This window comes from Esox lucius, chromosome 1 (genome assembly GCF_011004845.1).
Source record: "Esox lucius isolate fEsoLuc1 chromosome 1, fEsoLuc1.pri, whole genome shotgun sequence".
NCBI lineage: Eukaryota > Metazoa > Chordata > Actinopteri > Esociformes > Esocidae > Esox > Esox lucius.
The window spans coordinates 17,043,742-17,290,745 of NC_047569.1; the positions used below are offsets into that span (position 1 = coordinate 17,043,742).

General features: G+C 43.1%; 1 protein-coding gene and 1 long non-coding RNA gene across 16 annotated transcripts; both read right to left on the bottom strand.

The window, feature by feature from the left end:
- Window positions 1-4,715: 4,715 nt before the first annotated feature.
- msi2b (musashi RNA-binding protein 2b) lies at window positions 4,716-239,661 on the bottom strand. 14 transcript variants are annotated; one of them, XM_010874915.3, is made up of 15 exons: window positions 239,450-239,661; window positions 239,087-239,127; window positions 238,696-238,777; window positions 238,080-238,164; window positions 233,488-233,529; window positions 191,034-191,126; window positions 136,203-136,251; window positions 77,130-77,212; window positions 61,462-61,576; window positions 52,427-52,501; window positions 39,098-39,160; window positions 23,328-23,525; window positions 16,493-16,647; window positions 12,927-13,003; window positions 9,094-9,201 (listed from the first exon to the last, which is right to left on the bottom strand). In XM_010874915.3, the coding sequence occupies exons 1-14, from the start codon at window positions 239,512-239,514 to the stop codon at window positions 12,962-12,964; spliced, it is 1,188 nt and encodes a 395-aa protein (XP_010873217.1). In that variant the 5' UTR covers window positions 239,515-239,661; the 3' UTR covers window positions 9,094-9,201; window positions 12,927-12,961. The 14 variants fall into 14 exon arrangements, with proteins under 14 accessions (XP_010873137.1, XP_019903305.1, XP_019903303.1 ...); XM_010874750.3 differs by having other exon boundaries at window positions 39,041-39,160; XM_020047733.1 differs by having other exon boundaries at window positions 9,114-9,198; window positions 39,041-39,160.
- Window positions 29,844-34,642, bottom strand: LOC105013240. 2 transcript variants are annotated; one of them, XR_828229.4, is made up of 5 exons: window positions 33,532-34,642; window positions 32,623-32,729; window positions 32,348-32,409; window positions 32,146-32,218; window positions 29,844-32,040 (listed from the first exon to the last, which is right to left on the bottom strand). It is a non-coding gene; the product is annotated as an uncharacterized LOC105013240 (long non-coding RNA). The 2 variants fall into 2 exon arrangements; XR_002196902.3 differs by having other exon boundaries at window positions 32,309-32,409.
- Window positions 239,662-247,004: the final 7,343 nt, after the last annotated feature.

The following is a 247,004-nucleotide window of genomic DNA, read 5'->3' on the forward strand; positions in this document are numbered from 1 at the left end:
CACTGTCAGTAGGTACTCATCACTGTTGACTGGGAGCACCACAACAGCCTTCCCGTTTCAGAGATGCTGTGATCCAGTCATCTGGCTTTAACAATTTGGCCCTTGTTGAAGTTGCTCAGGTCTTTACTCCTGTCCATTTCTCATGCATCCAACTGGTTGACTACGAGAATTGATTGTTCGCTTACCATCTAATCTACCCAGACCTGGACATGTGCTCTTGTTAGGAGATTATCAATGATATTCGCTTCACCTATGAGTGGTCATAATATTTTTGCTCATCTCTAGACCTTTTCACACTACATTGTTCTTAGCCCTGCATTATCTTAGCCCCAGGCTAAGGTTTAACCCTAGGCTAAGGTTTAACCCTAGGCTAAGGTTTCACACTTGTATTCCTAAGCCCTGGGCTGCAGTAACTACTTTGCCAAAATAAAGCTGCTACACTGAAACTAGGAAAGTTTGCAGAGTGGAAGGACCGAGACAGAAATACAGTGTAACTGCTGGTAATGGTGCACATCAAATTAAGTGACATTTTTCTGATTGGACGATATACATTCTATGATATTGTTCTTGACTCCGTTCCACACTGCAGTGTGAAAACACCTAGTGTGAGTATACACTACCTTTGAAATGCTTTGGGTCACTTAGAAATGTCCTTGTTTTTGAAAGAAAAGTAAATTTTTTGTCCGTTAAAATAACATGAAATGTATCAGAAATACAGGGTAGACATTGTTAATGTTGAAAATTACCATGGTAGCTAGAAACAACTGACTTTGAATTAAATATCTACATAGGTGTGCAGAGGCCCATTATCAGCAACCGTCACTCCTGTGTTCCAATGACACGTTGTGTTTGCTAATCCAAGTTTATAATTTTGAAAGGCCAAATGATCATTAGAAAACCCTTTTGCAATTATGTTAGCACAGCTGAAAACTGTTGCCTTCTTTAGATTAGTTCAGTATCAGGATCACCAGCGTTTGTGGGTTCGATTACAGGCTCAAAATGGCCAAATACTCAACTAGTCTAAATAAGGATGGCGTTATTGCTTCTTTAAACAGCAGTTTTCAGCTGTGCTAACATAATTGCAAAAGTGTACACCAATCAGCCGTAACAATATGACCACAGAAAGGTGAAGAGAATAACACTCATAATCTTGTTATTATGGCACCTGTCTGTGGGTGGGATATATTAGGCAGCAAGTGATGTGTTAGAAGCAGGAAAAATGGGCAAGCGTAAGGATCTGAGCGTCTTTGACAAGGGTGAAATTGTGATGGGAAATTGTGATGGAACGACTGAGTCAGAGCATCTCCAAAACTGCAGCCCTTGTGGGGTGTTCCCGGTCTAGAGTGGTCAGTACCTATCAAAAATGGTGCAAGGAAGGAAAAGCGGTGAACCGGTGACAGGGTCATGGGCGGCCAAGGCTGGTCTGTGTGGTCTGATCCAACAGACAAGCTACTGTAGCTCAAATTGCTGAAAAGTTATTGCTGGTACTGATAGAAAGGGGTCAGAACACACAGTGCATCGCAGTTTGTTGCATATGGGGCTGCGTAGCCACAGACCAGTCAGGGTTCCCATGCTGACCCCTGTCCACTGCCAAAACTCCCACAATGGACACGTGAGCATCAGAACTGGATCACGGAGCAATGGAAGAAGGTGGCCTAGTCTGATGAATCAAGTTTTCTTTTACACCACGTGGATGTCCGGGTGCGTGTGCATCGCTTATCTGGAGAACACATGGCACCAGAATGCACTATGGGAAGAAGGCAAGCCAGCGGAGGCAGTGTGATGCATTGGGTAATGTTCTGCTTGGAAACACTGGGTCCTGCCATTCATGTGGATGTTACTTTGTCACATACCACGTACCTGAGCATTGTTGCAGACCATGTGCACCCTTTCATGACAACGGTATTCCCTGATGGCACTGGCCTCTTTCAGCAGGATAATGTGCCCTGCAACAAAACAAAAATGGTTCAGGAATGGTTTGATGAACACAACAATGAGTTCAAGGTTTTGACTTGGCCTCCAAATTCTTCAGATCTCAATCCAATCAAGCATCTGTGGGATGGGCTGGACAAACAGATCTGATCCATGGAGGCCCCACTTCGCAACTTACAGGACTTAAAGGATCTGCTTCTAATGTCTTGGTGCCAGATACCACAACACACCTTCAGAGGTCTAGTGGAGTCAATGCCTCAACAGGTCAGGGCTGTTTTGGTAGCAAAAGGGGGACCTACACAATATTAGGCAGGTGGTCATAATGTTATAGCTGATCAGTATATATTGTGTAACAGGGAATGTCACAGAGGGTGTGTTCAGTGCCCTGGAGGATGTTTTAATAACAAAACTAGAGGGGTGAGGAGAGGGAGAAAGACAAACCCCTTTAATGGGAAGGCGGCTTTGTCTCTAGGGCGGCCAACTGTTTGTGGTTTGAGAGGAATGGTTGCTGGTGGGTGGAATGGCGGCTGCTCCAGCACCTTCCATCACTTGGCCATTGTCTTCCTCATCTGTTATCAAAGCATTGCTTGTTTCATCTTCTATTCTGGTGCCACGCCGAGCCCTAAAAAGACGCCTCTGATGATGTCCCAAGGGGAGGCAGGTGGGTAGGGGCAGGGCTGATATACCTGTAACTACATAACTGCACCTTGTGGCCAGGTTCTGACTCCTGACACTGAACGCAATCACTAGTCGTTAACAACCAATAGCACTGGGATATGTTGATACTGTAACGTTATTATAACATAATAGCCCTTCGGAAATGTTGATAGGGAACGTAAACACATTTTCCAAAATAATGACATATGCATGTAATTCCTGGAATTATGTGTATCATTGCTGAATTTATTTTTATAGTGTTGGAATAGTATATAGAAGTCTTTGCTTTCTGACGTAGTTTTGTGGTGACTCGAAATGAGAGACATTTATTTAATCACAGATTGTGTGATTGTTGTCTTCTAGTCTCGGCCATACAGGTGTGAACTTATGGGCTATGAATAACAGCTTAGAGGTTGTACTATGGATTTCTTTCAGGACAATGATCACTAAGCTCCTTAGCAACGATTCCAATTGCTGTAAACTTATTAAGTGAGTTTGTTGATTTTTCATGGTGTTAAAAGCTAGGGCAAGTTGGGTTAGCTATCAGTTGAATTGGACTGAAAGATTTGTAGTGTTTGTATTGAGCTAAATCTATTAGATACTGACACCAACCAATCCATGTTAAAATCACCCAGTATCAAGTATTCAGAATTTGCATAGGCAGTAAATACAAATATTTAGAGCACATGGAGCTGAGGGGGGAAAACAAATTCTTACCAGTGATTGCTGGGTATTGTTACCAAGACACACTGAGGGATATACATTTAAATTGAGGTTCGTATAGTTTTTATTTGGATGTTGAACCACCCGTGAAGCACTAGTCCATTATCCCTGCCATCCTGAGAGACGACCGCCGTTACAGTTGTGGTCTTCCTTCGTGCAGGGATAAAACTCTAACCCCTGTACCTCAGAATATTGCTCTCCTGGCAGCTAGCCTGCCCTGTGAGTCATGAGTGTTCTGCATTGCAGCGTGGGCGGACAGGTGGCGTGACAGTAAAGCGCGTGTGAACCGCTCCGCCTGGCCAAGAGACGAAGGCTAGTGAGTGTGTGAGCCAGGGAGGAAGATGGATTTCCACACATTTATAATAGCTGTCACACCTTAACTCCTCTGAAGCAATTTCACATTTGAAAATTGGACAGCGGCTCAAATTAAAAATGACATTAATTTCTGCTGGTGGCACACATTGCATTTTTCATTTTCAGGTGAAACAGTTCCCGATTAAGCCCTGTGACGACAGAGCAATCTCCTTGTGGGTTATGGATATCACTCAGACAGACTCTGAATGGGTTGTACCGTTTAGATTGAGGTTGTGAAAACTTGGTGAACTCACCTTTAAAGGAGTTGAGTCTTGTGGTAGGACATTGGTGGGCTGTGTGGTTCACAGTCAGTGAAACAAAATCTAGTGACAGTTATTGTGAGCTCAGACAATCATGTATTTCCAGAGAAAATTGCAATAACCCAAAATGTGATATATTTTGATAAATGAGGGGGCCAATGTATCACCGATTTCTCCTTTAGTACTCATTGAAACCTAATTATTCGTTGCTGTGGCCCATCCCACTCGTTCTCCTGTTTGTATCCATAACAGCATCTTTAAATTAAACTTGAAAAAAATTATAATAAAAAACTTAAATCCTGGTTTTGCCAATACGTAATTCACTGGTTGTGTCATGATGTAATTCAACACTATACAGTCTATACACAGGTGTTCAGATATACGTTTTCTTACACCTTGCAAACACAATTGTTTATAGCTTTGCCTGCATAAATGTACATATTTAATTGTATTAATGATTTCAACATACTGGATAATAATTATCTTACAACGCTGGTAACTCTTACAATGCTGATTTATATACTTGAAGAAATTCAAACACAGAGCATTAATTATTTTAAATGATGTGATCAGAAAAAAATAATAGTTTCAATGAATATCTGACTTTTCTGGATGGGTGTACAACAGAATAAAACTACACACACTATAGGGCATTATATTCAACTTTGTGCATTTTAATTTTGTTGCATCTTCTGGCATACATTATCTTGCAAATATAAGTCAAAAGGTTTAATCCCACACCAACTAAACATTAAACAACATACCGTTTAAAATAAAAACAATGAGTGAAATGGTTCAAAACAGTATTTTATTTTTTTTTCCAGACAAACACGTTGATTTCTGGACCACAGTAGAGGATGGAAACCTTTCACAAACATTTTTATTATTATCATTATTTGAAAATACAAATATAAAATTATACTTTCCACATCTGAGATGTGAGAGACCCCCATCCACTTTAGTTTATTTTACAACAGGGCTTAAGCAAGCCATACAAGAAGACCTGAAAGATGCTTTCAGACGTCAGTCCGTTCAGTCAGCTCTCGTGGTAAAAAGTCCGTTAACATTAAAAAATGGGCAAGTGTTAGGAATGGGCAAGGCAATCAGAGAGAACGAACTCAAGAGGGAGCATGGGAAGAAAAGTCTCTGCTAAGGTAAGGTCAAACGTAGGACGAGTGTCCACAGAGACACACAGGACTTCTAATGACTGTACCGCTTCCCTAAACCTACTGTACACACACTCTGTCTCTCTGCTAGCAATAGCCCATGCCATCGTACTCACTGACAGACAAGTGACAGCTGGAAATAATGCTTTAGAATATTTATACCCTAATATATTAGTTGTAGGTTTTGATCTGAAACGAGAGTTCAGGTTCAACAAATAGACAAAAGCATTAATATATCCTAAATGTGTGTAAATAAAAATGCATGATATACTTGTAATTACAGTAGGTATGCGTGTGTGCATTGTCAGTTAATTCAGTGATGGGATGATTGTTTGGCCATTGCCTAGCACTTGCCTCAAGATTCAAGTTTAAATGGATACGGTAGTACACTCCCAATATATTCCCAAACGCCTTCCAGGTCGTTTTTTTCTTTTTTCTTTTTTTAAACCAACAATTATCCAATGATTAACTAGTCTAGCAAGATGTGTAACATTCATCAGCTGTAAACTGCTGTCAATGTGAAAGAAAAGTACAGCAACTACAGAGCCATGCTACCTTAAAGTCCAAGCTATGAGATCAAATGTAAAAATATATAAAAAAATGAATTCTAATAATAGTATCAACTGTTCAGAAAGGATAGCCAATCAAATATTACTTTAATCAAATGGTTCACCAGGTGTAGTAATATTGGTAGATGTTTAAAATGGAGACAGCATCTCATGACATATTACAGACGGTTGTAGTCTGGCTCTATCCGGGGACATACTGCGGTAATAATCTTACGTTCACCAACACATTTGAACATTTGTTCTCAGTCTTGAGAATTAAGCAAATCCTATCCTACTCTAACTCTCTGTGGTTCAATGATTAACTTCAATAAAAATGAACCTTAGTGTTACTTATACTTTGAGCAGGATGGTCTTAACAGTTAAGTTATTGGACAGTGTGAATGACCACACCAACCAGAGTGTATCATATGGCTACCATTTCAATGAGCAGACTATAAGAAGACCAAGCCGCTTGAGGGCAGGAGTATGAATTAATCTACAATGTAAAGGTTTCATGAAACCCTGGCTTTGATTAAAGTAAAATAAGCTAGTTCCAATATTTCAAGAATACAAAAATCCTTCAGAGTTCTCAAATGTTGATAATGAACTTAAACGAACCTATCAATGAATCCAAGTAGACAAATAGTGCCATGGGCCATTGGGATATTTTGTAATAGTATAAAACAAAATGGGCTTAGATATAATAGTCATGATTATTCCCATTATTGTCATTATTTTAACTGTCTAAAAATATTTATCCATTTATGTAATAAAATCCATAATAATATTTTGTGTTGCTCTTGAGAAACAATAACAAATAAAATGATTTTGCATATCTAGCATTAGCTTTTAAGGTAGTATGGCACACCCCTTTTTAAACATTCAAGGGTGGGGATCCAATCAATGCCTTGTTTACGATTCGGTGTTATAGCAATTACTGCTATAAATGTCTTCAATGAGAGCTTTGGTTAGTTGAAACCATGTGATATAAGTTAAACATAAAACAAACAATAAATTCAAAAATGCTATTGACACAAATGTAAGCATTTTTTGTATAACTATGGTAATTAATAAGATAAAGTTCTATCCTTACTGGTCCTAAACCTGCTAATATCTACATCTTATTTTTTACTACATAACATCTACCACTAATACTAGGAGAGAGTGAGACAGAGAGAGTGAAACATCGGGAGAGTGAAACGGAGGGTAAGAAAGAGGGATCAACAAATAAGTGTATAGACCACTACACTGGCATCAAAGACGGCACTCTGTTACAAGGTCATTTGCAGTTTTCTTTTTTTTCTTCACACATTATTGAAATACATTGATGATCAACATAAGATTACTGTATAAGGTGACAGGGAATGGAGAAAGAGTCAGATGGATGGACAGTATATTATAATTATATTGTTAGTATAATTAATATAATCATTAACAACCACAAAAATATTTATACAAATCCGTCTGATTAAAAATGTAAATCATTCAAGGGAACATTTTTTTCACTGTTTTGGGTAATATACACATATTTTTCTGTTTTGTTAATTCAATTATGACTTCATCAAGTCCCAACTTTATTTAAAAAGAATCCAGCATTCTGCTTCACCTGGTTGTTGAGTGAAATGACAAAAAACCTGCAGTTTACTGAGTACCTTAATCCAATAAATAATAAATCCAATATAATTTGAAACTTTTCTCCATCTAAACATATCCCATCCCTGACTGCAGGAAATTGCTTTAGTGACTTCAGTTAACAATCTTCCCTTTTTTCAAATTCTTTATTTGGCTAGGTCTAAATGCTCCCATCAATTGATTATTTTGTACTTATTTATAACACCCCCCCCCCCCCCAATTGCAACCATCAATATAATATCTAAAAGGATAAAAAGCAATAAAAAAGAATCCTTCATATATCATCTGATCAAGACCACTTTAAATATCCAACACTTCAATGTGCAAATAGAATAGGGTTACTTTTCTTCGTTCTAGTCACAGTGCAACAACTTGTTCTATTCATAATGTCAATCTGTTTAAGCCTCAAAAATTCATATGTCATCTCTTCTAAGACAAAACTCACAGGACTGAGGTAATGATAGATGTTTTGCCTTCCAAGTCAGTTCAAAAAACATCTCAACAACTTAAAACATATCTGCCTTAAAATATTGTCTGCCACATTAAAAGCAGGAGCTATATTTATGGAAAAAACAAAAAACAGAAAGACAATCAAAATGAAACATCAACACGTGCAGATTGGTATGAAATGTCTCTGGACACTCGTTGTCAACATCTTGTATTTTCACACGGATACAAAGTAAAAGTGTGCTTTGGATTTTTAATCATGTTCTTTTTTGTATGTATAATATTGGCTTAAAAAATCGCAGTGACAGATACAGTAGCCTTTCACTTGCGAGTATCAAGAAGAAGTTATGCCGGTATCCTCTGTAAGAGAAATTGTGTAGAAATGTCCAGTGTTAACCTTGTGTTATCTTTTAGAAGCTGTGCGCTTTTGAGCTCACCATGTAGATTCAGAAGACAGTACAGTATGCTGGTATGGCATTAGCACAATAAGAAAGCCAACAGTATTTACAAAGCAAGCCAACAGTGTTCTTGTAGGATCAAGTCCTCAATGGGGTTATCATGGCATTTTGTGCTACAAATGGATTATTATACGACAGAGCATTAAACGTCCTCAACTTTGAAACTTTGCGCTCTTGCACAGTACATCCTTTATGATGAACCATCACAAAAATATGGTGATCTCTCTGAAACGATTATATGCTGTGACTGGAATAGTATTTACACATATATTTTTTAATTTCACAAAGTATTAAAAGGAAAGGTTTTTCTTTTTTCCTGACAACAAAAACATTTGTAAAAAAGGACTGTGAAAATATTGTAGTCCTCTTATTGCCCAAAATAGATAATTAACAACAAAAAAGCTACTCAGATGTATTAGTTACCCTCTCTTTTAACTTGCCTTAACAAAACATTTCTTTAAGCCTAATCAGTTCATGTCAGTTTTCTTGTATGTGCAAACTGACACCTGAAAGTGTTTCCATTACCAAGGATAAAACCAAACACCCATAGCAACAAAGTTACCTCAAAAAAGAATAGAGAAATAAGCCGGTTTGTGTAAATAGTCATTTTTTAGAAGATCAAAAAATATGCAATGATGTAATACTAAGTTAAAACTAGAATCAATCTTCCCTTATTAATTTGAAGACTACACAAAAAAAGAAAAGAAAAAAAAGAAACAAAACCAACTGAAAATCAAATAAAATTACAAAGGAAATAACACCTAAATCGTACACAAACGTACTGGGTTACAATTAGATATAAAGGATGTGATAGACAGGTTTCGATTATAGTACAGCAGATTGTGGTTTCTTTTTTCTGAGATGATATTGACATTTTCCTCAGTTCATCTTCACGTGGTGCCACCTCCTCCAATATCCTCATTATGGGTTGACGCTGTAGTGCTTGGCATTGGATAGCATCACCTGTTCACATAGCCAGTTAAAAACTCCGCCCTGTCTTCCCCGGGCCTCCTGAAATACTCTGCTGGAATAGGAAACAGAAACATTCAAAGCAAGTAGTTAAAACCAAAAGCTCCCCTTTCTGTCACATTGACACTGCATGTTATGTTTGGAATCTTTTTCCCTCAACTGCCAATATTTCTTCAGTGTGATTTTATACCTCCTTATTTAAATGTTTCTATTGATTTTGAGAAATAAAAAGACAGATTGTAAAAATGTTTACAGTTGTTATTATTGTTTTAAACACAAGGTTGTCTAGATTTCTCACACCCAGTCTCTACATGAGACTGGGTGTCCCATAACAGGTTCCCATAACATCCCATAACAGGTTTTTCACTGGCTGAAAGATGGATGGCACTAGCCTGGAATCCATGATGAATTATTTTCATTTCACTGTTGTTCCATTTCAAGAAAGGATTCAAGGCTATGATGGTTACGGCAGTGAGACACCTAATTCCAGACTTAACATCCAGTATAGCAGTATACCTGCTAGGTCACTCCACAGGGCTTCATGGAACAAGGGCAGCAGGCATGGACAGGACATGACTCCCATGTTAGTCTACAGTACGGACAGCATGCACAAATACAAGCAGTAATGTTTAGCTACAGGTTAGATGAGGGTTTATACAGTACAGGCCAAAAGTTTGGACACACCTTCTCATTCAATGCGTTTCCTTTATTTTCATGACTATTTACATTGTAGATTCTCACTGAAGGCAACAAAACTATGAATGAACACATGTGAAATTATGTACTTAACAAAAAAGTGTGAAATAACTGAAAACATGTCTTATATTATAGTTTCTTCAAAGTAGCCACCCTTTGCTCTGATTATTGCTTTGCACACTCTTGGCATTCTCTTGATGAGCTTCAAGAGGTAGTCCCCTGAAATTGTTTTCCAACAGTCTTGAAGGTGTTCCCAGAGATACTTAGCACTTGTTGGCCCTTTTGCCTTCACTCTGCGGTCCAGCTCACCCCAAACCATCTCGATTGGATTCAGGTCCGGTGACTGTGGAGGCCAGGTCATCTGGCGCAGCACTCCATCTCTCTCCATTTTGGTCAAATAGCCCTTACACAGCCTGGAGGTGTGTTTGGGGTCATTGTCCTGTTGAAAAATAAATGATGGTCCAACTAAACACAAACCGGATGGGATGGCATGTCGCTGCAGGGTGCTGTGGTAGCCATGCTGGTTCAGTATGCCTTCAATTTTGAATAAATCCTCAACAGTGTCACCAGCAAAGCACCATCACACCTCCTCCTCCATGCTTCACGGTGGGAACCAGGCATGTAGAATCCATCCGTTCACCTTTTCTGTTTCGCACAAAGACAGAGCGGTTGGAACCAAAGATCTCAAATTTGGACTCATCAGACCAAAGCACAGATTTCCACTGGTCTAATGTCCATTCTTTGTGTTTTTTGGCCCAAACAAATCTCTTCTGCTTGTTGCCTCTCGTTAGCAGTGGTTTCCTAGCAGCTACTTGACCATGAAGGCCTGAATCGCGCAGTCTCCTCTTAACAGTTATTCTAGAGATGTGTCTGCTGCTAGAACACTGTGTGGCATTCAGCTGGTCTCTAATCTGAGCTGCTGTTAACCTGCAATTTCTGAGGCTGGTGACTCGGATGAACTTATCCTCAGCAGCAGAGGTGACTCTTGGTCTTCCTTTCCTGGGGCGGTCCTCATGTGAGCCAGTTTCGTTGTAGCGCTTGATGGTTTTTGCGACTGCACTTGGGGACACATTCAAAGTTTTCGCAATTTTAGGGCTGTTGGCTGTGTATCAACCTGACTTCTGCACAACACAACTGATGGTCCCAAACTCATTAATAAGGGAAGAAATTCCACTAATTAAACCAGACAAGGCACACCTGTGAAGTGAAAACCATTTCAGGTGACTACCTCATGAAGCTCATTGAGAGAACACCAAGGGTTTGCAGCGCTATTAAAAAAGCAAAGGGTGACTACTTTGAGGAATCTAAAATATAAGACATGTTTTCAGTTATTTCACACTTTTTTGTTAAGTACATAATTCCATGTGTTCATTCATAGTTTTGATGCCTTCAGTGAGAATCTACAATGTAAATAGTCATGAAAATAAAGAAAACGCATTGAATGAGAAGGTGTGTTCAAACATTTGGCCTGTACTGTATATATATTTTTTAAAGCAGGTTTACAGAAAACTGCACTTCACTCTGTTGCTTTCTCTGACGGCTTGCCCTGTCCCGGGTGTCCCCCCTTTCCCATGTGACCCCCTGTCCTGGATGTGGCCCACTGTCCACTCTGTCCCGTGTGGCCCCGTGTCCCGTGTGTGCCCCACTGTCCCCTCGGTCCCGTGTGTGGCCCCCTGACCCCAGTGGCCCGTGTGTGGCCCCCTGTCCCGTGTAGGCCGTGTGTGGCCCCCCGTCCCCTGCGTGGGGCCCTCTGTCCCCCCTGTCCCGTGTAGGCCGTGTGTGGCCCCTCGTCCCCTGTGTGTGGCCCCCTGTCCCCTATGGCCCGTGTGTGGCCCCTGTGGCCCATGTGTGGCCCCCTGTCCCGTGTGTGGCCCCCTGTCCCGTGTGGTTCGTGTGTGGCCCCCTGTCCCGTGTGGTCAACTCCAGACTAAATGAAACAGTGAAGACTACAGTAACTGATGACTACATATGTCGTGTCATTCCATTTCACGGCAATACAAGAACTTATCACAGCATGTTACACATCGGTCAATGGCAACACCATGCTGTCCATCCCACCATTTTGACATCACTCCAGCAGAGAGATTTATGAATAAAACTCCAGAGGAAAGTTGGCTTGGGCCGTCTCTGTCTAGGTTGATTTAACTTGACACATAGCAGACTGCCTAACACTAAAACTTGAAATGGTGAAGGGAACTATTGGTGTTGGAAAGCAGTGACTCCAACACTGCCCTAAGGCAAAGACTGTCACTGTAGAGACATCAGCACGCTCTGTGTACACAAATGCAAGCATGCACACACACCATTTTCACTCTCATTCTGTATTTTAACTGCTTACAAATGGACTGTACAGTATTCCTTCTGACTTCTAAAAGTTTGTTCTGAACAGTCATACAAGTTTGGCCATTTTCTTTCATTAAGTAACAGATAAAAATGTAAGTGAGGAGATGCCATGGACTCTGATAAAATGACCCAAAAGTGAGTGTGCACAGAACCAGCTACACCTTGCTCTCAGCATGAGCTCCCAACTCAGACCAATGTCCATTTAAAAAAAAGCAGCTTGTTAAGCCAGTCCATGTTCCCTGAACAGCCAACTCTATCCCACGAAGCTAGATGTGACTTGGTTAAATGATTGTCGGTTGATGGAAAGCTTGCTACATGAATCGGCAACATAAGAGAAAGCAACAGTGAATTAAGTATTAGCAGAGTTTGAGTAAACCCAGCACGTTTCCTTCGCAAACGACTGTCATTTCTGTTGTTAACACATGCGTAGCCCTGAAGAAACAGGGATGACACGGTAAAAAGTAATGGGGGAAGTAGTGTGCGGGTGTTATAAGTTAGAAATGTGCATTTCACCATCTCTGGATTGTTTAAAAATGGAAAATGACAAACATTCACTTTTTAAAGGGTTTAAATCCAAATATCCCAAAGAAAAATAATGCAGACATTTTAGCAATGCATAGAAACCCTGTAAAAAGTGTTTTTGTTTTTGATAGATCTATATCAGACATTAAACATAACAGGGAAAGAAAATGAAAGAATAGAATAGGAAAAGGACTAAACATTATATAAATGACATAATACCTCACATGAGATGGCAACCAACCACCTGTTAGGTTTCAATGGTATCCGTTTGTAAAAGCTGTCGCAATCAACGGGCCCTAAAAGTGTACAGTTAGTACCTGTGTCAGTATGCATTTCAGGGAAAAAGGCAAAAAAAATAAACCTATTACTGGTCAGTATATTTTATTCATAGGATGTGCTGCCAGCATGAATGGAAATGTATTTCGTTCATTTCCTCAAGTCAGGTTCGTTTTAGCCACAGGAACTGCATTTAGGCACCTATTCGGTTCATTAATTTTGAATGTTGAAAATTGCCACACAGAGGTGGGTCTTAGGCTGTCCCATTGGTGCTGGAAATCTGTCTGTCCGAGAGCAGACCTTTCTTTATTGGAAGCATAATGAAATCAACCCATCTGTAAAAAGTCCTGGATTTGGACATTGAAGAGAATGTCACCCCAGGGCTTGTGTTTTCTTTGTTGTTAAACCATTAGATTTTTATTGTGTCATTGCAACAACTCACAGCAGTCAGGAGAGTTAAAGATTGGGATGTGTCCTCCAAAGAATCTTGTCATGCATTATGCACTTTATTGCACTGTTCTCACATCTAGGAAGTTAGATGGAACCAATGCGCTTGGAGGTGAGCACACACAGGTAGTTGTAAGTAGTTGCCAAGGCTTGATGCGGTAAGGCATCCCTAGACTGGTGAACCCTCCCACCAAACCAGACTGTGCTGAGCCAATATGCACAGCCCATTGTGGGACTCCCTTTATTTGTAATGTATTACTTTCTATTTGATCAGAAGCCGTGAAAATAGCCAATTGAAATCTGCAGCAGTAATCAGATGTTTTCAACATGAATCATATTGAAGTTTGGCATTTCACTTAATTTACCACCAATAAGGAAAATAAAATATGGTTTAATGCTTTCTAAAGCAGGAGAGCTTCCAAAGTCTAACTGTACTGTTTATCTATTTACTATGTGATCAAGGTTTTTAAAATAATTTCGAGCATAGTAGTATTATAATGTAATCACATTCATGCTAACATGTATTAATCAAATCACCAGCAGAATCAAAAGACATGCAAATACAACTTCAACAGTGACAAAGATGACAGAATGGAAAATAAATAACATCTCCAAATGCCACCCAACCACTAAATATTGAGGAAACTGTGAACTTCAACAGCTAATGTCGCCAAAATGTGTTGCTGAATCCATTTGCTTCATGTATGTTTGAATATATAGCCATATACAGACAGGTGACAAGTTAAAGGAAAAACCTGAATAAATGAGTGGAGGAACATAATGAATGAAGACGCTTCCATTCAAGTGTATGGCATTAAACAATTAAACAATTAACACCCTATCCTATGCTCTGAGGCATGAATAAAAATGCTGAGCAATCCTGGTTGACTTCAATTTTGGATTGAGATGGCAAGAGGAAAGGATCAAAGTGACTTTGAAGGAGGGTTCATTATTGGAGCATGGATGGCAGGAGCACTCTAATGTATTGGTCCTCTTGTCCAGCTGTGCACCGGGGCCTCCCACTCCTCTTTCTATTCTGGTTAGAGACAGTTTGCTCTGTTATGTGAAGGGAGTAGTACACAACGTTCTACAAGATCTTCAGTTTCTTGGCAATTTCTTGCATGGAATAGCCTTAATTTCTCATATCTAGAATAGACTGATGTTTCAGAAGATAGTTTCAGAAGACTGTTCTTTGTTTCAGGCCATTTTGAGCCTGTAATCGAACTACTAATTAACTAGTCTAATGAGGGCCAGTTTTATTGCTTCTTTAATCAGCACAACAGTTTTCTGCCGTGCTAACATAATTGCAAAAGGGTTTTCTAATGATGACATAGTGTTTTAAAATGATGTACTTGGGTTAACAAACAACATGCCATTAGAACACAGGACTGATGGTTGCTGATAATGGGCCTCTGTACGCATATGTATATATTCTATTAAAAATCATCCCTTTCCATCTACAATAGTCATTTACATGTCTACACTGTATTAATGATTAATTAGATGTTATTTTAATTGACCAAAAAAAGAAAACAAGGACATTTCTAAGTGGCCCCAAACTTTTGAACGGTAGTGTATATATTTATATAAAATACGTTTATATCAATATTTAAACAGTTAAGTATAACTAAGAACACGTTCACAGTTACAGTGAAAACTGCCTTGCTCTGGGACAGAAGTACATATTTTTCACCTTGCCAGCTCAGGATTTGACCCTAGCAATTTAGGATTAGGCCAGATGCTCTAACCACTAGGCTACCTGCCACAATATACTTTAGCAACAGCATGAAATAACATGCATAATCTCTAAACTAAAGTCCAGCTATATTTCTCCAATCTATATTTCACTTGTTTTGGTTCAAACTGTCTCTCAAAGTCAAATGGAAGGTCACATTCCACACCGGTTCCAAATTCAAAATGATGGTTCAACAGTTTGCTAATATAATAAAAGCCCCCCTCTGTATCCAGAGAAATATAATAAAAGCCCCCTTTTGTATCCAGAGAAATATAATAAAAGCCCCCTCTGTATCCAGAGTAGTACTTCATGTGCCGACATGAGTCCTTTTCAATTCCTTTAACATGCTAGGAATGCACTGAAAGTCTCAGCTTCCCAGAGGATGATTTCAAGGTGTGTGTTCAACCGACCAAATATACTGAAAGCCTGACTCAGATTTTTTAACTGTTGAGCTTTGGACATGAGTTGAAACAGGGTGAACATTATAAATGTTCTGTTTGGCAGACTATAAAGCCTTCAGTTACTCATCAATCATAGTAGGAGCAGCGCTGCATCCGGATTTGTTCCTCAGCAGGCTAAAAAACTTCCCCTGTCAAAGTTTTCACCCTACAGCAGCCAATAGGAATAAGTAATATCCATGAAATAAAATGACATTCCAGATAGAAGCAAAAACAACTATTTTTAAATTTTTTGGGGGGACCTTTTGACTGGCACATGATCAGAAGTACATTGACACAGGTGATGACAGGCTGTACCAGTTCACAGTTTGTTATAAGGTTAGCGCAGCTGACAAAAAAATGGAATGTGTGAATGAAGATAGAAAAATGTTGGCAATGCAGACAATCACACAGAACCATGCGCCGAGCACCCGTCTCCCACTTGTGCTTTTTTTCATGGCTTTACGGCAAACATTAATATTTTGTTGCCATTTCAAAAATCAGTTGCCATTTCAAAGTCTTTGACTGAATTAGGCCCAGAATCCTTTACAGTCACACTGAACATAGTTAATGTGCCAAAACTGATTAAACTTCGGCAGAATAAACAGAAGTAGCCTTAATGTTTTTATTGGTTCAGAGACACTGATTTCTGATGAACATTTATTTTATGACGCCAGCATGTTCACATAACGTAAACACTTTCTAGGGCTAGAGCTTGTTGGATAAAGCACAAAACTAAACTTACTACCAATGACATCCAACTGATTCGTTATCCTGATGGTTAGCTGAAATGGTCTGAGAGAATGAACAAGGACGATGGATGACAGCACAGAGACGATAAAGGCAGTGCTGGAGGAGGTGGACGAAGTGGTGGAGTAGGCCATACTTACAGCAATGCTGTGGCCGAAGCCAGAGCCTGGCTGGGGGCTAGCAGCACTAATGTAGTTGCCCACGCCGGAGTCCTGGCTGGGAGTGCCATAGAGGTCAGCCACAGGCCCGGGACTGTTGGCGCCGGGGAAGGCTCCGGGCCGTGGCGGGTTGGTGCCTGCCGGAGGGGGGGAGGGAGTAGGTGCGCCAGAATTGGGATGAGCAAAGTAGCTGTTTAGGACTATCGTGCAAAGATAGATAAAAGCTGAGTAAAAGGCTTAAGCCTGGCATGCACAGTAGTACTGGCCTGGCAAACACAAAGCACTATCATCTCAATACACTACAGTCAATCAGGAAATGACAACATCAAGGAAGGAGGAAGAGTGCTCATCGTGTATGTATACATTTACTAAGCTCTTTTCCCCCAAGTGAAATTTAAGCATCATAAAGATAATTTGTTTGGGGGGCCTGGTCTTGAAATATACATTTGTTAAATGTATATATATTCTATAAGCCACCTGGCAAACTACAAATAAAAAGTAGGTGCAACATTTTGTATGCTCATGCATGACCAGTGATTTGTGTTTAGTACTCTGAGCATTCACATTCCATGCAAACTACTGCTGATCTATAAGCGCATCTATACAGCCGCCAAAAGAGCTCATCTCAAAAGCCTATAGGATATAAAGACGTGGCACAGAAAACGTATGCCACCTCCTTACAGCTCCCTCTCCTTATCACCAACAGTGTTTTTTTTAAGATCTCTCCACCTCACGCTGTAATGCGCGCCTGCCAGCGTCAAATATGACTGCCTGCCAGTTCATGAATCCCTCTCATACAGTAAATTGCTCCGGGGATTTGGGCACAACACCCCCTATCTAATCAACACCTGTCGCTAGGAGAGGCCCTCTCTCCCCTCCTTTAAATATATGATGGTGATTATCTTCCCCTTAGTGCCAGGGGTATCAGGCCTAGCTGGAGCCTGACAGCCAGGAAATTACACAGGGTGTCCTGGGTAATGCCTGCTAAAAGACTGCATCATTGAGTCACATTTCCAGAGCAGCCGCCCGCCAAGCCCAGCCATCCCTCCACGGATAGAGCGCACTTTAAAGAGCAGAGAGATGGGGTCCAGCACCCGCCCTCCGCATCTCAGAGCTCACTCAGAGCAGAGAGAAAGGATGAGGGAGACAAAATGTGTGTTTAATGTGAGGTACGTAGGCCACTATAACCAACTCAACAAAGTCTGAACAGCCTATATGACCTTGTCGTGTGCACAGGGAAAACTACTACTAATATATGGTGAGAGGAAAAGAGAACCAGACAACGTCTTTTGAAAAGTAGAACACTGCTTAGTGTAGAAATCCCAGACTAATAAATCTGGCAATTAGGAAATCAGAGAGCAAGAATGAGTGAAAAGGGGGGGACGAGAGGAACCCTGGGGTTGTTTTAAATTGCTCTAATTGTTCTATAGACCATTGTAGTCTGATGTAGTCACCAAATGACCCTCTGTTTTAGTGTGTTTAAAAATACATAGTAAAATGAATAAAAACTTACAAGGATGTATTCAGTTACACATTTCTGGGAACCTTAGGTCCCCATGGCGAGGTCTCCACATTTTTCTCTCTGAGTGACACTCACTGACACTAATATTAATAAAGAAATATTAAACCAGCCTCAGCACTTCTGCCGAAAGCTTTTGGTTGTTGCGGACATTTGTTGAAACTAAGGTCTGTTATTTTGCTGGATTTTAAGACTCATGAGGCTAAGGGTTATTAAAACCTGCTCAAGAAAGGAGACATTCCAGTGTCGGGATGCAAACAGAGAAGGATTTAGCTACACAATATAACTTTGCAATATACTGAAATAACCTCTCTACAGACAGACCTCCATAAGCACACACACACACAAACCAAATACGTGTTTTTCCCTTTAAAAGCAGCTGGTTAAATAACGACAGAAAGTTACATTTGCCTCAGTGAGGGAGAAATAAAAACATTTTCAGGGGACGCTATTGCTAAATATTAAACATGATCTCTGACTAGCTGCACTGTTCTTATCAGACTGGCCCACTGCTAACAAGGCTGTTTTAACCATTTACCCCCACACTCTGTTTATACAGCAGGCTAGATTTCTCATAATTGGTGGACTTTGCTGAACTGCACATCGCCTGGCCATTCCCATGTTGAACACAATTTATGGTTTTTAAACCACACTGTCAGCCCCACTAATAGCTAAACATGAATTACGCTCATTGGAGCACAGCTGTGTGGTTAGAACACTGTTGGTGATTTAAAAAGAAAGGTCAGTCACCTCCTCCCGTTGCAATAAAGTGTTCAGCACTTTCTACTTTAGTCGAGATTTATCAAAAGTGTTTAAAGGACAGCCAAAAGACCGGGCAAAGCTAGAAAAGTGAGGTGTACATTTCTGAAGACCATAGAATTTAGAGTGTATGCGTATGAGCTATGGTAACAGTTACCCGTTTAATGCATTCAGCAACTAGGGCTGAAGAAAAAGATTTTCTGATTAATTGGTACTTTTATTTGGACAATCTGAAATTGATGCTTAAAACCCAGAAATCTATTTTAGAAATCAATGCCTTTTCTCTTTGGAGGTGTTAAACTAGGAGGTCAGAAGGAACCAGCCACTGTGATGGACAATGCTCCTTGGCAATAATGGAGGTTCTTCATGTGGACCGTTCTGCACACACACCAAACTTCTGGCTGTTCTCAGACTTCCAGCGATCGCATGCTTGATTGGTCGGGTGAGGCGCATTGCAACCTATTTTAACCATAGCACTACGGCCAGCCACGTGCTTGAAGAGAAGCAGAGGTTTCTTGAACTCCCTTTACACAAGCTGCGGATTGACGTTGTGACCAGGTGGAAAAGTGCACTGGAGATCCTACGAAGCTTCCAGGAGCAGCAACCAGCCATCTTGGCAGCTCTGCTCTCACTAACTACATGCAGTTAACAAATGATTAGATCTTCTCTAACTACTTTTTACAGATAAGTCCTTTTTACTAACTCCTTCAACTGTGGTTTGCATCAGATTTCTACAAAATCATTGGTTTCAATATGCCATCCTCCTGCTAAGTGCTCCGAGCAATGGCTGTTTACATTAGTTGAGAAAAAAAATCTGCCTGGTTTCATTGGAATCAGCAAAAAGATCAAGCCACGCAGAATTTAAAATACATGTTTACAACTTATAATTGGATATAGTTTGCAATAATTAATGCAGGTCATTGATTATGATGATACACCCATTGGTTGTTATTAAAATGCACTTTTCTAGAACGACTTGCACTATTTTACAAGACAAATCAGAGCCATAGTTAATCCGCCATTACCTCATGGTAGTTCATGAGTTGCTTTTTATTTTTATTTATTAATATTTTGTTAAAAAAGCTATTTATTTTTGGTCATTTATATTAGTTAAATAAAAAGTAATTTGATGTAATGTTTTGGGTCTGGTCATCCATGTTTAACATTAATCTTTAGCAATCAGTCATGTTATACAAACCCACTGTGCAGTTCATTGCCTTCATTCTCAGAAAATCTTTCATATAAGCGTTATTGGTATTGTAATTATCACTATCCAAATTGAATCCAATTTGAATCAGAATGGAATTTGGACTGTGAATCAAAATCAGGAGATCATTTCCAATACCCAACCCTACCAGTAACACAGCTTTCTTTGTTTTTAAAATAGTTTTGTTGCTGGTATCTCCAAAGATGTCTCGCCTACAGCTATTAACTTAATCTTGATTTTTATGAATGCTTTTCATACTTTTGTAACTACAGTCAAATAAAAGCCTTTCTAGCAACATTTTCGGTCCACTGACTATGTACTCTGTAGAATGCAATGATTAGTAAAAACTAAAAACATAGATTTAGGAAAAAATACATGTATATTCATGTATTTACAACGCTCCTGAAAAAGTCAAATCATGATTTAGTTAGAGCTTTGTCTGAAGGTAGATGGGACAGTAACCCTTGCTGCTGAATAAGGAAGCATAAGGGATTTGTAGGAGAGGAAAATTGGAGCCAGTGACATTGAGAACACCAGATGGGGATCCCAAGGAAAACTGTAATGCCAAGGTTTTTTAATTTTTTTTACATGGGTGTTGCTCCTGTCCCAATTTTTATTTATATTTTTTTAAAGAACTGAGTCCCTGAAGTGAGAATCATACACATATCATGACTCTGGCACCAAAATAATACACAATACATTCCTGGCCGGTATGTCAACGCCATTAGGGAATATGGAATAACAACACAGCAGCTACTGGTTTGGGTTAAATCCTATATGGCACAGAGATAACTGGCATGCTTGTAATCTGCAGGAACTGGTGTGTGTAGACCAAACTCTGAAGGGCGTCATAAGAATGTATGCAGAAAATTATTTTCATACACAGTGTCTTCAGAAAGTATTCAGATACCTTTATTTTCACCACATTTTATTGTGTTATAGACTTCATTTATAATTGACTAAATATACAGTGGGGAGAACAAGTATTTGATACACTGCCAATTTTGCAGGTTTTCCTATTACAAAGCATGTAGAGGTCTGTAATTATTATCATAGGTAGGCTTCGGAATCTAAAACAAAAATCCAGAAAATCACATTGTATGATTTTTAAATAATTAATTTGCATTTTATTGCATGACATAAGTATTTGATCACCTAGCAACCAGTAAGAATTCCAGCTCTCACAGACCTGTTAGTTTTTCTTTAAGAAGCCCTCCTGTTCTCCACTCATTACATGTATTAACTGCACCTGTTTGAACTCGTTACGTTATAAAAGACACCTGTCCACACACTCAATCAAACAGACTCCAACCTCTCCACAATGGCCAAGACCAGAGAGCTGTGTAAGGACATCAGGGATAAAATTGTAGACCCACACAAGGCTGAGATGGGCTACAGGACAATAGGCAAGCAGCTTGGTGAGAAGGCAACAACTGTTGGGGCAATTATTAGAAAATGAAAGTTCAAGATGACGATCAATCTCCCTCGGTCTGGGGCTCCATGCAAGATGTCACCTTGTGGGGCCTCAATGATCATGAGGAAGGTGAGGGATCAACCCAGAACTACATGGCAGGACCTGGTCAATGACATGTAGAGAGCTGGGACCACAGTCTCAAAGAAAACCATTAGTAACACACTACAGTGTGTGCAAACCTGGTCAAGAACTACAATAAACGTATCATCTCTGTAATTGCAAACAAAGGTTTCTGTACCAAATATTAAGTTCTGCTTTTCTGATGTATCAAATTCTTATGTCATGCAATAAAATGCAAATTAATAACTTAAAAATCATAATGTGATTTTCTGGATTTTTGTTTTAGATTCCATCACTCACAGTTGAAGAGTACCTATGATAAAAATGACAGACTTCTACATGCTGTGGGAAAACCAGCAATATCGGCAGTGTATAAAATACTTGTTCTCTCCACTGTATGACTGTGAAATAGACACGTTGGGAACCATCATGACTTTTCCTAGAGATGGCGGTCCAGGAACAGGGCTAAAATGCTCACACTAACAGATCTTCAGAATTTCACTTCAGAGATGATGGAACCTGCCAAAGGGATGACGGAACCTGCCAAAGGGATGACGGAACCTGCCAAAGGGACAACAGTCACTGCAGTACTCCATTAAAAGGCATTTGACATGCCACCTGAAGAACTCTGAGAGCATGAGGAAAAAGATGATCTGGTGAGACCAAAATCAAACTATTAGGTCTGAATGCCAAGCACTATGTCTGCTGAAAACAAGGTACCGCTCATCACCTGGCTAATACCATCCCTTTGGTGAAGCATGGTGGTGGGAGCATCATGCTATGGGGTTGTTTCTCAGCGGCAAGGACTAGGAGATTGGTCAGTATTGCCAGGATCTCATACTGAGGTAATGATTCATCTTTCAGCAAGACAACAACCCCAAGCTCACACCCAAGACTTTTTGTGGATTAGGACAGGTTTGTTAATATCCTTGAGTGGTCCAGCCAAAGCTGGACACGTTACAGAACATCTGTGGGGAGACTATCGCAGTTCAATAACGCTACCCATCCACTCTGACAGAGCTTGAAAGGATCTAAAAGGAAGCATGTGAGAAACTGCCAAAATGCAGGTCTGCATAGCTGGTAGAGACATACCCAAGAAGATATCACATTGTGATTGCTGCTAAAAGTGCTTCTACCAAGTATTGAAGGAAGGGTCTGCATCCTTATGAAGATAACATATTTCAGTTACTACTTTCTGCAAATTGGCACACATTTCCGATTTTTTTTTTGATTTGTAATTATAGGTCACTGTATTTAGATTGATGGCAAAAAAGACAAGTTATCAATTATTAATTTAGTCTATAACACAACAAAAGGTGGAAAAGGTGAAGGGGGTCTGAATACTTTCCAAAGGCACTGTAGGTCACCATAACTGAAACTCATCAATGACAAGTGTCTGTCTGTCGGTCAATCAATAATCAGCTATCTGTCCGTCTGGTCGTCCCTCAGTTCCGCATGGAGTGTGTAATCAGACAGATACATGTACAGTATACATACATATCAAAACACATCCAGGCTAGTGGCAGATAACATCCAAGTCAATTCCCCAAGCAGTGCTAAGAGGCATGCAGGGCATTGCTGGCAAGCAACCAGGGGTCCTACGCAACAGGAAACAGCGCATCACCTTCCCATGAGTTTTCCCTCCCTGTCTACATAAAAGCCTTTCTGTCCCATCCTCTCTCTCTCTGTCTGTCTCAATAGCCTCCTGATGAGTTTCTGGGTAGACTTCATGGATCTTAATGTGAATGGCATCATTGACTGATTGAAGAACTGAAGGAGACGTAAGCAGAGTACACACCTGGGCTCTTAAAGGGATCCGGGCTGTGCTGCAGGTGGTGCTGGAGGGGGGAGTTGCAGGCGGAGGTGGCATGATGCTCACTGTGCTGCAGCATCTGAGCAGCCTGGGGCCCCAGGGAGCCATAGTCGGCAAAGGAGCAAGGAGGCCCCCGCAGGTCACTGGCCCCGGCCCCGGAATAGAACCCATAGTCTGGGAACCCTGAGAGATAGGGGTATAATATAGGGGAGGGGGAGGGGCGGAATGGGATGGGACGCATGTCCATCATCGTGGAAGCAAAGTACACAGCACTAGTAATGTCATGACTTGGTTTTTGTGTGTGTTATTTTAATGCTACATTGTTGTTTGTTCTGCATGGCATTGTGGTGTGCTGCAGGTCAAGGCATGACTGGTTTGCTTCCTGCTTCCCCCTATGGCCCGCTCCACCCCCAGCAGCCCAGACGATAGTGTGAGCATGTGGTGTGAGTGGACACTGGACTACACCAGCCAGCCCTGCGTCCTAACACCAATGTAACTGGTGGTCGACGGAAATCTACTTTAGTAGAGCTTAAATGTGGTCAAAATACTTGTATCTTCACTTCATCGCTGCAAAAAACACAAATATTAACTTTGTCTGAAATACACACCATAGACTCAAGGGTAAAAAATAACCAAAAGAGATAATCCTAGAATAAGCATGGAAATGATTAGGAACAATCAATTATTCATGTCTGGGCTTCTGCTCATAATTCAATAATTGCAGAACAGAAATGTCATTCCAGATGTGAGGCAAGATTTCCGGATGTACAGGAGTGCTGTGTAGAGGACAGACTTGGAAAGTTACAAATGTAAATAGTGACTCCAAAAAGTACCAAAGGGCAATCATAGACAATCCTCAAAGAGTGCCGTCTACCATGTCAGTGGACTGTACTGTATCTGTACGCCTCCCATCTGGGATGTTCCAATGAGCTAGCGTTGATGACAGGTCTCCTAACTCCAGTTACAAGTGCTTTTAAGACTTAGCATAGACACTGACATGAATCTACTTAAACTAATCCAAGAGCTATGCACTGTATGTAGATGGAAAAGAGTGAAATCAATGTTAATGTTTCCCTGACAAGAGTTCTAAACACTCAAGGAGATGAAAGAGTGGAAGAAAGGTTACAGATAAAATAGAGAAGAGTTCAGGATGAGAGAAGGGTTCAGGATAAAACAGAGAAAGTGAGGGGGGTTTGGGATGAGAGAAAGAAAGAGGGTTCGGGATGAAAGAGAGCGAGGGGTTTAGGATGAAAGATATAAGAGTTTGGGATGAGAGAGGGAAAAAGAAAGGGGTTTGGGGATGAAAGAAAAAGAAAGAGGATTTCAGGAGGAAAGAAAGAAAGAGGGGTTTAGAATGAAAGAGAAAGAGAGAAGGGTTCAGAAATCAAGAGAGAAAGAAAGAGGGGTTTAGGATGAAAGAGAAAGAAAAGAATGTTCAGGATGAAAGAGAGGAAGAGAAAGCATATCAGGATGACAGAGAGAAAAAATAGGTGTTGAGGATGAAAGAGAGAAGAGTACAATATATGCTTGCCTTTTCCTCCCTGCATCTCTCCAGAGGGGGATGCCCACTCAAGCAATGCGTCTTCAATCATTTAAGGATGGAAACAAAAAACAACACACACACACACACACTAAACTTTTAATCCATTTTTGATGTGTGTGCTAATAGGCGTGTGTCCTTGAGGTTCAAAGTGATTCCTGAGCTCTCCTCTAATTAGATGTCCCGTCCTGTTTCCTCTCATCTTCCTAATTAGATCTTTAACAACAAACAAATGAAGACTTGTACAGAGCAACGCCACCATCTCCCACATTAGCTCAAACAGAGGGGCTGGCCCAGACTGCCCTGTTCCCTTTGTCCCCCTCACAGGTCACCCAACACCATGGCACAATCTCCCATTAAACAAAGCCAAGTGGGAACACACACTGAGGTCCAAATGCGCAGACACACACACATACATTTACACACATCCTTAAACACATACATACATAGACAATGTACACACCTGCCAGCTTTGTTTGCCCTGTTATGGAAAATGTGTCCTAGGCTGCTCGTGTCTCTGCTGCCGTGAAGGTCTTATCTAACAAAGCACCACAAAATGACTTGTATTATTCATGGAGATCACGGCCAATGATAGCACTATCTGTTTAAAATATAGAATAAAATGCGGTTTAAATGCGTCCATTTAAAAACTACAGAGACCACTGGATCGACCATCTGGAAGAATGGAGGTGCCTGATTATCGGGCAGAGCTAATTTTCCTTTCTGTGCATGCAAATTATTCACTTTGAGCGTGTGGAACTGAAAAACGGAGTGGAATTAAACAGCAGAATTGAAGAGATCAAAGTTGGGACAGTAATTGCAAGGCTCTGATGTTCCACCAGCGACTTGTGTCTGTCTGTCTGTTCTGATTGAGAAGAGGAAAACCTTTTTTTTTACTTCCCTGGAGAGCAGGACAAATTGGAGTATTGGTTGCCATCTATGCCTTCTTATTGTACACACAATGTAAATGTACGCACAACCTAAATGTACGCACAGCCTAAATGTACGCACAGCCTAAATGTATGTACAAGCAGCCTTAATGTACACACAGCCTAAATGTATGTACAAGCAGCCTAAATGTACACACAGCCTAAATGTATGTACAAGCAGCCTAAATGTACACACAGCCTAAATGTATGTACAAGCAGCCTAAATGTACACACAGCCTAAATGTATGTACAAGCAGCCTAAATGTACACACAGCCTTAATGTAAACAGCCTAAATGTATGTACAAGCAGCCTAAATGTACACACAGCCTTAATGTAAACAGCCTAAATGTATGTAAACACAGCCTTAATGTAAACACAGCCTAAATGTATGTACAAGCACCCTAAATGTAAACACAGCCTAAATGTATGTACACACAGCCTTAATGTAAACACAGCCTAAATGTATGTACAAGCAGCCTAAATGTACGCACAGCCTTAATGTAAACACAGCCTTAATGTAAACACAGCCTAAATGTATGTACAAGCAGCCTAAATGCACACACAGTCTTAATGTAAACACAGCCTAAATGTACACACAGCCTAAATGTAAACACAGCCTTAATGTACACACAGACTAAATGCATGTACAAGCAGCCTAAATGTACACACAGCCTTACTGTACACACAGCCTAAATGCTTCCAATTTGACCATGCCGTGAATTAAAAGGCAGTCTTTTTCATTTATGAAAGGGAGTGAAAGGAATATTGAAAACAAAGCCAATACATTTCTTCCTGCAATTAACATAGTCACTGTTACTCAATTCTATCGGCTCCTGCTTAGTATGAATGGTGCCATTTTTTAACCACTAATCTCTACGTGAGGTCTTTATGCAGGATGCACACTGGGGTGAACCAATCACAAAGTTTCACAGCCCAGCTTGTCAACATTACTGGATGGGGAAAGTTTTAAAGTTATTAGCTGAATAGACATACTGTTTACAGGCAGCACTCGGTGTTCCTTGTGCTTGCTTCCAAAAGGAATAGTTAAAGCATTTACAGTGGGGAGAACAAGTATTTGATACACTGCCGATTTTGCAGGTTTTCCCACTTACAAAGCATGTAGAAGTCTGTAATTTTTATTATAGGTACACTTCAACCATGAGTGACGGAATCTATTTTTTTTAATGATTTTTAAGTAATTCATTTGCATTTTATTGCATGACATAAGAATTTGATACATCAGAAAAGCAGAACTTAATATTTGGTACAGAAACCTTTGTTTGCAATTACAGAGATCATATGTTTCCTGTAGTTCTTGACCAGGTTTGCTCACATTGCAGCAGGGATTTTGGCCCACTCCTCCATACAGATCCTTCAGGTTTCGGGGCTGTCGCTGGGCAATACGGACTTTCAGCTCCCTCCAAAGATTTTCTATTGGGTTCAGGTCTGGAGACTGGCTAGACCACTCCAGGACCTTGAGATGCTTCTTATGTAGCCACTCCTTAGTTGTCCTGGCTGAGTGTTTCGGGTCAAATGTCATGCTGGAAGACCCAGCCACGACCCATCTTCAATGCTCTTACTGAGGGAAGGAGGTTGTTGGCCAAGATCTCGCAATACATGGCCCAATCCATCCTCCCCTCAATACGGTACAGTCGTCCTGTCCCCTTTGCAGAAAAGCATCCCCAAAGAATGATGTTTCCACCTCCATGCTTCACGGTTAGGATGGTGTTCTTGGGGTTGTACTCATCCTTCTTCTTCCTCCAAACACGGCGAGTGGAGTTTAGACCAAAAAGCTCTATTTTTGTCTCATCAGACAACATGACCTTCTCCCATTCCTCCTCTGGATCATCCAGATGGTCATTGGCAAACTTCAGACGGGCCTGGACATGCGCTGGCTTGAGCAGGGGGACCTTGCGTGCCCTGCAGGATTTTAATCCATGACAGCGTAGTGTGTTACTAATGGTTTTCTTTGAGACTGTGGTCCCAGCTCTCTTCAGGTCATTGACCAGGTCCTGCCATGTAGTTCTGGGTTGATCCCTCACCTCCCTCATGATCATTGAGGCCCCACAAGGTGAGATCTTGCATGGAGCCCCAGACCGAGGGAGATTGATCGTCATCTTGAACTTTCATTTTCTAATAATTGCCCCAACAGTTGTTGCCTTCTCACCAAGCTGCTTGCCTATTGTCCTGTAGCCCATCCCAGCCTTGTGCAGGTCTACAATTTTATCCCTGATGTCCTTATATAGCTCTCTGGTCTTGGCCATTGTGGAGAGGTTGGAGTCTGTTTGATTGAATGTGCGGACAGGTGTCTTTTATACAGGTAATGCGTTCAAACAGGTGCAGTTAATACAGGTAATGAGTGGAGAACAGGAGGTGTTCTTAAAGAAAAACTAACAAGTCTGTGAGAGCCAGAATTCTTACTGGTTGGTAGGTGATCAAATACCTATGTCATGCAATAAAATGCAAATTAATTCTCTCACAGTTAAAGTGTACCTATGATAAAAATGACAGACCTCTATATGCTTTTAAGTAGGAAAACCTGCAAAATCGGCAGTGTATCAAATACTTGTTCTCCCCACTGTATGTCCAGAATATACTATAGTTATTAAAACAGAGCTTCATTAGCCATTCATGGAACAAAGCCAAATGGGATTTAAATGTGACAGCAACATTTTCTGCATTCCCAAAAGCCAATTCAGTGTTCCTCATTCTTGCATAGTCAGCTAGATAGATAGTTAATACTAAATGGTATAAAACAATACTACAGTAGGGATGCACAGATAAGAAAATGATTGACCAATAGGCAATATTCATATAACATAATTTAAATTATAATAATAAAACAATAGGACATAACTTCAGCAAATAAAATAAAGGCTATTGCGTTAGAGCATATTGGACACTTATTCAGACAAAAGCACAATCTGTCTGAAATAATCAACCAAATTTAAAGACATCACAAATTTTTGGCTGATAAATCGGTGCATCCCTAAAAAACACAACTTGTATTATGCTAACAAATGAGTTCATACTATGAGGTTGTCGTCCATGCATTGGCACAACTCTGGGACAATGTTATATACTAATTGTTTGCATATATTGTTTCATATATTATCATATACATTTAATTAATGCACAGACTATATTACTAGTTACTAAGCAATTATTTGCCACTAGTGGAATATGCACAAGATATAAACCCAGTGTGTCATTAGCCACTGTAGAACAGTAAAATGTTCACCCAAACCAACACAGCTCCTAATGTAATGTTTAAATTTTATGCACAGCCAAAAGCAAAACCATGTTCCTCATTACTGCACAGCTGGCTACCTAGTTAATAGTTAAGACCAAACAGCACAGCAATGTCAGCTGACACAAGCCCAAATCCCTGTGCTAAGTCCTTGAATGGACAGTGGTAAATGTGCCTCTCACGTTGTCTACCAGAATGTCTGTATAAAATGTGCATGCCGCAAACATAACCATAAAAACATTACCAAATTATTTTCAGAAACAGTCCCGCAGTTCCTGCCTGAAAGCAGTGTAATTTTGTTTCTCAGAACTACAAAATCTATTTACAGTACCTCATAAACCCCAATCTTACAACAGACACATCAACTCCCATCTACCACCGTGACAAGAGTCAGGTTCAGCCCGTCTCTGGCACAGCCAGACAGATGTAGAGCAGTGTGGAACATCTGCAGGCCCCTGGCCCCTAGAGAGAGTCCGTCCCCGGCCTCAGACTGAGCATGTCTCCAGCAGCTCAGCTGACACCTGGTGTGGCTGGTTGCCCGGAGCTCTGGAGTGCTGCTGTTATTAGAGAGATCTCACTTCCAGTTGAAATCAGAGGCTAAGCCTGGGATCTAGATCAGTAGCATTACACGTAACACTACACATAATGAACCAAACTTCGTAAACATACTGAGTATATGTGTCGCTCGTGCAGACTGCGACGGCCCTGATGTTTCCCAGCTCAGTTCCATTAACTAAAAATAATAATTACTAAATTATATATTAAAAATAAATTACCAGGACTAGGTGCCCTTTCTCTCCAACATCCCCCAACACACCTCTTCTTAATTGGAGGGCAATTACTCATCTGCAAAACAAAGGAGTGTGGCTCTTTGTAACCATGGAAACGTGATGGCGACTGTACAGGCGTCGGTGGAGTGGATGGTTGAGGGAGCGTTGTTTTTTTATGATAATCATCCCCCTCCTCTTTCCCAGCATGCTGTGTGCAATGACGGACGGATGAGGCCCACTGATTGTAATAGTAGGAGTTATATTCTCTATAAAACCTAGCAGCAAAATATGAATGCGGTTCTTTGCATTTTACACCATTCATTTCTTCCAGGTCTGTGTTTCATGTAGGCTTAACCTGACTCTGTTTTGACAGCCGTGTAAATATCTCTTGACCAAGGTGAATTGTTAATAATATATTTGTCTGCGTTTGGCCTAAATTCTTGGAATGCTTATGAGCCGCTAATGTGCCTATCTTACAGGACTACACAGGCTTTTATGGCATCACCAAAGGCAAAGTTTTTACCAGCAGGGCTTAAAGGCTATTTCATATTTCTGGGTTGCTCAGAATTTATGTCATTAATTAAATGAACCAGATTTTAAACAATTCCAACCACTACCTACTACTATTTGATTATTTTCCTGTGCCCATGGGAGAAATGCATTTCTGGAATGATGTGTTACGTTAAACACTATTCATTTAGCTGCTAACAAAGTTATGGATGGCATTCAATTACGTAAGATAACATGCATCTGTATCATGACTGTAGTTGTAATCTTTTGTTATTGACCACAATAAGTGTGTGATCTACTATTTCCATAAGTTAGACCACTAGGGCAGGTTTAATATTAGCCATGTTAGGCGTCTGGGGTAAAGTCCACAAACACAGACTACAAAACTGTTAAGATTTGTTAGTTCGCTAAACATATGTTCCACTGTTAGTTAGCTTGTCACCATGTGTAATGTTAGCCGTTATGTAAATAATTTGTAAGTCTGATTTCAACATACTCCCACTTGATATTACAGTTAGGAGCACAACCCATTTTATTTTCATACGTGCATATAAACAAAAGCTCAGTGTAGTTTCCCATCAGTACAGTCAAGCATGTGTGGTATTCTGTTTTAATATACATGTTACCATTCATTGTACTAGGAAAACAAATTCTAACCTCTCTCCCTTGACAGGCTGACCAAAACCCCAGTGTCAACACACTGGTGTGCAGTGGCCATTTTTCAGCTGGGAAAAAAACAGTGCTTTGTCTTCCACCAAGGCAGGCAATGAAGATTGTTACACTACTGCCACAGCAGTTGATGAAAATCCACACACCTCAACTATGGCAGGCGATGAAGATTTGTTTTTTAGAGACTGCTGTTTGCACATTCGAAATGGAGACAAAACGTGTTCCGGGTTCTGGGTTCTCTTCAGACAAACACGTCTCAAAAGTAATCACACTTGTGTAGGCCCGGGAAGAAACTTTAGGCCGGAATTGCAACTTTAGGTTCTCATGCAAAATCAATTGTTTTTTCAAGCGCTATCGGAAAGGGAGGGACTTCACTTTCCACTACTTGTTTCATTTCCGATACCTCCCCCGGTGTGATTATTCCGCAGGGAGTGGCAGAACATAATGGCCTATATAGCAACTCAAGATCGCGAAAGCAATCTTACTTGAGAGACGACACAGTTACAGGATGTTGTCATTTTGGTGCATCTTAACGAAACAGTGGCGTATCTAAAGGAAACACTGGCGCAGTTGAATGCTCTACAGGAGAGACTGCTATGTACCAGCAGATACTTGTCACGGTTGTCCAATGTCGTCATATTGTGCGTGGTTGTCATGATAAAACATAACGTTTTTGTACAGCTGAAGATGGTGAATACAGTATGTATGTAAACACACCACGGACCAAATGTCTCTTTGCTTTCCAGCCACTGGTGCATCCCTCAGTCATCCAAGCGTAATTATCCAGTTGAACGACAGCTGATTGGGGGGATCCGAGGACAGGTTGACTTTCACCCATTTTACTATGGGGCAAACGTTCATGCCATCTTCAGGCTTATCCTACGAAAAGCAATCCAAGATGTTCAATGCCAGCCACCCCAAGCAAGGAGATATGCCAGAAGTGATGGCTCTAATTTCTTTTAAATATTCAGTGTCTCTCTGTGAGCTGTCCAGATGATTTTCAAAGGGTGTTCCCTATCCACAGAGTTGCTTAGAGGACACAACAGGAAAAAACAAGGACAGGTTTTTTCAAAAGGCTGAGACTTCCGACTTCATTGGTTGTGTTAATGGTTTCTCACGAAGGTACAGTACTACCTTTTTGGGTAATAAGCTCCCAGGCATGGGTGTTCTCCTTCACCAGAGATGAAGAGAATGTCCTGTAGTTCACCTGTGAAAGTACAAAACGAATCCTGGTTAGTAGATTTTTCTCTGCCTATTAATATGTTGAAACTCATATTATTGAGTTGTTTGACATAACCTGAGGTATTTCTATGTCCAGTTGGAGGAGGAGTCTTACTGGTTCTCTGCTGCTGATCAACTTGATTTACTGGTTTATTCTGTTGACTGGTTGGTCATTGACTGTATAGACAGTTGTAAGAGGTTACGTTTAGCATCACCCCCGTAAAAAACATTTTTTTTTTTTTTATGTAACTGAGAAGCAGTTTGAGAGCGCACCAACCACAATTTGTACCCCGTGAGGAGAAATCTTTTCACCCAGCAAACATGACACCAATGTTGGTATTCTATGACCCCTGGAAGTACTTAAGAATACTGATGGAACTATAAGCTTACAGGAAAAATGCACATTCGGGGGAACTTGAAGGCTGTTCCTGGCAGGCAAAATTCTGTTAGTACAGTAACAGAAGGAATGTGGCAACAGTCACTGGATGGCATGTTGTCTGTAAGGTGTGGTACAGAAAAGAGCTTTGTGAATGTCAAAGATACAATTAATTTTGAATGACAACATTATGCAACCAAGTTATTTCAATAATTCAGATCATTTTTGAAAGTTGTCAGATGTATTAAATACATTGTATTGCCATGCCCCAAAGTATCTTAATAGCTACTCACAGACATGATACACATGCTGCCACTGACCAAACAGGCAGATAGACCCTCACTATATCATCACTTCCTCACAGGTCTAAACTTGTATATTATAATGGTCTTCTCTCCTTTTCAAGGACAAGGTCTACAATTGAAGCCATATCCCTTTTGATACATGACCATTTACACCTATAAATGCATTTCTTAAATAAAGCTTAATATTTATGATAATTCCAAATGAAGACAACTGGAATTGATGACCTGATATTTTTTGTCATCATATATGTATTTATCAAATAAGAATCTGATAAATCAAGACTGAATACATGTAGATATACCAGTAATACTAAGCAAATACTGTCTTCTCCCTTTTCAATGCTGTTATATTTGTACATGAAAAAGGACACTATGGTTCGAAATTGACAGTCAACATACAAACGTGTTACTCTACTGTAAGAAACAAAACAATGTACTACTGAGCAACTACATTGCTAACTATCTAGCTAAAGTGTAGTCAGTTGCTAACTACAAAAGACGGGACAGAAGAAATTCAACATTCTTCAGTTAATTTAATTACAGCAAATGCATTTGGAATGATCGCGTAGGTGAATGCTGGCTTACAGAGTTGGTTAGAGATGATGTAGATGCACTTACTGGAGTGAATTGTAGTCTTGTAAGATGTCTTCGATGTTGCTAATTAGCATGTACACTTAGCATGTACACTGCAGACGTAATTGGTACAAACATGTTCACAAAAGTCATCATGTCCCGACAGATTTACACTGTTATCAAAACACCAAGCCAAGGTGAGCCTAAACGAAACACAGACCTTATATGAAGTGACTATAACAACACTTATGGGATAAATAAATGATGTAATGCGCAAAGAACAGCTTTCAGGTATTGCTGGCACTGACTCGTTGACTATTTCTATTGCAACCACTTGGAATCACGGTCATCATCACTGTCAAGTCACTGAGCTCTGCAACATGTTGGGTCAAGATGCTTTTTGGTGGTACTTTCGAAAGGTTTAGATATGGTTCTGTGACAGAGATGCTCCTTTTTCTTCAGCTTTGCAACACTACGTCAAAAATGCCCACGCGTAAACATGTCGGTATCTATTTTAATGCGGTCTCAGGAACAGGCAATTCTGTTGTCTAAACGATGTGCCTAATCGAGGGGGAAATGCATAGCACCTGTCCTGTCAACAACATTATTCAACACTATGTGCCTGTTGATGCAAGCAACAACAAAAACTGTTGCCATTTTAAAAGCCCTTCCATGAAACGATAGTGTAGAAGCTGACAAGAGGACTGGTGACAACTTTGGAAATGACATTTCACACAATCAACTGCCAGACAGTGGAGCGCCGTGAGGGTGTAGCCAGAGTGTGTGTGTGTGTGTGTGTCTACTGTTTGTTTCAAACAAAAGCCTGTGTTTAGTCAGTACACACCTGCACACACTGTTACACGTGCACTGCAGACGCATAGGTCCCATGCAGACACCAGTGTAGGACTTTTTAGAAGTGAAAATGTACTTATAAAACGTGGTGCAAAATTAGCTTGGAATTTCGAAACATATGCAATTAGCTCCATTTCCACCAACGTCAATTGAAAGGATGAGGTTCTCTTTCTGTTCAGCCTGGAGTGGAGCTTTCAGTCCTCATCTTAGACAGTATTTTCTAACTGAATAGGTGACTAATTAACAGAGGACGAGGTATTTTCAGCCTGCAACGGCAGTTCATAAATAATCTATAGATAATGGCTCCTCATTTTGTGCTCAGATAGGCTGGGATAATGATAGTTAATAGATGATATATCCTCAACGTTCATAAGCAGGGGAGTACTGCCATCCATCCAGTTCCCCACACACACAGACACACACACACACACTGCGCTGCAGCCCTTATATCTTTACATCTACAGACCTCACACATGGATGTGCACGCATGCACACCCTCACACACACACTCACACACACACACACATTAACTTCTGTCCATCATACTGTCAGGCGAACAAACACTGTGAGAATAGAAGTGGACAGGATCTCAAACGTGGCCGGCTGCTGGAGGAGCTGGTGGAATGGAGCAGACACGTGTCAATCTTCATCACGAGGGGAGACAGGCGCCTGGGAGCTACAGGGTTCAGACCGTCTGGGAGCTACAGGGTTCAGATCGTTTGGGTGGGGGCTCATGGTGGCCTAGTTTGTCAACAGTCTGTTTTCTTTTCAAGTGATACTGATAGCGGTCTGTCTGGGGTGTGTAATGGGGATCGGTGAAACCATCTATGGTCCAGGATCAACCTTTATTAGAGGGAGAGGGAAGAGGAAGTAGAGACCCCCATCTCCACAGGGAGCGAGGCCAGAGTCACGTTCACATTTTCCTCCGACTCAACCAATGTTCCTGAAAGATCCCATCCACAGCCCCACTTTAATACCAAATCATCCAACAGGCCTGTTCAAGCTGCATTTAGAATGGAGGTCAGCCACTGGCCCGACCAGCTGCCTGGGACACATGAATAGAAATCATCTCCTGCCAAGCCAGACCCGAAGAGCCGCTCCGCCTCAGCTGTGAGCTACTGAAAATCAGGACAATGTGATAATCACGCCGGAGACTGCCGGCGGAAGTTACCAAACCTTCGGCATATGGAAACAAGGGGATAAAAGTAACCTCCAAAACGCGTTGACATTTTCCCTTAGGATCACAGGCCACTAATGACTAGCATGCAGGTAAGACGGTCCAGGACAACATGTCAGGTTGTCATAGCAAAAATACAAAATAATGACAGTAGCTGGCTAGTGTCTATGTCTATGTCCACCACTACAAGTGGCATGCACTGAAATCAGACCTACCGACATGTGACATAGAAGGCTGGGATCAGGCACAGGGGGAGGAACAGACATAAAATGAATGGACATAACTACACATAAAACTCCTAATCTAAAATGGAAATGGAGACAGGATGGAAAAGAGAACTGACAAATGAAGGGCAATAAGTATGGAAGGAGAAGAAGAGTAGAGAATGGGGGGAGGTAGAGAGGAGACGGTCATGAAGTGTGTGTGTGGGGGGGGGGGGGGTGGTCATGAACAAACCTTCCGGCAGGCAGGCAGAGCACGCCCAGAGGAGTGTGTGTGGTGAGCAGAGGAGTTTGTCTGCCCCAGTCAGGACCATAGGCTCTCTGCGTGGCCCAACCAAGTCAGGAGCAGAGAGAGAAACAACTGGTCAAATTCACCATCAGAAACTCCCATCGCTACTGTCTGTCTGCCTGTCTGTCTGGAAGGACACTATATATCCCATGTGTTAATATCATTAAAAGATTGTCCAATCATTTAACAGTTTTTTTCTCTCCACATAGTGTTCATATGTGTAAAGCCTCATATTTCAATGTCTCAGATTTATCTGCACTTTTAGTTTGAGGCCAATCTATGGACTTACAATGAGCCGTCAAGCATTCAGCATTGAAGAAAATATATATAATCAATGGAAATGGCATTGCTGCCATTATGTTTTCCTGTAGCTGATATAATGGGATAATGGAGATTGGTATACCATCTACTGAATAAGAAGTTAAATGTTCGCTTTTGGTTTACATAGTCTAGCTCAGTGGTTTTGAAGGTGGGGGACAGAAGTGTGAAACTGAATGGGAAGAAATACAGACAACAGTCATATTGATCACAGCAAAAATCTTAAGCTACCTGAGAAAATCGTTTAAAGCCATTTATCTGGGCAGTAAGTGTTTATTTACTCATAAAAACATGATTTAACATTAGCATAAATATATATATTGCACAGATATATAGGTTTTCAGAACAAATCTCAGGTGGCCTTAGACTTTTGCACAGTACTTCCCATCTAATCCTGGAGCCTCTGTTGCATGTTAGGCCAAGTTGTATGACTTGGCTGGTTCTGGACTCCAGATTGACTAAGCTGAAAATGCAGGTGTGGAAAAGGATTTTACTCGGAATCTCTGAATCTTTTGTTATTTGGGGCTGATTGCAATCGGTCCTGTTTGTCATCACTGCGGTTGCTATTACTCCTGCATACTTTATGAGCCCTTTCAAACGTCTTACCAAAGAACCATGGACCCATTCTGCATCCACATGAGTTGATATTCACTAATGGGCTTGCGTAGTGTGAGCAAGTGTAAACACTGACTCTGTGGATGTGACACACCAACACACCCTGTCTGTTCTGCACTCGAAAACTTGAAAGTAGGAAGAGTGGGATCATCGACAAGCAGATTCTGCTACTTTATTAACTTCAGAATAAAAAAAACAAAATATGCTTTACCTTTTCACCCTGACATAATATCGTTCCTGTCTTTCGATTCACTGGTGAAAAGGGAAAAACAATATCACGCAGTCTTAACCCAGATAAAGAACAGCATTATTACTTGAGAATGTGAGAATTTCGGATCTTGCACACCATCGTTCGCTGAGGTTGTAGCCTAGCACGTCCAATAACCACATGAACCTGCAGCGCAGCTCCCTCTACCTGACACAGTCCTCTCTTATCTCGCTCATAATGCCCTCGGGCACATCAGCGGGAGTCGGCCTGGAGGGGGCCCCGGTACTGACATGCATGCTTGTGTTTGACGGGGTAATGTGTTAACATCTTTGCTCAAGGTTCGCTGCCGTGCGACCCTCTATGTATTTCCATTTCAATTCAAAACCCCTGTTCATAGTCAATGCCGTAGCGTGGAGTACTGGCCTGGGAGAGCTTGTGTTACAGTAATGGAGAGATCTGTCATCCATGATCCCAGGGTTCTTTGTAGCATACTGTTGTTCTGGGAAAACCACCAGTTTATCTGGAACGGATGTGCCGATCTTGAAAACACTCCAGCACATTATCTTGTTACTGTTGGTGAGGGAGTTCCTGTAACAGTGGTATGACAACACTGACCCAGAGCCAATGACGGGGCGGCTCCGAGGGCAACGGGAGTCCCTATTACTGGGACACACATCCTTTCAGTGTCACACAAAGCCAGTTAGCACGGAGGCTAAGCTACCCTAAACCTCTGGCCCCTTCCCTTCAGACTACATTTATGCAGTCAGGTGTAAACGGCAGCTATAGCCTTCCCCTCTGATTCTCCCAGAGTCATGATACGGTGACAGAAGCGTCAAAGAGACCTGGAAAAACATGCTGTGATTAAGCTTTCTTCCGTGTTGTCTTTCTGGCCTCCAGCCAGCGATACTCCTGGAGTATAGTAGAATTGAGTCAAACCACACTGTTTGTCCCTGTCCTCACCCTGGACCCAAACGTTTCAAAGTAAAGTCTGTGCTTTTGTTTTTCTCATATCCAGTGTGTGTGTTAGGGTGAACCTCCAACCCTCACTGTCAGAGTGGAGGCCTTCGCCACACTGCTTCCAGGGGCTAGGCGTTCTGACAGCCAATTAGAGTGCCCAATCATTTCCCCTCAGAGCCAAAATGCTGTCTGTCAATTCCAGCTTGTTTTTCTCCCAGTGTTTACTTAGCAATGTATTGCTGTGTCTACGGACAAAGCCAGCGTGATTGATTAAGCTATCTGACTAGCCAATAAATGTCAAGGGAACAGGGGGAAAAAAAGTTAAGGGAAGCCAATTTAAGCAGCACTCAGGATGCCGGGCTTGGTTGTTTAGAGCCTGGATGGTCTCGAGGGGCTAGCTGTATCCCAACCTGACATTTGTGCGGCACTTACACTTTTCAAGTAAATGCATCAATATCAGTAGGAGAATTGCACAGACGTTTGAGCTGTGCACAGTGAGGAAGTCTTCTCTGAAAGAGGGGCAGCAGCGATATGTGTGACCAATGCATTGAGAAATCAAATCCTTCTCTCTAATTTGAACGTCCCATATTGTCCTGTAATGGCACATTGCGGTCGGTAGCATTACTAACTATCAAAACCAGAGCTGGCAGGTATAGTAGCTCAGTTCCAACACAACTAAAGCCTGGGCCTACCAGATCCAACCCACTATTCTAGCCAGTGCATAGCCAAGTGAGGAGAGAATGGGGAGCTAAGAGTCCTCTTTCTTTCCTCTCGTGTATTAGGTATGTGTGTGTGTGCGTTTGTGCATGTGTGTGTGTGTGTGTGTGTGTACAGCAGTTGTGAGGAGTAATCGGCGGCTTGTGAGAGCAGAGCATGGAGAAACCGGCAGCCACACAGAATACCGACAGAGCGTTTACCTGCCCCCGCGTTCTGCTGGTACGCCATGTAGCCGCCTCTTCCCCTGGCCCCCCTACCTGAGCCACGTGCTGCCGCCACCGCCGCCGCCGCCACCGGACCGTACGCCGTCGCCGGGAATCCTGGGGGACAGAGGGGGAGAGGACATCAGCACAGGAGTGTGTGTGTGTGTGTGTGTGTGTGGGGAGGGAGGGTTGTGTGAAAGAGAGCGACGGTGTGTCCAGCAACGGGACCTGGTAACTAGCGCCGCGGGATCGTCCGCTAGCGTGAGAGGTGACGTGCCGAACAGACCAAGCGTCTGGCTGGCGAGCCGTGGAATCAGGCGGCGGGGGGCAGCCTGGGAGATCCCAAGGAATGGGGAAACAAGGGTTAACTTGGAGACGCGACCAACACGGGGCACCATGAAGAGCGATATGGAAATTTGCAACGCGCTCGCAGTCTTTGTAGTCCACTTAAGTCACTTATCTCGCCGGCTCCGTGCTCTCGCTCTCCGGGAGGAAGGAAGAGAGGGAGGAAGAGAAAGCCGTAAAGCCGGGCGAGCAAATCAGCCGCAGTTGTCGGCCGCCGAGGTTTATGCCTTGGAACTCAATCAATCAGGGGGATAATTTGCTCTCCAGGCAGCGTGAACGTCTGCGGCAGCCCCGGCGGACTGCTGGGCCTGGGGAGCAGGGGAGGGACGGGGGGGGAGGAACGGGGGGAGACTGGCAGGATAGCGTGAGCCAGAGCCTCATTTGACCTGTTTTATCTCTCCATGGGGTTATTATGGGACCTGGCGTCGGGGATTCGTGTGGCTGCCGAGTGCCCTTTGGCTGGTGGTTGGCCGGGGTATAGGACGGAGGTTCAAGAGATTAGAGAGAGCAAAGCCGAGTGCGGTTGTGTTTGAGTGTGTGTGTCTTGAGTGCAGCGGAGCATGTTTCCACGTCAACAATCGCAACAGGGTAATAACTGCCTGTTGTTCCCAATATTGATAATACAATGAGGCTCAACTGTCTGTCAGCTCTTCATTATCTCTTTCCCTGTCAATTATCTAACTTGCTAACAGATACAACCAAGACAACATCTCCATATGCATCCTAAGACGCTTGTAGTCAGTTAAACAAGGCACAGGCCGGTCAATATGGACATGGTTCGCCTCTTTGTGGTACATGTTTCAACAGACAGAGATGCAGATGGCCAACTAATCAACTACAGACTTAGACAAGACATAGCAACAAGTAAGGCAGTTCGCTTTTGTAAAACATACAGTACATATTGTAGCCTTTGTTAATAAACTGATTGAGTAAGATTTGTGCATGGCTAAGTGATGCTTGATGTGTGTTTGTGTGTGTTTGTGTGTGTGTGTGTGTGTGTGTGTGTGTGAGAGTGAGAGAAAGAGAAAGGGAGGAGAGAAGACGATAGAGCACAGAGCAAGCGAACATGGAACAGCTCGTCAAGGGCCGGGACGTTCACTTTGACTGAATCTTCCGTGTTCCAACATCAATACATCATAATTAAATATCATCATCATAGGGGAAGACAATGGGGAACACACAGCAAGGAGGACGAGGACTTAGAGTCGTTAGTTATTATGATATAAATATAATTACGCACCATTCTCTCCCACTAATTAAAACACACATCTTTGGCTGCAGAGGGCTATTCATGATGGAGAGCCCAAAGACAATGAAGCTGTGACACTGCCGTGACATTGCCTTCAGATAGGAGGGACGCCATGTAATTAGACTTGTCTCTTTCTCTCTCGCCATTTCTTTCTCTCTTCTATTAAACAAAGACAGACTCCATCCTCTTTTATTGGGAGACTTAATGACCTCTGATTTTAGTGCTAATATATAATCAACAAATTAGACCGGGCAGAGATTAGGAACAAGTATGAACAAAGGCCACAGTTGACGTAAACTAACGAGATGGCGGACACAAGTACATATGCGTGTGATAGGACAGTGACCTGTCTGCGGGAGGATGTAACTGAGCGATGTGACGCCCTTGGCTTAAGGCACATTCACTAGAACCAATCAGGCACAGGAGAAAGGCCAGACGAGAACACGGGAGAAAAATAGGCGGACTGCAACTGTGTGTGAAAGAGAGGCGGAAACAAGTGAGAGGAAAGAAGACAAACAGAGGGCTTGTGAAGGGAAGTGGACCTGAATGCTTTTGTTGGGTGGGAGGGTTAAGCGGAACACAGTGGATGAGGAGGTCCTATCTTGCGGGGACACAGTGGTAAAGGGACGGGAGGTCGGTGTGGAGGAGGACACTTTCTCCCTCTCTCTCCCTCAGAGTTTCTGTTCGTACCAAGCTTATATTCTCACAGGCATACTAATATTTGGCTGTTTGCCCACCAAACTCTTAGACGGCGAATGTTTCACAACGAATGCCAGACATTTCACTACACCAGAGAAGTGTAATGGTTTGTTTCTCCTTCGCTGCCTCAGTAACCGGGTGGCCTCTGTTTCAGAGTTAGCTGGGCCAAAGTTGCTGAAAGAGATAAAGCGCTGGTGATTAGCTGGGTTCATTAATATACTCTAGGGTGTCTGTGGAGCTTCATTGTTTTGTATTCAGAGACTGCGGAGACGCCGCCCTGGAGAGCCTCTGCATCATTTAATCAACCGCCTGGCTCCTTTATAGGGCTCTATAAAATCTCGTACGTTTTTTTGCTCGATTCCAGAACACATTTGGCTCCAATTCAATTGTTTCCCTTTAACTACATCAGGAGACCACTTGAAAAGGTCTGGAAAGAAATTTGCAGGTGTGGTTACAAGTGTGCACCTAGCGAGAGGGTGCGCTGTGTGGTAGTGTTCTTTAGCGCACGTGTGATGGAGTCTGCAAAAGCAATACACAAAAGATTGATGAAAACAATCATGATACTATTCTGCAAGGTAAGCATTGGCTATGTTGTGGTTAACATGGGAAAGCCGTTATCTATCTGAAGAGTCCCCCCCCCCTCATTAGCATAATCACTAACGGCTTCGCAAAGCGTTAGATACACCAGACACACACAGGGTCATTCTCATTGCCTCTTTAGAAAATTCCAGGAAACACAAATTGCTGATGTATTCTGCACACATATAATGATAAACTTGGGAAAGTAAAGCATTTTTACATTTTGTAATATTGCTGAATTTCGTTTTAATGTCTGGATTCCTTGATTCTGTCCGAGTTTCTTTCAGCAACTCATTGTTTAGGGGCTAAGCCTTTATAACTAGAGAATAAAGTCAGTTTGTAGCTTCGTCCGGTTTCTATATAGGCCCAGCTGTTTGGCATCATTTGAGTTGGCGCAGGGAGGGCCAAACCCAATATGGTTATCGTGGCTCTCTCTTCTGCTACCTCTCCTTCTCTCCTCTGCTACCTCTCCTTCTCTCCTCTGGTATCTCTCATCAGCTATCTCTCCTTCTCTCCTCTGCTATCTCTCCTTCTCTCCTCTGCTATCTCTCCTTCTCTCCTCTGCTATCTCTCCTTCTCTCCTCTGCTATCTCTCCTTCTCTCCTCTGCTATCTCTCCTTCTCTCCTCTGCTATCTCTCCTTCTCTCCTCTGCTATCTCTCCTTCTCTCCTCTGCTATCTCTCCTTCTCTCCTCTGCTATCTCTCCTTCTCTCCTCTGCTATCTCTCCTTCTCTCCTCTGCTGTCTCTCCTTCTCTCCTCTGCTGTCTCTCCTTCTCTCCTCTGCTGTCTCTCCTTCTCTCCTCTGCTGTCTCTCCTTCTCTCTGCTACCGCGGCTCTCTTCACTCGTCATTCTCCTCGGTGCATGTCTCTCTATTTGCCTTTGTGTCTCCCTCATTTTCGTATTGCAATATGCCACCCTTTCTCTTTTTAATACATCTATCCTTCTCTGACACTCACTTTCTCCCTCGTCTCTCTCTCTAGCCCTCCCTCTTCTCTCTTCCTCTACAAAGCAGACCGAGGGCAGCAGCCTAAATGAGAATGAATGGTCCAGCGCTGCACTGCAGAGACCACCAGTACATTGCTCATAGTCTTGTGCGCGCAGGAAGTCTGAGCTTATTCTTCCCGATGACTAAAACCAAACCAAGGCTGTGAGGGAGGGAGGCCAGACAATTGTGATTTAGAATCCACTTAAAACCATGACAGCACGGAACTTCTCTGGGACGAGGAGGTGTGGTGGCATCATCCGCAGGCTGAAATGTTTCGGTCGTCGTTAACAGAAATGTTTGGGTCATCGTTAACTGGCTAAGTAACGATACCAGCTGTCTGGCCACAGCATATGGCAGGACGTGAGGAGAGGAGATGGGCAGGTTAATGTACGTCTACAGGGCTCTTTTCAGTGAAGCACACAAGCTTGTTTCCTCTGTTCAAGTCTTGGTGATCCTGCTCGGGGCACACAGCACAAAGGTTTGTGTGAACAAACCGCCCTTTCAAGGAGACTGCTTGTGTACTTTCTCGTGTCAGAAAGCCACCTGAATATTCTTGTCATCCCTACTCCTTTACTTCCACAACCTCTTGCCAGCTCAAGGTCGTCATTGAACCGCGTACCTCTTTGGACACACTGCTGTGCATTCCTCAATAGCCCACACCCTCCTCACTCATTTCCTCACTCACTCACCCTCCTCACTCATTTCCTCACTCTCTCACCCTCCTCACTCACCCTCTCCATTCACTCACTCACCCGGCTCACTCATTTCCTCACTCATTCACCCTCCTCATTCACCCTCCCCATTCACTCACTCACCCGCCTCACTCATTTCCTCACTCATTCACCCTCCTCATTCACCCTCCCCATTCACTCACTCACCCCACTCTTTTCCTCACTCACTCTCCCCTTTCACTCACTCACCCTCCCCATTCACTCTCTCACTCTCCTCACTAACCCTCCTCACTCAGTCAATCAGTCTTTGGTGCGCACACATAAAGTACATCATTCATTCCTCCCTTTCTTTCAACTCTTTGTCACTTCTATCTTCCCCAGTCTTCTATCTTTGCCTCAGGCAGAATAAAGCTCCCACAAAACCTCAAGACATGTCTGTTTCCCAACCTAAAGAGTTGGGTGCGTTGCTCTGGCTGCCACAGATAGACTAGATTAGGTGATCAGTAAAGAAATCACAGTGTAATTTCTAATAAACGCTGACATGCAATAGCACCTGTACTGATACTCTGTGGCAGAAATGATGGGGTTTCTAATACGTGTTTTCCCTGCCTGCAGGGATCCTGTGTGAATCACAAGGCAGCCTTGTCAGTTATGCAGTAAGGCTTTCTGGAGCTTACAGAAAGGATAGAGCTCTCTGAAAAAAAGCTTCACTGTAGTTAAAATGAGCAATAGAGGAGAGAGTGAATAATATGAAAAGAGCACAATCTCCTTTGGCATCTGTTCATTGCACGGTGGAATGAGAGGTGAGTCATTCTCCTGTGTGTGTGTGTTTGTGTGTGTGTGTGTGTGTGTTTGTGTGTAGCTGCTGCCGCTTATTCAATGCATGCCTCCATCTGAACACCGGAGGCACGAAGCTCAGGAAAAGACTGACTCTTTGAGCCATGAACACCTTTCAGCCACAGTACTGTAACCTCAGCAAATCACAGTATACGGAGCATTAATGAGTCTGCACTGAGAGAAAAGAGTCGTCTGACAAAAACACCATTCAGCCCATTTAGATGTGTAACACAGCAGGGAATGAAAGTGTGATGAACTGCACACGTGTACTGAAAGGCTGGGATCACATACTGTGAGTCTGAAACCACACAGGAATGTATACTATAGTTCAGTCATGTTACGCCCCCCAGAAAACTCCTGTCTATGACGACCAGAGCAGAGGAAGAAACGTCAGGGAGAAGGACTGCATGGGAGAGACAGAGGATTCTTCTTTGTTATCATTTCCCAGTTGTAATACATCATTTATTATGTTAGAGCTGAAAGGGAAAGCCAGCACACAGCCCCACTCAAATGGCTTACTTATACTCAGCTATTATTAACAGAGAAATGGTACCGAAGAGTAAATAGCCTCTCCTGATAAAAACGGCTTTCAGAGAAAGATTTTTAGCCCTGGTGTGGACATCTCTAGCGCAAAGTTCTCTGTTTTAACAAAAGTGCCGCCGCAATTTGCGATGTTTTGGACATAAATGAAAAAAAAAAAAAAAAACTGCTACAAATTATACTGTATATACACAGGCATATTTTAGATGACACTGGACCCAGCTAATGGACCCAGTACATTTTACTGTCCAGTTCTGAAAGTACTAAGCCATGGAAGGCCCCAATTGGTGCATCCATCCAGCCAGCACTCCACTTACTAAATAGGACTGTCCACTGTAGATCAAAACAGAGGAGAGGGCCTGCAACTCTGTACTCTCCATCAGACACACGGCCTGTGCTTTGAGGCATGCAACCCGTGGCACCCATCTCACTCCAGGTGTGAGGAAACATCACACAGCCTTTGAAACAAATGGAGGAATAGGTTGAAATGCAGCTGGAAGAAAATTCTCTGAACCCGGGCAAACAAGCGGCCTGTGGGTGGAGTGGAGGGGCTGGTCCTCACTAAAGGACTTCATAGGCTCCAGCCACTTGAGTCCAAACACGCTCCCAAAAAAGACCAAGCACATTACTGTCTGAGATCCTCCCGGATGGCACTTTATCCAGCACTTACCAGGCATGCAGAGGAGTCCTTCAAACAAGTTCATGTTGGATATGAATGTAGCATAATCCAAGAATGTCGGAAACACTGTGTTAGTCAGACATTATGGTGACAGGCTTGCTTTCGATCCCTGATCTCGAGCTTCTGCGTGTGAGGTTTTGCCTCATTGACACCTTATTCAGAGCAGGACCCCTCAGTCACCCTGTCCTCTCTTCTCCACCAGCCTGCCTCAGAGGTGACAAGCCTGGTGTAAAATGCAATTAGGCGGCTCAGCGCCGTCACGGGGGCGACGGGGATGACACCTCGGGTGTGTTGGGGTGATGACTGCCCTCGTCCCAACGCTCCCGGGTGTTCCACAGTGATGCCTTCACAATGAGGGCAATTACCAGCTAGCAGGGTGAGATGATAGGGGAGCGACATCAGAGCCACGCCTCAGAGGAAGGACAGAGACATGCAGCTTAAGATGTGTCTGTCTTCTCTAGAAAATTCCGTTTCAAATGTTCCTCCTTCTCTCTCCCTACTCTTTCAGTATTCCTGATGTAAGACAACATTTGTCCTTGGTGTGTGCGGATGTGTGTGTGTGCAGAGTGAGAGAGAAGCGGGGCGGAGAACACAGAGACAAGGCCAACTGATGAACACAAAAGCCTCTATTAGATACGGCCTGGCATGATAAGACATCCTCTCACAGCACAGGGATGGAAATGTCACCTTCCGTTGACAGGAAGAGCCAGAGGCAGAGAGCCAGGTCTATGTGGCATAAATTAACTGTATCAAATGTAGAAATAGGTTTTGGTACCAGGTCATATATTTGAGCCAGAATGGAGTCAGCCTACAACATACAGTCGACTGGACTGATGACAAACAAGGTCCTACTATCAGTAGAGCCTTCACACCAGAAAGGCCAAGAGAGTCATTTAGACGCTATATAAATATCCTTGCAATTTTCAAAGGAATGCCTAAATGATGTCAGCAACATAATTTGTGTTATAAGTAGTTCAAGAAGCAACTCTTTTCCATGGGCACAAAATTGATAAGAAAACCAAATCCTTCTGCAGTCACATGCAGGTAATATCTTTAGATTTTGATAAAGTATCTGAAAGAGCAGATTTTTGCAAAAAGATGTATCATTATCCAGTAACTGAAGATTGATTAGGATCTCTATTTTAAAATGTCCCTTCCTCAAAACGTAGTCAGGAATTCAAACAGTTCAACAGGAGGCCCCTAAGCCGTTTGGGTCACTGTATACCATCTCATGAGGAGAGAAAAGTCCTCTGTAGAGAGGACAAGTAACATTGGCCTAAAGTTACAAAATGTTACCATTGTGTTATTAGAAATGTTACATGTTTCGTATTCTAATGACACCAAAGACAAACAACACCAAATTAAAATGTTCTTCCAATAGCACAGATGAAAGACACTTCTGTTAAAACTCTCAGGTCAAAATGTCTCCTCATTGGCAAGAAGGAGATCCAACTTAGTAGTGAAAAGGCTTTTTCCATATAGCACACATCACTGCGCTCTGTATAAGAAAGTAGGCTGGCCCTCTTTTAAGTCTTGTAGATCAATACTACTACATAAACAACCATCCTACCTTTGTTCTCTATTGACATAGAGAAATACAAGCTATTAGACAAGATCCCAGACATGGAGAACTACGGAGATCCTTCCACCAAGTTTTTCCCACTCACATTTGGAATAATCTCTAAGCTACTTAAAGATTTGATGAATTGCTGCCTCCAGGCACAATTCAGAGTAATGTTAGAGGACCTTAAAAATGAATAATGTGTTTGCTTCTTTTGATGGTCTTATGCTTTCTGTGATTGTGTTCTGCATTTTCCGTCGTTGATGTGTATATAGATGTACAGAGTATATTTTGATGTGCTTATGCCGGGCTTATCTGCCAAAGAGGCATTGGGTGTCGGCACAACCCCTGGTAAAATACAAGTTTAATAAAAAACAACACACAGAGAGCCCGGATGATTGACAGCAGCATTAAACTGTCCGAGGCTACTCCCGTTGAGACCAGGGCTGGGGCTCACGGCAGCAGACTTAATAAACACACATTATCATTAGCGTGTGTGTGTGTGTGTGCGCGTGCGTGATGTGTCAGAGTCAATGCCCCGCGGTCTTCTGTTCCCAGCCTATGACACGTTGAAGGCACTTGCCTTTGCACACCTACTGGGTTAATAAGAAGGCTTTTCAATTAGAGCGGCTGGATGGGATGGCACAGCGGCCTTCCTCTCCCTTTCTCCCTCCCTCCCTCGCTCCCTCAATCCTTCCTGTCCCTTCTCTCTGTCTCCCTCTCTCTTGTCTCTTCCTCTCTCTGCAATCTTCCTTTCCAGACCCTTCTCTGTTCCAACTCTCTCTCGCTCTCTGTCCATCTTAGCGATGTGGGGCAGACAGACCTGCGAGCCCAGCATGGCTCTGCTAGTTATTAAACAGGGCTCTGTGGGTATTTCACACTCTGATGGCCCGGCCCAGCCCTGGAAAACCCATGGGCAACAATGGGTTTTTATGTGTCTTGTTTGTTTTCTCTCCCTCAGTGTGCAGTTGTCCGAACACTGGCTGTGGGGATTTGAGTGTGTTTGTAAGTGTGTGGGTTGTGTGTAGCTGTGCATGATTGCGTGTGTAGGTGTGTGGTTGTGGGGTTGTGTGTGCAGGTGTGTGTGGTTGTGCACATAGGTATGTGTGGTAAAGTGTAGGTGTGTGGTTGTATGTGTAAGTGTGTTTGGTTGTGTGTGCAGATGTGTATGGTTTGGGTGTGTAGGTGTGTGTGGTTGTGTGTGTAGGTGTGTGTGGTAAAGTGTAAGTGTGTGTGGTTGTATGTCTAAGTGTGTTTGGTTGTGTGTGTGTAGGTGTGTTTGGTTTTGTGTGCAGATGTGTGTGGAGGTGTGTACGTACGTGTGTGTGGTAAAGTGTAGGTGTGTTTGGTTGTATGTCTAAGTGTGTTTGGTTGTGTGTGTGTAGGTGTGTTTGGTTTTGTGTGCAGATGTGTGTGGTTTGTGTGTGTAGGTTATGCATGTGTATGTACGTGTAGTTGTCTGTGTCGGTATCTGTGTGTAGGTGTGTGTAGTTACGTTTTGTAGGTGTGTGTGGTTGTGTGTATAGGTTTGTGTATGTAGATGTGTGTGTGTGTGCTTTCCATGCGTGTTGAAGGTTGGGAGGGGTGAACCTCTTGATGTTCCCCCCTCCCGTTTGCATAACTGATTAGGCCTTAATCAAAAGTGAAGCATCCATTCCCTTCCCCTTTAAATGAGAGCCAGATAAATGGAGGAGAGGAGCGAGGGATGAGGCAGCTTTATTACACAGGCCAGGCACAGGAAGTGCTCTAAGAGGCTGTGACCTTGACGCTCGCCACCGCCACATCCTTCAGCTCTCATCAGTGCCAGGCGCATCAGACGCCAGAAATAGGGTGTGACAAAAACAACGAGACAATTGGCCGCTGAGAGAGAGCCGAAACAAAGATACTGTGACACACACCAGTGTTTCCTGTTTCACCCCAGACCCATTTGAACCAGCCAAGAAGCTCAATAGAAATGTAATTGCAACATCATAGAATACTTGTAAAATGGCTGTTTTTGCCGAACTCTTTGTGACAGCCGGAGGGGGAAGGCAGCGGGGAAGAAGGGAGAGACAAAGGAAAAACAATAAGGCACGCACCAAGAATTGTAAACACTGTTGTCATCATCGGTATTGTTGTTTTAGCAACGGCCACCGACATTTTACAACAGCCATTATGCTGACAACATTCAAATAATGAGAAGAATATAGGACCAAACAATACGACACTGTTACAGTAATGTCTGAATCAGGAGGTGTGAAATAAGAAATAGGCCACGGTGGAATGACATCTAAATGACATTGCGGCCCCACACCTGCACATGCGTGCGCCTACTGGCTAACTGACAAGCACGAGGACACGCGCAAATACAAGCACGTGCACGCATCCATTTGACCTCAGACGCTCTGTCTCCTGCGAGGATTATGGGCAGTGCTTTTCCTCCCCTCTTCAACAGTCAATTTTAACCTCCCAAACAGTGTGAGATTATGCTAAATCCCCCGACGCTACAAGGAGGGAAAAAAGGCTTTTCACCTTACATGTCCGACACCAAGGTCGTTTGGCACCACAGTATCGGAAAATCACTGGGAGCAAAAAGGGCCGCGTTGTGCCCGGTGCTGAGGCAAGATCATTTTACTGAGAGCCCAGGGATTAAAGCAAGGCGGCGAAGTTAACCTCGGAGCGATCAGCCCACTCTACCTTTTAACTAGTGCCAACATGGAAGCAGGGCTGGCTAACATAACACGCTGCCTGTCTACCAGCCAGGACCTAGGCCTGGACTGATGATAGCACTGAGTCTGCTGGGGTTCTGCCACATGGAGGACATCTAGAAGGGTTGTTTCTTCTTGTCTTTGGATTTGCTTTTTAACTCTGCGTAAGGAGAGAGGGGGAAGCATGTTCTTTGTCATCCCTACAGGAAGGGTACAGCATGGATGGTGGGGACGGATTAGAGAGGGATGACTTGGCGTTTCATTCTCGGGTTCATTTAAGGAGGACTCAAATTCACGGCATACAGTGTCAACGGCGTATCTTCATTCGATTATCTTCTTGTCGCAGGGATTTTCCGGCACAGCAGGAAATGCAAGGAGCGTTCAAGGTTAAAGGAGGCGTTAAACATCTGCCATTGTCACGTACAATGTCCGACGTGTTTATAGAAAATGTAACATTTAGTAAGCCAATTCAAAAAAGGTCAATTTGCAGTCCACACAATCATTTCCATTTTCTGTTGCTGCAGGACGATTTGCCTGCTGTGAGAAACTGGGTCAAGGTGAGACACGGCATCTGTATAACATGCCAGTTCCTGTGTGTGAAGAGAGTTGCCTGGAGGAACGATGTGTTTTAATCAACTCCTCCTGGTACATTCAACCCGCTGGATGGCTTCTCTAACACCTTGCCAAGTTACACCCTTACATTATTCATGTTCCGAGTTAATTTATTCATCTGTTTCAGTAATATTCCATCTGAACTCGGGTGTTTGTTTGTGACTCCACTTAATGCGTATTGACACAGAGGCTGAGGAGGACACAGAGATGCTCTGACTGTGAAGAGACAACAACCTGCTGGAGCGCCGTACTGATTAGCCATGTGCAGTTAGCAAACGATTTGTTCCTTCTGAACAACTCTTCACTGAATCGAGAGCCATTACTTATTTGTGCATTTCTCCTGCCAGTTTGGCAGCGATGAGTCCTACAGTCGAGAACAACCAGAAAAATTGCACCGTGCAATGGTTGTGCACGCGAAGGTCACAGGAGCGAGGCGAGAGCAAATAGAAATCAGTTGTATTTCAGAAGCGGTGCTGTCATTGTCGACCAATCACAGCAAACATAGCCTGTGTGGTCTAGCTGGTTAACTCGCAGTTAACAATATAATTGTCCCAGGGAAGACAACACAGACAGGTTCTTTGAGGTAAACAACAACACCAAATTTGTTTTGAAGTGTTTTTGTAGTTTCTGCTGGCTAGGCAGTTTCAGTCATATCATAATAATGCTTCCTGCTGGCTCCCTCCCACTGGACTCCGTCAATTTTGTTGCATGCAAGTTTTGTTCATTTCGATAATAGTTGCTTATTCCACTGTTATGGTTACTGACAGCGTGACCCTGTGAATGAAGATACTAGCCACTTTTCAGTCATAGTGTTCAGTTCATTGGGGGTGCTGGGTGCTGAGCGGACAGAAAGGAAGGAGTGGAAATGTTCTCTCTTTTTCATTATTAAAGGACAAATGTACATCTGTAAAAACACATGACCCTCCCACCCCTTGTACTGGACCCTTTTCTTCTCCACTCAATAGATGGTTCAAAGGGTCACTGACCCAAAGGCTTTTCTTCTCTTCATATGAGCATGGCCTCAAGAACAACAGCTATGGAACGCAATTGAAAATAAGAAAAATGTATCACATTAATGTGAAATCGCCAAAGAAACACAGTCCTCATTAAGAATGTTGAAGATACTGGTGTATTCAGGGCAAAACAAACATTCCCTCAGTCTCAGGTATTCCATGTTGAATTGACCATTAATGGGGGAAAAACACTGGTGAATGTAGCTCTGCTGGATCCTCTGCTGTATGTACAGAAGATGTATTCATCCCCTGTGGTCTGGAGAATTGTGGAGCGTCTCTATAATGTTGCCCAGCCAATCTGGGTATACTGACGCCAGGCGTCAGAAAGGACATAGGCCACTCAACACGTTCTGACATGAAATCAAACCTGAACCGTAGATCGCCGCCAAGTGCCGTGGGCCCAGTCTGGCCTCAACTATGGCATTTCCCATTGAAGCGGCCTTTTAGAGAAGAGTGAAAGGTAAAATAATTGCATAATGTTACCTTATCAAATCTCATTTGGCAGATTAGATTTTTCCACAGTATTATAGCTGGCAGAGAGATGATGTTCTGTGTATAAGTGGCTGCCAGCAAGGAATTCATTCCTAACTGATGCCACTTGTGTAAGAGAATAACATGGCAGAACAACTTAACATACGGCATTGTGTAAGCCAGTGTGTGTGTGTGTGTGTGTGAGAGAGAGGAAGGAGGCAGGGAGTGGGAACTGTGTGTTTGTGTAATGAACCATTGCCCATACTGGCTGGTTCTCAGGTCATGTATAGACTTTTATAGTTTTCCACCCACACAGACAAAGAATCATATATAGACTTTGATAAGGTGTGAACTGTCAGATTGTGAGTCAACATAGAGCACATCACTCCACACCGGCAGGCAGGATGGCTAGCAGGCAGAGAAGCACACAGTACCTCTTGTTGGGGAACTCACCAGGGAATTGGTAGCTGTAGCTCGGGGTAAATCCAGTGTATCCACGTCCGTACGTTGCTACAATGTTTGGGTAACCTAGGGGAAGAGAGAGAAGAATCAAGAGTTGTGTTAACCTATGCTAGCCTCCCACACATCGACACGCACACAGCCACACAGAGCACTGCTGCGGGCATTAGATAGCAGACGATTCGGTTTGAGATGATGAGCGTCAGAAGTGTCTCTTCCGCACACCCTGATGTCCCCTCGCAGGCTCCAAGGGTCACATGGCAACACAGAGTCTCGATCTGGTGCTGGGCAGTGTTTTTTTTTTTTTTGGTCCCCTCTACACTGTCGTTGATCGATAGCCTTTCTTTTATAGCCCACGGTTAATCGATCATGAATGACACGGCGGTGCAAGACAATGAGTGGATGAGATTTGTGCCAGGATATTATGGATTAGAGAGAGACAGTGTCTTTCTGAGGTGCGAGGCTATCGCTCTGCACTGGGCAGGGCGGTAATGCCCAGCCGTAATTCCAGGCAGTAATATCGGCTGAGAGACTGACAAAACAGCCTACGGGATATATGATTGAGTGATTGCAAAAAGTCACTCCTAAAGTGGCAAAAAAAGAAACTGAGTCTGCTATTTGGGAATTTACTTGCAATCTGTTAAATTGTGCCATCTTTGCTGAGGCAGAACTTTTTAATGACGCGAGTTCAGAAGTGCTCCTTTAGCTCCACCAGGCTCTCATTGCACAGCTTCCGATAGAGCTGTGACTGTTTCAAGGATGTGCGCGCGAGTGTGTTAGAAAGCACCATATCAGCAGTGTTTGCTATGCGTTGGAGCACATCATGGTCACGGTGGAAGATAAGAGGGAAAATAAAGTGGGGTGGGACCCAACACACATGCTGCTCTTGTACGGCTGCCAGATCGGAGGCAGGAGCTGTCACAGTCCAACCGGGACTCCTTGGACAGGTAAAGGCAGTTGAGCGCTTGTTCCAACTCGGCTACGGTACCTCCTTGTCGCTCACAACAGCAACAACAGTTTACACAATGTGTGTGTGTATGTTTGAGACTGACGAATATGAGAGTGGGAGGAGAGATACTGTTAGAATGGGAGGTGGAGGTTACCAGTCGCCAGGTACAGAGAGGCCTTTTCCATGTAAAGGGATCATAAAAGCACCTTTGTGGGAAGTTCAAAGGTAATCTATGTTGAAACACAAATGAATCAATGTTTAGGACAAATGCGATTTTCTACAAATTAAAGAGGCAATGTTAAATAGGCAAGAATAAAGCCTTTGATTTCAGATCAAATAGATCACATCATCTATCAGAAAAGGTCTGAAATTATTTCAGAAATAGATCAAAACCCTATGATGCTAAAATAAGACCGCAGACAACCAATAATAACACCATGTTTTTTAGGTTTAGAGAAATTATCAGAATTATTTACAAACTAGTATCATTTGTAATGGTATTACTGCCAACTGGCTACAATGGGAAGTCATGGCAGTCAAAACCAAAGATGGGAAAGTCAGCGAAAAGGAATTGAATCATCCCTTCCCCTGACATACTGTTATGTTCAGCTCATAATGGTTTTCTTTCTCTTTCTGTTGTCTGGATCATAAGAATGTGAGAACAGGACAAACCCCTCTCTCCTCTCCCTCCCACACTCTGGCTCTCTCGCTCTTATCTCTCTCAATGTCACCTCTCTCAGCTCTTACAGACACCTACCACCTCACTTCTTTCCTCACCCACTGAACACCAACTGACACAAAAGTCCATGGACATTTAAAATGATGGTGTAGTACTTCTACTCCACTGTACTGTACTGCTGTGCTCCGCTGTATTGAACTAAGGTGTCCAAACTTAAAACAGTAGGACACTACTCCATATTTGTGTATTTCTGTGTAGTACTAATCAAGGACATATTATGTAATTCCTTTACTGGGACTAAATCTATTTAACACTTTAGTTCAATGACCAAAATCCATAACTCACTGTCATTTCATAGCTGACACCCTATTCTGCAGACATCTTTGAATCGTCATTCTGAGCAGATATTTAACAGTTTAACAGAAAACGTATATTGGCATAAAACTCCAAGGAGCATTCTATCAGAACTCTATTAAAAAAGTTATCAATTCACTTTCATATACAGTATCTCACAAAAGTGAATACACCCCTCACATTTCTGCAAATATTTGATTATTTCTTTTCATGTGACAACACTGAAGAAATTACACTTTGCTACAATGTAAACTAGTAAGTGTACAGCTTGTATAACAGTGTACATTTGCTGTCCCCTCAAAATAACTCAACACACAGCCATTAATGTCTAAATCGCTGGCAACAAAAGTGAGTACACCCCTAAGTGAAAATGTCCAAATTGGGCCCAAAGTGTCAATATTTTGTGTGGCCACCATTATTTTCCAGCACTGCCATTACGCTCTTGGGCATGGAGTTAACCAGAGCTTCACAGGTTGCCACTGGAATTATCATGGAGCTGGTGGATGTTAGAGAACTTGCGCTCCTCCACCTTCCGTTTGAGGATACCCCACAGATGCTCAATAGGGTTTAGGTCTGGAGACATGCCTGGCCAGTCCATCACCTTTACCCTCAGCTTCTTTAGCAAAGCAGTGGTCGTCTTGGAGGTGTGTTTGGGGTCGTTATCATGTTGGAATACTGCCCTGCGGCCCAGTCTCCGAAGGGAAGGGATCATGCTCTGCTTCAGTACGTCACAGTACATGTTGGCATTCATGGTTCCCTCAATGAACTGTAGCTCCCCAATGCCAGCAGCACTCATGCAGCCCCAGAACATGACACTCCCACCACCATGCTTGACTGTAGGCAAGACACACTTGTCTTTGTACTTCTCACCTGGTTGCCACCACACACGCTTGACACCATCTGAACCAAATACGTTTATCTTGGTCTCATCAGACCACAGGACATTGTTCCAGTATTCCATGTCCTTAGTTTGCTTGTCTTCAGCAAACTGTTTGCGGGCTTTCTTGTGCATCATCTTTAGAAGAGGCTTCCTTCTGGGACGACAGCCATGCAGACCAATTTGATGCAGTGTGTGGCGTATGGTCTGAGCACTGACCGGCTGACCCTTCAACCTTTGCAGTAATGCTGGCAGCACTCGTACGTCTATTTCCCAAAGACAACCTCTGGATATGACGCTGAGCATGTGCACTCAACTTCTTTTGTCGACCATGGCGAGACCTGTTCTGAGTGGAACCTGTCCTGTTAAACCGTTGTATGGTCTTGGCCACCGTGCTGCAGCTCAGTTTCAGGGTCTTGGCAATCTTCTTATAGCCTAGGCCACCTTTACTTAGAGCAACTATTCATTTTTTCAGATCCTCAGAGAGAGTTCTTTGCCATGAGGTGCCATGTTGAACTTCCAGTGACCAGTATGAGGGAGTGTGAAAGCGATAACACCAAATATAACACACCTGTTCCCCATTCACACCGGAAATGGGGAGGGAAAATGGCTAATTGGGCCCAATTTGGACATTTTCACATAGGGGTGTACTCCCTTTTGTTGCCACCGGTTTAGACATTAATGGCTGTGTGTTGAGTTATTCTGAGGGGACAGCAAATTTACACTGTGATATAAGCTGTACACTCAGCTGTACACTTTACATTGTAGCAAAGTGTCATTTCTTCAATGTTGTCACATGAAAAGATGGAATCAAATATTTGCAGAAATGTCAGGGGTACTCCCTTTTGGGAGATACTGTATATTACTATTGAAACCTGATGAAAGTAGCCCTGTTCACAGAATGATGTACTGTTGCTAAAACTTTGAAATCAATGGCTTATGTTTGGCAGACACACACTGGAGGTTCGTAGTGTAGTGGTCATTGTGACAAAGGGTTCTGATCCCAGTAACTTGATACAGATCGGGCCCGGGAGTCCGGACCAGGACAACGCACACCGGCTCAGAACAGTCCAGGGCTGGTGATACATCGGACATGGTAGCCTTGCTTGCTTCGTCACGGCTGGGAGTTGCTGCAATAAAAAAAAGCCTTTAATCGGCCTTCATTCTGAATTACAAAATGTTGGGAGATGTGCATCAGAGGGCAAGTCTCGCCCCAACTGGGAGTTGTTGAGATGAAACAAGTCGTTAATCCTGAATTGAAAATAACAAAATTGGGAAAAGAAAAAAAAAGAGGCAACGTTCTTGAGAAAAAAAGAAAAAAAAGTGTATATATAAATGTATATATAAACACAAAGCAGAGTGACGTGATTTTCTCTATCCCAGACAGTGTTTCCTTTGGTTCCAACAGATACTGAATACTTCCAGTACCCAGATCACACTGAGCCTTTGTCAACCTTCATACTGCCCTGATACATACTTAATCTCTTAATAATATTACAACAGAGATTTTCTTTTTTCTGGCCATTTCTTTTTTGTGGACAATTACGCTTTTGTACTGGTAACTCAAATGATACTAATGATTTGTGCTAAAGGAAGAATAGCTTTTTTACATAGGGAATTCTGAGCAATGTTAAGGGACCTTGGCCTGTACACCAACGTTGGGACCACTTTCAGTACCCAGGCACTGTTTACTTTGTCTCTTAAAGAGGAGTAAATGCCAGATGCTGATGCTAAATGTACATGACATGGGCTTTTCCTCTGACATTTAAAGAGGTTGCGGAGTGTGTATGTGTGTGCGCGTCGTGCTTGCATGTCAGGAGTAGCCGTGGCTCGTCAGCAGAACAAACAACAGCACAGCCTCAAGGTCTGAACTCAACTCAGTCTCTGTTGTCGGCACGAACACACAAACACAATTTAATGATCTCCTCCTCAGCTCCGCTGTCTGCATATGTTAGGCTACTTATGAGCAATACAGCCATATGGACACACTAGAACCCATTGTCATCAAGCTAATGACAATGAAATACACCACAAAAACCTTAGGATTGGATTGTACTGGATAAAATTACTGCTAAACTAGATAGAACTACCATTCCTTTTAACTACAAAATGACCACAAATGACTTTTGCTAGACAGGTCTGCTATGAAAGCATGTCATAAAACATTAATTGTATATATTTTTACATTTATACAGGACATACATGCAAAAGAAAATCTGTTGTCAATGTGTTTTCCATGACTAAGTAAAGGGGACAAAAATACGGAGAATGCTGCAATTATTGAGAAGATTCTCTCTTTTACTTGAAGGGAAGTTTACAACCAACTAAACAGAATCCATCTAGCACTGTGCTACCCTGAAAGCAACTGTCCATTCAGTGTGCATTCTATTTCACCTTGTCGAGAAATCCATGATTACACTGATCATCCTCTTGTTATTTTCAACTGCAATTTATGGGACTCCCTTGGAACTGGTGTGATTTCAAACTATCTGTGTACTTCGTATTTTCAAAAATCACATACATATACAGTAGTGTATTTATTGTTGTTATCATTGCTCCAAGTGGTCAAAATAATAGTCTACTGTGACTGTTACGTCCTGACATGTTTTGCATTTTTGTTCCTGTTGTTAGTCTGTACCTTTCAAGTCTGTACCTTTCAAAAAAAACACACCTAAGTGAGCTGGGCTAAATGAACATTATGCATTTGAGGAACAGAATGGCATATTTGAGGTTCAAATTGGGATTTTGGAGCCTATTGTCAAATATATTCACATCCCTAGTGGTGGGTTATGCTAGATAAGTACTAGATAAGGACAAACTGACGATGTGAGCTACTAATTCCAGATACTAAACTATTGATATTAATATTAATTCTTAATTAATTTTCCACGGTTTAATAAGTAAGAATGTAAACAGGTTCAGAAGAAGCTTCTCTGCAAGTCGGCTGTGTAATTTCAGGTTTGAGAATTATGTTAGTACTAAGCTTTTTATAGTGGGAGGTGCTTATAATGTTTATAATGTTTGGTGGGGGACTGCCAGTAAATCAGATCACAATGAGACTCCTTTTTCCCAAACCCACTGTCCAAAACACATAAAATACATAGATAAACAATAAAAAAGAGACCTACACACTTTTTTTTAAGTCTTAGGTTAAAACATCTGATGCTGACAAATAGTTTTACAACAGTATGTTTTATAATCATTGTGTGTACTACTAGATGATATGGGTTGTTTTTTCTTTTGTCTCAAATAAAAATAAAGAACTCCAGGTGAAAGCCCAAAACCCATAGCTCTCCAATGAAAGGACACACTACTAAATAACTGAAAACTTGCCCTCTTGTTAGATTGATGAATGCAGTAATAGCAGAACTATGAAAAGAAGTAAGTAAAACAACTGTCAGACATTAAAAAAAAGGATGATGAAGGAAACTAAATATGCAGTTTAAAGCACATCAAGAGCTTAACATAGACTACAGGCCTACTGAGAAAACATTTGAAAGTGAGAGAAGGCTCTCCAAGAGTTTGGAATTCTGCTCTGCAACCCAGCCAAATTCCAAATCCGCAGTTCTAAAATCCAAAAATATGATTCTTCTCGTCTCCAGTTATGTGAAATGTGGCTGACATTTAATTGACTGATACAAACAGCATTACTTCGATCCAGAATAATAAGCTGGATTGCCACCAACAGGCTGAATTCAACCCATTCTTGTGAGTTAGATTATTAGAGGTAACATCTATTTAACATTAATACAATAACACACACGCTTGCATGTAGTGAGCGGCCATGGTGAATTTCACAGCAGCATAGATTTAACTAAATGAGAGATCCCTGTTCCCAGCGAGACAGCAAACCCAAGCATTCTGCTGTTAGCCACAACAGAAGCAAACAATTGGGATTTGCTGGTTTGTCACATATGCTAGAGGCTTGGTGTTGTGTTGGGAAGGCCAGGTGCAGGTCCTCCTCGTGGGTGCTACATGGAGCAGACCTTCCTGAAGTACCTGCCCCTGGGATGTCGCTGTAGATGTGTCCCCGGTATTTGAGATTTACGTTAAGGCTGACAGCGTGGGGCCTTCAGATTGCAGGTCCGTCTACCACCCACCTAAAGCAACTAATGAGTTACTGCTCTGTGCCAGCAGTCATGGACAGCCTGGAGTTATGGAGAAAGATGTGCTGCCTTAACTCAGTAGGAGTCTAGAAATGAATGACCTCTCAAGTAATCCTATGGATTTGCGGACGGAAATTTATTTAAACTGTGTGTGTCGGTGCTCAGCATTGTGTATGTCCCACTAGCAGGTGAGTCGAGCGCTGTGTGTGTCTCGCGGCTTTATTGCGCCAGGACACTGAGCAAAGAGCCAGTTTAGACAAAAGACAAGGCATACAGAAGGCAGTGGCAACCAAGACCACACACACACACACATAGAGCGGTCAGGAAGTGATTAGTCTGCCATGTTTTCCTGGGTAGACTCCTCTCTTGACTCTGTCCACCATCTCTGAGTGTGCCTCAGTAAATAAGGGATGTCACTGTATCTGGCCCCACAGGCAGAATCAGAGCCCCCGGGCCCATGGATTAATATGCATACTAATGCACCTATTTTATGGCTCAACAGTTCAGATTCACTTTAAAATCAATTATCTATCTGGTAAAGCTGCACTACGCGCAGGGTTTTAAATGTTTATTAATTTCGGCGAACATACATGCAGACCCTAACACAATAAAGATAAATGGCTCGATTAGGTGCAGTAAACAAAGAAGCGAGCAGAGACGGGGTTTTAATGAGATTTTGGCACGTGAGGAATTAGGGTTCCTTAAATAATGAGCCTTGTTGATTTTTGCATGCAAATTAGCGAACGGAATGCTTCGCTGTCCTGCTTTTCCAATTTCATTTAGATAAGGAGTGTCGCCAGGAGAACCTGGCAGTGGGGTTCACGTTCTCTATCTCACACTCCATCCTCCCCTGTACTCCAGCTCACACTCCACTTTCCTTCCATTAGCTCCCCAAGTTGATCTCCGCTGCATCTAAATAAGATTTTTCAGAGTGTCTTCATGGTACTCTAAATCATGTTTGTTGAACAGGCATTGACAATACCACTATCGTCTGTACAGAAACTTCACATCCCTGGCAGAGCTTGGCGCTCGCCGTAGGATTTCAGGGAGAAAAGGGAGTTTGTGGTGCAGAAGTTGGAGAATAAATGAATGGTGTTGATGAAGATGAACTATAGCTGGAGACAAGCCCTCCCCTCCTCAGCCCCTAACAGATGAAACCCTGTGATATCCGAACCCTATTATTCAGCACTCTTGAGGTCTGGCAGATGAAATTATAAATTTATAATTTAACATTACTTCAATTTTCCTCTTCATTTACTTCTGTAATGCATAGCCCTGCTCAGATTAATTTGGGGGCTTTGGGGGGGGGGGGGGGGGGGGGGGGGGGTGTTGGGTTGTGCGGTTTAGGAATGCTGGTAACAGGACTGTCTGAATATCAATTGCGTATTTCACGCAAGCCCCAATGAGGATGCTTCATGAAGCAAAATTACAGGCAGGGTGACCTACCCCGCAGCTTCTATTAGCTGCCATTGGGATTCAGCACCCAGCATCAAGCGATTTATTTGCTTCAGTTACTTTGAGCAGATGATCAATCTAACAGTAATTATCTCTTGTCACTAACGCTGGGCTGAAGCTGGGAGGGAGGGTATAGCAGGGTGGGGGAGCCTTCTTGGAATCCCTGTTTCCTGTCTTTTCCTTGTAAAATCTACAAAATAAATGGGAAAACACGCTCAGTGGCTGTGAGGGGGAGGAAAGTAATGGGGGCGTCGCCCAAAAGAACAACTCCTGCGACATTCAGTCAGTCATTCGGTCAGTCAGTATGTGATAAAGGGAGGCGGTCATTCAGTCGGTGTGCGACAGTGGGAGGCGGTCAGTCAGTCAGTTTGTGATAGAGGGAGGCGGTCAGTCAGTCAGTTTGTGATAAAGGGAGGCGGTCAGTCAGTTTGTGATAAAGGGAGGCGGTCAGTCAGTCAGTATGTGATAAAGGGAGGCGGTCAGTCAGAACAGTAGATTCATGTCAGAGACATGAGCAAGGTAACATCTAGCTGTGGAAGTCACTCTAGTAATATTGCAGGGCTACATTTACCAATAGAGCTACACTGAAACCAATCCAACTGTACTCACTGAGCATGCCCATGCCCAGCATGAAGGCGTCCATGGTGTAAGGCAGGCCCCTGGCCCTGCCCCGCGTACCCGGTGGGAACATCACCTCCTTCGGCTGGGCCTTCTTGCATTCTACCTGTGGACACAAAACCCCAACGCACATTAGTGACAATCCAACAGTCACACAGGATAAAGAGACACTGTCCACATTCCAGGAATAAGGCATGCGCCTCAGGTTTCAGGCCGTTGATGAGACACAGTGGTCAGTCATCGTTCCATTATACCTGACGAACGGGTACACTGCTTTAACAGAGGCACTGAAACACATGAAGGAATGTGGTGTGTTGACCCCATGTCATACAAGGCTGTCAGAGTAGTGCCATCTAGTGGAGCTGCTACAGGGCCAGCTACTGTCAAAACAACGCTGCGTTGTGTGGAGGACCCGATTGGGCTTTTTTTAATTTACGGAGCGTAGCTCAACTGACAGCTGAGGAGAAACATTTGACCAGACAATTTGCAAACTTCTTACTTACAACAGTTTTAATAAAATGCAAACAAATATTAAAAAAAACCCATACAAGAATAATTACAGATTCGGAAACATTTTCAACAACACAAATAAAAACATATAATAAAGCACTTACAGACCTTCCTAAACATACTGATCCACAGCATTATAAACCGCCCTAGTTGCACGGTGGACCTGCACAAAACAGGAGCTGTAAGAGCCTCTTGTTCAGTGCCTCCTGTTTTTATACCTTAACAACGAGCTGATGTATGTTGACCTTGAAAGCGTACGCAGTAGCACTTTGTAAACAAAGAGGCAGTAATGAACTGACCTGGGGTCTAGCCAACCTTCTGATTCACGCTGTGATGAGTACAGAACCTTTCACCTATGATAAAGTGAAGTGTGCTATGGAAGATTACATCCAAAGGATTTGGAAAGGTGTCTGCTTCAATTTCATAAATGGTGTCAACATAGTATAGATCTGGTGGGAACGTGGTCGGTACAATCTGCTTCCTGCTATATACGGAGAGGCAATATTTACTTCGGAAAAAATAAGCCCACTTTGAATGTTAGCTTTTCAAATGGCTGTACATAGCCTTGTTGTCTGCATACAAATTATGCCATCTTCCACTGGTTTCCACAAATAGTATTTATTGTACTTACATCCTGAAGCTAAAAGGGCCCATAATAGACATGGTAACAGTAACAATGTTTGTGGACGCACAGACACCTTTGAAAACAAGGGATAAGAATAGTTATTAAAGAAAAGGGATGAAGCCTGCACACAGTGTTAATGATGCCTATTCACATTTCTATTGACATTTAGATCAGAGCTGGATACCCGGTTAATAAAGTGGCAAATGAGGAGCAATAACCATGTGCAGCCCTGAAACTAGATGTAGCATCATTAGAAAGCACACACTGAGTCCAGTCTGTCCCATACTTCGCAAATCACATGCAAGCAGTCTAACCCCTTTTCAGACAGCCTTTAAATGAGTAGCGAGTGTTCAATGTTAGGCTGAAAATACGCCTCACCAACAACGAAGAGACGTTTCAACCCTGGAAGTCAGAGTTCTGGAGGAGTGGCACTGGGGAAAACCTCTTTCTCAAAAACATTTCAATAGAAAGCTGAAAATTGACTTTAGGAGATGGAAAAGAAAACAACCCCCTACTGATTAATGGGATTGCTGTAGATATGGCAATACGTTTCAAGTTCCTTGGGATGCACATCACTAAGGACCTGAAACGGTCCAAATACAACTCGATAGCTAAGGAGGCGCAAAAGCAAAGCTCCAACATAAATTTTCGAACATCAGTCACATTAATGTGGCATGTCCCAGGCAAGATCTTTCTGAAATTTCTACACACATATATTATAGAGAGGTCTAAGGCTGCAACACGTCCTGGTGTGTCTAGTCCACTTGTGAGGGTGTGTTTTTTGTAGCAGACTGAGGCTTTGAAAAGGTCTATAAATGAGTCAGCACAATGATTTGCACCATCTAAGCAATCTTGTGATTCTAAAAGAATCCGGGCGGCAGAAACAAAGCCATGACCAAATCAACAACCACACTCCTTGGTTATTACAGGTTAAGAACGTAATTCACATGTCTGTACATTTAATAAACCTTAGACAAGTGTTTGAGTCCTTAAGAGCCTATGCACAGCAAAATGCAATAACTACATGATTACACATACTATACATGACACTGAACCTCAAGGGCTGGGACATGTAAAGAATTATGTAATTAATGTTTTATTTTTAAAAAGATAGTAAGGGCCAGTTCATTAGGCACACAATCCTATCTACACAAATCTCTGGATCCTACATGGAGCAGTATGAAGCAGCATGTCCGTGAAAAGCTGGGAGTCAACCAATGCTCCAGTATCTGCCCCACTGCCCTCGCAGTTGCCAATAACCCCTTGGCGACGGTGTAATTATAGTTTACTCAGACACTGTTGTTCTAAACGCAGCCCGGTCGCATGTTGTCGCGACACGTCTTCCTCAGTGGGCAGACAGGAGTGGCGTTGGAGTCACATAAGGTAGAGTCACATAAACAGCCATGGGGAAAGTAAGCACATCCCTTGGAAAGAGTTTTATGGGTCAGATTAGGACACATGCATATCTGAGCTATATTCTGACCACATTCAATAATAAGGGTTGACCAATTTAACAAACCACACAATATAATTAACGTTGAAACCTTCAATGCCATTGAAGTGAACAGAAATTTAATTACCTTCATACATTGATACCTTAATCACATAAAATGTCTAAAATTAGAATCAGCTGGACTAAAATAGGAGCAAATGATTGGAAAATCATTAGACAGTAACTTGTGGGGGGTCTGGCCTTTCATTACAAACTGGCCCTGGTTTGGTCCTAACCATATGGGTTGGTAATTACACATCATGCCAAGATCAAAAGACCTATCTAAGACCCCCAGAAGAAAGATTATTGATGCCCATGAGTCCGGCAGGGGTTACAAAGCTATTTCCAGGCAATTCAAAGTACATGATTACACTGTCTGAAGAATCATCTACAAATGGGGAAAAGTCCAGACCACTGGCGAACCTACATAGGATGGGTCCTCTCACCAAGCGTTGCCCAAATTGAGCAGACTTAAAGATGTTCATAGAAGTCTGTAAGAACCCCAGGTAACATCAAGGGATCTACTGGCCTGTATTGACACAATCAATGTTAAAGCGCTGGAGTCAATTTTCTGAAAGAGACTGAACAAACTCGGTCTTCATGGGAGGTCAGAAAAGTAGAAGCTTCTGCTAAAAAACAAAATACTATCAACACACAAGAGCACAATGATGCAAAACACACTGGCAAAGTTACAACAGAATGGTTCACAAAGGGAGGGTTATGTAATGACCGAGTCAAAGCCCAGATCTCAATTCTTCTGAAATGCAGTTGGGGGACTTGAAGTGGGCCTTGACTATAAGAAAGCCCTTGAACATGAAACAGCTGAAGCTCTACTGTAAAGAAGAGTGGACCAAAATTATTCCCAGCAGTAGTAGAGACTGATAGACAGTTACAAAAAACATCTACATTAACCACTTTCAAAAAAAAAAAAGGGGGGGCAACGCTACTGAAGCTATGGGTGTACTTTTTCACACAATGACATTGCATTTCTGTAGATTATTGCATGTATAATTGTTTGCCCATAATTTCTTCAATTCTTTTTTCTTTTATCAGTAATATTGAAGGGAGGATTACATAATCATGTGTCATATATATTTGACCTTTCCAGTTGGTGCACTTTCTATTTCACATGACTGTATTCAGAGGTTCAATATTATTTATACAAGCACAGAAGAAAGATCATGACCAGCAAAATAATTTTCCACATCAATCTTGAACCTCCATGATGAGCTAATAGCCTGGCCTCTTTTCCCATCCTGATCCAATCATGTATGCACTGTTGTAGGCACCGTAGTAACTAGCTTGCTTATGAAAAGTTGATGACTGAGTGTGTTGTTGCAGGACAAATAAATATGCCTACGCAACAACAAAACATTTCCACAGAGGCTTTTGGGATGTCATACATTTTAACATATTTAAGTATACAACCAAAAATGTGTTGTCCTTTTTATTTTGACCACACACCCCTAAAAAGGTATGTTCATTGCCCTGTCAAGACAAACAGAAATGTGCATTGTACAAACTTAATGTGATGAAGAGAAATACAAGGTTCTCTTGTGGGTGTCTGAAGGAACCGATCTAAAGGCCCCTCATCCACATTAATCATGCCTCCATGTGTGAGTTACCCCTAGAACCCAACATGTTGGATTACACACATCACCAAATACTGTAGGCTGACTCAAAATAACCCAACATGTGTCCTGTCCACTATTTAACCAGCACTGTTTTCAGTATAGTTTCAGAATAGTAACAATTACTTCCCATTCCATATCTTTCATGTTCGCCTCATGTCCCGCCTTCTGAAATGGGCTCCCATGTTTGCTTGTTTTATATCTGTCTGCTTGCTGAAGCGAGCAGGGCTGCTGCATCTCCAGGCAAAGTTTGCCAAATGTTCTCATCTCTCTCTCTCTCCTCCCCTTCCTGACTCTCTATTTCTCCCATTCTCCCTCCCCCTCACTCCTCTCTTCCCCCTTCCCTCTCTCATCATCACACTCCCTCTGTCATCACATGACCACTTCCCCCTCAGGGCACTATTACCCCCATACACACGCCCTCCCTTCCTGTGATCCCATTCACAATGCTTCCACGGACGCATACATGCCACACACACACACGCCACACATACACACACACACACACACACACACAGGGCTGCAATAACACAACACTTACTGCTTTCATCACGGGGGTATCAAAACCCTCCTGGAACACACCAGGATATTGAGTTATTAAAGCGTCTTTAACTATTTCAATGGCTGCGCCAATATCATCATATCAGCCTTCAGAAAATGGATCGAAAACAAACAAATCAAAACAATTGACGGGCGGACCCAGGCCACCGAGGTCATGCCTCCCCTCAACCAAGCCTGTTTCACGTCTCCCGACGCGTCCTGAAACGGAGGACATTTGGCTGCCTATGATTATAACTCCATCAGGCGGGTGAAGAGGCGTAGTGGGCGAGGGGAGACGGGGGACGTGGGTCTCTGACCGCTGCCGGCTAATGGCCGTGGAGAGCCCTTGGGGATCGGGGTGGGTGTCGCCGGCGCTGGTGGAGCAGCGGGGCTTGGGCCCGTGAGAGGCCCGATGGCCACGTCCCTGTTATTACTTAACTAATTACATGGACGGCTCAGGTTTCAACTGGCGCTGACGAGGCCCTTCAGCCCCTGATGAAAATACGAAGGGAGCCTGGGCTAATGGCGAGGGGGAGTGAGGAGGTGGAGCGGGGGTGAGAGGGTGGAGGGCTGGCGCTCTTATCAGCACAGTGCAGTGGAGAGGATGGGGGAGGAGGGGGGAGGGTGCGGGTAAAGGAGTGGCGGAGAGAAAGGAGACTAGAGTTGGACAGTGTGTCTGTTTCTTTGCCGTTTGAGTGCTGGTGAATTTACCTTACCTATTTATCTGCAAACTTTAGACAAAAGTACTGTAGTCATCATGAAATGAAAGCATCAAAAGCAGATACGACAAAAAGAAGCAGGTTGGATGATATGTTCAAGTTAGCTCAATGGCCAGGCTTTTCCAATTCACGTTAGGACATTGTTTTTGTGCTATGAGAGATCACTTCAAAATTCTTGCAGTCAAAGTAATTATAGAATAAAAGACAAAAACACTCATCTGTAACAAATTCCAACATGTTATGTATCCAGTACTATCTATGCCATGTAATAATTTCAACTAAAGGGCATTCAGTACCATTATTGAAGGCAGCACATTTTCTGTCGAGGGTGGTGAGATTGACAGGTCCACCCAGGACCAGAAGGCAGGAAGCTGCCTGCCAGTCTTCTACCGGAGGGTAATTAAGGAACACCCCCGTCTCTTCTTCCCTCCTACCCCAGGTAACGCCCACCCAGACTGACAACTAGGGCACAGCATCTAGTCAACACCCCAAGGAAACACACCATCCGCTCCACCGACCTTTCTACTACTGCTCTAGCTCAGTTGCAGAATGCACACACAGACCCAACCAGGCCTAAAAACACACACACACACACACCTCATTCTAGACTGAAAAATACCATAAGTAAAAATGTGAGCTGTACTCTACATTTTTCTTTTTCTTTTCCAAATAAGAGTACATAAAATGGGAATTTTTACTCTCAGTAATTTTACACCAACAACCTGAGTGACGCTGTGAATCCTTGGTGATGGTGGAATTACAACAGTGTAGGAGAAACAATTAGTGTAGGAGAAAATAATCAGGGAGGCCGAGAAAAAGCTCAAATTGGGAATTAGGTCAGCCAGACAAGTTTAAAGCCAGGCTGAAAAAGTAGTTTTCCAGTAATGACTGTGAAAAGGCATCAGCCAGATTACAACGTCCAAACCAAAGGCCTAGCTTTAATGGAGTGCCGCACAAACCAGTTCTAGTGCATATTTAACTCAGAAAGCGCCCCCCCCCTGCCCAATGCCTCTCTTATACATCAGAGTATGCACACATTTTCCACATAAAATGACTAGGAATTCTACACAATTCCGACAAAACCATGAAGGCGGTGGTTGACTTAAGGAATCTCCCTCCACCTCAACACCTTGAGATTAAGGGGCTCAGATGTTAGTTTATTTCCAGGGATTCTCACAGTCCACAATCTCAGGCAGGAGGACAACATTACAGATATCTAGATTTCACCAACCGACATTAAGCGTGAATGGTAGAGACTGAATATAGACAATCCATGCATATTCTAGTTATTCACCACTCATACTGTATATAATTGTATGATACATAATGTTCACTTGATTTGTTCTGTCACCATATGTTGTCTACCACTGAGTATGTTGCACATTTACAGTGCACAGCAATTAAAGATGATTCGGATTCAAGGAAGGCAGTAGTATTGTACTGTTCTTTAATGACAAACCCACAAGACACAAGCGCACGCACACACTCCTGTCGACAATACTGCCGGCATACTGTATATATCATAGCCTCCTTCACATCTACAATTTAAAAGTAGAACTTTGTAAAAGTGACAGAGGTGGAAACGGATCATCAGCACTTTCTCTGTTTAGGTTCTCGGGCCCAGAAAGAGAAAAACTCTCTTTTCCTGACTGCCATATTTGTGGAACCAACGTCCTTTTGAGAAACATTTTGCTCCCTCAAGCACATTTGCTTCTGTATAAGAGCAGGCACTTCCTTTGACAGGCCTGAAAACAGTGAGAGAGAGAGCGGGTGAGCAGGAGGAAAGAGAGAAAAGGTACATCATTTACAGAACTGATTCATTCTCACATCTCCCCTCCTCCAAACCAAGGTACTGAAAAGTGACTCATCCCTCAATAATGCAAAGTAACTAATAGCTCAATACTACAGTGCTGAAGAATGACTAATCTCTCAAAACTACAGGACTGCAACACGACAAATCCCTCAATACTACAGTATTGTAGATTGACTTATCCCCTTAATAGTACAGTACTGAATAATGACTAATCCATAATACTACTGTAGGTATTCCCTCAATCCCTACGGTACTGCAGGGGAATAGTCTAATCTCTCAGTATTGCAGGACTGCAGAGTGTCTAAACCCCAAAACAACACTACTGCAGAGTGACTGAACCCTTAATAAAACAGTACTGCAGAGTGACTAATCCTTTAACACTATAGTAGTGCAGAATTACTGAACCAGTCAATACTACAGTCCTGAACAGCGATTAATCCTTCAATGCTCCTGTACTGCAGAGTTACTAATCCCACACTAATTCCACAATACTACAGTGCCACAGAATGACTAATCTTCCAGCACTGTAATATGCAGAGTTACTAATCCCAAAATATTGCAGTGCCGCGGAATGACTAATCTTCCAATACTGTAATATGCAGAGTGACTAATCTTCCAATACTGTAATATGCAGTGACTAATCTTCCAATACTGTAATATGCAGTGACTAATCTTCCAATAATGTAATATGCAGTGACTAATCTTCCAATACTGTAATATGCAGAGTGACTAATCTTCCAATACTCTAATATGCAGTGACTAATCTTCCAATACTGTAATATGCAGAGTGACTAATCTTCCAATACTGTAATATGCAGAGTGACTAATCTTCCAATACTGTAATATGCAGAGTGACTAATCCCATCAATACCACAGTACCGTCACTCCAGGGAGCCAAAAAAAGGCAGTTTTCACTAAAGTCAAAACCAGCACAGCATCGCCATCGAAGAGGTAAACTTAGTAAAAGGAGGGAGGGCTCTAGTCTAGAAAGTGGTTTCCATGTTTGGAAAATCACAATAGTATAAAGACACAATTAACCACTTGTTTGTGTACATACTGTCAGGCTGTAAGCAGTAAAGTGCCTGCTATTCCACAGAGATCTCAGCCCCGTCTCCATCTCCCAATACCTAACAACACAGCACTGCCTTTATGGTCACTGACTCCCTGTAGCCATCTTCCACACCATAGGAAAAGGTCACAGGCAGCAAACTGTTCTGTTGTATTTGTGGAGAGAGGGATGAAGGGAGTGAGGGGAGGATAGAGCGAGAGGAAGAAAGAGAAATCTACCCTGTTGCCTGAGGGCAGAACCCTGAGCTTAACACTGAGGCATAATTCATGGCAAGTTGAATTCGATTACATGGGAGACATGGGGAGCCCCAGTACATTATTGATACACTTACAGCTATTTGGCCTGACACACAACTCTATATCTACAGAGAAAAAACTGAACTGCTGTCAGAGGCTATTTATGCTTCCAAAACAGAACATATATTTTCACAGTGGCATTTGCTGTGTGTGTGTGTGTTTCTCTCCCTCTCTCTTCATCAGGCAGTTGTGTGTGTCCTGGCAATACATTACAGTAGGGTCTCTCAGGGTGAACTTGGAAATATCAGCCCCAGGCCTCATCCTCTGCAGCATTATCCTCTTCCTAGTCTCATATCTATCCGGTCTCATCTCTCTCCCCGGTCTCATCTCTCTCCCCGGTCTCAACTCTCTCCCCGGTCTTTCATCTCTCTCCCCGGTCTTTCATCTCTCTCCCCGGTCTTTCATCTCTCTCCCCGGTCTTTCATCTCTCTCCCCGGTCTTTCATCTCTCTCCCCGGTCTTTCATCTCTCTCCCCGGTCTTTCATCTCTCTCCCCGGTCTTTCATCTCTCTCCCCGGTCTCATCTCTCTCCCCGGTCTCAACTCTGTCCTCGGTCTCATCTCTCTCCCCAGTCTCATCTCTCTCCCCAGTCTCATCTCTCTCCCCAGTCTCATCTCTCTCCCCAGTCTCATCTCTCTCCCCAGTCTCATCTCTCTCCCCAGTCTCATCTCTCTCCCCAGTCTCATCTCTCTCCCCAGTCTCATCTCTCTCCCCAGTCTCATCTCTCTCCCCAGTCTCATCTCTCTCCCCAGTCTCATCTCTCTCCCCAGTCTCATCTCTCTCCCCAGTCTCATCTCCCTCCTCAGTCTCATCTCCCTCCTCAGTCTCAACTCTCTCCTCAGTCTCAACTCTCTACTCAGTCTCAACTCTCTCCCCAGTCTCAACTCTCTCCCCAGTCTCAACTCTCTCCCCAGTCTCAACTCTCTCCCCAGTCTCAACTCTCTCCCCAGTCTCAACTCTCTCCCCAGTCTCAACTCTCTCCCCAGTCTCAAACCTCTCCCCAGCCTCAACCCTCTCCCCAGCCTCAACTCTGTCTCCAGTCTCAACTCTGTCTCCAGTCTCAACTCTGTCCCCAGTCTCAACTCTGTCCCCAGTCTCATCTCTTTCCCCAGTCTCATGTCTCTCCCCAGTCTCAACTCTGTCCCCAGTCTCATCTCTTTCCCCAGCCTCATCTCTCTCACCAGCCTCATCTCTCTCTCCAGCCTCATCTCTCCCCCCAGCTTCATTCTCATCACTCTCCCTAGTGTCATCTCTCTCCAGCCTGCCCTGCGTCTCCCCTCTCCTTTATTGCTTTGTTTTCTTTATGTGTTACATCAACTAGTTAAGAGGACATAAAACCCAGTTAGCTTTATGATCCCATTTCCACTTTGTTATTTTGTGGGGGGTGGAGGAGGGGCAAGGTCATTTATGTGGAGGACATTGTACACTGTCTCTTGGTTTGCTCTTTCTGCTGTGACATTTCTGAAAGACCAATTTGGCAATGGCATGCTCCGTTACAACTGCCTAAATTACTGTAATCTTTTCAAATATCACAATTCACCTCCATTAGCTTAACCTACTATTAAAATACTGCAGCGCTGCCGTGCACAAAGCCACAGACAGAAGGCCGTCTGGGGGAGAGGGAGGGTTAGATGGAGGGAGGGAAACAGAGAGTGATAGGGAGAGACAGATATAGGTAGCCTAAGCCTCGTCCTGGACATAGAGAGCCGAGTAAATACACACAGAGACACAGATAAGAAGAATCAACTTAACATGTCACTAATGAGATTAAAGGATTGAGGGATATACAGTATCAACCATGGCCACATGTCCTGTCCCCTCTGGCTTGGCCTTCTCCATCTCTCCTCTGATATACACATGGAACGCCAGCCACATACACAGCCCAACCTCCCCCCTCCCTCGTATCTGCACACGCTCTTCTCAGTGTCATCACAGGAGGTGGTGTTAACAGTCAGTAGGGAAGGCCAGTAAGACCAGGAGAAAATAAAGAGTGAAAGCCGCCACTTCCCCCCCCCCTCACAGATGTAGATTATCTCCAAATGATATTGCAAGTCTCGGCTGCCTCTAAATTGGCCCTCCGACACGCCTCGGCACGGATCATGCATGCTAATGGCGTGACTCGGCAGGGGGGCCTAGGGGTGCCGGGGCTGGAAGCTGAGGAAGGGAAGGGTAGGGTGACTGGAGTGAGGTCGGGTCCGTCTGTACTGGAGAGGGAGGCTACACGGGGGAGTCACGGAGGTGGGTAGGTACCAGGTCTACAGGTGGTAGGGTGTGACGTCTTGGGAACAGAGCAGAGCCATTATGAAAGGGAGATATGTATTGGACCATACGTAGGGGACCTTACGTAGAGGACCATACGTAGAGGACCATACGTAGAGGACCATACGTAGGGGACCATACATAGGGGACCAAACGTAGAGGACCATACGTAGAGGACCATACGTAGAGGACCATACGTAGAGGACCATACGTAGGGGACCATACGTAGAGGACCTTACGTAGAGGACCATACGTAGAGGACCATACGTAGAGGACCATACGTAGGGGACCATACGTAGAGGACCATACGTAGAGGACCATACGTAGAGGACCATACGTAGAGGACCATACATAGAGGACCATACATAGAGGACCATACATATAGGACCATACGTAGAGGACCATATGTTTTTCTGAACAGCATTTGTGCAGGACATAGCCTGCACGTTTTTTCACAACTGCACACTATTAAAATCACAATCAAATAAACAAAAGCACTGCTTCTGCATAACGTCACGAATGGCAGTTGCTCAGCAATATAAATATAAATGTATTGTTTGAGTTAGACACGCTTCCGTGTACATAATGACACTACTAACACCATAACTGGCTTGAGACAATGATGACCTGGACTTCCTCCCAAGGGTCACATCCTATCATGTGTATGCAAGACAGGGGACAGCTACAGTAGGGCAGGTGTTGATGTCTTCATGTGTTCCTGCCTGGGTGGAATCCAAGGAAGGGTTTATCCCAGGCCATAATGGAGCTACTCTCTACCCATTGTGCTCAACGGCCGTGTGCCCCACACCACCCCCACCAAGCCTATAAACACTATCCTGAGTGGCAGGGCTCCTCTAAAATTAAACTGCTTTATTGAGCGTTGTGAACTCCAGTCAAACACCCATATACAACAGGCAGAGGAACACATGCCATGATTTGGAGAGGGTGTGAGATTGTCTGTGTTACACAGATTGCCACACAATCAGGCAGTCAGTCTGGTTCTTTTTTTGGGCTGGAACTAGACTCTGTCTACAATTTGTTTATCCTCTTACATTCTTGCTCTTCCTCTATTCTAACCAGATATCTCATCTTTTAAAAGCCCCCAGCGGGAAATCAATATTCCTGGTATTGATTAAAACAACTAAATTGGAAGAGCAATGAAATGAACAACCTGTTTCTCAGGTCATCCGATCACTAATCCCCCTGGACCCAACAGCCCTCCCAGCACTCTCACCAGCTACTCCCAGAAATCTAACCCCTGTGAGGAACACAGCAGGTTAAGGCTGATTTATTTACAAATAACTCCCCCGGTCCGAGTTGTGCCACAGCAGATCCTCTCTGCCACCTGAATGAAGAGAAGGCATAACACCCATATAACTCGGAGTGTTCGAAAGCAGACCAGGAACAATCCGCTCACATAGTTTTTCACCTCCAAGACTGTTTCATGCAAGCAATTACACACACCCCTCCCCCCTCACCAGCACTGACTCCTCCGATGCCTGGGATCAAATCGACCACACTATCACCCTCGATGCCTGATCCGACCATGTGTCCGACCTGCCTTCAGGCACTGGGCGGCAGGTTTGTGACCGGATGACGGGACGAGGGGCTTCGAATGTGCGATAATGTGAAGATTTTAGGGGGTCACTGTACAAAAGGATCTACCACGGAGCAAGCAGGTGGCAACAACACTAACCGCTGCGAAATACGCACCTTTTCTGCTACGGCGCATGCCTGGGGGGCCTGTACGCCCGCTACATGCGCCCCGCCTTGGAATATGTCCGTCTTACATTCACAGCTCACTGGCCCCAGAACCAGTGATGCGCAGGCTGACGTCAGCCTCCCGAAAAACAAAGGAACAGGCAGGGACCCTGGTAGCCAAAATCAACAGACAACGTCAATGTCAAGAACTGAACGGTACAAAGGGACTCCGACACCATACTATGCTCATGACGAATGAGCCACTAGAATCACTGGACCTTTTTATTTTATCTTTGTCTCATTCCATTTATGCATGTTGTATGCTCATGGTTTCAGTTGGTGCCGACTGCTTTATGAGTGTAATAAAATGTGAACTCTCTCTCAGCCTCTCCACATGTAAGAGCTCTGTCGGGGTTAGGAGGAGAGAGGAAGTGGAGCAAATTCTGAAGAGAGTCTGCCTGTTATATCTCTCTCTCTCTCTCTCTCTCTCTCTCTCGCTCTCTAGGAGAGGAGAATCTACTGAATGTTTCATGGCTTTCCATGTCTACTCAGAGTGGGTATCAAACAGGGCTGGCTCGGCTGGCTGCCACTCTGAGAAGAGGGCCTCACCCCAATACCGCCGCTAATCTGGCATCATCATCATCATCACCTCTTTATGCGGAGCCTCGTAAGTCCCAGTTGGAACCTCTCACTAGAGGAGGTCGGGGGTCAACTCTGCTAGCTCCCCACAGTAGAGGTGGAGGTGGCCCTCTTAAAGGCTCCAAGTTAAGGGAGCACAGATGGTGAAATAGCAGCTGTAATAAATCTCCTACACCAGGGTAACGCTTCCAAGAGTAGACGACATGGTTACGACGGCCTTTTACAATGTAATCAGTATATCACACACACGAAAACACACATAAGCAGCTGTGGCTACCAGATTTGGAAGGGCTACACAACATCTAGGATGTTGGTGGTAGCATGCTAGTCCATACAGCGGTACTACATTCAGTGAACTCTTTAACTTGCTACTTCTCAAGCTGTGGGGGTAAATCACTCCTTGTTCCAGTGTTGTAGCTTTGCTAGTTCTTACTTGTTCTTAACCTTACTAACATGTGACCCCGTCCCAATCAGGATGGAATATTACAGAATGCCTCTGAGATGGCTTGATCCTTCTAGTAAAGACACTATGAAAACAACACTGGAAATTAGAAGGAAGAAAAGTGGGAACCGTTTTTCACATAAATAGCTTTCTTCAATTCCATCCCTCTAACTCTCCACTTGGAGGCCAGGGCAGGAAATATCACTGTTTTCATCCCTCTTCCTTTCTTAACCTCCCCAACAGATGCTAAGGAATCACGCAATTCCCCTGTAGCCTAATTTAATGCAGCCAGTGGATGGGCTGAGAAGAGAGAGAGAGAGAGATTGACAAAATGAAGAAATCACAGCTTTGAGCTGGGCGCTCCCTGAACAATGAGTGCTTTTGATGCACTATCATGTGAAAATCAATATCGGTACTGGTGCGAGTTGGCAGATCTGTGGTTGGACAGATGCTGTGTGTCTGTCTGTGTGTCTGGGGGGCTGAGACACAGCCGACACACACCGTTCCACTCCCCAGTTGTCTGGGGGTGCCATGGGATGGGGGAGGAGACGAGTGGACAGCTGGCTACATGGTGGTTGGTGAAGAGATAGGATGTCAGGACTGCTGGCAACATGGTGGTTGGTGAAGAGATAGGATGTCAGGACTGCTGGCTACATGGTGGTTGGTGAAGAGATAGGACGGCAGGACTGCTGGTTACATGGTGGGTGGTGAGGACATAGGATGTTAGGACTGCTGGTTACATGGTGGTTGGTGAGTACATAGGATGTCAGGACTGCTGGCAACATGGTGGTTGGTGAAGAGATAGGATGTCAGGACTGCTGGCAACATGGTGGTTGGTGAAGAGATAGGATGTCAGGACTGCTGGCTACATGGTGGTTTCTGAAGAGATAGGACGGCAGGACTGCTGGTTACATGGTGGGTGGTGAGGACATAGGATGTTAGGACTGCTGGTTACATGGTGGTTGGTGATGAGGTAGGATGTCAGGACTGCTGGTTACATGGTGGTTGGTGATGAGGTAGGATGTGTGCCTGGCTCTGCTGTCTGAATCACCAGAATTATCTCATGATCTCAGCTCTCTGGGGCTTTATGGTTTAATGGACGGGAGGAGAATGGGTGTTGACACCGAGGTGACAGACCACCTCAGAAGTGTGTGTGAGTGTGCTGGGAGAGCTAAGGAGGAGGGGGACATAATCATCACTGTGTTAAGTATGATGTACTGTACAGTGTCTGTTTCCACAGGTAGCGTTCAGGTGGCTGGCATGAGAGGACTGATAGTCAGAGCACTGCAGGCCAGAACATGGAGTCACACAGAGTCCTCCACCTACAGTCTGAGCCACAGGCTGCATGACTCACAGGGCTGGTAGGAAATAAAACAGTCACTCCTCACCACCCACACCGTCCTCCTCCTCTCCGCCCGACATGGTCTCAGTGCCCAGGGCCTGAGCAGGCCTGACCAGAGCCCTGCCACACCCCACTCGCCGCCACCTGGTCAGCTGGCCACTCACCCTGACCTGGGAACTATCTCACGAAAACACACTGAAAATAACCAGGTCTGGCATCAGGTGTGGCTTTGGCAACAGCCTGGACTAATAGCTTTCAGACATGGATAGCCGTTCCACCCTGATTTGCTGGCTGGTTCTGAGTTTAGAGGGGGAATGGGCGGGTGAGGAAGGGACAGGTTGTTTTGCCCTTCTGCCATGAACGGCTCACACACACAATTTCATGGTCGTCGGCGGACGGTCCACACCACTGACTCCATGCCTCGAAAAACTTAGCCATGTGTGTGTGCATGCCTGTGTGTGTGTGTGTGTGTGTGTGTGTGTGTGCGTGCGCTGCCAGCTGTCGTTACTGCTGTGCTAAAGAGAAAATCAAATATTAATCCATCCAGCTCAGTCCGAAGTTTTGAAAGCGAGAGCCACTCACCATTTTATTATTGATTTCATGAAAGTGGATCTCGCATACTTTCTCCACAACGTCCTCAACCTCGAAAGTTACAAAGCCGAAACCTACAGGGAGGAGAGAGGGGCAGGAAGAGGGGGGAAGGAAGAGGGAGTGAAAGGCGGATACACAGGGGAGACAAAAATAGAGCAATGGTTAAAATCAACATCTAGTGAACAAGTTATACAGAGCAACAGATCTATTGATCTGAAGGAACAAATAAGTCCAGTGGGTTGTGCTGAACTGTGGGATATCATGACCTAACGGTTTGAGATGTGGAATCCGCCATACAGCTATGTGCAATAAAAATGATCCACTCCTCATTATTAAAATAACTATAATCTGCTTCTCAGAGAGAAGAGGGGGGAAATGCCACAAAGCTCATTAAAGGTAATTCATGGAGTCTGGCCTAGCCCATGAATTACATTACTGATATTCTGTCTGCTCCTTCATTGATATTTCACTATAATACACATTCTGGTTTTATGGTAATGTCAGGCTAAATCAAAATATCGATACACAGAACCTCATACAAACTCTCAAATCAGCAACAAGTGCTAATTCCTAACTAATGGAGGGTGATCTAGTGGCTCATGTGGGGGCCACAGCCTGACCCTGATAATCCTTTGCATTTAAGACACTTTGCCATCTAATCCAGAGACACTCAGAGGTATGTGCATCCATTTAAATTCAATGGCACTGGCACGCAACTGAGAACCAAACCTACAACCCTTTGGTTTCAGTGCTCTACCAACTGAGAACCGAACTTACAACCCTGTGGTTTCAGTGCTCTACCAACTGAGAACCGAACCTACAACCCTGTGGTTTCAGTGCTCTACCAACTGAGAACCGAACCTACAACCCTGTGGTTTCAGTGCTCTACCAACTGAGAACCGAACCTACAACCCTGTGGTTTCAGTGCTCCACCAACTGAGAACCGAACTTACAACCCTGTGGTTTCAGTGCTCTACCAACTGAGAACCGAACATACAACCCTGTGGTTTCAGTGCTCTACCAACTGAGAACCGAACCTACAACCCTGTGGTTTCAGTGCTCCACCAACTGAGAACCGAACATACAACCCTGTGGTTTCAGTGCTTTATCAACTGAGCTACACAGAATACCTACAGGTCACATCAAGAAATAGAAGAATTACAAAAGCTTATGCAAAGAACACAGTCACCCAAAAGTGCTCCACCACACATGCACACAAGAACATTGAATGACTTTTAATTGCAAAGTACATTTACATGCACTCAAAATTGTACTTAAAGTACTGGCGCTGCTAGTGATAGACAACATACACTGTAGACAGAATCCGCAACATCTACACTAAAGTTGACATACAATTACAGCCTATTCACACTATGACATTTTAATTAACAGGAAGTTTCACAAGACTTAATAGAATCTGCAATAATAATAATAATAAACAAGATGTCTCAATTGCCACACTTCACCTTACATCATCTGATACAAAAATCATGGTAGTTTTGCCAGTCTTCAGAAATACTGCTCATTAGTAGACAAAACATGATAGCTAGGTCATAGCCAGAACAATATTACATAAAAATCTGAATGCATCGTGGTAAATAACTTTGTGGAGATGAAGAATCTGTTCTGCTAGCATGGCTATTTTACTGAAATGTTTTTTGTTTTTTACTGTGGATTGGGCTTGTGTTGTACTGTGGATTGGGCATGAGTTGTACTGTGAACTGGGCATGTGTTGTACTGTGGATTGGGCATGTGTTGTACAAGGGATTGGGCATGTGTTGTACAAGGGATTGGGCATGTGTTGTACAAGGGATTGGGCATGTGTTGTACTGTGGATTGGGCATGTGTTGTACTGTGGATTGGGCATGTGTTGTACTGTGGATTGGGCATGTGTTGTACTGTGGATTGGGCATGTGTTGTACAAGGGATTGGGCATGTGTTGTACAAGAGATTGGGCATGTGTTGTACAAGAGATTGGGCATGTGTTGTACAAGGGATTGGGCATGTGTTGTACAAGGGATTGGGCATGTGTTGTACAAGGGATTGGGCATGTGTTGTACAAGGGATTGGGCATGTGTTGTACAAGGGATTGGGCATGTGTTGTACTGTGGATTGGGCATGTGTTGTACAAGGGATTGGGCATGTGTTGTACAAGGGATTGGGCATGTGTTGTACAAGGGATTGGGCATGTGTTGTACAAGGGATTGGGCATGTGTTGTCAGCCTGGTTTCCCTAGCAAATGTGAGAGACGTACCGTTAACAACACGATTACTCTTGTTAATATGAACTGACCCTTATATACAAATGCACACACTCACAGGCACAGCATGTGCGCACAGACAAACACAATAAACACACACACACACAGAAAGCCTTCCATTCTGGTAGGACTAATGTGGTGTAATCAGCACACTCTCTGAAACAAACCCACCAGGGAAACACTGAGAGGGGAACGGCAGGGCTGAAGTTGAGACAAGGCTGGGGCTTTAAGAGACAGGTGTATAAGCCTGATGGAGTCAGGGGGTCCAGAGGGTTTCGCTGAGAGCAGGCGGGTGCCCCCCCCCCCCCCCACCCCCCTACCCTCTCCACACGCCAGCCGATGAGGACAGAGAAGGAGGCGGGAGGGCTGATAAGAGGGCCTTGGAAAGAGCAACCCAATTTCTACACCCGTGTATCTACACAACCTTCCACTCCCACACACACTGACATCCCGTCATCAAGCAGGTGTCGTTGACAGGCGTATTACTCTCTGGTGTATGGCAGGAAGTGAAACTCATTAGCCAATGAGCTGCCCTCTCTCCATTACTTCCTGTTCTGACCCAGTGGGGACTTCCTGGAGAAATATACAGCACATGTTAACTCAGCGCTCCTTCCTAAGACTCCCTTTGTTGGCTTCCACAACGTTTCTCCATACATCTCAGTCCTTTTGTCCGTCTCACTGTCTTTCTGTCCGTCTCACCACCTTTCTGCCTGTCTCACCTGCTTTCTGTCCTTCTCAGTCTTTCTGTTAGTCTCTCACACATATCAGTCGAGTAATAACGGAGTACAGGTAACCACCGCTAATCATAGCAAAGTCTCAGGCATAGATGGGCAAGATTCTGCCACCGGGCCGGATCAGGCCCGTTGAGTCATTCTATCCGGCTCGCGATACATCCAAAACTTTTAAAATAATACAAAAGAAAAAATACCTGACGAGGTCCGCAGATTACTTTACTTTATTTACTGTTGTATATTTATTTTCAAATTAAAAGTCCCGTGGCACTCCAAGTAATAAGTACCATACAGTATCATACTGTCTGTTTAAGATACCTTTAAGTTGAAATAAGGTATTTGCGTTTCATAGACTTATGTCTGCCCTAATAACTATTATACCTATATAACTGTTATACACAATACTTTATGTAATGTAGCTTACTCTGTTGAGTTGAAAGTTAAGTTTTAAGGCAAATACGTGTCGCAACATTTCTGTTGAGTAATAACCCTAAAAAGGGATTTTTAGGCCTTTGCCTGCCATAATAACAGCTGTTAACAGAAAATAATAATAGAAAACATTGTGAAAGTAAATACATTTAAATTATGAAAACGGTGTTGCATGGAAAATAAATATGCATAAATATAATTTACAAGTTAACAGAGTTCGCTATGTTGTGTGTTTTTTAGGCATGTTGGTTAAAAAGGTCATCTGGCCCACGATGCTCTCTGGCATTTTCAGTGTGGCCCCCCCAGTGAAAGATATTGCCCACCCCTGGTCTAAGGTGTCAGAACAGAATGAACAACGGCTGTTTCCCTGCGTTCTCTGTGACAGATCCTCCCGTCAGTTCTGGTCTGGGTTTCAGTCGCCCAGGGCCTTTCCCCTGACAATTCTCTGCTCTCATTCGCTAAAGCACTGCTACTTCAAATGTGTCAGTGACCAAAACGCAGTGCCCGGCCTCCCAGCTGCATTCAGTCCCGCCAACCATCCAGTTCAGAGCGCATAACTCCTGGCCCTATGTCCTGGGGCCTACTCCAGTCCCCATTAGGGATGAATCAAATCAAAGGCACAACCGCTGCACATAAGTTGTGTTTAACGACGGCGAGCACGCAATGGGAGCAGGAGGGAACATCTATACTGTACAGTGGTCTGTCTGAAACGATGTTCTCTTGTACGGTTAGTTCTCACTAGGGCTGGCGTGTACGGAAGACGGAAGACGTTTTATTTCACGTCCACAAAGGACACATTTATCTGTGGGGCTCTTGGAGATAGAAATCCACAGAGGGAGACTCCAACAAGTTTCCTGCGATAGGCGAATAGGCACAAATCCAAGGAGATAAAGTGAAAAGAGTGCGTTGAGGCAGGTGTGTTGTTGTGTGAGCGAATGGGCTCTTTAAAGAGAGCATTCGGGGTGTGTGCTTTGGATATGAGGAAGTGTCCCCTGTGATTTCCAGAGAGGAAGACATTTCCATGTGTGTGTCGGGGGGTGGGGGGGGTAATGGTTTTTGCCTTTGAGGATCGCACGGATGCTCCATCTCCCCCTCCACTCCCACCACCCCTCCACCCTTATCAGCTCCACACCGACCACTTCTGACAACCAACAAATCAGCTGTCAGGAGCAATTTCTCCCAGGCGAGAAGGAGCTGCTACAGCTGGGTGGTGTGGGGAGGGGGCGGCGGCAGGGGTTGAAACACCTGCCCCCTTGCCGGAGATATCTAGTCCATAATGCAGCTTGGAGTTGTAAGGCTTAGTTCTTTAGCACCAGATTACAGAAGAGCTCGGAGACAATCAAACAGCTACAGGCTGTAGACCTGCATAGAAAGGTTCCTTAACGCACCTTGAAAATGCAATGTTGTATTTAGTATCTCTGGAACTTTCTCTCTCTCTCTCTGTCTCGCACTCCAATATCAGTCTCTTCGTAGACCGGCGTTTCCCCCTTCTAAGCTGCCTCTCCAGAAGCGTGCAGCAGGGGTGAGGATGGGGTAACGATCTGGTCGGCCGTGTCTGTCAGAGTTCACAGCACTATTGACAAAGTCAGCTACCACCTAAGCACTGGACGAGGCAGGTGGCCAATCAATTCACTCCGGGAAGGGGCTTCTTAATGAAGAGGCTGCATCTAACGAGATCTCTTAATGAAGGCGGTCGGTCGCACCAAGTAGACAAACGCCTCGCCAACGCCTTATCCAAATCAGGGAACAGGGAAACGAGCGACAGACCGAAAGATACGCAGAAGAAGGTGTCGGGAAAGGGAAACCTGAGAGAGAAAAAGAGTGTTTTCTACACCTCCACACGGTAGCGTCTGAGATGTGGCATCGCCCGCCTTGCCTCCTCGCAACATTAACTCTTCCATTTAGTGGCCTAACCACGCTGAACAGGCCATTTGCTCGTGCCTTCCGCCCCCCGCAGCTGGCAGGCTTACACACGTAGCTACCACCACGTGCTGCTGGAGAACCACCCAAGCTGGGGTTCTCCTCCTCAATGTGTCACGGAGGAAGTCAACATGTCTATTTTATAGTTCTTTTTTTTCTTCCTCTCTTTTCTGTATCCTTCCCAGACGGTTCCTCCCAATGACAACACACAGGTTTCCAATCTGGGATGCGGTAATAAGTGTTAGCGGTATTACAGAGGCGTCTGGCTGGATCTCACACTTATTAACGTGCGCCGGCCAGCCACAAAGTTGTCTCCACAGAGACACGCACACGTGCGAACACGAACACACACACACACACACACCCAGACAGACAGACAGACAGACCTTCACAGCCTCTCAGTAAACAAAGAGGCTGGAACAGCCAGTCTTAATGCCAGTCCCCGTCGGAGAGCAGCAGCGCAACCGAAATGTAAATGCTGAATCAATGCTGAGTCCTCAGCTGACCTTTGCATTAAGAAGCCCAGCGTGTCCCCGGGCCGTTCCATGTATTTAAAGGGAAGAGGTACATGACCAAATCAGATAGAATTGCCGCGGCTCCCGCCCCCTCCAGAGGTGGATCAGTAAACAGAGGAAGCATACAGCAAATGGAAAGAGGGGAAGGGATTCTGCTGTTAGCCGGTGGCCCTTTCAACATGGTCAGGTGGCCTAGACGTGCACGCTCAAACAAACGCACACACCCTCACACACACAAAGGAAGCCAGATGACCCTAATGATGTCTTGCAGTATTGATTCATCAAGTAATAAAAAAATAAGCACTCAAAATAAGAGCACTGCATTTTTCCTCAAGGCAAATACAGTCCACAAATCCCAATGGGGCAATGAACATGTATAAACATGAACCATTTACTCAGAATAGCGTAGCGATCTTTCAGAACTAAGCAGCTCATGCACCATCGTAGCCCTATAGGTGGAGTAAATACCTAGATGCACTGCATCAGCTGGCCAGACTGTGAGTGATAGAGAAAAGACACCAGCATTCAATGTAGGTGAAATGGGTTGGAGGCACATATTCTGTTTTGTTTCCCTCCATCAGGGCACTTTGTCTCGCTCTCTTTCTCAGTCTCCTTCTCCCCCTCTTTTTCTCATTCTCCTCCTCCAAAACCCCCCCCATTCAATTTACTCCCAAGTGTGAGAAGTCATTTGCATACACACCGAAACTATGACAGCACCGTCACAAATGGCATCCCATTTCTTCCCTCCATCGGGGGGTGTTGTGTGTACAGTTTATTAGTGTGGGTTTGTGTGACATTGTCTGTTTGTTGGGACACAATCACTCCAAAGGAACTCATGGATGGATTAAATGCCAGTGAATTGAATGAACTTCCAAAAAAAAGAAACAAATGTGTCATTTTGACATGGATTGACTCTGGGCCGTTGTTCTTATGTGTGTGTTTGTGAGTGCATAATAGCACATGTACCCATTTAGTCATGTGTGCATGTCTGTACTCCCTTGAGCATAAAAGACTACGTGCGTGTGAGTTCCATGCGTCGCCTGACAAGTCCTGGCACCAAACGGCAATCAAACACCTTTCAGCAGAAGAGACGAGGGAGACGGGAGGAGGGAGGGGAGAACTTGTGAAGGAGCAGACAACAGCCGACACAATAAAAAGTTGATGTCAATTAAATTCTCCTCTGGCTGATAAATGGGTCCACATCCCTATCCATTAATAACCAGAGACCAGCGCCACCACAAAACGTGTCAATGGGGCTCATTTTTTACCCGTCTGTCTATCTGGCAGGCTTGCTGGCTGTCCCTGTCTGCTCTGTTTGCTAGGGTAGCAGGAGGCAGGGAGGAGGGAGAAAAACCTTGCCTTGATTCTCCTTGGGAGAGGCCACAGGGAATCAACGGGCGAGATGCATCCTTACAAGTCAATAAATAGATTGGCATGCATCGGCCTTATTTACACATCCTCTTAATCAAAAAGGGAGAAAAAAACCATGGTAAGCTCTTCGGAACTCAGATCCCTTGTAAACTAAATGAGAGTGGACAGAGGAATCGATTGAAGTACCAGCAATACCGCTACATTATAATGACTGGGGTGAAATACGCTTAGCAGAGTGACAGGAGGAGAAACAGAGAGAGGATAGGACTGAGGTAGGTGAGAGGACTGAGGTAGTGGACAGGAGTGAGGGAGAGGACTGAAGAAGAAGAGAGTGTAGAGGGGAGGAGCAAGGGAGGAGTAGAGGGCAAGGACTGATGGAGAGGGTAGAGGAGAGGATTGACGGAGAAAGTACAATAGAGGACAGATGGAGAGGGTAGAGGAGAGAATGGAGGGAGGGAGTGGGTGGATGAGAGGATGGAGGGACAGGGTGGATGAGAGGATGGAGGGACAGAGTGGATGAGAGGATGGAGGAGAGGGTGGATGAGAGGACTGATGGAGAGGGTGGATGAGAGGATGGAGGGGGAGAGTGGATGAGAGGATGGAGGGGGAGAGTGGATGAGAGGATGGAGGGGGAGGGTGGATGAGAGGATGGAGGGGGAGAGTGGATGAGAGGATGGAGGAGAGGGTGGATGAGAGGACTGATGGAGAGGGTGGATGAGAGGATGGAGGGGGAGAGTGGATGAGAGGATGGAGGGGGAGAGTGGATGAGAGGATGGAGGGGGAGGGTGGATAAGAGGATGGAGGGGGAGAGTGGATGAGAGGATGGAGGGGGAGAGTGGATGAGAGGATGGAGGGAGAGGATGGATGAGAGGATGGAGGGAGAGAGGACTGTAGAGAAGGTAAATGGGAGGTGGATGGGGATAAACTGCCATTTAGTCACTATACATTTCCACCTTGGTTTCAATATGACATCAGTCATGTAAAAGTGTGGGTAAAAGCCATGGTAAAAGTTAATGGGAGACTGTGATGGGGTAGTTTATTATAACCTGGGGTTGGTAAATAGCTGACATACAACGGGTAAGGCTTAGCATCGCTGTACACTGGTCACGCCCCCTTTGGGGCCTTGCTGAAATAAACAACTGTGTGAGTTCTATAATACTGTATACACTTGATTGACTTGTAACATTTGCTTTATATCTTAGCCCATTATGCAGCCGTGACTGTATTTTTGAAGTTTTATTTATTTTATTTATCTGTTTTTAAGATCGTATCTAACATAATTTCTGAATGATGGTGCTGATCTTGAAACGATATAACAGCAGAGCCAGTGGAAAAATGTGATGAGACAGTAAATTTTATCCAGTAGGTGTAATATGCCCCAAAACCACACATTCCTACAACATACATTATTAACTAACGCACTATATGACAACAAAATATGTTGAGATTTTCCTGCTTTTCACAGTTTCACAGTTAGCAACTAATATTTTATATTTTTTAAAGGAATCTGTTGAGACTAACAAACCTGTAGACAAAAAACTAAATCTCACTACGTTCTTGCAGGCTAGGTACAATTTTACTTCAGTGACTAGGTTGTACAATAAATAGTTATATAGTTGTAATACCACTCAAACAAACTGCATTAGTATCAATGTATCAATGAACAATGCTCGGTCATCTATTATGATTTCTCGCTTTATTAGTGAGATGTATTAAATGTAATTTATTTTCATGTTATAATTGTATGTATATTTTGTAAGTGTATTTTCAACAGGACCACAATGGAATTAATTTTACTGCTTCATGTCATCCTTGATGATTATAATGGCATTGCACTACATCCACACGTGTGGATGTATCGTATTTAACATTTTCAAAATAAATCAAATCAAACATTAAGGTCACACTCTTGCATACGCTTGTACTGATGTAGTGGGCTGTCTCGCAAGATAAATGTCAGCATTAAACACCAAAAACCTTGTGCAGAGAGGGGAGAAATATAACACAAATACTGAATGCTGCAAAACAAATCATCGCTCTAAAAGCACTAATGATCCACAGCTCCTTTCCCTTCATTAGGTGGAATGGATGGAGGTTTAGGAGCTGTGTATGCAGATGTAGCCTAGTGTGTTTGACTAATGGAGGACAGGGAGCAACTACTAATGGTGTAGAGCAGAGGTTCCCAATCTTTTTTTCTTCTGGATTATAATTTGACAATGATAATTCAGTCGCAAGCCAATATTGTATGTTAAGGATTGTATTGCGATTTACCATTATTTAGTTTTTAATTGTTGCTTTTTGGACAGGTCTAGGGTGCAAAATATTGCATCTCATTGGGCTTTTTTTCTAGTTAAATAAAGGAAAAATAAAATAAATAAATAACAAATATGCTATAGTTCTGTTTAGAAAGACAAGACTTGACAACAATTCACCATTAGAAAAATGGACTATCAATTTAAAAGAATGATCCATTATAAATGATCAATTTAAGAGCGGGATGTAATAATAGACTCTGCTACATTGCTTATTCAAAATCAGTGAAGAAATGTAGGCGTTAATGAACAGTATTTTAGTGCAAACACAATACACAAAATTGGCCAATCAACCCTCAATTAACTTCTGAACAGCATGAAAACACAGAACAGTGTTTTTAACCATGCCAGTTTTAATAATTGCCATAAAAACATAACCACGTACCTAATTAACTGGAAGACGCACTGTATCCTGTATGTGGCTGCTAAGGCAGTAGAGAGAAATGGGCATCACAAACAGTGGGAAGGTTGGGGGTATTTTTTTTTTTTTAACTATAGGGATCAATTGTGATCACTGAACGGTGGAAAATCACTGATCTAATTGCTCCATATAACCAAATAAGTAGTGACGTAATTGAAATACTTCGTGAATCGTCTCGCTCCTACCAGGCTTTTCACACCACTTAAATCGGTTAAGATCCCTCCCATAACTAATGACCAGTAGCAAGACTAGCGAGCGAAATATAAATTGCCGGACGTGAAAAGCTTGCTTAACTGGTTTTTTTAACATAATTTTGACATTCTTCCTCTACATTTGGAGTGACTGCTGTTGCAAATGGACATTGTGATCTTACTTTCAATCAGTTAAATCACAGAAGTCAACTGTAATGCTACTGCTGCCGGCCGACAGACTTGTGTCATAATCAAAACAAATGTTATTATACTGTATTGGCTAGAAGCAACTTACCAACAATAGCTAGCTTGCTTTGGTGGAAGTCATTGAACTTTGTATTTGACGCACTGGTTAGCACCATCTCTTTGTATCTGATGCATTGGTTAGCACCATCTCTTTGTATTTGATGCACTGTTTAGCACCATCTCTTTGAATTTGATGCACTGGTTAGCACCATCTCTTTTTCATATGAAATATCTATGAAGAAGCTGAGTTTCAATCTCATATGTTGCCAAAATTAGAAAATCATGTTAGTTTTCATGACATTTTCAAAATTCTTAAACTATAATTGGTGCACAAAAGTCTCTAACTAGCTGTAAAAGCACATGACTAAGCCATACCACAGTACTTTACATTATTAACAGAGGTATTGCTTCAAATTTTGGTCATTAAAATAAACCAAGTCGTGCTGTTACTTGAGACCCATGTACAGTATACATGTATCTCAAGCAACAATAAGCCATGTACTCTATTTGATGTATGCTGCAGCATTCCTACAAAATAAAAATTATAACTAAAAGCAATGCACGTCTCTTAATATATTAGTACTAGCCATTCAAAATTAAAGTTATAAACTTTTTTTATAAACCTGCCCACAGACCATTGAAAACCTCTGGGGACCCAAATTCAAATTGTGTAGACTTATGACCCCTCATGCACCTGATTGCTTTAAGCACTAAATAACCTCACTATTGACTGAGAATATACTGAAAGTGTCGCTTATTCTCTTAAAGAAAAAAGGTCTGTCACAGTTAGATCCAGGTGACTAACATGTTATTGTCTTTACTGTTCTTCAAAAGTCAAATATACACAAAACACAATGCATATCCAGGACTTTTCTCATAAAAAAGGGATACATATTTTCAACCATATGAGTGATTTTGGTGCCTCTGGTCGTTACATGGCACAAGTAATGGAACATCGCCATGCAATACAAAATGAAAAGCAAAAATGACTCATAGCTTGAGCATGCCTTGAAAGACCTCTTAAAAACGTAATTTGTGCAACAAAAAAAGAATAAAGTATGCATTTTGCATTAAGTAAATTAAATGAATCAATGCGTTTTTCATTAAGGAAATATTGCATTGAAACTTTGAGTACTCAGTATAGGATATGAGAATGCTACCAAAAACCCACAGCTTCTATCATCTCGTTTAACGCACTTTCCAAAAGCCTTATTGGTAAAAAGAGTTTCTAGTGACACTGATCAGATGTTTTTATGCTGCCATGATGATGAATACAGGCTTGTAATTAAGGATTCTGGGGTTGAGGAAATACACTTTTTTAATATATTTGCATGAACACATGCATGAATCGTTATATTTAGAATATAAAATGTTGAAGCAACGCAGATTCTGAAATTTGTATTCACCTAGCGGAAGGAATCACTAATACCAGTTGGTATGATGGCCAGTGAACCTACAATATCCATAAACTAAACTTCAATGATTACCCCTCCTTGATAGGGGAAAAGAACCATGACAAAACTCACATAAAATCAATGATTGGTAGATTTTTTTAAATTGATATACTGCCAAACAGAACCAAAACTGTCAACAAGGTAATGGGAAGTGGGATTGATAATGATTATATTCCTTATGTTGTACATGGCAGGAACAAGCTTGGCATCAGGTTAATCCTATGAATAGACCATTTATAAATAATAAATTAGCAAAGTACTTTTTGTCCCCAAAAGATTTATCAGGAATGGTAATTGTAACTAAAGAAAAGATTTGAGAACATTTAGAGAATCCTGGTGAAATGTGTTGTTGAAATGAAATGGAATGACCCTACAAGTAAGCGTGTACAGGTATCTAAAGCCAGTTTTGGAGAAAAAAAAAAATCTAATTACTGTGTATTAATAATTACTACGACAACAGAATGCTTTTCTATGAAATGGCAGTTTAGAAGATATCACATAGTATATTGACACAGTCCAATGAACACAAACCAAACCGGGCCTCCATTTCTCGTGTACAATTGAGCCATCTTTGTACCCCCCCCCCCCCCCCCCCCATATAGTCCAAAACATTTATCTGATTCTTTTCCCTAACTATCAGTATTAGTGTGTGATTGCATTAGTGGCTCTGACAGGCCCGGTAATGGAACACCATATGGGCGGCAGGTTTGAGGCCAATGCATTGTGACAGATCTCTGCTCATAATAACAACAGCAGAGAGACCATCATGGTGGCTGTGTCGCTGGAGCAACAAGTCCAATTTCAAACCTCTCCTCCATCCCCCTAGCTCTCTTTCTCCGTCTTCTTTACACTTTCTCTCTCAATTGTCCTCTCCCCTTTACCCCTCCCTCAAACTCTTTTTGTCTCTCTCCATTTCTCTCCCTCTCCTCTTTCCCTCCATCACAGACTAATGTGATTACACTGGATTCAAAACAATTTGGTATTTAATTACAACGAGACACATCAAGGCGGGAGCCTTGAGAGCCCTTTCTCACTGGGCCCAAGATGGCATTAACAATGAAGAGAGAAAAAACATGAGATTATGTGATTGCTAACAGACAGACAATCTTAAATGGAAGTTGTGGCAAAGAAGGCAGACAGATGGGACTGCAGAATACTGGGTGATTTCTGGGTTGACCAGTCAAAGCCAGGCTGGCTGAAAAATCAGAGATTTATCAGAGTGTGCAAATTAGGTAATAGCTCTCCTTCAGCTTTCAGTTTTATATCATTTATCAATTATATAAATCACTACTTCTGATAGGAATATTTTCCCTGGAAAACACCTCTCACAAAACACATATTGGAATATTTTTATTCTCAGTACAGGGGGAATTTAGTGACATCTGGATGCTGACTCAACTGCTGATGTCATTCATTTCCTCCTGATTCATTCCCTCCACCTTTAAAGTATATCAGTGCTATGGAGTTGCATTGACCCTTTGGCCAACCAGTGAGCTGGGTCTGTTAATTGTTGAGCTGAGGGCACAACGCATGGTCCATCACCTCACAGGCAGATGTAAAGAGATGGGAAGGAATGAGTACTCCTGCACGGATGGAGTGAGAGAAAGGTAAACAGGGAGAGAGAGAATGATAGGGACAATGAAGGAAATAAGAAAAGTAAAAAAAACTGCAGAATAATCCAACTGGCTGGCCGAATTCATTCCACCGATTTATCACTGAATTCATCTGCCATTACCTGTAATCAACTGCAAACCATAACATCACATTCATGGCTAGTTTCTTTTATTTTTTTACTGAACAGAAAAGAAACACTGATAATAATAAACACACTTAATAATAATAACACATTGTTATAGAAACCATATAATCAGAAGGAAGCCTCCGCAGTTGCTCAGTGTAGGAAATAAAAGGTTGCCACTTGTTTGTGACGCTGCCACTGGAGCACCTGAGCATGTACTTCATTGTCTCCAGCTTCAGGAACAACATTACATCTCTTAGCCACTGAGGGGCAGTAGGGGGGAGCGCCGATTTACAATTTAAAATGATTCTGTGTCTGGCCAACAACGAAGGGAAGGCAACAATGTCAACTTGTTTAGGGCTCAAGCAGGTCAAGTCCATAGGCACCCCATAAAAGGCTATCAATGGCCATGGTTGCAGGGCAAGTCCAAGCACCTGGGACAGAGTTTTAAAAATGGAATTCCAATAGAGCTGCAAGGCTCTGCATTGACTGACCATATGGGTGAGGACACAACGGGAAGCATGACATCTATCGCACTCATCATTCACATCGGGATACATCTCAGCCAGTCTAACCTCGGAAAAGTGAACACTATGTACAACCTTAAACTGAATAAGACCGATGCGAGCACAGGCTAAAGTGAATCATCAACTTCCTTATCCCACCACTCCTGAGTAAACTAAACCCCCAACACCCGCTCCCAGGCCAGTCTAGAGCTGTAGGCAGCTTGTGCATCTAAGGACATAATACATGAGCAGATCTGAGAAATTAAATCTGTCTGTCCAGGTTGCAGAGACATTAGACCATCCTTGGGCTGGCCAGGAGGCGGGGCAGGGCAGTCAGGAAATTGGAAGGAAACAAAATGTCTAATCTGAGGTTAACAGAAAAAAATGATGATGGAGGTAAAGAATACCTGGAGGCCAGGTCGGGGAAACAAAAACAAACTACAAGTCCTGCAAGGACACAACGCCCTTCCTTTTCCGAAGGGAGAACGCAGTGCCTATTAGGGATGGGGGGAATGCATGATTCTTATCAATGGGGCCCAAGGCAGACGCAGCAGAGAATTTAAAATGACTTCAAAATTGGTAGAGTGGAGAGTATGACTGGGTTACCAGTGTAACGAGAGGGTGATGTAGGGAGAGATGGGCAAAGTAAGGCGAGAAGAGAGAGTTAGAGATGGAGGAGCTCTTCTTAAGATTGCACCACGAGTTTGAGGAGTCCGTATATCTAGAATGGCTATTTCTGAAAATTGGTAGTAGTTGAGAAAGTTGGGCAGTGCAAGCCCTCCACTAAATGTACACATCTGAAGTAAAGACTTACTGACACGGGGTGCCTTACCTCCCCAGATGAATGTGGTAATGGCCTTATTGATTGACTTAAAAAAGGACTTGGCTAAAAACAAAGGAATAGAGTGAAAAAAATTAAGGAATTTAGGCAGACTATTTTAACAGCATTTATTCTCCCTGTGTGTGATAGGGGCAAAGTACTCCTCCACTGATTATCAGACATCATCTACGTAAGAAGGGGGTCAAAACAACTATTGAGTAACATTCACACCAAGGCACTTAAACCCAGAGCAGCTAAGCTGGAAGGGCAAGTCATCTTGTCGAAATTGGAGTGCTGCCGGGTTGATTGGGACACACTCCTGAAGATTCAGCTCGAAACCTAAAAAGCAGCCAAAGTTGTTCAAAATAGAGAGAAAAGGGGGTAGACAGGCCGATGGGTTACTGACAGAGATCAGTAAATCATCCGCATATAATGAGACCCTGTGTTCAACCCCCTCATTTGACACACCCTGGAAATAGACAGAAGACCGCAGTGTGACAGAGAGAGGCTCAATCACCAGAGCCAACAACAAAAGGGACAGAGGACAACCCTGTCTAGTGACACGCCCCAAAGCAAAGTATTCTGAACGGGGGTCATTTGTGCAGACACCGGCCTGAGGGGATGATCCCAAATCCAAACTCATTAAGAACTGCAGATATTCCCATTCAATTTGATCAAATGCCTTTTCTACATATAATAAGACAAGGTGCTCAGGGGACTCAGAGAATTGTCTGGAATAAATAACATTAAATAAAGTGTGAATGTTGATTTTTTTTTTATCTAGCCTTAATAATTCCAGGTAAGACAGTCTCCAAACGCATTGCTAACAGTTTTGCTAGCACCTTCACATACATATTTAAGAGTCTTAGGGGCCTGTATGACGAACAGGAAGTGGGGTCCTACCCCTTCTTAAGAAGAAGGGCTACGGATGCCTGCATTAGGGTCGGCTGCAACAAGCTGCATTCTACTCATTCGTTGTATATGGAAAGTAGTAAGGCTGCCAACTTAGCATGGAATTTTTTGAAAAACTCAGTTGGAAATCTATCAGGCCCTGGAGCTTTACTACTATGCATAGATTTGATGGACTGACTAACCTCAGCAAGGCAAGTAGGCAAATCAAGGTCGGCAGTGGTATCAGGGGTCTCTAGGTCATCCAGGAACTGAGCCATATTGGCACAATCTCCTGGGAACTCAGATGTGGACAGAGAGGAATAGAAGGATTTGATACCATTGCCGTGGCTCCACTGCAAATCTCCAGGGATCTGTACACCCATTCTGGACCATAAACTCTCAAAAGGATTTGGACATACCAGACGGGGACAAGGCCCAGGGGTTTGAACAGTCCAAACTCGGATTGACAACGCAATTTAGATCTCCCCCAAATATCAAAAGATGAGTGTTTATGGATGGGATTTTCCCCAGCAGGCCATTGGCAAATACAACATCATCAAAGTTGGGAGCGTACAGATTAACCAGTACTACAGTGGTGTGACAGAGTGTGCCAGTTTTGATTAAATACCTCCTGTTACTGTCAGAAACAACTTCAGTTGCTGAAAAATGAATTCTACTGCTAACCAAAATTGTAATTCCTCCGGCCTTCGAGTTGAAGTTGTGAAACACCTGACTAAATCTAAAGTTATGAAGCCTTGAGTGGTCCCCATTATGCAAATGGGTCTCTTGTAAAAATACCACATCCGCATTAAGCTTTTTCAGATGAGAAAAGACCCTGGACCTTTTGATTGGGGAATTCATGGTTTTAGTATTCCAAGACAGAAATGTTATAGGGGTTGGCCTGCCCAGCCAAGTGTTACCAGTGCCGGACATCAGAGGCTGTGTAAAGTGAAAAGTGTGACAGCATGATGAGCACACAGAGAGACAACAGCAGGTAGCAGATGGCGGCACGACAAGAAGACACAAAAATAAACATACACAGGAAAACAGAGTAAACAAATTCACACACCCCAACCCCCCCCCCACCCTTCCCCACCAAACCCATAATCTCCTTCCAGTGTGCAGACAGCAGGCCCATGGTCTACCCAACTTGGGTGCATATCAGCAGAGATCCTCCAACTCTAATGTGTGGAGGCTCCCCAACACACACAAGAACAGATTTGTTTTAAAGGCATTCGAAAACAGCATAATAACCAGCCCATAAGCCAAAACAGATTCAGTTAGAAAACTGCAGTATTACGGCACACTACGCCAAAACAGTCCTTCAGAAGCAGCCTAGTCAGGCAGATTCACAACTTAGACAGAGAAGGACAGAAAACCCCCAGCACATCACAGCAGAAAACTGTCCAAAAAACAGCATCAACAATGAAATCATCCAAGTGAGCACACCCCAGCAGGTTGTAGTTTGGTTGCAACACAATAAAAGCGGACTGGTAGTGAGCAACATGAGGCCGCCTATGTCTGCTGACTACTTAGAAAACAAAACAAGTCTAGCAGTCGGATTAATGCGGTAATATCATAGCTAATCAGCCAAATCGCAAACAAGCAAAACATCTAGCCGGGTGAGCACCACTACCCCACATGAGTCATAAACAGATTGAGTGAGTAAGAGAGCCCGACAAAGTATACCTTAAGCGGGCCTGTATGAGAAGGAAAGAATCGCCATGAAGTCCGGTAGACAGCTCCACAGAGCCCAGGATGGCAAGGAGCATCGCTACACATACCCCGAGAGAATGCAGCAAGGTGATTCACCGAGTGCGCTGCAGGCCATCCTCGCTAGCATGGGGCCGGACAGGCAACAGGGCAGAAAAATAATAAAACAACAAAAAAGCATCGTTCTTGCCAGGGCTGCATTCAATGGAGGTGTGACTCTCTGAAAGAAACAAATCAGAAGTGGCAGTCATACCACACCTATGCCTCCCTTTGATAGTCAAACAACAGTCTTTCACCGGCATGGTCGAATTGGAGACGTGCAGAATACTTCAGGGAGAATCTGACCTTCTTCTGGTATAACTTGTGCATTACGTCAAGAAATGATGCCCTTTTCTCAGCTACTGCAGATGTGAAATCAGGGAAAATGAACACCTTATGACCACGAAAGAGCAGCAGATCCCTGTTGGTCATGTGAAGGATCTTTTCTTTATCCTGGTGATTATGGAAACGGGCTATGAAAGCTCTGGGTCTGAGATCTCCAGCCTGCCGGGGACCAATGTGGTGAGCTCTGTCCAATTAGGGCGATTGAAGCAGATCGGTGACGAGGACCTCCGTGAAAAACAACGAGCGGAAGGCAATAGGATCGCCGGCTTCTAGCCACTCTGGTTTGCCAATGACACAGACATTATTGCACCGTGAGCAGGCTTCCAGGTCATCAGTCTTGTCCAGTAGCTTCCGGTTTTCAGGGGACAGGCAGGCCACCGATTCCTTGAGTGCGACAATACGATTACTATAGCCGGTCAAGTCATGTTCAAGCCAGTCCACACGGCAAAGCTGTGCGTCCATACTAGCGTGGACACTGTTGGCAGAGAGGGGAGCCAAAGCAGCATCAACCTCTCTGGGAAGGGCCTCTTCGATCACTGATTTCAAGAATTGCGACGAAGGTTGAGATATAACAGAAGAGAACACAGACCGTGCATGACTTCCTTCAGGTCGGCAAGAGTGACTGTACGGGAAAGAGAATCCATATCGCCAACTTGGGTGACTTTGTCTGCCATGTCGGAGGTTGAAATGCCAGAGGCAGCAAGCCTGGACTTTAGAACTTGCAGCACACAAAGAGAAAAGGTAAACTATAAACGTGTTGAAATGTTTGGTACTGTGAAAAGGTGAATGCAAGGCCAAAGATTCAAAAATCAAATAGCTTGTGTTTAGGAGCCTCCAAATGTGCATTCACCCCAACCACATGGTAACATGCAGGACTCTAGGACACTGGTTTTAATATAGTTTCATGACAAGTCACAGAGAAAGATGTTTATTCAGGTTATACTATTCTTATGGGAAGCAGATACACCTGCCAGGATAGTAAAGCCAGGGAAATGAACTATATGAGAAAAAAGGCTGAATGCTGGCAAAGCTGTGATGAACCCGTGTGGATGATACAAGATGTGTCTTTTGGTCCCATGCACAATGAAAATGATGATTCAAATGGCAAACAAATATCCAAGGATAATATATGGAGAATTGCAGGAGTCAGCAATATCTTGAGGTCATCAAGTCTCCAAAACTACAATTAGATGCCACCTCCAAAAATTATTTGGATTTGTTGCCAGAAGAAAGTCTCTGAGGTCACCACTCCACAAACGTGAGCACCTGGGGTTTGTTAAATGTCACTGGATCTTTGATTGCAAACAGGTTCTACGGTCTGATGAGACAAAAAAAAAATTTTTTTTGCAATAAACACCAGAGGTGTGTTTGGTGTAAAAAGAACCACGATTGTGCAGAAAATAACCCCCACAGTGAAGTATGGTGTTGGATCTGTCGTATGTTGTGGGGCTGTTTTACTTCCAAAGCCCTGGGAACTTGGTTAGGAAACATGAGAACAAGAACTTTATCAGGTACCAGAAGATTTTAGGCCAAAACCTGTCTGCATCTGCCAGGAGGCTAAAACTGGGACGTTGGATCTTTCAGGACAATGATCCAAATCATACCTTTAAATCCACATGAAAATGGATCACTGACCATAGGATCAAGCCTTTGTAATGGCCATCACAGTCTCTTGACCTTAATCCCATTGAAAACCAGATAATTGTATTTTTCATAGTTACGTAGGGGGTTTTGTCACTGTTAATTCCAATAAGTGGGCAGATTTAGGATGAGGAGGTAGGGTTACGGTAAGATTAAATGTTAAGGGAGAATAGGATTTTGAGTAAAAATTGTTTGCTGTCCTCATAAGGACAGTAAAAGTGTAAATGTGTGTATGTACCGGTCTGTACATTTGTTTTTACTATAGGTATTATTTTGCATGTTTGTCTCCCATTGTATGTCTTCATCCAAACATTTTCTCTATACTGTATAGCCGTTATTAAATGATGTATGCATACAGACATTTTAATCGTCTTTCTGCCTATTTTACACATCACACAAACAAGATGTCCTGACAAATATCCAGCTACATTTATTTTCAGTATGTCAGCAATTCTTCTCTCTGATCTACTGAGTCTATCAGCAACAACTCCATCCTACAGCATGTTGACAAATCCGTTATGTCCGTGCTGGTGTATGTAGGTCACCTAGCGGCAATGGCCCATCCATTCTACTGTCCTAGTTAGAAAGATGCATGCACACAAACATACACACACACACAAACACACACACAGTGCATTGATGGAAGCAGCATTTCTGGCTCAAGTTCTCATAACCCACCTTATAGTGTTCCTCAACCAATAGCAGACTACATACTCCTCAGTCCTCCATTTCATAAAAGTACAGTAAATAAACCCAGCAGCACCCAGCAGAAAACTCAGTTAGTGCGATAACAAGACGAAATGCATAGGAACAAAACAAAGCTAATGCAGTTACAACAAAAAGTAGCCTCCCTTGGATGTTATCAGCAGAGAGCCCTTGGAATAAGTTTAGAGCGGAAGTTAAGAAACTTTTGTTGAAATTAATCAGGCCCAGTCACAGGCACAAAGCACTGCAATGAGCCTGCATATGGCAATGCTGATATAGCCCACTTTCGTCAAATAAATACAATCTTAAAAGAACAGGAAAAATCTATCAAAGGGCCCAATTACTGTCAGACGTCCATTACGCGGCTGGCACGTCAGAGGAATGGTCTCTTGAGTTTTGACATAGCCTTTCTGGAGCCATACCAACAACAAAAGGCCCCAGGGAAAAACACCCTCATAAGCCAAGGAAAACTTGAAAATGAAGTTATGTCTGTGCTCAACGTCTTAGTTAACGAGTCAAGAACCTGCAACCACCTCTAAAATCTCACTTTAATGTGGCACACGTTTTGTGACGAATGCCATTTTATATCATTTCAGAGCTCTTTAAGTCCTCAAACAAAGAAATATACACCAATCAGCCATAATATTTTGACCCCCCTGCCTAATATTGTGTAGGTCCCTCTATTGCCGCCAAAACAGCCCTGACCTGTTGAGGCATGGACTCCACTAGACCTCTGAAGGTGTGCTGTGGTATCTGGCACCAAGCCGTTAGCAGCAGATCCTTTAAGTCCTGTAAGTTGCGAGGTGGGGCCTCCATGGATCGGACCTGTTTGTCCAGCACATCCCACAGATGCTAAATTGGATTAAAATCTGGGGAATTTGGAGGCCAATTCAAAACCGCGAACTGGTTGTTGTGTTCCTCAAACCATTCCTGAACCATTTTTGTTTTGTTGCAGGGCACATTATCCTGCTGAAAGAGGCCAGTGTCATCAGGGAATACCGTTGTCATGAAAGTGTGCACATGGTCTGCAACAATGCTCAGGTAGGTGGTACGTGTCAAAGTAACATCCACATGAATGGCAGGACCCAAGGTTTCCCAGCAGAACATTACCCAATGCATCACACTGCCTACGGCGGCTTGCCTTCTTCCCATAGTGTATCCTGGTGCCATCTTTTCTCCAGGTAAGCGACGCACACACACCCGGCCATCCACGTGATGTAAAAGAAAATGTGGTTAATCAGACCAGGCCACCATCTTTCACTGATCCATGGTCCAGTTCTGGTCCCCACAAGTAAAAACAAACTGCGATGCACTGTGTTCTGACACCTTTCTATCAGTACAAGCAAGAACTTTTTCAGCAATTTGATCTACATTAGCTCGTCTGTTGGATCGGACCACACAGGTCAGCCTTCACTCCCCACGTGCATCAATGAGTCTTGGTTGCCCATGACCCTGTCACCGGTTCACTACTTTTCCTTCCTTGGACCACCTTTCATAGGTGCTGACCACTGCAGACCGGGAACACCCCACAAGGGCTGCAGTTTTGGACATGCTCTGACCCAGTTGTCTAACCATCACAAATTGGCCCTGGTCAAAGTCGCTCAGATCCTTACGCTTGCCCATTTTTCCTGCTTCTAACATATAAACTTTGAAGACAGAATATTCACTTGCTGCCTAATATATCCCAACCACTGACAGGTACCATGATAACGAGATGATCAGTGTTATTCACTTCACCTGTCAGTGGTCATAATGTTATGGCTGATCAGTGTATATTTGGGAAGAAGAAGAAAAAGTGTGGAAACTGATGCGATTAAGTTACTGCTGTAGTATGTCCAGACTGCTTATAAAGCACTTAATGAACACATGGCATGATCAACAGGAAGACCCAAAAAGGATTCATTCTTAATTAGCAGTACTTACAGTGAATGAGAGGACAGCTGTACGTGTGTGTGTGTGTGTGTGTGTGTGTGTGTGTGTGTGTGTGTGTGGGCGCACCGCGTCACACTATTTCTGTTGTGTATTGATATAGCTTCCAGCTTGGCATGCGATGGTCTCTGATGTGTCACCGTGGCCTTCAAAGGAGGCAACAGCACAGTGTAGGACGGCAGGCTTGGGAGAACAAGGTCAGTGTGACTGGCCAAGGAGAAAGCACATGGCACACCTTATAACAGACAACTCCCCCCACCTCTTGGAACGCAGCCAGGGAATCAGCCATACTGTAGTAAATAGAAAACAGTATCAATGCCACATCTATTGAGTCACAATAGGTGCATAAAAACACACACCAAAACACAGGTTTTAGGTGCACCATATGTTGATTTTACACCTGCATGATGAAGGATGATGTCACTTCAATATTGCCAACCCGCTCCAGCCCTCACTCAGCATCCCCAGAGATGCTCATTCAGTCCTACATGGACGATTAATCCTCTAGCAGTGTGTGTGAGAGAGCGCGCTGGTGTGGTGGTGGGTGGAGGGTGGGGGTAATTTGCATATGTTGCATACTTTTTATTAAGTAAATCATAATTGGCTGTATAATCAAATGTGAAAATGTACATTATGGAGCCATTGCAGCACATCACAAAGTATTTTAATCACTGGGTTTGGGGCAGTGCCAAGATGAATTAGTAAAAAATGTAAAAAGAAAAAGCGTGGCTTTTAGTTCCCTTTCTTTGTGTGTCTTGTTTATTCTGTGAGATTGTCTTATTTCGTTCTCTCATAAGGGCCTCTGTACAAAGATAAGGCCCTGCATTCATCTCGGTCAAGATTTAAGAGCATTGTCTTAATCAGCACATCCGCCTCAGAAAGCCCCAGCCAAAATCAGGCATTAGCCAGACGCTAAAAGACTGTGGAAAAGCTGTTTGGAACGTTTGGAGAGGGCGGCAATTTGTGTTTCTGCGAGTAATGCGGGTTTAAAAGATCTGCATAATTAAAACGTATGGCGGAGAAAGCAAGACAGATTCCCACTGCAGAACGCATGCAGCGAGTTAAAGACAGTCCTCAAGAACACGGGTGATTATAAAAAAGCTTCCGACTTTCAGAAGGATATATGCAGTAAAAAGGTTAATGGAACTCAACCAAAACAATGGAAATGTCATAGAAACGTTTGGGAGGGAAGAATGCTTTAGCGGAGTCCAAGATTCCAAATATCCTCAATGCCCTAAAGTTAGATTTGCCAACGTTTGTATGTATATTTGACTATATTTTGACATAAAAATTTGCATATGTTGGGTATGTCAACAAGATGATGCGACTGGAGCTAACCTGTTGGAAATCCTGCTCACTGCTCAAGGGGTAGCCCTTGCATACCATTACGGGTGGGCAACATCCATTTTCCTGTCCCGCTAAAAGCATAAATTAACAAACACGCCATCTATTTTTGAGATTATGTAGGCTACCATTTGGTTTTGCTATCAAAAAATAAAAAGCTTGGCAGTGCCTGCCCTGGGCTCATGGCTGAGCTGTACCAGAGCCGAATGGGAGCAGGACAGATCAATCAACAGCAGAATGAACTGTATCACAGCTAAAAACAACTCGGATTTCTGTATGCTAGCTATGATACCAGCTTACACGAACGGGTGTAGCATTTGTCAGCTACTTTTACGCAACAAAAAAGCCAAACACTGTAAATCTAAATGAGACATAAGTCACCACATTGTGGGACTGATACAATAAATAAAACATGACGGATTTGATGAATATCCACTTTGTTACATCACAGTTTTTGACTGTGCCCTAATGTCAGTGCCCTTCTTTTATCCCCCATGGTCTGAATTCTATTGAACTCTTTACTGCATCTATTTTCCTTGAGAGCAGCTTGACCAGAATCAAGATTTTATTCTCGAGGCAAAAGAATGTCTCTCTGTTATGAATCTTTCTATCATAGGAGATCCCACTGTGTAACATCACATCTCTAGTGATGTTACATCAGAATCCACTTCACTAGAGGACACTTACAGTATGTACTTCCAAGCAATTGTCTACCACACTTTAAATTTTTTTTCATTATTTTTCATTCATTTAGAAGAACTCTGTTCTTCAGCCTTCTTCAGGTTTATTTTTCCATCCTTTTAATTCACTCTCTTTATTGCAGAGAGTTCATTTCAATCTCAAAGCCGCCATCTGTGGAGGCAAAGCGAGCTTTAAACGAGTGGAGTTAATCCTGTACCAAGGGGGATACTGAACAGAACAGGACACTACAAAAGGAGAGAGGGAGAGAAACATGAAGAGTGAGAAAGTGAGAGTTTTGGTTTTCAGGAAGGGTGAGACATCCAAAGAAGTGACCCGTGACCAAATAAAGGCTGCATCTACAGCAAAACATCCACAGGGCACTGAAAACCTGGGACATGAAGCCACCACAGTATATTAAAAAACAAACACTGTCAGGATGGTTCAAAGCATCTGCATATCCGCTGTAAAAAAATTTAAAAAGATAGTTTTTGGCATTTGTTGCTGCGCTGAAAACGAGTGGAGAGGTTTGTTGGTTTTAGTCGTAGCCTGTAGCTCGAGGTGTTTCATCCCTATTTAATTGCCTTTGTAGCCTGGACCTGATCAATTCAATGGCAGGCTTCCCAACTGTGAGCGCCAAGCTTTGAAGATGCTTCTCCGGGAAGGGAAGGAGGGGTGGATGGGCGGGAGTCCTGTCTTGTGTTTAATTCATCTAAAGGTTATTCAGATAGACTTATGCGGCCGGGCTGAGATGCCCCGAAAAATTCTTCTCCAAAACAATTTCTGCCCGCTTGCCGCTGTGCAGGCGTTATTACAGAGGCAATGAGATCGTGCACAGATATGTTGGGCTCCCGCCAGGCCAGGGCTGTTTCGGTGGCAGAGCCTGCGGCCGGCAGTGGAGCCTAATGACGTCTGGAGAGGAGGAAAGTGGCCAGCTGTTATCGGGCCACTGCTGGGGTGCTTATCAGAGGTCAGAGCCCAGACGCAGAGCACTCTGGGATGGACAGACAGCACCCCTGTCCACCCGCTAAATAAATAACCTGTGTGATGGGTCGGGCCTGGAGAGAGACGCAGTGGGCCGCAACGGGTTCTGAAGCGGCGGTCAGGGGTGTTGCAGTTTCAGCCTTCTGTTAAGTGACTTTCAGGGGTGTTTCAGTTTCAGCCTTCTGTTAAGTGACTTTCAGGGGTGTTTCAGTTTCAGCTTTCTGTTAAGTGACTTTCAGGGGTGTTTCAGTTTCAGCCTTCTGTTAAGTGACTTTCACTTAACCCCTTGGAGAAGTTGAAGAGGTCCACGTGCACCACAGAGAGGGCCAAGCACAGGTAGAAGACCTCCAGCAGCCCCAGGTGAGTTGTCCTGGCAGAGGGCTCCGGAGTTTAAGACTAGAAATAGGGCGCCTTCATCGATTGGCTGGGCGTGACAGAGCTACCGGAGGACATTCCAGGGTGAAAGTAGTGCTCCACACGGTCCCTAGCTGTAGACTGACTGAAAGGGCGACTCGGCTAATTACCAGTGCAAGTCGGTGATCTCTTTCCCAGGACATGGATTAGCATGATCTTATACAACATGTTTTGTTGTGTACCTTAACAGTGTAAGTATAACACACACACACACACATATTTCACAACTACTTTAAGCAAGCTATGATACCAGTTTATATACTGAATGCTGATTTGCAGATAGATGAGCAATGTGAGACCGTATACCATCACATCACTTTTTACAGCTCTAATTACATTGGTAACTGCTTGATATAAAATAATGTTGTAGTTGTGTTTGTAACTGCTTTATAAACAAACTCTATATGCTAGTTATGAAGCCAGCTTATATGGACAGTGGAATATATTTGCTAGCTAATTTAGTTGATAACTGCTTTATAAAAGCAAAAAGTGATCGTGGGTATTTTATTACATTACATTTTTCCATTACAGCTGAACTGAAACTGTTGTAATGACTCTTCACTGTATTAAGTTCATACGAAGGAAGCTCCGGGTATTAAATAGTGGTTTGAAAAGTATAATTCATTATCATTTCATGACTTTATTCAGAGGTAAAATATGGCTTTAAAAAAAATATATATATATATATATTCAGAAAAATAGAATTTTGAAATGGAACATTTAGAAACAGACTTTATGGAATAACGGGTAGTGCCCTCTTCTCCAGATACCAAATTGGCAGGTTCACGATTCTGTCCCCCCAACCACTAAAATATAATTTTATTCATTTAGTGCATGTCCATGTTTATAAAAAGGGTCAAGTCATACAACTATTATCATAAATAAAACAATTTGGGTGTTTTCACAGTTACAGTATGACAGAGGAGATGCAGACCAACAGATCTGTTGGTGCCAACCAAAATCCTGAAGTCTCAAAATGCAAGTTGTCCCCTCGCCATTACAATTGGGATTTGGAAACGAACATTATTTTGACTGAAAATTGTGGAGGATCATTTTGGATCCGCAGTTGGTTTGACAACCACACATTCCAGCAAGACACTGAAAGTAACCCACATGACTGATTATTGCTTAGCTTTCACAGCTGGTGATTTGCATAATCATGACAATCTTGTGAAGTTCACTGCTTCGCAAAAAAGGAGAGCACAGCTCCGCTTCTGACTGCCCAAAACGCTTATCGACACTATACTGCCATTAGAAATGAATGGGACGTTAAACTGCTCTAGCAAAACCTAAAACTAACCATAGGCTTCGGTAAATAGAGTGGCAGCAAATAATACCACAAATGAAACTTCAAAAGGCTATTTGTTAACAGTCTATTTGTAAAATGAGTTCTCACAAACATCTTTATTTACAAGTACACAACAATGTGTTATATTATAACTATGATCTGTAAATACACAGCAAACAATCCACATGATAGATTAGATTAGATTCAACTATATTGTCATTGACCAAGTACAAGTACAGTACACTGAAATGCAGTTTGTGTCTAACCAGAAGTGCAAATAGAAGAGGGCAGAAGATGAACAAGTATGAAGTATAATGTATGTGCAAATCGAATGCATAGGTGTGCAATTAATGCAAATGCATCACATAGGGCAATTCTACATGTGCAATGGAAGCAGAGGGCAGAACATTTTGTATTAGGTCAAATATATTTACAAGTGGGATGAATATTTGTGGGGGCGCAAGTGGCAATTCCCATTGGCATTCTGAATTTGCATTGGAGGCAAATTGAAGGAGTAGGGTAGCATGTGCAACTGAAATGCAGGGATCGACATGTGCATGTAACAATTGAAAATGCAAATACAGTGGCAGTTCTAAGTGTGCAATGGAGGCCATTTTAAGGTGCAATTCGGCATGTGCAAATGAAATACAGGAATAGCAGCAATGGCACATACCCGTAGACACCTGAAAACTTTCTAATCAGACTTTGTAAGGCCGTGACAGAGTCCAGTAGTACAAAGGGTGGGTGTGGTTAGTGATGGGTCACAGAGTTCAGCAGGGTTACAGCAGATGGAAAGAGCCTGCTGGTGCGGGAACGGAGAGACCTGTACCACCTCCCTGATGAGGAAGAGGAGAGCAAATGGTTTGTGGCATGCATGTGAAGGACCCCTGGTGATTCCGTGTGCCCTGTGCAGACACGGCTTGCGCTGGAGGTCTATGCTGGCTGGGAGCTGGGTACCCGAGAAGTGCTGGGCAGTTTTCACCACCAGTTTTCAGGGCCTTCCGGTCGGCTACAGAGCAACCACCAAACCACACAGTGGCGCAATTAGTCAGAACGTGCTCAATTCACTCGGATCTCGGAAGACAGATGGGCCTTCTTCAGCCTCCTTAAAAAGTACAGGTGCTGCCGCGCCTTTTTGACAAGGGCTGAGGTGTTGAGGGTCCAGGAGAGGTCCTCAGAGATGTGGACATGCAGGAATTTGAAACTGGGCACACGCTTCACCCCAGTGCCATCAATGACAACTAAGAGCCTTCAGATTTCCTGTAGTCCACAATGAGCTCCTTGGTTTTCTTTGCATTGAGGGCCAGGTTGCTATCAGTGCACTATGCTGCCAGGCACTTGACCTCCTCCCTGTAGGCTGACTCATAATGTAAACTGTGATTCGTAAATACACAGCAGCAAATCTATGATTGTAAACTATGATTCATATATATAAACAGCATTAAACTCACAAATGTGTAGTTGGAATTGCAAAAAAATCACAAATGTGAGTCACTATCCACAAACAAACACTACCTGACTCATATTAATAAAATAGCATTTTTATAAATGCAACCAGGTTTGATAGTCAACACTTTCGTGTCAGAATTGTCGAGTGTGCTTTTGTGGATCAAGTTGTGTGCGTGGATCAGATTACATTTGTGCACAGAATTTTGGCAGTTTTGAGTTCAGGTCACAGGTCAAACATTTTTTGCATGCATCTAGATATTGCAATGATGAATACTTAAGAGGCTCAGTAGGCTAAATACGTCACTTGAAGTGCAGGAAAACGCCACAGTGTCAATAGTTGTGGCCGAACCAGCCATGTAACTTAGCAGATAAGTATTGTAAGTTAGCTTAATGTATTTTAATTACGTGATTCCCACTAATTTACCCCTCTATGCACAGGACACACATGACGGAAACACCAGATGATTACATCATCTCCGATGTTCGGACAGGTTGTTCCAATGACGTGTCAATTCTGACATCGCCTAGCCCTATACACAATAATTCACTTCAAAAGGCACTTCCCGACTGGCAGGGCTTGCCTATGAACTAAAATAATTTAAGCATCCATACTCTGTGTCCTTTCATTACTGTAAATAAACACGTGTAAAATAAATAAATATTACTGCTAATGACAATCCACACCTATAATTAGGTCCACTACACTTGTAGCCTGAGTCAATGTGTCCACTGCTGTTCAAGGATGCCCGTCTCGTCCACACTATCTTCCACTTCGGCCACATGTTTATGTTCTTGTTGAACCAAAGCAGAATTTGAAAGGGTATAGTGTACCCTAGTCCATTTCCAATGTAATTCAGCTGACATGCAGTCAAGTTAATACAGCTGACGTGCAGTCATTTGAAATAATTGGGGTAATAGCCTGTAGTTTTTCATTTCCATAGACATTAGCCATTAAGACAGAAGAGCTCGGGGTTTGATCTAGCAACCTTTTGGAAACTGGTCAGAAGCTCTAGTGGCTACGATATCTGCAGCCCCTGATAAGAAGAGTGCCAGCTAAAAGAAGAGTTGCTGAATGGAGACGATAGCTCGAGTGGGCAGGGAGTGGGCCAATTGTAGCTGGAAAACAAATACACAGACACAATGATACTCTGTTAACAGTGAAGCGTTTTGGAAGAGAGTGAAAGAACGAAAGTAAATGAGAGATGGAGAGATTGCGTGAAAGAGGAAAGGGACAGAAATATTGTGAGAAAGTGTCTGAGATAGTGTGAGAGAGAAAGAGACCGATCGAGTGCGAGAAATAGCATTTGAGCGAGAGGGAGAGATACAGAGATGAATGCGAGAGAAAAAGATTGTGTGAAGGAGAAATAGACAAAGATAGTGTGAGACAGTGTATAAGTGAAAGAGTGAGAGTAGACAGAATGGTATTTCTTCCATCTCAGGTGTCCTGGAGGCAAGGCTGAAGTGCATCCTTGGTAAATTATACTTTCTTCCTACATCGCTGTTGTTATCGTGTCTTTGTAAAAGGGCAAAAATACCTTAATCTGGCACATATAACCTTTACAAAAACATATATACTTCAGGCAAATGTGAAATATTCGAGACTTACATTAGGAAACGAAGTCATGCATAAGTGGTTGGTTCCTTGTTGTGACAGTCTTGGCTGAAGAGCTCAACACGGACACATCTGGCCAACCAACACGCCCCCGTCTCATCTTCTCAGTGACAGCCAAATTACACATATGGAAAAAAATGACTGCCTGTCATTTTTATAATTTGATTCATACCTTGTCAGAAGTCTGCTTATGGCTCACGGCCTACCAAAGTCAAAAAGCCATTCGGAGCCATCCGCCTAAGGTTAAACAGATCATTGGACACATTCCCTCAAAGCATTTCCTTATTCCTTAATAACACTTTAGAGCCAAAAGGAGGGAGGAAATTGAATTGACGACCTCCCTCCCACCCTAATTTCTCTCAAACACAAATTCAACATTGACTGCAGCCGTTAAATCCAAGAGAATGTAGCTGTCACAAAATGCACAATGCACCTTATCTGTCTCTGCCTCTATCTTTTAAAGTGGGCCCCAGTAGTGTTCAGAAATGTCTGCTGTGAAGAAGCCGCCTTTCAGTCTGAAATCCTTCAATCACTTGTTTCAGAGACACGGCTCTCGGAAGATGCCACACAGGATAATGAACAGCTCAACTATAACCCAGCTGATTGGGCGACGGATGAAATCAACAAGTATGCTGGGCCATGCATAGAAGTGATTTAATGGTTGGATTAAAAAAGAGCTTGGTTGTTGAGTGAGTTTTCTTTTTCTTGAGGTAGAAATGATAGAAATCTCTTTTATTTTACCAGGCAAATAAATAAACAACACATGTCTATTTACAATGGCAAGAGGTTGAGTACCTCCTGTTGGAACAGTGGCTGCAATGAAAAAAAGGTGCGTGTGTGTGTGTGTCTGTTTGACTGCAGGCATGTCTGTAGTGTGTGTATAGGTCTGTGTGTACTAAAAAAAAACATGCTTACCAAGGCAATGACATCAGGAAACAACTAGAAACATGTCTCAGCAACCTGTTCATCGATTTGTCCTTTGAACTACCCTAGGGACACCAGGTCCTGAGTTTTACGTTTGCTTGGAAAGAATTCTGTGACCAGGGGGCAGAGTAATGAAAGCTCTTTCTTTAAGCTGGGTTTTAATTTAGTTAACTTAAAACAAGACCGAGATCTGAACTGGTATATGTTTTCTTTTGGAGTAGGTAGAGGCGTTAAATACAATGGCAGTTTTCCTAAGAGTCCCTGATAAACAAGAATGTACTGCTGTTTGAGCCTGTGTGCTGTTAGAGATAACCAACAGAACTGTAGATATCACAATGATGAGTCAGGCGTCTCTGATTGGTGACAAAACAAAGGCCAGCATAACAAACTAAGTCAAGAGCCGTCAGTGTAGAACTTGAGGCTTGCACATAATTAGTATCACCAGTCTCCAATACAGAGAGAAAAATACAACAAATCAACTCCTTTCAGGCAGTAAAGGATAAACAAGCTTTGTGTCTACAATTAAATCCCAGATATTTGTATGTTTTGACTTGTCTATGGAACAACTTTCCAAGTAATTATTTAATTTTTTTAAAGGTGTTTAGTATTAGAAAATACTATGGATATTGTTGTAGGGGAGTTTAATCGAAATATCAAATTCCACACATTCTGTTAAAACAATATTTTCAAAAGCCAAAGTAAAATGCTGCCCTGAGCAGAGAACAGCGTCATGTACATAGAAATGTGCATCAGTTTTCTCAATGTTTTCCATTGTTGTTACAGAAAACAGGGGACCTATAATTTATATTTCAATCACACCAGAGTAGCCGAATAAAAACCATAGGCCTCAAAACACAGTTTGTATCCAAACTGAACATTATTCAGAAAATCTGTTCAGTTCTCTTTCCCCTCCTTGTCATGCCCTCCACGTCAGTGAAGTGCCCCGGGCACTCTGATCAGAAACAAAGTGAGCAGGGATCGTCTTGGCTTTCAAGATATAAAGTAGGAACAGGTAGCAGGACCAGGGGAAATGGGTAAGGGGATGAGAGGCTGTGTTAGGTCTTGAGAAGTCAGGTGGAATAGAGGAGAACAGTCAATGGAATCAAGTGAAAGACGATACACGCGTTAACAAAGGGATTCGAGACATTGTGGACTCCAGCCCCTTTACAAAGCTGCCTCCCAATGTGCCCTATGAAAGCCTGAGCCCAGAGACACCCTTGTATGACGTCAGATCCACGGCAAATGTTTCTCGTGCGCGACATATCTCGCGCGAGCAAGATCGTTCACCATCGACAGAGATGAGAAATTGCGAGCAGAGAGATTGTTGCGCATCCACAGTGTGGGTTGAGTGAGCAAGATTACACGTACCGAGAGAGATGATGACTTGAATAGCAAGCAGATATCCTATAATGCGTGCACAGAATGACTTGCACGAGAAAAATTATACACAGAGGGAGCAGAGAATTTGACTCGCAAGCAGAACATTTACTTGAGTGAAGAATTCCAGTGCCGTTTGTCATTTGGCATCGATCTGATGCCATACCCTTGTCTCCTCATCCACCTAACGAGGTCCTTCATTAACTAGTAGATAACCAGTCGGTGATTGGGAGTGCTCCAACTTCCACTTGTCCCATAGTTAGATAGTTCTTAGAACAAAGTGTATTAAGTCAGCAAGTTTTAAAGTTCTTCATTCCTCTGAGTTTCCTCCTCATTCTATGCTTTATTTTGTATTTAAATATTGTAGTCAGTTTCTGTGGTGTTTCTGTGTATATATGAGGGGGGAGGGCTTCGTGTATTTCAGTGTAAAGAAATATAATGTCCGGGATTATATTTAGATTCAGAAAACATAAAATGAGGTGTATAAATTCCATGAAAAACCATGTCTCTAAAAGAAAATGCGCATGGACTTTGATTTATCGATTCCTCTGCCATCTCAAATTGACCATGCAATGGATTTATTAAACTGCATATTGGGAGAGATTTGTTGTTCACCTTAATGTCTTTCCATACAGGCATATCTCCTCAAACAGAAATATCACATATTTTATTATGATGACATAAGTAATCACAACAAATACAATTCTGTATCTCTCCAACCTATTTCTCAATGTAGCAGCTGAATGTCATTGGAGCTTCAACTAAAATAAAATTGCACCCCCCCCCCTCAAACAATTCATTTTGGCATTTTTTACATGAGAGGACTGTCCATTAATCTTCCTCAGAACGGAGAATATGAGCGCTGTGGTTTACAAGGTGGCTCCTGGATATTACAGAGAATGAGGAGAGCCTCTGAATTTCTATCCAAGAAATGTGTGGTTGATCCCCTCGCTCATTGAATGTGACACTGAGAGAGAAAACACAACAAACAGTATGACAACTATTTCATATGAAATAGAGAGGCTCATTATCCAAATGCTTATAGCCAGGTGGGTGCAAACAAAACACAACAAAACAAACAAAATGCACAAAATCTTTTCTCCTGTGGATGCGGTTGAGCGGGGCAGGGTGTGACTGTGTTTGTGTGTGTGATATGCACATATATGCTAGCCCAGCGTGCAGTGTTGATCAGCGTGGGTCACTCCAGGCCAGGCTGCGGCCAGTGACCTCCGATAAGGCTTTCACATTGGCATTGTTCTCTGGAGAGAAAGGCAGTCTGAAATGAAATCTGAAGGTTGAAAGAGCCCATTTTCTCCTCTACCCCCCTGAGCTTATCTGTCAGTCGCACGATGGGGAAAGTGTGGGGGGGGGGGGGGGGGGGGGGAGTATAGCTAGGTCTCTGTGCTTCTGTCTCTGTTACTGCTCGCCAATCTCTCCATTGTGAAGGAAAAAAAAACACCTTTGAGCTGGATGCTATCTGCAGAAGAATTGCAACCCAGGTCCGGTCCACTCAAAGAAAATCGAAAATGGCATTGAAAACATACACGCGTTGAATTTGGGCGCTTAACCATGGCTTGTTGGATATCACTGTAATTAAAAAAGCCTTACATTTTATTCCTGAATGTGCATCAGGCAGGTAGATATTCAACTGATCCCTGTGACCCTCTGTACTACCTTTTGTCTCCAGTTTTCAGTCTCTCTCGACAAACTGCTTCACTCCCAACGACTGCCCCCTGAGAGAGCAGTTCTCATTAACCTTGTGCACCTGCACTCAACAACGTTAAAAGGCAGAAAAATTCAACCCCTGTGTCAAATCGATTATTTTATGTGCTCGTGTTGTTTACTGATGATTTTAACCTATGGGGTGTGAGTCCCCCCTCTTTGCCCCTCTCCCTCCTCACTTGGGGGAAATCCAGGGAAGATTGCTTCCTTCTGCTTTTAGCATTTATTTCACAGGACGTGGAGGCAGCTTGATAAGATAAGGGAGGTGTTTTCTTGTATTTCTACCTGACTATGGCCGCTGGCTAGGGAGATGCAATAATTAGCAATCGCTCTGGAAAAAAAAGAACACTGGCAATTTGACCATGCTGTGAATTTTGTGCAGACACTTTCTGTATGAAAGGTGCCCCGAAAAGAATGGAGGCAAGCAAGCCGACACTTCTATTCGGCAACGAGGATCATTATCGTAAAGTATTGGCTCCGGCTTAGTATGAACGGAGCAGTAATCCTCCAGCAGCATTTTCCCTCACTACGCTCTAACACGCTGTGACTTTGTGGTCCCAGCTCAATGGCATGAACCAATCACAATGTTTTAAAGTGATGCAACATCTAATGTTATTAGCTCTATGGACACGCTGTTCACCAAAAGAACTCACTGTTTCTTGTGCTTGCTTCCAAAAAGCATATTAATACCAAACTGTTTAATAATACATGCTTCATTTAAGCCCTGGCGTACTACATAATTATTAAGCCATAATTATTGGCCAGCACTGGCACGCCAAATCCTTGTTTTTCATTCACGCATTTTGGCTAACTAGTTAACTCAAAAGATAATATGAAACAATACAAACAATATACATGCTATTAACAATGACCAACATACATTAGCCAACAGTACTAAGCCACAAACTCTGGGTTACATCACTGAATAAACCAAAGTAAACGCACATCTAAACCAATGTCTGTATAAAATGAGCGCACACCCAACATTAAAGTAAACATTTGTATAAATACATATATATAAATATATTATACATACATATAAATGTATAAAAATGTGACCATATTAATATTACCTAATTACAACACTGTTTCCAAAAAAGTTGTGATGTTAAGTAAAATGGATATAATATATATGTATTTATATATATACATACATACATACACATATATATATATATATTATTTCCATTTTACACAGCATCACACATATATATATAGCTCTGAAAAAATTAAGAGACCACTGCAAATTCATCTTTCCTTTCCAAAAAAGTTTAATTTCAATTTGGAGTGGTCTCTTAATTAACCCTTCTGTTCCTCACTCAAAACCTTCCTTTTCTACTTTTTTGGAAATTAATTTTCCAGAACAGTATATATAAAATATACAGTGGGGAAAACAAGTATTTGATACACTGCTGATTTTGCAGGATTTCCTACTTACAAAGCATGTAAAGTCAGTATTTTTTAGTAAGAATTCAGGCTCTCACAGACCTTTTAGTTTTTCTTTAAGAAGCCCTCCTGTTCTCCACTCATTACCTGTATTAACTGCACCTGTTTGCACTCGTTACCTGTATAAAATACACCTGTCCACACACTCAGTCAAACTCCAACTCCAACCTCTCCACAATGGCCAAGACCAGAAAGCTGTGTAAGGACATCAGGGATAAAATTGTAGACCTGCACAAGGCTGGGATGGGCTACAGGACAATAGGCAAGCAGCTTGGTGAGAAGGCAACAACTGTTGGTGCAATTATTAGAAAATGGAAGAAGTTCAAGATGGCAGTCAGTCTCCCTCGGTCTGGGGCTCCATGCAAGATCTCACCTCGTGGGGCATCAATGATCATGAGGAAGGTGAGGGATCAGCCCAGAACTACACGGCAGGACCTGGCCAACAACCTCCTTCCCTCAGAAAGAGCATTGAAGATGGGCCCCGAAACACACAGCCAGGGCAACTAAGGAGTGGCTCCGTAAGAAGCATCTCAAGGTCCTGGAGTGGCCTAGCCAGTCACCAGACGTGAACCCAATAGAAAATCTTTGGAGGGAGATGAAAGTCTGTATTGCCCAGCAACATCCCCGAAACCTGAAGGATCTGGAAGAGGTCTGTATGGAGGAGAGGGCCAAAATCCCTGCTGCAGTGTGTGCAAACCTGGTCAAGAACTGTACTGCTTTTCTGATGTATCAAATACTTATGTCATGCAATAAAATAAAAATTAATTACTTAAAAATCATACAATGTGATTTTCTGGATTTCTGTTTTAGATTCTGTCACTTAAAGTTGATGAGTACCTATGATAAAACAGACCTCTTCATGCTTTGTAAGTGGGAAAACCTTGGTAGTGTATCAAATACTTGTTCTCCCCACTGTAAATGCAAAGATGTGCAAATCATTTAAACCAATATACAATAGTGCAAAGACAAAATATCAAGTGTTGAAACTGAAAAATATTATTGTTCCTTGAAAAATACATGCTACTTGAATTTGATGCCAGCAACAGGTTTAAAAAAATATGGAACATCTCACAACTAATTATGTTAAGTGGCAATACAGGTCAATAACATGATTGGGTGTAAAAAGAACATCCCAGAGAGAACGAGTCTTTCACAAGTAAAGATGGGGAGGGGTTCACCACTCTGTGATAGACTGCACAGGCAAACAGTGCAACAATTGAATCATGGACGCCGCGTCCTCCAGGCTAAAAGGGGCCATCCAGCTTGTTATCAGTGCAAAATTCAAAAGCCATCCGTGATGGTATGGGGGTGCATTAGTGCACATGGCATGAGTGATTTGCAAATCAGTGAAGGCACCATTAATACTGAAAAATATACATATACAGGTTTTGGAGCAACATATACTGCCATCCAGACAACGTCTTTTTCAGGGAAGGCCTTGCAAATTTCAGCAAGGCAATGCCAAACCCCATTCTGCATGTATTGCAACAGCATGGCTCTGTAGTAAAAACACTCTGGGTGCTAAACTGGCCTGCCTGCAGTCCAGACCTGTAACCCATTGAAAACATTTGGCACATTATGAAATGAAAAATACGATAAAGGAGACTCTGAACTGTTGAGCATCTGCGATCCACGCAAAAATGGGAAATAATTTCACATTCAAAACTATAGCAATTGATCTTCTCAGATCCCAAACGCTTACAGTGTTATTAATAGATGTGATGCAACACAGTGAGAAACATGCCCCTGTCCAAACTTTTTTTAAATGCGGGCATCAAATCCAAAATGGGCATATAGTTTTCCAAAAACAATACAATTTCTCTGGTTCAACATTTGATATGTTGTCTTGGTACTATTTCCAAGTAAATACAGGGATTAAATGATTTGCACATCATTGCATTCTGTAGTTCTTTGCATTTTATGCAGTATTTCAACCTTTTTGGAAACCGGGTCATATTTTAAGAATACCACAACAACCCATGTGCTATCTCAAAACTAAATAAAATGAAAAAGAAAGGGAGAGAGAGAGAGACAGAGAGAGAGAGGAGTCTGTTTCTTAATAAGACAAGCATTGACTGGACCAACAACACTCATTAGACGGTCAGTCAGTCAGTCAGTCAGATTGGTGGAGGAGACGATCTTCAAGCCAATTAATTAATCTTCTTGAGGAGGCAGAAAGGAGCAACTAGAGGCAGATCCGACAAGAGTGGGCTGATGGGGCTGATGTATGCCAAGACAGGCCAGGCCAGTACAGAGGGATCTTCACCCTTCCCCTCAGGGAGGAGATCTATAAAGAACAGTCTCTGTCCACACGGCCTGCCTGTCTGCCCGTAATTAGATGTGTTGGAGATAAACTGTATTCCTTGCAGTACTTGGCATCCATAGCTCAGAGATTGTGCTTGCACCTTGGCCGCCACCACTGCAGATATAGGGAGTCGATTCCTCCTGGTTTAAGAAGAGTTCTAATTTCAAGGTTGTTGTGCTCTGCAATTCTTTTCATCTGGAGGGCCTTAAGCAAGTCAAAGTAGAGCTGATACAATGACCCTGTGCTACTATACTGGAGAAAGGTAAGAGAAATTTACAAAACAGACTGGTTTCAGCAGTAGACTTCATTAGTGAAATGGTATACTCGTATTGAGACAAAGACAATTTGAAATTCAAGGGGAAATATACACCTCTTCAATTAAGTGCTTGCACTTCAAGGTTATCAGTGGAAGAACCGTGACTATTGGTGGCCCTCAGTTGCGAAAAAAGATCTGACATCACACATATAGAAAACTCAGATGTGTATACAGAGCATGACTTAAGACCTTTCTTTTGCAGACCTCTAGTATGTAAGAGAAGCAATTCTTTGATGACAGAGTCAAGTGGTCCTAAGCCATGCCTCTGCAGTTTATTCTGAAAGAAGTTGTGACTATGTCGATCTCCAGCATGCAAAAATAAAAGAAATGGACCACAACATGAAGTGTCATACACCCAGTACTTCCAACTGCATGTGATGGCAATTTCTAAAATCCAAATAGTTCTATGAAAATGGTAGGTAAGACAGGAGAAATCAATTGCGCAATAGGTTTTAATTTTCTTGCAAGGAGAAAGTATGCAGGTTACAAGGTAACAGTGAATAGTCTCTAAATAAAAACATAATTTCGACAGTATTTATTACATAGGAAAAGGGGTGTGGTAAGATGCTGCCATCTGTCTCATGTCAATCAAACACATTCCCTTTGTTCTATCACACAAGTCAAATGCTATCTTCCCCCACCTTATCCTTCCTGCCATAATGTTTACTGTTGTGTTTACCCAAAGGGGCCAACTGACCTTACTCCCCCTGTTGTATCTTCTCCTATCTTGTCCTAGAACCCATTGATCTGCATCTGGACAGACAATAGATGCCCCCTATGCAAATACCAGATCCCCCACATTCCTCTACCTATCTTAACAGTGGGACTCAGTCCTTTACTCAGTGAGAATACATTGTATAAAGAAATTTCCACAACATGCAACATCCTTGCCTTTGTTTTCACCACACAACAAGTGATCTGAAGATGAAATAATATTTTACACATTGTATTTAAAATTATATGAACAAGATGGCAACAAAAAGAAAGCTGTAGATGAAGTCCATATCTCTATTCTCCTTTCCTTCTTTATGAAATAGATAATTGCAGGTTCATGAAGCTTGTCTTTTGATTTTAAATCTGAAAGCAGTTCTTTTTCAATTGAGATCAAAACCATCATTACATACACTCACTGCAGAAAACTATCCAGCTAGCTTGGCTAAAGCATGAGAAAACAAGATAAGGCTCGCTGTTGGCTCAGAATTATTGATGTATACTTAAAACGATCATTTTGAAGATCATTACAACTACGACAAAAATGATTAATGAAAAATGTATGAAAAAATTACAAATTATAACATAAAATATATACAGATTTATATACATCCTTAGGACCTCTCTGAGGGTATAGAGGGCCCTGATGGTTCCCCACAGGATTTTATTAATAGTGCATTATTGTAGAGGCAATAGCTAGATAGATCAATTGAATGTTATATTTGCATATTATATATACTATTATTAATAATTATTATTATATGATATGTTCATTTATATTATATGTTAACTTAAATGGCAAGTAACCACAACGCACTAGTCTTGATACGGTTATTAGCGACACATTTGTCAACAGATTTTTCAGCAGAATCTTGCATACTTGGTGGATCAGCAAGGATACAGCTGCTACAGCTGAGTTCAACACTTTGACATTCCTGTACAGCAGCTAGCCTCTGTGATGTAAGATAGCACCAGTCTGCTGACAGCTAGCCTCTGTAATGTACGATAGCACAAATCTGCTGACAGCTAGCCTCTGTAATGTACGATAGCACAAATCTGCTGACAGCTAGCCTCTGTAATGTACGATAGCACAAATCTGCTGACAGCTAGCCTCTGTAATGTACGATAGCACCAGTCTGCTGACAGCTATCCTCTGTAATGTAAGATAGCACCAGTCTGCTGACAGCTAGACTCTGTAATGTACGATAGCACCAGTTTGCTGACAGCTAGCCTCTGTAATGTACGATAGCACAAATCTGCTGACAGCTAGCCTCTGTAATGTACAATAGCACAAATCTGCTGACAGCTAGCCTCTGTAATGAACGATAGCACAAATCTGCTGACAGCTAGCCTCTGTAATGTACGATAGCATCAGTCTGCTGACAGCTATCCTCTGTAATGAACGATAGCACAAATCTGCTGACAGCTAGCCTCTGTAATGTACGATAGCACCAGTCTGCTGACAGCTATCCTCTGTAATGTACGATAGCACAAATCTGCTGACAGATAGCCTCTGTAAAGTACGATAGTACCAGTCTGTTGACAGCTAGCCTCTGTAATGTACGAAAGCACCAGTCCGCTGACAGCTAGCCTCTGTAATGACCGGTAGCACCAGTCTACTGACAGCTAGCCTCTTTAAAGTACGAAAGATACCAGTCTGCTGACAGCTAGCATCTGTAATGTACAATAGCACCAGTCTGCTGACAGCTAGCATTTGTAATGTATGATAGCACCGGTCTGCTGACAGCTAGCATCTGTAATGTACGATAGCAACTGTACATTACATATATATACAGATATATGACAGTTAATCTGTGTTGACCATAAGCTAGCCTTTGGAACACACAGTGGCTCACAAAAGTACAAACCTGATTCCAAAAAGGTTGGGACACTGTACAAATTGTGAGTAAAAAAGGAATGGAATAATTTACAAATCTCATAAACTTATTAACAACTAATTCACAATAGAATATAGATAACATATCTAATGTTGAAAGTGAGACATTTTGTAATGTCATGCCAAATATTGGCTCATTTTGGATTTCATGAGAGCTACACATTCCAAAAAAGTTGGGACAGGTAGCAATAAGAGGCCGGAAAAGTTAAATGTACAGATAAGGAACAGCTGGAGGACCAATTTGCAACTTATTATGTCAAGATGGGCAGAGGATAACCAATTCCCCCAATGCTGCGGCGAAAAATTGTGGAGCAATATCAGAAAGGAGTTTCTCAGAGAAAAATTGCAAAGAGTTTGAAGTTATCATCATCTATAGTGCATAATATCATCCAAAGATTCAGTGAATCTGGAACAATCTCTGTGCGTAAGGGTCACAGCCGGAAAACCATACTGGATGCCTGTGATCTTCGGGCCCTCAGATGGCAGTCACGGCACTGCATCACATACAGGAATCATACTGTAATGGAAATCACAACATGGGCTCAGGAATACTTCCAGAAAACATTGTCGGTGAAGACAATCCACCGTGCCATTCGCCGTTGCCGGCTAAAACTCTATAGGTCAGAAAAGAAGCCTAAATAGTATCCAGAAGCGCAGGCGTTTTCTCTGGGCCAAGGATCATTTAAAATGGACTGGGGCAAAGTGGAAAAGTGTTCTGTGGTCAGACGAATCAAAATTTGAAGTTCATTTTGGAAAACTGGGACGCCATGTCATCCAGACTAAAGAGGACAAGGACAACCCAAGTTGTAATCACCGCTCAGTTCAGAAGCCTGCATCTCTGATGGTATGGGGTTGCATGAGTGCGTGTGGCATGGGCAGCCTACACATCTGGAAAGGCACCATCAATGCTGACAGTTATATCAAAGTTCTAGAACAACATATGCTACCATCCAGACATCGTCTATTTCAGGGAAGACCATGCATTTTCCAACATGACAATGCCAGACCACATACTGCATCAATTACAATGTCATGGCTGCATAGAAGAAGGATCCGGGTACTGAAATGGCCAGCCTGCAGTCCAGATCTTTCACCCATAGAAAACATTTGGCGCATCATAAAGAGGAAGGTGCAACAAAGAAGACCTAAGACAGTTGAGCAACTAGGAGCCTGTATTAGACAAGAATGGGACAACATTCCTATTCATAAACTTGAGCAACTTGAGCAGTCTCCTCAGTCCCCAGACATTTGCAGTCTGTTGTAAAAAGAAGAGGGGATGCCACACAGTGGTAAACATGGCCTTGTCCCAACTTTTTTGAGATGTGTTGATACCATGAAATTTAAAATCAACATATTTTTCCCTTAAAGTGATACATTTTCTCAGTTTAAACATTTGATATGTCATCTATGCTGTATTCTGAAAAAAATAATGAAATTTGAAACTTCCACATCATTGCATTCTGTTTTTATTATTTTTTGGAATCGGGTTTGTATTCACACCCCCTAGGAGTTTCCAAAACCAAAAGATAAAGACAGAAAACACCACATTAGTTTAACCATTTACTGGAGAACTATGCACAAAATACTTTTATAGGTCTTGGTGTTAGGTTATCGTCTGGGGTACCTCACTGCCATCACATGAACATGTATGCAATACTACTAATAACAATATCCACCCATTATATCATGAAACGCAATCCCCATATGCAATAAGCAAAGTAGCCAGTGCTGATCCCCCAAAACAACAGAACAACCTCCAGACACCATGTATGGCAGCGCACCATCAACTGACATATTGATACTGTGTGAGATGCAAATATGCTGGAGATCAGTCAACCAGCTAGCCCACCATGTGTCAACCAGCCAGGCCACCATCTGTCAACCAGCCAGCCCACCATCAGTCAACCAGCCAGCCCACCATCAGTCAACCAACCAGCCCACCATCAGTCAACCAACCAGCCCACCATCAGTCAACCAACCAGCCCACCATCAGTCAACCAACCAGCCCACCATCAGTCAACCAGCCAGCCCACCATCAGTCAGCCAGCCAGCCCACCATCAGTCAGCCAGCCAGCCCACCATCAGTCAACCAGCTAGCCCACCATCAGTCAACCAGCTAGCCCACCATCAGTCAACCAGCTAGCCCACCATCAGTCAACCAGCTAGCCCACCATCAGTCAACCAGCTAGCCCACCATCAGTCAACCAGCCAGCCCACCATCAGTCAACCAGCCAGCCCACCATCAGTCAACCAGCCAGCCCACCATCCTTCTAAACGCTGCTTATGAGCACTCTAGCACAATATAAAAACAATATTCTAAGGGATTGATTATTCTGAAGGCAAAAAATAAAATAAAATTTAAACAATGCCTAATCCACAAATATTCTACCAACGTTTTCCAGCACACAGCTTTGACCTTTTACAGTAACTATATAGGGCTATTTAATCTAAAACAAAGAGCAGGCAAGTTGCTTTGGATTCAAACATTCTCTAGCAGCCAAACTCAGACAATTCTGAAGAAGAATTTAGTTCACATTGTTCTGCTATTAAAATAGTGTTTCTACAACAGGTTGGTCAAAATAAGCACCTAACAAAGCCGTGCTAAAAATATGTTAAGCAGGCCCTTGCATGTTCAAAATGTTAGTAGAGTATATTATAAGTATGTGCACATTTACTAGATAGATATATGCGCTAGGCCAACTGTGGAAAGCATGCATTCACATAATAAAAAACAAATGTCTAATGTGTGTAAAGAATATAATAATTTAACAAATCCCATTACTGTAGGCGCACCTCTTAGAGTATGAATTAGAATGTTTGAGAAGGTTTTAATCCTAAGCAACCTGCTACACATTGTAACATGTACAATAGACCAATGTAGCTACCCTACTATGTCAAAGCTGTGAGCTGGAAAACCTTGGTAGGCCAAGGAAATTTAGAACAATACAGTATGTCTCACAAAAAACACATATATAGATATATAAGTGGCTTAGGTCGGGGGGCGTGGTCAGGGATGTGTCAGGGGGCACAGCAATAGGCGTCGTGAGTCCCCTCACGTAATCATTTTAGAGGCACCTCCCTTAATCTTAACCCCTAATATTTTTTTTAAAATTCTTAAAATTCTCCAAGGATGTGTTTGTTATTTTAAAGCTAAATTCCTGAAATTCTAAAAAAAGTTCCATGAAGCTGTAAACATTGCATACACATTCAGTATTACAGATTTAGCTATAATCCTATATAATTATTGTGGCAACAAAATGTTCTGAGAAAAGCCAATCAACAAAATTAGATGTCTCACGGTTTTGGATGTTTTACAGATATCCATATCCTATGAAATTATTTAAATCAAAGTATTTCAGGATTAAAACCACTTGCCCTATAGCTAAAAGGGGTAAAGAGGTTATTAATAGGAATACCAGTAATATATGACTGGTATTGTAATGGGAAGATATTGAATAAATGCCTCTATGTATTAAAGGCTTTATAACTACAGTAACTACACTGATAATAAGCGTCAATTTTATTCCTATAACCCCAAAATTTTAACTTTGCTCATTGCTCTCTCTCTACTCTCTGGGCCATTCTGTCTTCCAACTCCTGACGGCTGTCCCTCAGCTTGCTGCTCCTCCAGCATCTCTACGCCAAATTCAGTCACTGGCCCCTTAGTTTACGATCCATTTTCCATTTTAAAAACCTACTTGAATTGGATAAAGCAGTTACAGGGGGTTATGGCAATGAATGAGATAGTATTACTTTATAATAAAAAATGTATTAAAAGGTTTTGACAGTGAAATGTTCACCTTGCTAAAATAGTTTCCATTCATGGCTTCTTAACTTTTTCCATGGTTTCACGGGCAAAACATGAAGCAATCATCCAGTTACCTGTCTAATTATTCACAAAACTTAAATGCAGGCAGCAGCATTACCATAACTTTTAAACGTATAGACAACATAGTTAATAGACAAGGCAGAGCCTTCAGTCTGGGGGATTATCTGGCTTCAAATATGTTCATCGTTTCACTGTCAGCACAACAATGACTATCTTACTACCGCACTAGCTAGTAGCTACCAGACAATTCTGCCCAAGATCCAAAGAAGGAGTTTAAGACCGGATTGCTTATGGAATGGCCATCTTCGCTCCTTGGTTTTATATTAAAATGCAGGCATATTTCCTTACCGAAGTAATGGATGGATTTCAATGTATTTTCTTCTTGGGTGGGCAGAATATTTTTTTAGTCAGGGCGCCGAAGGGGTTCTATTGCAGAAAAATCCCAGGTACATTGAAATTTAATTCTGCTGGATATTAATAATAAAACACCTAAAATAAATAATTGTAATATGTCATTAGTGTTGGGAAATATTTGGGAGAAAAATCTAAAACTGAAATAGCCTATGTTGCATAAGTATTCAACCCCAAACAGAGACACTGCTCCAATAACAACTTTCTGTTTTTCAGAGTGATTTTGCCTCATTCTTCTTGCAGTTTTGCTCCAGGTTGTTCCTGTTGGTTTGATAATTCTTTTGAACCAAAATCTTCAAATAGTGCCACCAACTTTCAGTGATTGCGATCATTATTTTCACTGGGCCACTGAAGGATATTCACCTTTATGTTACGGAGCTGGTCTAATGTTGCTTTGACTTTGGCTTCTGGTCAGTTTTATGCAGAGCTTTTGATATGTGCACCATTTTACCACTCCCAGTGATTGTAGGCTTCTCTCAGAGTTTTGAGGGACAGACTTTTCTCTGCAGTTCCTGGATGGCATGATGCAGCATTCCTTTCCAAATAATTGCCCAATTCTTGATCCAACACCTTTCCAAATATATGCATTTTATTACTTTATATCTAACTTCAGCAGAACGTCCCTTGGTCTTCATTTTCCTTCTAATTCACAGCCTGACCAATGACCCTTCAACTGTGTGGTATGTATTTAGAAAATTTCACAGCAACATTAATGATTTATTAGTTAAGACAAATGGTAAAGTAAAACCTCTGTGAAAAGCTTCCAAGGCACATGGGGTTGAATATTTATGCAAACAACATATTTTAGTTCTAAATGTATGGGGGGAAACAGAGGCACAACCTGTAACAGTTACATTCATCACGCAATTTGCTCACCATTTGTACTGGAATTGAAATTAAAACAAGTGACTGTGAGCAAGGCATGCGGCATGCAGCTTCTTGTGGAACCATGCTCTATCTTTGTCTTCTTATCAATTAGTGATACAATAATATGGCTCCCTTGTTGCACAAGCCATTAGCATTTTGATTGAACATTTGAAACACAAAGTAAGTGCTGTGCTGTGGCGTCTAAAGCCAGAGTATTGTCTTCCAGTTCTCCCCATTCACATCCACTGGGGCTTGTCTGTCATGTTCATCAGACAAAATGACAGCGAGGGAAAATGGGTGGGGGGAGGGATAAGTGAGGGGGAGCTACTGAGAGCGGGAGGAAATGAAGACGCAAAATAAGAGTGTAGCAATAAAGAAACCAGAGGGCCAAGGAGAGGGATGGGTGAAACGAGGAACGTGTGTGGGCAGACCTGACAGGAATGGAAGTTAATGGAGAAATGAAATGATGGAGGGATGGAGACAAGGAGCAGTGTGTGGGAGAGAAATGAATGAGACAAGAAGCACTGGACCCAAATTAGGACCAGACAATAGGGCTTAAAGACAGGCTATCACTGGAAAGCAGACAAATTCTTCACATATAACACACAAGAAGGGGCCACTGTTACGACGTCATTCCCCAGAAAATGTATAAAGATCTTACAAATAATATGCAATTGAAAACGGAATCTATTAAACCATACAGTATTTCACATCATTATTAAAAACAAATTGCATTCGTGTATAGCCGCTCATTAAAACCAATTTTAGGCACTGGTTTTAAGGTGAGGTAAGATGCGTCTGTCCCTCCTTTGACACTCTCCCCTGAAGGGGGGAAGATGAGAACTTCTCTCCCCGCCTCTCCACTGCCCTCCTCTCCTTCACCCCTCTCCATCTGTCTCCATCTGTCTGCACTCCGCTCCACTCTTATTCTATCCACTCCACTCCGCTCTCACAATAAAGTTTTCCAGTCTGTCATGGATCTGTGCTCCACCCTGCTCCTCTTCTGAGTGACTGACAGCCGTGCAAGGGCAGACACACTGTGAAGCACCGTGAACACATCAAGACTTTCAAAGAGAATCAGCGCGACCAAACCCGGTCTCTGTCTCCATTTATATTCTCTTGTAAAATCAAAGGCTTGCTCTGTTGTTTCCCTGTTTCCTCAGAAGTGTGCTCTTATATTTACATTGAGAGTGAAGAGAACAGAAGTGCGGCTAGAGATGGAGGGATGCTGGAAGGCAGGTCTAAGTTTGTGGAATAAGTGCAGTGTATAAGATGTAAACATGTAAATACACAGTGGTTTACACTGGTAGGAAATGACTTTGATGGCCCGCACATCACCAGTCACTAACTAGCTTACTCCCAAGTCAAAATGAAACCCATCATAGACATGGAACATTCCGTAATTCGGGATGTTATGAACTAAATGAACAAGAAAGAGGGAGACAGAGAGCTGTTCTATTGTGTTGCACAGCTGGATCCTCTGACCACCGCCTTCATTATATGGAATCTCTAAGGCACCACTGAGTAAAGGTGACTGTCATCAGTGACCAGAGATATCTCATAAGACTGAATACCTGTTACTCATAGAACTAGCCTGAATACCTGTTACTCATAGAACTAGCCTGAATACCTGTTACTCATAGAACTAGCCTGAATACCTGTTACTCATAGAACTAGCCTGAATACCTGTTACTCATAGAACTAGCCTGAATACCTGTTACTCATAGAACTAGCCTGAATACCTGTTACTCATAGAACTAGCCTGAATACCTGTTACTCATAGAACTAGCCTGAATACCTGTTACTCATAGAACTAGCCTGAATACCTGTTACTCATAGAACTAGAATGAATACCTGGTCATTACAGAACTAGTCTAAACACCTGTTCCTTATAGAACTAGATTGAATATCTGGTCATGATAAAAGCCATAAAAACCAAAAGGACAAGACAGGTGACTACTCCCTAATAAAAAGATTGGGAAAAAATCCCAAACCATTGACCACAGTGTCCCACAACCTACCACTCTAACGCTAGTTGTACAGGAACATACTGAAACGCACAGGACCATGGGTGGAGTAGGGTAAATAATTCATAAACCAATCCTGGGACTCTGTGAAGTCATTATTGAGGCGGAATCGGCAGCACTGAGGTCACGTGGCCCCAAAAGCAGCTGGTTATTACCACGGTTACATTATTTATCCAAACCATTTCCACATCAAGTGGCTGGGTCCACTGTGGCAGCTGCTACCCACGGCTCCCATGGTGCACCGGGGCACGACACTGCCAAAGAGTTGGGCTCACGCTGGGCTGCCAATCAAACCCAGTAGGGGTTGACAGCCACCACAAAGCCTGTCCAATCATGGGAGGGAAAGGCACACTCTAACCAATCACAGCAGTTGAGCATGTACGTGTCAATCAGCCATAGATATGCACAGGAAATGGTGAGGTTCATTGCGAGTTGGTTAGGGAACACAAATGCAGACGCTTGGAAGGTTCAGCCACTACAGGGAATCGCAGGAGGCTTTTCGGCCCATAGCCAACCCAAGAGACTTCATTCATTGGTGCAGACAGATGAGATCAACGTTTTCTATCTTTCCTCAGCCATTATGGGCCCAGCAGCAGCACTGCAGTGGGAACACAATGAGAGAACAACAGACAAACTCAATCTGACTGAATCCTCTAATGCCGTGTCGTCAATGAGATCTTTGTTTTTCCAACTCATCTAAAATACAATATTCCTCTTCCAGGGCATATCACAAACACTTGTTTCTGAAATCTCCAGGCTCTTGGCTGAGTACCTCAGCTAATGATAATTACCACATTATATATTTATCAAGCTCCGTGTGGCTGCTTGTCGCTCCGAGGCCTTTTCTGTCCTGGTACTAGTTAGGAAGGGAAATGTGTCTCCACTGAGTCAAGCATTTCCAAGTATAATGTTTGCCCTTTTCTAAAGAATACTGGCTATTCAAATGAAGAGACCGTGGGCTCTGTGTGCAATATCTTCAGACACACATTTCTCTCAGCAGAACCACAGCCATGGCAGTTGGTTTTACATGTACCTCAGAAAACACACCAACACGAATATGTACCCCTCAATAGCAAGTTGACTTAGATTTACTAATGTACATATATTCCTCACTTTAATGTAAGGAAAAATTGGGGGGTTCGGAGAGTATGTAATAAGAAAAGAGAAATACCATATAAAATGTTTGTTCCATCATTATATCAGACTATTCCACAGAGCTGCAAGATGTAGTTCAGTGAGAGGCGGGAACATAAACATGGGAAATATTTCTCCCAAGTTAGTTTTCATTTTGGATTTTGAATGGGTTCATTTTGGATTTTGAATGTGCCCTGACTGGATTAATCCTGGTGAGTCTGGATGTGTTTCACCTGGACTAGCAAAGATGATATTTAAGACTCCTTGGCCCAGAGGGCAATACCTTTAATTAACTGTTTAATTTGTCAATCAATGCCTTTTGTCCCCTATTTTACTCAGTATCTTTAGTTGGCTCTTCTTATAGTTTGTCATCAGACACATCAAGGAGGCTTCCATGGTGGGTGCTAAGACCTTGAGTTTCTTGACCAACATTGGCCTTCGGTAGCCATTAGAACAACCACCTACTTGCAGTTAGCTAACATATTTACTATTTGTTGGTTATTGGGGAATGTAGCAACAACTATTCATCGATGGTTCACCCTCCTCTTATTATCCTCCAGTCAAACATGAGAAATAAAATTGGTTGTAGGGGACCATCTTTCATAAATGAAACAGATGTCCTGATCTACCGTGTTCACTAAAAGACCTCAAGGTGTTTATCATATGAGTAAGAGGGCTAACCTTGACATCTTAGCTACATTTCCATTGTCCCCTCATCCTCCCCAGTATCCATTTAGCTGATCATTCCTCTCTCATTCCTTCGAAACTAAACTACTATTGGTACTAAAATGTATGCAATCACCAGTGTTTGCATGGCGCTTTAGAAAAGAGTGTCAGTTAAATTACTGAAATGTAATGTAAATTATTCCAGTTTGGCCAATCTGGAACTGCTTCAGCCAGGGATCTGGTCTCGTCCGGTAAATGGATGAAGGTCAACCCCATAATGACTTTTTGTGGTAAACTAAACCATCCTGACATAGTAAACACTCTTCGCACTGACCACACAAGCATGCACCTTGAACAGTGCAAGTGGAAAAGCTTCTGTAAGGCTGGAATGTCGTCTGGAGGGCACATCATGGCAAAGGCTGTGTGGAGGCCCTGGGGCTTGGTAGAGTGTTGGTGACACTGGGGCTGAGTCACTGGGAAACTTGCTGTCCAGCCTGAAGGGCAATGACGTGCGCACACACACACACACACACAGTCAGCTGGAGTCACAGTCATTTAGAGTGACTGAACGCATTACTGTCAATGTCACTGTGATTAGACCTCCAATTAAGCAGTGACGAGGGACATGCATACGATTTGCCATGATATTCCAATGACACTTCCTGCTAAACTATAATATTTGGCTGAAGACAATCTAAGCGGCACCAAAAGGGTCTATTAACAGCTAATAGAGGGTTAGCAGAACCCCATGAAATGGTGCCAGGAAAGGTTAACGTATATCTAATTCCCTTTGCTCAGGGGTCTTTGTCACCTTAATATCTCAGTGTGAGCTTGGGACTTACTGCTGTTATTTCTCTAAAGGGCAAGAGGCTTCAGCCACAGACAAACCGGGATAAACTTTGGTGGGTTTTAAAGACCTTTGGAAAATGATTGACGGCTTCCTGGCGGCGCCACTATTATTTGCACAGCAACTGCAACATTATTGTCCCAGAATCATCTGTACGGGGAGTCAGCCGAAATGGAAGATCGCTCTTAGGGACGTCACATTACACAGAAGACAGTGCTTGGCTCATTCGGGAGGTTCAAACTAAACCCTGTTTCCAAAAATGTTGGGACGCTGTGTAAAATGTAAAGAAAAACAAAAAGCAATGACGTGCAAATCATTTAAACCGTACATGCAATAGGAAATAGTTCAAAGACAACATATCAAATGTTGAAACTGAGAATTGTTATTGTTTTTTGAAAAACATCCTCCCACTTTAAATTTTATGCCAGAAACACGTTTCAAAAAAGTTGGAACAGGGGCAACAAAAGACTAGAAAAGTTGTGTAATGCTAAAAGGAATATCTGTTGGAACATTTCAGAACTTAATTAGGTTAATTGGCAACAGGGAAGTAACATGATTGGGTATAAAAAGATCATCCCAGACAGGATGGGGAGGGGTTCACCATTGTGTGAAAATCTGCGCAGTCAAATATTGCAAACATTTTAGAAAAACATTCTCAATTTGAAATTGCAAATAGCTTGGGGATCTCATCATCTAAAGTATATAATATCATTAAAAGATTCAGAGAATGCGGAGAAATTGCTGTATGCAAGGGACAAGGTCAAAAACCAATATTGGATGGCCCTCAGGCACTGCATAAAAAACAGACACGATTCTGTAGTGGACATCACAGCATGGGCTCAGGAACACTTCCAAAAAATGCAAACACAGTATATCGCTGCATCCACAAATGCAAGTTAAAACTCTTCCATACAAATAAGAAACCATAAATAAACAAGATCCAGAAGCGCTGCCGCCTTCTCTTGGCCTGAATACATTTAAGATGGACAGAGGCGAGGTGGAAAACTGTCCTGTGGTCTGATAAATCAAAATTAGAAATTCCTTTTGAGAATCATGGATGCCACATCCTCCGGGCTAAAGAGGAGAGGGACCATGTGGCTTGTTTCAGAGCACAGTTCAAAAGCCAGCATCTGTGATGGTATGGGGGTGCATTAGTGCAAAAAAGCATGGGTGACTTGTAGATTTGTGATGACACCATTATCGCGGACAATATATGCAGGTTTTGAAGAAACATATGCTGCTATCCAGACAACATATTTTTCAGGGAAAGCCTTGCTTATTTCAGCAAGACAATGCAATGTGCAAGAATGCACCACATTCTGCACATTACAACAGCATGGCTCTCTAGTAAATTAGTCTGTGGGCTAAACTGGCCTGTCTGCAGTCAACATATGGCGCATTATGAAACAAAAAAACAACAAAGGAGATCCCAAACTGTTGAGCAGCTGAAATCCAATACCAAGCAAGACTAGGAAAACACTTCACTTTCAAAACTACAGCAACTGGTTTCCTCAGTTCCCAAATGCTTATAGAGTATTTTAAAAGAAGAGGTGATGCAGCACAGTGGTAAACATGCCCTTGTCACAACTTTTTTGAAACGTGGTGCTGGCATCAAATTCAAAATGGGCACGTAATTTTCCAATAACAATAACATTTCTCAGCTTAAGCATTTGATATGTTGTCTGAACAATTTTCAATTAAAAACAGGGATAAATAATTTGCACATCATTGCATTGTTTTTATTAGCATTCTACGCAGCATCCCAACTTTTTGGAAACAGGGTTGTACAATATGGATTACGTTCACATCAACATTTCAATGTTCAATATCGTGAACCGTTAATACACTGCAACCCATTTAATAAAGTTTCTGTCCAGCAGCAAAGCCTGGTTGAATACCAGCCATGTCAGTTGTTTTAGTCTATCGCACAAAGTTTCTACTCAGAACATAACATCCAGTTAAAGCCTGTTCTTTGTGTCTGGACTGCTTTTGTGTAGCTGATGGAATGGCAGAGAGGCTAATCTGTAATTGCTGGAGGTGGGGAGTGAGGGAGCTTCTGAAGGCTCCACTCTGAGTCAGAGCAGGGGAGCACCGATTCTCAACATCACAGAGTCCCCCCCCCACCCCCGAGGAGCTCCAATTCTATTCCAGCTGACAGAGACTTGGGAGGAGACACTGCTGTACAGTAATCAGTTCAGCCAAGACATGGTCCCCCTGTTGGTCTGCGTAGGATTCCTGTAATCCCAAATCAAATACAAGTCCTGTGTTTAAGATAATGGGACCTGTGGTTTCAAACAGCACTTTCCATAATCACAACCATTCTCATGATGCATACTGTTTTGGCTCGATAATATTTCATGGTGTTCTAGACTACATACTGTAGGACACGGGGCATTGTCTCAGGGGGAAAATGGCAATAATATTCTCCCAAACTAGGCTCTCACACGCCTTTCCCTGTGGTGGTTACCAGAATGCTTTGACATTGATTTAGTCGTTGCTGCTGATCCGGGACCAGCGTATTGTTGACCCTGAGCTACCAGTCCAGGTAAACAGATTAGAGGCCCACACATACACTTTCCAATAGCTCTGTCGCTCATTCTCTCTGTTCCTCTCTGATTCTGCTTCAAGGGACATGTCCAATCACCACAGCCAGTTCTGTTAAGTTAAAGTGTACTTGATTTCTATTGATCAAATGCATCAGTGTCATAGTTAATTTTTTGTGACTGATGATTATTGTTAATAGCTGCTATGTTGTGACTGCTACAGGTTACTAAATAGTGTTTTGAAGTACAGACCCGATTTAAAGTAGAACTGTACCCGTTTAATCCAGTGGTTGTCTTGTTTTCACTAAATATGTTCAGAAAAACATCTAAATATCTAGAATTGATTGTTCTGATGAGTCCTGATGTTCCCAATTGCCTGCGAGTCAATTCCTACAATTCCCAAGGTTCCCCTCACTACAGTGGAGTAGAATGGATGGCGTGTCGGTGTAGAACACACAGTGTTCTATAGAACATATGGTGTATGAGTTGGTCACATTTAAAAGGGATACAACTAATGATCTATAATCTGTAAAAGATTACTGTAAAAGAGTATTTTTCCGAACAGCAAAATAATGTTTGGAATGTGCTTATTGGACTAATAGCTGTAATGTGACCGTATGCTACTCTTTGATTGTTTTAGACTGTTTGCATGATAGATTGAATATGAAAACATTAACATTCATTTTGGATAAAACTCTCCTTTAAACGTTTAATACATCAAATATTACACTGTTTTAACCATTATTGCATTATTACCCAGACTTCTCTTGGTGTTATGTTGGTTTTCTGCTGGATGTGGGTGGAATTTTGGTTTGTCTTAAGACATCCATTTACGGCAGGAAGAGTTTCATTGGGTTTCATCAGCAGCTGATGGTAAAATATTTAGAAAAGAAAGATCAACCCAGAGAAAGACACACATACACACACACACTCACGTCAAGACAAGGACAGGAAGCATATTCAGACCACTTCCATTCTGAAAGCTCCATTTCAAGCCTTTGTCCTTGTGTCCGTCCTCCAGATGCCAGGGAACGGGTGTGTGACTGTGCCTTGGTGAGGACGCCTTTTAGCAGTCATTTCATCAGTCACCTCGCAACATGCTGAAGGACACTTCTGAATACCTCATATGAGTGGAGAAATGGGCTTCAGTGGATTCCACAAATCACACAGCTGAAAGTCCACACAAACACACACACACTAGCTGTGATGCCTGGTAAGCTATAGCAGCAATTCACCAAACAACATACGAATGCTGAGCGAACCCACAAGTACAAGTACATTATTAAAAAATAATTTAACAACTGTCAATTGACTTAGTTGAATTACATTTTTTTGTGGGCTAATCACAGCAGTTCAGAAACTTGAAAGTCTTGAAAAAACTGATTCTAGGCTGAAGGGATTTGTAGTTTCACTAGGCAAATAGCTTTTTTCAGTACAGTAGTAATTAACTACAATGGCCATAATCCATTGTGGATTAAGGTCACCAACAGATGAGGTAGGCGTTGGGCCACACAGCAACGACAATGATAATGAAATAAAGCTCTGTTGATAGTCGTAGTTGGTATTCTGAGGTCTTGAAAGTATGCGTTATCTAATTATCTGCATTATCTTTTCAACCCTCTATCACAGTAATGTGATGGCTGAGGAAGGACAGACCTGTGGTCTGGGAAAAGAGATGTGATTCAAAGGAAAGGGCCCCGTCTAACAGGGAAAAAGCAATATCCAGAATGTACAAAACCTGAAATCAAAATGCTGGATAAAGAACCAGCCCGAGGAATCATTTCACATCACTATTACAAAACACAGTCAATGTAAAACAAGATAACATATCCTAACAATTCAACGGGAATCGTAAACACACAATTATATTTCTTTAAGAATCAAATCAAACCAACTGCAACATCGGCACTAATCGCACACTACGTAACAACGCTACTAAGAGAAAGAGGGACGGCGAAGCGAGAGGACGTTCTGAGACGGAGACAATGTTGACTCGCCCAGCTGACAATCAGTCTCTGAATAGCGGCGATATGAGTGTGAATAGGGGAGCTCTCCTGCCTCTTTGAATAGCCATTGGACTGTGTTTACCTTGGTGTGAACACATCCATTCAAAGCTGTCCTCAGATGCTTTATGTCTGTAATGGCTCTTTGCCTTGCCAATGCAACGGCGGTGTGCATGCCAGTCAATTCACTGAAGGGAACTGGACAATTTCTGGCAGGCTGTTCTAAATGTAACCTCCAGGACCTTGTTTAACAGCCAGTGTAATGGAGGAGGGATGAGCAGAGAGGACCAACAGAAAAGACAGAGCCAAACAAAAGGGCAATCACACACGTTCCAAATGCAGAGCGGACTGGAGTGAAACACATCTGCAGCGAAACAACAGCAGCCATGGCAATTGTACAACACCATTGTCTGTCTCACACTGAATGTGCAGGGAAATGGTGGGTATTTTATTCTCTCTCAATCATGGAAACGGTTTGCCCTTATCCGTGCTGCCATTGTCTGACTATCTTACTGTGTGTTTACCAGTCAGTCGCATTCTTAATGGCCATGACAGTTGTACTGCTGACCCGGGCGTCCTGCGCTACAATCATACCAATCACACAGCCACAGGAGAATAATGGGCCTTTTACTCCACGTTAAGCGATACTAACCCCAGGTAAAACACTTTTAACCTGAGTCTCACCCCACAATGACACTCTCCTGGCTCTACGCCCCACCACTACCTCCTGCCCCCTCCCTCCTTCCCTCAAACCCACGATGTCAGTAGTCAGTTTGTCCGACCACCCACGTAGCCACCATGGCTCCCTGTGGAAGTGCTCCTGGCCGTTTCACAGGGAACGAGTACCACTCCAAAGCAGAGGGACCACAGAATCCTGAGTGGAGCTGAGAACCCTGGGAATAAGAGTTCCAGGAGCTCTTGGAGAAAAGGCAGTATTTCTAATATTATTGTTTATTCTTTCTGGTGCGGATTAGTAAGCGCTTTAAATGTCACCATGTCACAGGCACTTTAAATGGCTCAACTACCTCAATTCTTTGGTTTCACAAACTGATTTGTATTTACGTTACCTAGCTAGCTAGAGAGATGTGGGAGGCAGGGGACATTTGTAGGCCTGTGTATATAATGCTACAGTAATAGCAGAGTTACAGTGTTTTAATAACATTGTTGGACAGGTGTTGGATCTTTGTATCCATTGAGCCTGTATATATTCGTAAGCAGTAGTTAATCACCCAATCCAGAATTTGGAGAATTGTGTGTGCATGCCTGGGAGGTTTTGTTTGCGTGCGTATGTGTGTGTTGTGAGCAAATGTAAAAATCTTCATGAAACATTTAAAGAAGAGAGTTTGTCTGCTTAAACATTGGGTACATAGATGCTGTATCTAATGTACCTGTGGACTTGTGTTGTCCACAGTGATAATTCAAAATAAATATTCTGGTTTATCCATTATCTAACTGTATATCTAACAATTTGGTCCGGAAATAATTGGACACTGACAAGTTTTGTTATTTTGACTGTTTACCAGTATATATTGAAGTTACAGTTGAATAATGAGCTTATGGGCTTATAGTGTAGTCTCTCAGCTTTAATTTGAAGGTATTCACATCCAAATTGGAGGAAGGTTGTACGAATTACAGCTCTTTAATGTGTCGCCCCCTCTTTTTCGAGTAATTGGACAATAGACTCAAAAGCTGTTTCATGGACAGGTGTGGGCTATTCCTTTGTTATTTCTTCATCAGTTAAGCAGGTAAAAGTTGATTACAGGTGTGGCATTTGCATTTGGAAGCTGTTGCTGTGAGACCACAGCATGCGGTCAAAGGAGCTCTCAATGCAAGTGAAACAGGCCATCCTTAGGCTGCAAAAAAAAAAATCATCAGAGAGATAGCAGGAACATTAGGAGTGGCCAAATCAACAGTTTGGTACATTCTGGGAAAAAAAGAATGCACTGATGAGCTCTGCAACACAAAAAGGCCTGGACATCCACGGAAGACAGTGGTGGATGATGGTAGGATCCTTTCCATAGTAAAGAAAAACACCTTCACAACATCCAGTTTAGTGAAGAACACTCTCCAGGAGGTAGGCATATCATTATCCAAGTCTATCATAAAGAGAAGACGTCACAAGTGCAAATACAGAGAGTTCACCACAAGGTGCAAACCATTCATAAGCTTCAAGAATAGAAAGGCCAGATTTGACTTTTCCAAAAAACATTTAAAAAAGCCAACCCAGTTCTGGAACAGCATTCTTTGGACAGATACAACTAAAATCAACCTGTACCAGAATGATGGAAAGAAAAAAAGAATGGAGAAGGCTTGGAACGGCTCATGATCCGAAGCATACCACATCATCAGTAAAACACAGTAGAGGCAGTGTGATGGCATGGGCATGTATAGCTTAGAATGGCACTGGGTCACTAGTGTTTATTGATGATGTGACAGAAGACAGAAGGCAGAGAAAACTTAAGGCAGAAAGACCCATGAATAAACAACAACTGAAGACAGCTGCAGTAAAGGCCTGGCAAAGAATCACAAAAGAGGAAACCTAGCGTTTGGTGATGCGTTCCAAACATCTAGCAGTCATTGCCTGCAAAGGATTCTAGACTAAGTATTAAAAATGAACATTTTATTTATGATTGTGTTAATTTGTCCAATCACATTTGAGCCCCTGAAATAAGGGGACTGTGTATGAAAATGCTTGCAATTCCTAAACGTTCATTACAATCTTTTTATTCAACCCCTTGAATTACAGCTGAAAGTCTGCACTTCAATTGCATATCATTGGTTTCATTTCAAACCATTGTGGTGGTGTACAGAGTCAAAATCATGAAAATTCCGTCAGCGTCCTAATATTTCCAGACCTAACTGTAAGTTGACATAGTTTCCATCCCTTACAAAGCACCTTATTCCTGTAACTCAATGCATGGCCTTTTAAAATAAAACATTTCGGGCAAAATTTTAACAAACAAAAATTCAATGAACATTCATTAACCGTGAATACCTAAAAACTTAGTACACGATACACAGTTTTTTTTTATCTTCTGATAGGCCACCATCCATTGGAACAACTGAAATGAAGGACATGTAAAAATGGAGTCTGACTGCGGTAACTCTGTTGGCTAACATGAACAGCCCTTCCACAGTCCTCGCAACCCCCTGCCGCTAGGCAGCTGACACAGTGAAAACACACGTCACAAACATGCACACGCAGCACCTGTGCAGCAGGCTACTGAGACAGGATGACATAAAGTTGCCCGCTAAGCAGAATGCCATGATAGAACTGGTGTTATCAGGCTGCTGTTCTTCGAGCCATAAACACTGATTTGGAGTGGTGATGCAGTCCTGTGTTCAGCTGTGTGTGCGTGCGTGCGTGCGTGAGCGTGTGTGAGAGAGCTCTTTTGTATAGATCCAGCAAATAGATCCAGCAAAAAAAAAAAGAAAAAAGGCAGCAGCTTTTAGAGTCAGCGTCTTTGGAAAGTCCTCTGCCGTAGAAAGAAGCCGCGCCTCTAAAGCCAGATAAAGCCCATAGATAAGAGGGGAGATAAACGCGAGCGCGTCTCCGGCCCGGCTGACTATCGGCAGTGTTATCGGACCACACACAGCCTCTCTGCTCTGTAACTCTTTACTCCGAGATGGCCTCCAAAACGCCCGGCCAGATCCGTATCAACGCGTCACGTCATGAATAAGGGTCAATCTAATAGTGGGAGCACCGTGGCCTTACATGCATGCGTCGCGGCGGGATGCGTGTGGGCCGGAAGGGCTCATGGTCTACAGCGCGGGGAACGGTACCGACAACAGAACGGGCTTAGTATGGATCTGCGGGGAGAGCAAAAGAAACGGTATCTACAGGACAACATTGTTTTTGACCTTGAGGAGTAAAATGCTTCAGGAGGAAATCCTGTCATAGTGGGATGGTGACGCAGAGCACAGATCTGGCAACCGGGCTGAATCTGCAGGTAACTACAGGCTAAAACGAGCGCAGTGCACCGTCATTCTGGTTAAGACATAATCAGAGATTTTACGGCACACTAATATCAGCCTTTCGCACAACCAACCAACAGACACATCTGACAGAGAGCCGCTAAGAAGAGAGGCTTACCTCGGTGTCTGTTTGTCGTTTTGTCAAACATGAGCATGGCGTCCTCTACCTGCAAGACACAGAGGAAACCCGTCATTAAAGAAAAACATGAGGAGAAAACGAGAGGGGGGTAAACATTACAAGTATGTGCCAAAAACAGAAAAAGGGGGTGATAAGGAAGAGAACTGGGGGAGAGACAGAAAAAAAGAGGGGGAGACACAGGGAGAGGGGTGTGAGAGAGGGAGGGAGAGACAGTAATGGTGTGGGGCATGTGACACAGTACCAGTCAGAAGTTTGGACACACTTAGCCAATCGAGCAAGCACAAGTGTTGTCTGAAACCTTGACTGGTACTGTGTGTCTCTGGACGTGTTGAGTGAGTAATGACTGAGCTGTGGCGTCACCAGGTCAACATGAAGTTGGAACCCAGAGAGACTCAGTGTGTGTAGAGCTGTCTGGACACGAGGGACAGCGTCCACTCAACCATGCAATGGAATCAAATCAGGACCGGGGAGATATGCTCACACAGACACACCAGCATGTTTGGCACACATCCCAGCACATGCTTAATTAAACCCCACTCATGCACACGTATTAAATAAAATGCCTCAAACACACATGAGCACTCTCCCTCTCAGATATACCTGCAACTCCTGCACCACCCTGCTGGGGTGGGGGTTGTTCTCCATCTATCCAAATAAAAAGAGCTTCAACCACCACCTCCCCAGAAGGCAGACACCCATCCTCCACGACGAGCCCTGTTTCAGTGAGCCACCATCATCTTCATCAGGCTCAATGAGGATTCACCTGACGGACCTCCTGATGATGACGGAACATGGAGAACACACACCAACACGTATGTATGTCACGCCATTACACTGAAACGTTCTGACTCTTCTCCAAGAGCAGCAGGAGCAGTCACGAGGAGCAAAACCACTGATGGCGTGGTGGGGGTACAGTTCAAATATGTACCTTTAAATATGTCTCCCGTGTGTACATATGTTGTGTGTGTACACGTATGCAGCCCTGACTGCCAGGACAGTGTTCCCCAGTCACTAGGTAACGGGGTGAAGCAGGCGATGAGTGCCGAACTGGCTGGTCAGGGAGATGTGTGTGTGTGTGTGTGTGTTTGGGGGGTGGATACAGTTTCCTGGTTAGCCTAGCCAGTAGAGCTGGCAGATGATGGAAGGGGACAGCACCAGAGTGTGCCTCATATGTAACTGTCTGGCTGGATAAAGGCTACAGTGGCCAGCAAACAGACACCCCTCCACACACGCGCGCACACACACGCACGCACGCACACACACACACACACACACACAGCCACCCTCTGTCTCCACTCATTCGGTCCTCGGGAGTAGAGCTGTTCTGTGTCAGCTGACAGCGTGTCAGGGTAAGCCGATGGGAGGGAGTACTGCACTGCTGCTGGGAGGCCCTCCCCTGGTCTCCCTTCACCTGTCTCCAGCCTGCTATGGGCCAGCCAGCCTCAGTCACACGTGGCACTGCTCAGCCACACTGGATGTCAGTGTCTCCCGCAATCCATCCCATCAAAAACAGGCCTGACCTTTTACTTGTCAGTCCAGTTGCAGTGTACGCCTGTGCGTGTGTGCGTTGTGAGGCCAGAGCCCTGTCTCCACGGAGAGATAGAGGGTTAGATCGATACAAAGCGGCCACTTTAGCAGCCATTTGCACCGAGTGGCGGAGTGATGGACGTCTCCTAATGCATTCAGATGTGCCGAGGAATTAATTAGCCGGCTCTGTCCACACACAAGCTAACACGCGCAGACCGGTTCCCGCCAAACCCGTCGAGGCTAAATGGCTCCGGCACTTCTCTGGACAGCCCAGGGTTCCGGCTAAAAGCCCCCATGTGTTAGACCTGAGCTGGTCGAGCTACGACAACGTCAAACACCATTACAGCTAATTAGCGCGGCCATAACCGTCTTTTACTGTCCTTCCGGCGCCCTGCTGGAAGGGCTTGATACAGAGAAGTCGGGCCGGATGCCGTCATAATGCCTGCTTTATGACGGCCACACAGCAAGCCACATCTGCCACCGCTGCTGTTAAACTGCTTTTAAATGGTGTTTGGAGCGGACAGTGAGGGGTTGGCTAGGGGCTGGAAAGGCGGGCGCCGCGGTCGGAGGCGAGAGGGTTGAAGATTTATGTTTCTTATTTACAGGGGGCCGTAATTCCCCCCCTCTGGAGACGGCACTCGCTATCTCCAGCAGCGTTTTATGAAAGCACAGCTCTCCACAGGATGTGGACAGGTACACACACACATACACACACACGCACAGAGACTTCAGAACTTCTGGGTTAGTTACTAGTTGTAAAACCCAAAACCGCTTGACATTAAGCTTCCTTCTCACATAAAGCCCCTTTAACTTTATTAAGTCTTCATACTGGACAGTGAGGTGGCTTTTGATCAACCATCATGTACTGTAATCAACATTCATGTTGACGTCGTGTAGACGTGTGTACACACAACAAACACACAACAAACACACATAACTTATGCAGCAAACAATTGCTTGGCAGGTCCTGGCAGTCTCTCAATTAAATCAGGTGGTATTTGTTGCTGACACTGTTCTCTGCTGCCAATATTTCTTTCCGGTGGTTGTGGGAAGTTTGTTGACAGCATGTTTTACTTATGGTGGAAATATAATTGGAAATCGGGAGCACTTTTTTTTTTTATGAACCGCAAAATATATTACTGAAGGGCGGGAGGGAATACAAGCTTGTGGAGGCAGGAGGCGCTGACTGGCTCACAGACACAGGTAGATTGTGTTTCTATCCAGTAGAGAAAATGGCGGAACGGCAATCCAGCACTTAGTTAAAATCCCCAAGACCCCTAGGGTGGGTGGGTGGTTGTGTGGGAAAGACAGAGAAAAACTGCCATTCAGGGAGATGGCAAAATGTCCCTTCTTGACTGAGGAAAGCATGAAAAAGAATGCACATTCCTATCATAGCACACAAAATCCTGAAAATAAATACACACACACGCACACCCCACAAAAAATAAAAAAAACTGTCAGGCAAGCTAAATAATTTAGCGACAGACAAAAGCCGCAATATGTGGTATTGCTGGAAGCCGTGCGGCGAGCAACGGGGGATGTCTGAGATTTAAGACTTGGTCTAATGAGTTATGACAGCCATTGAGATGAACCACTACTCCACCATTTACATTGGCTACACATGTGGGAATTACAAGCCGTTCATTTGTCCCTGGCCGTGTCTCAGGACTGGAGACTAAAAGGACTGGATGGGTTTCAGATGGGTTTTCTCCATATCACTTTCCTTCATTAAGTAGTCAGGAGGTGACTGGTGATGACGGAAAGCGGATGGGAAAGGAGAAAGGAAGGCATTTGGAACTATCGAGTTGTCAGGGAAAAGCCAAAGCCCTCAGCTGAGCTTCACGCTAACTGCTCTGAGATAGAGCGGGGAGATAGATGGTCGTATACAATGGCTTCGCAAGGTTGCAGTGCTGAGGCATTGACAGAGAGGGGGAGGGGTGGGGGGTGGGGGGGGGGCAGGAAGATAGAGACAGATAGAGGACTGAGGAGATTCAGAACACCTTCGGCGATCAATCACTCAATTAATGACAGGGGGCATCCACCTGAATCTCAGGGACGCTGCGTTGAGTGGTACAGACCACACCGCACACCACTGGGCAAACACGACCAGGACGGGGCTACAACATCCATACATTACACACAGCACACTGCACACACACGCCTAATCGATCCAGTCTCTCACATCCACTAGGACGCAGCTCTGACACGACCAGGGGCAAGAGAGAGACAGGGAGAGAGAAATAAAAGAGGCAGAAAGAGAGAGAACGCCAGGAAGAGAGACAGTGGGAAAAAGACAGAGAAATTGGGTGAGCGAGAGAGACAGCGAGAGTGAAAGAAAGAGAGATGGATGTTCTGAGGCAGCCAGGCCTTGTTTACAAGCCATGCTGGTTAGACAGAAGAACACATTAGCATAAGAGAATTGGAAATGACAGCCAGTGTCATGACTCAAGCCCACTGCCCGGTCTCCCGGCTGAAAGCAGACCTTTATCTTAACCCTGTCTCACTTTATATTCCACTGGAAATGCTACGTATTGCATTAGGAGGAAGAAGCACTTTCCATCTCAAGGATGGAGGCTGGAAAAGGTTCAGTCCGTAAAATGCAGGGCGACCGTATGCGACTAGCCCGTTTCCCCGCGTTCCTCTCTGTACTGTGAAGTCAGACAGGAATATTGGTCCCTGTCCTCCCCAGAAGCCAGCCACTACGTCTCCTAGCCTGCCTCACGCTCCATTCACTTTTATCACTGGTGATTAAACAAGGAGCTCTGGGCTGCACCACTCTCTGTGGAAAACAATGCAATTAATGTCGGCAGCATCAAAACAACACAGTAAAAAGGAAGGGGGGGGGTCTCCTCCCAGGGCCTAGCTACCAGGAACGATGAGCGCTACGTGTCTATGTACCGCATGGATTCAGGCATCACCGGCACGCGGTAGAGCCAGTGTCTGCACTGTACACTGTGCCCGGTGCTCGGAGCCAAGACAATGAGCCTCTATTAAATGGTTGGAGAAGGGGTCGTGTCGAATAACTTGAGCAATGGGGTGAACGCATCAGCGGTCAAGGGCCAGCTTACAACGCTGTTCTTCCAGGTTCGTGAACCTCTGTATGCATTTGCCAGCTATGCAGAAGGGAGGTCAACAGAGAAACACAACACGACCAGATTCCCAAGGTGTTGAGGAGCTAGGGGACAAGAGCTACCTAGAAACGTCCACTCCCTTCACTTAGCCAGCCACTGTATGTTGCCCAGTAAGTATGGACACGCTCCCCAGAAGAACGAGGATTAGGGCATATTATCCATTCATCATCGCTTACTGGAGGCCTGCCGCTTACAAAGGCTGCGATGTAAATGTGTGTAAATCGGCACACTTCACTGACAGCCTTAAAGATGAGAAACGAATCAGATTAGGTTCTGCAGTCAGCCACCACATAAGCTTATTATGTCTCTAAAAAGGTTTAATTATAATTTTATTTGAACAATATAAACAAAGGGTTTGGGCTGGTTGTGTGCGTGCCGACGTGGGTGCCGACATGCATTAACAGGCATGGAGTTTCTTTTCTCTGAGGACTATTCCGGTACATGATATGCAGTGAACAGAGCTTACATGCAACTCATTGTCAGTACAGCAATGTGATGATACAGTACAGTTAGAATATCCTTGCAGGGATCCTTGATCTGGAAACACAAGTCCACTGGCCGCTACTTTCTCTGGAAGCAAGAGACACAGCGTCTTACTCATACACTGAATGCTTTTTGTTTGGGGTTTGAACCCGGCAAATTGTTAATAATCGCTCGAATAATCCTTGTAACTGACAATAATAAGTGGCCTCCATGTTACTTTGAGGGGGTCAACATATTTGAGGTGGCCTATGAACTCGAACCTTTGGGACATCAAGCTAATAAAATTCAACAGTGTTTAATCGAATGCAATTCAATTCAAAGTTGAAAGCGTACATGATGAGTGATAAAACAGCCCACATTTCACCCTGAGTCAAACGGAGTACAAAGCAGTGGCAGTTTCTCTCTCTATATGAACATAAGACAGAGACACTCCAGTAGTGTCTGCCTTCCAGTCTGCCTAACTGCCTGCCTGGCTTACTGCCTGCCTGCCTGCCTGACTACATATTCATGAAACGGTACTCTCTGGTGTGATGAAGGTATGGAGAGACAGGGAAGCCAGTGACCCAACCAAGGCCATGCATATTCTAACAGCCCTGAACCGCATCAAAACTATTGCTACTACACTGATGGTTCCCTCGCAGTTCACAGCCCACAACGCTTCTCTGAGAAGGCTGCCGACAACGCCAAATCCAACAAAAAGAAAATATCAAGACTTAGAGGTTGTGATTGTTACTCAGGTCTGCCAGTCTGGCTGAATGTTTTGCGGTGCCAGACGAGGAGAGATTTATTCTGGCGAATGAAAAGATTGTGGCCCGTTGACCACAACTCTTGGTGATTCATTCTGTTTTTTTGTGTAGCATTGAGCTGGAGGAAAGAAGAGGAACGGCCCCCATTTACCTTAAGCTGTTTATTTATAGGGCTTTAACTGTGCCAGACGAGCTTGTTCCTCAACATGCTCTAATGTAGCAGCCTGGTTAACTCTAACCTCTCCATCTTGAAGTCTGTCTGTCTCTCTACATCTTGACTTGTGAGAGTCTTATGTCCATTTACGTCCATTTCAGAGAGCTTTCTAGGAAACAAAAAGGGTCTAATTTTTCTTTCAAGCAGCTGCAGTGATAACTGGGAAGTAATAAATGCACTTGAATAGTTAAGTGTGTCCAAACTTTTTACTGGTACTGAAGATATCTGATACTGAGCTGGAAGAAGACAAGGAAGATAGTCTACTTAACAGAGAATCCTTACTCCACTGAATAGGCACTGTACTCCAGTTTCTTCAATAAAGCTCTCACTAATGCCATCTTTCTTCCCCCTCCTTAATCTCTTCTATACAGTATGGTAATGCCATTAAGCAGTAGAAAATGCAGCCACTAAGTCTGTTAATTGGTGTGTAAATAGAACACTGGCAGACCCACAATGCCTTAGATTTTTATATAAATATCCATTTGTCACTTTCATTTGGCATTTGAGCGCCACAATATTCACAGCCAGGGCAACAGTATAACAGGCTAGACGTTCTTCTAATGGAATGGGACCAGCAGGTACTGACCCGAGTTTGTCACGCCAAGGAAAGGCTCAACAGATGCATGCCAACCACTGTCATTATCACACTCACACATTTTAATAACTTTATTAGAATCCACAAATCCAATTACAATCAAAGGGATTTAATCCATTTACAGGTCATAAATATCTTATAGGTAGAGGAAGCACCTCATACTCTATACTGCCTGGCAGCCCATACCCACACACACACAGGCACGCACACACACACAGGCACGCACACACACACAGGCACGCACACACACACAGGCACGCACACACACACAGGCACGCACACACACACACACAGGCACGCACACACACACAGGCACACAGGCATGCACACACACGCACGCAGGCACGCACACTTTACCCTTTCTTCCAGCTTCCACTTGGCTAGGTGGCTTACCAAGAGGTACCAAACCCAGAGCCAGATAATCCAAGTTGATTTGGGAAAGAGCAATGTCATCTTTTTATATAACAAAATATATAAAAAGTCTCCCTTGCCTTTTAAAACACAAAGGCGGCACAGATATTAGTACGCATTTTTTTTTAGGATACATTAAGTCAGCTACGGACCAATGAGGATTATATCTCAGAAGTGGATAGCTAGACCAGATCCCAAATCCTACATGCATGATTCAACAATCTATTATCAAGCATTCAGTCGGATGATATAGATGTATAGTTTAAATGCATTGCAGTAAACTACAAGCCACTTGAATGGCTATTCATCTTCAACCATGCAAGGCCAAGTAATAACAAGAAACCAGGCAAGCCTAGTTCAGCCGGCCCGCAATAGAAAGTGTTGCCATCTCAAGATTCAAACCCAGGTCACCCACATGATAGGATGTGTAGTTAACCACTACACCACGGAGCTGTACCTTTGCCAGGTGTCAGTATAGCCTCTTGTCTCTATCCTGAACAAATCCTCTTTCGCCACTGGCCATTTTTATAGTTCATTGGCCGTTCGTGAATGAAATTGTTACAGTTAAACTGACTAACGTTTCTTACTAAGTTTACCTCCACCATAAATAGCAGCTATGTATTGCGTTTGCCACTGGCCGTTTTAACAGCGTATTAGCCAGTAATAAGCTTTACCAGTATCTACTAACTTACTGGAATAGTCATAAGAATTGAGCAATTGCTAGCGAGTCTGCCAAAGTTATTTCATTTTATGGCATAGGAAAGTTTTTTTTTCTTTCATGGCAAAACCACATACTTTTTTCTTTCATTCGTCAATGAGATTTATACAATAACTATCAATAAAAGCAACGATAACTAACTTTTTCATCAAGTGAAAAGACGAGAGAATCGTGGAATCTACCAGAAATAATTAATAAATGTGGTTGCTCTCAACAGATTCAAACATAGGTCTTCCATATGAGAGACAATGTCGTTAACCCCTACGCTACGGCATTATAAGTTTCAGCAGTCACTAGACTCCATTAAGGATTGTGTGAAATAGGCTTATTAGTATCTACTAACTAGGAATAATCATAAGAATTGAGCAATTGCTAGTGAGACTGAAGATGAACTATTCCATGCCAGAAACAGTCGCAATATAACCATAAACTGTTACATTTCAAGTTTACCATAATGTAGATACTAACGGTTTTAGCCAGCGAAGATTTCATCTATAAGGAATAATTCAAAATGCGTACTAAGCATTGCCTGCAAGGATATACGACCTCAGGAACTACAGTTCACAAGTCCGCTTCTCTAACCACTACCACTACGCTATTTAAAGGGTAGTCAGTCAGTCACTCAGTAAGAGACATTCACACTTCTCCGCTTACGTGGTCCAGCAAAAAGAAAAGGTTTGTGGAAAATCAGTAAGACTTTTTTTCAATTCGAAACCGTGGGATAACCCACTGATGGGGAAGCCCTATACATCTTTTGAGGAAACATTTAGAAAATATTTTTGAGGAAACATCAAAGTTCCCGGGCGGGACCCTCATTTTTGGGATATAACCCTTATAGTCCATCATTTACGCTTTGAGCTACCTCAATGCCAGATTCAAGAATTTGACATTCACCACAATAGAAAAAGACAATTACTCAATCTACCGAGTTATCACTTGTGAGACGCTGTCATCTGTGTTTTTTCTGATAACTCCTCCTTTTATTGTCTGCAGACGTTGCAGAGCTGGTTCTGCCATTTGAATACCGTCTCCATATCCCTCTTATTTATTGAAGCTTGGATTAACATGACAGTGAGTTTTGTCCTGGGAGACTTCACCATAGCCTGGGGAACAGTTATGTGCCTGAGACAGACAGTAACGGGCTATAGCTAATATACTTGACTGATGCAGCCACTTTCTATGGCGTTATAAAACTGAACAAAAGACGGTTTATTTGAAGCGTGAATACAAAGGTAGAATTGGGGAGGGGAAGGCACTAGAGATGAGAGGCACATACGTTCCTCCAGATAGCTCCGAAACCCCAGAGGAGTAAATTAAAACAAAGACAGTGGAAGGGGATTAAGTCGGACTTGTTGACAGGAGAAAGATGAGCCACATTTACTTTCCTTTTTCTTCTCCTCAGCTCAAGAGTTGTTTTATTACATTCAATAATAGAAAGGCTCAATTTCATGGGTGGTCTGGTCTGATTGGCTCTCTCCTCTCTCTACCTTCCCTTCCCACCAGCCACACTGTTCAGATCCATAAATGTTATTCTGGAGATTGTCTGGGTTACTATCTCTGGAAGAAATATGAAATATTGCTGGCAGCCAGAATAAGCTATCCATGGCTCTCATAGGCGTTGTCAGCACTGATTCCACCACCTTCAAAAACAGCTGCACCTTCCAGAATCCCACTGTGAGCCACATGGCAGATGCAGTGTTATTAACCAATGCCAGTAAATATGAAATGAAAAGATAAGAGCAAATTGAATGTCTGAGAAATGTCTGAAAGCCTGTATCTGTATTCACCATATTGCTTTCCCTTATCCCCATCTCATGCTGCACCCAATACCACTGCTGTTCATTTAACCTTTATTTAAACCAGGAAGTCCTACTGAGATAAATAATCTCTACTCCAAGGGAGATCTAGGTATCTCATGTTGTGAGGAAAGATGATTCGAGGATATTTGAGGACATCCTTCCACTGTCCTTTGCAGCTGTCTGAGATATTCCTGTCATATTGCATTTTGGATGATAGTACACAATCTGACCAACACTTTTCAAAATATTTTGAGTACGCTGGAAATGGACTTTGGACACACTATGAAGAGATTAAAGCTGACCTCCATTTTGGTGCTCTGCTCTCCACTTTAATGTCTCATGAACATGGATGAAGCTGGGAAGGTGGATGGGGACCAAAGATGGAGCCCCCCAGGGACTACTGTGAGAACGCGCATCGTTCAGCCCGTCCTCCAGGTTCTCCAGAGTAAGTTACTGAGGACAAGCCTCCAGGGAAGTCTTAAACATCTCATGCCAACTGTCAATCATCTCACATCCAAAGGGGTACCTTCTTCTGTGGAGTGGAACTTAACACTGGGTGGAGAGTTGCAGAATACCGCTATGACTGAATACAGCTTTCCTTAGAGGGCGCTCGGTTCTCAAGGATTTCGTATCAAGCACTGCTTCCATTTACACAGGTACTATGGGTATTTATTGAAGCTATTCACGTTTAAGTGCCTTGTTAAAAGGCATAGTGCCTTGTTAAAAGGCAAAGTTTAGTCTAGGTGATAGACTGATCATATAGGTCTAGGTGATATCCAAAACAACCAGCAATATACTCAGTAAAGAAAGTAAACTGATAGCAGTATCCCTTTTGTGTGAGAGTTTGTCTTAGGTAACATTAGCAAAATCAGCAAATCCTGCTAGCTTTCACAACACAGTGAAACATACGATCATGTACTGTACAGTATTACGATGCACAAAACTCCTTAACTTGCTGTAAAATGTCCCAACTTTTGACATTAGATTTTTGTTAGACACATTAACTGAATTTTTTTGGAATACAGGTCTGTCGAGTTACAACACTATTCTGAAGATTGGAGAGCTTCTGGTGCTATTGTGTGCTACTTGTAAATCACAGATCACACTGTCCTCGTGGTCAGAGCAGCCAATGAACCTGCATATTCTAGCCGCACAAGCAACTTCTGAGTGGGGAAAGGAAGAGAGCGTGCAGCAACAACATGTTAGTCTGAGTTTAAATTGCAACCGCTATCAACAATGTAAAATGACTACAGGATTCAGATTCTGGCCAGCTAGCGAGTGGCGGCAGAAAGGCACATGTAAGTGTTGTTGTCTCCGTTACCACGGTGACCTCCTTTCAGGTGCAGCTGAACATTCACAATCTGTCATATTTTGGCTTAGAGTAGACTCAGCTGAACAGCAACATACAATGTTACTTGTTACTAGAGAAATATGATTTTTTTGAATCTTTAGACAGCTTACTCATCAATCAATCAATCCAAATTTATTTATAAAGCGCTTTTTACAACAGCAGTTGTCACAAAGTGCTTTACAGAGACACCCGGCCTTAAACCCCAAGGAGCAAACAACAGTAGTGTTGAATTTCAGTGGCTAGGAAAAACTCCCTAAGAAGGTCGAATTTTAGGAAGAAACCTAGAGAGGACCCAGGCTCAGAGGGGTGACCAGTCCTCTTCTGGCCGTGCCGGCTGAGATATTAAGAGTCCAATTGGAATAATAAATACATTTCTCTTGGCTAAATCCAGAGTAAAACTCATTTGTTTTGTGTTTTGATGTAAAGGGATGGAGGTTGGCTGTCAAAATGAGTGGCTGGTATATTTTTTAAATATACCTGCCACATTTGCTGGTGAACCAAAAACTTGACACCCTGCCTAAACAATTAAGTCATTTTAAGGCTGCAAACTATGTCAGTGCACTTAATGATCTTCAGAAACACAGATCATTTAAACAAATTTCTCCTTAGCAAATTACTCTCTATTCAAAGACCAACAATGGCATTTGTTAAAGCAATTCAGAGAGTTAAATACCTTACCTGACCTGTTTATTAAATTTATGTCCAGGCATTGTATAAAGAACAATTGCAGAAAGGGATTAATTTATGCATTTTCCATTAAATATCAGACCAATTTGGAGTATGTTTTTAGTAAAATATAGAAAAAGAAAATGTGTATGACTTAATTCACATTAGTTGAAATAAAACGCATCATCAGAAGCAACGTTTTATTTAATCTATGCCAGGGTACACAGGTATAGAAATGACAAAACATTGGTATGGGCTGATGGTGGTATACAACTATCGGTGTTGGACAATCATTTTCTGATCGGCGCATCCCTAATAGTCAGTAATGCAATTCATAGATGTAGCCTTAAAATACCTTAAAGTATTAAAGTTTCCTTTTAAAGACTTTCAGTTGAGTAAATATGATAGGCTGCTAGCATTGTGATAAATGAAGCCAGACAATTGGGCTGTTCAGGTCGCTATTCACACGTTGGCTCATGCCAGATAGCGTCATTGTATAAATTGGCCTCCTGAAGGAGACCGGGAGAAGGTGGAACAACCATGTTGTGGTAACCAAGCGGGACAGAAAGCTAATCTTCCATTCGGTCTGGCAGGGAAGCAGAATTTGTAAGTGCCCTTGAAGACTCAAGAGAGAGACGATGCCAGCTTTGGAAAGAGGGAGACAAGGTAAGTATGACACCTGTTTCTCCGGGGGTAAATTGAAAGCATTCTCCATCCGTGTCTCTTTCCGCTCTCTTTCTTGCCCTCCAGTCCACCCTGTGTAGGATGGAGAAAGAGAGAGAAAGAGAGGGAGAGAGGCAGGGCAAGGGCACTGAATGACCATTGTGTGTCTCCACAAGGCAATGAGAGGGAGGTATCTCAAAGGATCTGTATGAGCCACACATTACAAACTGGGTCGCAGCTCAAACCATTCAAGACGGCAGGAAGAGAAGATAGGTTCCACATCACAACATCTCTTTTCCCAATTGGCGACCCCAGTCCCCATAGAAAATACAAAGAAAAAGAGGACCACCATACTGCGGTTTGTGTTTTCATAACAGCAGGATGACAGCAAAAGAGGAAGAGAGGGACATGAAGAGTAGGGGAGGGAGAGAAGGAAAGGAAGAGGGAGAGGCAGAGGAGAAGAAGAGTGAGAGGAAAAGGAGAGCTCCCAGACAGAGACCAGTTAATGATGGTAGAGGAGACAGTGGGAGATGGCAGATCTTAACCCACACTGAGCAGGAACATGGGAGAACTGAGACAGCTGTCAACCCAGGTCACTGTACACACACCTAATGTACCTGAGGCACACTAGGAGAGGGAGAGCATGACAGAAGAGGGGAGAAGAGAGGATAAGAGAGAGGAGAGAGGAAATAGGAAGTGAGAAGAGAGGATAAGAGAGAGGAGAGAGGAAATAGGAAGTGAAAAGAGAGGATAAGAGAGAGGAGAGAGGAAATAGGAAGTGAGAAGAAAGGATAAGAGAGGATAAGAGAGAGGAGAGAAAAGAGAAGGAGCGAAGAGAGGATAGAGTGAAAAGGTGAGAGGGGAAGTGAGGACAGGGGAGAGACAGAGAGGGGGATAGGAGAGAGTGAGAGAAAGGAGCGGAAGAGAGAAGAGGGGGGGATTGAGACAGAAAAGAGCGAAGATGGGAGAAAAAGAAGAGAGGGAAAGAGAGAGATGTCAACAAGAGTGGTAGAGCAAATGAGAGAAGAAAGAGACAGGTAGTGCAGGTAAACTAAGGTCCAGAGACAGGAACAAAAGGAGAGGTGGCGTTGACAGTGACAGGGAAGGTCAGGGACATGTTGAGGTAGGAAGAGGAGCGGCACTCTCCCAACTTCAATCCCACATAGCTAATAAGAAATGGGCAACAAGGAGAAAGGGAAGAACAAGATGAAGAGAAAAGAAATAGGCCAAAAGAAATGACAAAGGACAAGGCAATGGAAGGCAAGGCTATTGAAGTGGCCTCCCTGTTGGGGGGCTTTGGGTCCTGGGAAATAACATTTTAGAGGCCTGTATCTTGGTAAGAAAGAATGTTCTGCAGTTCTGAAGCTGATTTCCTGCAATTATTCATTTTCCAATCGAGCTGAGAGAAATGAACAGTCTAACAGCCAATATTATAAGATAATATGTTGGTATATTAAAGGCAATTTCATTTTTCTCAGTTGGTTTACTCAAAAGAATATCTGACGTCTGCGAATATGTGGATCACGTCCTACAAGCGTTTATTTCCTATACACTCTTTACTCTCACTCCTACCTTCCTTGTTTTATGCACTGAACCTTCTTCCTTCACATTCTCTTTAGCCAATAGATAACGTTACATAATCATTTAGGGTATATCAAAGGCTAAACCACAATTTGCACTTAGGCCAAAACAAGTTGCGTTTTAAGCTATATTGTTCTCTAAGTTATTGAAAAAGAACACTACTTTCATAGCTGCTCAGCACAAAAATAAAACACGTCACCTCCCATGTGATTACAAACCCATCCATCGAACATCCTTGCAATGCAATGGGGTCTAAATGACGGACATTACATCAGAAGACGTTGTTTCAATTGTCTTGTGGTTACAGGGTTTGCTGATGCTAGCTGTTGAAAAAAATGATGTTACATTTTCTGTTTGTTTCTGCTCGCTTGTATTTTAGACTGGCTGTGTGTCAAGCTACTGTTACAAGTTACCTCAGGCAGCAACGTTTACTATAGCCTATAACTCGTCGATTCTTACGCCAGACAAAGACGTTCAATATGGAAGGATGTAGAGGCAGCAGTGTATTATCCATTCTAAAATGGATTTCACATTTTCAAATTTTGCAACCCACCCCTCTCGGCCAAAAAAAGCGGGTGGCACACCTAAGAATGTACTATGCAGAAAAATAACTTGGATGACAGTCAGGAAGAATATGAGTGGTGTTGAGCGGTTGTACATCACTTGCAGAGCATCCCTTGCACTCTCAACGTTTATTTTCCTTCTATGATGGAAACCATTTCACGCTCACAGGGGAGGAAAATGGTGCTCAATAATTATTTGGTTTTCAAACATAATTCAACAAACACTTGGAGTGTTTGTTAAATGGCTGCCGCTTCAAAAATTTTAAACCTTCTCTTCAGCCAAGATTAATTGTGCTAGCTGTACTCTATCCTCCACTCGGCTCACTAAATCTGGAAGACACAGGCCTAGAATGGGACTTGGAGGTCCTCTTAGTTCACTACCAGAGCACATTACTAAACTTCACCTGAAGAACCAAACTTTTGGGCCACTCGTTATCCCATCAACATAAAAAACATTGTAAAAACCTAAAATCTACCAGAAAGATCACAGTCAAAAAACAATGGATTTAAATGGAGTTGAAATGATCGAGCACAAGATATTTTGAATCACATCGCCACAGAGTGTGCGCGCGCGCATTCACCTGTGGTTTCACCCAGGACAGATGAGCTGAAGAATGGCTACAATGAATCATTGTATCCTCACTGTCACCACCAATGCCTCTCCTTCCTGCTCATTCTTCCTGTCTCTATAGCACAATCACATCCTGTTTTCCCTCTTTCTAACTCTCTTGCACCATCTCTCTCTATCTCCCACTCAAGCTCTACCTCCCTCTTTCTCGCTCTCTCTCTCTCTTGTTCTTCCTCTATGGAACTCTTTCCATCTCTGTCTGATGGGCTCCGTCTCCTGCAGTCGTCCTGTGCTGTGCGTCTCTCTGGGCTGAGCCAGATAAGCAGGTAATTCATCATTGCGCTGAAGGCTACACACCGCGCCTTATCAGGCCTTCACAAGGATTGGGCCTCGCAGAGCAAGGTCTCTGTTTGGAAAGTGACCCGTACCCTCCCAGCGCCAAATTACCATGACAACATTCAAATTATCCTCGCAAATGACAAGAGACGAATTAATATATTTCCCATCATCCTCCATCCACCAGGCTTCCAGCCTTAATTTGTGTTTCTATTATTGGGGGGAAAGAATGGTTAACCGAAACCACTGTGAAAAAAAACCTTAATGAATGCAAATAGCAGTCTGCCTTTTTCCACAGCGAACAATGTTTAAGACTAGCAGGTCTGGGTGTTAAAAGTGATACTGCAATTCTGCCTCCACTTGCAATACAGTGTCTTTTTGCTTTTATGGTGTACAAAAGCTGGCTGATAGCATATTTAGTTCAAATGACACAATAAAATTCAATAATGCAGAAATGGTGTATTTCAGCCGACAGATTGAAAAAAGTGCTATACCGATGTGAGCATGTAACTGAGTCAACAATAAATAAGACATGACGATCGTGACAGGATAGTGGTGTTTCCTGACGTTGGCTGAGAGAAAAAGCAGTTCTCTCTCAGGCACACAAACACACTATCTGAAAATATCTTGAACCGACAAATTGCAAATGAGATGTTGAAAACAAATCTGGCTGCAAATCCTCTTTTTGACACCACAGAAAATCACTAGTATGATAATAGCAGCGGCCTTGCAGATACACACTCATTTTCAGAATGGAGAGAAGACTGACAGACCGGCAGGAAGGGAAAGAGTGATGCAGTATCCCTCACTCCCCTCCTGGTGCACATCCCTCTCACTGGCCGCCTGGGCAGACTAAGTAAAGTGCACTTATATCTCCATTTTACACTCTAATGTGCACTTGACGTTCCACCCCAATGGTTACACTGGACCACTTGACACTGAGGTGAGAGACATATGGAGTGTTCAAATACATTTTACAGACTTCAAATGGCTTGCAATAGAGATTTTGTACATTTATCTACTAGGGCTGCCTAGTAGATAATGAAATAGTTGGCCAAGAATTTCAATATGGATTAGTTAGGTCCAAGCACGGGTTCAATTGAGTCTGGTCCCCAGGCACCAGTGGTTATGAGAATTCTGCCTACAACAACATCTGATGAAAATCTAATCACTTAACCAACGGATAGCATCCGGCATATTTTTTTTTAAAGTAAGAATCTAATCTGTGGGTAAAGTTTGCCATACAAGCACTAAAACTAAAATGCCAAAAACCTAAAAGATTGAGTTGCGGAGCCACAAACCAGAGCTGAAATAGAAAAATAATTGTAGCATGAAAAAAGTTGAACCTAAAAAGCCAAATCAACACTGGTAGTTACACCACTGTATACCATTACTGCAAGAAAATGAACACATTTAACGTGACAACGGGGTTGCATTGTGGTTTCACAAGAACACAAACATTTTGACAAAGCAAATGCAGACCAAGTCCCCATGTATGCAACAAGGCAATATCAAAGGCCTTCTAAGATACATTACCTAGCCACTGAATGTCATTATACTTATGTCTGTTTTGTTTCATCAGTGATATCTCTACTAAACTACTTTGTTACATATATATGCAGATTAAAACGTGAGTATATAAAATGCCCATATAAAAAAGTGGGTATACGGCATATATCCTACCTGCGAATAGCCCCACCACAATACGGGCCTAGGAAAATAAATGAATAAGGACCATATTAAAACCCCCTTATTCTTTTTTTACCTGAAACACTGCGAAGAACCTCTTGGCTACTATATGATATGTTTGGTATGGCTTCTCAAATATCTTAAGTAGTGGGACATTGTTTTAATTACAGTGCTTAGGAGAAATCTTTTGGACCGAGCTCATGGGCTTTGCGCAACATCAATTTATCTTCTTTGTTGGATAAGTTAGTGCCACTAGAACTATTTAACCATTACAAATGATCCAGTCATTTTGACCAATCAAATCAGTTACTGTATCTACACATCAGAATGAAGTGTAGATACAGCCAGAGTAGTCTGTCATTTACTGCTTTACTGTAATAAACTGCTTTTTATTGAATTGTAAGGATGTTCTTCTCTGTACTTCAGGCTATTAAGATTTTGTCACTCTTTACTACTGCACATGTATTTAACAATCGCTTGTATTGACTTTAATTTACAAACATGTTGATTTAGTGATACTAATTAGAGAGCTTGCAATTACATTAACATTTATTTTGTAATGTACGTTAAGAAGATATCAAGGCAACACTCTTTGATGTGCCCATCTGTTTTAGCTGAACAGAATAACCGCAGCAACTAGGCATTAGACAAACAATAAGGCAGACAACTGAACAGTATATCAGTCATCTACTACCATTTAGTACATTACAGAACACTAGATGAAGCTGGACACCATATCTATCTCCACCCCTAAGACCTTGTCTTCATCCAGATAACCCAAACCCAGTCCAACAGCATAGGCCTTTCCAGCCAACGGCTCTTATATTACTCACAACTGTGTATGGCTGAACCGGGGTAATAACGAATTGTCTCTGAGGACAGTTGAGGCAGGTCTTTGTTTAATGGCCCCCTGGCATCAGGAACCATTCAGCACTTGGTTTGAGAGGAAACTCCTTCATCCAGCAATCCTACAAAGATGCATATCGTGGGAGAAGAGTAGCCTCGGCAATGTCCTGATCTGCTGTCCTGACATAATGTATACCACCCGCCCCATCAAATGGGCTGGGATCCATGGCATTAAACCCGCAGGGTTATCTCCAACTAAACAGTGACCATGTCAAAACCTGCAGGGTTATCCCCAACTAAACAGTGACCATGTCAAAACCTGCAGGGTTATCTCCAACTAAACAGTGACCATGTCAAAACCTGCAGGGTTATCCCCAACTAAACAGTGACCATGTCAAAACATGCAGGGTTATCTCCAACTAAACAGTGACCATGTCAAAACATGCAGGGTTATCTCCAACTAAACAGTGACCATGTCAAAACCTGCAGGGTTATCACCAACTAAACAGTGACCATGTCAAAACCTGCAGATATCCCCAACTAAACAGTGACCATGTCAAAACCTGCAGGGTTATCACCAACTAAACAGTGACCATGTCAAAACCTGCAGGGTTATCACCAACAAAACAGTGACCATGTCAAAACCTGCAGGGTTATCACCAACTTAACAATGACCATGTCAAAACATGCAGGGTTATCCCCAACTAAACAGTGACCATGTCAAAACATGCAGGGTTATCCCCAACTAAACAGTGACCATGTCAAAACCTGCAGGGTTATCACCAACTAAACAGTGACCATGTCAATTGTGGTGGTAATTTCTTCATTTGGGGCTAAGGATTTTTTTACCGCCATTAGGCAAAGGAAATACTATACATATTTAATTATGTAATTTCAGGTCTGAATTTCCCCTGTAGACCAGTTCATTGACCATCTTCCAAATGTAGTTGCTGACGCTGTGTAGATTTCGGCATAAAAACATGCTGTGGAGTGTTGCTAAAAAAGAGCAGCCAGTCCCATTGCTATCTCTGAGCTGAAGCCCTCCTGCAGCTATGGGCTTTGAGAGAAGGCTTTTGGCAGTCCAGTCTGATATCAGTTGGCAGGCGACGGAGCATTCTCCCAATCATCTGTTGATAATTTAATTACAGTATGTTTCAATGGAGACATGTAAAAACAACTACTGGGAGATGCTCCATGTCTCAACTTGTAAAGAAGACAAGCAATCAGGTACAGAGTGTGTGAGAGGGAAACCGAGAGAATCCAGAAAGACAAACACAGAGAGAAAGAGAGACACAGAGAGAGAGAGACAGAGAGAGAGAAATGGCGAACAGAACAGCTAAAGCAAGATTGCTGTAATGGCCATTTGATGAGGAACCAAAAGATTAGCCGAATCACGAACACACACTAATAAATGTGACACGCTTGATCGATTACTGATCTACGATTCAACTCAGAAGATTTAATAAGAGAGCCAGAACAGATGCATGCACTTCTAATTTTAATATGCACAGGTATAAAAACACACAATGTCTGTCATAAAATCAGCATGGGTATAATGGGGTTCATCAATCAACGACTTAAACGTAAAGAAATTACAGATTGTCTGTTTTCACTAGCTTAGTCATTTAAATGTATTTGTGAAGGTTACTGTGTGATAGAGCTACGAAGCAGTAATGACTCAAATGGATTGATGCTTTTTTTGAAGCTTCAATTTGAGCTTGGTTTGTGACTGTCCCACCTGGGGGAGCTATAGAACAGTCTGCTTTACAGAGTTGTGACTGAACAAGGACCATAAAAACACCACTCAGGGGAATGTCTCCTTAACAACAGTTGTTAAAGCAGGCAGAGAGCAGTTAGTGATGTAGGCCCTACCCATCTATTTCCTGGGCCCCAGGTGGTAAAGTCAGGCAACACCACGCTGATCCCTCAACACAGGGGTCCCTCAGGGGTGAGTGTTGAGTCCCCTGTTTACCTACAACTGCTTGGAAGACTCTCAATCTACGTCATAGAGTTTTCTGTTGACACATATGATGGTAGGCCTGATCCGCGGTGCCCATGAGACTGCCTGTAGGAGGGAGGTCCGGCCCCTGGCAGTATGGTACAAGCATCACAATCACGACACCCTTGGACAACTGACTAGGTACTGCAATAATAAACTAGGGCTGCACAATTAATCGAAATATAATCGAAACTGCGATATTGACTGCAATATCCAAATCGCCAACTTATGCAATTTTCAGCTCCAAACAAGGTGAATGATATGTGCTTTACGTGAGGCAACGGGCATGCATTGTACACCCGTAATTGTTTATCTTGCGGGTGCTCTAGGTATTTTTGTAGGTTACTTAAATACCTGGACTCACTTTGTTTAAATACTTGATGGTTGTTCAGTGTTAACACTGTAACTGCTAGCAAAGACACCTGCTTCAAGTTAGTGGCTGGCACTAAGATATTGTCCCACATACACAAAAGCATGATTATAAAACATTTCGGCTTCAATGTTGGTGCCTATAAACAAATTGAATATGGAAGAAAATGTGCAAGGGTTGAGAAATGTTCCCTAACCAGCTATGGTAGCTGCACAAGCATAGAAAATGCTGCAAACGCCATTGCATTAAACGAGCAGTTAAACGAATAGTTTGACACAGGCTGCACCTTCAAACTGGTAATTAATGTAAAATAGAAAACATTGAACATCAACTTGATTCTTATTGAGTTTAATATCATGTAGGCTATGATCCCGACTTTTAAGTGAGATAATCTACACTGTTTACACCGATTGAAAATCGCAAATCACAAATGTCATTGCAATATTTGTCAAAGAAATAGCGATTAAATATTTTATCCAAATCGTGCGGCCCTTTAATAAACTAAAAAAATAAATAAACGTGGAGTTCATTGGAATTATTCTGTCAAGCACCCAACACATCCAAATTAAAAACAGATCGAAATGTAGTGAGCTGCTACAGAAATCCCATTCAACTTCAGTAGGGCTGTCTTGTCTGCCTGCTCTCCTGTCCTCCTGGGTGCAATAGTGTTTTACAACTCTAGCCGTCCTTCGAACAACTGATTTTCCTTTTATTCCACTTTTCAGTTCATTGTTCAACAGGAGCTCACAGGGGATCAATCAAATTCCCCAACTCATTAAACAAATAACACAATAAAAGAGCCACTAGGGGATTCTACAGCACGTGTCTCCCAATTACAGTACGGCATTGCCCCAAATATATCCATCATTTGATGTTAACCAGGACCCACACCCAAGCTACAGCATGAAATTCGGGTCAGTGTCAAAACTCTAAAACCTCAGAATCAATCACAGGTGTGTATGCCCATCTGACCTGTCTTTCTCTAGTCTCGCAGTTTTCCCTGCCCCCCAAACCCCCCACCCCGCGACTGGTGGGATTAGTAAGATCAGTCAGGGGAGCTCCCACACAGAGTTTAAAATAGTCCTCTCTAATCAGAGCTGTACAGACCAAAATAACTCAGTGATGGTAAAAAAAAAAATATATATATATTATCTACCCTAACACGAACTTTGTTGAATGTTCCTACAGAGCTTCAATCCTGGCAAACCCCACGGTGAAGGTCAAATGTATAATTACCGGTGGTAAAATCAAGACACTGAGTAGGCCTACAGTACCATATCATTACAGGTCTGTTATAAATGGTGTCAGTGGGCTACCAGTCTACCTAGCAAAGAACTCGCAGGAACTCTGATTCCAGAAGCTTACAGTGCTTTCACCACTACTGTTGGTTATAAAAAAGACAAATACAGTACACTAGTAGCGCTCCTGTGTTAAACACATTCCTACCAAACAACAAGCTATAAAGCATAGTTGAAGTTTATTTACTGCTCTGTTCATGCTGGCGATAAAGCAACAAAACTAGGTTTCCAAGGCACTAGACTGTACTGACTGAGTCTTTGCCGCCATGCTGGCCCTTTCTGAGGAATGTCATGTAGACTGAGGCATCATGGTACTGCTCAATCCTCCTAGCTAGTGTACGCTGGACAAGCTGATCACATTATCCATTCCATGTACACATCTCATGGCATTTGTAATGGTATAACACATATGCTCTCTGATGCTACTATGTTGACCAAGGCCTGAAGACCAGCCCTGCTCATAGCTAGGATAAAGATGCACAGGTAGCAGAGCTACTCTGCACACTCTATTCATTGCTGTTCTTTAGACTTCTGTCTGGGTCCTCAACCCAAATTGACAGCAAGCTGGGTGTGGAGGGGGTCAAATCTATAAATTCAACCAAAACAACTCAACTGAACCACACTGTTTCACCTGAGCAACATTTTGTTCATCGCCTTTAAGGGCATCTGGCACTTAACACCCAGAAATGCTCCACCCTCAACAAAATGTATCTTTCATGAGAAACGCTATACAGACAGTAAACAGACCATCCGGGGAGAATACAAGGTTTAAAATAAATAATGGAACCTCGATTGATCTCCTAATGGATTAAAGCACACACTCACACAGCCCTGTCATTTGAAAAGACATTTGCACTAAGCGATGACTGAAGTTCAAATTGAATAAATTGGTGCAGTTGGGGGGGGGGGTTCTGATATTGCTTCAAAGTATGACAATATCCATGAGGATCAACATTTTGTCTTTAATGAACGGATGTATTAATGAATGCAAGGGTTGGGTGTCCTTGGCTATGCCGGATCTCATAGAAGTGTAAATGATATATTATGACATGTACTGAACACGCTTTGATCTGCTGTTTCCCTACAGCCGCTTCAACTGAAGAGACCGGCTGCAAAAGAGAGACTGAAAGACACACACACCAGTGTGCAATAACACACACACAGAGAAAGAGAGACAGACACTTAAATCTCAAATGAGCTGTCCCCCTCCGGTCTAAAAAGAGTCTTCTCTCTGATAGCCACTCCCCATAACGTCCATATAATCCAGTCCTCTATTCTCCCCTACTCTGGCTTACAACATCCTGGGGACATGGAGGTATTTGATATGCATTCAACACTAGAAAGGTCAGGACACACTGGTCTCCCCTTCCTGCCAATAAGCATTAATTTGAACAAAAACATTCTATCAGCCTTATATACATTTCATATATACCACTGGGAAAATTATAATTTGGTTATGTTGAGGAATGTGTATCATTTGGTTATGTTTACAAATCTCTCAGTGTCATTACGATACAATTTCATTTTTAATAATGCAGTAGCATTTCTATGACATTCGTACTGCTGCTGCATTAATTTGTGAAACAGGTTATTCTTGGAAAAATAATATAATATCATTTGATATTCTGCTCATTTCCTTTCTCATATGGTCATTATTACCTGTAGGAGGATTTCTAAAAAGTCCTTGGAAGAATTTCAACTCCTCTTACAACTGTATATAACACTTTCAATTTGTGAAATCTCAATTTTAAAAACATAAATGTGTTAAAAAGACTTTTTGAAAAAAGTCAAGGATAAAAGTGGGTAAAAATGGCAGTGTACATCGTAAGGAAGTATGAGTGTGACTCATTTGGCCTTTTTAGTGTTAAGAAGATGTCATCCAGGGTAGAAAGGAAAGGAAAACTAACACCCCTGAAACAGTGTCTCATAAATTGGATGCTATTAGCTCACTGGGATGAACACCTGGAGCATTGTTTAAATACAAAACATGATTACCACTCAGAATGGCATTTCTTTCCCCTGAACACTCAAAGCAGTAATAGCAATACTTGGCAGAGTGTGTGAAGGTGGTAATGGGCTAAGCAAATGTCACCAAATATTAGTTATTTAGCAAATCACCTTTTGGCCACAGTGACAACATATGTGATGGAGAGGAACTTTGATTGTTTAGCCGGTTTGCTGCAATGATTCACATTTTTGAAGTTTACATGGCAATGTGTGTACTTTGAAAACATTTAAATAAAATGAATAATTTGTTATTGCAACAAGGATGGATGGATGTGTTCCAGACAAGTACGCCAATACCACCCCCTGGCTAATTTGGTAATCTAGAGGTATATGTTTTAAAGGCGTTACAAAATAATAGTGTTATCTCCCATCAACAGTTACCAGATGACAAAGCATAAAAGCAAACATATAAAAAATATACATTAAAGCATTACATACATGCACATGTCATTTTTGCGTAGTCAGATTTTTTTTTGAACGTGTAAACAGAGATTTGCAAACAAGGATAGAGACAAACAGCAAAGAAAGGAGCCCTGGAAATCTGTGCCTGGCTTTAGCCAATGAGATGAAGTTTTAATAGACTTGCATACTATACACTAGTTCCTTGGTGAAATTGCTACATGCCTTTCCCAACCACTCCACTAAAGAATGCATCTCGCTCAAGTGGAAAAAAAAGTGCCTCTTCTAATTCTCTTCATTAATTTTCAAGTAATATTTTAAACAAAACACATACCATTTGTAACTAGAATGCATTTGGTAAATATTCAGACCCGCTTTTTCCACATTCTGTTACGTTAAAGCCTTGGATTACATTAATTTTGTCCACATCAATTGACTCACAAAAACCCATAACAACCGATCCAAAGCCAAAAAAACTGTATATTAATTTATACTGTATATATTTATAAATATATTAGGGGAGGTTTATAATACTTTTCTGGATTGGATGGGATTATCACTGCACAGCCATTTTCATGCCTTTCCAGAGATGTAATAGAGATGTAGTATCTGGTTCAACAAGACATTCACTGACTTGTCCTGCAGCCACTTCTGCGTTGTCTTGATTATACGTTTAGGGTCACTGTCCTGTTGGAAGGTTTTTATCAAGGATCTGTCATTACTCAGTTCATCTTTGCCTAGATCCTGATAAATCTACAAGTTCTTGCCACTGAAAAACATCCCAACAGCATTATGCTCCCACCATCATGCTTCACAATAAGATTGGTATTGGCCAGGTCATGAGTTGTGCCTGGTGTCTTCCAGACATTACTTTTGGCATTTAGACCAAAGAGTTCAATCTGGGTCTCATAAAACAAGAGAATCTTCTTTCTCATGGTCCGAGAGTCCATTAGGTACCATTTGGAATACTCTGAATGAGCTGTCATTTGCCTTTTACTGAGTACTGGCTTCTGTGTAGCACCTCTACAATCAAGAACTGATTGGTAGAGTGCTGCAGAGATGATTGCCCTTCTCAAAGATTCTCCACAGAGGATCTCGGGAGCTCTGTCTCAGTGACCATCACCTCCCTGATCTAGGCCCTTCTTCCATGATTGCTCAGTTTGGAAGGCCAGCTCTTGAAAGGGTGTTGGTGGTTCCAAACTTCTTTCATTTATGAATGATGGGGCCCACTGTGTTCTTAGAGACTTCAATGCATCAAATATTTTTTGTAACACTTTCCCAGATCTGTGCCTCAAAATCGTCTCTTAAGTGCGGGACCTAATGAGAGGTAAGTGCCTTTTCAAACAAAGTCCAATCAATTTAATTCACCACAGGTACATTTGAATCAAGTTGGACAAACATCTCTTCAATGACCAATGGAAACCTGATGCACCAAGCCCAATTTTGTGTGTTGTAGCAAAGTGACAGAATACCTACATGAATGTGATTTTTCTTTAGAATAATTTTTATATACCTAAAACATACAAAACATAACCCTGTATTATTTGAATGAAGTCTATGGCCCATTCTGATAAATAACATCAAATGCCAACCACAATGCTTTTTAAATAAAATGAATACAATTGAATAGGTTAAGCCATATTATTAGTCTATAATTCAAAGTATATAAAAGGAAAAAGGAAAGCATTTCCTAATAGGAAAATGAAGCACTCCGCATTTAAGCATTTCTTTTCACAATTTCAGATTACAGTTACAGTGCCCAAAATTTTTATTTTCAGTCTATATATGAGCGAATTTCACCGAAATTAGGTGTATATGCACTTTCGCACTCCAGTGACATGTGAATTAAGACTTTCCACTGCTTGAACCACAGACTTGGTCATTGTTTTTATCTTTCTTTTTAAAATGTTTGACTGCATCCCCTATACACCTAACTATTAGATACGAATTATACATTTTTTATTATTCACATTAATCATCTTTTCAGCCCTAATATGCATAATCTTTATGCAAAAACACTAACATAATCCAATTATCCATGAAATCTGAGGTTTTGAAAGAGAGTGGTTTTGATGATATGGCACATAACTGACATAGTATACCCTTTTGGGACCTATTTTGGCTCGAAAGTGTCACTTTTACAACCAGTGGCGATTCTCAAAACGCGTCTTTAAAAGGTATATATTCACTGGCTGCTAATGTGTCTTATCCTTATTTTAAAGTCATATCTATTCATTTGTATATTATCCTTTACTAACTTTTGGAGATGCTTAAAGCATTACTTTGTGGCAATAAGGTATTAGTTAAGTAAGCTTTATGGTCTTTGTGAAGCCATAAAGGCTTAATGTGTTCATTCATAGCTTAATAATGTATGCATGTGCTTGTAAAGTAATGAAAGTAGCTTTGTGATCCTATTCATTCTAAAAGCTCTTGGGTAAAGGTTGGTGAGTACATGTTTTAACTAAGCAATCCGTTGTATCAATCCACGTATGAATGATACACATAAATGAAAATTGCTGGTATCCGCCACTGATGACCTGCTAAAGAAGAAATTCCAACGGTCCAGGGAGTGAACCAAGAAATTAATCTTGATATTCTTTTTTGAGAGCAGATGCTTCTTCCTGACCTCCCATGTAGGCCAAGTTTGTGCAGTATCTTGCTGATTGTTGATTTGTGCATGCACAGAAAGCATTGTTAGTGGCAAGACAAGCTAGCAGATTCCTTTGATGCTACCATGAGTTTCTCAGGGCCTATACATATTAAAAGGGAGAGAATTGAACACCAGATAAATGGATCTTAGTTTGCATAATCATTTGCCTTGGCAATTCAATTTACACGGGCATGTTTGATATTTACCAAGCAGGATCGTGGGCGGCAACTGAGGGAAAATTGAGCAATGTGTGTGCGTACTGCTCAGAAACCTGACTCAGTTCCAACACAATTGTAGAATTGTTCCAACACATGGGGGCTCGACCAAAAATGTGGCACACACCACTTCGGAAGGTGGCGTCTCAAACTATCGATATCTGCATGTTTATCCCTCAAAACAATGTAGTCAAGTCTTTGATTGAGTCATTGATTTTCTCTCAGAAAATGTATCGTATTGTAAATACACCCATAGACACATTTCATGTGATGTATACATTGTCATTTAAACTATTTTGAACTTTTTGTCAACTTCTAGGGGTTTGTTTTACACTAGGCTTGCCGTACAGGCTTATTTCATGGCAGAAAAGAACAACTATGCAAGTTCAGTGCCAGAGTTGCATCTCAGACAATGTTTTCGGCATGAAAAAACCACATGCATGCACCCAAATTCTCTGGCTAGCGAAAACAGCTCAACAGCCATAACAAAATACAGTATAAAGCTCAATTATCCTTTTTACATAAACAAAACAATACACTGAAGCATTGAACAATCCCTAACCTCGTCTAACACGTTTTAATGAAGCAGTTGTTCTGCCCTGATTCAGTGTCGTATCAAGACAGCTCAGCTGCACTGTATGCTCAGCCGTCCCACAACATAATGATTGATGCTTTGGTGAACAAGACATGTGGGGGAAGGTGTTGTGGAAGATGATTTGTTGTTAGACTAAGCTGTTTTAGTCAAGTCCTATCGCAGCTGAAATATCTCATGGCTTTCTTATCAGCTAATGAAGGCCAAGTTTGACAAATGTTTCCACAAGACCTTTCATGCATTTGGGCAAAGGTGTCTGGGAATGAGATTACACTATCCCAAACATTTTATTTCTTAAATATTTTAATACTGTGGTGGAGTGGAGGAGGCCCGCCTCCGCTAAATTAATATAGGAGAAACACTGTGAAAGGTTTTTAGTTCAACTTCAAGCATCAACAGACAGCTAGAGACAAAACAGAAAACAATGGAATAATATCCAACAACCTATTAAATATTTTACTTCCACAGTCAGAGGGAATGGGAGAGCGGGACGCCATGTAATTAGAGAGCAGGCGCACACAGAGCCCTGACTCTGACACCAGACAGTAGTGATGTTAGGAGCTTGGGAGTCCAGGACTAGAGGTGATAGTGTAATACTCAGGCTCTATGGGTGACCTGCATAAAGGAAACGGTCTCCCGCATCACAGATCCTTGTGACTAATGCCCTTCACCCGGCACTATCGTCCCCCCCTTTATCGATCACTGCTAAACACTCCAGCTGGCAAACTATGAAATATTCATCATTCAATTCTGACAGCTTTTTATCATTTCAAAATATTATATTTCAAGGCAACAATGGCTCATAGCAACGCTGTAACAAATCAAGGAGGAGAAAATAAAGAAGAATTACAGCTTGTGCACCCCTCTACCCTGCTCACCCACCTCAGACAAATGGCCGCCCTGAGTGGGAGAAATCCGCAGTCACACAGCAGCTCATTTATCTCCCCCAGGCTGGGCCATGGGATGTCGTGTGTGTGTCTGTTTTCTGTCATCTGAGCCTCTGGGCAGAGACATTCCAAGTGGCTCTCTGAGCACAGATAGCTGAGACCATAAGGTCCTCTCAAGACATTATGGACCATTCAGAAATTCTGCTCTCCTGGCCTAACATACTAGTAGAGATCATGGCCCGCTCACACATTCACTGTCTGATACTATCAAGGATGAATATCTTCAGGTATTACACTGGGATGCCCTAAGGAATAAAAGAGAACTAAAGTGCAAGTGCTCTTACATAATACATATCAATACATTTATATTTAAAGGGGAATTTGACCCAAAATCGATTTAAATCTAAATCAATCCACCATGCACACTGTGCCAAAATACAATAATTTAGCATGTGGTTGCATTATATTTATTTAAACAACCCATCTGTGAAAAACAAATATTATCTTCTTTACTTTGCAATTTAACCAAGCTATACAATGACAGTCATTTCCGTAATCCAACCTCTCCTTGTTCAACCGATGTACACTCCCGCTTTCTACAGTATGACAAAATCAATTTAAAAACTTGATGAAAACATAGCCATCCAAAAAAACTGATTTGTTATGCAAGGTGGGACTTCTCAGCTGGAAAGAGATTTCAGATGGATGATCAAAATACTGATGGTTAAACAGGCTATTTCTCTCTGATGACTTTATACAGTTGCAAGAAACACGGCTATGGGTTGTTGCCAGCATCACGTAAATAGTTAGCAGTGGTTGCATCTCTATACCTTATACCACTCACCTACAGAGAGAGGAATCGTTGTAACATGTACAACCTGAAACAGGCAATTAGGAATATCAGAAATGATCAGATGAATTGCAGCATGTTTTGTTTTTAAAATGTCTGAGTACACAAGCAGCATCAATCAGTCTCCCAAAGAAATACATAAAGCGGTTGTAGTTTCTGTCAGTCTGAGTCAGGTGAAGGTTCTGTTTATAGCTGGACGGGGTAGAACTACATGGACCACCGACGTTGGTTGTAATCGGGACCAAAGCCAGCAGACGTGGAAGGGGTCTAAGTGGGTCCATGAAGATTCGGGTGCACATACTTGGATCTGTCGACGGCGTCGGCGGACCGTGAGACCTGGGCGGCACACTGGAGCGGAGAACCCAAGCACTGGAGGGGCACACCAGGTGTAGACTGTTAGAATGTTTTGAGAGAGGTGGAAGTGGGGAAGACGGTTCAGAACCTTCCGGTCCATTGGCGATATCGTTGGAGGCATGTGATAACTTGAAATTTGCTTGAAATGTCGCACTGAGTGCTTTGGAGTGGTGCAGCTGGAGACGGATAGCAGTAGTTGTAATGATACCAATGACAATGATAACAGTTTAACGGGCAAGGCAGTGCATTTTGGGAACATTCATCAAGATAATTTTAATTTGCATTAATTGGCAATTATATTTTTATGGAGACCTGGAATCATTTGTGTTTTCAGCGGTTTAATTACTCACTGATGACTGCCTGATGTAATTAAAAGCAATACCTTATTGTTGCTTATCACCACATATTAAGGAAATTACATTAGAGTCATTTTTCACCAGGCTGTGTGTGTGTGTGTGTGTGTGTGTGTGTGTGTGAGAGTGTGTATGTGTGTGTGTGTGTGTGTGTGTGTGTGTGTGTGTGTGTGTGTGTGTGTGTGCGTGGCTGTCTAGACATGCAGTCTAATTCACCTCAAGCAGTCAGCGTGGTGTGTGATGCAAGGCATTTTCAGCACACACAGTAAAAGCAGAAACGTGATTTAAAAAAAAAAAAACTGTGGAAATCAAAACTGAACAATATCATAGCAGGGCGCTTGGAGTGCTGTCATTATTTTGCATAATGGCAATAAAATAATAAGTATTTCCCCAAATGATTGAATTGCATCTAACTTGCAGCGGTGGGCATAAACAATGTTGTCATCTGTTTCCACCGCTTAAGCTTTATTTTTATTTTTCTCTGCAGATTAATATATATATATATATATATATATATATATATATATATATATTTTAGTCTGCAGAACTCACAAATAATAATGAAAATAATTACTTTGTGTGTTACCTGCAGCTTGAACCCTCCTCTCTCCCTCAAACTAACAGACACACACATACACACACACACACACACACACACACACACGTTCTGTCAGTCAATCAATGTGCAACTCCCCAGCCTGAAGAGTCCTCCATCTCATTCAGTAGTTGTCTGTTCCCTCTCTCCCTGCACTTCCTATTAATGACACTCACCACATCAGCCAGCCTCACCGCGTCCTGCCACTAATGCGCCACATCGGTTTAATCTCATGCACAAAAAAGCCCCAAATTCAACTACTTACAGAGAACAAATACCATAATTGCAAGAGACAGAAAGTCAAAAGAGAATAGTGCTGGAAAGAGAAACAACGCAGCGCCCCCATTGGCCAGCATTCCTGATCTAGCCAGGTAAACAGATGGGACATCCAGAGGGAGCTTTTTCAGAAGTCACCACACAAACAAAAAACAAACGTTGAATTTCCTGCTTGTAACCTTGAAAGATGCCCTGCTTCTTTTTAAGTCATATGGTCTAACCAAGAGCTGTGTGATTCGGGAGGCGAATGTCGCCAAACGATGACAGCTCAACCATACAGGCCACATCTGAGGTCGGCTGAGGGGACGAACAAATGAAAAACAGAGAACAAGTAATCTATGTTTTGGAAACAGGCTTGTGTGACACAACCTAAGGTGAACTACAGGTCACGTGCCTCGATGGTTGCTTTGTTCAAGCAGGCAGCTGGGTTTTCAAAGGCCGCTCCACATCAGCTTTCAAACTCTGCCAAACTCAGGAAATAGGAAATGACAGGCACAGATTTCCTCCTATAATTTTGCAACCATTTCACAGGCCTGTGTTTGCATGTGTTCCCCAATTAAATATCATGGCAATGCTGATAACACTCAGGCAGAAAGAGAGAGAAAAAGAGAAATGGAAAGAGATCAACTAGAAAAAGGGGAACGGATGGGAGCTGTGTCATTCCGTTACCTTGTCGACCGGGGGAAGGTTCTGGATGTCTACCCTGTGCCACCGTATGGCATCCTGGCGGACATCTTGTGAGTGTCTTAGCTCACTTCAGAGTATTGGTGAGCCTCCCTGCAAGCAGCAGCTGCTTCTATTCCCCCTCCATCTCCTCTCCACTTCATCCAGGTTACGGACTAATGAAGGGTTGGTTTGTCGTTAACTATCATCCATGCTGGTTGTCCTCTGAGAGGGAGTGAATGTGTTTACATGTGTTTTGATGGCTGAGCCGATTGATCTCTTTATAGAGTCAAACATATTGTTAGGAACACAGAGGAATTAAAGGAACTGCCTTTTATATATGCTCCCTTATTGCCTTTTATTACTAGAACATTTTATTCAATAAATGTAGCCGTTTGGCAGGACATTGAGGTTCCCTGTGCCAATGCAGTAGGCAACAGTTTGCAACCCAAGGTGCACTTAAAGCCCGACAATTGTGAGCCAACAGCTATAGGGGAGTGTCAGCCTCATGTACTGCCTGTAAGAGCTACTAAAAGAGAAGACATTGAAATGCTAGTGGACAATGGCAGTGGTCCTCAAACCTTTAGGGGCCCGGGAACATCTGGAACTCCCTCATATTCAAAACCATAACAACAGCATAGAATCATAACAAAAAGTCGGGGGGGGGGGGGGGGGGGCATTAAATGGCTCAACAAACCCAACCTTGTGTCCTGGGTAGGAATTGTTGTGTGTCTTGAATAAGGCAGTTAAACTTAATTGCTCTCAGGTCGTAGCTGTAAATGAGAATGTGTTCATCTCACTTGGTAAAAGGGGAGAAAAATTCATATAAATAAAAATTAAATGAGATCAGTTTTCCTGCAACTCGGCACAATTTCTCATGGACCAAAGAGATTACTGTTGTTGCTGCGTTAAAACTAATATCCTGCATTTCCATTCTTTTTGTGTCCATAAGGCAGAAACAAATATGCAATTCTATGAGGTATCTGCTGTAATTCAACTGACTTACATTTAAGGCTTTGACAGTTCCCCTTTACACGCACTGTCAGAAGCAGCTTAATCAATCACTGAAGAAGTGTGTGAAGTCAAATTATCAATAGCCCAACTCTGAGCACCCTGACCCGAAAAAAGACTATCTCTAGCCTCAAAACTGTAACCAGTAGTAACCAAAAAAAAAAAAAAATTGTCTAATCACAAAAGACATCTCTCAAATAAACGTTCATGTCAAAAAGATAACTACACCCGGTGACGACGGTAGTATGCCTTTTGTGCCTAAACATTTTCATTTCCAAACAGATATGTTGGCATCCGTTCATAAGAGCATTAACACACTCCAATCGTCTTGAACTGCAGAGGTGTGTGATAATTTCTGGGCAATGTGAAGTCTGTCGTGTGGTAATATTTACTGTATGTTTTGCACCCGCTAAATGTGCTCTGCAGATCCATTGGCTAATCTGGTTAATCTGTTGATGTTGGTAATACAATTCTCTCTCATCATCTCTCATTCCCTCCCCCTCCTTTATTTCCCTCCCCCTCTCTCTCTCTCTCTGTCTCTCTAGGAACTTCACTTGACTGAGTGCTGCATTTGCCTGTCGTCCTCACAAGTGGTCTCTAATGGAGCCAGCTGCCCACAGAAAGGACTGAGGGCTTGTGTCCATTGGTAAAGTGATAAGGAAAAAGGCAAGAAGCTGGAGAACCCGATCACTCATTTTCCATATTTGATGGCTCAGAATACGTTCAGTGGTTGTGCTCTTCATCAAGAGGAATTGAGTGAGTGGCTGAGGCCTTTCCTTTTTAGGTGTGTAAGACAATTCAGCCGTCTAAAGTAAATACTTGACAATTTCTGGCAGCTGTGCCAGTGTATGTAACTCCTACTCAGGCCAATTATGGCTTGTCACTATGGTTACCCCCTCCAGCACCTCTGCTCTTAACGGTTGAGGAAGGGGGCTTAGGAGAACATAAAAGGAGAAGAGGACCGGGCAGCTCCAATCTCACTGTCTGCTTGTCCATCCAGCAGCTCCACAGTGTGAGCTGTGCTCAGAGCAAATAGACCAGGATCAAAGACAAAACACAAGGCTGTGTTAGATTAACCTCAATTCACTAATCTCAGAGACTCTTCCAGTGTCTACCAAATTATTGTTGCTTTTACCACAAAGGACTATCATTAGGCCTACTTTCAGTTCCATTTAGAACATGCAAAATTTGGAACTTTCAAACATCTAAGACAAGTTGCGTGTGTTTGAAATGGAATTCAGAAAGAATCTCCACCAAGCTTGATGTAAAATGGAACCAGGGGATTATTTTAAGGGAGAAAAGTTGAAATAAGCAGGGATGGCCAGCCTCGAAAAGGACCACATTTGATTTTCCCTGGAGTGAAATGTCTTGTGGTGTGTGCACACATTTAATACAAATCTCACAGCAAACCATCACTGACTGGGAGCCAGAGGACCCTTTGTTTGTGTTAAAATACCTGTGGCCCTGGGCCATCATTACAGAGAGAAATGCCCCCCCCCCAACCCTGAGATGCCGGAGTAGGAGGAAGGAGGACAAGACAGCTTTGAGCAAAGCTGATTTAGCTTGTAAACTGTTGGCATTTAACTCTACTGCCATTGAGGGTACTGGGAGGGGGTTTGAGAGTACTGGGGAGGTGGTCTGAGGGTACTGGGGAGGGGGAGGGAGTTTGAAGGGTACTGGGGAGGGGTCCGAGGGTACTGGGGAGGGGATCTGAGCTAAACATACTTAAATGTATGGCTAAAATATCAGGCTAATAGACAGAGGGAGCTTTTTTCCTGTCCTTTCATCTGTCCATTGCAATACATTAATGTGGGAGGGATTTCCGCCCATTGATTGTTCATATGTAGATGTTTGACCCAACATCACACGAGTACGCTAGCTGACAAACAATAACCAGGAGATTATCATCTATAAAAAAGTAGCCAGATCATTGTGGTGATTATTAAGAATAAAGATTTTTTTAGGACTAGGGTCGTTAGTTCTTAGTAGGAGGGTCGTCCCGCTTTACAATTCCTTCTTCATTTCTTTTATTTTTCATCAAATGAGACAATGAGAAGGGTGTGTGTGTGTGTGTGTGTTCCGGAGGCAGCGGCTTCCACCACCAGGCCACCCCAGGCCACTCAATTCATAAATACTAAAGTGGGAAATAGAAATCGCCTGAAGGGTCTTGATGAGTTATAGCAGCAAGTGAAGGAAGGATACAGTAAAACCCACTTTTCTGTCCTCCAGTGCGTGGCTATCACAATGCTCAAACGTGGGCTATCTTGTCTTTGCTATTCAATAGGGAGTCAAATGAATGGAGACAACAGAGGTCCTTATCTGAGCCTGGTGAGGACTGGCATTGTTCGTGTCACAGAGGAGCATGACATGAATGTTTGCACCACGATATAGGGAACAACTTTATTAGCATGAACATACAGCACAATAAGTAATTGTTTTCCGCCAGGTTCTGCCCCTCTGGCAGGTCTTTGCTTGTCTGTCATCAAGCAAAGACAACAAACCAACGTGGCCTGACCTGGACCAGATAAATGAATGTGCTGGGCTCATTAAAACCTGACCTTCTAACGAGAGAAGCCTCCGTGATGTATGTAAGCTGTTGTTTGGAAGTTAATCTTTGGGATTAACGCCACTGACCTGTGAACTATGACCTGTGCTGGCAGCCAGAACGAAGGCCCATATCTCGCAGTAATGACGCCCCTCTCCCTTCCATCTCTCCATCACCCCTCCCTAGCATCTCTCCCTCCTTCCCTCGTTCCCTGTTCCGTTTCCCCTACCCGTACCTCTGCCTCTATGTGATCAGTTGGCCACTCCATGTCCCTGTCACCCCTCTACCTAGCCCACTGAGACCGACCCAGACCGACAGGAAGCAAGGGCCCATGAGGGCCTTGCCCATGAGGGCTACGAAGGAGCGCCCTGTAGCTGTGTCTGGACATCCAGCTGCCAGTCTTTCTGGTTGGATGACTGGTAGGAGAGAGAGAGAGCGGACGGGAAGGGAGGGACTGATCGACTGCAGGCAGGAAGACTGACGTGAGCGCAGGACTGTGGTGGCACTGGTAACCTTCCCCAGGAGGGAGCAGATGGTGTGATGATTAAAAGGGCCTGGGTGGAGAGGGGTTGCCTGCCCGGCCAAATGCTAAGTCCCGCCCACGTGCGTTAGTTTCTTCCGAGTAATGAGTCTAGATCAGAGGACCTCCAAGACAACTTCACAAACATTATCTAGTTGTTCTGATTGGTCCTACAAACCAATGGGTGGGGCCAGATCCAGAACACACATGGGTCAAGCAAGCAAGTTTATTTATTTAGCGCAAATCATAAATCAAAGCAATTCAATATGCTTTACAAATAAAAATATATGAAAGTACAATAGCATAAAATCAAATACTCAAATGAAAACATCAAAACAGATGAATACATCATAATAATAAAAAATACAATAAGAAAATATATCAAGATTAAAAATGGGATAAAAATATAGGAAGCTATATGGCTAAACAGTACGGTTAAGTTTAAGTGCTCAGTCATAGGCACGTGAAAATAGAAGTGTTTTTAACCTGGATTTAAAAATGGATACATTTGGGGCACGTCTAAGATCTTCTGGTAGTTTTAATCCAGTTGTGTATAGCATAAGTGCTAAACGCAGCTTCTCCATGTTTAGTTTGGACTCTGGGCTCTACTAGCTGACCTGTGTTCATGGATCTAAGAGCCCTGCTCAGTTCATATTCTTCAAACATATCAGAAATATATTTGGATCCAAAACCATTCAGAGATTTATAAACTAAAAGCACCACTTTGAAATCTATTCTGTAACTGACTGGAAGCCAATGCAAAGATTTAAGAACAGGAGTGATGTGCTCTGTTCTCTTGGTCCTGGTTAACATTATAGCAGCAGCATTCTGAATGAGCTGCAGTTGATTTACAGTCTTTTTCGGGAGTCCAGTTAAGAGGCCATTACAGTAATCAATCCTACTAGAGATAAAAGCATGGATGAGCTTCTCTTGGTCTTTTTGGGACACCAAGCCTTTGATTCTGGCTATATTATTTAGATGATAGAATGCTGTTTTGCTGACTTAAATGTGAGGTCTGAGTATCAGAACAGCAAGATTACGCACTTGATCCCTGGTTTTAAGGGCCAGAGAATCCAGCTCTTTAATAATACATGTTATTTTATTATTGTTGCCAAACACAATAATCTCAGTTTTATCTTGGTTTAATTGTAGACAATTTTGGTTCATCCAGGTATTTATGTGCTCTATACAGTGACACAGAGAGTCTATTGGGCTGTTGTCATAAGGTTCGAGAGCCATATATATTTGAGTATCATCAGCATAGCTGTGGTAGTTAATGTTGTTGTTCTGTAGAATTTGGCCCAGAGGTAGCATATAGAGATTGAACAGAAGTGGTCCAAGAACTGATCCCTGTGGAACTCCCATGTCATAGCCACCAAATGTTTCACTGGCTAAGTTTAAGAGTATCCAATCACTAATGTTATTGCTTTGTAGCACACCCCTTTACTTAGACATCACCTAAACATATGCAATGGAAAGAGAGTCAAACTAAAATATGTAGCAAAGATAGCACAACAAAAGGGTTAACTTTGTTGTCAGGCAAAGAGTGGGCTGAGGTTGAGGATTTTATTCGGATCCCCATTAGCTATGGCTATACGGCAGCAAAGAAAATGTCATTACTCCAAATATGAATATACAAGTACACAAACACTCAGGAAGTACCCCCCCGAGGGAGCCTCAACTCCTCCGACACAGCCTCAGCACCCCGCCCTCATCACCCACTGATGAGACTCCGCCCGCCACCGAGGCATGCAGGTAGTCAGTTTGTCGGTTGAATCCGATTCAGTCTTGAACAATCAGCCGGATGGCAGGGGTGGATGTCTCACCTCTGGGACCATGAGCGCCAGTGGGCTTTGACTCTACCATTCCCTGGTGTTCCCATGCCAGACAGGATATCTGAACAGAGGGCGCCCACCAGAGCCCGTGACAAGAGCAGGGGAAGAGATTGTAAACACGACTGCTGCCATTTCTAACTCAGGCAGGTCAATCTAAATATAACTGTGACTGTGTTGGGTCTTGGCCCGCAGTCAGGGAGGGCTAAGGGGACATTTGGGGACGGAGGGCAAGATGAGAAGGTATCCAATGAACATGATACATGGCAAAAATCCTTTTTTGCTTGCCACAGTGTGTGAATCCCTGCCTGCGTCTTAGCCAGTTTGAAGAAAGTGCAGTTAAAATCAAGTTAGGAGGTTATAATTAAACACAATATGTTTAATGAGTCATCCACCACAATTTAAACCCGATCACATTATAATGAGCCTGTTTGATAAAGAATAAAGTACCTGCTAGTCTTGGGATTCCCCAAAAAAAACAAGACAAAAAACATCTCAATCTTACAAACCATTTTTTATTCTATAGTGTGTTTTCACATTTTATTCAAAAGTTTCTTATTTTGCGTCACTAAATCAAATTACCATTTTACATCTCTGTGCATAGAAGAAACACTCTTCAATCTACTTTAGACTTTCCCAAACAACCAAGCTCTGTAAACTCATAAAAAGCAAGAAAAATAGAACTCACTAAGAGCATCATATCTCCCATCAAATAAGTGAGGACAAGGTGCCTAGTCATCCCTCCCCTATCTGCCCACTCTCCAATCACATACTCGGTTTCGTACCCTTCTCAGTGATTGACAGTGGTCGGATTCAACAACGGCCAGCTGTTTAGGAGCCCTGCCAGACCACATAGTGAAAGACAAATATGGCAGAGTGTGACCACATTCCCCGGGTGAGACCAGTGCTAACCCTGCCGCTGGAGCTGACATTTACAGATGGATTTGATAGAAGCGTCATGGTGAAAATAACTATTTGCCAGGAGCAGCTCTCTCTGTACTCACAAAGCTTAAATAAAACAGTTAGACTAAATGAAAAGCAAAGCAAGTGTAGTTCAATTATTTTTATTACGAGCTTTGGAAAAAAAGCAGAGAGACAGAAAGAGAGAGAGATTGCCCCCTTTCAACAGGCCCTGTGGGCAAATGGCCACAATGTCTGGTAATGGTCCAAACCAGGGAAATAAATCCAGACCTTTAATGCTGCCCAAAGTCACAAGAGGCTGAGCGGAGAGTGAGTATAAACAGTTGTTTGAGCATTTAAACATCTGTTTAATATTTGATAGGCCTAGATTCATGGATAGCTTAGAAGTACACGGAGACAGTAAAAGGGTTGCCTTTCACAAGTCAAACAGGCAGCTTTCAGTAATGACTACACAACTCTTCAATACATTCAACTATGTCAACAACCTGAAATATGAAATAGACCATGACTGAGCCCTGTTTATTGCAATTTAAGAGACGTGCGCTGTAGATCGGCTCAACACACTCTTAAAGCATTGGTAAGGCCGACGGCGTAGAGAGATCTGCAAGTCAAACCGACTCAAGGGACCCAATGTTCTCTTGACCAAACCATCACTCCGACACCAACGTAACGTTTGCAACACTCCATCTATTCAGGTTGATGTGCTCCAGGCTTCATTTCTGGCCTCTTAAGGCAGCTAAGAGATTCTGGGGATCTTCATTCAGTACTATTTTCCTCTGTAACTTGGCTCCATTACTTTCTCGTCTTCAATCAATGCTAATTCATGTTGCTTACTGAGATCCTTAAACGAAGCCATTAATTCGCAGTGTGCCTATCAATCATGGAGGATTTACAATAAATGTGATCAGAATAGGCTGCACTCTCAAAGGACCACAAGACCTCGTGATGCGCACACAGTGTTGTGTGAATGCATCCAAGAACATACAGCCCACAGGTCAAAGGACGTGCTTACATTTGTCCTGAACACACTGTTTGCTGGGTTTCATTACAAAACTACTCAGACTCCCACACCTATTCAGGCCACGCTTCCAGTGCTCTCCTCGTGTGCCTTTCTATTCTAAAGTGAATTATTATAAGCATACTTTAACTGAATTACATCTCTGTAAACTGTAACAGAAATGAAACACTTATCAGTTTTAACATCTGCCATCACTTTGTTTCCCTGGTTATCTTACAGCTATCCAGGCCATTACTGGGTTGCTTGCTCGCTATTTTATGCTTGTTCGATACAAAGAATGGAGAACGCTTACTGGAAAGAGACAGGATTGGAAGGTTTCTGTCCTTAAGTACCTCTAAAACCTCCCTTTTAAAAAAGACCTCAATAAAAACAGACTTGTTTTCTTCAATTCATTTGAAAACATCTAGGACAGGATGTATCCTCGTGTCAAAAGCCATTTTCCGTCACGGATCACCTGTAAGCCCAGGAGTGGGGCCCAGGAGGATGGGAATATCCAGAGCCGGGCCGTGACTGATGCAGACTCTCCCACTCCGCTCCTCTGCTTCACTCCTGATGACATGCTTCCCCGGGGGGGGAGGGGGGGCAGAGCAAGCTACCACTCAGAGTGGCATCTTCCCGCCCCTTCCTGTGTCCTCAGTGCAGGAAGTGAATCTGAGTGCATCCATCAGAGGCTGACTCTGAGATTCCCATCACTGTCTGCAGAACAGGGCACAGCACTCGAGTCATTACACCACATTAGTTATTTAACTAAAACCTTACCAGACAGCATTAATATAAAAAGGAAATTTGATATTGTGGAGAATTAAATGGCGGTTAATGTTTTAATCAAGGTACTTTGAAATATTACAGCTGCATGCGTCTGTTGCTCCTGACTGAGAGTCTCAGGGGAGGTTGAGTGAAGGATTAGGTGCATCGCAGAGTGAAACGAAATACATAGAGGAATTAATGAGACACCATATCCTGAAAGTTTGATTAAAACGTACAACTCAGAGAAGGTACCAACCTTTCACTGTCTTCAGCCCTGACCATGTATTGCCACTACGAAGGCGCCTTTAAACATCGCCAAGTGGAGAAAAATAGAGGAGTGAGAGAGGAGTAGAGGAGAAAGGAGAGAGCGATGACTTTTTGATTATCTTTCTAAATGACACTTCAGTCCTCCACTCCGGCTGGGTAATTGTGATTACTGTGCCTCTATTTCGAGCCGAGCCCAGCCAGCCAGCCGGAACACAGAGCAGAACACAGAGCAGAACACAGAGCAGAACACAGAGCAGAACACAGAGCAGAACACAGAGCAGAACACAGAGCAGAACACAGAACCAGTCTCAGTATAAGGTATATAAGCAGGGTTGTCCTTCAGACAGAAATGCAGGGTTAGGGGAGGTGAGGATGGAAACCAAATGGCGCCCGGGGTCTCAAGATCTTCCAAGTTTCAGGCATCTGGGATCAGTGAAAGAGCATGACAGCTACATTACTAATATCAGAGGAGCATAGCATGAGGTGACCGGTCTGAAGTCAGTGAAATAGCTCACCCCATTACCGCTATCAGAGCCCAAGAACACTGTAACGCTGGGTTTAGAACCCCTGTGTCGCTCCTCGCTCTTCCCAGCGAGCGCCTGACTGTCTTGTGACAAGTCAGAACGAGAGCTCTGTGGCAACTTACATGCTGGCATGCCTCCAGAAATTCAGAAAAACAAACAACGGCAGATATGCAACAATTGGATCATTCACAATGACTTGAATCAGGTTTAGTTAACACAAACCCAAGTCACAGACAGCAGTTGACTGATTGAATTAAGGCAGGGTGAAATGAAGGGAATATCTGGCTCCTCTGTTCATTGTGGAGAACTAATGGATTCTTGGCACAGCTTTTACACCCCCCCCCCTCAATCTCCCTCCCGTTTGTCAATGAAGGTCGAAAACACTCCACAAGGCAGAGGGGAGAGTGAACTGGCAGGGCCTGAGTCAAAAGACACGGTCATCATCAGGAGAGGGGGGTGTACAGTGACAAATACAACAGTGTGACCAGTTATGGTCTGAGAGAGGAACAGGTCCATCCATTTCCCCCAGAGGTACACTGCAGTACTTACACTGACATCTTTTCTCTAGTTGGTGGTCTTCTTCCAAACAAGGGTATGACAGTCCTAGTGGTTGGATGCACCAGAGGCATGTTCTGACCAGTCACCACAACCTGTCCTGCCACATCAACAGCCCTACCAACATCTTAATGGGCAAAGTGTTTATTTTTAAGGCTGGAAAGTTATCAGATGCGGTAACTGCCACCAAAGAGCCTGGAGTACTTGTAGAGGTCAAAAGAGACCCAACAGAATAGCAGGAAATCATTATTTGAAACACCTCCTCTCAGCTCACTGTCTGATTGGGCTGTTGTTTGGTCATTACGACAATCACCTCCTTTCTCCGTTCCCCGCCTGATTAGGCTGCTGTTTGGTCATTATGACAATCACCTCCTCAATGCTCCCCGCCTGATTAGGCTGTTGTTTGGTCATTATGACAGGACATAACAATGACAACAGCTCAAATCAGAGAGCTACGGCCCAGATTCCATTCAGAAGAACGTGACCTCTGCCTCCGACTCACCGTGGAAGACGAGAGGATACTGGAGGCAAACAGAAAAGGCAATATTTTAACAGCATGTGAAGTTGGGCTCCGCAAGGTTTCCAGGAAAGGAAGAAAAACCAAGGACAGAGCAAAGGGCAGTCCATGTTCAGTTTGGAATTCAGCTCAAGTCGCACCTGCTGCGGCATTCAGGCGGACCATCCAGGCAGAGCTCCCTGTACGGCAGAGGGAGAACCATGACAAGCCCCCCAGTCTGCCGATGCCTCCACAGGTGCCATTCGGGATTCAGGGCAGCTGAGTATGTTAGTGGGTACGGGGGTCACACTGGCATCACAGAGCAGCCCTTCACCGAATGACCAGGTCTCAATGTAGCTCTGTGGTCGATGTATGCGGGGGGGGGGGTCCCTGGTTCGAGCCCAGGTACGAGCTGGCAAAAGCAATACTGCCAGATTGATTCAGCAGCATTTTCCACTCGTGAGGTGTACCCGCGATACCGGGAACAATTCGATTTCACACCATTTTTTAACCGGGGTTCGGTTTTGGTGGGGAGAACTTGGATTCCATCTGTTGTGAAACTGCACAGAAGACACATTCAGGGCAATTTAAACCCTAGATTCGATGGTAGTACAGACCTAGGTGTACAGGATTAGCTGAGGAAGTCAGTTTCTACTCTAGCTAGTTCAACTCAATGCAGGACGTCAGTTTCTACTCCAGCTAATCTGGCTCAGGGCCACGCAGACAGTTGCCTGAGCGAACCATGACTAACCTAGCAGCCAGGCATCCGTGCCGGCTCCCACAATGCTTCACTCTCATCCACCATGGCTATTTATAAGCCTGTACGCCTCCTGCCAGGACACAGGCAGAGGGAAATAAAAGAAATCATTTGATATCCACTTCAGTGCTAATTCATTTGCTCTAATGTAGTAATAGACAAGCAAGCGGCGACGACGCAAAGTGCTCGCTGCTCTCGAGAGTCAGAGCCAGGAGCCCAGCCTACGCTGCATGATTCTCAATCAATAAAACAGGGAGAGAGAGAAAACCCAGGCGCAGATGTCCAATCCCTGTGTCATGTAACGGCAATGATCACTGTCTGTTTCATGAGAGGATCATAAAATTAAAATCCAGAGCTTGTTTGTTTTATGAAGAGTCGTCATTATACACAGGCAAACAAATAAAAGCCAGCGTCTGGAAAAACCTGTCATTTAGTTCAAATCAATAAAAGGCCTTTGATTAATACAATCACCTGTGGTCCTGAAATACTGTGAAGTACCATAGTATCTAATCAACAAATGTGTGTAAGCAAAGAAAATGTAGGCTTGCCAGACTCTGAGTCTGACCCATAGAAATTATACGGTGCTTCACTCCAGAATGAGTTGGTCCCCATCACTTCCCTTTCCCATCTACCTATCCAATTTTTTCTCTTTTCTTTCCTACGCTAACTTTCCTATTCTCTATTTTTCTCTTTCCCAATCTACCTTTCCCATTCCCTCTCTTTTCTCATTCCCAATCTCTTTTACTCTCAGGTTTCGGGGCAGATTTTTTGGAGACACTTCAGCAGAACCATGCTGGCTTAATATCCAGGCTGCAGTGAAATGTCAGCGAGGTCAAGGTGCGTAATGAAGCATTCTGATTGAGTGAATAGTTATTAACTCCATGGACAGCATACACACAACCCTGAGCTTGTTGGCCCTGTGAAGGTATAGAGAGAATCAGTTCTACAATGGAGGCGAGCAGAGTGGTGAGACTGAAGGTCAATGAGGAGGTATAACATGGCTCTCTGATTCAGTCCTCAGTTTTCCAACGTGAAGACCAGCTGAGTCCTTGACTCTTCTCCGATTACATTTACATGCCTTGGCTGGTTCATGGCTCCTGGAGAGATGGAGACCATGAGGTTCAGGTCGATCTCAGCTGCCTCGTGCCTGGAGATGGGGTGCTTCTCTCCCTCTCCCTACATCGTTGTCCTTGGCTACCGATACGGTAAGTATCTCACACACACACACACACACCACCTCTCCACAAAGGTTAACACGGCCGTCATCCCCTAGAGAGCAGCCATGGCTCTCTGGAGCTTTTCTGTCATAATTTTGAATAATTTGTTCTGGAGAAGGTCTCCAAGCGCTGCCGCCAAATTAAAACACTTGCGTGTGAATCTGTCAGAAAATGGGGGGGAACAGCTGCAGCAGATGGGGAGTCAGGATTTAGTCTTCGCTTGCTTTGAGCAGACACTAAAATATTGAGCCATTAGAGTCTTTTGTCAAAGGGAATCAGGTGTGATGGGGAGGAAGAAAAAAAAAACACACACAACACGAGCTCAGGACACACAACACACACACACACAGTGTCTGCCAGAGCTTTCCTCTCACAGAGACAGCTGTGGAGAAAGAGGCAGAGACACATCCCCAAGTCTCTCAGGGAAACACAACTCCAGACAAATACACTCACTGTAAGCAGGCACTGTGTTTAACGCTTCACATGCTAACTGTGTCCGGGAGACAGCCTCTGCCACGCCAAACACCCCGGCTCCAAATCTCTCCCAGGGCACCCAGAAACTTTTAATACATTGGAATATAAAAGAGGTTTAAAATGCTTGAAATCAGATGTGAGGCGGCGCACGTACACACAATGTGTCTTCTTGAAAGGTCACATTCAGGCTTGGCGCACTGATGAGCTCAGCTTTGTAGTCGTGCACAATTATTATTCCTCTGTGTGACTGGAGAAATGGAAATACCAGCATCATCTCTATTTGCAGCAAGCAGAGCATTGTTTAGTTTAAGTCCTTGACATTATTTTGTACCTATTAAAATTAATTGTCGTGACGCATTGTTATTTTGTTTCGTTTTGACAGGGATACATCAAAATGAGGCAAGCACACACTTGAGCAAGCTACTGTTGAACTTTACCCCTCGAAATTACATTTAGAAACATTCAAGACGATTAAGTTCAAAGACAAGCACAACATTTCAAACGCTCCGAAATAAAAAATACATGTGTGCATTGGGGTTTTTCATGGTTTATGGGCAGAGAACAGAACAACCATTAAAGAGTGATTGAGTGAGAGAGAGAGAGAGCGAGCAAGCGCGTGCATGTATGTGTGTGCGTAAGTGTGTCAGAGAGTGAGAGTGAGTAGACCCAGCTGGACACAAACACAGGTCCTGTAGTGGGCCATCAGGGAATGTGTGTTTGTGTGGCAGTGTGTGTGTGTGTGTGTGCGCGCTTGTGTAGGTGTGTATGGTCATGTCTGTGGTGTATGTGCACATGTCTGTGTCTGCATCTGTGTGTGTGTATGTCAGTTTGTGCGTGTGTGTGTGTGCGCACATTTGTCTCTGCCGCCTGGACCACATAAGAACAGGAGGCTCTGGCACAGTCGCTCCAATGCCACAGCAAATGGAGTGTGTCACTCCTGGGACCAGGCGGGCACAGCAACACACACACACAGGCATCTGAGCGCTGGGGCGGCCCTGCTCTCTGTCAGCCTCATTTAACACAGCTCACACAGTTCACAGGCCAAAGTCACCTCACTGGCCAAGAAAAAAATGTAGCCAATTTACCTCCTTGTCCGTAAGCCGTTAAAAACAAGGATACACACTGCCGATACACACTGCCGATACACACTGCCGATACACACTGCCGATACACAGCACAGAACAGGGGAGGGAGGACACCACCTTGTGTTAAAATGCCATTCGTTCACTACAGGTTTTGTCTCAGCTTCTGATGAGTAACTCTGACAGGAAAGTCGTGATTAGAGTTTATTCTAGTTCATAAAAAGGCTCATAAACAGCAGCGAGGTATGAATGGGTGAAAATATGTTCCTGTGGACTGAATGAACTGAAACATGAAGACTTGGTCACATGAGGGGAAGAAGAAAAGCTTTTTAACCTAATTGGCCCTTATTAAGTAAAGGGCCATTTCCAAACAGCAGGAGGACAAGGAGTATCAAAGTGTTTGGCAATTAGCGACAAACAATTTGCTTCACATCGGCCTTGGAGCATAACATTGTGTAGAACACACACACGGATATGCTCGTGCACATGCAGATGTTATGCCCACAAAGGTTAAACACACGCAGAGAGACAGAACACCCCAATACGACGTAGGGAACCGACACGAAAAAGGGCGGGGGCTCCCTCAAAAAGATAATTACCGGAGGCTTGTGATTATCCGGGAACTTGTAAAACAAAATGAGCTGTGCAGTGGTTACACAGCTGAATGCAGGAGGCCTTTTAGTAGCATCGATTAAAATCATAATAGAGGATGGCATGGAAGTAATATAAAAATAAAAAAATAAAACACAAAGGAAAGGTTAGTCGTACAAATCCAGTCCCGACCAAGAAACCCGTACGATGTGTGGTCAGGCCAAAACACAGAAAGTAAAGAGAAAAAGAGAAAGCGGGTTGAGTAGAGGGGAGCTCACATAAGGGAGGTCAAAAGACAGAGGTTGCAGCGTTGGAAATATTTGGGGTAAAAGACAGGACAACACAGAAAGAGGACCAAGTCCAAAGAAGAGCAGGAAGCGATGAACCAATCGTTCCAGCCCTTCATCTTCATTCCATTACTGTAATTAGTCAAGACGGCAATAACGCACCACATGGGGTGTTCAAAGACTATCGACCGGCCTGAAGACTGGGTGAGTCTTTTAATAGGCTCCCCCTGCTGCCAAGGCTGTTGTGGACACAGCAGTTGAAAAGAGGCCACTGATCAAACGACGGGAGAGGCACGGAGGGCGAGGGGCTTGAATCTCAGAGCTTTCTATTCGTGGCAGTTAAGCCCGACATTCTTGTTCCCTTCAGTTTCTCCATTGTGGGTGATTTAATTAAGCTCCAACGTGCAAATTAGTTGTATGTTTGTTTAGTCTCAACTTGACGTAATCATATGCCTGTAACGCTTGCACCTAAACTGCCATTAAGTGCTGTCGACACATTTCCCATTGTGACAGGTGACGTGTCGTGGAATCAATGCTAGTTCTTTTGTTGCACTTTATCTGAGCTAAGACAACAACCTTTGCCATAAGACAGAGACTAAAAGGATTACAGAGGATTACAAAAGCCGGGGTCATATCTATTCTGTTCTGACATTAAAACTGACAGGCAGGCAGAGGTGCTCTACTCAGCCGGCGACTTCTGAGCAGTGGCTACCAGGCTTAGGGTCAAAGGTCAAAACCCTGTGGGCAGTGCCAACCTCTGAAGGTACAGCAGCAATGTGTGATCATTAGAGGGGTGAGAGGATGACATGGCGCAGAGACCCCCAGCTACCTTGCCAACTGCCCTTTCAAACACACACACACACACACACACACACACTCCATCTCACCAGCTGTCTGTAACTACTCTCAGATGGATGACAACCACCTGCCGTTGAGGGATATTAGAAAACATGTCAGGCCTGTTTTCTTCTTTTTCTTTTTCAGCCTTCCGATTAATTATTCACTGTTTCATTGAGGTTTGTTCCTGAATAACACCATAGAGACAGGTTGATCAACTGGAGAATCACTTTGTGTAAACTCACAATCTGTCTTCTCCGTTTCAGAGGGGAGAAAGCAGCAGCACGACAAAGCAGAGTGACATTCCAGAACCATGTTACATCCATATTGTTTTGTGTTGTTAATTACAGGAGGCGGAACGCATTCCCACACAACGACAAAACTACAGTCGGCCCTATGAGCTCTTCTGAACCACAGTTATAATGGGACGATAAATGGGCCGTCGCTTCCTGTTGAAAGAGTATAAAGAAAACCTTCTGTAAACAGTGGTCTTTTTAATAGACAGTGAATCTTCCTTCATAGCACATCTAGAGTGGGTGTAGCTGGGAACCGAGCCAGAACTGAGGTGGGATGAGACTGCTCCTCGACCCATAATGGAACAGAGGTGGATAGCCTGAGGAAGCAGAATTCCACTTTCTATCACGCTCATTTCGTTTCATTACACAGCTGGCAGAGATAAAGGCAGATAATTGCCTTCCTTTACCTTGCCTACCTTCGAACAGCCATTCCAATTAAAACATCTACATTTCATTAAATATAGGGTAATATCCTTTTGCAGTTGCTATGATCTACGAGGCTGACATCGCCATGTGATGATCTCAGTGCAACAATGTCATCGGGGTGTGAACATCAGATAGAATTGGTCTTTGAGTCCCAGGTTCAGCACATCCCTTAAGTCCCAGCCGGCAGCGCTGAGAGGGCTGCAGCCAGACGTGGCTCACCCTGCTTTTCCACGACATTCCACCCGGGGAAACCTCTCCGAACGGGGGCATCATGCACGCCGGACACTGAAGCGCCACCCTGACGGCCGCTACCGTGTCAGCACTGTTTCGGTCGGCGGCGGCGCCCCCCGGAGCGGGACCCAGGTATGAACGTTCGTTAAAAAAAAAAAAACAGCCAATGTGGTGGCATTTCAGCAATTAGTGAGCCAGCCTGTGAGTCCTTCACCCCTTTTCCTCATGCACTTGACTCCCAAGGCGAGAACACTCTCGGCGAGAAGAGCTCACCAGCACACATTAACATGGCGCACGTGCTGGAGAAGCAGCCAAAACACAATGTGTGAGTGTGTGTGTGTGTGTGTGTGTGTCGGTGTCGGTGTCAGTGTGCGCGCATATGACTGCCTCCTGTTGTCTCCTTTAGCTCCAACAGCATGTGTGTACCTGCAGTAGATCATCTGTTCATCTACACCTCAATCTGTCTGTCCACACATCTCGATAACAACGCCAGGAAAGTATTCATCAATACGTCTGGGACGTTCCATAGCTAGAAGGCCTGCATCATTCACCACCCATAGACCCTTCTGTCTACACAAACCCTGCCTGAGCAGAACTCCTCCCTCTACATAACCCCTCCCTCTACATAACCCCTATCTATACATTATGCCTCCCTATACATAACTCTTCCACTAAATAACCTGTCCCACCCACATGTAACCCCTCCCCGTCTAACAGGCCATCACGGCTGTTGTTTCCACTCATTCCATAGAGCACGTAAGCACTCCAGCTAAAGAGAAGGTCCTGCCAGACGGCGTTTCACGGTGAATGTCTCCTCCTGATATCCGTCTGTCAGTGTGACGTGCCTGTGCCGGAACAGTTCCCCGGCTGAGGCTCAGAGGAAGCCTCTCACCGCGCCGCACCGGCGCGGGCTGCCTGCCTCACACACCCATTCTCCGCTGTGTAAGCACAGTAATTGTATATGATGTTCAATACCTGTGAGGCTTCATTAAGCCTTTGCATCAGACTACAGACAAAAACAAGTCCTACCTCGCAGTGAAAAGGAGGGAGGGGGGGGGCGGGATGGAGAAAGAAAGAAGGGGAGAAAGGAAGAGGAAAAAAAATATATACATCATTTACGGAGTGTTTTCAAAGTGTTCTGAGTGGGAGGCAGTTATCCCAATGGGAGACGGCGGTTTGTCTTTTTTTTCTAAATTAGATATGTCACAGGCTGCCAGCATGCACTATCCATGCTGTTGCGGCTGTAATCAGATTGTATGTGTAAAAGGGAAGGTGGGGGGTGGAAAGCTTAACAGGCAACCTAGTGTTGGGATTCTCTTCTCATCTTATCCTTTCTTCCTCGTGTGTGTTCACGCTGAGCATTTAAATGTTGATTCAGAACGTAGCTACTGCACTCGAGGCCACGCCGAGTACCTCCGTCCCGGCCTAATACGATCCCACCTGAACAACGCAGCCACAGGACGGGAGCAGAAGGCTAAACTCTGAGGTCGCCGCTCGCCGTCGCCTGAAACACGAAACCATAACCCCTCTTTGCCCTGGCTTTCGAGGTCGAGTGGAGCCCGAGATGGAACCTGCCACTCACTCCCAAGTTTTCTGAACGGTCCTCTGCGACTTCGACAGACAATCAGCCACCTGCCATTCCTTACAGCCTGCTCCCAGCGGCCAGGAACGACAAAAGAGCCAGACGTTTCAGGTGTTCAGAGCAGCGCTGGCGGGGAAGGCTTCCAGCCTGGGTTTCTTGGAAGCCTCCCTCTGCTTGAAGAAAAGGCCCCCGAGGGGAAAGTTATTACGCGTTCGGGGACGCCTCGGCAGGACGCGGCGTCGGCCTGATGTATAGGAGGAAATGCCACTGCCGTGTTCTGTGCAGAGGAGCAGCCCGATTCCTTTAAATCCTAATAGCGCCTCGGCCTGATTTAATTGGCTCACTTCATGCCTGAGCTGATGGTAATCTGTTCTCTACTTCAGGGCGCGGCGAGAGAGACGAGATGAGCCGCAGCTATCTGATAGGACGAGACTCACCGTGGCAGCCAAAGTGAGCTCATCCAAAGCTCTCCGGCAGATCCCTTTGACAAAATCTTCAAAAATGTGGCCAATCTCAGAGCAGAGAATGCTTTGCCTTGTGCGCTTCAAACAGCCGTCCGCCTTCGATCCCCAGCCCCACTCCTCCTCCCCTCCACGCATGCCCGTCGACCACCACAGATTGTCACTTGCTATCTTCATGGGATTTAGCCAGGTGAGCAGGTGCCTGCAATCCATTCAATTACAATGAATTTTCTATAAACAGCTTCAGCCTTTGAGTAGAACTGCCGGGCCTACAGGTGTTTTAAACCCATGACCCAATGACTTAGTTCTGAGGCAATCCCGTCTTACCCTGGGGGATATGCTGTAGAAGGATTTACCGGGCTAAAGCCGAACCATATTGTGAGGACCAACTCTCAGTTCTGGTGCACACCGCAACCTAAATTGCCTAAGGGAGTTTGAAACCCAAAGACCAGGGGATATATGGCTTTTAAGCCAAAGCCAAAAACAAATTATAGTATATCGATGTGAAAGAACAAGAGTGCTGACTTTGGCCATTGGCAATTCTTTTGTGGATAGGTGGTGAATTTCCTCAGTGCTGATAAGAAACCACTTGGTGATCCAACACTGAATACATCCATAAGACCCCCCCCCAGCCACTAAATAATCTCAGAGCTCAAGGACTTTTAAGAGAAAAGGCATTAGTTAGGAGGGTCATTAGTGGGATTGAATTTAGGGAATGAATGTGGACTGTGACGGGTCATTTAAGTGAATGGCTGTTCACTTGATTAAAATAATGGAACAGGTTTGAGTGTGTCTCAAACTACACATCACTGCCGTTGACCAAAGACCCAAACGGATTAGCCACCCGTAGGGACTTCTTAAAAGGATGAAGACATTGCTACCAAAAGCCAGTATTCAGTTGGGGCGGAGGGCACAGCTTTCTAAAAGGGCACACAGACCAGGGTTCACTACAGACAGAACTATACCTGTAGGCAAAAAGAAGGCAAAAGGCCTGGAATTAGTATAGAAATTATTGCTAACCGGAAGCAGTATAACTTCCTACAGTGGCCATTTAAAAAGCATGGCCCTTGACTGCAGGAGACCCTGCTTACACCCACAGCAGACAAAGGTCGGAGAGAATATAATATCATTTGTCTTTTCCAAATGATACAAACTTCCCCTCGCTTTCTCCCTCTTGCTCTTACCCCACTGTCTCACCCTCTTCCCCCCTTTCACTAGCTCACCCCCCCCCCCCCAGTCTCTCTCTCTGCCCACCGGTGATTTCATCAGGATTAAAACCACAGACAGAGCAGCCCGGCCCAGAAGCCGTAAGGCAGAGTGGAGCGGAGAAGTCTGTTGGGTACCAAACAAACGCGCTTCATAGATCATTTACACGGTAAACTGTTAGAAGAGCTAACAGCAGCTGACAGAAGCCGCTCCCTGGTGATGTGAACCAGTCAAATAAGACATGTTAACCTTGTATTAGAAAGACAAAACCACAAAGGTATTCAGAGCCTGTTTCTGCAAGAGCATTACAAGGCCCTGGACAAACAGCTAAATGTTGTGGGCTGACATGTGACTCAGTGGGGGTGGTGAACAGGTTTGGTTAAGGAGAAAAGCCATATACTGTGGGGTTGTGAGGACAGGCAAAAGACCCTCATAAAGAGAAACAATGGTAGGTATAGAAGCTGAAACACGAGCTGTGAGGGAGATGCAATACTGCCATCCTCAACCCCAAAAGAATCAATCACCTAAAGACAACACAACAAGAAAATGTCAAGCTCAAATGATAGTACAAGTAGATGTTCATTTTGGATGGTTTCCCCGTAGCATGAGAGTGTGAGAACGTCATCCCTCGCCCTCGACCTTCTGTCCCTCGGTAGAAAACGGACAACAAGCCAGCCTCGACAGCTCCAACTTCACTGTAATTACACACAGGGGTGAGAGTGTTGTCCGGGCCAGCTTTGGCCAACACTGAATCAATTGTGTTTTCAATCTTCACAAGGAGATTCAGTTTCACTCATTGGCACTAGGGCTATGACGAGCATTCTGAGAGCTTATTAGGATTAGTAGAGAAACACACACACACGCACACACACAAACACACACACACACACACACACACACACACAGGCAGGGCTCTGAGAGGTGGGCATTATGACAGAACTAATCCTGTGGACGGGAGAGGAGTCTCTCCTTCCCTCTTTCATCCCTCAATAACTCCTCATTTGTTTCTCTCTGTCCTTTCCAACAGGGAATTGGGAGAGGGAGCTAAGAGATTGAGTTAAGGGTTTCAACCATATTAAAAAAAATTCACCTTTTTGCTAACTGCTTAGCTTTTGTGGCTCTGCAGTACTGTGGAAGTAAAACATGTTTGTGTCTGGAATTAGTTATTTTGCAATTAGTATCTTGCTTTTAATAGGGGTTTCCCATCAACATGAAGACATATTTTACACATTGGAATATTACATTTCAGTCTTCAAATCATACAACCAAAAATAGCTGTAATTAGCCTGTTTTTATGATAAACTGTATCAAAGTGCCCAGGTACACAATCCTACAATAATCAGTTAAATGTGAGGTCAGAGCTCAGTAAACAATCCAAGGGCAAGTTTGTTTAAAATAAGTGCACTTTGTTTTGAGACAAACTCCAAGGCGATTATTACAAACCTATGACTAAGCATTAGCTAGCCAGGCGCTAATTAGCCCGCGCCGATGTGTTAGCAACAAAGAATCGGGGTGGGGGGGGGCTCTGCTCTTTTTCTGCTTATTTGGAAGATTAGGCCAGCAACTGGGTCGAGGTTAAGAGTGCTCCACTGAATAATCCTGATTAATCATAAGTGATGCGGCCCCCATCATGTTGTTCAGTCCAACAGTAGCCCTCCAGAGAGCATGGCAGAGGCTGTGTCAACACTGCAGTATAGGTCTACAGGGAGGATAGCTGGCTAACAATAATTATCATTTTGATGGGCACTTATTTGTCCATTTTCACACATGTACAGAACTGTAATAATATGCGTCTACTGGTAATGCGTTTTTGCACATCCCAAGTCCCCTGTGACGGCCACGGTCGGAAATTGAGAGACTGCACGATACGTGACTTGCTCAAGAGCACAGCGGCTTATGTTTTGCGTTGTCTTCCCGGGCATTCGAACTACCAGCCTTTGGATTACTAGCGCAGCGCTCTAACCAATAGGCTAACTGCCGCTGACAAAGTACTGGCTTTGGAGGATGAGGGACAGATACTAATTAGTACCATATGAAAATTGTATCCAAAGAGACAGTCACTATGGTCTCCATGAGGACACGTTGTAGTGCTGAAGGGGAGACCCTCTGAGCCGAGGTAGAAGTCTCGCTGGTCCATTTAAAAACCCTCTCTGCATCTGCAGCCTAGGGCTGTCTGGCCCACAACACACAGAGCAGGGGGGGAAGGTCTTCCTTCTGGAGATCACTCTGGTATAGTGGTGTACACACACACACACACACACACACAGCCTTCTAGGTCTGAGAGACCACAGTGAGAAGACACATCCTATGACCTGGGCACCTCACACCACCTGCTACCTACAAGCAGGAAACACACACACACACACTTAAAGCTACATTCACCCACAGATTGCAATCTAGACACAGCCTACGCACATACAGAGAGCCACAGCTACACACACAAACGTCCAACTAGTTTTAAAATTCTACACAGATAAACACAACACTAAAAACCCACACAGACACGCACAGGCGTGCACACCCACGAGCACACACACCCGCACCTACACACGCGCCCCATCAGGTATCAGCAGCACCGACACCACCCCGCCTCCAGGTGGACAGACCTGATGAGTCACCGTGATTGGACGGGTCTGACCACATGACTCAGAGAGGACACAGGCTAATTAAAGTGTTCCTTGTCTCAGGCAGACTCCTCACTGACGAGCCCACACACAAACCCAGGGCCAACAGCGGGGTGTGTGAGCGCGTGGGTCAACACGGTGTGATAACGGATGACCCCTGAGTGCTCGGTAAGGAGATATGCAGCCAGATGGACAGACAGACTAACAGGCGGACTGACGGGGGCAGACAGGAGGGGCCCTGCGGCGAGCGGTCAGTCGGGGGCCCTGGGGAGCGTCTGGGCCCTCTGTCAGTCTGACTGGCCTCTGTGAACCCAGGACAGCCGGAGATTGAGAGGCTCCCTGGACAGGGACCATGGGATTCCTAGAGTAATCACTGATCCAACACAATCAGACAGGTAAAAGGAAGAGCTCCGGTATATGAGCATTTACAAACCCAGTCGGATCCAGTTGGATCAATGAATACCACCACTAAGGCAGGAGGGAAGGAAAGAAGGCTTGAATGAAGCAATACACCCAGAATCATCCGGCTACTTAATCAAACCTCTGACCACCATTATGACTGGAGGAAAGGGAATTGTCACGCATATATCTAACAACAACACAGAACTACAGACAGCACAACTGGACAGAAAGGAGACAAGTTGAACAATCAATGGAACCAGTCCACAAAATGACCAGTGATAAAACAATTGGTACAAGCAATAGGATTTTACTACACTGAGTAAGTCCATTAAAAAAGAAACAGCCTCAACAGGCTGAGAAACAAGGCAGGAAAACAAGGCAGGGAAACCAGCTGCATCCATGGGAATCAGTCTGTAAACCTCCACAACAGACTTCGACGGGAAAGGAGAGTCAAACCGAACGTCAGCATCCATCCCACAAGCCCTGGGCTCTATAACAAACCTTACCTTGCCAAACTGTTCAAAATACTGCTTCACATCTTCAACTACTGTGTTTGCTGATAATCCTCCCACGAATATTTTCTTTGTTCTTGTGACCATCTGGAAGAAGAAAAAAAACAGAAGCGAGATTAGCAACACATGAAAGCATTTTAGAGGACAAAATCTCAAGAGCCTTCAAGGGCCTATAACCACTGAGTCTGAATGGTAACAAGTAATGTTTTATAGGAAAGTCATTACCTGTTCACTGACACACACTGACATACCCCAACAGAGAGACACACACACACACACACACACACACACACACACACACACACCCCCAACCCCTCCCCACTTCGACCTCTGGCACCTTCCTATTCACACACTGGAGGAGACCGGAAAAGGAGGAGGGAGTGAAAAGTGACCACCTGGTGGATCAGAGGGACTACCCATCAGCCTCTGCAAATCAGCCTGACACAATGGACGGCCAAATGCATCCAGGACATCCGTCAAACTCACTCATATTTAACACCTGCCATCTTTAGCAGCAGCAGCAACAACAACGCCAGCCAGAATCACTTCAGTCTCCGTCCATGCCTTCCCATCTCACAGTCCGTCCAACATATTTTCCCTCCTGCAGTTTAATCTGCTTCCCCTGATAGATAATCTGCCTGTCGGTCTTCCTCTCCATTTGTTTTCAGGCTGGGCCTGGTGCAAGCCGGCAGCCTCCACTAGTCTGCAGAGAGTTGAGCCCCTGTCGTCTTCATGCCTCCTGACAGACACGCCTGCCTCTGCCTCTGTGTGTGGTGTGTCAGCAAGCCCATGGCCGAAGACATCATCCAGACACCAGAACAGCCCAATTACTCTGTCCATTTCCCTTTGCTGTGACACAGACGTCATCTGCCATGCTCCCTTCATCCCTATCCTCCTACAGTCTTCATCCTTGTCCTTCACCCATATCCTCCTACAATCTTCAACCTTCATCCCTGTCCTCCTACAATCTTCAACCTTCATCCCTGTCCTCCTACAATCTTCAACCTTCATCCCTGTCCTCCTACAATCTTCAACCTTCATCCCTGTCCTCCTACAATCTTCAACCTTCATCCCTGTCCTCCTACAATCTTCAACCTTCATCCCTGTCCTCCTAGAATCTTCAACCTTCATCCCTGTCCTCCTACAATCTTCAACCTTCATCCCTGTCCTCCTAGAATCTTCAACCTTCATCCCTGTCCTCCTACAATCTTCAACCTTCATCCCTGTCCTCCTAGAATCTTCTTTCCTGTCCGCCTGCCGTCGTCAACCCTGTCCTCCTAGGATCTTCATCCCTATCCTCCTACCAAACTCATCCCTGTTGTCATACGTCTTTTCGGACTCACCTTTTCTTCCAAACCTACACACACCGGCTAATGGTGAGAACAGGCCTAGCCAATCAGAGATGAGAAAACCTGCGGGAAGAGACAGCTGAAAGCAGCTGCGAATATTGCCTGCATCCAAAGGAAACGCAGGGACCAAGGCATTTACTTTAAACAGCGGCGTTCACCTGCAGCATCAACATACCCCACAGAAACATTCAGGCACACCACCAAACGACACAGAGCTCAGATTACATTACCAGAACAGCTAATGCTGTAATAGAGCCAGACACTGTCCTGCCGGCGTTTGGTGAAATAATTATTTTAATTGGATGGCGCGGCAGAGGGAGGGTCGAAGGTGGCGAAGTGAAAGAAGAAAAGCATTTTGATGTTTGTGGCCGTCATATGACGAACCGCGAGATCCAGCAAAGAGGTGTCAGAGAGCAGCTCCAGCAGAACCACTCAAGGGGCCGTGATGAGGGACAGGTTGAGATTATGGATGGATGGAGACGTCGCCTCTCCTCCTTGTGTAATCGCACGCCTCAACAGCAGAAGCAAGCAGCCTCTTTCTCTCTGCTCTGTTCTTATCACAGAGGGATTGGAGGGATCAAGGCGCCTGCAGTTAGTTAATGCACCAAACGGCGTCTCATTATTTGTGCAAATTTGAAAAGCTCTATCTGTGAAGCAGCGGCGGCGAGGGAGTCGAGGGAGAGCTGCGACGTGCCGCGCTAGGAGAGGAGGCGAGATGTTCAGTATGTGTTACAAAGAAATTAAACAAACAATGCATGGGCTTAAACAAGCCTGTTCCTTAATGCTCCTCTCCTCCCAGAGACTGGAGACAGTGCTCAGAGACAGAGAGCTTAGCAGGATAAAATACTGTCTGTGCAAGAAGCGATCTGGGCATCTCTGCAATCTCAAGTACATAAATTCACAGGCCCGAATCCATGAATATGAAAAAGCTGTCTCTGGAGAGAGAGACGAGCAGAGGAATGGAAATGACACACCAGCGCATGGCCTGATGGGGATGGAGGAGAGAATGCGATGTGTATTTCTATTTGCGCTGGGAGCCAGTCGCTGAGCCGGGGAGTTCCCAGTCAGTCCCCTGCCTGCTGCAGATGTTGCTGTTTTGGCCCTGTCCTCTTTCATGGGCCGAGCTTGATCATTCCTCTCTCCTGGCATCCAAATGCCTATTGCCTACCTGCCTAGCCCCTCTGTGAGAATGTCAGCTGTCAGCCTGCTGCTGAAAGATTCCCCCTCACACACAGAGTGGCAAACACACACATACACACCAAAACCCTGACACGTCTGGAGTGGGCTGAGTTGTTCTGCCTGCTTGGGCTGTGAAGTGCTGATAAAACGGCAGCAACAATAGAGGGGAAAAAGGTGGGCTGTTTCACAGATGATGGAGCCCTTGAAGAAAAGGTTGTCTGTCGTCAAAGGGGGTTTAAGTCACAGCTTCATCCACGTCCTCTAACAGTATCATTACTCTCCTACAGCTAAATGATGCTGAGGCACTTTTAAAAGCAGCCTGTTTGACAAGCAAGCATCAAATCAACCGAGGAGTACGGAGAGGGCCAATCCCCCCCTCCCCAAAAAAAGAAGACTTTTAATGACATTTCTATGACACGCGCGCAATAAAATGGACGCTCTACCGAAAAATACCTTATTTTAAAAGAAAACGCTGTGGAGGCTGCTAAGGTACGAGTGCTGACGGGCCAGGGACAATTTCCAAGGGCAGGAGAAGATGTTCTCTCTGAACTCCACAACTCCGGACTTCCTTCAGAGGACGAGAGGGTTTTAAAGTTTTTAAACACCATCAAAAACAAACAAAGGCAGATGTATGAGCAGGCAGGCAGTGTCCTGGAGCCGTATGAAACGGGAGTAAAAGCAATAGATAGGAGTAAAGTCTGATTATTGCTTCTATAATCCTCTGGGCACAGAGGAGATCTAATTAAGATGTTTCATTAGATGATGTTCTGTGGTGCCCTCAAACACAGATCCTTATCCAGCACAGAGCAGACCTACTACAGGAATACAGTATGATTTGAGAAAATCGAAGTGAGATAGATGCAGGAGACTGAGGAAGCCTCTATATTGTCCGCGCTGGCAAGGTGAGAGTGTGGGGAGGAGGGGTCCAACTTTAAAGGGCCCCCAAGGGACCAGCGGAGCGGCCTATAATAACATATTTGCGTTTGATTATGCTTGATTAAGTGACAGCCTCTACCGCTACTGTTGTTTACTTTAGACAGTGTAAGAGGAAGTCGGAAGCTCCACTTCCTAAACCACAACACCCTCTGCAATACTTCCTCGTGGCTGGCCCCCCACCTGATTACAGACTCATAATGAAGCGCTCTCCTCCCTCCCTCATCACAAACCAGCACTGATTGCCCCCCCCCCCCCCCCCCCCCAGACACACACACAAACACAAGATTTCGGGGGATAAAGTAATCGGTAAGGCAGTTGCTGTGAATGGAAAAACTCCTTTACCCCCTGTCTCCTTAAGCTCATGCAGGGAGCGTGTCACCGGCTTTTTGAGTGGCAGTGCGATGGCGTGCTTGCCACATTCTATTCACGCTCTCTAAATTTAGCCACACAGCTCCAATTTGTCCATATTTGTGAGGTTGAATTTTTATGCATATATTCAAACAGGCTGTTCCCTCTGCGGCAGCCACTAACCCTGACTGACAACCGTAGCCCTGTTTGACTGAGAGCTCCCGATTAGCTGATTAGTTACATTTGCCAGGCTCTGGAGGGATGCAGACAGGCCCTGCTGTCTTTGGTCCTCGTCCCAGCCCACCCAGCCAAAAACCCTCCTCACAGGACCCCCAGTTAGTAGACCAGGACTGAAAGAGTGCACGTGTGTGTGTGTGTGTGTGTGTGTGTGTGTATGTATGTATGCACGCACATGTGTGTGGGTGCATGTCACTGAGACACACTGATCTGGTTGACAGAGGCCACACACCGCTACACATTCATCCCATTTGATGTCAATCCAAACAGTTCTTTAGACAGATCCCGGACTGAACACAACCAGCGGTTGGGAAAGTTTACAGGGCAATGTCTTTTTTTCATGCAATATTTGAAAGTACCACTAGAGTTGTTGCTATCAGTTGCCCCATTAACAGTCACCCAGACTGGCAAACATTTAATTTCCTACTTCACATTTCTCTAGTACAGGCTACTTATCATAATGAACACTATCAGCAAAATGCTTGCAATGAATGTTGGATGTGGACGCTGTCGATCCGTTTCAGTTGATCGTCCCAGTGCTGCGAGACAATCTGGAGACGACACTCGCTGTACAATGAATGAGCAAAAGCATGAATCTCGTCAACCTAAGAATGCAGCCCACGGAACGTTTCAAAGTGATGGCCTGCATCTCTCCCATACAGCCTTACATCAAAAACCATGCTGATTTCATCTTAGGGCAACAGTCCACGCCCGTACATAACCATTACACCCCGGCGACCAATAAACACTCTTCAGGAGAATGATATGATGCTGTCCTGGCTGTTTCTTTATTTTATGACATACCTTTTTCATATAGCCTCGGCAGAACAGGCAGCAATATTCTAACATGACAAACGGAGGTAATACCCACTCCTTTCTTTTATCTTAATGATTAGATGTGTTTTACACTCCTAGCCATGGTCAATAGATTATTGTACAGTTATGAAGATTGATAGAAGCAGCTTGTAGCTTATTATAGGGCCCTGGAGATACACAGAACCGATACAGATCCTCCTCTCAGACTTCCACAGGAAACAACTCCCACTGAATCCAAATGAAGCTTCAGCTCTGATAAACACACTGCCAAACGGGAGAAAATATTTTCACATTAAAGGGGTAAAGGGGGAGGGGGGGCAGGGGGGTGGGGGGGGTTGAGGAGAGCTCCTCAAAGCCATTCTGAAAAATTAATATGCTAATTAAGTGCTTGCTTGAGGCAGAAATCTTGGAAACTTTAGCAAGGGAGTTATAAGCACTTAACAAATTACTTACACTATTACGCTTGAAGCCGTATACATTTTTAAAGTGACTATTTTCTCTCCTTTTCTATTATAATAGACCTTCCAGATACTGAAGGAAATTTCCCCAGTTGCCATTTAGGAATATAATAAGAGAGATATGTGGACTTGAAGGTCCTCACTAACAGTGAGAGATCTATCAATGTTCCCAGTCGTTTGGAAAGAGATGACATTCCTCAGCGCAGCAAACGATTCATTCACTAAATGTCTAAAGTCAGAGTGAAGAATTACACACGGAATAACACTCCCCTCAGATCACTGGAAACTAAATATACGAAGGAGAATAACCAAAAATGATATAAGAAAACCATTCCTTAGGGAAGTATTTCAAGATGAACGGTGCCAAATACAATTTCTGTGTGTCTTCAAAGAACTGTAACAGCACTGTACTCTGTAATGTTGAATTTGGGCAACCTGAATCATTCACATGAAAAACGCAGCATACTTCAGAAAAATCATCATTCCCCATTGATTGAACAGTCAGTACTGTGACCAGGCTGCCCCTTGGAGCATCAACACCCTGCTCTTACTGCATAAAGGTCAGGATCATTCAGCTCCTCTGAGATTGGGGATCATCCCCGAGACTTCAATCTGCTGTTCCAGGGTGAGGAAAGAACTGATTACCAGGTTCCGTCCAGGTCAAAGACCTCTCTGACCTCTCGCTTGATCAGGACACCAACGGGAACAGAGTATGAAAAAGAGAAATATAAGAGAGATCAATACATGCTAGTCTTCCGTCCAACATTCAAAGATGTGTCTGTCAACAGAATAGGGCTCTGCTGTGTTCCAAAAGGCCATGTAGAGGTCGCAGGAAGGAGCGCAAAGAAAAGACAATTTGTGTGGGGGAAAACAATCTTGTTTCTCAATAAACAGTGGGATTGCACATAAAGGGCCTGTGTGGTAGGCTCTCTGTAATTTGGACCCAGCTGGTCAGCGGAGAGCAGGCAAGAAAAGCCTGGAGACCAGGGGCCTGAAATAGGGCCAAAACACCCCCAGACCCCCCATCCTCATCTCCAAACACTCCGACAGGAACTAGTTCTGTCTGCAGCCAAATAAATCATACAGCAAAATATGCAATTGCCTCTTCCATGACTCACAGAGGAAGGGAGACTCAGGCAAATGTCTCTGCATCTACTTGATAGTTTTTATGTTCAAGCTAGTTTAAAATGCTATCTGCTTCTCTCATTTTAGCCATATCAATTACGAAAAGGTGGAAACTGACAGTGAAATGCTTAGTTTATCAGGAGGGGATGACATGCTCACGTTTAAATACGGTTTGATTCGATTGGTTCACAATTCGATATTGTCACAAAATCACAAACCATGCATAAATGAAGACAAACTGACTGAACAATTATCATAACACTACTAATGGCAAATAATTATCTGACTCAAATCTATTGGATCTGGTGCTACAAAAACCAACAGCGAAATACCAATGAAGAGAAAATCCATCCAGGGCTTTTTGTTCAGTCGCAAAGAGGATAGAGGCAGCTAGATCCCTCAGCGCGACTAGATGTAAAGTGTCGTGTCAAGTATTGTCACCTGGATGTCGTCGCCAGGGGGAGCACTCAAGTGGATGCAGAGCAGCGATGTTGAGCTCAACGTTAAACAGGATGGACGGGGCGGTCAGGACGCTGTGTAACGTTGAGCGGGTTGCGATCTGGGCATGGAGTAATGTTGAGCAGGGAGGTCAGGACGCTGTATAATGTTGAGCGGGATGCGATCTGGGCATGGAGTAATGTTGAGCAGGGCGGTCAGGACGCTGTATAACGTTGAGCGGGATGCGATCTGGGCATGGAGTAATGTTGAGCAGGGCGGTCAAGACGCTGTATAACGTTGAGCGGGATGCGATCTGGGCATGGAGTAATGTTGAGCAGGGCGGTCAGGACGCTGTATAACGTTGAGCGGGATGCGATCTGGGCATGGAGTAATGTTGAGCAGGGCGGTCAAGACGCTGTATAACGTTGAGCGGGATGCGATCTGGGCATGGAGTAATGTTGAGCAGGGCGGTCAAGACGCTGTATAACGTTGAGCGGGACGCGATCTGGGCATGGAGTAATGTTGAGCAGGGCGGTCAAGACGCTGTATAACGTTGAGCGGGATGCGATCTGGGCATGGAGTAATGTTGAGCAGGGCGGTCAAGACGCTGTATAACGTTGAGCGGGATGCGATCTGGGCATGGAGTAATGTTGAGCAGGGCGGTCAAGACGCTGTATAACGTTGAGCGGGATGCGATCTGGGCATGGAGTAATGTTGAGCAGGGCGGTCAAGACGCTGTATAACGTTGAGCGGGATGCGATCTGGGCATGGAGTAATGTTGAGCAGGGCGGTCAAGACGCTGTATAACGTTGAGCGGGATGCGATCTGGGCATGGAGTAATGTTGCAAAAGGCAGGACAGGTGGAAGGTGCCGTCTGGACGGACAGGAAAACGGCCGGGACATAAGCATCCATCTCTAGCTGGATGAACATTGAAGCCACCCAGATGTTGCTGTTTTGTGGCTAATCCTTTTTGTGACATCGTCTTTGAGACTGAAAGAAAAGCCCTACGTGGATTTTCGGTTATGTAGCCATGTGATTATGTAGTTAGACATGCTCATTTTACGAGGCCTGGCCAGCCAAAGGCTAAACCACGAATGGTTGTATGTGACAGTCGGGCTCAAAGTCCTTGGGCTCAAAACGTCATTAGCAGCTTGATTTGATGCCCTTGTGGAAAAAGACGGTTCTTGGTTTCAAGGTTTTAACTGGTTGGCGTGTTTTTGCCTCGCCAAGGTACACCCACATCAAACCACACCTCCAACACAAATCATGTTAGGGCATGTCATGGTTACTGCATTTTTTAATGAGCAAGCTCAAAAACAAGGCCATATCAGTTTGAGGGCAGTTGCTCTCTAATGTGAAACAATCTTACTGTTATCAGTGCTGGCCTTGGGGATACACCATACACTTTGTATTGTATGGGAGGTCATTTGGAAGTCTATGATGCTCACATACAGGTTAAAAGGCACTGTGGCAAAACAGCAATTGAAAGCTTATTTCCTATACAATTATTACTAGATGATAATCTCTGACATTTCCATGAATATCCCCATACCAAACTGAATGGATTTCAGTCTCTACAAACCATTGGCCTACCTGATTTTATATAATTGTGTGTGCTAGTTAGGGGAGTTTGAGGCCAAGTTTAATCACGTAATTTTAATAACCCCAATGTGTCCTAAAATATGGAATAAAATTGCTTGATGAACCATGTTATTACTATCTTGAAACCACTGAATGTGTTAGGGTAGACGGGAGAAGAAATCCATCCCCCAAAAACAAAGTGAGGAGAAAAGTAAAGGTCAATTATTTTACCCAAGTATGAAGAAGGTCCCCAGAGGAAAAAGGCCATTGTTTTGCCAGTTCCTGACACAAAAAAGATTGAGAAAGGCTGTTCTGGCTATAATACCAGGCAGGATGTAATAGTAGTGCAGTGTCACTGTAAGACAAAAACACACCACATTGAATTGTGAAGGATAATTAATTGTGAAAAGTTTTTACTTCGATTCTGCGTATTAACCATTTGATCTCAATCCATGGAGACTGGTCTATGCATTTCAATCATCAGTTATAGAGTTGCCAGGTTTTTCATTTTATTTTTTTAAATAGAACATCTGGGAGGGTGTACCCTTTTCCCTGGTTTACATTCACTCATTTGTAGTTTGCCATATATAATCATTTGATACTGAACATGTGTTTAATCCGCTGGCATTTTATTGTTTAGGACCATACTTTATGCACTATGCTTTTCTGTATGCTTCCCAAACCTCAGGTCAGCTTAGTCTAACAATGTCTAGGAATGAAATAGCGGCACACATTCTCCGAAACCACAATTTATTACCATAATAGGGTAGCGTACATTTTTATTATAATTAGGTAATCAATTATTGCAGAGTATCTAGAGTGTGCAGCCATTTCTAATATTTTCGAGCACCGTTTCTGCGTTGTTCTCCAGCACCCAGCCCAACCAGGTATGTTCCCTCCACCTTCAGCTAATAGTTCCCCAGTCTACGGTCCTGCTCTCCATCCACCCTGTAGACCCAGACGTTAGAAAATGGTTTGCTGCATCTAAAATAGGTTAACAAGTAATTATACCACAAATCTGCTCCAACGTTTCATATAAATCTACAAACATGGCTCAAAAAGCACTTGTTTAAGAACAATAAAATAATCCTAGCTAGACTAGCCTACATGACCACAATATAACAGCCCTACCTAGACTAACCTACTGCAACAACACAATGCAATTTCTAATTGCTTTACTGTTTTCAAGTGAGTACAATTGAGGACAATTCTACTCTAGGCTGTAAGTGTAAATTGCAGATAAATGTAATTTGAATAATTCTGCAATAAGCCCTGTTATTTGAATGTTTCATTCTATTCATAACTTTTGGATCAGTTGTGGGTCTGCAACAGATTATTATTTCTAGAAAGACACCGTGACAGGTTCCTTTTCTTCGTACATGGATGTGGTATTTGTTGCAGATCATGTCATTCAACAGTGTGGTCACATAAGCCTATGCTCCTAGGAGACCCAGTTATTCAGGAAAGCTTAATGCACATTGTACCTTTCTGATCCACGCAACTGTTCAGCTAACAATATAACCGAAATATTAGTCATTGACATTTTTTGCGTATATCCTTTTGTGGCATAAACACAAGCAGTCAATGTATTTATTCGATAAGCCAAAAGTATCAGGACACGTGTTGGTATGCCTTAAACGGTCTGCACAGCTCATGAGGTAAAACGAGATGTAACTCTTGAGGCATCAGGCTAAGCTTTTTTTCCCCCAAAAGATATACAAATAGAATGACCAAGCATTGTGAATATGGCCCTTCGTCAGACTATTGACCTGAAAGAAACTGACTGATAAGAATCCATCTTCCTCAGTAGGACGGGGGGGGGGGGGGGGAGTCATCTGCCCATCGATCAGGACAGGTGACAGCTGAGATAGAGTTGAGATACAATCAATGGAACATAATCCTTGTTGATGGCATCCATGTATTAGGAGTCCACTTCACACAATATACAGTATTTTAGTTAAAGGTCATATATATAAGATACATCCAAAACATCTGCCAGGAATACATTCAATCCTTGTGAAATTAGTACCCAAAAAAATCTTTCACCACACTGATCCCCTCTTAACACAACCAATAACCTTAAAAAATATATAAGTAAATCACCAAGCTGATCCCCCCAAAACAACCAAAAACCGTTACACCCTATAAATCAATCACCACACTGATCTCCTCTTAACACAACTAATAACATTTACACCCTGTAAATCAATCACCACACTGATCTCCTCTTAACACAACTAATAACATTTACACCCTGTAAATCAATCACCACACTGATCTCCTCTTAACACAACTAATAACATTTACACCCTGTAAATCAATCACCACACAGATCTCCTCTTAAGACAACCAATAACCTTTACCCACTATGAATCAATTATCACACTGATCCCTCTCAACATAACCAATAACCTTTACCCACTATAAATCAATCACCACACTGATCCCCAGCAACATAACTAATAACCTTACCCACTATAAGTCATTCACCACACTGATCCCCCTCAACACAACCCACACAAACTCATAGAGTCTTTGGATGGAACCACTCCAACTATAAACCAAACCCTCAGTGCATTCTCTTGTTAGCAGAGGGCATGAACAACAGGAACTTGCTGGTGACTGTGACGCCGGCTGTGGCGCGAGGCTGTCCCCGTGTAGATGGCTGCAGTCTACAGTGTCTTCAGACTTTATCCAACACAGCTGTTGAGCCTCCGGGGCCACAAGGAGACACAAGGGCCGCTGATGCAGCTTTGACGTCACCCCGGCAACAGCCCGCCACATCAGCGACAGCAACACCACTTGCCCACGTCAACCAGCCAGCTGTCAGCTCTACATGCAGACACGTCCTCTCCTGGGCCCCCATGGATCAGCAGGACGGAGGATCAGTCACTGTCTCTGACACCCCGAGGGCTTGGGAGGCTATGCTCAATTCTTCTCCATGCACTCTTGAGGGGTTTTCATTCAAGTGGACACATTTAAGGTTTTTCTTTGCATCTGTGAACTAGCTACTTCATCTGAGGGACCATGTCTCCTCCTCTATGTTGACTAAAAACCTGCATTCCCCTTGATGCTGTACTACCTTTCTGTCAAGAGACAATTAGTCCTTTGTCTCAAGACTATTAAAATATTGTAGAGTCAACAGAACGTCCTGAAGGGTTATCAATGTTTAACACAAGGTTAATCATTTAACAAAACTTAGAGACAACACCCGTACACATGCATCCAGACTCAGATGGTTGTGGCCAAATCTAAGTGGCCAGTGGTTTTTCTGTAAATGCAGACCAGGGCGTCACTGACAGACCACAGAGCTAGGTTTTTACATCCCGCTTGTCCTGGCTGAGCTCCTCGTTAGCCTGGGCTTGAGTCTCTAAAACACATCTACACAGACACACACACCTTTATAGAGCCAAGTCTGTAGACCAGACAGGCGCCGCCTCGGGAAGCGTATTGGAGGAGATCATATACTGGGCTAACAAACACACACTCTGTAATACAGCACCCACACAGTACCATACAGTACTAAACAGTACCGTGCAGTACCGACACAGTATCATACAGAACCACACAGTCACTCAGGCATGCGGTGAACAAGTCACAGCTGTTAACCTTTTGGACACATTCATTTTCCTTCAGCGCAAAAATATAATCTGACTGACCTGAAGTGAAAGGAATCAATGATCTAAACAGAGACACTTTTTCCTTGCCTGTGTTTCTATAAAGCACTGAGGAAATGGGCTGGAGAAACCTAAACACTCAAAGTCATAGACAGATGTATATGGAAGGACTGACCCATCATGATATCAACATCAGTCTGAAGAAAAAATGTCGGCAGCAGACGATTTGTTTACATTCACGGTGTGAGTTACACTAGGCTCATGAGGCATTGATTAGTTACATTTATTATTAATTATAAGTTTATATGTCATTTATATGTATGAAGCAACTTCAGATTGCCTCTAAAAGAACACCCCCAAAAAATAGGGACAATATTTGACTTCTGATTCTAAATCTGATGGCAAGGAACTATCATTCATTGAATGCCAATTAGAACAAGGATTTTTTATTAAAAGGATGATGAACAGCAAGCTAGCTGAGGAAATTCAGTTCATAAAAATCTGATGAATCAAATGAAGGACTAGATCAAATACAGAAACACATCAAAAACAAACTATGACCAAAGCAAAATGAACAATCAAAGGGAACAAAACCAAGCTAATGTCATTACAAATAGAATGAGGCCTTTCTCAACATAAATTAAGAGCTTTTGGGGAAAAAATGTCATTCTGTCATTTTCATTTCTCCTTAGTTAAGGAAGGTGAACATTTTCCCTGGCATGTATGGCCTACACTTCACCACAGTCCCTACAAAAAAAAAATCTGTTGAAATGCTTTTCTGTGGTAATAATTTAACATCTGTCTCAGAGCGATATCAGCTGAAAAATTCCATCTTACTTGGAGAAATATTTGAACTACAAAAGTCTGGCTGCTGTAATGAATTTAAGTCGACACAAGCACGTGGTCCAATTGGTTTACACTGTCAACAGAGACGAGGGATCTGCCTTAGTCAGATAAGGGTTGTTAAAAACCAGTTCAAGAGCCGTCTGAGTGGGCTACTGCTACTGTTTCCTCTCTCCAACACACTCCTGCTCGCTCCCTCAACCCACCTCTTTCTCCTTCCTCCCTCTCTCCAACACACTCCTGCTCGCTCCCTCTATCCATCTCTTTCTCCCTCTCTCCCGTTCTCCGGCTCTCACTCTTTCCATCTCTCTCTATCTTCTGCTCACCTCCATTTCTTCTTCTTCTATCCTTCTCTCTATTATTTCATCAGCCTCTCCATCCCTCTATCTACCGCACATCGACAGTGGGGAGAACAAGTATTTGATACACTGCCGATTTTGCAGGTTTTCCTACTTACAAAGCATGAGGTCTGTAATTTGTGATGTAATTGTTTTAAAGTACACAAATTCAAACACTCTCTACCCACGTAAGCACCGGGGTTTAACGGGTAAATACTTTTCATAACCTGTTCAGACATCATAGAGCATTGGGTCAATAATGAGAAGTAATACATGTTTAACGTCATTTTTGAAGGTTTTCCTACTTACAAAGCATGTAGAAGTCTGTAATTTGTATCATAGCTACTCTTCAACTGTGAGTGACGGAATCTAACACAAAAATCCAGAAAATCACATTGTATGATTTTCAAGTAATTAATTAGCATTTTATAGCATGACATAAGTTTTTGATACATCAGAAAAGCAGAACTTAATATTTGGTACAGAAACCTTTGTTTGCAATTACATAGATCATACGTTTCCTGTAGTTCTTGACCAGGTTTGCACATATTGCAGCGGGGATTTTGGCCAACTCCTCCATACAGACCTTCTCCAGATCCTTCAGGTTTCAGGGCTGTCGCTGGGCAATACGGACTTTCAGCTCCCTCCAAAGATTTTCTATTGGGTTCAGGTCTGAAGACTGGCTAGGCTACTCCAGGACCTTGAGATTCTTCTTACGGAGCCACTCCTTAGTGGCCCTGGCTGTGTGTTTCGGGTCGTTGTCATGCTGGAAGACCCAGCCACGACCCCCCTTCAATGCTCTTACTGAGGGAAGGAGGTCGTTGGCCAAGATCTCGCGATACATGGCCCCATCCATCCTCCCCTCAATACGGTGCAGTCGTCCTGTCCCCTTTGCAGAAAAGCATCTACAAAGAATGATATTTCCACCTCCATGCTTCACGGTTGGGATGGTGTTCTTGGGGTTGTACTCATCCTTCTTCTTCCTCCAAACACGGTGAGTGGAGTTTAGACCAAAAACCTCTATTTTTGTCTCATCAGACCACATAACCATCTCCTATTCCTCCTCTGGATCATCCAGATGGTCATTGGTTAACTTCAGATGTGCCTGGACATGCGCTGGCTTGAACAGGGGGACCGTGCGTGCGCTGCAGGATTTTAATCCTTGATGGCATAGTGTGTTACTAATGGTTATCTGTGAGACTGTGGTCCCAGCTCTCTTCAGGTCATTGACCAGGTCCTGCCATTTCGTTCTGGGCTGATTCCTCACCTTCCTCATGATCATTACTTCCCCAAGAGGTGAGATCTTGCATGGAGCCCCAGACCGAGGGAGATTGACCGTCATCATGAACTTCTTCCATTTTCTAATAATTGCGCCAACATTTGTTGCCTTCTCACCAAGCTGCTTGCCTATTGTCCTGTAGCCCATCCCAGCCTTGTGCAGGTCTACAATTTTATCCCTGATGTCCTTACACAGCTCTCTGGTCTTGGCCATTGTGGAGAGGTTGGAGTCTGTTTGATTGAGTGTGTGGACAGGTGTCTTTTATACAGGTAACGTGTTCAAACCATAGACTGTAAATATAATGGACGACGCCCTTTCGCTCTTTTCCATTGGTGAAAAATGAAGCCACCAGTGTCCTGATACGGCGCTGACATCTTGGACTTGCGTCTGCGCAGATAGCGATCTTGGGACCAGTCTAAAAACCTAGACGATATGTTATAGCCTAACTTACATCATGTTTAACCTTAATTTAGAATAGGCCTAATACAAAAATAATTGGTAACTTCTAGCTAACGATCACCTGCTAGCTATTAACATGGCTATTAACGAGGCTTGATGTCTTTTAGCTAACGTTAGCTAGCCCATTACATTTACTTACTAATTAAATAGCTTATAAATTTAACTTACCGAAAAAAATTCAAAGATCGATTGGAAATGCCAGATCGGTTAGCACAATGTACTGCAGAACAACCCATTATGTCCGTGTGAAATTATATCAATTATAGAAATTTAGAGATTAAATGTAAAGTTCCAATCTCCTCAGTCCTCCGAAGATTCAGTGGCTCCTCGGCTCAGATAGCTGTCAATCACAGCTGTGAATCACGACGTCACACCACCGTTTTTAGAGCATTAAATAACTAACTAAAAACAAACTTATTTTAAAAACAAACTCTTGGATTTACATTAGCGTGATACAAACTACAGTAAATGACAGAAACCAGCTTCGGAAAAAATATATTTGAAGGATAATTTAATTGTTGAGTTGGTCTCGCGTCCCATTGAATAACATGGGGAGGGCGGGGTTTATGACCTATACTGGGACCACTCACCAGGGGGCGATCGAGAAGTTTTGGCTTCACTTTTCAGGGCTTGTGCGGCACGCTTGGTTCAAACAGGTGCAGTTAATACAGGTAATGAGTGGAGAACAGGAGGGCTTCTTAAAGAAAAACTAACAGGTCTGTGAGAGCCAGAATTCTTACTGGTTGGTAGGTGATCAAATACTTTTGTCATGCAATAAAATGCTAACTAATTACTTAAAAATCATACAATGTGATTTTCTGGATTTTTTTTTTAGATTCCGTATCTCACAGTTGAAGTGTACCTATCATCAAAAATACAGACCTCTACATGCTTTGTAAGTGGGAAAACCTGCAAAATCTGCAGTGTATCAAATACTTGTTCTCCCCACTGTACTTCTCTCATCTCCTTGTCCCTCCATCTCCATCTCACCCTAACCACCTCTGTCTCACTCCATCTCTCTCCACTTTCAGATGCTCCTCATCTCCATCTCTCCCACCTTTTGATCCTTCTGTGTCATTTTTTTTTCTCCCTCTGAGACATAAACCAATATGGCTGAAAGACCCCATTAACCTGCGGGCAAAGCCCCCTCTCCTTCATGGGCTACTTCTCTGTACAACCACACGGAGAGAGCACGACACGAGTGCCACGGCCGATGTGTAATATCTGGGTGAATCGTTTTAGTGGGTTTGCAGCAGGTTCTCAGGCTTGACTGTTTCCAATCCCATCTTCCCATATAGGCTTGAGAGCTTTGAGTCATTGAGGGAAGCGCCTCTGACCTCTACAGAGACATCCAGTACATCCACCATATTCCTCATATGAACATGATCTGCTGTGTGACTGACATCCAGGGGGGGCTGCTCTCTGCACCCATAGACCCCACACAATACTGCCCCCACCCAACCAACCGCACACCGAAGGGCGCCAGACACAGGATCATTTGGGAGTTTTTGCATTGTTATTGCTTAAAATGTCCATAATAAATCTGCTGTAATAGTGGAACGATGGCATTTCGCAGTATCACTTACTCGCCAGTGTTGTGAATGGCTGTGATATTTCCGTAATTACATTCTGTGTTACTATCTAAATCGCTGTGAAATGTATTTTATATAAGCAAAACTATTGTTTTTATAGCGGTTTCGAACTGACAGACTAAGTGAAGGAAAGATATTCTGTATGTGCAATATGGGGAGAGGGAGTGGAGATTTTATTCGAATGTAACATACTACTCTTATTTCCATAACTTTCACATGGGACAAATCCCATTTGTAAGGAACTTTAAGGAATTTACAAGGAGAGAGACTGAAAGACAGAGCCACAGACAGAGTGAGACACAGAAATAGAGAAACAGACCGACAGAGCCACAGACAGAAATATAGTATAAAACCGCACTGTGGACACAGTGTGTATAAATTTGGTGCTACAGTACTTAAAAATAAAATGGGGAGCAGATCCTCTTTTGTTCTGCATAAATGCCAATTACCTAATTCTCTCTAGCATACAAATTACATCAAATGAGGGCACGGCAGATTGCTCATCCAGCTCGGTGCTGTGCAGTGTCGCTCCCAGTGACAACAAGGGTACGTTTTGGGACAATTCTCTACTTAACACTTTCATCAAGCTCTATTAAGGGGAGAAAAAAAATCTAATAATTTTTCTGAAAAATATTAAAAAATCACTTAGCCTGCAGACCCTGCATACTTATTTCCCTTCTAACTGCCCAAAACGATAACACTCTAGAATTCAATATTATGGAGCAGTAGCATTTACAACCACCCACTAATATGTCCATTTAACAGCGTCCTTTCCATATCTTCAAATGCAATCAAGAGTGGCCATTTACCATCCCACCAGTCCGAACCGATGTTGGCGTTCCTCTCCGTTTCTTATTCAGCTGCAGTCTGGCCACAGGAATGTGAGGTGCCAGGACTCCTGTGCTTCCCCCCCAAGCCTTAACTGCTGACGCTGGGTTAGAAAGGCCAGAGCACTGACATTTTACAAAGTTGTCCCCTCCGCACATATTAGCTGTGACACAGCCCCATCTAAACCAACAGCCATTGGACGTTTACCTGGGACCTGGTTCACTGGCAGAACAGAGCGCTGAGGGGAATACGAATAGGAGGTCATGGACCCTCTCACGTATGCAGATCCAATGCTCCCTCTGCGCTGGCCTGACATGTTATTACACTTGATAAGGGGTGTGTGTGTGTGTGTGTGTGTGTGTCATAATCCTTCGGGCGGGTCTGACTCCGGGGTCCTTGCCACGGACGTCCACTCCAGGAAATGACCTCGCTAATGAAGGGCGAAAGGCGGCGGAGTTGGGTTCCACGGGGCACACCTTTGTCTGAGCATACTAATTGCCATGGCGACGTGAAGGTCAGAGGGGAGAGAGGAGGAGAGCAGACTGATAGAAAAACAACAGTTTGTTTAATAGACCCCTCCCTGTCAAAGCATCAAACTGGTTGAGAAAGCTACGGAACAAAAAGGCTACAGTACAGCAGAGAAAGAGCCGGCTGGCACAACATGGAACATACACTAATATGAGATGTAGAATTTGGAAAGAGATTCTATTTCATCCCAAAGTCTTGAAGGGCCGTCACTTAAAGAAGAGTGAATCAGTCAAAGATGTGGTATGCTTCCTCTGGGGATGACAGGAAAAATCTGCCAGAACGAAGATTCAAAGCCGACGTGATCTCTTTGGATTACAAAAAGAACATGGCTGTGGAATCCGCCTTCCAAAGGATCTACATGAGAGCCACCAGAAGAGGGGCTTTGTCATCCCGGCAGCAGAGTATCAACCAACATCTGTGACAGTGATGGAAGACGGAAGAGAGTGCCAACCTGTCAATCAAAACACATCCACTGTGTGTGTCTGTGTGTGTGTGTATGCGCGTCTCTGTGTGTGTGCGTGACAGAGAGATGCCACTTGCGTGCTTTCCCCAGGTTCCTGAATGAACTACAATACAAAAACATTTATTTGCAAATCAGAAGAAAAGCTTTAGCGGTTCATTGTCAGTAAATGACTTACTGTTTATATTCCTCCCCCTTTTATTCAGCTATGAATGAATATTCTAATGGCACTCTCTATAAGACTGGCAGTCACATTGGCTAGGATGTTCAGATGATGTTTGGGACCTGCAGAGATGGAGCTCCTTTGAATGAGCCTGAACGTTTAGTGATTTAGAGTTTGGTTCGGTTTTAGTTTGATTCAAAATAATTAAATTTTTGATTATTGTTGAAATAGTTGGGGGGGGGGGGGTTTACATTAAGTGCATTATGAAATAATGACACGTGATGATCTGTGAGGTGGGTTGTGTTCCCAAACAAACATTGGATTTCTGTTTTGCACACTGCAGATGACAGTTTCCCCCATATGACAGACAGGGCAGCTCCTCTTCTCCCTGACCTCCATCAGTCAACACCTGTTCTATCCCTGACATGGACATCAAGTTTAATGCTGCAACAACAACACAGAATAAAACCATAAGCCTCTTATTAACGGTTGTAACTGCCCATTACCTGCATTTAGGTACTTTGATTAAATATTTCAGTTGCATAATCCTTTTCTATTGCCCTGTTTCATTATTTCAATACTGCGCACTAGCAGGCAGCTGGCCACCGGACTACAATGTAATGTTATCTCGTTGTGCTTCTAGTTGGCTAAACCGTTTGGCAAACATTTAGCTAAGAGACAATTCCTCTTTAATTTGATGATAAAAAGTTTTTCATCCACAACGGAGTACATGGGAAAAAGAAACAGTGATCAATAATTATGCTATCGCCTATAACAAAGACCAGCTAACTGTAGTCGCTGCTTGCTTAAATGTGAGCATGTTTAAAAAATGAATATACATTTATATTCTACATTCAACATTTTCTCTGTAATTTTAATGAGCATTTTGTGTAAAATATTAGAAACTCATATTTCAGACAAAGTACAAGAAAAAAGAGGAGAAAAATTATACCTTTTCTACCATTTGACCTTTTAAGCTCAAATCTTTGATATATTAAGTGCTCAGATCAGAAAGCAAATTGTGCCCCAAGTTTTTATTAGAATCTTATATTGATGACAGTAAATACCCTTTATGCATTGATTCCATTCAGACACTCAAACAGGTGTTTAACATTGTGCTTTAAGGGTTAATAAATTCTTGATGTTCCCAGAGGAAAGACGCCACTCTAGGACGCAACGTAAAAAAAAAAGTACAACTGCATCCATTACCAGGTTGCCTTTGGAAGTGATTTTCATCCTAAGGGACCCTCATGGGCAAATCAAAATGCAATAAAAGAAACCTTGATTGTGTAGAGGAGAGTAAACAAGCTATAACATGGGATCGACCACCTAGCAGCCATAGGAATGCAAACAGAACACATCATTATCTAACTATATGAAAGGCTTCCGAGGCGTGATTCTCAGAACTCGGTTTGACAGACTCCTTGAGGCGGTGAGTGTGAGAGCTAGCTCTCTTCAAGCCCCGCTGCCCTCTACCCTGCCCATTGATTTTTCTGTCTCGGCGCTTGTTTCTCCTACTTATGCTCCTTGTTGCCTATGGAGAACGTGTTATGGCAAATTGTATCCTACAGTACCTGTTTGCCTGAAACACTACAAACAGTGTATGCCACTAAGGTACCAGACTGCCTATACTGCCTATACCTGTCATCTTCAAGTGGGGATGTGTTTTTTCTTGTCATCTGAAGAGAGAAATAGTGGATACCCATCATGTCTGCTATTTCAGTCGTGAGTGGAATATGAGTGAATATATGTATTTAGGACAGCAGACAATCTTCAGAGAAAGAAATCCTCTGGGAAGCAGCTTTTCCTTCTCCTTATTTCATAGACGCCCCAAAATGATCATGTCCCGTTTTGCAATCCCTCACCACAAGACATGACCGACTGGTGTCCATTAATGATTCCTTCCAGGGACAGAATCGGTGGGGGAGATTCCCGGACACACAAACAAAAAGAAAACCTAAAAATGCAACCGTCAGCCATGTCCAAATAAGCACGACTCCATAAGAAAGTCGGGCTGGGCTATAATAAGCAGTAACCTCATTAAAGCCCCAACAGAGGGTTGGAGCGTGGTGGCAGAGGACAATGTCTGCTCTGCATTATCTGCTAGGTGAGTGCTGGTGTTAATGGTAGAGTATCACCTGGGAAGCAGGCAGGCAGACAGCAGCACAGTACTTAGCCGCAACAGCTCATTGTGTGGCTGGGGCGCATTCTGGCCCTCTCAGCAAAAATCAAGACAATGCAGCTGTAAAATAATCTGTTTGAATGCATGAGAGAGAGAGAGCTAAAGGCCTTGAAGGGCATGACTGGTCGGTGTTAGCCTCGCGGCTCGCCAGCTAAATGCGTCGTTAGCGCTCCCTGAAGACAGTGTTGGGGTTTGGGGCGAATAGGAGGTGCGCTGTTTGTCTTCATATGAGGCCCCCACGTTGTATTAGAGGCCAAAGTGAAAGTGCGTCCAATCGGCGTCCACTCCTGTTCTGCTCCAGCAGAGCGAGCTGAGGTAACGGCAGAAGTGAGGTGGTTGGCTTACCTCCCAGGATTAAGTGCTTTCCAAAGCCTGACACTGCCTTAAAATAACCAGCCCAGCAGCCACAACACAACTTTATGGAGCTGGGGAGCTCAGTACTAACGAAGCTACTTTTGCACTCAACTGACACATGAGAGCGGCTATTAGATCTGGATTCCAGCTACAGCCTAGCCTGACCATTAGCTTTGGTGTTCAGGAAACATTGAAAAGATCAACTGTGATAACTCATGATGACATGCATGTATAAATCCAAAGGTATGAACCCACTGAGACACAGCATAAATAAGTGTATTTTTGCTGTGGGAGCTCGCAGGTCAGACACAATGCCTGGATACACACACACACACACACACACACACACACACACACAGATCAGACAGATCAGACAGACAGATCAGACAGACAGACAGATGGAGGAAGAGCACATACATCCCCTCAGAGTGGCTGACTGTCTCCTTATATGGACAAATCCCCCAATGTGCTGAAGGCTAACTGGCTGCTTCTGAGGGCCTGTCAGCCATGACCAGGTTATTCTGAGCCACACCACTGTACTATCCATCCATCCACATGAATCTGCCACCACTCTGAGACAGAGGATCAACTGACCAGACCGCCATGTTATCACACATCTAAGGACAGACTAGATTCACGTTATCACATAGCCCAACCACTAAGGACAAACTAGATATATGTTATCACATAGCCCAACCACTAAGGACAAACTAGATACATGTTATCACATAGCCCAACCACTAAGGACAAACTAGATACATGTTATCACATAGCCCAACCACTAAGGACAAACTAGATACATGTTATCACATAGCCCAACCACTAAGGACAAACTAGATACATGTTATCACATAGCCCAACCACAGAGGACAAACTAGATACATGTTATCACATAGCCCAACCACAGAGGACAAACTAGATTCCACAGGCATTGAGACAGCTTAATCCCAATACAATCGGTCAGCACTATACAACACTATAGGTATTCTCAATATAATTCTCATTCAATGCCATTGTTCAATTCACTTAATAAGCTGTACACACAAACTGAACTTGGATCAGGATAGCATATCTGCTGACTAAAATGTACAACAGGAAATGTACATTGCGAGGCAATGCACTGTGTCCAGATAGGGAGGCTGGGTTGACCGAACAGCTCATTGCTACATGATATATGGATGGTATGTGCGTCGGAAACACAATATTGTGCAACCATGAGGGCCATGGTGCAGAATCAGGAAATCCCACACGCTACAGATTAGATGAAAACCCATATGTTCCATTGATACGGTATGAAAGAGGATCAGGCAAGACATACTGCAACTGAGAATCCCTCCCTCCCTCCCTCTCCAATATCTCTCCTCGATATTTCCCTCCCTCCCCTTTTGCCAGGACCCTGTTTATGTTGATTGGCTGAACAGGAAGTTGACTGACACATTGTGCTGCAGGGATAGGCTGGAGTTGAGGAGACACATGGCTATGGGCCAGGTGGAAGGCCAGAGGACGTGTGTCATGGTGTAACCATCGGCATGAGCGAAATAAACAGCATATCTATTCCTCAGAGACCTACATCAGACCCAACACACTCCAGCCCGGCCTTTGAGATGGTCCAGCCTTCGTTTAAGGTTGCTTTATTGCACGGTTCCTTCTCGCCCCAAGCAGTGGTTGAATCATTAACGCGTTAAAGGTTTTAGCATATAAATACTCCACAGGACTGGAACAAACAGGCACAAACACACCAACAAACCCCAGCTAAATTTAGAACTTTTTCCATGTGGTAGCAAAGTCATTGAGCATGACACAGTGCCTTGGGAAAGGGAGGGAACGGGAGAGAGAGACAGGAAAAGACTGAGGGAGAGAGAGGGAGAAGCATGAAGAAACAGAGCAAGCAAAAGAGGGTGGGAGTTTGAGAAAGATGGATACACAATTAGGGAAAATTAAAAAGAAAAAAGAGACAGTGGAAGAAAGGGAGATAGCATAAGAACGGCAGAGAGAAAAAGAGAGGGAGAAAGTAAGAGACAGAAAGCAAGACAGAGAAAGAATAGAGTGACAGAGGGTGAGACAGAGAGAGGGACAGAGAGTGAGAGAGAGGGACAGAGAGAGGGACAGAGACAGAGAAAAAGACAGAAAAAGACAGAGGGACAGAGACAGAGAGGGACAGAAAGAGGGACAGAGACAGAGAAAAAGACAGAGAGGGACAGAGACAGAGAAAAAGACAGAGAGGGACAGAGACAGTAGAGCAGGATGGGTTGGAAACAGACACATGATCTGTATAGTGCAGCCTGCTGACATACAGTACACCCTGACCAGCATGGAGCGTGACTTGCCATAATAGGGAGTAATATACCTTACAGTACAGTCTTTTCTGAAGCCCGATGACTACAGTTCAATCATTTCAAGGTGGCAGGCTGGCAGAATGTGAATTGATAGAATCATTTTTCAGAGCCATGTCTCTCTCGGCCCTTTTGGAGCCGTTTCGACAGCATTTATTAGTCTCAAAAGAAAAATGATGAGAAGGGCAGAGAGGTCAGTAACCAATGGAAGCACCTCATACACTTCATTTAACTACACCACACACAGCCGCACTCAGGACATCTTCCGGGGTCTTCAGAAAGAAAAGAGCGAGAGAAAGAGAAGAGAGAGAAGATTAGTGAAGGTTTGAGCAGTGTGCATAATTCATAGGCGTGTTACTGGAGATGATTTCGCAGAGATCTTAAGAAAGAGATCACAGACGTAATCTTCAATAGGCCTCGATGGAGACCTTAGCGTGGAAAGTTCCCCTTAAGAGCTGCTCTCAGGAGAATACAAGCCACACCAACTCCCACACTTGTCAGGAAGCTCACACAGACGCACAGATCAAGCCCAGTGGCATTGCTCAGCCGCCAATCCTCCCATACATGTATCCAGAGTGAATGAACGCTGCTGTTTCCCTAAAAATAATCACAAACTAGGCAATTTAAAAACACTGCCCTGCCTACACACACAAACACTCAATTATTTCTATTCACTTTGCACTCCTCCTTTTTGAGTCCTGGAATAGCAGGCCATTCATATTTAAAGGCGGTGAGCGGAGTGGCAGGAGCGGGGGAGACGGTGACGTCAGGTCCAAGGAAAGAAAGCTTTTTCTCAGCTCCTGGCCGTACATCCCCTCCTGTATGAGGGAAGGGGCTGGAACAACACTTAGCAGCGATTGGCAATCACAGCCTGGCTTTGTGATCACTTGAATGGTTTTTCAAATATTTCATTACACTTCTCTGAACATTTACCTAACTGAGAGGTCTACAGACGCCACCCTCACACGGCTTCTTTACAGGACACACTTCAGTACCTGCAGCTTTCAAAAAACACAGGACTGCAGATTTACACATTGAGTAAACAAGATTTTATCAAATGGCAAATTCTTCAATAATTAAACATGATACACAGCTTTTCATTTCTCAAATATTTGATGAAATATTGTCTATGACAGCAATTCCTTAGAGGGTCAACAATGATTAACAGTAATGTCCAACAGACCATTTTCTTATGAACACATGCAAGGAGAAAATACATTCTGTGGTGAATACCACCGATCCCCAGATCTGAGAATCATACACAGAGCCCAGCAATAACCTTATTGTGGCTTCCTGGAGTCATTATCATTGGAAACAGTGCAGAGCTGAAAATCTATGCCATTAGACCCAAACAATCAGACGGTAAAAACCAGAAAAGAAACCATCCATGTAAAACTCTCTCGCTCTCACCACAGGGAGGAAATTCTATGTCAGTCAGAGTAAAGCACCGAGCCACTCAAACACACACCAGAATATCTGTCTGAAACTCGAAGAAAAAAACAACACACACAGCTCTAAATGTAAATACACAATATACACAAAGTAAAAAAGATGGGTTAGGATGCTGGGTGTGTGCTGGGTGTTTGTAAATGACTACTAAATACACGGAGGAGTGTGGGTAATCACATTTCACGTCCTGAGACGGCTGGCTGGCTGGCATCCAGCACTGACATTAGACTCAAAGAAACAGAACAACACGACAGCAACACAGGCCTTAGTTTAAAGGAGAAACCCTGCACAACAAAAAGCTGCTCCTTTCAATTACTGATGTACAGTTTAAGAAACATGAGCTTTTGGTCAGGGAGGGAGGGAGGGAGTCAGGGAGGGAGGGAGAAGAAAGAGTCCAAGGACCCACTTCTGATTCAATTCCTACTAATTAGTGCAGCGTGTTGCTCAGTGTACTGTGGGTAAAGGAAACCAGGGGGTTCATTGACTGTATGCATGGACTGTGTTTAAGGTCTACAAATTACCCACACATAGATTCACTTTCTTACCACAGAAGCACCATGGACCAGCACTCAGCACTCAGCTGCATAGCTGCGGAAAAGTTCGATGTGCTGCTAATTAGGCTCAAAAAGGCAACATTATTCATAGAAAAAAATTAAGAAATCAAGAAATCAGCAAAGGCAAACTTTAGAGACGCTCCTATTTGTTATTCTAATTACCAGCATTATTCCAATACCGCGTGCATAAAACCTGTAGAAGTCACCAACACCAAAACAAATGCAGACTGAGAACGTCACCTAAAAAAAGAGAAATACTTTAGATTCTAATCCAAACCTTTAACCATCCCACCCTATTTGCATAAATCCCAATGGATTTCAATGGCCATAGATCGTACCCATTACTCCCCAGTTTAAGCGCCATTCGAAACTGAAAATAAGGCTCTGACCCAACTTTGTGTCCATTATCATACTTGTTGGTCAGAAGGGATACCCGCATTCAGAGATTGAAGAATCTGGAGCTGACCTATGTGTGATGGCCCGGGGAGTTGAGGGAATGGAGAGCTGTTGGGAAACTTGGGTTGCTACATTAATGCACATTGTTGCAGAACACAATATTAAGAATATAGCGAGATCGCTGGCTAACAAAAAGTGTCTTAATGTGTGGCTATCAAAGGATTCTAAAGAACACAGCATGTGTTCGGAGAAAGAAACTGAGAACATTTATTACTAAGACTAAGTGGGCGAACACTATGGGAAATGTGAGGGCAGCTCCACTTATTACAATCCAATCGTAAGAGCAGGATCATCAAACACCCCGCCGTGTCTTTACTGACAGCAAAATCAGCCAATCGTGGGCTCAGCCTTCTGCACTGTTTGAGTGACTTGAGAATGTTTGTTGTTCAGTAACTTTCTCTGATCACGGATAATGACGTTACATAATCATTGTATTCGTGTCCTTAAATCCACAACAATGCTCTTTTTGTCCCAACACACAGCCATACTAAATAGCTGGGGACCCATGTGAAACACCCATCTGAAAGTTGTTCTATCTAACCCAGCCTCTACCACCCTATTACGAACTGTAATGCTACAACCACCACCGTTTGTACTGCAGCAACCAACCCTAATACTGTCACAAGTATATGTTTGTCATTTCCAACCTTCTAGGCAGCTTTATTTAACTTCGAGTCCCATTTCCACATGCTAATTCCTTATCAAATAAGTGAACTCTCCAGGCTTAAAAAAGGGACATCATGTTTTTATGCGTGACAGTAACACCCACGCCCTTTTTCCAGTACCAGGTGCTGCTGGTGGGTTCTGTGCCTCCCCCCCAATCCTCTTGGCGCAACCCAGAGAGCAGCTGGCCAGGGCCAGTCCGGGTCAGAGTCAGGGCCGGGGCAGAACACACAGCAGGCCTGGCTGATGCAGGCCAGCTTTAATCTTGCTGGTGTGGCCTGATTTGAGTGGCTGGAGTGGAAAGTCAGGAGTAGGCCTGTCAGTCAGCAGCTCAGAGCCTTTGAAGCCCACAGCTCCATTAGCTTTCATTGAGGGATTTGAAGTGTGGGGGGGGGGGGGGCTGGACCTCTTCCTGTTCCTGTCTGTTCCTCCTTTGAACATGCCCAATTTCCCCTGAGTAACAACTCTAAAAGATGGGTAAATAAATCACAGGGGAGAGGGGTGTACATCTGTTGAACATGGAGAATCTGTCTAATAGGTCCAGCCTGCCGAGGGGGCGGGAGCTGCTCCGCCTTACTCCAGACATCCGATTCAGCGCGAACAAACGGCAGAGGCCGTCGGCAGTCAAACTGCAGTCAAACACCACAGCCCAAACCGGGCCAAACCAATGGCCGATGAACGGCAGACACACAGTTGTGTGTGCAGCTCTAGGCAAGTCAACTATAAGGCGGGGGGACTCTCACTTTGATGCCGGGACACTTGACAGCTGACAGAGAAGGAAACAAAGTGTTGCTTCACTAAAAGAGCAAGCAAACAAACCTCTGAAGCAGCATGCCGTCTGTCTGGACCGGGCTAAGAAGACAATGTGGGCCCGGGTGGACGCACCTGTGAACCAGAGTGGACCCCTGCTCTCAGGATGCAAGAACGGGTTTGAATTTGACCAACTCATCTAGCACAATCTCTCCTACTTCCCATCCAAACACCCCTGCACTTGGTCCAATGAACACAGAGTAACGGAACAGATCTGGGTATTTCTGTCAGATTACTTCACTTTGAAATGTGCTGCTCAGAAATCCCTCTGCGTTTTTTCCCCCTCTCGCTACACAGTGAGCGTGCTAGGAAAACATGTAAATGAGGATGTAAACGGCCACCTGAAGAAAAGCAAACAACCGGGGTCCAATGTTTGCACCCTGCTGAGACGAATTCCTTCCCGTGACGCCATCTTTGCTTTCATATCAGTGCTAAGACAACACCCAGCCAAGCCAAACACAGCAGGATTAGAATGTCAAGTGTCAGCTCAGGGGTCCTTGTACACACAAATATGTGTGTGGTACACACCAATTACCTTAAACATCGCAGGGTTGGTGTTCTGAAAGACTGCCCAGGGAGGAGAGCAGTAGAGAGCCACAACACGGTTGGCAAAAGGAGCTGGCAGGACGTAGGTACAGCAGACTGGACACAGCAGGAAGGGTTCAGTACTTCACCATGTCACCCCAACACCCCACCTACAACACCCCACCTACAATACCCCACCTACAACACCCCACCTACAACACCCCACCTACAACACCCCACCTACAACACCCCACCTACAACACCCCTTTTTGTTACGCATGTCAGCAAATATTGCAGTTTTCATAAAATTACTCAAATTCAACTAGGGTGCGACTGAATACCAATATGACATCCCCTGAGACAGATTTTCACTTAACAGCAATGGTGGTTCATTTCTTTAAACAACCAGAAGGTCTGCTCAGAACACTCTACTGCTCGCACATTTAATGTCATGCTTGTCGAGGAGAAAAAAAATCATTTATTTTCAAATAGGCAGGGCAAATGTGCCAATACAAAAGGCTCAAAGTCAATTATTTTACTGAATAATGGCAGACGTGCTCCCATCTCCATCACTCACAATGCCTTCCAACTAGATGGGAGTCATGGTGGGAGAGAAGCCATTGATGAGGAACGTCAATCCAACATGGAAATGCATTTGTGCGAGACAGAGGGGGGAAAAAGAACTGCCTCTAAGGAGAACAAAGTAATCACTGCTGCAATTTGAAAAAGAATAGGGGGGAAAAAACACATTGATTGGTGGGTGTTAACACGACATCAGCCGCAGACATTTGATAGACTCCCTCTACAGTGCATAGAGATGTATACTCAATTGGTAAATCCTCTAACTCAAGGTATAATGTTCTGACAAAATAATATATAAATAAAAACGGAATATTATTGAATAAATCATGAGCTGTCACCTACACTGTTTCTGCCGTCTGTGCTGTCAAAGGGCCCCTGCAGTATGTTAAAAGTGTGCCTTATTTTTTCCCATAAAACTCTGACAGAGTAAGAGGCGTGGGGAGGAGCAGAAAATCATCCCAGGTTAACAGAGCTGGTAAATCAGAACACACAAAACTGATGAAAGTATCACGTTCGGGGGGTGTTATGAGCACAAGCAATATGGGCTGACAGAACCAATTGAAATGCATTCGTGTTTAATGCTAATAGAGTAGCAACAGATGATAGCACACAATCTTATTTTTCTACACTATTTGCTTTCCAGTTAAGATGGAGAACATCACGATGTATGTACTGAGCATGGAACATTTTAGAAAACAACGCAAACCCAACTCATTCCGTTTCCATTACGTCACTGTAGACAAACTCAACCACCAGCAAGCACTACCATGACTTTCTATGGAGCAGGTCTGAGCGACTTGGATGGGATTCCCTCAAACTGAACCACAACATGTCAACTGTGGAAGAGGCTAGGTGAAAAGGTTGAAGATAGTCATTTCCCCACATTGATGCTATTGTTGAAAAAAAGGGACTCCTGTGTCCTGTATGGGACAAGAGGGCAAACATCTTGGTACAAGAATGCCTTTGGGAATAGGAATGAGCTGCAGTCCCATGCAGAGGCCGGGACACCAAAGTACTGTAATCAGAGTCTTTATAGAAAGAGAGGAGAAAGGACAGAAGAGTCAAGAATTTATGGAAGACAAGGTCACATTATCAGTTGAGGAAGAAAGAAAGGTCATCGGCTAACAAAGAAAGGCAGAAATTGGCATCTACGTGAAAGCCTTGATTTTGGTTACGCTTTTTCTAAGAAACAGTAAATGAGTGGATGTGGATGTAGACAAAGGAAAGTGAGGGTCCTTCGCCAACAGTTATTCACCAGCCAGGTCAGAGCTAAATCCAGTGCACACTGTTAGAGATGGTCCAAGATAGACTTACACACATCTGCAGTCTGGGTCAGGCACCAATAAACCCAGAGCAATGGTAAATGAGCTTTTGGAGCTTCTTCAGGATGAGGAGCACTACGTTGTCCACAGACAGCCTCTGTTATCCTGTTAGTACTGGAGATGGGTTTCTTCCCCCACTCCAGCTAGCTCCAGTCAGTGAGTGTTTGTTTTAAAGCTCTGAGAGCACGGCTGTTTGTTTAAACTACAGATGATGTTGGAGATAAAACCCAGCTGATCAGAGAGAGACAGAGCCCTCAGACCTGTGGTGTAGTCCAGATTTCCACTGTCTCAACGGCCTTCTCAGTACCTTCACTGCACCTCAAATAAACAGCTCCAGCAACACACAGCCACAGCTAGGGCGTATAAAATACATCTATACTTTATTAACATTGAAAAATTTGATTGGTACTTAGTATAGCCAGCCACGTAAATGGAAATAAATAACTATCTATAGATTTCTATAATTTGTGCCTGTTCCATTTCTATCCATATAGCTAAAAACTCAAAACCCGAGTGTTGAACAAGCTAGCCAATGTAGCTAGCATGTTAGAACATTTTGACTAAAACAGACAAACCATGGTAACTTAACTAGCCACAAGCATCAATTGTGCACAAGCATCAATTCATTGGTTAGCTCGCTAGCTAGTTAGTAGCTAGGATCAATCTGAGTGAGGTTTGGTAAAGTCAGCTAAAGTATATACAAAAATAGTCATTTCATTAGCTATGATTAACCACACAGTGTGCAAAAGAATCAGCTAATTAATGTAAAGAATATAATCAATCATATTGAATTATTAATATTCATACCCACCACTTAATGGCATCAATCAGGCAAAATGTGAAATAGTTTCACAGCAAGGTGGTGGGCCTCAACCAAATCATGCATTATAATCAATAAGGTAAGAACGTACGACAGCAAGACCAAGTTTCAGCACATTGTAAGTTATGCATTGAATAAAGAACTCGGTACAACCCCCCAAGAATTCAAAAAATTATTAAAATAGGCTAATCACTGCAGAGGACACTGTATCATCAATTACAATTCTTCAACATGCAACCATTACAATCTGGAGTCAACCATTCCAATCTGGAGTCAACCATTCCAATCTGGAGTCAACCATTTCAATATGGAGTTTTAAACACACTTCAAGATCCCCCTTGAAGTCTCTGCAGCACATCATAAATAACTGCATCAAGAGAATGGAAATTTGAAGAACCATCTTTAGGCAGTTTATCACTCAACGCTATTCTTTCTCCCCTCTCTCTCTCTGCGTCCTTTTCTCTTTCCATCCATAGAGAACTGCACCCTGGATGGAGAACGAACAGAGAGATCATTTATAAAACCTTTCAATGTTAATGACTATGTATCATTTCTGTTCCAATGTTCATTAGCTGGCGGCTTTGCTAGACAGGGCCGTATTAAAACCAGTAATTGTGTAATTGTGTGAGCAGCAGTCAGAGCCAGTGTTGAACTATAGGCACCTATAAATCACCTGTCATCGGCTGTCTCCAATCTCTGAGTTATTTGTCTCTACCCTGTTAGTGGGAGAACAGTCATATGGACAGCGGCTTCTTAAGCCCGGGGGTAAACACAAAATCATGCATTCAATATTTTTGCGGTTAAGAATATATCATCTGTGAAGAATCAAAAAGGGCTGCCTACTGTTTTCAAACCACCTCTAAAGTGTAGCTGTGGTGGATTTCCATCACAATCGTGGTTGCATAGTGAGCACTCTGATAAAATAAACAAACAGAATTGCAATGCAGCAGGTCCCTGCACACATCTGCTTTTTGGGGCTTCTCCATCTAGGCTTTGCTCTCATCCTCTGAGCATAGCACTGATTCCCACACCTGATAAAAGCATGTGTGGTGAAAGTAGAGCTGCCTTCATACATGACATTTGTCTGATGGTGTAGAGGCCAGGTACCAAACAGTGTGAGAACAATGGGACACACAGAACAGCCCAGAACACAGAATACATTCTCTAGACTGGGACTGTTTTAAGAACGTGACCCGCCACATACACTTGGAACTTCATTATTATCCAACTGTAATACTTGGGATTTGTTTGTTCGCTTTATTACAAAGTCACAAATTGAATACCAGCTGCAGACTCAGAGACACTCCTACTTCCCTGCAGCTGACAAGTTTAAAAAAAAAAAAAATCCCCCACAATGGGAAGTTAAAGCAACTAATAACTTGGCAGTCTAAAAGTGAGAGGGGAGCTTTCGTCTTGGCTTGTTGTACAGCATTTAACGGTATTGTTGTGAAATGTCCCTGTCTGAGGGCACATCAATAGCCGCTGGTCCCCGAGGTCAATGTGGTGAAGCACATAACAGGACTGACCCCTGCTGTGGCAGCTGTGGAAACAATAGGACCACTGGTTGCCATGACCACAAACAAACAGTGCACACCAGCCCGGGATATCTCCTCCCCTCGCACAGAGCCTAGCAATCCACAATACCACGCTTAGAGCCTGGGGTCCCAACGCCCTAGGGGGGTGAACGGGGAGAGTTGAGAGGTCACAGCTGTTGGGGCTAGGGGTGGTCAGGTCACTGACTGAGCGCTAAGGGGGTCCACGGTGGAATGTTCAGGTCCAGATCAATACCCAACAGTCAACCCCTTCAGGTGGACTGGATCGTACAATGTCATACGTAACCAGAGTCAACCGACATCAAACAAAAAGTGGTACGCAACTACAAAGCGAACGTCAACCTAGTCCTTTCCTTCCCCAGGGCCCGGAGAGAAGTGTGTCACCTAGCATGCTAACAGAGAAGACGCGGCTGCCGGGTCCTGCACAGACAGCGCCACGGTAAGTCGGAACATAATCTGGGATCACCGTGGGAGTTGACATTTACTCTCTCTGGGTAAAGCCTATTGTACCTGTCATACATTTCCCCTTGTGTGGATTATGACTTTAATTGCTTTCTGTCTTTGATGGAGAAGCTTGGGGAGCGTAGTGGGTTGCAGTGAAAGTGTTCACTCAAACCTTCTCTCTCACATCCCTCTCTACCTCCTTTCTTTCTTCATCCGTCGTTCTCATCCCACTACCCCTATTACTCACTCCATCTCGCTCTTTTCTCCATCCTTCTGAATCTCTCCGTCATGTATATAACATAAACAAATAGACTTTCCAAAAGTGTTCTTAGCGCTGACTCAAAATCTGTACATTAATAATTATTATTGAGATGCATACTTTCAGTCATACCAAATTGTCTTCACTCGCTCATAAGCGTGAAATGATGTCTTAATAATGCAAAAGACTACTGAGAGAAACAGGTGTTTTAATCAGCATATGCTTACTTTGATCATGACCAGGGGCAGCAGATAACCTAGTATTTAAAGGGGAATAACAATCACATGATCAACCACCTGAAATCTCTTTCAATCTAAAAAGTCCCACTTCACAAACAAATAAGAATAAATAAGAATTCAATCCCATTGAAGCAGACATCAGTACATCCTCCTCCCCTGCACATTTAAACCTTGTTTCACTAGGACTGTATCCGACATACACAGACCTAAATGACACATTTAAAGTTAAATTTTTATATACATTTTTAGCTGTTTATTTTAGGATACTTTTGCATGTTTCACTAGAAATTAGAATAAAATGTTAGACATTATTTCCGGGCCCCTTATTTCCGGGCAAAGCTTTTGTGTTAAGTATTTGAATGGGGTGATCACGTTGTTCCCTTTAAAGTGTTTAAAGAAACCTGACCAGGGAACTGAAAGGTTTCTGGTTTGAATCCACAGAAAAGGGTTAAAAAAATAAATAACATAACCGCTTGAGAGTACATGTAATGACTGAACAGTAGTCATATAAGTGATGTGCATGAGGTGTGTGACTAATGCCATACACAGGATTACCATTGTAATAACGAATGACTAATGAGCATGTAACTCTTCATGCGTCTTTTAGAGAAAAGCCACGGTGAGCGGGTAAAAGTGTGAAGACACAGGATGATGGGTGAAGGGAGGAGACAGGGCAATGCATTCACATGCATCAACATCTGGGACCCGGTTCTGTACGAACGATCAAGCCGCGGGCCGTTTTGGGGTCTCCCTCCTGAAGCCCGTCATTATCTCCAGCGCCTGACATGAACCCCATCAACGTGGGGCACCAGAGAAAGAGCCGGGTGGCCATCACAAGAACCTACAGCCCACTTCTTGTCGACAGAAAGGTAGCTCGATGCTCCAGAGGCAGCGACCAATGGTAACGGTTTACCTTAGGCTACACCCAAATGGTAACGGACCACCCTGGGCTACGCTCAAATGGTAACAGACCATCCTAGGTCACGCTCAAAGGTAACGGACCACCCTGGGCTATGCTCAAATGGTAACGGATCACCCTAAGCCACACTCAAATGGTAACGGATCACAAATGGTAACGGACCACCCTAGGCCACGCTCAAATGGTAACGGACAAAAGAAAAGGACCGTGGTGCAGACAAGCCCTCAAGTGAGCCACTCACTGCAGCAGCATATGACAAGATACAGTATAGTATTTAGCAGGTAGAACACACACTCTCACACTCTCTCTCTCTCTCTCTCTCTCTCTCTCGCTCACACACTCACATATATATAGTCTCTCCACACAATAGCGACTCTTTGTGTAGGTTGTGCAGCCTGCAAGCTCAGGCTGCACAACAAACCCTAACAAGGTTGTTGGCCGGGGAATGCATTCTCTTCCAGCTTATGTGTGCCAGCGAAAACTTCCTGGTTGAGCGAGCAGTGTGATAAGCAGAAAGAACAGCTTAGCAACTCGGTGAACATGTCTTCAACTTTGACTCCATACACTCAACACACACAAACATCCAAAAGAAATGTTCCTTGTGCATTTAGACAGGAGTAGTAATGTGACACTGAAAATAAACTAATGCACAGGGGGCGCTTTAAATTCGAACAATGTAAGGGAAAGGCCTTTTTACTCCGCATGGAGGTAGAAAGTAGCCTGCCATGCTTTCACTGTCTCCCTCGCTCTTCCTCCCTCTCTGTCTGTCTGTGCCAGTAATCCCTCACTGCTCGAGAAAAACGGCCTCTAAATTTAGCATCAGATTTATCATGCTGTAGAAAAAGCTGGAGCAAACGAGAGAGAGAGAGAGAGAGGCTGGCAGAGAGTGAGGAAGGCAACGTGCACGTGTGTGTGTGTGTGTGTGTGTGTGTGGGGGGGGGGGGGGGGGGGCATGCGTGCCAGTGAGGGATAGAGAGAGGGGGACGGATGAGTGGGTGGGTGGCTGGGGAGATGTGGGGTAAGAACGGAAGAGGAGTCAGGGGGCGAACGTTAACAGTAAGGAGCTGTCTATCACAAGTTCCATTCAGGACCAATGAGATTGCACGAGCTGGACTAGGAATGACTGTAATTGCACCAGCCCTGAATACAGCCATGGAGCAGGACTGGAGCCTGCCTGGTATACACTATAGAGAGACAAGTGGACACTTTAACTCAAGAGACCAAGAGGAAAGGCTCAGTAAGCGAACAGAAAAAGGGTCAGTTCTGTGCTGCAGTGAAAACAGCAGCAGACAAAATGGACAGAGTAACGGCAGCCTCCGCAGTCACCAGAGAGATACGTGTGGCGGTGCCGACGCTCAAACAGCCCTGCAGCCGGCTGAAGGACAATCGGCAGGCAAGGACACTGGCGCGTTATTTGGGTCGGAGTCCTTCCACATCACATCCTGCATCTCAGACAGAAATCGGGGACAGCGGCGTTAGAGGAGTGGGACTCCTTGGTCATGAACACCTGACTGACTGGTCAGCTTTGCTAGCATAAAGCTCAATGAGTGTCTAAGCCAGTGAAGATGGCAGTATTACCAGAATGAGCTATTTGTACACCCAAGCTGTATAAAGACATATATAGGATTTATTGTAAATACCAAAATCTCTCAAACCCCTTTAAAAACATGAACATGTGGGTATTCCACTTCCAATTCCATAAAAAAATTATCAAAATTCAATAACTTTTCAAAGTTTCACTTATTAAAAGAGGGCATTGGGCATTCAAAATAATTTCAATTTCAGAGTACTTCCTGAATTGACTTGAATTCAAATGGAACTGGCCCCGACCCTGGAAGACACCACTCAAACACTAGTCCACTAACCTCTCATACAATACCAGTTCTACACTGCATAGCCTTTGCCACATGACAGAACAGCAACCAGCATCAAAGACAAGGGAGTGGACTGGCATGCTGTTTCCTAGCTCTTACATGGCATCGCTCTCTCCCTCCCTCCCTCCCTCCCTCCCCCCACTGTGAGAGACAAGAGCCCACAAATGAAACTTTCCTCCCGGTAGCTACAAACCCAGTTTGTCACTGTATAATAACCTGTCTCACAGCCGACAGGGGGTTTTGAAGTCTGTTTGACAGAACCGCACTGTGTTGGGTCAAGTTTGGAGTAAAGTATTGCACCAATTTCCCATCCATATATTGTGAGGAAAGACAGATGAAGCGATGCTACAGACCTATTTGTCTGGGCAGGGGGGAAGGAGATAGAGGTGGAGTGCAGTTTGAGATATGGTCTAGGGGCATCAATTGGGACTCGCTACAAGATCATTAGAACACACCTAGACTAGACTGTAAAAACAATGCGTCCTTTTTATTCTTTATTATTATGTCCCCAACACTAGATGCTCTCAAGTCACCCTCACTAGCAGAACTCCTGGACCTCAAGGGAACAATCAAAGCAGGATGCCTCATGAGATGAGTGTCACTCTGTTTGAAGCTGCCGACATCAATGAGGAAGACCAGGGGTAGAGGGCAGGGAAGGAGGCCTTCGTAGAGACAGACCACAGGGCTCTGAAAATGGTCTTGTCGAGGACCAGAGACCAGTTTCGCCCTGCATGGTGCTCTCTGTTTTGGCCTCATTAACGTCACTCAGGATCTGTTTGGGTAGGCCAGCCCCACTGGCTTCCAGTCCAGACTCTCTTGGTGCGCTGCTTCCTGTTCCACACGTGAACACACTAACAGACTCTTCAGTCCCGGCCGGACCCCCACTCCGGGCGTAGAGGCAACAGCAAGGTAGGGACACTTCCAGCAATCCTTTGAGATGCACGACAAAGCAGAGTGCTGAAAGCGGACGGAGGCAGGGCCAGGCCAACTCCGGTCAAGGTGCCAGTCATGCCATCTCAGAGGGACAAAGACAGTGGTTCAACCGGACTTCTGTTTGATAAAAACTGTCGTTGAGAATGACTGGTTGGTGATGACGCCGTCTAAAAATAATGGGCTAATGTTCCAGGGTTTGTTATCCTTTTACATTGTAGATAGCAGCTGGCTTCCCTCAACAAAACGATTGTTGTGATGTCAGAAGCAGATCGCAAGCGCATTTCTTTGTTGTTCTCTTTATCAGCCAACCTTTCTTCCTGAATCAACATCTAGACCTATTCAATGCATACATCAAAACGTGAAGTAGTCGCATCAGATTAAACAACTTGTCAAATTCTATTACTTGTATAAAAAAAAATATAAAAAAAAAAAACAGCACCTGCTTCAGTGGTAAAATAACGAAAAACCGAGATGAAATGTAGAGAGGAAGTGCATTGCCGCACGCGCACCCACGCACAAACACAGCGAAAGCAAGGGAGCGCAGACTGAAGGGGACGGTTTCTTAATTGGTGTTGGAGTACTACACCACACAGGAGAGTGACGGAGAACTGGGCTCCTGGGCCGACACCTCTCTTCCCAAGCATCCACTGTCAGGAGGGAGGGAAGGCGGGAGGGAGGGAGAAAAAGAAAGGGTGAGACTGAGGCAGAGGGCGAGAGACCAAAAGAGAGAGAGGCAAAGAAAGACAGAAAAAAACAAGAGATCAGCACTTCACACAACCTCACCTTTGGACTTCATTAAAAACTTGGCCAGTAGTTTTAACAACCCCCCCCGCCCCCCCCCCCCCCCCCCCCCCCACCGCCCTTCCCAACGCATACACAGCCAAAGCTAACGGCTCAGCTACTTCTCAGTACACAATGCTCCCACACTACTGCGCCATGAGGGAAAATGACATGTAAAAGTAACTGTGAACTCAATTCATTGCTACCGCCAACCCCCTACAGTTACTTACCACCCAGCAGCCACACACTGGGTCTTTTTACGTGGCCCGGTTGGGCATGGGATGCTGAGCGGAAGGGAGAGATCTGCACCCTGGGAGGCTTTGTTTGGACACTTCTTATGGCAAGTCATTCCATGTCATTTCAGCATGTCACGACACCCACCACCTTAGAACGTTCTATAATGCTTTCTACAGTCGGAAACCATTAGCATTCTTGCAGAATTATTTCTTTTGGACGCAACCATATTTAGATTCACAAAGCATTTAACACATATTGTATCCAACTTCATACAAATATTTCAAGAAGACTTTGTCCTATCAATGGGGAATTCATTACATTTATCAGACCCCCACTGACACCCAATGTCTGACAGGTAGTTAAAAGCAACTGTACTACTGCTTTTTGATCCAGTGTAATGCATTCCCTGTCAATCTGCTGATGGTTTTGCCTCTGTTCTGTGAAATAAGCCACTGAAGCCCACAGCAACAAATTAGGGGGAAACTAGCAGGTTTTTCCCACTGTTCTACAACAGCCACATTATTAGATCTATTTGGCTTTCCTCTGGTGATATTTCCTAAATGGATCAAAACATTTTCTTTGCTGCCTTGGGTAGAACATCAATAGCTTTCCTAACAGGTCAAGCAAGTCCTCCATCACAGCAATCCAGTATATCCTTCTCTTAGTATGTCATTATTTTGCATAACTCTCTGAAAAGTCTGACAGTTTTCTGAGAGGGCTATGTCTACTGTGCAACACTTCTCTTACAAGCCAAAAAGAATGATAAAGGAATGGGTTAGTGCTTACTTAAAATATTGTGACATTAGTAGCAATTTTCAGCACATATCACGTGGACAGACTATGTGAACAAAAATTGTACAATAGATCTGCCATGATACTAAGTTTTTATTAAAAAAAGTTTAGATAATGTGCGCAATTAGCTCAAATTTTTGGAGAGATTCTTTTTTAACTCCAAGCATCTTTTGAATTCCGAAAAGGTAGTGGCTTTTTTGCCCATAGACATAGTTTATAGTTTTCAAAGAGAGTTGCAGCATTTCTTTACAGCTAAAATCTCATCTCTTAACAGCGGTGTAATTTATACTCACTCAAACATGTCCTGAAGGCAGAAATGATTGTAGTTCCAGCATTGAAATCACTCAGTTTAAGTTTATTCTGAAACAGTTACGTTAAAGGTTAGGGTTCAGCGCTACCTGTGATAAACCTGTTTTCTTTAAAAATATTACATTTTATCTGAAAGGAGGTCTTCAACTACTCAGATACCTTACTAGGATGCAGTTGTAGAACAAATAACCACTGAAATTAAAGTAAATAGAACATTCAATAAAAAAGCAATTTTTTGAACTAACATTTTCACTGAACATTTTTTACACCACCAAACAAACACGCCGTGTAATGTTTGATCAAAAATAAAAGTCTTTATAGTAAAAACGTGATATATTGCTGCTCAATTTCCAAACAAACCTTGTGACCTGATTGCTGATATTTTGGGTTACAATCAGTTATTTTCTCCTGCCTCTGAAAGGAAGTTACCAAGTCCTCCCACAACCACACTGTGTCTGTGAGATCATTTCTTATCCCACAGACATATATAAAATCTGACTAGAAGTTGCAGTTTAAACTCAAACTGACACCGGGGGGAAAAAAATAATACCCCAGAAACACTTTAAGGAGATTTTCAGCTAAAAACTTTCTTGCACTGGGAATACATTTTTCAATGCTCCCCTCCAGTAATACCGACAGTAGGCTACAGTACAGTCTGCACATTGTCGATGCCATTGCTGCACTTGGTTAAAACAATAGAGACATTCTAAATTCCAGAAATACCTTAAAAAATATGTGTCAGATTTTGCTCATGCTGTAAAATCATAACTTGCATACACTTAACTTTAAAGGATTTTTAGGTCCTAAGAGTGAGTGAACCACTTGCACTCTATAGAATCCTTTGTGACCACTCCCCATCTTGGCTGGTGAAATAAACATTCTACTTGCCAATGCCAAAATCTACTCATATTTGGCATTAATAAAAATGTATCGATGCAATGTTGTGCGGAAAAGAAACAAAACTACACTATACCTACTAGCCAAGTGCTCAGCATTTAGCAAAAATCAAGCTCTTCTTAATGAATTATCTTTCAATAAAATATTTCAGGAATGCTATCCTAACTACAGATAGGATTCCATCACAATCTGAGGTGGGTGATTAAATCCTCTTTCTTGTGCTTTTTGAGATGGAACTATCCTAGCGGTAAATGCCAAAAAGCAACCAAGGCATGTTAGTAGGGAAATTCAAGGAGACATTATGCTGTGCACTGTGTGTGCTCAACCTTTTTTTCTTTCTTCTATTCTCTCTCTCATAGAAAATGGTCTCTCGGGAGCCCACCAGTGGAATTGGAGTAACCATTCATAGACTCTATCTTCTCAAAAATAACTGCCATTTATTGGCCAAATTGTGGGTGTTGAAACATTGTTAAAATCATGGCGATGTTTAGTCACAGGACCAGAGCATAATTATTATTATTCTTTTCAAACAACCAAAGATTATACAGGCGTCTAGAGCAAAGGTTCCAGTCCAGACCATTCTTGTTTCAAGGACCAGAAAATCACTGTCATAAGCTCTTGAGGACCACAACTTGGGAAATATAAAAAGTGAATCCATACATACATTTTCTGTTAAACTCGAGAAGGTGGGAATGCCAGTATAGAAACTCCAGAACATTAGTCATCAGTAGGAGAGGAAAGAGGAAACAAAAGGCTTTACATAGGGTAACCATGTGGTTAACAAACTAATGCACCCTAGCCAAGCACAGTACACAACATATGGCAGACTGGTTTCAGTAATTCAACCCACACTCCGCAAAATATGGGGCGAGTCACAAATATAATGCCATAATGTTACATGATTGGATGCAATGGCAGTTTTCTATTTGCATTAAGTGTATTATTGGGTGGTTGGCTAAGCAGAAAGGAAAGTCCTAGTGGCTGTGTTGTGTTCTGACTGCTGCTGAGAACTACAGCCTGATTTAATGACCCCATTCATCTCAGTGCCACTATACAGTGCACAGGGAAAAAGAATTAGGTCCCATGCCCTGCTTTCTTGTCTGCCTGCCTGCCTGCCTGTCTGCCTGCATTGCCTGCCTCTCTCTTTTTTACGGTCTGTCTGCCCTTCCGCTCTATCTGTCTGTCCTCCCTGGAATGTGAGCCGAATGGACAGAGCGTGTCACTTCTCCTCCAGTGATCTTCCAATCTGGACAAAGAGGGGAGAGTTCTTCAATTAGCTGGACATGTATGCTGCAGACCTCCGCCACCTTAAAGACATACCTGTACAGAAGATCTGGAACACCACAGCGCTCTCAGCTGTACCAGCCAGTCAGGGGAGTCCCTCACTAACCAGCCTTAAGGGCTGTAGGTGTTTTTTTCCCCGATGTACGTACACACACACACACACACACACACACATTATGCTGAACAGAAAAATCCAACACGGGCAAGAAAAGCTCTTCTACTGAGTTACTGAACAGAAAAGAAAATCCCCAAACACCAATGTTGACCATAGGTCTTGAACACTACTGTATATAACACCTATCATTCATCCACTTCACATGCAACAAACCCCCTGCAATGCTGCTTTAATTGCCTTTAATCCTATAGCTGTGCCTTTCACTGACAGACACACTCTCTCCGCAGTTATGTTGAAAAGACATCCAAACGGTTTCTGTGCTAATGAGCCTGCCCTTAAGGGCTCCAAGACAACAAGGCATCATTTCACCTTCAAAACCCTTTAGTGTCATTGCTCTTCTGAAACAAACCACTTCTTATCGCCTACATATGCTTGTTAGGGGATGCACTGTTATTAAATGTCCTTGAGACAAATTCATGTTTATTAAAACATCATTGTATAAATGATATCAAGGGCACTTTTCCACATGAAACAGCCCACAGCCCACAGAGCAAAAAGCATTTAAGCAGCATACACGTCCGGCAGATACAGTAACATTGCATATCAACATGGTTCAACACTGATTCAGAGTAGATTTCCATCAGTACCGCCACCATTGAAAATACACATGAACAGTGCCATTTCAAGAGAGAAAAGACGCTATGAAGAAACAAACACATCCCCTAGCCGTTCCTCAGTGCCGCGATACCCGGTCTTAAGAGACCATGTGCCTCGGCTTTGAAAGCCTTACCTCCGTCAATAGCCGGTTTGAAACTTAAACTACACGGGAAAAACACTGGAACAATGCTTCCCTCTGTGTCACTAAAAAGGAGCTAAAAAGGAAAATTCCCCAATCTCAGCGACAACTACAATGCCACTCTCTTACTGAGTCAAACGCAGAAGTCAACCACCTCACTATGGTTTCTAGACCACCTCATTTTGGTCTAAACAAGTCAGCAAACCAAACAGTGATACATTTGCCTATTACTCTAGACTAGGCTGCCTGAGCAAAACATGCACACCAAGCTACTGTTTCAAAACCGGATCTGCACAAGAGCTCCACAAATACTCTCTTTTCTATAGGTCAGCACAGCAGTGTTGAATAACACAACAAACAAGCCACCAAGAGAGTTCAGCCAGTTTCCTTACCTTGGGTTGGGCACGTCTAGGGAAGGCAACTTTAGGATCGATCTGGTGAATATTAAAAAAGAAGAAAAGAAAAGGGAGATATTAGATTTTAACCATCATAGCTGTTAATCAATAATCACCGGGTTTTCTATTTTGCATGTGTGGGTTTCTCTCATAGATTGCACAACATGGCTAAATACTGGCATACACAACACAGACAATATTGGGGTAAATGTCAAAACGGACAGCAGAGACAGTACTCTAGGGCTATTCAAATCTGACCTTGAGGTCCCAGGACAGGGATTTTCTGTTTCAGAACAGGGCAAACTCTGTTAGCCCACCCCTGAGACTAATCAACCAATCACCAGTTAGTACCAGTGAAATAAACACTGGTTTATGTTAAAAGCACCATTCTCATTTGCATCGTGATTTGTGAAAAAATATATATATACGTTTCTCATTCAAGAAATTCAGAATTTTTATATAACATAATGATCGATAAATTACTCAATTCTCCTTCACACATCATGGTTTAGTTAACCAATGATGACCAAGTAAATGCATAACCAACATTAAAGGCAAATGATGCTATTTAAACACAATGTAAAGTAATGTGAAATAAATGTAGAAACAATCAAGTGCTGCAATGCTCCAATTTGATTGTTGGCATATTGTGAAATAATTAAATCTAAAAGGTATATTAAAAATATATTGAACAATGGTGTTTTCTTTAGGCTAATTCTATTCAAAGCCACCTAATGTTTCCCTCCAGGAAAACATCCTTTTAATTCAAAATCAAATAATGCTGACCCGAGTCATCTACTCTTTTAGTTCACATTATGGATTTCCAATACATAGGTCATACAAGGCTGCTTCACTGCATGCTTTTGCATTTTATGGAGAACAGCTAGTTATTTCCTGATTCCATCCAAAATGTTATCATGGCAGCCAATGTGATTTGGCACATTTGAGTTCAGACTGAATAAGACAGGCCGCAAAACAAAGCGTGCATTGTATTATTCATTGTTGCGTCAGTTCACTGCAAAACCGTCCTTTCTGTTGTCACTGTTATTAGAGCATTTGCTCTGCGTGGAATTGAAGAATTGTACAATGTAAAAACACTAGCCAAAAAGAAAAGTGTGAGATGTCAGGTTATAAAACCCACCACAACGGACTTGCAGCATGAGAAAAACTTGTGCAAATGAAATCACAAAACAATTTGCTGCATGTTGTTAGATGTTGAAGATCTTACATAATGGTCGACTTTTATTCATAGAATGGATGAGATGATTATTAACTCAGATTAAAACTGCCATAAATGTTCCCCTTCTAAAAGTAAAATCATGCAGAAGATATTCCTGTTAAATGGGACAGTCAGTGCATTAAAACAGTTAGGACATTCAGGAAAAATATGCCACGTTACAGTGGCTGAATACAGCACCAACATTCCCCATTCCTGTGAACAAAGAATTTCTCCTTTCACATCTTCATTTAAGGTCACATAACTACAGGGGGAAAAGACCATTAGTGGAATATTGTGTACAGTATAAAGTAGATCCATGTGAATTCTTTAAAAATATATATATAAATAACATACAGAGGGATAATGTAATGGCGCATTGTTATTGTAAGATGGCCAAAAATAGCCACTTGTAGAGAAGTGGCTGTCTGAATTCACCTGACTGAATGTGTAAGCAGAGTGGGATGTGTTTTAGCCAGAGAAGGGTTTAGTCAACAAGAGATTGCTTTTACAAATGACATCAGCAGAAATTCTATTGTCCACAGTCACGCAGTATTATTCAACACCAAGAAATCATTTCCATGCTGTCAAGGATTACATAAAACATGAAAGTATGTCAAATGAGTAAGCAGTGTCTAAGACGAAGCAAATGCAATCAGAGGAAATAGATGTACCAAAATGTAAAACAATAGGTAGTACCAATTTAAATAATGCCAACACACATATACTTGTTAAACACTGTACAAACACTAGGAATAAGTTCACATGGGACTAACATGTTGTATGACTAATTGATGTTTAGTTAGGCATCAACGGCATTTTGCAATCACTGAAAAGTAGAAGTCACTCCAAGCGAGTAATGTACTATCCATAACATTTTTGAGGACTGAATGTACCCTGATAAAAAAAAAATAATTAAACAGCTTTCCACATGTAGACAAACCCAGCCATGTCTACGTTGATGTCTGGGTTGAATTTCCAAATACAGCCTCACCTGGCAGTGATAGGGTGGGGTAAGACTCCCTCCATTTCGCACTGCACTTCAATGTGGAACACCTCCCAAGGCACAGAGGGGAGTAGACAGCTCATTGTTGACTCTATTCCAATATACCGCACAATAAGACTCTAAAGATGATACACCACTCTAGGTTCCTTAATACATGGAAACTATCATGAGCCATTTTCTAATAAGAATATGTAAATGCATTTTCAGAAAAGAGAAATAGTAAAAATCATAAAAACTGACAGGTGTGTCTGTGTTGCTGTGCCTTCATTGGGCTCTATTTAACAGCATGTAGGCTACTACAAGATCATTTCAATCAAGACCAATATTTCACCTTTACCAATTGGGTCTGGCCAGACGTGAACTAAGTCACATTAACATGTACATTTACAAGGTCATAACAAAAGGGCATTTACAATAACATCAGTGCATTGTTTTCTGAACTGACTTGTGGAAAGTTGCAGATTTTTGAATTTTCTTTAACATCATCAGCTATCTGTTTCATAATCCTAAAGCTTCTGGCAATGTCAGAGCAGTTAGTATGAGTCCTTGAGGACAACAGTGGCCGCTTGTCTCCACTCCACCACTGGTAAAGAACGATTCCTTTCAGCCTGTACCCACACAGGTAAGTTAGAAACTTCAACCACTGAATATAGGTGCCAAACAGAACACTAGTGTGATGTGACTACTGCCCTTAAATAAATCAGTTATTTTGGTCCCACACTGCAATAAGTATTTATATTGTAGTAAAAGGCAGCTATTGGGTAGTTACACATTGTTACATAAACTGTCGCATAGGTGGCATAAACAGTCTGAGTTTAGTATCAAGTCACGAGATGTTACATTAACAACAGAACACTGAGAAGACTTCAGTACAAACGGCAAACCGGTGAAACGCATTATAATGTACCTAATCTAGTTCACCAACTGACTCTCCTCTGAAGTATCGTATGGTTTCACAGCATCTCAGAATGGAACCGGAATAGAGCAATTCGGCCGCTACTCTAACATTTCATCTGACCTCTGAATCCATCAGCAGGTACCAACTCTTAGAATATGCCCTCTACACTGGGCACTTCAAAGAGCCAGTATGATCAATGATTTCAATGATGAGTTAGGTCAATTGGAAAGTATGCATCATAGACATATTTAATATAAATGCTATATGCCCAGAAAAAATGTGGTCATTGTGATTGAACTTTTATTTTGATGGCCAATATTTGGAATTTTCCCGACTCCCACCATTTGGTTTACACTAGACTCCAAATAGAAATTGCCTAAATAACAAACATTTAAGACAATAAAAATGGAGTTCTTGTCTGTATTTAAGATTAGAGTTAGGCATACAGTTACCCATGTGCATATGCCCTGGGTTAGGCTTAACGTCCCATTTTTAGACTGAAGTCATGGTGAGGTTGATCGCTTTATAGCTATGGAAGCTTGTGACGCCCCACCTGCTCCCATCTTCATTCAGAGCCACGCCTCCCTAAGTCCTAAACAGTCTGTTACCAGACAATATGCACCAGCATTACAATGATTACAATGTACCTATATAACTATGTACATGCATGCAACATTACGATGTCATTACAATGAAAACCAAATTAGTGAAATGCTAAGGAAATTAAGATTTCCTACTCAAAACACTACATAATTCAGGGTAACTCAACATCAAATAAAACCTAAATCCTATTTTCAACAGCAAGTTTTAATTAATCCATCAATACATTTAAAATGGTTTAAATAATGCAACAGTCAATCAGAGTATGTTTTATACTATTCTCTTGAAGACAAGAGCAAATGGGTAGGATGAAAAATGAAAGCTTAACTCAAGATGCAATGCATTTAAAAACATTTATTAATAAATAAATTGCATTTTTATGTAAACAGAAGTTATAATGCAATTTTAGCAAAAATAATTGTCCATGTAAAACAAAGCCAAAAATGTACATAAAAAAAGTATACTAAAATGTATAAAGACAGTTGGGAATTTATCTTCATTTGAAACAATGGCAATCCTATTATATAATATGCAGGTTCAACAAACATGTTCCTCATCTTACATTAGCCACATGTTCCTGGAGCAATAGGTTTGCAGGTGGGATTGGTGCACAAATTACGTTACATAATATAGCACTCAATACTCCAAAGGTAAAGTCAGGGTTAGCAGGAGGTCCTGTTATTTCAAAGACAGTGTGCATGTATGCAGTGGGCTCAGAACGCATAATTAGCTAGACTACTTACTGAAGAGAGTAACTAAATAGCATGGAACAACTCTGTAAAAGACGCAATGCAATGCCAGATCCCAGGCAGGTGAGTCACAAAAAATTAAGCATTAACACTAAAAAGAGAGAAAGGGAGAAGACATACCGTTTTTGAGTCTAATTCGTGATGTGGCTGAGCTAAGACTTTATCTACACTGGCAGCATCTGCGTAAGTAACGAAGCCAAAGCCCCTGTGGAAACAACAAGAAGCATTGTAGTCAGGAGGGAGGAGAGTGGTCAAACAGTCGGTGTTAGTCAGTATTAAACGCATCTACATGCGTTACATTGAAACTAATATAGCAAAGTCTAACAAATACACACTCAATACTGTTAATTTAACAAATATGTACACGTTCGCGTTGGTATACCAGTTGGCTATTTGAAATCAAAATAGTTTAAGCAGCATTACTATCGTATCAAATTAAATAATTTCTTAAAAGGTTAATTACATGTCATTTTAAAGCTGCACAAGGAATAATGCAAATGAATAGCATAGTTTTCGCCGTATTTGCCTTTTTCCGTATTGTATCCCAAGTGCCCGGTCAATGTCAAATTTCATTACATGTGCAAAGCGCTGATTCAATCGCTTGTAAAAGCGCAACGCGGGACAAAAATAAATGGCTGCTTCTTAACTGATATTGCGTTATCATAGGAACACTAAAATCACATCCCTTGATAATTAAAACAAACGGAAACAGAGGTAAAATATACTATCTAATTACCTGGAGCGTTTTGTCGTTGGATCTCTCATCACCATACATTCTCTGATTTCCCCGAATTTACTAAAATAGTCTCTAAGGCTGTCTGTAAAAGAAAAACAAACGGGGGTGGGTTACCAGTCATTTTCATTCGTATGTCAAAAATGCAATAGCATATTTATGATTTTAAATGCTTATCTACACATAGGGGTCGAACAGAGGACTTCAAACGATTGGAAATCAAAATAACCTTGCGCGAACCGACACACACACACACACACGCACGCACACACAGACACACACATCCCACAGACAGCACTGCACACCAGACGTTGCAACCAGTACGGGCAGCCACAGCTTGCAACGGAACACAATCCGACAATGCCACACTGTTGTCCGCCAATTATTCTCTTACCTGGTGAAGTTTGCCAGCTGAGGCCACCGATAAACATTTTACTGTAAAGGGGAAAACATAGCAGAAGTGAGTCCAGATGTCAGATCGGCCATTTTGACGTGTAGCTAACTATTTGGCTAGCACTAGCTAACTACTACTTGCTATAGCGACAAAAAGCGAGCAAAACGAGAACAGCAGCAAGAGAGGTTAGCAAGCCCAGCGAGCAAGAAAACGGGGCAGGCCCGTTTGATAATAAAATCAAACAAAGGTGTACTGTACTTCACTGCACCCGGAAGGCAACATCAATGTCACGTCTTTGATAAGTCTTGCAATATTGATACAATGTTCAACGTCAAAAAGTGTCAGTGCTGTTCACAGTCTTACCCCGGGTCGTGTTGCGAATCATTAGGGCTTCCTCCAGAGGTGGCTTGGCTCCCGTCTCCCTCCATAGCTAACCCGACTATAGCCAGTAACTAACGAACACACACAGACACAACGCTACACCCGAAGCCCGCTAAAGAGAATATTACTGAGCCGGGAATGCAAGCGTCACACGTGGGATCAGCTCAGCCTGTCTCCCTCCCCCTCCCTTGACCCACATGGGGCGGGGTAGGGGCTCGTCACCTAACCATTTCCATTGACGTCACGAAGCATTCCCCGCCCACATACAGATGTAACCACAGTGGACTTAACATCTCTAGGATAGTTCAACAAGGTAAGTTCGTCCTTGTAGAGGTGTTTTGCAGGTCAAACGCTATTTAATGATTATGGTTAGGGTTATGTTTTTCTCGATTACTACGATACTTTTCATTTAACTTGGGTCTAGTTTTTCTCCATGATAACTTAACGAGCAGAGCTCGTTAGTGTTAAAGCTAATTTATCGTGGCTTTAACACTAATCCCATTTTTCAAACAGTAAACATAAAACATTTGGTCACTGCAAATACAAAGTACTTCCTTACATGTTAATCTTTTCGACACGTATACAAAACTTTTTTGCATAATTGTTCAATCAGAAATCAGTCCTTATTCATGCTTAAAAGAGGTCACCTATGAGTTCCTATTTGCGAGAATGGACAAAGGGAAGAGTAGGGAATGGAATGGAAGTGGGGTTCCGATGCGAGGTGGTGAAGTAGCTCAGGGGATACCAAAACTATCACGGCCTTGCCATGGGTAAGGTAGGGCAGGCTGGGTCCATCCCAATGTCAGTAGATCAAATGTGGCATCAATAGTAAGAATATGTAAGAAAAACAAGAGTTAATTTACAATGAATTTCAGTATTACTATGTTATATTATGATTGTATATATGTGTAACTAACATTTTCATCATTGCTTTATTTTAGCAGATTTATTTGCTTTCCAAAATGGAAAAAACATGTCAAAATATGTTTGATGGTACATGCTGTTATTATAGTATCCATAATAGTGTCACACACATATAAAAGAGTGTTAACCATGTTAGGGTATATTTATAGTTGTTTTCAGTATTATTTTGGCCATTCTGTAGTAATTGTTTGAAATAACTTTTCTTGAGAAAACATGTTTTAAGTTTTGATGTAAGAGCTTGATTATGTGGAAAGTTTGTAATGTTTTGAGAATCTTAGCACATTTTATGCTAATATAATTTGTCATTTTGGCCAGCGATGTTTGTTATGGTCTGCATGTTAATTGTTTTGAAAAAGTGATTTCTGGTTGGACAAAGGTGCTTAAGCAATCGAGAAAAACGTTGAAGTTAGGATAGGGGTTAGGAAAAATATTATTTTTGAATGGAAATCTATTTTAGTTTCCCATGAGGATAGTAATTTGAAATGTATGTGTGTGTTCATAAGTTACTAACCTGGTTGAGACCTTTCGCTGGTTCCCACAAGTAAAAATAAAATGTCACACTTAGGTCTCAGGTTTAAGGCAAAATATAGAATTAGAGTCAGGGTTAATGGTCAAGGGTTACGATAGGTTTCCAAGTTAAGTTAAGGTTAGAGAAAATAAGATTTGGAATGAAAATATTATATATAATATAATTATTCCTAAAATGTGTCTGTGTTTCTGTGTGTCTGTGTAAGCAATCAAATGTTTATTCTTGCATACAATTATTTGACGATTGACTGCCATATCTGCCAATAAAATAGCATTATTGGATAATAATATTGACAAAGATTATTTGGTTAACCATTTAAGGAAAGGTTTGCTCTACTATATTATCACTGACATTGGTATGTGTACATATATATTTTTTATCCTATTCTATACTCTATAATTTATTTATTGTCATGACACTGAAATATACTGAGATGGCCACAGTTATTAGTTAATCTAGGAATTTCACTTATAAGCCCAGATCAGGTTCCTACAGCTGGATAGGCAGCTTGACAAATGGTCCTTTATTTACCTGCTGCTTTGAAACCACATCAGTTCAGCAGTCGTTTACTTTGTTATGCTGATAGAGGGGGTGGCTTTTTAGTGTAATACATATAAATGATTATGCACTTTACATGAAACATCCGGGGCATTTTAAATTGTTACACCAGCCTATATTATAATTAAGCACTGCACATCCACAACAAAGATTGAGAATATATAGCCATGTAACCACTGAAACAAGGAATTGTGAAAGTGAGAGCTCAATTAAGGCTGGTGCTCACTGGATAGTAAGTCATGCTACAGTTCATGCTGTTTATGTCCGTAAGCCTTCTGTGAGCGAGAGGGGGAAGTTTGAGAGAAAGAGGCAGGGCAGAGAACAGACAACAAAATGAGGATGGTGGAGTAAGTCTAAAGAGAAAGACCTGTGGCCCATTGACAGGTCTTGGCTCTTTCTTTCCCCTCACTTCTTTATGGTTTTTTTCTTCTTAAGTAGAGCTTTCAAACAGCATAAAGTAAAGGTGGCACACATCAAGCCAAAGACTTGGCAAAGTCGACTTAAATCTGCCTGATTGATTGGCATGTGGAGGCTTGCAGTTTCACCTCACTAGCTAGCTAGCATTTAGGATCTGTCTTACTGTTGGCATAAAATAGAGGGAGGCACTGAGAGAGGTCACAATTAATTCATAATGCAACTTCCTTCCAAGCACCTGGTTTCTTTTCACCCAGAAATCCAATGTGAAATAGCAACAAAATGCTTTACGGGTAACAAAATCATAGTTCACCTCATCTAATCATTTAGACAACAATATGCAGTTATTTTGTATTCTTTGTGGATGATGGACATTAAAAGGTTAATTATTTGTTGATGGATAGATTCAATTTGGCATAACTCCAAAACTGCTTCTCAGTTTTTCCTGTTGGAATTTCCTATTTCTATTGGCATGTGAGGCTGCAAGCAGACAGACAATGTTGCTTTTTGTTGTAAAGTGACTTGCTAAATTCTAGTTCCATTATCTAAGGAAGTGTGGTCCTGTGTAGCTTATTTGGTAGAGCAAGGCACTTGCAATGCCAGAAGTTGTGGGTTCAATTCCCACATGGGAACAGGTTGGAAATCTGTTCAGTCACAAATGTATTTTGCTCTGGTGAGGGCTTAGCTAAATAACTACAATGCAAAATGAAGCTGATATTTCTCATTGTAAAATGTCTTTTCAACACACTAAAAAATATCCTCTGCTTGGTTTCATTAAGTTTTTAATAACTTTTTAAACGATTAGCTTTTTTTAATTAACATCAACAGTAACAATCACATTACTAAATTACTACATTATTTACGGTGCTAGGGGCACCCTTGTAGTATTGAAACAGTAATGTGCTGCTCAAATACCAAATACATATGATAAAACTTTACAATTTAAAAGTGAATGTGGGTAAAAAAAAAAAAAGATTTTCCTCTTGATAAATCATGTAAAAGATGAGGTTTTTGCAACATAACCTGAAAAGTTTCATGAGTGTTTAAACGTTTCATGAGTGTTTAAATGTTTCAAGAGTGAGAACGCTATAAATCATTCATGAGTGTGTAAAATATTATTTTTCTTACATTTTATTTAATAGATTTATGATATGGTTTTATATCAATAGCTGGAATTATATGTGTTGAAACTATACATTTGGCTGCTGTATTTGCTTGACTCACCTAGCAATCCTAAGATGAAAGTATCTCTGGATATGATTATATATTGAATTATTAATGTTTTTTAAATGTTTTTGTCACATATTGAATTAGGCCTGTCACTGAACACCCTTGACATGTTTAGACAGTAAAATGTCTTCAAAAAGTATTTAATCAATAAAAGCCAACACACCAACATATCTGAAAATGGATAAACAGCGTTTTGGAAATAAAGTTCACTTTCAAGATCATCTGAGGACATTTTATTAAAAATATGGAAATGGTGTGAGGACACATTAGGATACAAGACAATTGAGACAGAGCCCCAATTAGCCAATCAGGGACGTTGTTATACTTCTAATCAGATCCTAAAACAGAGTCTAGACTGTAGAACTCTAGTGTATGTTTATGACAGTACAGAAATGTCTGCAACTATCAACAACCTGTGATTTCATGTCTTAAAAATGACCTCTCATTTACTTATCGGTCAGGAAAAAGTCCACAGTAACAACAACTTTCCATATGTTACTTAACTTTAAACATAGCCTTAATCTTAATATTAATCCTCTGCGATATTAACAGCAGTCAGCAGGATCTGAAGAGAAATGCACATGGGTGTGTTCATTGATAACTACCTGAAATACTAAGTACAGGCTCTCTGGTGCTGGGTTACGTTTCACATGAGCACATCATTGACTCTGAGAAAATAACTGATGATACTGTAACAATTTATTTCAACTTTATTTAACCATGAATTACTGTCGTCATACATTACTGTCGTCATACAAAACGTCATACATTGCACCATAATATGATCCTAATGGTGGTGATTTTGCAACATGACCTAATGAAACCGTATGAAATAAAGCAGAAGACCTGATAGACTGGAGTTAGTGGGAGAATCCTGGAGCCCCAGGGATCTCTGACAAATTGGAGCTGCTATTAAAATGTATTGTAAAGAGGCAATTCTCCCAGATCACACCAAGTAACAGAGATAAGAGGATCCCCCAAGACTTTCTCTTCTTGGGAAGATGAATGGAGGAAAGGAGGCTGTAGCGTTATCAAAACCAAAGATAATAGGAAATGACAAAGTGTGACTTCATTAACCAACACGGGTCTGGAAGGAGTCACATCATCTCCCCACACATTTTATGGTGGCCTCTGAATCTGTTCAAACCAACCATAGACTACAGATTCAACTGCTGTCATTTGAGCCATGTATTTCCTCTGATTACTGTGCAGTAACCACAGTAAACACTATGTATTACCTGGCCTGCTGATAAGTGACAAATATTAACGTGTGACTTAAAGCAAACAGCTGATAATTACCAGCACAGACTCTAGTGAATTACAACATTAATGGAAAGTAGGGTTAGTATCAATTCTAATTGAAGGCATTCAATTCAGGAAGTGATGTTTTGAATGTATAATGGAAATAAATATCAATTTATAGTTACTAGAACCACACAGAATTAATGCCTACATTCAATTTTAACATGATCCCTAAACCTATTTATTGTTTAGGTCTTTAATATATCCCATTGAAAATTGTATTAAAAAAAATATATGTATTTGTCTGGTTAGCAGGTGTCTTGTTTATATGGACATTCTTTTATTTTCACTAGCCAAAAAGTCTGAAGCCATTGTCTTTTGAGGTGTCTGATGTTGATTCAGCGACCGGACGTCAAAGAAACACACATGCTTATATTCTGTCTGCTACTCATTTTCCCATGTTGAAGAAACTCCTCTGGTCACCTCACACTCGCGTCACCTTTTTATGATTTTATGATTCATAGAAACTGTAGAGCTTCATGCTGCTTATTGCCTGTAACTACCGAATAACTAATTATTATGTAATGGTCAACCAATCAGTAAACAGAACAACACCTCCCTTCATTTTAGCAACAGAATAATGACACTAGACATTTTAAATACAAGTTGCGTTGTCAACTGCATGTGAAGATGTCTGTCACATTTTGACATGTTTTAGCTGTGAGTCAATATGTTACGCATCTTAAGCTGAAGCAAAACTATGATTAGACATTCTTTCTGAGTGGTTAAAGCAACAATTTCAAGATTAGGCTCTTAATTTACTTCTGATTGACTTGTGTATACCGTGGTTTTGTCACTGTGTCCAGTGTAAAATACATTAGTAGTGTTGCCAGCCAATACTAACTGATAGTGTAGGTGTAACCCATGAGATATGAAATAGTTTCCACATGGTTTCAGGTCCTAAGTGTTTCTTACCAACCTTAAATACATATTGACCATTTCAGATAGAATGATTGAATAACAAACATATTGTTCAAACACATAATGGCCACTTCACATGGGATGATTCAATAACAAACATCCTGTTTTCTTTTTACACATTGTCTGATGTCAAAAGGACAAAACTTTATTTGTTAATAATTTACAAAAGAAATGTCTTGTGTGATGTAATTAATTAAGTGTGAAACTGCCACATACATTTGAAATACTAAAATTAAATACAGCCGAGTATGTTTTGGGATTGTTTCCCCCTAAAGCTGGATACCCCCATGCTCCATTTTGGAATCAAAACAAAAACACATGTGCAGGGGCGACTTGTGGTGCTGTTTCCCCTGTAGCGTGGTCCAACGTTAATGGAAAAGAGCCTTCCATACGCGGAGCGCTATCACATTACATGCCTTCATTTCCTTTAGTTTTTTTACTTCATTTTTTGACATTTCATGCCTTTGTGGACTTGTTGTTTGATGTTGTGTTTTGGCTAAAGTGTGATGTGCCAATGTTGTCAAATGCCTGTTGCTGCCTACAGTTTTAGTGCATTGACAGACACACACACACACACACACACACACACACACACACACACACACACACACACACGTTCAGTTCAATAATTACCTGGCACATCAAGGAAGCCTTAAAACAAAAGCTGTTAGCTTTCATTCTAATGAACTTCCATCAAAGAGCTGTAGGTCTGAGCATCAAAGACACAGCTTCTCGCACCAGCTGGTTGGTAGAGAGAGAGGAGTAGAGGCAAAGACACTCCTGTATGTGTAGGTAGAGGATCCACAGTTCTTTGTAGCTCTCTCCAAAACACATCAGTAGATCAAATGGTCTTAAATACATGTGCTGGACACTTGCTCACACTTGAACAAAAAATATATACCTAATGAATAGTACTTTTATTTATGCCTATTTAATTTTGTGCATACCTGATATCAGTGCCGCCTCTAGCATTTTGTTGGCCCTAAGCGATATATGGTCAGGGGGTCTCAGCAAGGGAAGACATTTCAATGCTCTTATATGGACCACACAGCATCAGTGCTGTTATATGGACCACACAGAATCTGTGTTGTTATAAGGACCACAAAGCATCTGTGCTGTTATATGGACCACACAGCATCAGTGCTGTTATATGGACCACACAGCATCTGTGCTGTTATGAGAACCACAAAGCATCCTCTGAGGTGTGTGGAGGAAATGCCTGGCCAAGACCTTGGCATCATCTGAGATGACATTGTGCATTTAAAGCCTGTGCTGCCCCAGGCAATCACAGACTTCTCCATCCATCAGCAACATATATACTGAAATCAAGATACTGGTCAAAGCTGTGCTCTGATTTTAGAACAGACATCCTGCTGGTAACCTGTTCATCGCCTGGAAAGAGCCCTCTTGCACCAGCCCTACAACCCCTTTGCACAGCCCTTTAAAACAGCCATGGCAAGTATACGAAGTTCCAAAAAGCATTAACCCTTAAAAAGAATTTCCCTTCCGCTTTCTACTAAGCTAACATATGCAACTGTTTCACAATGATCAGATGCTGGATAATTTAGCAATTTGATTTCAAGTTCTAGGTATTTAAAACACATATTTGAAAATGCATTTTATAAAATGACCAATACAAATGAATTTAATAAAGTATTT

Bases quoted from the DNA above. Each gene is read 5' to 3' on its own strand.
- msi2b (XM_020047728.2), bottom strand. From the start codon at position 239,514: ATGGAGGGAGACGGGAGCCAAGCCACCTCTGGAGGAAGCCCTAATGAT. The intron at 191,127-233,487 runs GTAAGGAAACTG...TTCTTCTTCCAG, and splicing joins CTAGACGTGCCCAACCCAAG to ATGGTCACAAGAACAAAGAA. The intron at 16,648-23,327 runs GTGTGTACTCTG...CCCCTCCGGCAG, and splicing joins GGATCCCTTTAAGAGCCCAG to GCACCAACCCGCCACGGCCC.